This window comes from Coffea eugenioides, chromosome 8 (assembly GCF_003713205.1).
Source record: "Coffea eugenioides isolate CCC68of chromosome 8, Ceug_1.0, whole genome shotgun sequence".
NCBI lineage: Eukaryota > Viridiplantae > Streptophyta > Magnoliopsida > Gentianales > Rubiaceae > Coffea > Coffea eugenioides.
The window spans coordinates 45,133,487-45,413,694 of record NC_040042.1 but is presented as its reverse complement, the minus strand read 5'-3'; the positions used below and the strand labels follow the sequence as shown (position 1 = coordinate 45,413,694).

General features: G+C 36.2%; 30 protein-coding genes, 1 long non-coding RNA gene and 1 other non-coding gene across 36 annotated transcripts; 19 read left to right on the top strand and 13 right to left on the bottom strand.

The window, feature by feature from the left end:
* The first annotated feature begins 913 nt into the window (after positions 1 to 913).
* Positions 914 to 3,254, top strand: LOC113779303 (tubulin beta chain-like). Its single transcript, XM_027324854.1, has 3 exons — positions 914 to 1,386; positions 1,638 to 1,907; positions 2,403 to 3,254. The coding sequence occupies exons 1-3, from the start codon at positions 993 to 995 to the stop codon at positions 3,077 to 3,079; spliced, it is 1,341 nt and encodes a 446-aa protein (XP_027180655.1). The 5' UTR covers positions 914 to 992; the 3' UTR covers positions 3,080 to 3,254.
* A 606-nt stretch (positions 3,255 to 3,860) lies between these two features.
* On the bottom strand, positions 3,861 to 12,592 carry LOC113779556 (serine/threonine-protein kinase BSK7). 2 transcript variants are annotated; one of them, XM_027325162.1, is made up of 11 exons: positions 12,269 to 12,592; positions 11,254 to 11,456; positions 10,934 to 11,154; positions 10,394 to 10,529; positions 9,556 to 9,689; positions 9,325 to 9,430; positions 7,763 to 7,848; positions 7,137 to 7,325; positions 5,926 to 6,078; positions 5,084 to 5,197; positions 3,861 to 4,696 (listed from the first exon to the last, which is right to left on the bottom strand). In XM_027325162.1, exons 2-11 carry the CDS (start codon positions 11,330 to 11,332, stop codon positions 4,445 to 4,447), a joined length of 1,470 nt encoding a protein of 489 aa, XP_027180963.1. In that variant the 5' UTR covers positions 11,333 to 11,456; positions 12,269 to 12,592; the 3' UTR covers positions 3,861 to 4,444. The 2 variants fall into 2 exon arrangements, with proteins under 2 accessions (XP_027180963.1, XP_027180962.1); XM_027325161.1 differs by having other exon boundaries at positions 11,254 to 11,421.
* Positions 12,593 to 17,443: 4,851 nt separating this feature from the next.
* LOC113779828 (lysine-specific demethylase 5A) lies at positions 17,444 to 34,426 on the top strand. Its single transcript, XM_027325565.1, has 34 exons — positions 17,444 to 17,559; positions 17,708 to 19,079; positions 19,935 to 19,992; positions 20,956 to 21,078; positions 21,824 to 21,881; positions 21,990 to 22,126; positions 23,337 to 23,495; positions 23,596 to 23,682; positions 24,230 to 24,406; positions 24,545 to 24,697; positions 24,785 to 24,976; positions 25,081 to 25,152; positions 25,359 to 25,454; positions 25,692 to 25,778; positions 25,858 to 25,974; positions 26,062 to 26,269; positions 26,362 to 26,426; positions 26,728 to 26,786; positions 26,881 to 27,012; positions 27,097 to 27,256; positions 27,339 to 27,674; positions 28,098 to 28,277; positions 28,568 to 28,629; positions 30,047 to 30,125; positions 30,669 to 30,818; positions 30,925 to 31,058; positions 31,505 to 31,625; positions 31,711 to 31,784; positions 32,125 to 32,269; positions 32,464 to 32,613; positions 33,141 to 33,236; positions 33,319 to 33,414; positions 33,523 to 33,725; positions 33,947 to 34,426. Exons 2-34 carry the CDS (start codon positions 17,749 to 17,751, stop codon positions 34,191 to 34,193), a joined length of 5,544 nt encoding a protein of 1,847 aa, XP_027181366.1. The 5' UTR covers positions 17,444 to 17,559; positions 17,708 to 17,748; the 3' UTR covers positions 34,194 to 34,426.
* Positions 34,427 to 35,509: 1,083 nt separating this feature from the next.
* Positions 35,510 to 38,708, top strand: LOC113781115 (putative pre-16S rRNA nuclease). Its single transcript, XM_027326966.1, has 7 exons — positions 35,510 to 35,608; positions 35,914 to 36,064; positions 36,219 to 36,276; positions 37,064 to 37,135; positions 37,275 to 37,370; positions 37,731 to 37,820; positions 38,474 to 38,708. Exons 2-7 carry the CDS (start codon positions 35,916 to 35,918, stop codon positions 38,522 to 38,524), a joined length of 516 nt encoding a protein of 171 aa, XP_027182767.1. The 5' UTR covers positions 35,510 to 35,608; positions 35,914 to 35,915; the 3' UTR covers positions 38,525 to 38,708.
* Positions 38,709 to 41,311: 2,603 nt separating this feature from the next.
* Positions 41,312 to 46,688, top strand: LOC113781082 (AT-hook motif nuclear-localized protein 5). Its single transcript, XM_027326926.1, has 5 exons — positions 41,312 to 42,435; positions 42,991 to 43,058; positions 43,467 to 43,598; positions 45,646 to 45,807; positions 46,084 to 46,688. The coding sequence occupies exons 1-5, from the start codon at positions 41,946 to 41,948 to the stop codon at positions 46,312 to 46,314; spliced, it is 1,083 nt and encodes a 360-aa protein (XP_027182727.1). The 5' UTR covers positions 41,312 to 41,945; the 3' UTR covers positions 46,315 to 46,688.
* Positions 46,689 to 47,808: 1,120 nt separating this feature from the next.
* LOC113780897 (putative ripening-related protein 1) lies at positions 47,809 to 48,384 on the top strand. The gene has a single exon (XM_027326679.1). It carries the CDS (start codon positions 47,809 to 47,811, stop codon positions 48,382 to 48,384), a length of 576 nt encoding a protein of 191 aa, XP_027182480.1.
* A 330-nt stretch (positions 48,385 to 48,714) lies between these two features.
* On the bottom strand, positions 48,715 to 50,782 carry LOC113779585 (probable glutathione peroxidase 8). Its single transcript, XM_027325214.1, has 6 exons — positions 50,636 to 50,782; positions 50,241 to 50,317; positions 49,935 to 49,996; positions 49,540 to 49,658; positions 49,146 to 49,313; positions 48,715 to 48,992 (listed from the first exon to the last, which is right to left on the bottom strand). Exons 1-6 carry the CDS (start codon positions 50,687 to 50,689, stop codon positions 48,960 to 48,962), a joined length of 513 nt encoding a protein of 170 aa, XP_027181015.1. The 5' UTR covers positions 50,690 to 50,782; the 3' UTR covers positions 48,715 to 48,959.
* A 1,046-nt stretch (positions 50,783 to 51,828) lies between these two features.
* On the bottom strand, positions 51,829 to 54,569 carry LOC113779799 (probable glutathione peroxidase 8). Its single transcript, XM_027325522.1, has 6 exons — positions 54,445 to 54,569; positions 53,542 to 53,618; positions 53,372 to 53,433; positions 52,974 to 53,092; positions 52,545 to 52,712; positions 51,829 to 52,353 (listed from the first exon to the last, which is right to left on the bottom strand). Exons 1-6 carry the CDS (start codon positions 54,496 to 54,498, stop codon positions 52,321 to 52,323), a joined length of 513 nt encoding a protein of 170 aa, XP_027181323.1. The 5' UTR covers positions 54,499 to 54,569; the 3' UTR covers positions 51,829 to 52,320.
* Positions 54,570 to 58,077: 3,508 nt separating this feature from the next.
* Positions 58,078 to 61,029, bottom strand: LOC113779575 (probable phospholipid hydroperoxide glutathione peroxidase). Its single transcript, XM_027325193.1, has 6 exons — positions 60,765 to 61,029; positions 60,163 to 60,239; positions 59,320 to 59,381; positions 59,119 to 59,237; positions 58,613 to 58,780; positions 58,078 to 58,502 (listed from the first exon to the last, which is right to left on the bottom strand). The coding sequence occupies exons 1-6, from the start codon at positions 61,017 to 61,019 to the stop codon at positions 58,470 to 58,472; spliced, it is 714 nt and encodes a 237-aa protein (XP_027180994.1). The 5' UTR covers positions 61,020 to 61,029; the 3' UTR covers positions 58,078 to 58,469.
* A 1,681-nt stretch (positions 61,030 to 62,710) lies between these two features.
* LOC113780896 (probable xyloglucan galactosyltransferase GT20) lies at positions 62,711 to 65,155 on the bottom strand. Its single transcript, XM_027326677.1, has 3 exons — positions 65,141 to 65,155; positions 64,204 to 64,543; positions 62,711 to 63,987 (listed from the first exon to the last, which is right to left on the bottom strand). The coding sequence occupies exons 1-3, from the start codon at positions 65,153 to 65,155 to the stop codon at positions 62,711 to 62,713; spliced, it is 1,632 nt and encodes a 543-aa protein (XP_027182478.1).
* Positions 65,021 to 70,771, bottom strand: LOC113779193 (FT-interacting protein 7). Of its 2 annotated transcripts, none has more exons than XM_027324693.1 (2): positions 70,607 to 70,771; positions 65,021 to 68,299 (listed from the first exon to the last, which is right to left on the bottom strand). In XM_027324693.1, the coding sequence occupies exon 2, from the start codon at positions 68,239 to 68,241 to the stop codon at positions 65,227 to 65,229; it is 3,015 nt and encodes a 1,004-aa protein (XP_027180494.1). In that variant the 5' UTR covers positions 68,242 to 68,299; positions 70,607 to 70,771; the 3' UTR covers positions 65,021 to 65,226. The 2 variants fall into 2 exon arrangements, with proteins under 2 accessions (XP_027180494.1, XP_027180495.1); XM_027324694.1 differs by lacking the exon at positions 70,607 to 70,771 and adding an exon at positions 69,612 to 69,660.
* A 30,767-nt stretch (positions 70,772 to 101,538) lies between these two features.
* LOC113781793 lies at positions 101,539 to 101,645 on the top strand. The gene has a single exon (XR_003469698.1). It is a non-coding gene; the product is annotated as a small nucleolar RNA R71 (small nucleolar RNA).
* Positions 101,646 to 109,645: 8,000 nt separating this feature from the next.
* Positions 109,646 to 113,456, top strand: LOC113779683 (glutathione S-transferase T1-like). The gene is made up of 7 exons (XM_027325366.1): positions 109,646 to 109,818; positions 109,952 to 110,025; positions 110,137 to 110,200; positions 110,921 to 110,974; positions 111,426 to 111,505; positions 112,210 to 112,415; positions 112,973 to 113,456. Exons 1-7 carry the CDS (start codon positions 109,754 to 109,756, stop codon positions 113,156 to 113,158), a joined length of 729 nt encoding a protein of 242 aa, XP_027181167.1. The 5' UTR covers positions 109,646 to 109,753; the 3' UTR covers positions 113,159 to 113,456.
* Positions 113,457 to 114,328: 872 nt separating this feature from the next.
* LOC113781131 (glutathione S-transferase T1-like) lies at positions 114,329 to 116,535 on the top strand. The gene is made up of 7 exons (XM_027326990.1): positions 114,329 to 114,425; positions 114,522 to 114,595; positions 114,680 to 114,743; positions 115,173 to 115,226; positions 115,384 to 115,463; positions 115,706 to 115,914; positions 116,057 to 116,535. The coding sequence occupies exons 1-7, from the start codon at positions 114,361 to 114,363 to the stop codon at positions 116,240 to 116,242; spliced, it is 732 nt and encodes a 243-aa protein (XP_027182791.1). The 5' UTR covers positions 114,329 to 114,360; the 3' UTR covers positions 116,243 to 116,535.
* Positions 116,536 to 118,120: 1,585 nt separating this feature from the next.
* Positions 118,121 to 123,811, top strand: LOC113779073 (glutathione S-transferase T1-like). Its single transcript, XM_027324502.1, has 9 exons — positions 118,121 to 118,363; positions 118,463 to 118,538; positions 121,054 to 121,281; positions 121,420 to 121,493; positions 121,613 to 121,676; positions 122,084 to 122,137; positions 122,458 to 122,537; positions 122,752 to 122,957; positions 123,402 to 123,811. Exons 3-9 carry the CDS (start codon positions 121,217 to 121,219, stop codon positions 123,561 to 123,563), a joined length of 705 nt encoding a protein of 234 aa, XP_027180303.1. The 5' UTR covers positions 118,121 to 118,363; positions 118,463 to 118,538; positions 121,054 to 121,216; the 3' UTR covers positions 123,564 to 123,811.
* A 4,502-nt stretch (positions 123,812 to 128,313) lies between these two features.
* On the top strand, positions 128,314 to 131,091 carry LOC113781455 (glutathione S-transferase T1-like). Its single transcript, XM_027327392.1, has 7 exons — positions 128,314 to 128,378; positions 128,513 to 128,586; positions 128,711 to 128,774; positions 129,137 to 129,190; positions 129,551 to 129,630; positions 129,845 to 130,050; positions 130,735 to 131,091. The coding sequence occupies exons 1-7, from the start codon at positions 128,314 to 128,316 to the stop codon at positions 130,894 to 130,896; spliced, it is 705 nt and encodes a 234-aa protein (XP_027183193.1). The 3' UTR covers positions 130,897 to 131,091.
* A 2,771-nt stretch (positions 131,092 to 133,862) lies between these two features.
* On the top strand, positions 133,863 to 137,552 carry LOC113779825 (glutathione S-transferase T1-like). The gene is made up of 7 exons (XM_027325561.1): positions 133,863 to 134,065; positions 134,172 to 134,245; positions 134,362 to 134,422; positions 134,883 to 134,936; positions 135,406 to 135,485; positions 136,076 to 136,281; positions 137,069 to 137,552. The coding sequence occupies exons 1-7, from the start codon at positions 134,001 to 134,003 to the stop codon at positions 137,279 to 137,281; spliced, it is 753 nt and encodes a 250-aa protein (XP_027181362.1). The 5' UTR covers positions 133,863 to 134,000; the 3' UTR covers positions 137,282 to 137,552.
* Positions 137,553 to 137,632: 80 nt separating this feature from the next.
* Positions 137,633 to 145,142, bottom strand: LOC113779824 (probable copper-transporting ATPase HMA5). Its single transcript, XM_027325560.1, has 8 exons — positions 144,993 to 145,142; positions 144,611 to 144,883; positions 141,849 to 142,129; positions 139,583 to 140,974; positions 139,203 to 139,457; positions 138,958 to 139,080; positions 138,355 to 138,834; positions 137,633 to 138,178 (listed from the first exon to the last, which is right to left on the bottom strand). The coding sequence occupies exons 3-8, from the start codon at positions 142,101 to 142,103 to the stop codon at positions 137,762 to 137,764; spliced, it is 2,922 nt and encodes a 973-aa protein (XP_027181361.1). The 5' UTR covers positions 142,104 to 142,129; positions 144,611 to 144,883; positions 144,993 to 145,142; the 3' UTR covers positions 137,633 to 137,761.
* Positions 145,143 to 147,827: 2,685 nt separating this feature from the next.
* LOC113779225 (probable copper-transporting ATPase HMA5) lies at positions 147,828 to 153,457 on the bottom strand. Its single transcript, XM_027324751.1, has 6 exons — positions 153,066 to 153,457; positions 150,125 to 151,516; positions 149,769 to 150,023; positions 149,513 to 149,635; positions 148,638 to 149,117; positions 147,828 to 148,439 (listed from the first exon to the last, which is right to left on the bottom strand). The coding sequence occupies exons 1-6, from the start codon at positions 153,354 to 153,356 to the stop codon at positions 148,023 to 148,025; spliced, it is 2,958 nt and encodes a 985-aa protein (XP_027180552.1). The 5' UTR covers positions 153,357 to 153,457; the 3' UTR covers positions 147,828 to 148,022.
* A 6,191-nt stretch (positions 153,458 to 159,648) lies between these two features.
* On the top strand, positions 159,649 to 162,727 carry LOC113779894 (serine racemase). The gene is made up of 7 exons (XM_027325666.1): positions 159,649 to 159,727; positions 160,666 to 160,842; positions 160,980 to 161,066; positions 161,152 to 161,382; positions 161,616 to 161,689; positions 161,772 to 161,958; positions 162,324 to 162,727. The coding sequence occupies exons 2-7, from the start codon at positions 160,667 to 160,669 to the stop codon at positions 162,577 to 162,579; spliced, it is 1,011 nt and encodes a 336-aa protein (XP_027181467.1). The 5' UTR covers positions 159,649 to 159,727; position 160,666; the 3' UTR covers positions 162,580 to 162,727.
* Positions 162,728 to 175,416: 12,689 nt separating this feature from the next.
* LOC113781060 (RNA-binding protein NOB1) lies at positions 175,417 to 179,699 on the top strand. Of its 2 annotated transcripts, none has more exons than XM_027326901.1 (5): positions 175,417 to 175,786; positions 176,849 to 177,965; positions 178,178 to 178,346; positions 178,997 to 179,113; positions 179,234 to 179,699. In XM_027326901.1, the coding sequence occupies exons 1-5, from the start codon at positions 175,447 to 175,449 to the stop codon at positions 179,378 to 179,380; spliced, it is 1,890 nt and encodes a 629-aa protein (XP_027182702.1). In that variant the 5' UTR covers positions 175,417 to 175,446; the 3' UTR covers positions 179,381 to 179,699. The 2 variants fall into 2 exon arrangements, with proteins under 2 accessions (XP_027182702.1, XP_027182701.1); XM_027326900.1 differs by having other exon boundaries at positions 178,997 to 179,116.
* Positions 179,700 to 180,025: 326 nt separating this feature from the next.
* LOC113781435 (probable LRR receptor-like serine/threonine-protein kinase At1g63430) lies at positions 180,026 to 185,535 on the bottom strand. The gene is made up of 14 exons (XM_027327372.1): positions 184,846 to 185,535; positions 184,464 to 184,602; positions 184,187 to 184,258; positions 183,949 to 184,092; positions 183,704 to 183,853; positions 183,056 to 183,172; positions 182,902 to 182,966; positions 182,319 to 182,579; positions 181,986 to 182,191; positions 181,760 to 181,892; positions 181,498 to 181,655; positions 181,093 to 181,164; positions 180,694 to 180,909; positions 180,026 to 180,575 (listed from the first exon to the last, which is right to left on the bottom strand). Exons 1-14 carry the CDS (start codon positions 184,928 to 184,930, stop codon positions 180,330 to 180,332), a joined length of 2,064 nt encoding a protein of 687 aa, XP_027183173.1. The 5' UTR covers positions 184,931 to 185,535; the 3' UTR covers positions 180,026 to 180,329.
* Positions 185,536 to 192,773: 7,238 nt separating this feature from the next.
* LOC113779815 (O-glucosyltransferase rumi homolog) lies at positions 192,774 to 196,266 on the bottom strand. The gene is made up of 6 exons (XM_027325545.1): positions 195,721 to 196,266; positions 194,983 to 195,551; positions 194,044 to 194,236; positions 193,767 to 193,831; positions 193,466 to 193,676; positions 192,774 to 193,338 (listed from the first exon to the last, which is right to left on the bottom strand). The coding sequence occupies exons 1-6, from the start codon at positions 195,865 to 195,867 to the stop codon at positions 192,961 to 192,963; spliced, it is 1,563 nt and encodes a 520-aa protein (XP_027181346.1). The 5' UTR covers positions 195,868 to 196,266; the 3' UTR covers positions 192,774 to 192,960.
* Positions 196,267 to 205,204: 8,938 nt separating this feature from the next.
* LOC113779854 (protein LURP-one-related 4-like) lies at positions 205,205 to 207,269 on the top strand. The gene is made up of 3 exons (XM_027325600.1): positions 205,205 to 205,708; positions 205,806 to 206,036; positions 206,882 to 207,269. The coding sequence occupies exons 1-3, from the start codon at positions 205,472 to 205,474 to the stop codon at positions 207,014 to 207,016; spliced, it is 603 nt and encodes a 200-aa protein (XP_027181401.1). The 5' UTR covers positions 205,205 to 205,471; the 3' UTR covers positions 207,017 to 207,269.
* A 5,325-nt stretch (positions 207,270 to 212,594) lies between these two features.
* Positions 212,595 to 213,413, top strand: LOC113779855 (protein LURP-one-related 11-like). Its single transcript, XM_027325601.1, has 3 exons — positions 212,595 to 212,840; positions 212,954 to 213,175; positions 213,279 to 213,413. The coding sequence occupies exons 1-3, from the start codon at positions 212,595 to 212,597 to the stop codon at positions 213,411 to 213,413; spliced, it is 603 nt and encodes a 200-aa protein (XP_027181402.1).
* Positions 213,414 to 217,960: 4,547 nt separating this feature from the next.
* LOC113780952 (myosin-9-like) lies at positions 217,961 to 224,006 on the bottom strand. Of its 2 annotated transcripts, none has more exons than XM_027326742.1 (9): positions 223,495 to 224,006; positions 222,735 to 222,935; positions 222,519 to 222,641; positions 222,325 to 222,362; positions 222,091 to 222,199; positions 219,410 to 221,857; positions 219,045 to 219,200; positions 218,545 to 218,672; positions 217,961 to 218,441 (listed from the first exon to the last, which is right to left on the bottom strand). In XM_027326742.1, the coding sequence occupies exons 1-9, from the start codon at positions 223,570 to 223,572 to the stop codon at positions 218,204 to 218,206; spliced, it is 3,519 nt and encodes a 1,172-aa protein (XP_027182543.1). In that variant the 5' UTR covers positions 223,573 to 224,006; the 3' UTR covers positions 217,961 to 218,203. The 2 variants fall into 2 exon arrangements, with proteins under 2 accessions (XP_027182543.1, XP_027182544.1); XM_027326743.1 differs by having other exon boundaries at positions 217,961 to 218,438.
* Positions 224,007 to 238,578: 14,572 nt separating this feature from the next.
* Positions 238,579 to 238,947, top strand: LOC113780895 (nuclear transcription factor Y subunit C-2-like). The gene has a single exon (XM_027326676.1). It carries the CDS (start codon positions 238,579 to 238,581, stop codon positions 238,945 to 238,947), a length of 369 nt encoding a protein of 122 aa, XP_027182477.1.
* A 2,313-nt stretch (positions 238,948 to 241,260) lies between these two features.
* LOC113780894 lies at positions 241,261 to 243,932 on the top strand. Its single transcript, XM_027326675.1, has 5 exons — positions 241,261 to 242,146; positions 242,321 to 243,237; positions 243,350 to 243,421; positions 243,506 to 243,634; positions 243,729 to 243,932. Exons 1-5 carry the CDS (start codon positions 241,261 to 241,263, stop codon positions 243,930 to 243,932), a joined length of 2,208 nt encoding a protein of 735 aa, XP_027182476.1.
* A 2,699-nt stretch (positions 243,933 to 246,631) lies between these two features.
* LOC113781528 (DEAD-box ATP-dependent RNA helicase 8-like) lies at positions 246,632 to 251,781 on the top strand. The gene is made up of 9 exons (XM_027327479.1): positions 246,632 to 247,134; positions 247,966 to 248,026; positions 248,329 to 248,563; positions 249,035 to 249,273; positions 249,624 to 249,875; positions 249,955 to 250,135; positions 250,953 to 251,041; positions 251,120 to 251,193; positions 251,293 to 251,781. Exons 1-9 carry the CDS (start codon positions 246,830 to 246,832, stop codon positions 251,369 to 251,371), a joined length of 1,515 nt encoding a protein of 504 aa, XP_027183280.1. The 5' UTR covers positions 246,632 to 246,829; the 3' UTR covers positions 251,372 to 251,781.
* Positions 251,782 to 252,579: 798 nt separating this feature from the next.
* On the bottom strand, positions 252,580 to 254,694 carry LOC113781238 (remorin 1.4-like). Its single transcript, XM_027327141.1, has 5 exons — positions 254,398 to 254,694; positions 254,249 to 254,302; positions 254,040 to 254,127; positions 253,356 to 253,437; positions 252,580 to 252,933 (listed from the first exon to the last, which is right to left on the bottom strand). The coding sequence occupies exons 1-5, from the start codon at positions 254,609 to 254,611 to the stop codon at positions 252,733 to 252,735; spliced, it is 639 nt and encodes a 212-aa protein (XP_027182942.1). The 5' UTR covers positions 254,612 to 254,694; the 3' UTR covers positions 252,580 to 252,732.
* A 12,809-nt stretch (positions 254,695 to 267,503) lies between these two features.
* On the bottom strand, positions 267,504 to 271,731 carry LOC113781051. Its single transcript, XR_003469548.1, has 3 exons — positions 271,560 to 271,731; positions 270,201 to 270,391; positions 267,504 to 267,815 (listed from the first exon to the last, which is right to left on the bottom strand). It is a non-coding gene; the product is annotated as an uncharacterized LOC113781051 (long non-coding RNA).
* A 1,677-nt stretch (positions 271,732 to 273,408) lies between these two features.
* LOC113780893 (F-box protein At2g17036-like) lies at positions 273,409 to 274,556 on the top strand. The gene is given in 4 exon segments (XM_027326674.1): positions 273,409 to 273,561; positions 273,563 to 273,755; positions 273,846 to 274,055; positions 274,153 to 274,556. Coding segments are annotated over 4 exon segments (960 nt in total).
* Positions 274,557 to 280,208: the final 5,652 nt, after the last annotated feature.

Sequence of the window (280,208 nt, the reverse complement as noted above, 5' to 3'; positions counted from 1 at the left end):
AGTTGGAATGAGAGATTGCCAGTCATGTATCTGCATTGGAAACAATCATCATAGATGAAGACATATTCATACCTTCAATAATTGTTGGTTGCTACCCCTTTTTTCTTCTTCTTCTTCTTCCTTTTTTTTTTTTTTTGCTCCTTTTCCACCACTGAATGATCGAAATTCATATTTACAAAGGAATCATCAAATTGGGAATAAAACTAAGACGAACCACCAACTCAATTGTGTAGGGTCGGGTATGAGATCTTACATTAAGCAATGATCAATTTGATTAAGCAACAGAAATGACATATGACAAGCGACTAAATAATTGCCTTAAGTTCGACTAATAGACTAGTTACTATACTATAGCATATCCCTCCCACCTCGAAATTGCCAAATGAAGAGGCGGAATTTCTATAACAAAGGCAAAACTGAAATCACAAACCTTGGAAGCCTGTGGTGGATCAAATATTGATCTGATAAGAATTAGAAATTTCTTGATTCAAGTAACGCGTCATAAGATCAAGAATGTCTCGTTATAATTGATTCATTTTCTATGTAATTTTATTACATTGAGGTACATTGTGTCAATCACGACGGATTTTATTTTATTTTATTTTCTCCATAATTTCTTTTGTGGAGATACAATCCATAATATAATCTTATATAGGATGAGAAAGGTACCCCCACATGATGGTTGTATTATTCTGCTCCAGCTCATATTTCCTGTTGAAGTTGACATTGCCTCCACAAAAAAAAATTGCAGAAACATACCCACATGAAATTATTAATTGGATCTATGCATTACTGTAAGGTGGAAGAAAAATATCAATGTCTCAATCAAATTCCATCCTACTCCTACTACAAAAAGCCTTCCCTCATTCACACTTCCATGTCACCTCCTTTTCTCTCATCCTTCTAACTTTTTTTTTTTTTTTTTTTCAAACCATCTATATATTTCATATATATCTTCAAAAAAGAAGAGGAAAAAAAAAATTGCTTAGAGAATGAGAGAAATTCTTCATATCCAAGCAGGGCAATGCGGCAACCAGATTGGTGGCAAGTTTTGGGAAGTCGTTTGTGATGAACATGGGATTGATGCCACAGGAAACCACAGTGGCAGCTCTCATGTTCAGCTCGAGAGGGTCAATGTTTACTACAATGAGGCCAGTGGTGGCAGGTACGTCCCGAGAGCTGTCCTCATGGACCTTGAACCTGGGACTATGGACAGTTTGAGGACTGGACCATATGGGAAGATTTTCAAGCCTGACAACTTTGTTTTCGGCCAAAATGGTGCCGGAAACAATTGGGCTAAGGGCCATTATACTGAAGGAGCTGAGCTGATTGATTCTGTTCTTGATGTTGTTCGAAAGGAAGCAGAGAACTGTGATTGCTTACAAGGTGAAAATTCCAACATCTCAATTTCGTGAAAAGCTATTATTATGCACTCACAACATAGAATCTGCAGAAAACTCTCGTATAGTGGACAAGTACGTACCCGCTTAGTCCATTCAGACTTTCTAATACTTTGACTAAGTTTTCATGTAAAAATTGCTGTTTCTTTAGTTATTTGGTACTTGCAGAGTCAATGTGTCATGGTACAAATGTGGCTTCAATTCTAATTACATGTTCTTATTTCTGTAACAATATAGGATTTCAAATATGCCATTCACTTGGAGGAGGCACCGGATCAGGAATGGGGACTCTGCTGATATCTAAGATCAGGGAAGAGTACCCTGATAGAATGATGCTGACATTCTCAGTCTTCCCTTCTCCAAAGGTCTCTGACACAGTTGTTGAGCCCTACAATGCCACACTCTCAGTTCACCAACTGGTTGAGAATGCCGATGAATGCATGGTCCTGGACAATGAAGCACTCTACGATATTTGTTTCAGAACACTCAAGCTCACAAATCCAAGCTGTAAGTTGCCAAGTTAATTAAGCACTGCAAGGAAGTTGAATAACCGACTTAGTGAAACTAGTCAAGAAGTTACTGGATCAGGGGTCTCAATAGTTGAGGCTTCTATCGTCTTGAAGTACAATTCATTGGAATTGTTAACACTTCCTTTATACTAGATCCTAATTCTTGAATAATTCAAGTTGCTTCCTAAATTTCCTGCAGGTCTGTCTAATTGTGTGTAGTAAAAATTCAACCGGCCAAACGAATTGTGAGATTATGTAGCAACTAGCAACGTTATATTTCGCGGTCAATTGTTGGAGATACACAAGGCCTCTTATCATTTTGAGATTAATTCCCAAAACAATCACTCTTTAAATCTGGACGGATGATTAGGGCAGGTTAATGAGATGATATGTGCAAGAATAGGAATGGTAGTTAAATGTTCATGTTACATATGTCAGCACTTCAGCACGGAGCACACTTCAATATGTGATTCCTTTTCTTGTTTTGGCGCAGTTGGTGATTTGAACCACCTGATTTCAACAACCATGAGTGGAGTAACATGTTGCCTTCGTTTCCCTGGCCAACTTAATTCTGATCTGAGAAAGCTAGCGGTGAACTTAATTCCATTCCCACGCCTACACTTCTTCATGGTTGGATTTGCACCCTTAACTTCAAGAGGATCGCAGCAATACAGAGCACTCACCATTCCGGAGCTCACGCAACAAATGTGGGACGCCAAGAACATGATGTGCGCTGCTGATCCACGCCACGGTAGATACCTGACAGCCTCAGCAATGTTCCGAGGCAAAATGAGCACCAAAGAGGTTGATGAGCAGATGATCAATGTGCAAAACAAGAACTCATCATTCTTTGTCGAGTGGATCCCAAATAATGTAAAATCAAGTGTTTGTGACATTCCACCAACAGGGTTGGCAATGTCTTCGACATTTATGGGGAATTCAACATCGATTCAAGAGATGTTTAGGCGTGTTTCCGAGCAGTTTACAGTCATGTTTAGGAGGAAGGCTTTCTTGCATTGGTACACTGGTGAAGGAATGGATGAAATGGAGTTCACTGAGGCTGAAAGTAACATGAATGATTTGGTTTCTGAATATCAGCAGTATCAAGATGCTGCAGCCTCTGGTGATGAAGACTATGATGATGATCAAGAGGCGGTTCTGGAAAGCTAAGATTTGAAGAGGGCTTGAATATTAAAATTATTGCATTTATTTATGTTCTTTCCATGGTGATTGTGAGTAAGGTCTTGCACCATAATATCACTATTGGTGATCTTATACTGTATGTAAAGTGTTAAATATTGATGTTTCTATACGAATATATGGCGTGTTTTTTTTTCTTTTTTAATCTAGTTGTTATGTTATGTCACCATCTGAGCTGACTGGGGGTAATAGCTGCAAAGTCAAGATGTGACTCACAAAACTGGGGGCCTGAAAATATTTTCAAGATTTGGAGTTTGTGGCTACATTTGATTTTGGGAATAGATTTGCAGGCGAAAAATTGAACGTTAATTTGACTAATGCTGCATCTTTACCATAAACAGAAGTGAATTTGGTGAATGCGACTCAGGAACCTTAATAATTTGGCTAAGCTTAATCCAACAAGAGTCGAGAATAAACTGGGAAACTTTTCACAGATTACGCTAATGTGTTGGGGGGCATTGACACCCCAGTCGAGCGCAAAAGTTAGATAATCTGGATTGTTCCACTTTCGTTTGACATACTCGAGCTTCAAGTTTTAAATTAGACTACCGATGGGTGAGATCAAGTCTGGTCCTCGTTTCAGGCTGAAGCAGACAGGCACCAGAAAAGCCTACGTTGGTTGGTGCAGCTTCCTTCAGCATGTAACCTTGGTTCACCACAAAAATGCCCCAGTATTCAGAGTTTTCTCAAAGCACAAGTGTTTGGATGAAGTTTAAGATTTCAAGTTCTAAATGGTCCAACACCAGAGGCCGCAAAGAAAGTAATAACTTGCTGCTAACTCATACGCAATTTACAAGGAGTCAAATGTTGTTGGACATCAAAATCCCTTAAAATTCACAACAAAAAGTACCAAGAAAAATAGTCAAATACAAGAAACAAGAACCAGCCAAATCTCAAGCATGAACAAGCCATGTAGCACTGTACATAAATTACAGCATGGCAATGTTCTCCAACCAGCCTGTGCATGTAACGAGAAAATCCCGACCTCTTGACCTGTTTATGAAAGAATAATTCCTTCCAATTGCAACAACTTATCCCCAAAGACTTGTATAATTGGGAAAGCTTTAGTCTACTATCAACAGAGAAAGACTCTACCAACCTAACCGAAACAAACCACCTATTTGATGTTCCCAAAAGAATGTTTCAACGACACCACCGAACCAGTTACTCGAGAATCATAAGAGTTTGTAGTGTTTAGCTCTTGATTTTTCTTGAAGTTGAATAACTGAAGAGCCTCTAAGCTTTCCGCACCAGAAACCAAGATGTATTTTACTTGTATCTTTTCCCAGAATGGAGCAATTTTAAATGAAGATAGCCAACGCTTGGTTAACTCTTTTATCTCAAGGAAGTCATATTCCTTTTCTCTTCAAGAACGGAACCCTCTTTTAGAGCAATTTGTGCTTCATTTTCCTTATCCAAAGCAAAAAGAGCAGCAGCTTGCAAGTATGAAGCGATGTGCCAAACAGGAGATATCACTTGTGCTTGAACTGCATCATTCAGAGCCTCTTGTGGCATGTCACTCATAAGATAGGACAGACTACGACGAGCAAAGACGGTTGGCGATACCATGGTCCCCACCTCAACAAACTGAAAAAAGCAACAAGGTATTAACACAGGACAGAAGCATACCTATAGTAGATCAGAAATAAAAGACAAATGAAAACTTGACACCCAAAAAAGGAGATCGTACCAGAACTAAGGGCTGATCCTAGAACAATTGTAAGGACACCCAATGCCCATATGATTTTAAAATTCGATTAATTGATACAACAGAAAAAAAAAATGCAAACCAGGATATAAGCATGTTCTCATCATTTAGGAAAGCTCAGATGATAAAACAAATACACCATCTAAATAGGACAGGCCTGTTATTTAACAAATTTGGAATCATATTTAACTACTTCCTTTTATATTCACAAAATAAATCCAGTTTAGAGAAATTGGATAGTTATTACAGGATTACAGTGATCTAACCTGTGTGTAGCATTCAATTGCAGCCTTCAACTCTTTATGGCGAAAAGCAACATCACCCTTCTTCTTAGAATTCAAAGTTTCCTGCATCTGGTTTGTCCACATCTGAAAGGAAAGCTGCATTGCGAGAATAGGACGGTGATGAGCGCAATCAATTCAAGTCTCACAGCAATAGAGATGCTTCTCAGGCGCATAAAAGAACACTTTAAATATAATAAAAAGAACAAAGCGACAACTTTCGCATTTTATTCAAAAGTTGTACTCTACTACTGTTCAAAACAACCACAAGAATCGAAGTAACCATAATTTCGGTCCTCAATAAGCAGAACCACCTAAAAAAATGTTGCCCATAATGCAGTATCACAGAAGAAAGATGAGGCAAATTACCAAGAAAATGCTAATATGAGAGATCAAACACTCAACAAGCACAATTTTATGGCATCCAGAGAGGGTTCACATAATATGCCTGGAACCAATTTTTTGCTAAATACCCAACTATGAGGGAAACTCAACCCCCATTCAATTAAAGATACATCTTTTCCCTCCCACAAAAATAAAACTTCAGAATATCTCTACCTAATAAAAGATCCAATCACCATAAGAAGCACTCAGAGATTTTGATATTAGAAAAGTTAACAAACAAAAGTTTATTACAAAATCACAAATAAAATACATGACAAGCTGTCAGTCCATAGTCTACTTAGCTACTCCAAAAGGATGGAGGGGCTCCTAGAGCATGTGTGCATATAAAAGAAAAAAGGAGTGCTTCACACGATGCAAGGCCACTAGCAATCTTCAAAGAACAAGCAACGCAAGTTTATGAAAATGTCTAATAGGCAACAAACCTCTGTAGCTGCTCCCTCATCATCCTTGTAGCCAAGTTTCTCCAGGATCTCATGCATAGCAGTCAAATCCATTCTTTGGCAGGCCTCTCCAAGAGGAGACAGTGACATAGCTTCACCACCATGTGGTATACCCATCAATACATGTGAAGGAACCTGGAAAGCAACTTCTATTAGAATGTCACTGTAGCATCAAATGTGAGACAGAAGATTATGTTTCACCCAATCACCAAAACTCCAGCATTTTGACTTGGAAGGACTTTCTAAGTATGAGAGCAGAAATGATTGTGCATAGCCACTTCTAAACATCAATACAATTGCTTCTTCTCACGACTTCCCTACTACAAACTCAACATCAATTCTTTTATAAGACATTTTCCTATAAATTTTTTACAGAAAGCATATCAAGTCAAACTTAAAACAGAAACCAAAAACCATGGTCATGACAATCAATAAGATGATGATGATAAATTATCTTCCTGCGCCAAGTACATTGAAACAAGAACTTTCAAAAATGAAAATGAGCAAAACATTGCACTTGACTGTTCATAATCGAACTAAAATAAGAACCACTAGTTAAACATACTGTATTCTGCAGGCTGATAAGTCACTCTTTCACCATAAGGCACCATATGGATACAAGTATTATGGTCTAACTGAATTTATAATCTCCATTTTCATCTTCTAAGTATTCACTAATGATCAATTTCTATATCTATATGAGGTGATCAATGCTAATCATCAATTGTATATGACTATTCAAAGACAAAAATAGGCAAGAACATTTGTGGATTTCGAGAATCCACTGTCAGTTTACAATCTTCTCTGAAATTTCCAAATGGAAGTATCACAACTAGTCATGCTATAATACAGACTCTTTTTGCAAATAATATACATAATCAAGTTATAGTGACAAGACAAGCAACATCCAACAGCTACCTAAACTGGTTACACAAAATCTTTGAAATGCTTGAGAGCAAGGACAGCAAATCAATTGTAGTCAAGCAAAGTACAAAACACGTGCTAGCTGTAGCATTACAGCAAAACTGTTCACTAAGTCTCTGCACGTCTCCATAAGACAAATTCACCTTTTAAACTTGACATTTCTGACACAATACAACAACTTTATGTCATCCATGCTTACGATCACAGACATGGCAGAAAAGCGTGTCTTGAATCAGTTACTTTCATGCCACTCAAAAAAGGAAGCAAACCTCAATCTCCTTCTGCAGAGGAATCAATGAAGCAACTAATGACTTTGGATTTGGTCGCTCACGAGGCTCATATTGTAGACATCGTGAGGCCAAACGTACTAGCTCAGTTCCATCATCACTGGAAAATTGACCTTCCAAGCAAGAATCAGTCAGCATTTGAAGATTTCTGTCCCTAATCAGATCAAGAGCCTGACAAAATTGTAAGTTGCATTAGGTGGATGGTCATTTGAAAGTAGAAGTTCATAAAAGAATAGCTTACACAGGGCTCATGACTCAACTAATACATTACCCAGTCAACAAAAGCAAATATTCACACAGAGAAACTGCCTATCCACTATTCAGTTTCAAGAGATCCAGAAAAGATATTGAGATTTAATGTTACATTCTTATACTAGCTGAAGAATTTGACACTCCATCCTTGAACTTTTATCTATAGAAACAACAAAAGAAAAAGGCTAACAGGTAGGAAGATAAACATTACCAAGCAAAAAACTTTTTCTCTTCATGTGTGTCTCTGTTTGTGTGTGCAAGTGTGTGAGAGAGGGGGGGGGAAGAGAGTATGCAGAAAAAGAAAGTATTCCCGTAATTTTGTTATATAGAGAATACTTGACCAAAAGAAGGCTTACATGGCTTGGGGGAATATGTTTTCCACTGAGAAGATCAAGCAGAAGTGTGCCAAAGCTATACATCACACTTTCCGGAGTAATTCTCCCTATGAAAATGTTGAACACATCCATAATTAAAAAAATGTTGATGATTTCAAATATAATTGATGAGGAGAAGCTAATTAACAAGATTGGTTAGTACTATCAAAAACCAAACCCACATCCATGCATCAGAGTTTTAATCTTCCATGTGAAATATAAGGCTCTGTTAAGACAATATCTATTTACTCGTACAAATCAAAAGCGAAGCATATAACTTGTGGATAACATCCTTAGGGCACATTGACCTGTCTGTGGATGACATGGTACTTTTTAGTAGGAATGGCAAAGGGGCAGTTGTACTCTCCCGTCACTGCCTAGCTTGAAAAAATCATCCCCTGCTCCCAGCCTACCAAAATAACCCCATCCCCCGCCATGCATTCCCCCCCAGGACCCTCCTGATGACTGCCCCCTTCCAGTTATTTCTTAACCAAACAGGTATAAATTTTTTTAAGATAAATCTAACACCCAAACAATTAACCACTATCTGTTAAAAATCCCTATCTAGAACTTCAAAGTGGCTGTACTAAGTGACAATTCTCAGGCAAAGTAAAAAGCACAAGCAAAATAATGTCCAGAAGTTCCGTATCCAACTAGCATGCTAGGTAAAGCTAATCCAAGGTAATACAATGATAGCTCTAGAGCTTCTTAATGACTGCAGCTAACAAGCTGAAATAAGATATGTGAAATTCATTGCAGGACAAGCCATAACAATAACCCACTGTCTGAAGTAGTACTGATAGTCAGGAGCTTAACATTTGATATTGCTTGACTCAGCTGTTGGTTAACAACCAAATTATATGGTAATATCAGCAGCTAAAAGATAAATTTTAACTTTGCCCAGAAAATTTAAATGCAATACTATAATATGTACATATAAAGTAGTTTTGCAGAATCCTAAACAATTCTTCATCACCCATCTTATTCAAAAGCTGGTTGCTATTGTGGAACAGAAAAAGGTCAAATCTTGTGATATTATAAATCATGTTATTCACCAAGCTTGCTGCAAAAAAACTCCATTCCTAATCAAGTTAACAACAGAAAGCTTTTTCCACCTCTCATTAAAGCAATATCAGAGTCACACTAACATATCTAGAGGATATTGACACTTCTTCAAATTTCATCTTGATAAGTTCACTAAATTTTAGAGTAACTTCCATCGCCACGTTGTGAGGCCTAATACCATCATTAATACAGTTGTGAGGGGGAAAAAAAAGAGAGAGTTCACTAAGGTAAGTAAGATTATCCATGACCAGGTTTCCAGCTTAATAGTAAATATGTTTGAACACACCAAGATTCAGTACCAACCATTCCACTAGCTACCAGCAATTTTTTGGAAAAAAAAGTCATAATTTATTCTAATGCGAAGTGGAAGGCCAAGAAGAGATGTTCAATAACAGTCCTGTGGTATTGAGTTGATATACATTTCATTTACCATCTAAAATAAGTTTGTCCATTTATGACAATTGCAATCAAAATTTTACCAGTCCGAAGGTACTCTGGAGGAGTAAATGCCAGGTTTGTGCTGTAGCTTTTTCCATCCCTGCTGTTCTTCATTAAACCAAAGCATGACAAGCGGGGATTACCATCCTGAAATACAGAATTATATATTAAGAACCAGGAAATCAACATGACAATTAGCTGATTAAGAAAATGCTTCCTAAAATGTGGACAAGACAAAATAATAATGTGCTGCAAGTATACCATATACTTACATCATCAAAGACTATTCTATAAGCATTGAGGTCATGATAAAGTGCCCGTCCTTTACTCGTACAATATTCTAAAGCTTGTGCTACAAACAGAGCCACCCTTAACCGCATTGCCCACTTCATTGGTTGCGCTTCCCCTAAGTCAAGAAGCAACCAAAGCTTGCTCAGACAACTAAAGGATTAAAAACTTGATGCAACTTCACAAAGACTATTATACTTTTCTTGATATTACAGAAAGAAGATTAAAATAAGTAACTAAGAGTGAATTTCTTCAAAGACATAGGCACGCAAGCAAATTGTAATTGTAGATCAGATGTGTGAAAAAATCAAAGACACGACAAGGTTTTAGGACCATTGAAAGCTGCGAAAAACCAATCTAACATGTAATTATTAAATTCTAAATCACCACATTGAGCAAATGCAATGAAAACAAAACCAAAATGTAAATCATCAAAATTTTGTTCCACTTGTCAAAAGATTCATTCATTTAAGGCTAGGTCTAGGAACTTTGGAAGCAGAAAAAAAAAAGGTCTTTAGCACAATAACACATGCAAAACAGATACCATCTTGGAGAGGAAAATATTAGCACGAAAAAAATTGAAGTCCGTCCACATTACATGTACAGAGATCATGGTTGCTTACTATAACATCTAGAGCTTTTAATAATCAGAATGCATGCATCCAGACAAGGTACAAATTATACAATTGCAATGGTTGGTGAGTACAAAATTGTGATTGCTATATGATTGCCCATAGAAGAGTGCAATTTAGACCAACAACGAGAGTTTTCAACTAAATGCTGATACCAAATCCAGAATGCATAAATACAAAAGTAACTTACAATGGAAAAGATGTTTTGCAAGTGTCTCATTGGGCATAAATTCTGCTACAAGTAACCTTTCATCACCTTCATAGCAACAGCCTAGTAGATTTGCTAATCTATGGTTCCTGAGTTGACCAACAGCTCTTGCTTCTTCCTGAAGTTTAATTGCAAAAGAAGCAATGTTTAAGCTCTCATGACAAAAATGTTACTATTGGAATGAAAAAGTACAGATGCAATAGTCGCAATCAAACTAAGGTGAAATGAAATACAAGCATGAAAATTAGTTTAAAACTGTTACATAATGAAAAGAACAGAAAGCAAGCTAAGAAATAAATGTCCGCCACATATGATCAAGGATTCATCCTGCGTCAGCATCCAGTACTGATTGTTTCAACCAAAGAATGAGTTGCATATATGTCAGCCAATAACCATGGAGGAGCCAGAAATACACATAAAAGCACGAATCCAAATTAGGCAACATAAATGAACAGTCATTCTTGCTTTCACAAAGATGGAAAGCACAAAGTGGTTCAAATATCTAAAATAAATGCCACCCACCAAGAACTGACGGGAATCAGGCCAAGCAGATCTGTTAAAGCGTTTGACTGCAATCCGTCTCTGATTTTCTAGCTTCCCTCTGTAAACAACATTGGGTGCTTTCTCTCCATGTTCTGAAACTATGTTCTCTACAGCAAATCCTGATGTGACTATCTTCAGTTGTTCAATAGTGAATTCACGAAAAACGGGCAGATCACTAACTTCACTTTTCTCCTCATTTTCTGTGCCAAGGGAAATACGAAGTTATGGAAGAACTCAAATTTCACTCTTTTAGTACCAAAAACACCACCATCAAAAAAATATCAGCAAATCTAGAATACCAGCATTTAGGGCCTCATGTCCTGGACCATATTGTTCTGCAGTCCAACAACAGCTGGGTTTGGAACATTCACAACCCATCCCAAAACTCGCTTCTCAGATGCACACCTTAAGGCCTCAAGAAACGCCAAAAACGTGTACCTCCTTAAGATCATAAATTTTCCATCCGGCTTCACATACCAAATTAGCAACAGTTACAATCTTCCTAGAAGACAAGCCCAAATAATTCAAATATGCAAAACATCTTTGGATTGATATCCTTCAATAAACTGTATTCACAGATACCATTACGTTTGAAAACTTTCCACAATAAACAACAATTTACACATTGAAAAACTTCTAATACTCTTACTATCGACTCGAGCAGGCAAAGCATACACTGCAGGGATGATACAAACAATAGTCAAAATCAATAAAACACTCAGCACCTTCCCTGAAATCTCACGAAATGCTTGAAAATTAAACATATATTTCACAAAGCGCACGTGCTCAACTCAAAGACACTCAATACATTTCTTTCTCTGAGACACTACCAATCAATGAAAAGAATTTAATTACAAACCGCCAAATGCAGACGTACATGACAGCAAATACCCAATGTATAATAACCTGTACATGCTCACAGTCAAATCCTACAAGCTCAGCGCATGATTGAAACAAATCAACCCCATTATACTTGGACACAAACATATCACCTTTTACAAGCAAGTCAACTCAGATAGACTAAAGATCCTCATTCTGGATCCCGAAGTTCCAATTTTTCAGCTTCCTCTTCAATTAAAACAGCTCCACAAAGCCAAAAATAGAATCCCCCTTTTGTCCACCTTTAGTCAACAAACAAACCAATTCAAACCCCAACAACCTGAATCCAACATAAAACCACCGAGACCAAACCACAATCGAAAACCCTCAACAGTTTTCACAAAATTACCTCATTTACAAAATCATATACACATACATACCAACATATGCAAAACCTTGAACTTTCCAAAAAATTAAAAAAAAAGGGTTCTTTACCTTGCTGAAATAGGTCAAGAAACTAAAATCAAGACAACCCTTTGATTCTCTTCTTTCCCTGAATTGCTTATATAACTTTTTGTGCATATATATATATACCTATATCTATATATGCACAAATTCTGGTGGTGAAATGGGAACAAAGAAAAGGGTTCTTTGCATAACAGTGTGCCTTTTAGCTAAGTATGAAAAGAGCTCGATTTGGATATTCAAAGTGTAGATCTCATTTAGTGTAGTAGTAGCAGTGTGTATGCCAATTGGTTTTTGGGTTTTTTTCCCCTTCTTTTTTCTTTTTAATTTTTAAGAATTTCCACCGACATAAAACAATTTTTAATTTTAATTCTGGGGGGGACATAAGTAGTAGAAGTGGTGGAATTATAAAATGCCCATGATCGATTGCTCATCTAATGGGTACAAAAACTAATTTTAAAATATTATAATTGTTTGATGATGGGAGTAAATTTTTTATCTTTTTAATTTGTCAACTTGGTCTAAGGAATGAAGACTGGAGTTCGTACAGTTTTTTACCCGGGGATTCTTTTTTACTGGTTACATATGTGAAAGAAGTCGATCGGTGTTTCCCACTTCAAAATGATTTACTGTCCACTTTTAGTGGTGAAAACTGTGAAATCTTTTTCTTGATTTCTTCTCTTTTCCGTTTTTAATTCATTTTTTTTTGGTTCAGTGGAGTTGGGGTATAATCAAATTGAGTCTACCCGGAGTACTGCATTACTTGAGCAAAAAACTTGGACTTAGATCTTGATCTCGCCGAACTCTTGAATGTTGAGTTTGAGGTTAATTTTATTTTGCATTACTTGAGTTCGAGTTCGAGTTTGTACTTATCAAACCTAATCGACTTTATTTTAAGTTCAATCGAGTTTAATCAAGTCTAATCAAGTTTAGAAAATATAAATTTATATTATCTATATAATTTTAAACATGGTACAAAATAAACATTTCATACTAATAAATAAAAAAATTCAAACAAAAACATATATATGCAACTCGATTAAGATCGACGAATTTTCGATTTTCATATATTAAAATCGAGCTCGACTTATCAAATAGTTTAAACTACTTGAACTCAAACTCAAACTCAGTCAACACGAGTTTGAACTCCAATTTTAACCGAGCAACCTTGCGAGTTATTGGATTAAACTCGACTCGTTTGCACTTCTACATTATATGGCATAAAGCCCATTAGATGATTTTATCTCCTTTTCTAAGTGCAGCTGGTTTTGCTTATTAGAAATCCATAAATGAATCGGTTCAGTGGAGAACGGGAGATTATTTGGAAAAAAATATTTTCTTGTGATATAATATGTATGAGATAAAATGGTGGTTATGACTATAAAAAGATAGAAAACGTGTTTTTGATGCAAGTGAAATAATATTAGACAAAAAAAAAAGTTTAGTAACCAAATAGTTATTATAGACCCTACTATGCTTTTCCAATTTATGTTAAATCCTTGATGATCCTGAAATTGTATGTTTAGAGACTAAATAATCTGAATTTTTCTATCAGGTGATTCAATAACTAAGGGAGACCTGTATACCCCAAATTAGACTCAAATCCTTTTGAATACCAAAACCTTTATCGAGGAGCCCATAGTTGACGTTAGAAATGCCCCTTGTATGGCAAGGACATGTTTTAAAACCCAAAACTGGTCTCTTGTAGTTTGGGTTAATCGCATTTACCTCTCCTAAGATTGTCCAAATTATAGAACAGACCTTCTATATTGTCTTAATGATAATTGAACCTTTTCACTAGCTAATCATATTCGAAGATCCCCTCCCATTAGTTAATTGTTGTTAACTATTACTTAAATTGAAGTAAGTAAATTAACTTGTTTTGTTGAAACTATTAATCATTAGACCTTTTCCCTTGCCATTGTTTTTTCACCCTATATTTTTTTTTTCACATCCGCCCTATATATTATAGCCAATGTAACAAAAACCCCAATTATGGGGCCTTTTGCTCAATCACCACTACTGTATAGCTGGTATGAATGGTAACATTTTTATTGTAGAAAACTTGATGGTATCCGAATTCTTGGTTGCATTACATGCCCATCAAATGCAATGTTTCTATGCAAAAGATTTGCACTTTATATTCATGATTTTTTTTTTTAACCGCTACAAAATTTCACTTAGTTCTTCTTGTTTAATAGTCAGTACTATATCTAGTTCTAATGGATAGTCGATGGATGTAAAGAAAAAGCAGGTTGGAGAATGATGTAGCACTTGAAGTGTGAGCTATAAAGCACATTAAGGAAAATATGAGGGCTAAAGAGGGTTTTCTTAACTTTTTCACTCTATTTTTTTTTTCACTTTTAGGTACCAAGCACTTGTCTTCCATTTTAGTTTAACTTTTTAATTCAAATGATATTTGGGGGGGGGGGGTGATAAATATTTGGCTATCTAAAGGCTTAGATTGCAATTTGGTCAGCTACAATTAGGTTACACAGCAAGAGGCTAACTTTCCACCATTTTTAGTATCAATGTCGGTCTTGTTCTAGTTGCTTTAGATTTTACAAAAATTTGATTATCAAAACTGATTATGACGAATAATTAGATCAACAAAAGCTGTTCTTTGCATGATTATAGATTTTAGCTAAAAGCTCTATAATTAGAATACAAGAGCAATCGAGAACATTACAAAAACTCACGAATCCCATCATAACTTACGAGGGAGTTAGTGTGACTTGGATAAATTCACAGTGACAAACTTGTAATTGGACAAATAATGGGAGATAAATGAAATTAACCCATAACTAGTCTTGGCCTTTAGCCTCGCACGAAGCTATTGCTGTGTGACTGAAGAAGCATGTCCAACCAACGTAAATGCTTCAAAGGTTACAAAGCCTGTGAGATACAATTACGTGCATTATCCGATTGAAAAATAGTCACAAGTCCACAACGCTATCACTAGAGTCAACGGTGAATCCAAATTGATAACAACTTCCTTTTTTGGTTGCTTTTATAAAGGCGGTTGTGTTACTGTTACTGTTCATTACATGAGAAATTAGGACAATTTGTTGAACTATTATCCAACATATATATATATATATATATATATTTTAAAGGAAACTCTAATTCTATTTATGAAACCTTCATATGCTTCAATTTGATCCTTAAGGATTATTAGATGCGCAATGACTCCAGCAGAACTTTGACGACTTGCTAGCACTTAATGAACTATTCTTATAGTTCATGATAATTGTTAAGGGAAAGAAAACCTTCGAACTTAAAACAGACCTATGAACCACACGAGTGCCATTTGGTAGAAGGGGATCGGAATGAGGAATTGAAATAATTCTAATTCTTATTGTTTGGATTATATGTATTGGATTTAGCATAGTGGAGTGAATCATTAAAATTTAGAGATTTTCAATTCCTAACAAATTGAAGGGTTTTGGTGGATTCTCAAATTTGTTTCAATTTAACTCGAGGACATCAAAAAGGAAAAGAAAACATATTTGTTTTTACCGCTTTATCAGCCCAACCTCTATGGTAGCATCTTACAATCAGATTTTCTTTTTCATCTTTTATCTTTCATCCTATTTTTCAGAGCAGATTTTCATTATCATCTTTTTCTCTTTTTCTTCTCGCTTTACTCTCCCATTCAATCCTCCATGGCAGCAGCCCCGCCTCATATGATTTTTTCTCTCATTTCTTGTCAACCATTCTTTCATTTTCCCTTTTTTTCTCTTTTCACTATCTTCCGCTCTCCTCTAATACTCCATGGCAGTCCCTCCTCTCCATCTAGTTATCTCTCCTCTATTTTTTTTCCCCTCATTGTGCAAACCTTTCTCTCATCTTTTGTCAGTTGCTCTCCCATGCTCTACAGATTGTAAGGTTGATTGGTGATGGTCAGGTGGAGGTTCAAGAGATTTTGGTAAAGCACGAGTACTTAAGGGTTGGAAAGAAGCAAGAAAAGGGAAAGAAGGAAAAAAAAATTAAGTTAATTTCAAAACCTTATATACCAAACACTAGTGATTGTAATGATACTCTAAATCAAAACCCATATTGAAATTTTGGACGTGATTCCAATTGCAATTCCTAAACTTAGACCAAAGGTCCCTTTGGTAAATTTTCATCTTCTCCAACTTCAGTTATATTTTTAAAAACTTGTAATTGGATAAATATAGAAAGAGAAAATTATTTCCTCGTACAATCATTGATCTCAATAGTTTCAAATTGATCTTCCCTCTAACTATCTTCACATTTTAACTCCTTTTTTTAATATATAATAAAAGGTAATAGCTTGCACAGCCTTTAGCGGACTTGTCGATTGAGCTTTAATTGATCATATTTTTTCAATCTTATAGATGGCACAACAATACCATCATATTTTTAGGTCACAAACTTGATCGTGGAAGTTTGTGAGATTAAAAGAGAATATGAAATGCATTGTGAGAAATAAAAGCATCACACTCAAGAGATTATACTGATTCGACTAGTGATCGATATACACTCAAAATATAGGCAAGGACTAATTATTATTATTATTGTTCCCTTCTAAAGATAGTAAGGCCTGCTCTAACATTTGCAACAAATGGCAGCAAAAAGGATTCCTAATCCAACCAAAACTTTTCAAGTGAAACTTCACATTATATACCGGCATGCTGCCAAAGCCTCTCTAAGTCATTGACCAATATTTAGCACCTTCTTTTATCACTTCAATACCTTTGCCATCTGTACACACTCACACACCAAAAAATAAAAATAAAAAAAGATCCAAACAGGAAAAAAAGAAAAATAAAAAGAAAAAATAGAGAGTGATGCACAGAAATCTTGACTTGACTAAAAATCCTGACCGTCAATCCGATGTACTTTTACTGGTGATGCGTCCCCGAAACCACCGATGGGTTCGTTGAAAACCTCAGACGGTTTCATAACGAGTAATCAGCACATTCCGAAACACTCTCACGCTCTCTTTTATCAAGTCACCGAACACGGCTCCATCACAACCGTTGACGTGTTCACGTGCGACTCACGCGGTTCTATTGAGAACAAGGAGAATCTGATAGAAAGATCCCTGTAGACATTTTCGTAAATATCCTCAAATTTCAGTCGCAAGACATTCACGATTGCGCCAGTTTTCTTGCACCGTAACCTAAAAAGAAAACGAACTTGCTAAAGTCTCAAGGATTGAGAGAAACACACCCTCTCTCACTTTAAAACTTCCAAATAAAAAAAGAAGGAAAGAAAAGATAAAAAAAAGGGAGAGAGAAGTTACTTCTCAGAGCTATTAATCGTTCATTTAATCATATTTTCTCCGAAAGAAGGTATGTTTAAGACCCTTTAATTTTTTTTTTCAGTTCATATAACATGTTTTTAGTTGAAAGCTGTTAATCCATGCATGTTTTTTTCCCCCTTGGAGGACACACATTTTTTGGTCCAGATATTAATGTGAATTCAAATTTGTTATTGTAGTGGGATTTATTTATGGTTTGAGATGAGAGATTGAATTATTGATGGGGAAAGGGAGGCCAAGGGCTGTAGAAAAGGTTGTTTTGGGGCCAAGTACTTGTGTTTTATCCAGCGGTTCATTGAATGTCCCAGCAGGGCCAGTGTATTATCCAACTGAGGATGAATTTAGGGACCCTTTAGAGTTTATTGATAAGATCAGGCCTGAGGCTGAGCAATATGGGATTTGTAAGATCGTTCCGCCTAAGTGCTGGAAACCTCCTTTTGGTTTGGATTTAGATTCATTTACATTCCCCACAAAAACACAGGAAATTCACAAGTTACAGGCGCGATGTTCCTCATGTGATCCAAAGACTTTTAAGTTGGAATACAATAGGTTTTTGGGGGAGCATTGCAGTAGGAAAGCAAAAAAAAGGGTTGTCTTTGAAGGTGGTGATTTGGATTTGTGTAAATTGTTTAATGCTGTTAAAAGATTTGGAGGGTATGACAAGGTTGTGAAGAATAAAAAATGGGGGGAGGTTTTCAGGTTTGTGCGCCCTAATGGGAAGATCACAGACTGCGCCAAGCATGTGTTGAGTCAATTGTATTTGGAGCATTTATGTGAGTATGAAGAGTATTATTGCAATATTAATAAAGGAAAAGAGAAGACTTGTAAAAGAGGATTGCAAGGGGGTAGAAAAAGAGGTCGGGAAATTAAGGTTTCGAGTTTTAAGCGAATGCGGAAGAATAGTGAGGGTGAGAAAGTTGAAGTTCGCAAGCAAGAAAAGGAAGAGTTTGATCAAATATGTGAGCAATGTAGAAGTGGGTTGCATGGGGAAGTAATGCTTTTGTGTGATAGGTGTAATAAGGGTTGGCACATATATTGCTTATCTCCACCTCTGAAGCAAGTGCCTTTGGGTAATTGGTACTGCTTGGAGTGCTTGAATTCTGAAAAGGAGAGCTTTGGATTTGTTCCTGGTAAAGAGTTTTCCCTGGAAGCTTTTAGGCGTGTGGCCGAGCGAGCGAAGAAGAAATGGTTTGGATCAACACCTACGTCACGGGTACAATTGGAGAAGAAGTTTTGGGAGATTGTAGAGGGATCAGTTGGTGAGGTGGAAGTAATGTATGGCAGTGACTTGGATACTTCCGTATACGGGAGTGGATTTCCACGTGTAGCTGACCAAAGACCATCATCAGTTGAGGCTGAAGTGTGGGATGAGTACTGTGCTAGCCCATGGAATCTTAATAACTTACCGAAGCTACCTGGTTCAATGCTTCAAGCAGTGCATCATGGAATTGCTGGGGTCATGGTACCCTGGCTGTATATTGGGATGCTATTCTCATCATTCTGCTGGCATTTTGAGGACCACTGCTTTTACTCGATGAATTATCTTCACTGGTACACATCCTTCTAATTTTGGGCACCATTCTCGTCTTGTGTAAATTTAGATGTTTATTGGCTTGAATGTAAGTTTAGATGATTATTGGGTTGTAGCACTGGCTGATTACTTTGTGACGTAAATGCAGAACTTTTTAAAAAATTTCTGCTACTCATGTTATATCTGTATTGAGATGGGGGAAATTTTCTGTTAAATCATTCCATTTAGCTGGATTTTGGACTTTGAAATCCAGTTCAAGCAAGATATACCTTTGCTTTCAAGCTTCTGCAAATGCAAAACTTTTTAAAAAATTTCTGCTACTCATGTTATGTCTGTGTTGAGATGAGGTAAAATTTGTTAAATAATTCCATTTAGCTGCTCTGGACTCTGAAATCTGGATGCAAGCAAGATATACCTTTGCTTTCAAGCTTTTGAAAATCTTTCGTGTTATTTTTTTTGGTTCCTCAACTATTTTGTTCTTTTGAAAGATCACAGCCTTCAATGACAAATTGCAATCTTAACTTAAATGACCACGTCATCTTCCTGCAATGTAGCTGTGGTTTTTATGCAAAAAAGTTGGATTTTACATTCAAATTTTGTGAACTCCTGTTTCTTTTTTACTCTTTTTTATGAGTTTGTGTCCTTTCATGTAGAGCTGTATTTAAACTGAGCCTGGGTGAACTTTCAATGTTTAAATGAATTTTGCTTGAATATCTTTCATTCTCAAATCTTGTGAGCCCCTTTTTCTGAAGAGATTAGTTGTTTGAATTAGATCTTAGTTGCTTGCGAAGAGTAACAAGCCTTGTTTGACCTTGATAAGCTTGATCTTAAGTTTGTGAATTAAATTCGTACTCACTGCTGCTCATTTTGTTTAGGGGAGAGCCAAAATGTTGGTACAGTGTCCCTGGCAGTGAAGCCTGTGCTTTTGAAAAGGTACTTTAATGGATACATTCTTTTTGATTTTGCTGCTTCTCTGAAGTTAGATTAGTTTTATGTATTTAGAATTAGAAAATTGTAGCTCCTGTTAGACAACGCTCGGTGCCATTCTTGTTTTGCTGCAATGGATTCTGGACATGACACTAGAGTCATTTGCTCTTCTTCTCTGCCTTGTTAGCTCTCTTTCATATTTACTAGTGGTTCCTTGAAAGTCATGTTTTCAATGGGTGAAATTAACATGCATAAAAAATCATGTAAAATATTGATTGTTGTAGATAGATGGATGATTGCTACTGCTCCGCAATGTATTTCGGCTCTCAGTGTCTAGGACCTCAGCCTGCGTTTATGCCTCTTCTTCCTAAAAGCAGGACTGAGAAGTTGTTGAAATCCTATATGTCTTGAATTATAGATGTCATAAGTACTTATGGGCTTGTAAATGCATCTTTCACTAATGTTATAATGGGTTGCAGACTGAGTTATTTCCTCTACGTTTATCAACTTTCTATGGGATTAGATGTGTGATTTTTCTGGTTGTTGGATCTAAATATCTGTTCCTATACCAAGCTCTGATTTATCTAAGCATTTTAGAGCTTGCTATACTTTTTCTGGTAACTTGTCTTCAGTTGCTATGCTCAAGTGCATTTGTGATTTTTAAGGTTATGCTGCTTACTTTTTGAATTATGTAACTTGGTTCCCAGTCTCACCCTGCAAGGAGAAAAAATACGAAAATAAGGCGATCACGTACTTTTAATTGAATTTTTTAATGAATCAGAATGTGGATAAGAAAGTGTTTGGCTGTAAGGAATTATGCTTTTGGTGCTTTACCTTGGTTTTTCTATCCCTCAAATGTGTGTTACAAAGTTTTCATTGGTACTTGAATTAGCAGTTCTTTTTGCTTTTGGCTTTTTATTCCTTTTTGTCAAGTGCATGCTTGTAGAAGTAATTTTCATCTTTCTGTAGGTGATGAAAAACAGTCTTCCTGATCTGTTTGATGCACAACCAGATTTGTTGTTCCAGCTTGTAACCATGCTGAATCCTAGTGTCTTGCAAGAAAGTGGTGTTCCTGTTTACAGTGTGCTTCAGGTGATGTTCTACATTGTCAACACAGTTATGCATTGCATATTCTGTTACCGTGATGGATGGATTTGAGATGCATGGTACTCTGAACTCTTTTAAAGGTTTTCGTCTTTCAGTTATACATCTTGAGAGGCTGGAAGCTAAAATTTAGAGTTTGAAGAGTAATAGTAAACAAAAAATGTAATTTGCTCTTGTTAAGATAATTCTGTAATGTTCATGTATATTAAAAGTTGTGATTTAATGTAATTGTACTTGCGGAAATACAGGATATTCTCAAGATAATTCTGTATTGCTCATGTATGCTAAAATTGTGATTTGTTGCTATTATGCATGTGGAAACACAGGATAAAAACTCTTTCCTTATCCCATTTTTGCTTCTTTTACAGCCAAGCAAAGGTCCTTGTTGCTAGAGCTTGGCGAAGTCCTTTTCCAGAACACAAAATGTGGAATTTGTTATATTGGAGTTGAGCAATTCAAATATGCAGGATTGCCATCCCCAACATATAATTCATAAAAGAAAGACTATGCATGATTTGTTCTTTTGTCTTTGAAAGTAATCAATAAATAATTGAAATCTTGGTGAAGTCTTTCATCTCTCTCTCTCTTTTGGAACATGCCCTTATTGTCATAACTTTCACTTTGCTTGCAAAGTAATAACTCATTATAGTGCTGTAAATGGTGTAAGTGGTATTCCGCTTCTTCTGTTGAAGGTATATTTGAAATACTAATTTTTGTAATTGCTTTTCTTTAGGAGCCTGGAAACTTTATCATTACCTTCCCTAGATCTTATCATGGAGGCTTCAACCTGGGTAAGCAGAAATGTGGTTAACTTTTGATTCAATGGAGGTCTCGGTCATCTAGTTGCATGATTGTAGATGACCTCGTCGGTTAATTTTTGATTAACTTTGAATGAACAGGACTAAATTGTGCTGAGGCAGTCAACTTTGCTCCTGCTGACTGGCTGCCTTATGGAGGTCGTGGAGCAGAACTATACAAACTTTATCGCAAACCTGCTGTATTATCCCATGAGGAACTCCTATGTGTGGTAGCAAAGGTCCACTTCTTCTCCTTTTTTCCGGCCCCCTCCATTAGGCACAGTAGTTTATGGTCTTAACTTAGAAGGTGGAGAATTAAACTCCAAGCATGCAGTTTGATCCATGAAGTCATCTTTAGATTGTCTTACTTTATAGTATTCAGAAAGCCTTTAGTTGTGAGAATGTGATATTTCCCTTGTTTCATTTGTTTTGAGCTTTTAGGTGGTTATCATTTTTAATTGAGTCATTCTATGGTGAATTTAGTGTTGCTGCTTTTCATATTGGAAGAGGCTTATATAAAGTTCTAGCTCGGGCTTTATTAGCAGCTAAATTTTGTTTTTGCAGTTAATTCTGTGTAACTTGATTCATAAGAACTTTCAACTGATAGTTGGAAGAAATATTTCTAAAAGTTGATGAGCATCTTTTTTGCTATTTAGTTTCCTAAGATTCTTTTTTTATTTTGCCATTTACGGTCTGTTTGATAACATAAAAAAGTGCTGAAACTGAACTTTTTCAGACATTCAGACATTTTGAGTATTTGATAAATGAAAATCTATCTATTAACTTATTAAGCATTCAGTTATAAATGTTTATCAAACAGTATAAATAGGTTTAGCATTAAAATTCAGGCATTCATATATTTCTTTTCAATGCTTAAAATTTAGCAAATTAATTGTTTCAGTATTCATATTTTAGAATTCAGATTCAGTTTTATCAAACGGAACCTTCGTTTCATTTTTGTGGGGCCTTATGTGTGGTCATTCCCCCAATTGGCGTGGTCTCTTTTTAACTCTGGAAGAGCTGGCACGTGGGATTGAATAGAAGAAACATCTGCTATGCATGCTTATTTATTGTTCTCCATTAGTATCCACATGAGCTAATTTTGTTTCTGAAAATGTCATTTTGATAAATTATGCCTTTGTTTAGAAACAAGTTCATACTCACTAATTTAGTGATATAAAGAATGAAGTTAATGGTTAGCATATTCTCTGGAACATTCTGTGATATTGGCGAGTGGTTCATAGCTTCGGTATCCACTGTTACTTGTGACAAATTTAACTTGCCAAACAAAAACTGTATTCCTTGCTTCTAGTCTTTTGTTTTATTGAGCTACTCATGTGAATAGATCTGTAATCTTCATCATTCTGGCTTTCACTTGTTCGTCGTTTGTTTTTCTGTCCTTGTTCCATGCTATTCTGGTTTTATAGTTGGAATCCATCTTTCTTGCAGAGCAACTTTGATAGCAGAGCATCAGTCTGCTTGAGAAAGGAATTGATAAGGGTATATGAGAATGAAAAGGTCTGGAGGGAGCAGCTTTGGAAAAATGGGATTCTTCGTTCTTCTACCATGTCACCTCGTAAGCGTCCTGAACATGTTGGTAGCGAAGAGGTATCTCTGTAACTTGTATCTTGTTCATGGAGCTTTAATAAGCTGCAGTATTATGGTTTGAGGAACATCATTTCTGATCAGTATGACATAATGCTTGAAGGATCCAACATGCATCATATGTCAACAATTTCTATATCTTTCTGCTGTTGTTTGCCGCTGTAGACCATCAGCTTTTGTTTGTCTAGAGGTAAGGAATCTTGAAAGACTCAGGCATTAATTATTTACCCATTTTCATTTGTTGTTTTGTTATTACAAGTTTTTAAATTGCTCTCCATCAATGAAAAACTAAGATTTTTACATCAAGCTTCTGCAACATAAAGGTTTGGGCTGTATATCTGTGTAGTCTTTTTCTGTCAGTTAACAGATTTTTGTAAGACTCTTAGGCCCTCAGCCCAAGTTAGCTGCTTGGAAAGATATAGGTATCATTGTTGTTTGTTTGTGCAATACAAACTCTGAGGTTCACTACTATTGCAGTTATGGTTCAATATCGTGCCCATGTTCAGATTTTTATTTTATTGCTTTTATCTTCTACCTTTTGACTTTATACTGCTTTTGTCATCCAATTATTTCATTTCCAAAATTGAAGGATATTATGGCTTGTAAATTATACACTTCAAGTCATTTTCAACCTTTTGGAAGTATGTTCTCCTTGAATTGGCTGGTTAACAAAATGCTAGAACTTTCAGCTATCCACCATCCCAATAGTTGCTTATTGTTTCTTTCATATGATGCAGCACTGGGAACATCTTTGTGAATGTAAGGCTAGCAAGCACCGTCTCCTTTATCGTCATACTTTGGCAGATTTGAAGGCTCTGGTGCTTATGACTGATAAACTCAGTTCTGGGGATCAAGACAGAAGCTTGCAAGGGCAACTTTCTTCTTCTAATGAGTCAGTTGCTTTATCAAAGAAGGTTTGGAATGCATTTTCTTTTACTTTTCATGAGTAAAAGACAATGAAGTCCTTGTTTTTTCCTTTCTTTTCTTTGGCATAACAATCTGTCAAGTTTATTGGCATTGTTTTCTAGCTGAAATGACTTCATCCCTTGTAGATTAAAGGGGGATGTATCACACACGTTCAACTTGCTGAAAGATGGCTGTCAAAGTCCTGCAAGATTCTTCAGAGACCATACTCTGCTGATTCTTATGCCAGTGCAATAAAAGAAGCCGAACAATTCCTTTGGGCTGGTTCTGAAATGGACCCTGTGAGTTTCAATTTTCAAACCTACACTTTGTGCTAATTCAAAAACTCATTTCTGTACTCAAGAAATTATATATTCCTTGTGGTATAGGTCCGAGACACAGTAAAGAACTTGATTGAAGCTCAGAACTGGGCACAAGATGTAAGAGATAGCCTTTCTAAATTGGAATCCTGGTCACATGATTGCCATCAAGGTACAGGGAGGGTACAGATGGATCATGTTAACAAGTTGCTGTCTGTAGATCCTGTGCCATGCAATGAGCCTTGCCATCTTAAACTTAAGGTTCAACTCGATGACCACCACCCCCGCCCGCACGCGCGCGCGTGGCAGGTCTTCATTTATGATCTCTATCTCCCTTTTATCATTTTTCGCCATTTTGTGTGTAGGAGTACCAACAAGAAGCTGCGAAGCTGATTGAAGAAATTGATTGTGCTCTCCCTATGTGTGGAAAAGTTTCTGTAAGTATGCTCTTCGAAATTAATGCCTCCACTTTTGGTTGTTAAATTGTGCTTATGACAACATATATTTGGTGGGCGGTACTACTGCAGCTTTGATGACTCTATTGCTTGGCTGGTTTTCCTTTGCTTTATTTCAAGTTGTAATCTGTTTCATTTCATTTAATTTTCCCTTTCCCCCAGTTGATGTTTGCTAATGCCCACCTCAGATAGCTGATTGGGAGATTTTATATTCCAAGACCTGTGTCTCACCTATGTACGTGAAAGAAAGTGAGAAATTATTCCAGAGGATGTCTTCGGTAAAGGTACTTCCTCTAATTATTTCTAGGTTATGCTGTCACGTTATATTAGAGAGACTTGCTCAAGATGGGTGGGAATTCCTTATATTAGGATATTTATGTATTTTATCGCATATTGATTGACTAGATGCTATGGTATCTTTGGCAAGCTTTCTTCCTCTTTATATGCATTCCTGTCATGGTTTATATGGTCTATCTGTTTCATTTGGATTCTTATCTTTTGCTACCATTGAGGCTCTTCAGGTTTGGGTTGAAAGTGTCAGAAAATGCTTCAATGAGAAATTGCCAGGTGCAGTTAACGCAGATATCCTCTATGAGTTGCAGGCTCAGGTGATTTTGGTAGATTTTTTAATTTGCTGCTTTATTGCTTTTATGTTTGGGTGTTTAAGTTTCTGTTTCTCTGTATCAGATGTTGGAGCTTAAAGTCCAACTTCCTGAAAGTGAAATACTTTTGGATTTGATAACCCAAGTAGAATCTTGTCGATCTCGGTGTAATGAGATTTTAAAAGATTCTATAAGCCTGAAGGTCAGGACTTCATAGATACTGTTTATTCTTCACACAGAGGTGTTCTGCACTGAAATTTAATGGATGCTGGAATTGATTTTTGTACAGGAACTTCAGCTGCTTATTGAAGGATATGATGATTTTACTTTTGACATCCCAGAACTAACACTTCTTAGATGTTACCATCATGATGCTATGTCATGGAAGTCTCGTGCGAATCAAGTTTTGGCGAACATTGATTGCCGAGAGGATCAGGAAAATGTTGTTGATGAATTAACATCCATTCAAAGGGATGGGGTGTCATTAAAAGTTCGAGGTATTTTCCCTGCATATGGCTTTGACTTTTTCTCATTTCTCTGGATTTTGGTGCTTACTATTTTTAATTTACCTTTATAAAAACAAATGTAGTTGAAGAGCTGCCTCTTGTTGACATTGAGCTGAAAAAGGCCTGTTGCAGGGTGAACGGTTTGAAGGTAGCTCTCCATATGCCATTCTTTGTGTGTGTGTGTGTGTGTGGAATATCCGTTGGTTCATTAGTTCCTCATGTGTTGTGTGTTTAATCCTGCATTCAGCAATTTAACCTCATTTATATTCCCCATTTTAGGGGAAAACAAATTTTTAGGTTATGATTTCTGATTGTTGACCTGCCCATTTTATGCACTCTACTCAGCATTTTTTTTCTCAATTTGCAGTTCCTGGCATTTTTATTTGAGCTTTACTTGTTTCTTTCTTTTAGTTTATTAATTCACTGAAAGTATGTAAAATTTTGTATAGGCACTTCAATCTAAAGTGCAAATGAATTTGCTTGAGGAATTGATGGAGGAAGCAACTATGTATGTTCCTTATATTCCTTAGAAACTTGGAAGACTTTATATGTTATTTCATTTGCATGCTAATTTTGTAAATCTCATATCCAACATATGTCAGGCTACAGATTGAAAAAGAGAAGCCATTTGTTGATATTTCTGCGGTGCTTGTAGTTGCTAAGCATTGGGAAGAAAAAGCAAAAGATGTTCTTAATCAGGAGGCTGGGATGTCTGAATTTGAGGATATTTTAAGGTTTTATTTCTTGATATACTATTCTATTCAGTTGTTTTTTACTCTTTTATTTTCATTTTTTAATTTTTTGACTTGGTAATTTAGGATTTCTGAAGATATACGTGTTATTCTCCCTTCACTTGATGATGTTAAGGATGCCATGTCAATGACAAAGACCTGGTTGAGCAAATCCAAGCCATTTTTGTTTTCTGATTCATCTGTTTCACATGCCTCAAGTTCTTTGCTCCAACTTGATACCCTAAAGGTTTTTTTTTTTAAATGTCTTCTCTTCTTCTTTTGGGTGTCTAGACATTGGATGCTTTCTGATGCTCCATAAAATTTTCCAGGTGTTGGTTTCAGATTCAAAGTTTCTGAAGATATCTCTCAGAGAACGAGAAATGCTTCAAACAATTCTAAAACAATGCATGGAGTGGGAACAAAATGCCTGTTCCTTGCTGAATGTTGCAGTTTCTCTGTTGAATACTGATGTTATGCCTTGTGGAATTTCTGGTAGTCTGGTTTCAAAAATTGAAAGTCAATTGTTGTTATTGAAATCCATCACTCAAGCTGGTCTATGTCTTAAATTCGAGTTTGCTGCTATGCCAAAACTGCAAGATGCATGTTCTACGCTTCAATGGTGCTCTAAAGCTCTTTCTTTCTGGAATGTTATTCCCACGCTTCAGGTTTGTGATACTTTAAATGTTAATGGAGAAAAAAAATTTGTGCATGTTAATAGTATGTTTTTTTTAGCTGGAGCCAAGTGGTGGCTGCTAAAGTGTGGGTTGAGTCTGGGTTTTTGCTCAAACCTTCAAAAAGGTTGGATTTTGGATATTCATATCTTTAAAAGCAGCAAAGTTGGTCATATTTTTTCTGTTTTAGATTGATGAATTATGTCATGGTTGATGGTGATGATGCATATTTTCCTTTTTGGTTATTCCCCATCTTTTAACATGGATGACTTGCCTATATCTAAGATTTCAAGAATTGTGATTACTATTTAGGTTATAACATGTCTTTTTTGTCCACAAGATTGCATTTATGATTTTATTGTTCACATGTTATTATGGCCAATGCATTAAGGTTATACATCTCTAATTTTGTTATAGGAAGCTGAGGCATGTTTGGAGGATTCCCACCATCTACCTGTGACATTTGCATCCTGTGCTTTACGGACCTCACTATTTAGTGGAATAGATTGGCTTAGGAAAGCCTTGGAAATTCTCCCTCCATGTAGCAGTAGACAGATCAAGTTGAGTGATGCTGTGGAAGTTCTTGAGCTGTCTGAGGTATATGACATGCTTGTTTATTTCTCTACCTCGTTTAGAAACAATTTCCATCGCATCTGGGCTCATTTAACGGGAATTAAGAAGGGGGTGTGCAGTATTCTCCTAGGGGTTTGTAGAAGCTTGTATTCATAGATCTATGTCCCCTATATATTTATGGCAAACATTTTCTAGTTGCACCTCAGGTATCATGCTAGGTTCGGATGTTACCTCTGTGTTTTCTGCATTTCTGAGTAATCAATTCATGCGTGTTTCTGTATGTACCCTGTATAATCTGATGTGTCAAATTGCAGAAAACTGTTGTCTCGTTCCCTTTGATGATTGGTCATATTCAGAAAGCTGTTGAGAAACACAAGTGAGTTTCTTTTATGTTCATACTCCTTTGACAGTGTATTAGCTATATGTAATTAAAAAAGCTATAGTCTAGATGCTTTATTTTGTTAGTGTACTTATTTTGTGCTGAGGTTAAAGCTTATATTTTATGAATTCTGAATAGAAGCATGAAACTATAATTTAGATGAGAATAATAGTTTTCCACCAGCTGGATTTCTTAAATTCTTTGATCTCCGTGATATAATCAATTGCACTATTGTTGCTTGCGAAAGTTCAATGTGCATGTAGTATAATTCCTGTTGAGCTAGTTTGGTAAATGAAAAGATGGTGAAGAGACCCGAAAAAGAAAGCCTTGTGAACATAGAATTTATTTCAGGAAATTAGACCCTGCTCTCAAAAAAGAGTTCTTGCTACTAGTACTTCACTGAAGAATTACCCTGGGGAAGCTCTATAAAGGTGTCTTATCAATATCACCTTAACAGTTGAGACCACATTTTATCTTTTCCTGCCCCCGGGATAGAAAGATACTTATGTGAGCCCAACAAGAAAGCCTTTTATGATTTTCCTGCCCCTTGGGATTCTCCTTTGTTTCTTTCATGGAAATTTTGGAGACGTTGCTCAAAACTAGTGGGCTTCACGGAGGTTTGTTTATCTGATTGAAGGTCACCCTGCAATTGTCTAACTAATGCCTAATCTACATTTATACTTCCACTTTCTTATAAAAACAGTGCTTTGACAGATACGCAGCGGTACTCTGCAGTTTAGGACTACTCCCCCATTTTCAGCAGCCAGAGAACCTCCCCCATCTTTGTCTTTCTTTTAAATTTTTCATTTCTGTGTGTCTTCAGCTTGATTCTTTATTTTGAGCATTCTTTGCTTTCCTAGTTAACTGCTTTGTTGTTTGTCACTTTCCATTCCGATCAAAAAGTTCAAAAGGGAAAAAGTGAAAGAAAGAGAAGAAGAACTTGGTCTGTGAATGTATTCAATATTTGAAACTTTAAAACCTTTTTAAGCATTTACAATTGCACCATTTGGCCTTGCACTAGTTTAGATATTGTAGAGTCAATGATATGTTAAGGCCAGCATCATCTAAATTCTTTTCCTTGCAAACCTGTAGAAACAAAATTAAACATAATGAGGAGGATTTTTTTTTAATGTTCAACAAATTTTTTTCTTAAACAAGTAGGAATTGAAGAAGATAAGTTATAGCATAATTTAAACTCAAAGTATGTTAAGCAAAAAAGTTACCGCATAATTTAAGCTCAATTTTTTGTTAAGAAAAAACCTGTTTGATTATCTGCCTTCAGTAAAGAAAAATAAAGAGAGAAGCAGCCCCGTCTAATCTGAGGGCGTGATTCTGTCATTTGAATTCTTTCTTAGTTTTTCTGTTGGTTTTTGTCAATCTGTTTATGCTTTAATGAGAACTCGGCTGTTTGTAGCTTGTGGCTGGAGCGAGTACATTTGTTTTTCAACCAGGACTGCAGTGATAGATCATGGTTGTCATTGCTGCATTTAAAGGTAAAAGACTGTTTCTTGATTAATTCAACTTCCAGAAATACCTATCCCTCATCATTCCCAAAAAAATACATAAATGAATTTTTTTTAAAAAAAGTCATGTATTCTATTATTTTGGTTTATCTTATTCTGCTGGGGCGGAGTCTATCCTTGCAGTCACAAACTTCTTGGATTTTCCCATGCAGTACCCTGCTTCTGTAACATCATCTGTCTGACCTGGTTATGCTTGTTTTGTTTTCGATGTTATGTGATACTAAAGGCGTTAAAGTAATGAACCTTATTCTCTGCTTAGCTTTCAGAAATCTAGTGCATTTGCAAGGTATGCTTATATGAGCATGTACATGTAGTCTTCCAAACTTTGGAAGTTGGCATGACCTTGTCATGGTAACCTGCTGTTCCCTCTAAGCTTGCATTGTAGTTGAACTTGAATTTTGGCCATTTACCCTCTCAGGTGGTACCCAGAGTTTGCAGTGTTATACAGGATTTTAGCATAGCATTTTATCTCATGGTGGTTAATCACTGATTATCTAATGGATGCATGTTTAGGAAGTTGGAAGCACCAACGCATTTAATTGCCCAGAACTGGACATGGTCTTGGCTGAAGTGCAAAAGGTAGAGCAGTGGAAGCAGCATTGCAGGAACGTTGCTGGGGCTTCTGCTGGCGATACAAATTTGTTGACTTCAAGTCTTTTAGAGGTTTACTTAATTCATGCTTTGTCATACTTCTCTGGTCACGTTTAATAATTTACTGACCTATGCTTTCATTTCTAACTGTTTGTGGATTCTCTTAAACATTTTGCAGATAAAGAAAAGTCTTGATAGATCGTTCTACATCTACAACAAGTTTAACTCCTGCAAAACAACAGCTTTATGCATCTGTTGTTCCCAAAATTCTGATGATCAGAAGCTTGTTAATTGCTGTATTTGCAACGATTGGTTAGTTTCCCGGTTGCTTAGTGATGACTGAACATTCCTGCTTCACTTTGGAAAAAGAGCTGTTTGGGGATATTTTTTCATGATCTTTCTTGGGGATTTGGTTTCTACTCTTTTTTTTTTTTTCCCAAACGGTATTCTTGTTATACATATATGAACTTGACAATACAAGATTTTAGTTACATAAAGGGACCTTAGCCCTATTATCCTCCTGTATACTCTCTTTGAGCCACAGGGGGAAACTTTGTTTCCAAATTACCTTGGAAACAAGTTTAGATGCAAATTGTGCCACAGGGGGATTTGGTTTCTACTCTAATATTGATATAATTTGCTTTCTTCTGGGGACCAGGGAGGAAGGGCACCATTAGAAATAAATAAGGAATATCTTTATGAGTTATCTAGGTCTAAAAACTTCTGATTTCAGCTTGTCCCTTGGCTATTGTATACAGTTTTCACCTACAGTGCATTGGGTCATCACTTGAAGATGCAAAAAGTGATACAACATATGTTTGCCCTTACTGCATGTTTGTGAGAAGTGGAAAAATCTCTAGGAGCAGATGTGGCATTCTGGTACGAATAATGTTCTGTCAAAGTACGTTTGTTCATGCAGTGCTAAGTCCTTTCTGAGTGTTTTTTTTTTTTTTGATTTGTGCAGAGATTTGGGCGGAAATGTCCTGATTTGAATAAGCTCATTGAGCTTTTATCAGATGCTGAGGGTCTTTGTTTATGGTAATTTCTCTTAACGCGTTTTATTTTTGTGTGTATCGATTTTCATCTAGATGTCATAATTTTTGTGAAATTTGATAAACTGTTTTCTTGAGCTTCTTCCATATTCTAGAGGTAGCACTTAGTATTTCCTGTTTCTGAGATAATCTACTCTGCAAACAGAGAGCTTTATTGTATAACGTGCTTTTTTGGCTAGCCTTTTTCCCTATTTCAGGTCTCCTGTTGTTTTATGAAGTTATTTATATCTTTGAAACACTTTTCATTCTTAGTCAAGGTCAGTTTTATTTATACGATAAAGGCGATAATCTGAACTTAGTCAGTGACAATGCTATGCTATTGACAGGATTGAAGAAAGAAGTGTACTTGACCAAATTGTGAAGAAAGCTCTTGAATGCAGGGCTTGCTTAAGGGAAATAGTAGATTATGCATTATCTTATCAAGACAGAGATCTCAGTGGTTTCTCTGATAAACTTGTGGTCGCGTTGAAGGTTCTCATCATTTCATCTTATACTGTCAACTTCTCAACTTAATTTGCTTAGACATCTGTTAGTGGGTGTCCTATGTATTTGATAGCATCCTCTTTTTCAGTTCTTCTTTTGATCATGGTCATGGTAAATACAAGGTATCCTTGCCTTGTATTCTTTTGTGTATTTCTGATTGGAGCAGTTTCCATCTTTCATAGGCATTAGATAGTGCTGGCATTTGTGATGGTGAGGGCAACAGCAAATTTGAGCTTGTATTAGCAAGAAATTCATGGAAGGTTAGAGCACAGAAATTATTAAATGGTCCACAAAAGCCCTCATTGCAACAAGTCCAGAGGCACTTGAAAGAGGTATAACCCTTTAATTGTTTTATGAGATCTGTAATGTAACTTTTAGCATTTGTGTACTCTCTCTCTTTGTGCGCTGATGAACTGAATGATTATTTATGTGTTCTCTGGTATATGGGCTGTTTTTAGTTGTGCATGATTACGTAAAAATGGGGATACAATTTCCTGAGATTTTCATGAGCATGATCAGAATATCAACTCTTGTGGTAAGCATGGATTAAATAGATATCATGCAATTGGGTTGGACAAAATTTCAGGAATACCAAGGTCCTAATACTTGACTAGAATATTTGAAGACTATTATGACCTCTTTGGATTGGAGCTTATCAACTTTGCTGAAAGTTATTCATATAGCATGTTTTTTGCAACTTTACTGAAGATGACAATGATTTTGTACTGACATGTTATAAACCTTGGTTTTGTGCAAATACAAAATTATTGCCCTACTTTAGCACAAACATGGAATTATGGCTAGAATGCCATTCATGATCATAGGCGTATAACTGATGACATTTTATGTTTTTTTCCAGGGTCTGGCTATAAACGTTCCTCCAGAAGATTACTTTACAAGGAGACTAACAGAAGTGAAGCATATTGGCCTGCAATGGGCTGATACAGCCAAGAAGGTCTGGCATATTGCTGTAGTATCATATTATAGGATGGTTTTACTTTTTATTGTGCAATTGCTCATTGTCTTCCTGTCAATAGGTCTCGATGGATGGTGGAGCACTGGGACTTGATAAAGTTTTTGATCTAATTGCCCAGGGTGAAGATCTACCATTGGTCTGTGAAAAGGAACTTAAGGTAACAAGAAACAAGTGTTTGAGAGCACGTAGGCACCTCTTTTTCTTTTGAGCGGTCGCATCCTCTATTTTTCATTGCTCTTACACTCTTTGTGCTCGGTTCATGCAGTTACTGAGGGATCGAAGCATGCTTTATTGTATTTGCCGAAGACCGTATGATCAACGAGCAATGATTGCCTGTGATAATTGTGATGAATGGTATCACTTTGATTGCATCAAATTATCCTCGCCACCAAAGATTTACATATGTCCAGCATGTGATTCACATGCCGGAGAAGATGCGTGTTCATCGACGCCGATGACTCAGGAGAGGCAAGTCCCTGGTGCTCTTAATACATCCCATTTATTGGAGGGAGCTTTTGGAGTGTTTTCTTTGTTGTGCAATTTGTTGCTCTGGGATGTTACAGGCAAAAAGTTTTCATTATTCCTTGATGAATAAATGAAAGACGATTGATTCTTTAGTTTTGTCATCGTGGTGTTTGTCATCACTGATGCTGATAATCTATGTTGATTCTATTTCTTGGATGATTCAGCGGATCTACCAGTGGCAAAGTGGAAGAGCCCCAGACGCCTTCTCCAAGTCGCACAGAGTTTAGAAAGAAGTCAGGAAGCACCAAATCCAGTAGAAAAAGTCATGTGCCAGTAATAAAGGATGCCTCGAGGCATGCAAGTGGTATCGAAAGATTGCTATGGAGAAATCGAAAGCCTTTCAGAAGACTGGCACGAAAACGTGCAGAGCTCAAGAGCCTCTCTCCATTCATTTATGTACGAAATAGCTGATATTGTTGTTGATAGACATCAATTTCATTCAATTGATTCAATTGATTCTTACACGACCCCTCCTTGTTTTTTCTAATTTAATCTACTTCGTAGTCTTTAGATAACCCAGAATAGAAAATAAAATAGAGGGCCATTTTTTTCTCTTCCTTTTTTTGAACAATGACTTGGTGGATTACATTTTCTCCATTTTCAAGTCAACATGGCTTCCGTCCATGCTGATCAAAATTTGGCAATTATCTGAACTTTTACGTATGCTGGGCCATTTTGGTTGTCACGATGCAGTTGGCATCACTTCTTGTAGTAAATATTTTTGTAGCAAATTTTGCATTCACTGTCTTTGGAATCGATATCCTTCTTGGAGCCGTGTCTGGTTTTTACTTTTTAAGTTGTAAGTGTAGGGTAAAAGTCGAAGTTATAGTGTTAACTTATTAGGACATTCCATGTCAAGTTGGCTATAATGTTAAGGACACAAAAATCAAAACTCAAATTTTCTATGCTAGTTTAGACTTCGTTTGGAGTTGCAAATACTTCTTATAGAACTACTTCTACCAAAACTGTTTTTCATCATACGTTTTTAAGCTATCAAAAACTGGTAAGTTATGGGAACAAACAATTTAGAAATGCTTTGTGTTTAAATGTGTTTTTTTTTTTTTTGGGTAAACGCCCGCAATCCCAAATGGACCTATAGGTAACGTGATGTGCATTAATGTTGATAGTGCACTTTCTTCGTTTGATTTCACATTTTCAATCATCATTGAAAATACTTAGTGGTTGAAACCCCTGTACGTAATAAGTAGTTACAAGAATTCAATACATAAATGAATATGGTTAATCTTTTTTACAATGTATATATATTAGTGAGTTTAGATATATACTGCACAGTCATAATTTGCATTTGAATTTGAAGTTCTGCACGTATTTCATATATTTATACTTGCAAGTGCATATTCTATTATAACTGGAAAGGTCAAACCAAATGAATATTTATTTCGATTTTTTTCCTTTGAGCAGTATACCAATCAAACTACTTAATCAAGTAATTCAATCCTGATGGAAAACCAAAAGTAAACCCGAAGACAAATCGGACTTTTTATAGATAATAAATAAAGGAAAAATAAAAATAAGAGGAAATTAGCCGTACTGGACCTATTGGCCCCTTAGCAGCCCAAACATGGTTCTAGCGAATGAGCCAGTTGAAATGCCCCATTGGGCACTGCATCCCCATGGATCCACTCTTGCAATCAGCCCAGTGTCGGTCGCCTTCAATCTCATAGTCATAGAGGCCTATTAGAAATTATTTCTTTTGTTTTTTTTTTTCCAGCTGTTTTAAGAAACGATTTTCAACTACTGCATCCTCCCTCTCCAGAAAACTGGTCGTATAATTTCAGGCTCTGGGCTGCATTTTCCATTTGAAGGTAAATCTCTCCCGCTTCTTTTCCGAACACTACGATTTACGTACATGTACACAAGTGAAGAGATAGAGAGAGAGAGAGAGAGAGAGAGTCCCAACTCCCGAAGCCCTTATAAAACAAGTATGCTAGTGGACCAAGTGTTTGTGGAAATGTCTATCTGAAGTTGCTCGGTTGTTTTTCTTTTTTCTGATTACTGCTCAGAATAGTTTTAGCTACTACTTTACTTTTCTTGAATTAACTCATTAATCTACGCTTTTACTTTAGAAGGTGTTTTCTAAAGTTGCACTATGGAATTTGATGCATTACAGGGATGAAGTACATGAAGCCCGCGAACTTGTTTCAAGAACTGACAAAGACAAACTCACGGAACAGAAGCCGGTTACTTGGTTTAGATGTCGGTGATAAATATGTGGGTTTAGCTGTTTCTGATGTAAATAACAAAATCGCATCACCTCTCAGGTAATATTTGCCTATCTAGGAGCTTAAGAATTGCGGTCTTCCATGATTATAATGAATGTGTCGGAGGACCCCGAGAACATTTTTAAAGTAATGTAGAGTAGTTTACTATGATTTTACAATGCATGGGATGAACATGGTTGACGTCTGTTTGCAGTGTTCTGCTACGGAAGAAAAGTAACATTGACTTGATGGCCAGTGATTTTGAACTTCTGGTTAGTATTAACTTTTTATTGTTCTTTTTGTTTATTTAACTAACTCATCTGCACTGAGCAAGACAGTGGGTAGAGTTTATTTTTGGATCTTTTGACTTAAAGATGATTATTTTGGATTATTTTTCCAATTGGGTATTGGGTTGTTAGAGTAATTTTATTAAGCTTCTATTGTTAGAGGTGCCTCACTGAATTTAACTGAAGAAACTATTCATCACTATCTTCTTGAATGAAAGCATCCTTAAGCTAGCACCTATGGCAAGTTGCTTTTACTGCTGAGATGCTGCTTTAAACTGTGGATGGAGTGAGTTGTAGTAGTCCTATGATCATTAAAAATAACTTGTATCACTGATGGAAAAGTTGTGCTTTTGACGGTAAATTGTTCAATTAAGATCACAGTCCTAAGATTGGGCATGACTATTTTGTTCCAGATGTTTTAATTTTATGATTTATTGTTTTCAGAGCTGTTTGAATTTGTTGATATGAATATTCTTCGGGGGAATACACCTATTTTACTTTAAGATGTTTCATGGAATAAACATAAAGAACTAATGATATTGCCTTTTTGCCTTCTGCACTTTTGTTTCCTTCTGAATTTTTTGAAGGTACCAATATGAATTGCATACTTTGTGAACCAAAAGATTCAATCCTTCAGTTTCTATCTTTCGCATTTACATGGATTATGATGCCACTCTTGCTTCTAATTGCATAGTGGATTTTTATAACCTGAATATCTAGATTATTTTGATGAAATTTAAATTCATTTCTTATATGCTTTCTCTGTCTGCAGATCTCTCAACTTTCCCTGACAGGCTTTGTAATTGGCTATCCTTTTGATAGACAACAGAGGAACAGCGCAGATGTGTGTTTTCCTCTTATTCTTCTTCTTCTTTTTCTTTCAGTGAACTATATCTTATTCAGTGAAATATAAAGATATGGATTCTCTCTTCACAAGTATAATGGCTCGTCTTCCCCTGATTCATTATTGTTCTCTCCTGCAGGCTGTGCAAGTGAAGCTTTTCATTGATGATCTTTGTAAAACAGGGAAACTTGAAGGTGTAAGGTATACTTTCTGGGATGAGTGTTTTACTTCAAAGGTGGGTGCTTCTAACCGCTGATATTGAAGAAGTAATTTTATGATACTGAATGGCCTTTATCAAGGGAAGCAGTTGATAGCATGAAATGGTTCCTAATCATTAGATGTTTGCAACCTCCTTGTTGGTACTTAAAATTGCAATGCAAATCTTCATTCTGGATATAGTCATGCTTAGATTGTATTACCAGATTGAAGGAATCTATCAGATCTGGAATTGCCAAAACTGTGAAATGTGTTTCATCTTGATATTACTGATTTGATAGTCTTCTTTCTTCTTTTGTAGATAGTTAGCCTCATCTTTTCTAGCCCTTTCATCTAATGGTGGCATTAGCAAATAATAATGTGAATGGTTTCTTTGCAGAATGTGGAATTTCTGTTGAAGCCACTGAATTTGCACCCTGTTCATTATAAGACAATAATGGACAAATTTGCTGCTGTTGGAATCCTACAGGTCACAATAATCTTCCCATTGTACTGAAGTTTTGATTATATAAATTGTAGAGTATGACTGAGTTTGGTAGATTAGCCTGTGTAAGAGGTAAGAAGCAATTTCTGGTCAGATAACTCTGCAGTGTTACCATTTTGATTATTGTGCCAAGGAAGCCTAGGTCTAGAGGCTAAGGTTGAGGCCTTAGGAATCAGAGTCCTGAGTTCAAATTCCTGTTCGCACTCCCTGCTTCTTAAATTCCACTCCTCCCCTGCGTTAAAGGAAAAAAGGAAAAAAAAAAATACCTTGATCATTGCAGTGTATTTTGTTACCAAGTCTTTTCGTCTTCATGGGAACCTTGCTGAGCTACCAGTTTGATAATTGCAGTGTATTTTAGTTTTATTGTGATATCCTTTAATTGGGTAAAATTAGGAGCATTTCAGATGTTGAATGTTCATATCTAAACCATAATGGTCTTATTTCCCATTAGCTTTGTTATACTTGATTTGTTTGCGATTGAATTAGATGTTTCATTGTTTCATTTTGGGTAAAATTAGGAGCATTTCAGATGTTGAATGTTCATATCTAAACCATAATGGTTTTTGATTTGTTTGCGATTGAATTAGATGTTTCATTGTTTCATTTTGGGATCTAATTTAAGTGCTTATCTTTGACAGGGATACTTGGATTTCGTGAATAGAAGTCACACTTCAGAATCGACCAAGTAGGATTTTCTTAAGAGTAGCACTGATTCTTTCGGTGGGAACGCATCATCACGCATCTTTTGCAGTAGGCCTTCTGCAACTTGGTCAAGTGTATGTAGCGTAGTACTGAAGAACGGGGCTATCATGTTATTACAGTCTGAATGCTGAGTTTATGAGAAATATCTAGTGCTTCCAATTTGCCGGTGGAGATGGAAGATGCCTCCATATTCGATCTTTTTGCATGGCTTCCTAGCGGAGGATACATGAAATATGGTCATTATTGCTGGTCTAATCCAGAACTATAATGGACTGCGCTCAAATTAGGACCAGAATTGTAATGGAGTGCTCAAATTGGGACCCTTTTAACTTGGCAAAATAGTGAAATTCTTGATGTAGAAAAACTTTCAAGCTTCAACAAATTTACGTAGATCGGTGTCTAATCAGTGCTAGGGGGTTTAATTGGGCCAAAGGAAATTCGAGGGAGTAGATCTCGCTTCTAAACCAAAGAAATGCACTACTGTTATAGTACATGTTTTAAATTTTAAGCAAGCATAGATGCCTGAACGCTCGACTAAGATGACCATGTGTCATTTTGTGTTCGGTACGGGCACCACCGTGACTGGGCCTGGATGGGGATGCTACTGCTCGTACACTACAATAAAGACAGTCTATTAGCCACATCTTTTGAAAGCAGCGGTCAACAGTCAACGGTCAACTGTGCTGCCCATATCCCATCATTTATGATAGTGCGGAGGACAAAATGTCTTCGTGTTACATAAATGTTACACTTGACACTCGACTCTGATTAATGGCCTTACAGATTTTGTCAATTCTTTTAAAAATTTCACATTAGGATTGTAGGATTACTGACCCGTTGGGGTGAGCACCGGTCGGGTACCCCGTTCCATTCATCATTTGACTGATCCGATCCGCACCTTATGGGTCAGTCATTTTCTGACCCTTATCCGTTCCGCATATCAGCGGGTACTCGATTATAGAGTACTCGCTGAGATAGGGTCGGGTCAGCGGATACTCGTCCAGTCCCATTTATCATTTAATTTTTTTTAAAAGATTATTTATACTAATTTAATTTTATATTTTACACATTCATCTAAGATTTAATAATTTTTTTTCTCAAAAAAGGTTTCCCACTAACAAACAAGCATGTGAAGAGAATATAAGATAAAGGCAAAAAATTAAAAGAATTCAAAATTAATAAAAGTTTGAAATAAGTAACACAATTTTTAATATATATGTTCTACATTAATTAAATTTTTTTCTATAAAATATAAGATCATGACTTCTACAAATGAATTTTGTAAATAAACTATAGTCTCTCATATTTGTAATGCAATTTGTTCAATAAAATTACTTATTTAGTTCTAAATTATTATTTTATAGTGTGTGTATAAAAATAAAAATAAAAAATATATATGCGGGGCGGATCGGGTACCCGCATGTTTTTAATTATGTGATCCTAACCCGCCCCGTATCTTAGCGGGTATCCGACTTTCTTTTGACCCGATCAAATAATAAAAATCGAATATCCTAATTTTCGAATCAGATCGGATCGAATATGACGGATTTTCGAATTAGCGGATAATTTTGCTCACCCTTACTGACCCGAACTATTCTCATATTGTGCTCAGCAAAATATGAACTAAATTTGACAGAAGAAATGAGCTAGTCTATATCTATAATACAAAATGAGTACTAAAATTGGGGAAAAAAATGAGTACTTGACGCAATTTTGAATTGGGAAAATGAATCTTCCCGGTACAATTTCCAAAATGTTGAACTTCTTGCATGCTTGGCAGAGGGATGGATAACGGCTGTTCTTTCCTTCGGCTACCTACTTTTACAGCCATATTTTATTTAATCAAAAGAGTTTTGACTTCTTTTGCATAACGAATTTGACTAGGATCATAATTACTCGTTAGCAAATACTGTAAATTTTTTATTCTTTTGTCAATTAAGCGAAATAAATGTATAGTTCAACCGCAATACCATAGAGAGCTCCTCCAACAAGTACAAGAAGAAAAAGCATGACCCCTTTCTTCAGTCAAATCATGGCTGTTCTTAATCTCCATTTCAAGACATGCTTATTACTACTAGTATTCATCGAATTCTGAGAAATCTTCTTGATCTAAACTTGAGCGAGTGTTTGTATTTGATTTTACAACTGTTTATGAGATGGGGAATTGAACTGATCATACCATGCATATTTTCTTTTTGGTTTGAAGTGAACTACTGCCAAAATTTCTTGCCATCATCAAATGTTTCAGCCTGTTTGTTTTTTTCTTTTCTTTTCAAACTTCTTTTGACTCAACTCTGAACTCTCTCTTCTCTCTCTCTCTCACGAGTGACTCACAAGAAGCGTCCTTCTCTCTCATTAGTCATACTCTGGTCTCTTGTCAATGAATGCTCCATCCCAAGTCCAAAAAGCAGCGCGAAGCAATCCCACAAAAAGTTCTCATTGAATTCATCAGAAGGAGAAGGCAGTACAGAGATTCAAATAAAGAGCAAGAAAAGGATACCCTGTCCCAAGAAATTTGATGTACCAGTAGTAGTATTCTGATATGGACAAGTTGGTAGTCCTTAGGTGCACCCAACTGTCCTCCAACAAGCCTCCACCCCTCAAAGACCTCAAGTCAGAGAAACACCGTCACTGATCACTAAATCGCCCCCTGAAACCCTTTCCATAAATTATTATTTTAAAAGTTAAACCATACAATTTTTGAATTTTCTTTTTTTTTTTAATTAGAAAGAAAGCTAGCCTTCTCTTACTTTAATTCAAAAGTTCAGGTATTTTCTATTTCATTTCACTTTTGTCTTTACCCTCCCTCCCTCTTTCCCAAAACTCATGCTGCCCCTCTCTCTCTCTCTCTGTGTCTCTCTCTTTCTCTCATTTCCTCTCCCCCATTTCAAATCTAGGGTTTCTTTTTCTTTTTCCTTTAGTTCTTTATCTATCTGAGTACCCTCTCAAGAACTATCGATTTTGAGCTATCATTTGTGGGGGTCTGTGAAACCATGGGTTTTCAGCATTCTTCTTAATTTAGCTCTGGTTTCCGTGATCTTTAACTAAAGAATTTTGTTTAAGTTTCAATCTTTTTCAGTTTTGCTGCATCTTTTACTCTTTTTTGGTGAGTGTGAACTTGAAGATTTCTCTTTCCAAAATTGTCTGCTTTTTTCCCATGATTTCTCCAAAACCCATGTTAAACCCTTGTTCTGATTTTCCTCTAATTTATTAATTTTTTAAAGTTATGGTATATCTTTTCTCTGTTAAGATTTTGTTTTTGTAGTCAGATTTCTGTAGGGGGGGTCGGTTTTAGATTTGGGCTAGGTTTGTTCAAAGAGTGGATTTTTGTTTTGCAAGTGTGGATTTTATTGCAAAGTAGGTTAAAAAAGGAGTCCTTTTTGGGGTTAAATTTCGTTGAGTAAATGCATGGATGGAAGAGAAGGAATGGCTTCATATTACCTCAATAGAGGTGGTGGGGTTGGTGGGTCTAATTCAGGGTCTGGTGTAGGAGTTGGTGTTGTTGGGGGCGGTGGGGGTGGGGGCTCAATGACCCCAACAGGGGTGCCCGCACCTCCTGGTTATAAGACCCTTACAAACCCTAACATTTCAGTGCAGTCAAATGTAGGGGGTGGTGGTGCTCCTATGGGCTCCGCATTCCAAATAGAGAACCCTTCACCCAGTTATGCTCATGGCATTACTATGTCCATGGCTTCTACTGTTACACCTGTTGAAACTGTGAAGAAGAAGAGAGGGAGGCCTAGAAAGTATGGCCCTGATGGGGCTGGGGCTAATATGGCTTTAGGATTGTCTCCCCTCTCTTCTACGCCATCCCCGGGATCAATCACGCCTGGGGGCTCCAAAAAAAGTCGGGGGCGGCCGCCTGGTAGTGGATGGAAACAGCGATTGGCTCCACTTGGTAAGTTTTTGTTTTCTTGATTAATTCGTGTTGTATTTATATGCATTGTTTTATTTTAGCCTATATGAGACTTAAGACTATTATTAGTTGGTTAATTGAGTACTGTACTTCAAAATAGGATCTTCAGGTTGCTCTTGCTTTATTTCTGAAACTGCTTTTCTACTGGGGATTTTTGCGTGAGTCCTAGGTGGGAAGTTTAGTTTTTGTTCTCCGATTTTTAATCAAAGTATGAGTCTTTTATGGAGTTTTCCCTATTCAAATTCTTACAATGTCTTTGATAAATGCGTATATGTCTGCTTTGTAGTTTGACTTTAGTGAAACTAAAATTACATTGATGGAATATTCTGCTACTTAGTTCGGTAGTAGATGCAACTGAAATTGTAGTTTTCATGGTCAAAATTGAACTTAAGATCCTATAGATCAGCCTCTTGCATTGCTTTTCTAGTAATTGTATGTTCCGATTAAGAGACATTGATAAATTATTGTGATTTTATAGTATGGCACCCTTTTCTTGAGCTCATAGTTTTTGTTTTTATTTTTTATTTTTGGTGGCAGGTGATTGGATGAATAGTACTGCTGGACTAGCTTTCACACCGCATGTCATTCATGTTGGAGTTGGAGAGGTATTGAATATGCATTGGTTCGCTCCAATATGCATTATATGTTGCCTATCCTGATCTAGAGTGTTTCTAGATCAAAGTGATTAAAAGGAAGAGGATGGTGCCTGCATGAATATGAGCTAGTTATAGAGATCTATATATTTTGTTTTATTCCATTTTTTTGGGTGTGGAAATCTAATTGAGCTGAATGTTGTCTTGTATATCTATAAAATTCTTGTTTAAGCATGCAACTCTTACTGATAGAACATGCTTCACTACAATTGTTGTGATGCAATCTTGTTGTCAAAGCCACAAATCGTGGACCATTCATGCTAAGTGGATGGATTATTGGTGTTGATAAAAATTTCTTTAGTATATGTCTTTAATTTGAGTTGCATGCTTCAGTAACAACTGTGGGTAATGTGACTGCAGGATATTGCTGCAAAGATATTATCATTTGCACAACAGAGGCCAAGGGCTTTGTGCATTTTGTCAGCTAATGGTTCGGTATCTGCTGTAACACTCCGGCAGCCAACAACCTCTGGTGGCACTGTAACATATGAGGTCAAACTCAGGCTTTTTTAGTGCCTTATACTCAAATTTAGAAGCATTTTTGTACCTTATCTTTATAAGTTGTAAAAGTTTTTGCCCATGGGCTAGTGATCTTTGACAGAGATGTTCAACTTTCGAATTATACAGGCAATATACAACATACACATGAAGATTTTGGTGAAGTCTGCTGTGATGGTTTATGATTTATCATCATATTTGTTGGCATGCATTTGAATTTTTTGCCTTTCTTATTTTAAAAATGGTCTACATTGAAATGAACCCTTTTCGTAGTTATAATAAAATATTTTATCATTTGCACTATAATATGTTTGCCATGCTATTAACATGGAATCTTGTTGTTCCCCATCCTAAGTTGTTTCATTCAAATACAGCAGTTTCTGTGGAAAGATTGACGTTTTGGGGGTGGACCATCTTTACTTCAGAAGGATTGTGGGAATTGAGTTCATTTAGATGCCAAGTATTTAACTTTTTTGATTCTACATGCTCAATCTGATCCCAGTTCGTCTAGCCTCAATGCTCTATCGCGGGGATAGAATCTTTATCTTATTTGTGTTTTCTTCTCGAGGTCTTTTGACCTTATTTTTCATCCAGTAGATGCTGTCAGCTGCATGATTAAATGGAGAAGAGTGAACCCTTTTTATGTTGAGCTGGCTTAATTTTATTTTTCATCTGTTAGATGCTGTCAGCTACATAAATAAATGGAGTAGAATGAATCCTTTTTCTGTTGCTGCTTCTTTTTTCAATGTATTTTACGTTAGATGTAGAACTACATGCCTTTTGTTTCAGACCCTGGGATAAAAACCAGTGATGGCTATTGAGATTCTTTCTAGAAGCACCTTCCAATGTTAATTTCGTAGTACTGTTACTCAATGGCAATAGCTACAAAAAAACAATGCACATTCATTCTGTCAAGTGTCCTCAAGCTTGAGCTTGTTTTGCAAAACAAATTTCATATGTATTGCCTTTTATCTGTTGACTATCTTCTTGTAGGGTCTGAAAGATTTTTTTCACATGCTAATTTTGGTGGTGGAAAGGGGCTTACAATTCATTTGGTGTTTGTGGGGTGAGGGAAGTGGAAAGCAAGAAAGGTTTTTTTATGATTTATACCCTGATATAAGTTTGCATTTTTTAGAAGTCGAAAGGATTCGGGTCCTACAAAATGTCAGTCCTACCTTGAACATGGGCTTTTTGTGGTACTTATCTAGGTAGTAACCAAACAGCTTGCCCATGAGTTTTTTTTTTCTATGCCAAGCAGGTATAAAGAACTTGGTGGTCACTTGTGAATACAAGGATGTAGCTTTTTATTGTCTCAAGTTTTTGTTTGGTCAAACTTTTTGGCAATTCCAGAATAGTTAATTAGTAAATGTTGTTTTCTATTGGATAGCTTTTATATCTAAGCTGAATAGATTGTGTAAAGCTATTTGTGTGGAATATATCCTGTATGTGCACACTCTGGGTCCGTGTTTTTCTATCATGCTGCATCAAGTTGTATGCTCTCTACACAGAGTTAAGATGTCCTACATAAACAGTTGGCTTTAGAGGACTTGGTTACTAACAGTTGGCTTTAGTGGACTTGATTACTACCAGACACCGGATTTTATGCTTGATTTGTTTCAGATGTTGCGTAATGTTTTGTTGGTTGGTGTGTTGTTTTCTGTTACCCTTAATATGTGCCTTATTGTTTGCATTTTCCTTGTGTACAAATGCTTATTTACCCCCCAAAAGAAATCATGTTGTTCCATGGACTTGCTTAAAATTCTATGCATATCAAGTTGTGTAATTTTGTGCTTTGTCTTATGCGTAGAACTTTGTTTGGATGACGTAATTATAATGCTCCCTGCCTTGTTTTTTTGGGGACAATGTCAATTTTTCTAGGTTATGGCCGTGCTAGCAGGTCTATAATTGTTTTTTAATGGTTAAAGTGTCAGTTGTCATATAATTTTATAAATCTTTGCTGTTGGCAACAGTGATGATTTTTCTTCTCTGAGAATATGTGTCTGTTGCAAACCAATGACATCTATTTTATTTAATTTTTCAGGGCCGTTTTGAGATATTATGCTTGTCCGGTTCCTATTTGCTTGCTGAAAGTGGTGGCCCTCGTAATAGGACTGGTGGTCTTAGCATATCTGTATGTAGTCCTGATGGGCATGTCATTGGCGGTGCAATAGGGGGTAGGCTTATAGCCTCAAGCCCAGCTCAGGTACTTTCTCGGCTTAGTACCTTCTTTTTGGCAGCTTCTGTTACCTAAATTTTATGTTGATGGGGATCTTGTTTGCAAGTCAAGTGGGTGGGTACTGTTATGAATCTGGAGGCATCAACGTGTGTTTCCTACCTTTTCTCCTCGTGTTTTGGCTGCCCCGTGGAGGTTGAGGAAGGATGATATCATGGGGGGAGATAAAGAGTGTTTTAATCACTTGGTGTTTGTTTTCGAGGTTATGAACATTGTCATTTAAGTTGGTTTTTGGATGTTGTATAGGTCGTGGTCTGCAGTTTTGTATATGGTGGTACCAAGGGAAAGAGCAAATCAGAAGCTAGTGATAAAGATGACAAGAGCATTGTACCTAAGTCTGAAGACAAGTCATCAGCACTGGGTAGTGGTGCTCCTGGTCAGGATCCTACAGGAAACTCTGGAGCAGGTGGTTGGCCTCCTGTTTCCCGGCCAGACTTGAGGAATCCCCAGACAGAGATTGACCTGACGCGCGGATGATACAATTGCTGCAATCAACACATGGCAATTTTTGTATATATGTGTTGTTGTAAATGAAACGGGGAGAGAGAGAGGGACTCATTTGACTTATGGTGCGACCACCAGTAGGCAATGATGGTTTGTGCTAACATAGCCTCTTGTAACAAAGCTTGCCCCCCTTCTTAGTGTTTTTTTAGTAGTGAATAGGTGGTCATGGTTGACGCTGGTAGAGCGCATATTATGGCTACTTGTAGCGGTGGTTAAATATGGTCTTCGGCATAAAACTTTGGGAGCTCTCTCAACAAATTGATTGGAGTACCAATTTGGGTCTACATTACTGTTGTAATTGGATTTCTTGAGATGCAGAACTCAAATCAAATTGCGGGTTAACTGAATTTTTTTGGGCTAAGAAGAAGTATCCTCTCATGAGCTTTTTGGCTTCAGTTTTCTGTTTTCCATTTTTCGGCCTTGCATGCTGCATTGTTCTTGTTTTGAAGATGGGAAGAACGGAACAAATCAGTTCGAAGATATTTTTCTTTCAAATGGAACGTTGTACGGGACTAGGTGCTGCTGCCAATATTTTGATGGAAACACAGGTGATGCAGGTATTTTGCAAATTGACCAAATTACCCTTCCAATGCACGCTATATAAAAAAAAAAAAAAAAAAACAAGATGGAAGTAAAGAAAAAAACAAAAAAAAAAATGCGGCTTTTTGGAGCTCCCTTCCTTCCAAACTATCGGTAAGACATATGCTGTTTAAAGTGGTCACACAGAGGGCAAAAGACAATCCTCCGTGTTTTGGCAACAGCAATGTAATTGAACTTCATTTTCATGTCGGCATGCTACATAGTGGGCAACTAAGTATCAGGGTTCATTGTGCTTTGATTTGATTGGTTCTAGCTTGGACCAACGGTTTTGGCCATTTTCAACAACGTGTAACTTTGGTTGCATACGGCGTAATTTTGTTTGCACAACGTGTAACTTTAGTACAAAATTTTGTGAGTTCCACACACGGTGTGAAAATCGATGCACAACTTGTGATCTGGATCACACAATTTGTTGAGGCCAAATCATGGCCATTAACAGCTCAGGAGCGGTCATCAGTTCTCGAGTACCTTGGAAATCTTGTCAACTGATGACCGCTCCTGCCTCGTTTCCATCAGTTCTCGAGTACCTTGGAAATCTTGTCAACGAATCTTCGAGAATCCAGACATGGTAGCTGCCAAATTAACATCTTAGTAGTGTGGACGCCCAAAGGGACAAGTGACAACACACTCTTTTAATTCCAAAGCATCTCATGTAAACGCCCAAGGACCCATAGAAAAGAGTTATAGAAAGAAAGGGTGCACAATGTTGTAAAGATTTATGGAAAAGCATCTTATTTCAGCTCCTATTTGTTGATCTTGTTGGAGGCATTCAGTACCTAGTGTGCTATATATACTACTCCACGACCTCTGCACTTATTTGCACCCCAAGACATCAGAACCTAATGAAAAAAGAGAGAACTGAAAAACATGAGAAAACAAGTCCAATTCAGTTCGATCTGCCTCTTGGTTTTGCTCTCAAGCATTGCTTTGGCTTGTACGATTTTGATGGTGGAAGCCAAACCATGCACGCCAAGCGGCAAAATCAGAGGAAAACAAGCACCAAGAGACCAGTGCGATCCTCATACTGATGATTGCTGTCAGGCAAACAGAGTTTACAAAACCTTCGAGTGTTCGCCTCCTGTTTCTAAACACACAAAGGCAATTCTGACTATAAATGATTTTCAGAAGGGTGGAGATGGTGGTGGACCTTCTGCGTGTGACAATAAGTTCCATTCCAACAACACACCAGTGGTGGCTCTATCCACAGGATGGTTCAATGGCTTGAAAAGGTGCCATAAGTACATTACCATCTTCGGTAATGGAAGAAGTGTCAGAGCCATGGTGGTTGATGAGTGTGACTCAACGAAGGGTTGCGACTCCGATCATGGTTTCCAGCCACCATGTCAAAACAACATTGTTGATGCCTCTGAAGCAGTTTGGAAAGCCTTGAAAGTCCCCAAGAAAGACTGGGGATCAATGGAAGTTTTCTGGGCTGATGATTAGATGCTGCAGTGACGAAACATTTTTTCTGTTTCTCCTTTCTGTTCTCTACTTGTCATCCTCTCTCTCTCTCTCTCTCTTGTGTTTTCTAAGGGGTAGGGGGTTGGGAGGGAGGTTCCAATGCTTGGACACAATAAAGCAGCTCATCCAGAATAACTGGATGGCAAGTTGATCTTCAACTTCTTGCAAGATTTCAATTTACTCCTCACAAAGTCATAATCATGACTTAACAATAAAACTTCACGAATTCATGCAACTATATAGTGCTTTTGAGTTGGTTTCAACTTAATAAAACTGTTATAAGAGTTTTGCTTTCCTTGTTAAGTGAAAATGTTTGACGAAGCAAGATGATAATCTCATAACAGCAGAAAATATAGAATCCTGGGTTTCAGATCATGATCTTATTAAAATAGTCACAGCAAAAAGTACAGAAAACAAATAAATCACATGAAGTTTACTTCATGATGTCATCTTCAATCATGTTAGCCTGTAGATAGGAGAACAAAATGTGCCAAACGCAAGATCCGATCAGAATTCCAGACTAACTAACATCACGAAGACCCCATATCTTGTGGCATCTAAGAAACTCCCAAGAGCTTCTTTATATCTCGCTGCAATTAAAACAGAATCACAAGTTGAGTTTCTATGCATCGTTCATAAAAGCTGATGACATCATTGGAGACCTTTAAAATATGTGCATTTTGAAGTCCAGATGACGCAGAAATTGTACTCAATAACACCAGGAAATCAGCAGGAGGGATTACCTCAATGGTAAGAGGAGAAGTCGTAGGGTAGTAGCGATCAACTGCCTGTCCATTCTTATCAACCAGGAATTTTGCAAAGTTCCACTGAATGTTATCTCCTATTAGCCCCCACTTTCCTTTCTTCAGAAACTTATAAATTGGAGCAGAATTTTCGCCGTTCACTTCAATCTATTATAAGAATATGCAATGAATACGAATCTCAAAACTGAAATGGTTTATATAAATGCTTTGCAGAGCAATGTGATGCTAAGTGACAGAGTTGCTTCTACGTCAGTTTTTTTTTTTTTTTTTTGGGAAGTACATGATTTCATTATTCACTAAATGATTTGGCAAAACAGCAACAGAATTGGAGCTTAATATGAAAGCAGGCTAAAGTTTAGCCGATTTTATTTACTTTGTCAAAGATGGGGAATTCTGACTTGAAACGGGTGCAGACAAAATCTACGATCTCATCATTACTTCCTGGTTCTTGCTGACCAAACTGATTGCAGGGAAATCCCAGAATCTCCAGTCCTAGATTGAAAGCATAATCAGAGGTACAAAAATTAACATCTAATTTCTAAAATTTAAAAAAAAAATCCTGTAGCCTAAATAGAAATAACAAAGTCAGTGCTAAGTCAAGCAAAAACATCCGTGTACTCCATTCAATGATATCAGAAATTAAGAACATGGAATAGAAGTCAATCAGTACATAGAGATTGTATCCCACATTTGCAAATTTCTATTTCTGCTTTTAATTATGCAATAGACAATCACTCATAAACAACTACATATAATTGAAACACATACCTTGATCCTTATACTTCTGATACAGTTCATTCAGTTCTGTATAATTTGAGTTGGTAAACCCACTGAGGCCAAAAAAAACAAAAAAATCATTTGGAGGAAGTGCATTGGTAATGATATTCCCAGGTTTGCAAAATGATCCTAGAACAAAATGACAGTTATGTTTGTTATTACTTTCTTACTAGTCAGTCTTAAAGCTGTATACAAGTATTCTTATGCACAATTAGTTTACCATGAGGAAAATTGCATGAGAGAAACAAATTGACATTCTGGTCTGAAAAAATGCGTGCAGTTTTAAGTAGACTCTACCATTTAGAAGCAACATTGACAATTAGCAGAACTTTTCCCTCATAGATGCTGAGATCCACATCATTTCCCTTAGCATCCTGCAATCAATCAAAGATGAAAAATCTCAGTAGACCTGTTTGAGTGAGGTAAAAAACTAAGAAAAATGTGCAACTGGGATTTAAGACTTTATGCTCCATAAAAACTAAACGGGCTTGCTCAAAGTTGATGGCTTTTCTCTCCAAGATCTTGACAAGTAATAATACTCGTAAATCTTCATAACCCATTTAATATTAGTCATCCCTGAAGCTATCAAACCACATACATACAAGTAGTACAGTTACTTCAATTCCAAACACACATGTATCTTCCGCAAGTGTAGGCTACAAACACGCAAAACAAGAAGGTAAAGAAATAACCTTAACAGTGAAGTCATAGACAGATTGAGGGGCTTTCTCAGATAGGGATGCCATTATCCGATGGGATGATAGGTGTTCAGCAGGGAAATTGCAGACGGCCCAGAGGACTGAGATGCAGACTGTGAACGTTTTCCGGATGCAGGTCGGTAATATATCATTAAGACAACGGAGTCAACTGATGGATCGACCAACTGCGGGACCCACGCTCCACTGGAATTTGGACAGGGACAGCCATTCATTTTGGATCACTTTTTGGAGTATTTCCTAAGGTCGCTTTTTGCAAAACATTTTGGAATATTCAGTAAGCTCGCTTTCAAGTTTCAACAAACTTTTTGTTTTTGAAGTTTTCAAACTTTTTTTTTGCCATACAGATGCCATTCTAAAAGATGCCATAGCATTTTCTTCCAACTTGTAAGAAGCAATCCAAATGAAGGGGCATCTTTATTTGGACTCAAATAGTTTTATAATGGTGGTAAAATTTAAAAGGAGTAAATAAGCGGTTGATTGATGCTTCTGATCCTCGGCCCTTAACAAGCCCCTCAAATCAATGAGAATACACACCGAGGATCGGCAGCCGTTTCCTTCTTTCCTTTTGTTCTTTCGGGTTAAAAGTCCTGTTCATTTCTTCAGCCCTTCTCTACATGCAGAGTCGATATGTCATTGTTGATTATGAGTCGGTTTTCGCTTTGATGGTTTGAGGAAGCAATTACACATTGCACCAGAACGTGGCTGATTACGTTCAGCTTCATGCGTTGTTAAATTACTTAATTTCTTGCTTTGATGTATTACCTTGATAATGAAACCCAAAGTTAAGATATAAAAAAGGCAACATGGACCACCTTGCTGAAGTGTTCTCTTTCTGGTTCAAAAATCATTAGAATGAAAAATGAAAAGAAGAATGAAGCAAAAGAAAAAAGAGTTGGCATTTGGCAATGCAGCTGCACGAATCACCACTCACACACCATAGGAATCCTGTAGGATCAACTTCAACTGGAGATACGGTAAAAGCCAGAATTGTGTTGTGGTATTGCAGGCAAAAGAAGTGGCAACTGATACTTTTAAGCTCTAGCATAAGATTAGTGACTGAAAGCAAGCAATATAAAGGGACCGAAGAAGAGTTACATAAAACTGGTAGCTTCCAAGCAACTACAGCTCATATCATGAGCAATTTTATCCCGAGTTGCCTTGTCTGGTGACTCTGGTCAAGTTAAGCTTTGCAGCCTGCTTTTGTTATGCATCCTATGAAACATTTCAACAACACTGGATTACACTTACCGTAAATGCCCCCATCCTTCCTGAAATCTCATGTTGGTCTTCTGCTGATGGTTGCACTAAGCCAAGCTAGAGGTAAAGTTTAACAATAAAGGCATCAGACTCGTGTATCATATAAACTCCAGCTCCTCTGCAACTTATTGCACCATGATACATACAGAACCTCTTGCGCACGAGTGAAAAATGAAACATGAGAATAAAAGTTCAATTTGGTTTGATTTGGAAATGAGTTTTAAGCTATGCTAAATAGATGGCTAAACTATAATTTTTACACACTATGGAATACAACATTCATCCGTCTGTAGGGCCTTACAGTTTCTGCACCATAGCATGATACAGTGATATGTTAGAAGCAATACAGGAGCAGTCGTTGCAAAGTGACTGACCTTAGAAACCCTTGTATCTTGTGGAAACTACAGGACACCGAATAGCTTCTTTATATCTCGCTACAATTACAAGAAGTTCACAACGTAAGAAATATTACTACACAGTAATAATGGATAATGGTTGAGGATATCTTATTGGGAATGTAAACGAAAATGAGTATAAAATTTTTTTAATCATCATGTTATTGAAGTCAACATGAGACATTAACAGAGGTCAAGACAATCAAGAAGTTAGCAGGAGCAGGCATTACCTCGATAGTTAGTGGGGACGTTGTGGGATAGTAGCGATCTACAGCCTGCCCATTCTTATCCACCAGGAACTTTGCAAAATTCCACTGAACATCGTCTCCTAATATCCCCCACTGGCCTTTCTTCAGAAACTTATAAAGTGGAGCAGCACCTTCACCATTCACTTCAATCTAGATTAACGATATTGATGGAATGAGAACATAGTACTTCTCCAAAGTCCAAAGTGAAATGTTTTGTCTTGAAACCAGGCAACTAAATTGCTTGGAAAAAAGAATGCAAAGTGAAAAATAAAAGCATCTGGTTTACAAAATTTATATATGCAAGCTTATTTTTGGGCAAAGCCATGCTTACGGTGATAGTTGTTAGACACAGAAAAACAATCCACTTCTGAAAATACCCTTTCTTAGTAAGGTTGGCCGATTGGGATTTACTTTGTCAAAGATTGGGAATTCTGACTGGAAACGGGTACAGACAAAGTCTAAGATCTGATCATTACTTCCTGGTTCTTCTTCACCAAACTGATTGCATGGAAATGCAAGTATCTCCAGCCCTATATGTGAAATGAAAGCAAGATCAGTGGTTTTGCAGAGTCTTATCACACAATGAAACGAACACTACTTAATGCAGCCTCACTAAAAATATATAAACTGAAACGGATCAATGTTTTAGCCTTAAGGCAAGTAATTGAATTTCAGGATTCCAACAGTACAATCAGGAACTCTTCAAATAATGTCGACCTCACTGAACTTGAAATCCATATCAGGTGCACAAACCTATGATTCCTTCTATCAGACACAATCAAAGCAATACAAAACCATGAAACGCATACCGAGCTCCTTGTATTTCTGATACAGTTGATTGAGCTCAATGTAGTTTGAATTGGTCATCCCACTATCAAAAATCAACCAAAAGACAAAGAAAGAAGCATAATCATTCAGGGGAAAAAAATGGTACCATAATTATAGCATAGTGACAGACGATAGATTAGCAAATGTCAACCATTTTGAAGCAACATTGACAATTAGTAGAACCCTTCCCTTGTAGATGCTCAGATCCACATCATTTCCTTTAGCATCCTGCAATCCATATAAATCAATAAGCTGAAACTCTTAAGTGAAGCTTCCCTTATGCTACATAATCTCCCAGAATTGAACAATTTGCAACACTACATCAATGTTAAATATCTTGCCAGCTTCTTGCTCTTCCTGCCCAGCAATTAACTATGAATTTCAATCCCTCAAAGCCCGCCTTTATAGACTGATTGATTAGCTATAGTGGACAGTTCAAGCGGGAAGATAAATGACAGTTAGTTGGCAAGAACAGATGCTGACCTAATTCAGGCTTCTTGTATGCTTTTAGCATAGACAAGAAAAGGTAGGACAAACTAAACTGCATTTTAATTTTTACTGCTAGGAAGGTGAAAAATCAAACATTCTACTTCATCTGTAGCTTTCTCAAAAATAACTTGACTCTCTCCGTTTTTGGTCTTTTTACTTTTAAACAGCTGATCACGATTGATGTTAAGGTTAGTTTAAATTTCCTCAACTTGAAGCACTTGTCAACAGACACTCATAGAAGGTAGATTTCAACTTCATCTGTAGCTTTCTCAGACCCAATTAGAGCACTTTCTATAGCATTGCAAGAATTTTCACAGTGCTCAGTGCTTCCCTATGTGCCCTTGAAATCATTGGAATCAGAGGATTAAAGAAAAACTTTATCAAAATCGAATCACTTTCTTTTTAGATAGATTTCGCAGCAACTATATGGAGATCCCCCCTTTAGATTATGCTTCCTAATTGTTACTATCGAGCTACGTAAGACCACTTGTTTGGGAGGGTGCTTAAACTTACATATTTGGATGCAAAATCAATTCAAGCGTTGAAAAAGGTAGAAAGATCTAACCTTGATAGTGAAGTCGAAGACTGATTGTGGCTCTTTCGCAGATTGGCCTTCCATTATGGTTGTCAAGCCTCAAACCCCCGCAAGAATGCAGAAACTACCGAACTTTGAGGCTTTGGCTTCGTGGTTCCAAAGTAATTTTCTTTTTTTTATGTATTTGTTGGGGGGACCCCGGGGGGGGGGGGGGAAGGGGGATTTCCGATCTTTGTGTATTTTTTTTTTTAAAAAAAAAACAGTGGATTAAATTTTGTAAGCGTCATTTTATGTACACATTAATGCAGAGTGTGCGCTACTTAGCAGAAATACAACAAAGAAATGAACAACTTAAGTCATTTAAATTGCCTTTTTTTTCAATTTCAAGTTGGACTCTCTCGCTAGGAGTACGAATGTGAAAAAAGATGGTTGTGGTGAAATTTTCAAAAAAAAAAATCATACAAAAAAGTTAGTGTTTTAAAACCGAATCAGACAGGTCGGTTCGACCGGTTGAATAGCGATTCTATCTTGACACCGATTTGATTGTATACCAAAACCGAAGACTTCAATTAAACCGTTCAAAAATAGAAAAAACCGTTAAATCGCTAAAAATCGATTGAACCAGTAAACCCCAATTTTTTATTTTCTTCACAATTTCCTTTGTTTTTATGAAAGCTTTTTTTTTTTTTGAAAGCTTTGTAAAAGTGGGGATGTTTTTTGGATGCTGGTTAGGTTCGATTTTGGGACCTCATGTGGAGGAGGCAAAAGGTTTCACCAGGCCCAGCTGTATATTTTTTATACTAAAATAAATTAGGATAAAATACACGGAACCCCCTTATGGTTTCGCGAAAAGACACCTTACCCCCTTATCGTTTAGAAACCTACATATAAACACCCTAAACTTCATAACTAAAGTGAAAATTGACTTTTTAACTGGCTGAGTTACCGGTTGTAGGTCGAATACCTTTGTCTCTCCAAAAGAAAAAGAAGAAAAAAAAAAAGAAAAAATTGTTACAAGAGCATCTTTAATGCTTTTTACTTCCATCTGTAACTCCTAAAAGAAAGAGAATGCCCATCAGAAGCTATCGAAACGCTTGAGATGGTCGGTGCTTTGGCCAATGGAAATGAAATCTTTAGCTTGCTTCCGCTGCTTTAAGAAGACCAGAGGAAAGATCTTTTCTTTACCCGAGCCTTAAGGCAGAGGACATTCTTTGGTTGGTTGGTGAAGTGCCCTTAAGAGGAAGACCGAAGGCCGAAGCTTAAGATTGAATTCAATTCCCACTTGTAACTCATAAATGAAAGAGAATTTCATCCAAGGGGTGAGGAGTGAAAAGCTATTGAATCAGCTGCTCTTGCCGGGTATGTTGTGCGTTAAGAAGCGAATTAGGCAAAGACAGGGAAAGGCAATTCGAATTGGAAAGCTTTAGATTCCGGCGATATCCTTTTCTTTCTTTTAGGTTACATCCAGTAATAATAAAAGACACTCAAGATGAGAAGAGGAAGAAGAAGCTTACCCGTGTGTTGAACTCGAGGTCGGAACTCAATCGAATGAAAAGGATCGGTCAACTGGCAATTGGAATGCCTTACTCTTCTCTGAAAGTACTTTCCCTTCCTTACTTGTTTCATTTTGTTACCGCCCCTTAGATTCCTCGAGCTTGTAAACATGACTCTTTCCATAAAGCATTTCTCGTCTGTCGCCCGGTTTGATTGAGGGTGGGACCTGATCAAAAGCAACCGATACTAAAATATAGGAGTAGAATGTAATGGTGATGACAGATCGATCACTTTGCCGCGGAAAGAACGCAGTCATGATTCTTGAATCATAAAAGAGAAGATCAAAAAATATTTGTGTTATTTAGGAGGAGAATAGGAGAGGGAGGATTTTCTTTACAAAGGATTCTCGCATATCCATCGTCATTAAGTCGCACGTCCGGTTACAGGTCAATTTTCACTTTAGTTATGAAGTTTAAGGTATTTAGGTGGAGGTTTCTAAACGATAGGGGGTAAGGTGTCTTTTCGCGAAACCTTAAGGGGTTCCGTGTATTTTACCCAATAAATTAACTTCCATGCTCTATGTAAACTATTTTACCGTCTTATTCATATTCACCCTACCCCTCGTCTCTTTGCATCGCCATCTCCAGTCTCTATGCTCCCAATTTCATTTTTTTCTCATCTAATCATAGGTATTTTATCGTCTATGAATTTATTTCATCTACAAACTCTTATTCTCTTTCAATTTCTCTTTCTAATCTGGACTCTACTCTCTTCTTTTTTCTACTTCCAACCTTTTCTAAATCTTCATCTATGTAGTTCGACCTCTTGAAGTTTTTCCACATCTTTAGTTCAATCATTTTAATTTTTATTTTCTTTATATTTTGTATGTGACGATTTTTCTTTTCTTTTCTTTTCTTTTGAAATTTTTTTTTCTATTGCGACTTTTTAGGTTTTTTCTTTTTTTTTTGGTATGATTGAAAGAAATTACATTCATCAATTTTTAGAAAATTTTATGTTCTTGACTTTTCAAGTTATGAAAAAATTTGTTCTAGAGTACATAGTTTTTTTATTTTTTTTATTTTTGGAAAAGGAATACTTCAAGTTAATATATATATATATATATATATACATTTTTTTTTTATCAATCGTCACTTTATCTATAGCATTCTACACTATCCTAATATAAGGGGAAGACTCAACTGGGTCTAGGGGGGCCGGTGGGGACTGAACCATCATAGTACACCCGTCTAAATTTTTTAAGAGATCACCTAATATGACAATTGGTGGGAGGCAAGGATTCACCCCACCAAGTCTTAAATGGCTTAGTGGTGGCCACCAACTCAAAGGCCGGTGGTTTACTTCAAGTTAATATGTTGAAAATCTTTGGATATGCTCTCTCTCTCTTAAGATTTGAAACTTTTCTCTTTGTGATGAAGATGAGGCTTGAAGGTACGAAAATCCTTGGACGGTTTCTCTTTTTTTTTTTTTACTAAGATTTGAAACTTATCTCTTTTAAATCTCTCTGTGATAAAGATGAAACTGAAACTTGAAGGTATGAAATATTTGAATCTGGGCTTATTCTGCACAGGAGTATCACCAGGCAATAGAGATAATGAATTAAATTTTTTTTTTTGTTTATGAAAACAATAATGTATCGATAACTCGATCAGTTGAATCGGTTGAACCGAAAACCAGTGGCTTAACGGGATCAATCACTAGTCCGAGTTTCAAAACATTAAGAACAGATATACAATTGCTTTTGCCTAAATTCTCATCCCATTATTGAACTTCAAACCAAGTTAACCGCCATTGTCAAATTCCGTTCTCCAGTCCAAGCATAGGGGACAAAAACCGAAAAGGGGGAAAAAATGTTCATTGGGCGTACTCAGTTTTCACAATGCCCCTCCTGCAAATATAAAACGGTAATTTATGCACAGAAGGCGACATCTGCAAACTTTCTCTAGTACGCACCATATTGCTTAGCTTGGGTGAATTTTATCACTTAATCCAGATGTCACTTAAGGGCCACGCTGTTGGAGCATCAACAACCCAGTTCCCTCCATATGGAAAAGATTAACATTTATTGTTGTCACTATTTTAAGCTGCATTGGCAAAATGTTACTATTTTGAACTAAAACAACATAAAAATACACGCTTTACAACAATGACTAGGGAGAAGAGAACCGCAAAACTACATTCAACTGGACCATAATATTTGCCTATCAGCAAACAAAGAGAAGCTGCATTGGCGATATGTTACTATTTTTAACTAAAACAACATAAAAATAAGCTTTACAACAGTGACTAGGGAGAAGAAAACCACAAAACTACATTCAACTGGACCATAACATTTGCCTATTAGCAAACATGCTTTATTGCTTGAATTAAGCAAATAAAAAGACACTTCAGTACTGTAGCAGAAACTAAAATATGGTCTAGAAAGCACATTCAACCGCAACACAATTCCGCTTATTCATAAAGATATTTCCGTGACAGTACATATTTGAAAGATCAAAGGCAGAAGCGTCCATTCGGACGAGTTTTCCAGTCAACAGCTCTGCTTAAGCTTTTTCCAATAGTTTCTTAACGTCCTTCTGCAAAGAGTAAGAAGAAACATACTATTTGTTAGCATCATAAGATGAGATGACATACTAAATTAATGTCCTAATACATAGACTGTAGCCGACATTTGCAGTTTTTTTACCTCTATGCTCAAGGGAGATGTGGTGGGAGCGTAGCGATCAACAACATGCCCCTCTTTATCTACGAGGAATTTTGAGAAGTTCCATTTGATGCTATCCCCAAAAAGTCCACCTTTGCTTGACTTCAAAAACTTATACAGAGGAGCAGCATTTGAACCATTTACGTCCACCTATAACATAGGAGACAATAAAACATTTTACAAAGAATTCAAGTGTCAACACAAACCAAAGCATAAAACTACAACTTTCAAGAGCAGCCCTGTACATCCTAACAAGGGCTTCAAATAATAAGGAAATGTCTACACACCACACACATAAAATACGCTAACTCATTACATAGAAGACCAGAAACACTGGCCAAGCACATAGCTCTCTGTTTTCTCTAAAGCAACAAGGAAAAGGAAAAGGAAAAGGAAAACTGGGAAGCCATGAATACCATGGGAGTAAAACTAAAGGAATCAATGATAAAAGCTGGCAACCAATAAAGATGCTTTTCTGCAAATTATACCTTGTCAAATATGGGATACTCAGCCTTAAAGCGGGTGCAAGCAAACTGTTGAATCTCTTCATTAGTTCCAGGCTCCTGTGAGCCAAACTGGTTACAAGGAAATGCAAGGATCTCCAGACCTATTCAAAAGTTCAAGAGCCAAACTTCGAGTTATAGTCAGCTAATATACTAAAGAGCAGAAAGAGTTGACAGGATTCGGACCTTGATCCTTGTACTGCTCATATAGCTTTGTCAGCTCAGTGTAGTTTGAGTTGGTCAGACCGCTGCATCAACAGAAAATAGGACATGCCAAGTAAGATTGAAGAAATAAGGTCAAGCAAGAAAAAGATATCAAATAAGTCCATGCAAGACAACAACAGTCAGGAACTGGGCAAGACTGTTGGGTCTTCACTTTCTAGTTGACTAACAAATCCAGGAGAACCATTTTGATGAATTGAAAAACAATAGACTTGCAAAGAACCAGCTTCAAGTCTTGAGGCGATAAGATAACCAAGAAAACTTGGAAAAAAAAAAACCACATGATGAGGATCGAAGAAGGAAGAAAACATTCTTAGGCGGTGACTGCTGAGTAGAAAAGTCTTAAACCGTTCGGAAGAAAAGAAGTTCAACATATAAAAACCTTTTCTTCCTCGAGACTCTTTCATCTCACCATATGCGAAGCTTAGAAGGACAGTTTATTAACAGAGACTAGAAAAACCAACCAACCATGGACGAGAAGCACCTAAAGAATGAACAAACAACGAAAAACTGCAGCAGATTTGAATTCCATTAACAACTCTGTCAGTATGCCATTTTAGAACGTATCCAAAAGGTTCGGTCAACAAGGAGAGAAATCCTTTTGATATGTACGCATGCACTGATGCACCAGACACACTGAAGCCATTTCTTTGCATTGTCTGTCTATGCGTTGTCTGTCTACATATGGCTAAATCAGTTTATTCAAAAGAAAAACCATGTCAAGGAGCATATTTCCTAACTTATCCTTCAATCATTATTAAGATTACAAACCAAACAGTATAAACATCAAAAGCTGAAAATCCGTACCACTGAGATGCAACATTGACAATCAAAAGGACCTTTCCCTTGTATTGGCTAAGATCAACATCATTCCCTCTGGCATCCTGCAATTGGAAAAAAAAAAAAAAAGCATTAGAAAACTTCTACAACCAGCAAGGGCTAACAAATCTTGTAACATTACACATAATAATTGTGAATAACTGCCAGTATAATAATAACCAAATACTCCAGGATTGAAAGATAAGGCCTTTCTTTCTCATCTTAAAACGGGCATGATTGTCACCGCCTGTGACATGCTTCGAACTTTAACACCTCTCCTCCTTATTTCAAGAGAAAAGAGGGGTTTTTGGGGGTGGGGTGTACCAAATAGTCAGGTTCACCCTCAGACAGTCAAAACCAACCAAGTCCGTCAATTATTCCATTGAGAAATAAAGTTCGAACTTCTGAAAAATAATCTCATATTCCGAATCCAGAATACAAACATAAAACCCAGGAAACAGATTGCAGTAGTATTCTTTATCTCAAATAAATTATTACCCCAAAATCAGATGCACAACAAACAATCACATACCAACCACGCAAATAAAGACCAAAACGTTAAAGAAAGAAGCAGAACAAGCAAAACAAACCTTTACAGTGAAGTCATGGACTAATTGAGGGGCGCTGGACTGGGTGGCCATCGTATGATCTGACCTCAAATTCAGAAAAGCTGGGTCTTTTATGCTTTGACAAGACCAAGATTTCAAAAAACTTGCTGCGACAGGCTGAGAAATTGAAGGAACAGACGAAATATGCGGGGACTTGAGATGGGCTTTGGATAGAATCGAGAATTGCTTCGACACGCAAAATGATCTCCTGATAAGGCGAGTTGAAAAAGAGAACATGAGGACTGTGCGCAGGGGTAGGTCTACTTTATACATATTTTGTCGATTGAGACGTTTTTATTTTCAAGAGAAATAATAAAATGCCCTCTAGTCCGTGTAAGTATTCGTGGGCGCCGAAATTTTACACGTGGCAGATGGGCAGCTAATATAACGGAGCACAAACATACGTGGGATAATATTTGATTTGACTGTGAAATGATGGGCAAATTTTGGGTGGGGATGATGTGAACGGGGAATGGTGTGCCACCGTCCGTCCATGGGATGAGGCTATGGTTTTTCCTTCCAGAATAGACCCCTTTCTTAGCAAAGGGTTAATTGCACACCAAGTCCTTTTTATCTTTTTATTTTTATTTTTATTTTTTTGGTGAGGTGTGTGAAAGGGTCATGGTAGATGCTCAAATTTGAAACCGGGTTCACATTTGGGAAATGAGAAATCTTTTGTGCTGAAAATTGGAAAGAAGGGGCATTTGGTTCAAGAATTCGGAAAATGATGCCCGTTTTTGTGGCATCATGGTCCATTGCACTTTCTTGATGCAAAATGTTTATTCTGGATTTGGGAAGACTCTGGACGAAGAATATGTTTCCACTTGTTCGTTAGGAATTTGGACAATAGGAAGGGCAAAATTCAAGTCTGGACTCTTTGACCGAAAAAGCAATACGACAAAACTACAGAAGACAGACGCAGGCGGTGAGGTGAGAGGCAGAGTTTGAGGGACGAGGGGCCTGGACGGTTGTCCAGTTCACGGCCTGGATGAGGCCTTAGAAATTTGTGCGGTTCAGATCACGTTTTGTAACTCGATTTTCACGCTGTGTAGGACTCACAAAAATGTTGTTCTATTTTACTCGTTGTTGTTCTATTGTTACACCTTGTACAGATGATGTTACACCATGTACAAATGGTGTTACACCTTCCGGAGCGGTTGTCAGAACAACCGCTCCAGCCCCGCGTCCGAGTTTGAGAGGGACAGAACTACTGCTGCAGGATTCCGAGATTCTTGCATTAAGTAATGCTAATGTCAATTTACAGTTCATTTTCTTGCATATTGAATTGATGCTTCTTTTGTCGTAACATATGATATGATCTGAGTTTCTGACAATGGATAGATCTGACAACAGCTGTAGGGACTCTTGATCGTCAAGTTATGAGACTTTAATACATGTGTTCACATTTCATATGATTAATATTTGTTTTACCAAAGTTGTAGTAATATACGTACAATGAACTTTAGAATATCAAATTACGCTGCAATAATGATCAGCGCGTATTAGGTAGATACCTATGTAAACTTTAGGTATGAACCAAGTTAAGAAATTGAAGAAAAAGAGACCACTGAGCAGTGGAGATTGAATGGCAGTGCAAGCAATCGACAATTTACAATTATCTTTAAAGAAATTTAAAATTACATAAGCAGAATTACCTTATTTGGACAGTAATTTTTCAAAGAAAAATTATTACGTTTTTCAATCATCTTTTTACCTCATATATATCAAATCATTACAATAATTTTTTTAAAAAAAATGCAATCCAGACAAACAAAACAAATTATTCTCTTTTCAGTGACATCCTATTTGCAGCTACAAATCCCCTATCCTCTCCCTGTTTCTCAAAAAAAAAAAAAAAAAAAAGGTCCCATTTACCACTACCGAATATAATTTACACGAACAAAATGTCTTATCAACCTCTCCATCCACTATAATCTGTTCACCCTTTCAATCAGATTATTCATTGTTATCGAAAAAGCATCCTGAAATTTCTCAAGCTTTGAATTTGAATCTCCATACAGGAGTCCAGGTAATAGGTCATAGACTATATACCTTCTCATGTCCTCTCTTTCCTTTATAGGAATCTTCTCTAGCCTTTCAGCAAAATTGACCTGCCTGTTTCTCACCGCATCTTCATCTATGAATACTGAATACTTCTCGTGATCTTCTGGTAAATGCCATGCATATTGATAGTAAGCTGTGAAAGGATCAAAGAGTACTGGAATGCAACCTGATATAAGAGAATCAAACACTGATTTTCTTGTTGCGCTGTCACCTGGAGGTTGTAAGCAGAACTCAGATTCCATGAATATCTCAATCAGTGACTCGGGTTGATCACAAGCACCTGAACCGCAGTTTAGGAATCTGCAGTTTCCTTTTCTAGCTGAAGTACATTGCTCGATCAGGATGGATCTTATGTTCTTTGGAGCACCAGATCTTGCCGCCCCAGCAAAGCTCACGAGGCTTCCACGCCGTGATCTGATTAGCTTCAGCTGCCACGTGATTATGTCATCATCTGTCTGGGGATGGAAGTATGTTGGATGTGGGATGCCAATGTCATTGATACGCCAAGGCTGCCGTTCAATCAGAAGCTTTATCGGATTCTGCATTTCATCAAGCTCCAAGAACCTTGTGCCCCATGACTCTCTGTCATATCTCCTGAAATCCCAGGTGATTTTGCCTAAGACAAAGACGTGATCTTTACCTGACTTCTGAAACCAAGGCTTTTGTGTCTCAAGCCATCTTATCAGTTCTGAGGATAAAGAGTCTTTTACATCATCTGAAACATTCTTGAAATTCCATCGCAAGATGTCAAGCCCACCATAGAATGGTACGTAAAATAGCTTGGCTTCATTTTCATTGTATACCCTACAAGTATGCTTTAGAACCCTTGAATGGAAGATTGGCTCCAGTGAGTACTGGTGAGTGTGATACCAGCCTTTACCAAGCTTCTGTATCGGCTCACCTAAGGCGTCATTGCTGAAATATTTACAGAGATTAGCCCAAGGAAAAATATCACCACACTGAGCCAATATATCTTTGTTGAACTTGGGGGGAAGTTCATAAACATACACTCCCCTCCCATCACAATTTGTGTGGCTCTGATCAAAAGATATCCATGATCGATGAATACGAAGCTGGTCCTCCACTTGATTCAAGGCCGTCATCACTTCCTCATCCAGGTACTTGTTACTGCTCTTATAGACTGTAGAAATTGCATTCCTAATCACACCATCAACGGCTTGAACATCACTCTTTCTTTCGCTGCCAATGAGAGGTGCTGATTTGTTGCTACCATAGTTGGTGCTGTTGTTGACTGTAGGAACCAAGTTCGCCTGCACAACACTGCCAACATTGTTTGTATCATCCTTCATTCCACTGTTAAAGAGAGTTTCTGAATCCCCATTCCCTTTCTTCGTGCTGTTATAGGTGGTTTGAACTAAGCTTCTAGCATCATTTTCTTCTCTGGTGATGGATGCTGAACTTCCGTTGATGAGTGGAACAGGAATATGGAAATTTGGCTGCGTCCCAGCAGATATGCAATAGAGGTTGTTGAGCTTCCGAGATGACAAACACACATGAAGAATGTTACCTGAAATAAAGGTGGTGGAAGTAGACCAGAGGAAAATGAGGATTAAGAGAAAAAGAGCAGCAGGAATTCGGAACAAAATTTTGGCCAAGGAATGAAATAAAGCAAAATCCTCAGTCTGAACTTTTTTGGATGCTCTAGATTTCTTCTTACCCACAGAAACGACAGCCATCTTGATGCCAAAAAAGCAACTCGAATGTAATTTGCTTTTTCCATTGGGCTTTTTCTAGGGAAGGGTAGTTGCAGGCTTGCAGCTTCAAAATTTTGCTTCGACATGGAAGCACGTAGTAGCATAAAAATGTCTCCCGAAATTGTTCTCTTTAGAGCAATGTTGGAGGCACGTCAGTTTGTTGGCCGCGCAATTATATTTGAAGTTCTTTGGATGGAGAACTAGTAAAGGTCAACTTCTTCCCGAATCTCATCTCATCCACACACAACAGATTATTTTATGAAAAGCTCCAGAGCCTTAGCTTTAATCGTGCGCTTTTCAGAGCTGTACAGGTTTAGATAAACAGAAACGTTAATCGATTTCTAGAGTCAACTATTGATACCAAGGGGCCAGCCTTTCAGGAAATATCTAGTTCTGTGTCACAAACAGAGACATGGAAGAAAGAAATGTTTATCAAACAGATTGTTTGATAAAGCAATCAAAAAAATAACAAGACATTGTTTTATTACAAGTAAATAACAAGTACACAGGGCCAAACAGATTGTTTCATCATGTATCGACGTAGTGAGTTTAGGAACTTCCTAGGCCAGAACATATTACATAAGCAGTCGACATAAAAGCTAGATTATGACCTAAAGTAGAATAATTTATTTCCCTGATGCTGACGGGAAGATTCAGCCACCAATTTACAACATACTATCCGTCTTCGCGGGCAACCGACGGAAGAAGTTGATAGGTACCGAAGGCAATCGATAACGAAATCTTGGATGTCTCATTGCATATATGCCTGCCAGGGCTGCAATTACCTGGAAAGGAGTCACAAACATCACCAATGCAGCTATAAGGCAGAATGTAACAAAGATTGCAGTAGCACGGGGGTCTCTCCAACTCAACAGTGATTGAAAACGCTCCCCCTGAGTTGCAATGTCCCCAACAACAGTCTGAATCCGACCAGCCACACTTCTCAGTCGATCATACCTTATTCTTACCAAGTCTGGGCTTCGACTGGTCGGGAATGGGTCAAACTCTTCATCAAGTTCATCAGGGTGCACAGCCTCAGCTTGAGATATCTTCGTGTTCATGTGTGGAGGATACCTTGGTCTGTAGCGCAAATTCCATATTCCTATCAGAAACATGTAAAGGAATATTGTTGGCAAAATCAGCTCTGGGAAGGATACAAGCATAAGAAAAAGAAAATGAACAAGCACTGTCATCACTGGATTCTTCCACATGCAGATGTCACCAAACCACCTCCCAGCAGCAAATAATCCTGAGAAGACCGACATGAGACGGAAGAAATTGGCCTTGCTCCGGCGCATGCTCCAGAGGTGGGAGTCCACATCGGACATGTATTCTACCACCTCTTTTCTAAGTGGGGGCTCCGCTCGACCAAGCCTTGCCGCCACTATAGTCACAGCTTGGTGCCGCAGCATGTCAAGCTGCATAACAGTGAAAGGCCTTATGTAGTGCATTTTCGGCAACAGTGGGCGTGAGTATATGTACATCATGTTTGAAAAAGATGTGCATGAAAAGCGTATCGCCAGATGCAGTTCGCCCATCTTCTTAACACCAGTAGGATGGAGAACTAATAACGGGTAAGAATGTGTATATACTCGGCCAGCTTCAAGGGTTGATATGCGGATTCGAACCTTTCCAATCTTTAGGTCCTTACTACCATTTGAACTTTTATCAGCTAGATGGCTGTTGTCAAAGACGCCCACAGTAAGAACTGTAGCTGGATCAAACACCTCCCATGTGTACTGCTCATTGTACTTTGGACTCAAGTTGTCAACAATAGTTCTAGTTCGGACCCACTTATGACCATACTTTGCAACACAGTAGGTGTCTGATGTACCTTTTCCATCTCGTGTCTTCATTGGATGAAGCCCCACAGCATTAAGGATTCCAAGTTCCAAAACACCAATTGATGGCTTCCACAGCTGCTTTGCTGTAGGACGGAGATCACTGCTATAATGCGTGGACTCGTCAAGCACATGATAGCCTCCATCTAGACAGACACGAAGATGGAGCCTGCTAGAAAACTTATCTTTTTTAAGTTGATCAACATCCACAGCTACTGGCTTTTCCAGGTCAAACCAGCGAGAATGCACAATACAGTCATCAGCACGCTTCTCCACCTTGGCCAATTGTATAATGACCCTCCCAAGGATCTCATCTTTGCCTGGAGCCACGCGATCCTCGACTGTAAGGATAAGATGATCTTCAAATGGTTCAGCAGCCACAAACAAGAGATCTTCATTCCATAAGGGATTAAAAGAACGAGCCTGAATAGGTTTTGTTTTCAAAACCTGGTGCCCTACTTGCGCTTTCACATACACGTTAGGAAAGCGATTCTTCTCTGTTGGAACCAAGTCCTGTGCTTCAACAACATTAACACGCACATACCATAAACGGGGAGCATGATAGACCTTGGAGCGTATTGCAGCTACAGCAGCTGCTGAGCTGTCAATAGGAGTTGCTGCATCAGAGTGCCATGCATCAGGGAAAGCCTCATCTGCTTGAGTGCCAATCCAGACAGCAAGCATCAACTCGCCTTTTATTTTCTCTCCCTTCTTGTCTGCAAGCCTGTACCACTCTGGAGCTAGAGGACTATCTGGAGGAACACGCATTGGAACCTCATTGAGGTCAAATCTGACAGTTCCTACATAATCATCTTTCACAAGATCTTTGTCCTTGACAACAACTTCAAGTACTGACGCTTGCATTCGCTCCCTTGAGAAGGCAAATACCACATTCCATATTGGATTTTGTTGCTTCTCAATGTGCTTTGTGGTTCCTTTGTAGTTTCCAATCCTCACCTCCACATATGGATCCAAACTTCCAGTAATATCCATTGCAGGAAGATCACGAGCCTTAACAACTCTAACAAAAAGGAAGTGCATTTGCTCAACAAGATCATAAGTACATGATGCAGTTTTATCTTTACGTATAACCCGACCCCCAACAACTCGACCACCTCCAAGGAACGGACTAGTTTCCTTTAGTGCATAGTCCACAGGCTGTGCTGAAGATGCTGAGTACATGCGAACTAGCTTTGGAGGCTCTGGCTCAGCAGCCTTCATCTCATCAGCCATATGCTTTGTAAGTTGCTGAGGAACTGCAGGAGGAGGAGTTTGGTGCTGCTGTTGGTTGTGATTGGGATTGGGAAGATGATGAAATGTGTGTCTTGTCTCAGATTTGACAGTAGGTATGTTGTTTGGCAGCATATTTCTAGTTGATTCATTCACCACAGGTTTGTCCTCAGCAGCACTAAATGGGATGGATGACTTTATCGATGGGTCATCTGTGACATAAACTTTAAGACCAAGTTCCCCTCGTACTCGAGAAAATATGCCACGCTTTTCAAGAGGATAGTGCAAGATGACAGCATCTGAATAGGGTACAAAGGAAGTCCCACTGATGCTAACCTTTCCAAGAAAAGACCTGGGGTGAGTGGCTCTAACATTGTTGTAGATGTAGGCATCAAGATTAAGATTGTGGAGATTAGAAGGATCTGAAATGTTGAAGTAGAAGCTCTCATTCCATACTGGATTTAGATCTTTTTCCTTGATAGTGGTATGAAACCTCTGACCATCAAAATAGAGTTCCACAAAAGCACTGGATGATCCTTGCCCATCTTTAGGTAGAAGGTTATGTGCACTGACAACATCCACACCTAGCTTCAGGTTGCCAATTGTCATTTGGAATGATAGCTATCACGGATATTTGGCCCCTTTCTAAAAGACAAATCACAATCACCTGGGGAAAAAATATGTGAGCTTTATTACAAATTCAACGTATATATGAGGTTCAAAGGGGATGCTATGTAAATGATCGACATGCAAGTTAAGTAGAGATGTCAAAATGCAACAAATGTGACAATCACTCTATTAAAGACTGCAAATTTATATTGAGCAGCAAAAACGCCCAACAAAAGCTATTGATTATATGTCACCAGGAGAGAAAGTTATTCACAACGTTTATTTCTTCTTTCTGCTTTTAATCCGTGCATGGGGAAGAAGGTGTGCTCGATATAGAATCTCAAGAAGTCATCTATATGCTGCAGAATAAAAATAAATAAATAATACTGATTGCTGCATCCCTATATAACATTTGTGAAGGTGTATATTCCAGCTTGAAATAGCATGCATTATTACAGGCATGCTGTAATGGTTCAACATCTGCCTTTGAGAAAAAGATTATATTGTTGAGTAAAAGAAACAAAAGACAAAACGTCATGGGGGGAGCATTGGGTGGTAAGGTGGGAGGGATTATAAGTAGGAGCTCCTCAGTTCAAGATCTCCCAAGTATAGAAAATAAAATAAAATAAAGACAAAGCGACATGAACTAATCTGACTTAAAACAGTCTATCATCAAAATCAAACAAACAAGATAGTTGTTCAAGATAATAGCACGAAGACAGCTTGTTTTGAGTTATCACAGATAAATGATTCCTCAAAATTGAATAATTCCTGCACTTGGAGAGAGTTTAATTCACCTAGGCCACAACAAAACAACAGAATAAAACATCACAAACACAACGAAGATAACAGACAGTATACTTTACATAGAAAAGTACACTGAACTTCCATGCCTATGCTAAAGGCATCAATATATCTTTGTCATTCCCACATGGTGAAACGAGCTCGAGTTCCTGAATTGAGGAAGTGTCATGCAGGCCAAATTTACTGCTGAACATTAAAGTGAATGGCAAATGAAACTAGAAAAACTTGTAAATGTTTTTCCCTGTAAACAATAACAAGAACTGATGAAGAGATCAAAGTATGTTGGCTGAGTTATGAACATATAATTTAGCCTATTGAAAATCCTCAGTACTCAACACAGTCACGGCCAACAAATTATGAAGACTGGAACTTGTCATCAGTTTCAACAGATCTAAAACGCATACTCATGGTCTGGCACTCGAGTAACAAAATCATCATAAGATTACAATGATAATTGTAGTGGAATAAACTCATTAGGCCCACCACAAAATCAATCATTGATGCCTATTTTTGTGCCTAACAGTGAGTGACAAACAAAGAAATCATTTCACTAAAAGTCAACTTACCTAGATTAGCAGGATATATGAAAGCTCACTTATCCTAGAATCAGCTCCATCCACAGCTTTTAATTCTCAATAACTTATACCATATGGGCTGTTACAATAAAGAAAGCTATAAAGAGATGCTTCTAACCATCTCAGTACAAGGCTAAAAACAAAGGGTGCCCACAAGTCAATGAGATTCAAAAAGGAACAGGTCAACATTTTTATTTTCAGAACCATGTGCTCTTCTACCTCGTGGAGAGATGTACTACTACCTACTAAGCACCACGCATCAAAGCATCAATTAGATAATAGTAAGAAACAAAAGGAAAAAGCTAAAAGTTTGTACACATGCTTCAAGCTAAAGTTCCTAAAGTATCGTTAAAGACATGAACTTTAGTCACCTGTGATTCGTACAGACTCCCAATATAACTCATTGATCTTGCCAAAAGAAAAGAGAGCCATGCCACAAAATTACAAAAACAAAAGCCCCAATCCTTAATCCGAACAAAAAGACGCCAACCTTAAAATGATCAGAAAATTGACAGGGTGTAAGGATAAATTTTTCTCTCTTTTTGGTAAAGTTCAAAACTTCACTTATTGGATTAAAAAAAAGAAAATAAGACAATTAAGTTCTTTCAATCGTAAGTAAGTGAAAACAAAAAAAGTCAAAAGAAGAGGTGGATCTTAGTCTTTGAACTTAAATTTTAAGCAAAAATCTTCCACTTTTACTAATGATTCTGCTTCTTTCGGAAAAATGAGCACACAAGATCACTTCTTTTTTATGCACTGAAAGAATTAACCAAGAGGCAAATGCTGAAAGTGGGCTCTGGAGCAATTGCATGAATGCTAAACACTACCAAAAACCACCCAAAATAATAATAATAGTAGTAGTAGTAAGCTACCAGGAGGCAAATGCTGGTGCGTGCCTTGCTGAAAAGATGGCAACCTACACCTATTGATCAGGTTTCAGGCAAAAAATATACAAAGAAAGGGTGTAGAAGAGACGAATGGTGTACCCTTTTCTGTTCTGCAGCTAAAAATCTTGAGGTTTTTCCACGATTTCTCAGCTTGAGAAAGGCCTACTACTCCATCTGCTTGTGAAGAAGAACAAGTCAGTGAAGGAATAATCTCTGCAATCTCTGAAAGGAAAAGATAAAAGAGGAGAGGTGGAGATTTGTGAAGTAAGAGAAGAAGCCAAAAGAGAAGGAGAAGAGCAAGAAGAATGCTGCCAGTAGCACGCTACTAAGTACTAAATTGTGTCCATAATAATCAGAGGCACTGCATTGAAAGACGTGAACTACGCTATAAATACGTATTAGTACGCTAGTATTAATGAACGTTAATGAGAAGACAATCAGGTGTTATAGTGGTAGTATACTGGTGTTTATTAACAATGGAGTCCAGCATTTCTGGCACAAAGCGACAATGAAGCCATGGTGCTACTAGAATTTCATCCTCAACTTGACAACAAATAAACAGAAAACTAGTGAATTTACGGAAAAAAAAAAGTCATTTTGCACATTTCTGCATTAATCCTATGACCCAGAAAAACGAAAGTTTGTTTTGTTCCAAGCCAAAGTTTTCAAGAAAAGTTGCTATACATTTACTGAGTTTTCGATTGAACATTTTTCTGTTAAACGAGTTTTACCTTTTACGTGGTACTAAATTTGGAAAATTTTAGTCATTGTCAATATTTGTAAAGTGGGGGACCAGAACCAGATCCACTCCCTATCTTTAGACCACGGAAATCTACAACTGAAAGCAACCTAAGACTGAGGGTCCATACCATATTTGTGACATGTCCTAGCTAGAAGCTCCTCTCAAGTTTTGATTGGACTTTTTATTTGAAATCATATTTGCTATCCAGTTCAATGGCATAGAATTTGAGGAAGGATCTTACCCAACAAAAAAAAAAGAAAGGAATGTAAGGATTGGACTACGTACATGTTTTGTTAGACTATTACTGCTGGGCATGTAACTGTAACAGCCAAACTTCCCCATTTTGCAGAGTGATTATATCTAATTTGTTTGACAAAAATGTTTAGGGCAATTCATGCATGGAGAAAAGCTTACAAAAATCAATTATGTAAAGTCCTATTTTTGTTTTCGTCATGGGCATGTATTTTGATTTTTGCCCTTTGGTTTCTTGCATTTGGGTCATATTGGTCTTCTCTCTCTCTTGTCAACTGTCTAAAATAGCAGCTTAATATTATACTATCTAACATAACAAAACTAGAAAACATGTCTTATGTCCAGATACTAAAATAATTACAAAATACAAAAAGCAAAGAAGAGAGAAAACCAAGAAGATGGAAAGAGCCTGGCGTTGGGACTGGTGACATTTTGAACATATGAAAATCTGATAATGGAAGAGAAGAGGAAGGTCCACTGTTCTGCAACTAAACGTGCCACTCATTTATGGCTATGCAATATTTCTCTTTCTATCCCACTCGGGGGTACCAAAATTTTGGCCCATATCTCCCTTGGTCTCCCAACTCGAGGCACTTTAAATTAGCTAATACAAGAAGAAAATAATGAAATTTCGTAGATAGAGGGGTTCTTCTGAAAATAATAAAAGTAGGGCCATTTCTTGAAAAGGCCAACAAATTCATTAGGGTTAATTGCACATACGTCCATTGAGGTTTTTGGTAATTGCATAAAGCTCCCCTTAAGTTCTAAAAATTACACCTACCTCCCCTATTTTTATTATTTAAGTAACATTCTAAATAAAAAAGGCTATACTTTTTCTCAAAATTCCTATAATACCTTTGAGTTATAATTCATAACCAAAATATAAAGGAAAAAAATGATTCACAGTCTCTATTTCATTTATCTTTACTTGCTATCACTATTATCTACCCATCAACATCCAAATTACCATTAAATAAATATTTATCTTTATTCTGATGTTACACTTTTACCTAAAAATTTCTGATGCAGACCATTGTATCAACTATAAATGCTACATCAGATATCTAAAAATTTTCTACAATCTCATATCAATATCTAATTTTACTTAATACACAACAATATTCATCAATATTCCTAAACTTCAAATCCATTGTTGCCACCTTTTTTAATACAAAATAATTTAAGCCATCACTACTAATATCAATATCCAATATATTCTATTAGCACAGAGTTCAAAATCAATCAAATTTTCTCTATAGGAATAATATCTACAATTATAAATCAAAAATAGAAACACAATGTAATTATAAATATATACCAAGAACACTTTTTTTTCATGATAACTATAACAGTATAACCTACATTTAGTTCCTATTCCACTCCCTATCCTTAATTTTTATTTTTTATTATTGTCACTATCTTCATCTCCATCTAATTTGATAATGAAATTAGCACTTAATTTGTCATTTGACAATTTCAATTTGCGATAGGTGAAAAATAGAAATGTAATTCAAGAGTCATAATGACTTGACAAAAAGCGAAATAAAAAAAAGACCTCTTTTTCAAGATGAAGGCTAAGTTCGATAGCATATGGGAAATGGCTTTTACAGCCAGGGCACACAAATTTGTCAGCTGTATGTCTATCATCGTTGTGGCTTTGAAAACTTTTCTTGTCTTTAAACTCCTTATCGCACTTGTAACACTTCCATGACGTGATGAGTGTTGCGGGTTCAGCATTTTCCATAATAGCTGCATAAAATTTAATCTTTACTAGAAGAAGAAATGATACAATTGGAATCCGTTTTTCTGTTCGATTTTGTTAAACTCAAACACAAAAGAAGAAGTTGTGAAGAAACACTCAGAAGATGATACAATGGAAACTTTCTGTATTTATAAACAATCATAGTCGGTTACCTGGAGTAGACTACCTCAAGTCAGTTATCCATAACTGACTAAATATTGATTCTTGCACTAACTATTTACTGTTGTATCCTTGGGGTTCGGTTGAGACTGTTTAAGCGGAACGTTTGCATGATGTTCTTCCCGCCATTTCATTTTAGGTCTCTCTCGTTGCTTCTTTTACTTGGCTTTCCTGCATTAGTTATTGTACAAGCTTTTTGATTTGTTTTCATATGTTTTGTGTTTATTCTTCTTCGGTCATTTCAGGTCTATCTTGTTGCTTCTTTTACTTGGTTTTCCTGCTTTAGTTGTTGTACATGCTCCTTTGAATTGTCTTTTATATCCTTCTTTGTTTGGTTTGTTGGTGATTTCGTTTCATGCCTAATTCTATTGGACATTTCATCTTCAATTTTTAGAGCCCTTTTGGATTGCACTTTCTAGGGATTTTTTTTTTTGAAATTAATGTAGCACTTTTTAAAGATGTGATGTATATGATGTAAAAAAGTTATTAGAAAATATCTAGAAGGAATATTTCATGAAAAATGCAAAAAAAAAATTCAGAAAAATCACAATTCAAACAAATATTAGAGCTTAACTTCTATGTGTCGTGCTTTTGGTCTCTTCTCTCGTAAATTTGTCAGTTTTGCCCTCATTTGGGATGCGGTAGCTTTTTTTTTTTTAAAAAAAACACTTTATTTCATGGAGTTTTAATCAAAGTGCTTAATCATATTATTTGTAAGTATCTTTTTTTCTATTTGATAATGTCTAATTTTAAGTCTTTGAAACATTTATCTCTTCATTTTAGCTCAATTTGTTTTTATCATAAATGGTTAAAGTTAATTCTTTTTTTTTTTTTTAAACACGAATGTTGTTCTAAAAACATCAAATTTGCATTTGCGCTAAATTTGCTTATTGCAAAAACTCTACTATTAAATTTAAGAAATGATATTCACCGAATACTTTTATTCTTCAAAAATATTTTTTTTAAAGCAAAATAGCACCGCAGCTATAAGCACAAGACTTTTAGGCTCTAAGATGAAAATTGCAGGCTTGGCCTTGTGTAAAATCCAATTCTGGCCTGCTAGTTTCCCAGACTTGCCTCCTAATTGCGTATGAACAACATAAACAAGAAAACGCTGTAGGGCAACTTTATTCATCTCAAATTCTGAATCAACACACTCTGTCTAAGGTTAGTTTCACATCTGCTATTTTAGTAACATTTTCCAAGAGTAACTAGACATTTTGGCATTCACAAGAAATATTCCCTCTTTCTTACTTTAAAAAAAATGCTCCCTCTTTCTCATTTTGATAGTTTTTAAATTTTTTTACACAATTTAAGAAAAATTAGTTAATTTTGTTGAAAAACTAAATTTAGCCTAATATTTTTCTAAAACACCCTTATATTAATATTAGAAGTATCACTAATCATTATACCTTTACATTAATTAAACAATAATAATGATGGTATATTGCACCATTCAAGACATACATTGAAGCAATTGTTAGTGAAAAAATTGACTGTATTAAATAAGATAGGTTGTATTTAATGATAAAGAAGTGTATTAAATAAGGATACTTTAGAGAAGCAAAAAATTAACTATATTCTTCTCATTGCACTATAATTTGAGATGCATAAAAAGGAAAATTGTGCATAAAAAGCTAATCCTTATATCTTCCAGCAAAAAATTACTATACTATTAGTGCATTAAATGCTAATCCTTATATCTTACTTAACAAAATTTGAGAACATGTATTATATGCATATTTGAAATGTATTACACAACATGTTTATCCAAATCAAGTTAGAAAAACGAACACAATGAGCAAAGAAGAAAGAAACCAAGAGGAAGGAAAGATATGGCCAGCTAGCATTTGGACTGGTGACTTTTGTAGCATTTTCTTTTATCAACAACTATAATAATTTGTATAATTTATTCTAGTCTAATATAAGGGGAAAGGGAGGAGAAGCCACAACTAGTGACTGGTGAGAGACAAGAATTGAATCCTTGACCTCCCACCTCAATCAAGACTTAAAGGATTTCTTGGTTGTAACTTAAGACATGAAAATCTTAGTAAGATAGGAAGGGGAGGGTCCATTGTTGTTCTGTGATTAAACGTGCCTCTCATTATGTCTATGCAACGGGCAGTATCTCTCACTTTCCATCCCAACCAATGGGACGGCCACAACAAATTGGCACGTATCAGCCTTGGTCTAAAGCAATCAATAATTGAGCTATTCGCGAGTGATTTGTGAGCAGTTTATCTAGATAGATGATCGAACTCGGGTCAAATTTGAAAGGATATTGTGCTCAAGTACTCATTGAACAAAATTATTGAAATGGCTTAACTTTAAGATAATTTACATATTTTACCTATAAGTAATTGAGTTCTAACACAATCTGGAGATACTTTAAATTTTGGAGATATCTTAAATTTTATCGAGTCAATTTCAAACATTAAATTTAGCATTTGATCGAGTTCAAACTTGAGATCGAATACAGGTAAATTGTTCAATGTCGAGCAGATAATATCTCGTCTCGTTTATACTCACATCTTGATGTTCAACTCAAGGCAACTTGAGTGTGTTTGAATAGGAGATTATTTGAAATAATTTAAAAAAATACAGTAGTACTTTTTTTAATGTGATGTATGCGAAATAGAAATATGATTGAAAAGATAAAAAAAAAACTATTAAAAATATATTTATGATGTAATCAAATAAAATTTGGCAAATAAACCGTTATCCAAACACACTTAGAGATTTCGTAATCGTAAATGGAGCGAACCGCAATCATAAATGGAGCGATTCTTCTGCAATTATAGGAGAGCGTCCATATCTCAATAAGCCAACTACAGCTGTGTTTGGATTGCATTTTCCACTGAAAAATGCTATTTTCTGCAAGATGGGGCCCACAATTTTCTCTATAGGAATAATATCTACAATTATAAATCAAAAATAGAAACACAATGTAATTATAAATATATACCAAGAACACTTTTTTTTCATGATAACTATAACAGTATAACCTACATTTAGTTCCTATTCCACTCCCTATCCTTAATTTTTATTTTTTATTATTGTCACTATCTTCATCTCCATCTAATTTGATAATGAAATTAGCACTTAATTTGTCATTTGACAATTTCAATTTGCGATAGGTGAAAAATAGAAATGTAATTCAAGAGTCATAATGACTTGACAAAAAGCGAAATAAAAAAAAGACCTCTTTTTCAAGATGAAGGCTAAGTTCGATAGCATATGGGAAATGGCTTTTACAGCCAGGGCACACAAATTTGTCAGCTGTATGTCTATCATCGTTGTGGCTTTGAAAACTTTTCTTGTCTTTAAACTCCTTATCGCACTTGTAACACTTCCATGACGTGATGAGTGTTGCGGGTTCAGCATTTTCCATAATAGCTGCATAAAATTTAATCTTTACTAGAAGAAGAAATGATACAATTGGAATCCGTTTTTCTGTTCGATTTTGTTAAACTCAAACACAAAAGAAGAAGTTGTGAAGAAACACTCAGAAGATGATACAATGGAAACTTTCTGTATTTATAAACAATCATAGTCGGTTACCTGGAGTAGACTACCTCAAGTCAGTTATCCATAACTGACTAAATATTGATTCTTGCACTAACTATTTACTGTTGTATCCTTGGGGTTCGGTTGAGACTGTTTAAGCGGAACGTTTGCATGATGTTCTTCCCGCCATTTCATTTTAGGTCTCTCTCGTTGCTTCTTTTACTTGGCTTTCCTGCATTAGTTATTGTACAAGCTTTTTGATTTGTTTTCATATGTTTTGTGTTTATTCTTCTTCGGTCATTTCAGGTCTATCTTGTTGCTTCTTTTACTTGGTTTTCCTGCTTTAGTTGTTGTACATGCTCCTTTGAATTGTCTTTTATATCCTTCTTTGTTTGGTTTGTTGGTGATTTCGTTTCATGCCTAATTCTATTGGACATTTCATCTTCAATTTTTAGAGCCCTTTTGGATTGCACTTTCTAGGGATTTTTTTTTTTGAAATTAATGTAGCACTTTTTAAAGATGTGATGTATATGATGTAAAAAAGTTATTAGAAAATATCTAGAAGGAATATTTCATGAAAAATGCAAAAAAAAAATTCAGAAAAATCACAATTCAAACAAATATTAGAGCTTAACTTCTATGTGTCGTGCTTTTGGTCTCTTCTCTCGTAAATTTGTCAGTTTTGCCCTCATTTGGGATGCGGTAGCTTTTTTTTTTTTAAAAAAAACACTTTATTTCATGGAGTTTTAATCAAAGTGCTTAATCATATTATTTGTAAGTATCTTTTTTTCTATTTGATAATGTCTAATTTTAAGTCTTTGAAACATTTATCTCTTCATTTTAGCTCAATTTGTTTTTATCATAAATGGTTAAAGTTAATTCTTTTTTTTTTTTTTAAACACGAATGTTGTTCTAAAAACATCAAATTTGCATTTGCGCTAAATTTGCTTATTGCAAAAACTCTACTATTAAATTTAAGAAATGATATTCACCGAATACTTTTATTCTTCAAAAATATTTTTTTTAAAGCAAAATAGCACCGCAGCTATAAGCACAAGACTTTTAGGCTCTAAGATGAAAATTGCAGGCTTGGCCTTGTGTAAAATCCAATTCTGGCCTGCTAGTTTCCCAGACTTGCCTCCTAATTGCGTATGAACAACATAAACAAGAAAACGCTGTAGGGCAACTTTATTCATCTCAAATTCTGAATCAACACACTCTGTCTAAGGTTAGTTTCACATCTGCTATTTTAGTAACATTTTCCAAGAGTAACTAGACATTTTGGCATTCACAAGAAATATTCCCTCTTTCTTACTTTAAAAAAAATGCTCCCTCTTTCTCATTTTGATAGTTTTTAAATTTTTTTACACAATTTAAGAAAAATTAGTTAATTTTGTTGAAAAACTAAATTTAGCCTAATATTTTTCTAAAACACCCTTATATTAATATTAGAAGTATCACTAATCATTATACCTTTACATTAATTAAACAATAATAATGATGGTATATTGCACCATTCAAGACATACATTGAAGCAATTGTTAGTGAAAAAATTGACTGTATTAAATAAGATAGGTTGTATTTAATGATAAAGAAGTGTATTAAATAAGGATACTTTAGAGAAGCAAAAAATTAACTATATTCTTCTCATTGCACTATAATTTGAGATGCATAAAAAGGAAAATTGTGCATAAAAAGCTAATCCTTATATCTTCCAGCAAAAAATTACTATACTATTAGTGCATTAAATGCTAATCCTTATATCTTACTTAACAAAATTTGAGAACATGTATTATATGCATATTTGAAATGTATTACACAACATGTTTATCCAAATCAAGTTAGAAAAACGAACACAATGAGCAAAGAAGAAAGAAACCAAGAGGAAGGAAAGATATGGCCAGCTAGCATTTGGACTGGTGACTTTTGTAGCATTTTCTTTTATCAACAACTATAATAATTTGTATAATTTATTCTAGTCTAATATAAGGGGAAAGGGAGGAGAAGCCACAACTAGTGACTGGTGAGAGACAAGAATTGAATCCTTGACCTCCCACCTCAATCAAGACTTAAAGGATTTCTTGGTTGTAACTTAAGACATGAAAATCTTAGTAAGATAGGAAGGGGAGGGTCCATTGTTGTTCTGTGATTAAACGTGCCTCTCATTATGTCTATGCAACGGGCAGTATCTCTCACTTTCCATCCCAACCAATGGGACGGCCACAACAAATTGGCACGTATCAGCCTTGGTCTAAAGCAATCAATAATTGAGCTATTCGCGAGTGATTTGTGAGCAGTTTATCTAGATAGATGATCGAACTCGGGTCAAATTTGAAAGGATATTGTGCTCAAGTACTCATTGAACAAAATTATTGAAATGGCTTAACTTTAAGATAATTTACATATTTTACCTATAAGTAATTGAGTTCTAACACAATCTGGAGATACTTTAAATTTTGGAGATATCTTAAATTTTATCGAGTCAATTTCAAACATTAAATTTAGCATTTGATCGAGTTCAAACTTGAGATCGAATACAGGTAAATTGTTCAATGTCGAGCAGATAATATCTCGTCTCGTTTATACTCACATCTTGATGTTCAACTCAAGGCAACTTGAGTGTGTTTGAATAGGAGATTATTTGAAATAATTTAAAAAAATACAGTAGTACTTTTTTTAATGTGATGTATGCGAAATAGAAATATGATTGAAAAGATAAAAAAAAAACTATTAAAAATATATTTATGATGTAATCAAATAAAATTTGGCAAATAAACCGTTATCCAAACACACTTAGAGATTTCGTAATCGTAAATGGAGCGAACCGCAATCATAAATGGAGCGATTCTTCTGCAATTATAGGAGAGCGTCCATATCTCAATAAGCCAACTACAGCTGTGTTTGGATTGCATTTTCCACTGAAAAATGCTATTTTCTGCAAGATGGGGCCCACAATTTTTCAGTGTCTACTTTTTTCAGAGCTTCAGAAATTACCCACTAAAATTTCTACCGTTTGGACTGTAGCTGACAAGACATATACCTGTTAGCTACCTCACTTTACTTTCTTTAAAACGGTCAGGAATCTTGCCTTAATGCTTTTTGGTTGAATTTTTGTTTCAAAAGATATCCTTCCACTTTTTCATCTCTCGCATTGTACCGAAATCCTCTTTGGAGATTCCACGAATCATTCAGATCCCAAGCTTTCTGTGAGCATCTTGCAGCAGATTACCGACATTCTTCCGTCGAAAAAAGTTGAACCCAGGAGAGCCTACTTGGTGCTGCCGTCAATTGCTTCTAATAGCATCAAACAGGAGCTAGTTGTTGGAGATTAGAGAAAGCTGATTTTTGCTCCAGAAATTGTCGTTTCACCAGGTTCGTGCCGTTTTAGTTCCATTAGATCGAAAAGCAGCATTTTTCTTGGTATCGACTATACTGCAGAACTTATGTATTCACGAATTTGTGCTGTTGAATGGGTTTGCAAATTGGGGTTAGTTGTACGGATTTTAGGGCTGGGCATGCTAACTGTGGATGATTGGCTGCAGAAATTGACTTTCTCTTTAAGCAATCCAATTTTCTGTAGTATTGTATTTGCGGGTAATTTCGACTACCAGTTCCAAGATAAAAGTCTAACCTTAATGCTATTTCAATTTCGTGAAACGAAGCTGCCTATCCCGCTTAATACCCCATAAGTTTTGAATTGGTTGTGGATGATTTCTTTTTTTTTTTTAGGTGTGGGCCTCATAGTGTTGTAGGAAAATTTGCTGCTTTGTTCTCTTACCGTGCCGATAATATTCCAATGAGTTTTTTGTGGGCATGGATTCCGCCATAGGAATACCCCTTACGGGGATGTGGTTACGGGTAGCAAGTTTGAACATATTGCCAATACGAAATTTTTTTTTATGAAAGCACATCCGCAGTTTGCTATGTTAAAATTTGATGCCATTATTTGTCATATTCTTGCATCTGAACACGCCCCTGCTGTATACTATTTACTTGTATGTTATCTATTATAGGTACCAAATTGGCCATTATTAGTATCAATGATTGTCTAGAATTGTAAAAGAAGCACCCGTATATTGGATTTGTATAACACAACGTAATTTGATTGATTGAAATGACTATGTTGCAGCAGACCTCAGACTCTTTTAGAAAGTTTTGGCCTTGCAATCCAAACCACATCTTAATGCAATCCAAACCATTGTTGCGATAGGTTAATATTATAAATGACGCCTTATATTAGTATCCTTTCGGCATAAGTTTTTTTGCAACATTTTTGTTTTGGTTGCATTCCTTCCAGGCATTAACATAGCCTCTGATCTATGCTGCATCTATTTCAATCACGGTCACACCGTTTGATGTCTTCGAGTCCCCATAAATTAAAAGGTGAATTACTTACGTTTGCCTTGTATTCATGGGTCTATACTAATTTTGTCGAAACGTATATATGTCATATTTGGGTTGCATTTAGACGTACTACACCTTATTTTGCCTAACATTAGCCATATCGATTAGGAAACTCCCCTACACCGTGTTCTAGTACCAGCAACTGTTGTCAATCAGAGAGTGGCTCAAACGACCTTGAGGTGTGCTTGAAGTATTACCATAATCGTACTTCAGCGCAGGTTTTTCAAAGACTGCCCTATTTGTTGTGTGATTTTTAATGTCTTGAAATAGTACCGTTAATGGTCGACTGATAATACTTTTTTTGTTGGACCTCTTAGATGGCTCGAGGCAAGACTAACGACTGTGAGGGTTCTAGTGTCATAGCCAAGTGAAAATACGAAATAAAGTGCTATTATGTTCAGCTGTTGCAGGGACACAATAAAGTGGGCAACTTGTCAAAAAATAACATTAATGCTTGTGTGTTTGAGGATGTGCGGAATAGGCTCAACATGAGGTTTAGCCATAAGTCATACGATTATGATCAAGTCAAAATGAAGTACTACAGTTTCATAAGGGTTGCCCGCCTGTTTAAGAAAATTGGGGGCCAAATAGACGTAGGATGGAATGAAACATTAAAGTGTTTTGCTGCACTAGATTATGTTTGGAGATACTACGGTCAGGTTAGGGATTTCCTTTTTATGAATCCAATTATCTAATACTCCTTAGGATTTTATTTTTGATATAATGTTTTTAACTATCAATTCTGCCGTTGCCTATTTCGTGTAGGACAAAGACATAAGTATTATTAAGAACCGGCCCAGCGACCATTACCGGAATTTGATTGAACTTTTTGAAGATATTAGCCCCTAGAAACTTACGGCCAGTCTTCTAATGACCCACCTCTAACTGGGGAAGAGGCCCGATCAAGGCAAATGAAATTTGGTAGAAATGGGGGTAATTGTACAATAGGTACAGAGGGGTCTGCGCTAGTACAGAAAATGGCAGTTGATGTAGATGCTGAGAACTGTGAAGTTGTCTCTGATGAGGAGCCACAAGTTCGTGGTGCCCAGAAAGGGAAGCGTAAAAATAGTCGAGCTAGCTCTTCTTTACAAAAAGGTTCAAGGTCTTTGTCTGAGAAGAAAAAACGTGATGAAATATATGATCGTACTTATGAGGAGTTCGGCTTTGCAGCTAAGACAAAGCGTGAATACTACTTCAATAAGTCTGGATCATATAATTCACCTGACCCCAATTCTCAGTACTCCGCCACCAACTGTCTATAAGAAGTGGACAAATTGGAGACATTCCTCCTTCCCGGTCAAGCCAATAAGGCATACGCTTTTTCTAAGGAAAATGTTTGGAGGCAGATGTTTATAATAATGTCCACAGCCCAGAGGATTTCATGGATTAATAGCCTGTAACTTAATAGGTTGTTGATGTATTGTCATGTTATTTTCCTTAGGCCCGTTAAACTTGTATTGGAGAGCACTTGATTTTTTTTCTTCACTGTTGTACCTTTTCAATTCAACATTTTCAGTTATATCAGGGATTAGTTCGTACTTAGCTGTTGTCCCAACTTGTACTTCATAGTTTATTGCATCAAAACGCGACTTGGGTATATTTTCAATCCAATATTATGAACACCTGATTGTATTTCATTGATTAAGCCGTGAGATATGAACTTGATTTTCATTTGCTCCTTCTCATTAACCAAAATATATCTTCTGTCTCTCTCTCGGTTGTATGTCTTTCAATTCTTGAAACTTGTAACTTGCTGCTACGGTATTTTTTTATCTGTAATTGGAAACCATATCGTTTTATTTGTAGTGGACATAATGCATAATGTAAGTGAAGGAAAAAATTCAGCTTCATTGTTCGATGATGATGAATTTGAGTTTTTAGATTTATTTGGTGTGAAATCCACGCTACACATTAACTGGTGTGATTGGCCAAAAGCAGCGTTGTCATGACTCTAAACAAATTGGGACATCATGATAGAATGCTGCAGAACATGCGGATGGATGTTCCTTCTTTCTTAAAGTTCTGTGAAATCTTACAAATAGGCAATTACATTAAACAAAATTATCGCAAAAGGGTTCAAACTGAAGAGGCTATAGACATGGCTTTACATTGTGTTGGCCATGATGAACGGCACCGAAATCTTGCCGAGAGATTTCAGCACTCCACTGAAACGATTCACAGGAATATTATGAAGGCATTGCAAGCTATTGTGCGGTTAGCCCCAATTGTCATAAGACCGATGAACGAGACTACTGTGCTTCCCAAAATATACAATAGCAACAACTTCGATCCATGGTTTAAGGTATACTCTTCTATTTGTTCCAGCATTCCAACCTCTTGTCATGTCTGCAATTTCTGTAGAAAGAGATGCGATTGGTGTTTGATATCTAGCTTTTAGTACTAACATATACTTAAAACTGCCTACATAATAGGACTGTGTTGGTGTCCTAGATGGCACTCTGATTTCAGCTTCTGCGCCACTGAAACAACAACGTGTTTTTCGTAGTAGAAAGGGTGAAATTTCACAGAATATACTAGTTGCTTGTGACCACGACATGTGTTTCACTTATATTTATACTGGGATTGAAGGTAGTGCACATGACGCTAGAGTTTTTCAACATGCTGTCCTGTCCCTTGATTCTTCATTTTCAATGCCGCATGCAGGTTAAGTTAGCCTTCACCAATATGTTTATATTACCTTTCTCAAATTTGGATGATTCTACTCTATCATATCGTGCTATTAATTAACATTGTATGCTTTGATCTGTGTTAATTTCTAGATAAATACTATCTTGTCGACTCGACGTATAAGAATATGCCTGATTTTTTGGCCCCACATAAGGGCCACAGATACCAAAGATATCAGTTTGATGACGGAGCAGGAGGACCAAGAGGTAAGTATGAGCTATTCAATCATCGGCACTTCGCAATGTCATTGAGCGGAGCTTCGGAGTGCTAAAGGCGATATTCCCGATCTTGAAAGAGCCAATGCCAAACTATATGATGAATAAACAAGTAGAATTGGTAATTACCTGTTGTGCATTACATAACTTCATTAGAGATGAGCATCCATAGGATGATTTGTTTGCAAGGGAGTCAGGCGAATATAAAAACATAAATATGGATCCCGATGCACAACCTCAACAAATAGACTTATCTACTACGGCACAACGGGATTAAAATGCTTTCAAGATCGCCATAACTGATCATATGTACGACCACTGGAATGGGAGACTATAGTTAGGACTCAACATTTGAATGGTGGTGTGCCTACAATGTAGTCCCACTTTGTTATTTTTGTTGTTATATATAACAAATTTTGGCCATTTTTATGTGTTTAACGGGGAATAGATCTCCTGCTTTTCTGCTAGAATATGCCTAGTCCTTTTTTGGACAGAAATTACGATGTAAATTTGGTTCAAAAAATACTGTTGATGTATGAAAGTTTCTGATACATCATGTTTTTGCAAGATATATATGTATTGTACTCTAATGCTCGAACGGTGTGAATAGTTAAACGATCTTTGTTGTGTTGGCCATTTTGCTCGACCAGTGCTCAATTGCTGATATATATGTATCATGTTGGTCGTAACTGATTTGTTTAAAAAAGTCACAGATGTTTGTGTATAGAACATTATCGTAGCCAACTATTCAAATTAGCTTGTACCAACCCCGACACCAGTAATGGCGGGTGGATTTGCGCCGGTCTTTTTCTAGTTCGTAAAGGCTACCAACTATATAGAAGAACACCGGCGCCGATTTTGAACAACTTGCTTTACGCCGGTGTTCGTCTGCTGAGTAAAGACTGACAGTACTGGAATACGAGCCCCGGCGCCGATTTTGGGAGTGGTCATATGTTGATGAACTGTTATCCGCAAGTTCTCGGTACTTACCCCACACCTGTTTGTCACCACGACAGTAGTTGAGACGCTAAACTAATTTATGATGAATAAAGGCCCACAATTGTAACGTCTAATCCATGTTAATTTTTCATTTACCATTGCAATAAAAAAAATTAACAATAAAAAATTATTAAAAATTGTTATATTAGTTGCACCACATTTTTAGATACAAGCGTTAGGGACCGCCAAGGGTAGCTACAATTATGAAACAACCATGGATGAATAGCCAATTGTGAAAGTAAAAAAATCTTTTAATGCTAGAATCAACATTTCAAATCGAAAAGAGTCCAATATTTTAAAATTGTTGAGAATAGAAAAATTGAGAACTGTACTAGGGGGATAAAGAGCTGGTATTATATAGGGCCACTGCAGATCAAAAAACTGTGTTGCGTTGCTACTTCACCAATATTTTGCAACAGAGGGACATCGGTGATAACATCGACTTTAAAATTGGCGCCGGAGATTGACTGAAACCGGATATATGCATTTTTCACCATTTTATACCTCGACTCCCATTTGAAACTAGGCCGGCGTCTCTGCCACTACTCTATACTGCAGAACTCCATCGCTTAAGTACCACTTCACCATTCAATTCTTACCTCAACTGCATGGTCAAAATATAGCGTATCTTGATTGACAGAAAAGTTGTGATCAATTGATAGAGTGCCAATACTGCAGAACTGCGTACCTACCGAGCCCTAAGATTGCATTCCTTCGAACCAGACTGAATAAATTGGCGAGGCGATTTAGGAGAATTCGACGCTGACCAAGCTCTTCTCTCTAGTAAGTCGTCATATTTTCGTAGTTCTACTGTAATTACAAAGCCCTTTGGATTAAAATTTTCATGATTGGTTGCTGGAATGTGTGTTGCATATGTTGCTACATTATTTCAAGTTTTTACAGTTTCTAGACCTTAATGTATTATGTTTAGTAGTTGGTACTCTGTTTGGATTATGATGCATGTTCAAGGTCTTTGTACTTATGATCTGAGCCACATCGGTAATTAAACCTAGGCCTCTTGAAACTAGTTTGGTACTTCAGAATTTCTCATGACCACAGACCTAAGTAATGCATTCGGAGTGTTTTATTGGATTTGAAACAGAAATTGTGGTATTATAACCAGTTTAAACAGAAAAAGGAGAACAAGTTCGTAGCAGTAGTGTTCTTGGGCTGTTGAAACTAAATGTCTTGGATGTATCAATAGAAATGCTTAACAAGTAAGGCCGACTGTATTTTGGAATTTATGTAAATCAGGTAACAATGCCACTTAAGAGTAGAAATAGAAACGGTAGTAAAAGGAGTCAGGAACTAAACAGTAGTGATAGCACAAGTCAATTCCCAAACTTTGATGCATCTAGGTTCAGTTGTATTGAAAATCAAAATTGGTACGTCATTCGTGCTAATAATACGGTTCTAGCTGAAGTCGACCTTGATCCTAGCTTTGATGACCTATATCGTTTTCGAGAGAAGTTTGCTAGGATGGGGTGGGACTGTATGTTGAATTTATTTTGACTGTATTACCCGACTTTGGTGCGGCAATTCTATGCCAACATTTCGAACAAAGAAATTGCCAGTTCCGTCGAACGAGAGAGTTATGTTAAAGGTGTACATATAGTTCTAACAAGACAGTCTTTGTCTGAGATTTTGGGAGCAATGGATGAGGGTCCCGTGTTTAAACATAGAAAGTGCATTGTCCAAGCGGATCCAACATGACAATTCGAGTTGACTCTCCCTAAGTATAGCACTAGCTTTAATGCTTTTAAACAGATAGCGGATCCTGTGATTGAGGACGTAAGAATGGAATCAGCACATATTCCTACTAAGAGTCTAATTCTTCTGATTTCAAGCAGCAAGAATGAAGTCCGAATAATGGATGTGTACTTCTTAGACAAATTAGAGGCTGGATTAGGCAATATATTAGGGTTTTCGATATCTACAATCATACTCGGGACTATGTCAAGAACTGTAGCTTTTAAGGGGGCTAAAAAAGCACTACCCTATGCTAGGACTTTGACGCGTATTTTTGAGTACTTCAATGTAGATTTGACAGGTGAATCATATAGCACTGCTTCAACTATTGTGAACCAAGCCACAATCAATCGAATCGCCTATCGACAAGAACAGGAATTGGGAGACGAAAAGCAAGAAGATGAAGAGGAACACATACATTCCGGCGATGCAGCAGGCTCATCTCAGGCTACCACTCGCCCGACCGTTTACGACCTGCTTCAAATTGTGATTAGCGAGGTTCGTGGCATGCGTGAAGTACTTGATAGGTTGGATGGGAGAGTGAATGCTGTTGAAGGTCGATTGTCTACCATTGAAGACAATTTGGCGGCATGGATTTGAGGCCAAAACACTTTTAATTAACATGAGAAATCAACATAGATGTTAGGGGTTTGAGTAGGCTGATCCTTTTATCATTTGTTGCATAGAATTTGCTACCCAACTGTTACTTATGGACCGCAAGGGTGGTCCAGTTATTCTACCGATCAATGACACTAATTTTGTACATGTTGTGCTTGATCTGCTGCCTATCCATTGACAAATTGTAAACTGCCCTATTTGCTGCTCTACCCTGTGAAACAGACATATAATTGCTTCGAACATGTTTAACGATTATGCATTCAAACGTGGTGGCATTCACAGCAAACTTTCAAGTTAATTTTTGCTTATGCAGTAGATTGGATGCCCATAAAATTACACGTCATGAAATCATATAAGGATGGTCCAAGCACACTAATTGACTATTTGTGATTAGCTATATGTTCAATCCAGATGCTAGTTGCTAGCTCCTAAGCACTTGGCACTGTTAGATGCTGCAGAAAGACATTATTTGCAAAAGGTGATTAGCTATGTAACCAACTAGACTACAGTTTGTACAACGTTGAGTTGTTTTGGAAACTGGGGTCTGGCTAGTAATATTACCAAGTTTGAATTGCCATAATGTATTGAATGTTAATTAGCCATGAATGTTTATAGGTAGCTTTGATCTGTCGCAAATTTCTCACCACCGAAATCGTGTTTGCAAAACATATCATTGTTTGAGGATACTGTTATGCAAGGTATTCACAACACAATTTGGATGATGATTTTTATTGAGGGGCCTCATAGCCTTCATCCCATTGTATATTATACATGCGTTTGGGGGCCTTATTATGGAACCAAACCGAAGCGAACTCGAATCTTTAGTAAAGAACGAAAGACCATATATAGGACTAGCATATGGTTGGCCCTGTATAAAATGAAAAGAAAGGCAATTGGTTGCCTAACTAACAATCAAAAATTATGGCGCGCGTAATTTTTGGTGAAAAATCATGCATTCTAAACAACATATTTGAACAATCGCAATCCAAACAAGTTTCTGCATTTTTCGTCGGAAAACTACAGTGATTTTCCATTAAAAAATCGCAATCCAAACGCAACGTAAAATCGTTAAACTCCTATGGGATTAAATCACTCTAAAGCGGCTAATTTCTCAGATTATAGCAAAAAAAATAAAAAGTCGGTAAATTATTGCTCTGACAAAACCCATGTGTAAACTATACCTGCCGTGCTGGCCAAGGCTACCGTACTTACTAAGCACGGCGGCCAATATTTAGGACGCAACCAAGAAATAAGAACGCAGCCAATAATTAGGACGCACGGCAATCAAATAATTTTTTTTTAAAAAATGACTAAGCATGACTGCCAATAATTAGAACCAAGGCTGTTTTGTGGATGTAGAAAAGGACGCAACTAAGAAACTGTGGTTGAATTTTGGTCTGGTCTAGTCTAGTCTAATAGTACTAGGCAGCAAAGCCGAGAAGATGGGAGTAAGTAATTACAATGGATAATTTCAGAAGCCTTCCCTGACATTTTCATTATTTTATTTAGTTTTCTTGAAATTTTAAAAATTATACTTGTCTTCTTTAATTTGATACTTTGGTAATCAAACCTTGAAATAGAGTAAAAAATTTAATAAATACCCTTATCTTATAAAGTTTAAATTTGTTTTTCTAAATAATTGTAAAGTAATTTGACACAATTGTTAAAGAAAAAAGTCTCAAGTTTTTCACGCCAATATTTATTATTTGATAATTAACTATAACAATAAATCTTTTGCTATAATAGACTATTTTATAGTGCTTTATTGGGGATGTAGATTTTTTTAAAATAGAAAAAAAGGTCATATCTTTTTTTAAAAAGTTTATAGACTATTTTTTTAATAAAAGTTTATGAACTACCATAATTTGATAGTAATTTTGGGCCATTTAGTTTTAATTATTATTGATTTATTCTTAATTTTGATACAAAAAATGAGTTACAAAGAAATTGGATGATATTAAAGTTATCAAAAAAATATTACTCGTTTAGCATTTGATCTGGATAGATATTTGGAATTAAAAGTTGTAAAAACATTGGATAATATTAAAAATTATTAAAAAACCAGTTTTATTAAAATATTAAAGTTGGTATTGTTATTTTAAATTGGTAATGAAAGTTAATGTAATTTTTAAAATTTTAAGTGAGTCAAGTGGAATTATTAAAAACCTCAAGGGAGGTTTCTAAAATTATCCTTAATTATAAGCCAAAAAGGAGGAAGAAAGATAATGCCAGATTAAATTCTTTGTGCGGTTTGAAGAAAGGATGCATGCTCGATTAATCTCCACAACAACAACCATATCTTTAATCTTTACCAAATCCCAAAGGTTCTTCTCTTATCATCTCAATACTTGTGGCTCTTGTATTACTACTTCCGTTAACTTTTTCCCTCTACTTCTTCAACTATTGTCCTTTTGGCCCATTGCTTATAGTGGCTGTGGGCTTAGGCTACCGTGCAGCCAATGCCTCATTATTGGCTGCCGTGTTTAGGAAGTACGGTAGCATTTGGCATTTTAAAAAAAAATAGCTACCTTGCCGTGCTGACAAAGCAACAATTTACCCACTTTTTATTTTTTTGGCTATAATTAACATATATATAAAAGGGCGAATGCAATGGCCGAATTGAGTGCTTGTGTTGGTGATGTGGCCAATTGTGATTGGCTAAAGAGTGTTCGTCCAAATTTTTTATTCCCATGGTATTGTTCACCGCATGCTCTGCAGGTGACTTTTTTTGGCCTTTTATACCACAGATTTGATTGACTGGGAGAATTAGGTTAGAATTTGGGAGAAGTAGATTACTTGCTCTCGGCTTTTTCAGTGACAGTAGCAATGGGAATGGGCTCGAGATTTTTCTGATATGACAAACATAAAAAATTTTCCTCCCCCATTTCTCTCTCCAACCATCTTCTACGCTTCCATTTCCCCAAATCCTTCTACCTCTCCTTCCCTGCCAGTCTCATCATTTGAATCTTGGGTAAACTGGGCTATCCACCATCATAAAAGAAAAAAAATTGCTAAGATTGCTTCTCCTTTTAAACTCCCAGGTACTCCCCTTCTCAAAAATTCTCAGAGCATTATCATCATTGAGTTTTTTTTTTTAATTACTTGATTGTACTTTTTATGGTGTTGTAGGTGGAAGGTTGTGTATTTCTCTAATGCTTCCCAAAGATGACTCCAAATCAGAGTGAGCGTTTTCCATGATTATCCCTATCTCTGAGACTCTCAATTATTTTTCTCATCTGCCTTTGCATTTTTTATTTGTTTAGTTCATGTTTTCAATTTCCTTTTTTTTATCTATTTTTTTGCCTCTTATGTCTCTTTTTTTTTTTTTTTCTGAGACATTTTTGTTTTTGTACGTCTTTATGTTTCAATTTGAAACTTTTTTTTAGGGGAAAAGAAGTAGAAAAAAACATGTTTGTCATTCTGGGGGGTTAAAAAGTAAATAAACTTTTGAAGTAAAATAAAAATCGCAGGTAATTTGCTAAATTGATTGGTGCAGAATGTGACAAAATAAACTTTCAAAATTGATTAGTGCACTTTTTTTCTGTCGAGGTTGAAAATTTTTTTCTTCGTTGTTTCTTTTTCCAATGTGATATCTGCCATGATTGGTCAACTAATGATGGAATTTTTTTTCTTTGATTTCTCAATTTATTCAAATTCCAATTTGCTAAGAGCTTATTGAAAAGTCATAGCATTATTCAGGATAAGATCTATGTGAAGAATTGTTAAAATTCATAGCTTGTTTGTTTTTTATTTTTATCTCTGATGCCTTTAAATGATTTTTTCCCCTCGGCTCTGTTGTCTAAGGTATAATTTTTTGGTATTACAGATCCGATATTTGGAATTTTTTTTCAGTCCTTTTTGAGAACTACTCCAGATTATAGCAGGATTCAACACCGTATCCAACCTACTTTGTGTAAAATTAGTGAGTAGTTTGATTGTGCCTTCTTCTATTCATGTGTATTTTATTGCAGTTTGTACTCTAGTGTTGTACCCCTTTTCCTTTGTTCTTTGCAGAAGAGGTTACCTCGAACTTTATTACTTTTTGCTTTCCTATTATTACAGGTCTTTTGCTTTCTTTTTCTTTTCATAATTTCAATTGTTATTCATTAAATTGTTCATTTGTGGTGACTAAAATTGTTTCAGTGAGCAGAGTTCTACTTGTTTTCCTGAAATTATGGAATTCAAAAAAATTAATATTTTATGTACTGTATTTATAGTATGTAATCATTGAGACAAATCGTGTTTATTCATTAGTGATATTGGTATCTTCTTGATTTTGAATGTGAGTGAATATGGTGTAGTTTGATGGTTTCTTGACCATGAATACTAAAATTTTTCAGCTCCTGTTCAGTTGCCGGAGCTTCTATTTTGTTCCCTCTACGTTTCAGTTAGTTCTGAAATGATTAACTCTCTTGGTTCTTGATCTGGCTTTCACTTGTTAGACTATTGCATGATCCATTTTTCTTTCTACCTTTTTGATCATTCTTCCCTCGTGATGGCTACTAAAGCACTTACGAGTGAGGCAATTTTTCTCACAGGAAAGAAAATGGATATGACTTCAATGCTACCCCATAGTGTCATGTAGTTGTTTGATCAAATGTGTACAAGGGATCCGAATGTTATTAACCTTCATATCAGATATGTAAAAGTTAGTACTAGAAAATTGCAATTTATATTCCTCTATTTCCTTACTAAAAGATTAATATTAGTAAGTTTTCTAGCATGTATCATGTAACTTATGCTTGTCGGGTTTTCTTGTTGAGTTTTATTGCAATGATTGTTTAATTCTAAATATGTTATCAGGTTTGACAAAATATGTAGTATGGAAATTAATTGGCCAATGGAGTGAGACGAATCTTCACATGGGAAAGAACACACATATAAGGCATGTTGATCATTGCAAATTGATAGAGCAACTTTGGCAGGTCTTGGGGTCTGGGAGTTATTCACCTTTTCTACCAAATATTTGGCAAGTCTGGGGTTCCTTCATACTACCAAATATTTCAATTTTGTTCACTACCAAGTATTATAAGGGATAGGATTTTCATTTTTGTGTTCTACTTCCCAATGCATAATGTTGCTTCCCGAATAAGGTCTGTTAGAAATGTAATCACAAAAATTTCTTATTATTCGGTGGTGTCCTAGCTTGTGCTAAGACTACCCTTAGCAATTGTGGGCTTTACATGGTTTTAGAGTCTGTATTCTCCTTAATTATGGCATTGCCTATAAGGCAATATAAGCTTTTCCTTTGACGAACTTAAGCTTATAGATTACCTCAAATAATTTTGCGAGTTGAATCATCTAGGAAATTTTTTTCCCATGATGTTGTTCTGTTGTAGATAGTTTATGGTATTCTTACCTTTATCTGAGACTCCGGTAAGATGGAAGTCTCAAAACTTGAGTGCTCTCGTAAATTATTTCACCTACTTATGTACCTATAATTTACTGAAGAAAATGACCATCTGTTTTCTCATATGATGTCTTACGTATTCAACTTAACCTAAGCTTTTGTCTTTTTATTTCGTTTGCTTAACATTAAAATGTTCTAATGTTTTGCACTAATTTTTTTCCAATTTCACAGAATGTTAGTGCATGGTGATATTACACTTGATAATCTCTTGGTAGCTACTTCTGGGATTGTGAAGATTGGTGATTTTAGTGTTAGTCAACTTGTTGAGGTAATGCACTGCGATTTTCCCAATATTTTTACATTAAGATGGATTCTTACTTGGTAGAAGAACTATGTGCCTGTGCCTGCACACTGACATCTGGATGTTGTTGTATATTCCTCTCCATAAGATCTTTGTCTCACTAAATTGACTGTAGCTTTTTTCATCTTGTATATCATACTCAGTTATTACCAGAAAGACAGAATTTAAAAAGGTTATTTTTGTTGTGTGGTTGTTGAAGAATTTCCAGAATGTCTGATCATGGTCCACTGAGGTGGTTTTGTGCACACCTAGAAATGCCTTTCAGTTAAGGCATATAAGAAAGATTAAATAAGACAAAATATTTCTCTAGACAAAAAAATGCCAAACAATAAAGCAAAAACAGTTTTTCTTTTTGCAATAGCACGTCCTTGTTACCCTTTCATTGTTAGAAATAACCCTCCATTTTGTTGGATTGTGAGGATCTCCTATTAAGCAATATGGCATGCACCTTCTAATGGGTCTGTTTTTGTGACCAGTGATTGTTGTTTTATTTTATATCTTTGCATTCTAATTTTGGTTTGTCATGTTCTCTTAACCTGCTTTTACTTTTAGGATGATAACGATGAACTTTGCTGCTCTACTGGGATTCCTATTTTTACCACATTAGAGTGCCGTATAGGTGGTTGTACGATTGATACTGAAAGTATGCTAGACTTGAGGCTTCACTTTTGCATACTTACAGAAGTACTTGGCCCAATGTATTTACATCTCTTTTTTGCGTATAATTATGTTCAACCTATCATAGCAAAGTTGCTGCCGTGTGGGTAGTTGGGTTCACACGCATGATAATGTATTCCCACTGCCTCCTCACTTACGTGCAAATGTCCTGTAAAGAACAAGAATGCTTGTTAGTTTTTTTGTGCCTTGTTCATTTACTGGTTTCTATAGTTGTTTATAATTGGAGATTTGCACTTTTCACACTGTTAATAACCCCTTGTATATTCCTAATGGAATGAATCCCCTGCTAAAGGACTTGATTGAGGGGTTTTTCTACAAAGGTTTGTCTCTAGACTATTAGTGCTCCACGTCTTTGATTAGCTGATGATGCTTCGCAATTGATTTCCACACATATACTGTTATTCCATTCTTGTGCTCTCTTTTCCTTCTCATATGGTTTTAGTTCATTGACAGGTGCCGAACCTGTGCAATAATAAATTCCTACTCAAGAAAATTACAAATTTTGTATATAGCGGTGAGTAGGGTCGAATCCACAGGGAGCAGGTAGGAAATTATTTCTTTCCAAATCAGTAGAACAGAATTGGGGGATTTTCAATGGGAGGCACACAAATAAAATAAAATAAAACAAACAAAATTCAAAACTAACTCACAAAGCACAATTCACTGAAAATAACAATTAACAAAAGTTCTACCCAAAGGATCAACTGCTCAGGCACGGTCCAATTAAATGCTCATCGATGCAAAGATATTTCACCCATTTATCACTAGGTTGGTTATAGCCATCAATAAGCTCTGACAACCAGCTATTCCTTACTTTTTCGACAGTCAAGGTACGACCATTGACTGCTTCTCTAACCAGATAACAACCCTAGGTACGACCGTAGGAATTTAATTACCCAATTGCATTAAAGCCAGAAGAACCCAACCCTAACCAATAAACACGCTAAGAGGGTTTATTTAAATTAGATCTTGCGTTTCCCCATCATAAAACCAATTATGGTGGTTGCCACGGGGTGTTAACTAAATGAACAATTACGGATTCTATTTAATTAACGTGGCAGTAGGCTATTAAATTAAATCAAATACCCGGCCGTTGATATTCAATTAATCAAATACCCATGAACAATTAATTCAGGAAACGCACGAATAGCAATTAATTAGAGGAAATAATGAAGATTCGGTTAGATCTCACAGATATTATGGACCGCGCCTTCGCGTCAACCTTTGGGTAGAGGGGGAAATTAGCCGCTCCTCATCGTGTCAATCCCGCGTGATTTAATTGAATTCATTCAATTATTTGACGAAGAATTGGGGAAAGGAATTAATTGCGGCAACAACGGAGAAGACCCTGCTTTTGCATTCGTTCTAGGACCGTAATCGCAAAGCCAAAAAACCAACGCGAATTGTCTCCAAACAAGGGTTACAACCCAGGAGTCAAATCCGTACAAGACAAAAGCTAAAGGAGAGGAAGTTACGTCTTTTCCCGAAAAAAGAACAAAAGGAGATTTAAAGCTAAAAATCCAATTGCGGCTGACGGAAAGCGAAAGAAGAGAAAAAGCGTCTGACCGCCAAGAAACGTAGGAGAAGAAAACTAAGCCTCCAAAACAGATAATCCCTGAATCTTGCTTTTTCCTATCTCTTTATAGCCGCCGCAGGAGGTTTTTTTCTTTTGGAAGCAACGTCTGGCCCAGTTGATTTAACAAAAGTTATTTCCCTTTTGGAGTTTTGATCCCATGCGCCTGGTCCACATGGACCACGGTCCGTCTTTCGGTTTCGTACACCTTCCAAGGCGTGGTCACGCTCTGGGACTACAAGTCTTCTGGAAATATTTCCCCGCGATATCTTTTTAATGCTAACCACCTACAATTCACGCAAATGTCAAATATGAGTGAAATCCCTTTTCTTAGCACCATGAATAGCCAAAATTAGGACAAGATGATAGTGCAAAATACGCCAAATAACCGTTCTATCAAATCCCCCCACACCTAGACAATGCTTGCCCTCAAGCATTTCGGAGCTTAGAAGTACAACCAAGAGAGCAGAGGTCATGTAATAGTCTATACTAACACAAGCATCTAGGGTCCCTGACAATATCACCAAAAGTAGAACACACCGGACATGTTGTAATTCAAAGAGTATATACGAATACTAGGATCGCTCAATTCAACATCACGGAATGCCATTACCATAGGCTTGCACGTTTTATCACATCTCCACCACTTAAAAGTGAACTAAACACATAAATCAAAGGGACTTTAATAGGGTTGTAATGGGGCTCAGGTGAAAGGCGGGTTAAGTAGGTATGGATAGGGGGTAAAGTGTCAAGAGAACGTCCAAAACTCACCAATAACCACAGTGCTCTACTGGAGGAGTTTCACTAACAAGGCAGTTTCCATTTGCTGTACACCCTGTACAAGTGCCCCAAGATTTTTTTTTTTTTTTTTTTTTTTTTCGCTCGCAAGGCGTGGGCACGCCTTGTAGCCCATAGTCCTCTGGTCACAAGGTCTCTTCATGAAATTTTTTTTTTTTTTTTTTTCTCAATTTCCCCTCCTTTACACAAAGATGGCATCATATAGCTCCTAATCTATCAGCACTTTCAACCCCAAAATCGTTGCTTTGCACAAATGATGGATTTCAGACATCCCTTGACAACACAGGGATCAACGAGAAAGTTTAAAGGGGTCTTGGGTTAACAAACACGGATATCAACCAGAAACGAAGGACATAAGCTCAAGTTGGTTCACTATTGGGATATAAAATGAGGGCTTGATTCTTTTTTTTTTTTTAGATAGCTGGAGAGGGTTGAATCCTAAATGCCCTTATCATTTCAAATGCACCCAGTTCATCAAAATGTGGTCTTGACATGTACAAAATAGCAAGTTCTAGAATGTTCATACCATGTGCGATACCCACTCAATCAAACAAAATAGAGCAAACAAGAATAATATGCTAAAGTAAGGCTCAAAAGCTCCCCAAGAGTTACAAAAACGGGTGAATTCCAGTGTACTCAACATTCGATGACATTGCCAAGGGAAACAAAATGCACGGCTAGCATATACGACCACATACCCACTCACTTTGATTATGTCATTTATCACAACAATATGCCCCAACACTAACAAGCATAAAAATAACCAAAAGAGCGACTAACTACAATGTTTTTTCATTTTTTCCATTTCTTCTCTTTTTTTTTTTTTAAGTGACAAAGCAAAAAGAAAGAACTAATGAAAAAGAAAGTAATGGAAACCACTCCCCCCACACCTAAAACCTACATGGTCCTCAATGTAACATAGGAAAATAATTGCAAGGGCAGAGAGAGCGAAAACTTCCCTGACTACCGAAAAGGTGCGGCCGGAGCCTAAGGAGGCGGCGGATGCGGCGGCTGGAAGCCAATGTGAGCATAGTAAGCTGCTTGATTCTCTGCCTGAATGCGGGCGAAAACCTGGAGCGCCATAAGCCGGCCATCTATCCTTGCCAGTTGGGTGTTGAGGTCATGAAGACCCATTTGGAGGTCCGGGTAGCGGGGATCCCCAGCAGGAGGAGGATGAGAGGAGGACGGACCCGCCTGGTCCGGATGGGGTGGCGAGTCAGTGGAGGGTGCAGTGGTAGGCACCCGGGGCCGCGGCCCGCCCTCACCAGGGGGCGTAAACTGATAAACATCGCCCACTTTGAAAATAACCCCCATTCTCTCCAAGCTACGCAAATCCAGGGGTTCATTTTCTCGAGCTAGAGTGTAGTTGTGCTCCTTGTCTAGATCAAGCACTCCCACTCGAATGGCCAAGTGAGTAATGAGTGATCCCAGTATCACCGGCTTATTACGCTTTTGCATGACCGTTTCCATCTGGGTGGCCACCCAACATCCAAAGTTAACTCGAACCTTGTTGCGCATGCACCAAAGAAAATAGAATTCCACTTTGGTAAGCGTGCCGGAGGTATCCTTTCGCCCCGAGAAATTGTGAGCTAAGAACCTGTGGACAACCTTCAAGACCGGATCCTTCAGATGGGAAGCCTTCGACTGACTCGGATTGTAGACTTGACGATCCGTGGACCACTCCCTCCAAATGTCAATGTAGTCAACTGAGAACGGTCGGGTGAAGTCACACGCACTGTTTATATATGCCCCAGAGGCAATGGTGTCCTCACTAGCAAACCCCAAAGTCATGTTAAACTCATTAATTGACATACCAAACTGAGTACCTCCCAATCTGAAATTAATGACCTCCGGCTCATCCAAAGTGATAAATTCATTTCTGTTGAACTCGAATGTGGAGAAGAATTCACAACACAGTTCCTCAAATGTAGGATAGTTAATGAGTAGATATTGTTGCCAACCTATGGCTGAGAATAGCTGTTCAACCTCCCGTGCAACTCGCAAATGGTCCAAGGTCGGGGCATGAAAGCACCTACAAGGAGTAAAAGGACGGTTTGCCAAGTTGTTAAACCGCTCCACTTGTGCCTGTGTAAGATTAGTGACCGTTTCCCCCCTCCTCCAGGAGACATAGTGCTCTTATTCAGGCCCAGACGAGACCGAATGGTGGGTTGAACCGGGGCTCGCCTCTTGCGAGGTTGGGACCCAGACGGCCCAGCAGTTGTCGCCTTCTTTGGAGGCATTCGGATGCCCAGAGATGAATGTAAAGCAGCCCGGAGACAGCCAATCAATTACCCAAAAGAAGACACGGGACCACAGGTAACAAATAATATGCAACAAATCAACAATCCAATAGCAAAGAGGGAACACAATGTCCCCACCAACAGCAACCGGTCAACAAATACCAACCAAATGCCCCCACTGCCGTAAATTGGCCGACAACAATGAAGAAAACCAAATCAACTCCCCTCAAATCAAGAAATCAGTTACTAAAAGGCAACAATCAGTGAGCTACCAACCTCGTGTTCCAAATATTAAATTCACTAGAGCCCACAAATTTCGCAAGTATAAAATCACAGGGAAGCAGATATAAGGTCTCTCCCTTCAGATGATCAAATAACTGGTCCCCCCGACAATACCAACAATTATCGCAACCCAAAAGGAGGCAAAATTCAGCAATTAAAATTCCCAATCGAAGTCACCAGCTCAACAAGAAAAGTAGGGGTACCACTTTTTCTCTTTGTCCACGCTGAAGAAGAAATTGGCGGAGAAGGATAGCTGAGGCTGGGCGGTCGGCAGAGCAGGTCGCGGGCGCTGGGGTGCGACTGGCGGGCGCGCAGTGGGCTGGGCTCGGTTGCTAGTCGGGCGGCGCAGGGGCCTGGCGAGCGATGGAGAGGCGCGCGCGCGGTCAGCTTGCTGTGGGAGATGGGCGCTGGTAAAGGCTGCGCAGGTGGGCAGGCGCGCGGTGGAGAGGCGGATCTGGCGGCGGCGGGCTGTGCAGGCGCTAAACAGGAAGGAGAAATTGTTGCAGTGCGGCCGAAAGAAATTTGGAGGAAAGAGGCTAAAACCAGTCAAAGAAGAAGGAAAAAAATGGAAAAGAACAGAGGCCTAGTCAAATCCCCCTTTTTTTTTTTTTTTTTTTTTTTGCAAGGCGTGGGCACGCCTTGGAACCCCTACTCTTCTGTCCAACACCACAAAAACCATCAAAACATTAAAATAAAACTAAAAAATCATAAAGTAAGGAAAAATGATCACAACTAATATTGAAATTCTTGGGTTGCCTCCCAAGCAGCGCCTTTCTTTAATGTCTTTGGCTAGACATAGCACCACTCTTTAGTCTGGATGTAATTGAATTTTCCTTGCAATTGGTGGCCTTCCTCCAGGATCCACATGGCCATTGAGTGCAACTTTTTTCCTAAATTTTCTCTCCATTTTTACCTCATGAATTGCTTTCATCCTATAGGACTTGTTCGCAGCAACCTTGAATTTACCCCTATAAGCAAACTTAGAAAATTCTTGCACAGAGGGATTAGTGGTATACATAGCAAACACAGAATGAGAGTTAACAGGATGTTTCATTGTATCAAAAATATTGAAGTGGACTATTTCTCCATCAAATTCCATCGTGAGAGTACCCTTACTAACATCAATTTTAGTCTGGGCAGTACTCAAGAATGGCCTTCCTAATATAATGGGTGATGGATTTGGGGCACTTCTATCATCCATGTAAAGCACATAAAAATCAGCAGGAAAAATTAATCCATCTACTTGCACTAAAACATCCTCAACTATCCCATCCGGATAAGCACATGTACGATCAGCCAATTGAATTATTATCCCCGTTTCTTTTAAAGGTTCTAAATTTAGGGAATCATAGATTGATTTAGGCATCACATTAATAGAAGCTCCTAAATCTATCATGGCATTTTTTATACTAGAATGACCAATCTTACAGGGGATAGCAAACATACCTGGATCTCCACATTTGGGTGGGAGTTTCCTCTGAAGTACAGCTGATACATTCTCTCCCACCATCACTCGTTCATCACCCCTTAGCTTTCTTTTGTTAACGCACAAATCTTTCAAGAACTTTGCGTATTTGGGTACCTGCTTGATCGCGTCCAATAGGGGGATGTTTACTTGAACTTTGCGGAACACATCCAGGATTTTTTTTTCCTTTTCTGCCTTCTTTGTCTTTTCCAACCTGCAAGGAAAAGGGGGTAAATTAGCTTTAACGGGTATTGATGGTGTGAGAATTACCTCAGGACCTCCACGAATGTGTCCTCCTTCCTCTATCTCCTGCTCGATCTCGTCTTCACTTTTACTCTTTGAGTTTGTGACCTTCGGCCCCTCCACTTCCTTGCCACTCCTTAATGTCATGGCACTTACATTTCTGGGGTTTATCTCAGGTTGCGATGGCAATTTTCCATAGACGTGGGACTCCAGACGATTAATGGCAGTTGCCATTTGACTCATACGAGTCTCCATGTCCTTCATGCCTGCTTTGGTGTCATGTTGGAACTGAGTAGTACTTGCAACTAAGGACCTAGTCTCCTGCTGGAGCTGAGTGGTGGTCGCGACGAGTTGAGTGGTAGTCGTGGCCAAACTCTTGACAATTTCTTCCAAAGAACTCCCTGAGCTTGAGGACGAGGGTTGAGACTTATGTTGCCAAGGTTGCTGAAAACCTGGAGGCCGATTGGAGAATGCATTTTGTGGCCTACTACCATAGCTGAAATTGGGATGATCTCTCCAACCAGGGTTGTACGTGTTAGAGTATGGGTCGTACGGTCTTTGAGGCGCGGGCACGCCTCCAGCCATGTTCACTTGTTCAGCTCCATCCTCTTGCAACATAGGGCATGAGTCAGTGGGGTGGTCCATGCTAGTACAGATTCCACACACCTTTGCTCGCGGCGTGTCTCTCATGGCTAATTGCCTAACAACAGACGTCAATTCTGACAGTTGCTGCTGTATGGATGAAGTCTCTACCTCATTGACTCTACGAGGAGGGTTGCTCTCACGTAAACCAAATTGCTGGGAGTTCTCTGCCATGGCTTCGATGAGCTCCCACGCTTCCCTCGGTGTCTTGTTTGCAAGTGCTCCCCCACTCGCAGCATCAATGATACTCCTATCTGTTGATTGGAGCCCTTCATAGAAGTATTGGATTAACAGTTGTTCACTAATTTGATGCTGCGGGCATCTAGTGCACAACTTGTTAAACCTATCCCAGTATTCATACAAGGACTCACCGGGATATTGTTTAATGCCGCAGATCTCCTTTCTCAAACTCGCAGCCCGGGATGCAGGGAAGAATTTTTCCAAGAATTTCTTTTTCAGCTGCGCCCATGTGGTAATACTACCTGCTGGTAGGTAGTACAGCCAATCTTTAGCTGCATCTTTGAGAGAGAACGGGAAGGCTCTCAGTCTAATTTGCTCTTCAGTGATCCCAGGAGGTTTCATACTAGAGCAGACCACCTCGAACTCCTTTACGTGCTTGTGGGGTTCTTCGCCAGAGAGACCATGGAAAGAGGGTAAGAGTTGAATCAACCCCGACTTCAATTCGAAAGCGGTATTCTCAGCCAAAGCGGGGAATGTGATGCATAAGGGCTGGTGAGTCAGCTCCGGGGCAGCCAGCTCCCTCAATGTTTGGTTGTTGGCCATGCTTACTTCGTCTTTCGCTGACTCGTTTGCAGCAAATAAGTGCCCTTCTTTTTGCCTCTTGGTCTCTTGCCTCCGCCTACGCGCTGCCTTCTCAACCTCAGGATCGTATACTAATTCACCTGTGCGAGAAGAACGGGGCATAAACCAGCAAAAGTACCAAGAAGAATAGAATAAAATAAAAATAAAACAAAAACTGAATTTGAAAAGAAATAAATAATCCAAACACCAGTTCCCCGGCAACGGCGCCAAAAATTGACAGGTGCCGAACCTGTGCAATAATAAATTCCTACTCAAGAAAATTACAAATTTTGTATATAGCGGTGAGTAGGGTCGAATCCACAGGGAGCAGGTAGGAAATTATTTCTTTCCAAATCAGTAGAACAGAATTGGGGGATTTTCAATGGGAGGCACACAAATAAAATAAAATAAAACAAACAAAATTCAAAACTAACTCACAAAGCACAATTCACTGAAAATAACAATTAACAAAAGTTCTACCCAAAGGATCAACTGCTCAGGCACGGTCCAATTAAATGCTCATCGATGCAAAGATATTTCACCCATTTATCACTAGGTTGGTTATAGCCATCAATAAGCTCTGACAACCAGCTATTCCTTACTTTTTCGACAGTCAAGGTACGACCATTGACTGCTTCTCTAACCAGATAACAACCCTAGGTACGACCGTAGGAATTTAATTACCCAATTGCATTAAAGCCAGAAGAACCCAACCCTAACCAATAAACACGCTAAGAGGGTTTATTTAAATTAGATCTTGCGTTTCCCCATCATAAAACCAATTATGGTGGTTGCCACGGGGTGTTAACTAAATGAACAATTACGGATTCTATTTAATTAACGTGGCAGTAGGCTATTAAATTAAATCAAATACCCGGCCGTTGATATTCAATTAATCAAATACCCATGAACAATTAATTCAGGAAACGCACGAATAGCAATTAATTAGAGGAAATAATGAAGATTCGGTTAGATCTCACAGATATTATGGACCGCGCCTTCGCGTCAACCTTTGGGTAGAGGGGGAAATTAGCCGCTCCTCATCGTGTCAATCCCGCGTGATTTAATTGAATTCATTCAATTATTTGACGAAGAATTGGGGAAAGGAATTAATTGCGGCAACAACGGAGAAGACCCTGCTTTTGCATTCGTTCTAGGACCGTAATCGCAAAGCCAAAAAACCAACGCGAATTGTCTCCAAACAAGGGTTACAACCCAGGAGTCAAATCCGTACAAGACAAAAGCTAAAGGAGAGGAAGTTACGTCTTTTCCCGAAAAAAGAACAAAAGGAGATTTAAAGCTAAAAATCCAATTGCGGCTGACGGAAAGCGAAAGAAGAGAAAAAGCGTCTGACCGCCAAGAAACGTAGGAGAAGAAAACTAAGCCTCCAAAACAGATAATCCCTGAATCTTGCTTTTTCCTATCTCTTTATAGCCGCCGCAGGAGGTTTTTTTCTTTTGGAAGCAACGTCTGGCCCAGTTGATTTAACAAAAGCTATTTCCCTTTTGGAGTTTTGATCCCATGCGCCTGGTCCACATGGACCACGGTCCGTCTTTCGGTTTCGTACACCTTCTAAGGCGTGGTCACGCTCTGGGACTACAAGTCTTCTGGAAATATTTCCCCGCGATATCTTTTTAATGCTAACCACCTACAATTCACGCAAATGTCAAATATGAGTGAAATCCCTTTTCTTAGCACCATGAATAGCCAAAATTAGGACAAGATGATAGTGCAAAATACGCCAAATAACCGTTCTATCATTCATGTGAATCATTGAGAAGGAGATTACAAACTTCGAAAACAATCTCTTTTCTACAAAAATTTTAAAAGTTGATAATTTTAATATTTGTCCCTGACTTTTTGGTGGTGTATGGCAAGGTCTATACTTGTTGGTTAGATGAAATTTGGCCAGGACCCTTGAGAAGCAAAAAATAGGCTAAAGAAGGAAAAAATAGGAAATTAAAAAGAAGGGAAAAAAAACACACAAGGCCAGAGAAAAAAAAAGGAAAAAGAGATTTTGAACTGAAGCAAAAAATCCAAACCATATCTTTGGTTTTGTTGTTGTCGATCAGAGTAAGCGAAGGATAAGAGAGGAAAAGGGACTTCAAAAGGGGAAAAAACCTTACAAAATAGCATGAGGACGATGGCGAAAATCTCTGATTGGACATTGCGATGTGAGAGAGGCTTGTATCTCCAATAACTACTGCTTTGAGCAATATTAAGCTTTTAAATAAAAGTAAATCTGCATTGCCTGCTTGGCAGTGGCAGCATTCCTTTTATTTTTGTCTCGTATACAATAATTTCTGCTCTCAGAACAAATGTTACCAACTAGCGGTTGGGGGAACATTAGCTGTAGATTGGATTGTGATCAAAGTTAATGAGGTTTCTGAGATTAAATTGCTCTATTACTGCCCAAGTACACAACAAATGTCAGTTTGCAATTTTGAATTAGTGTTATACACTTGGAGAGTGGATATGATTTACTTTGACATGAAACGAGTAACTTTCTGTTAGTAGTTTCATACATGTTGTTTCAACCTTTTTTGCTGCTAAGATAACATTCTGCTAGAGGGTTTCAGGAGCCATGTAACTGCCACATCCTAATAGTATTTAGAAATCATGTAACGAGTGTTTAGAGAAGCAACAATAAGAAATAGATAAGAAGCCGAAAGAGGGGATGGTATGGAGCATTTCTATCCTTGATAAGGGTCTGTAGTGGTTTTGCAAAAAGGTCCAAGATCTCTATAGGACTTGTTACCTGACATATTTTAGTATTGCTTACAGAATGTTGAGCTTTCTCTTGAATTTGTTCACGAGTGACTCAAAACAAAGACATTTCTGTGCATATCAAATCAGTGCAAACACAATTAGCAGATGCAAGGCAGCACTACACAGTGATATAGTATTCTGAAACTAATGACATTGCCACTTTTGTCCAGTTAGCAGGTAGCGCAAAAAAAGACCCTTTGTCACTTAGCCATCAAGCTGAGATTGTGGAGTTCTTGACTCCGAGTAGATGAACACTCAATTGAACTTGTAATACACACTTGTCTTTTCCTAAAGGCAAATTGCAGGAGAAGCCAATGGTTCTTCAAAAGCTTCCCTTGACTCGCTGAAAAGTTCGATAATACGGATAATGTCGAAGGGGATGACTCTTAAAATACGGACAGTTGCTCCACCAAGAAAACAAGATTAAGTTGAATTCATACTATTCAACTTCTGTACAACTCAAACTTGATACTTTTTGCCTTCTTGGTCTGTCATTCTAGATTTGACAGATTGCTTAGAACTTTTGAAAGGATTATTGCTATATGGGAAAATGGCCATTTTCGTCCCTAAACTTTTTTCTAGAGTCGATTTAGTCCTTAACTTTTATTTCTGGCCAATTTAATACATAAACTTAATTTTCGGATCCAATTAAGGACTTCTGCGGCGGCGCCACCACCTGAAAGCAATTTATCTCCTAATTTAATATTAAACAAGGGCATTTTTGGAAACTTCAAATTATCTCCTCTCCACTGTCAACCTCCGTCGCCAGTCACCCACCTCCTCCTCCTCCTCCTCCTCTTATCCTTCTCTTTTCATCCACCTTTGAGTTTACATTGTAATTGAGAAAGTAGAAGAGGAAATCTGTAAATGCAGACGAGTGGGTTTCTCAATATTCCAGTGCTCAATATTCCAGCCCTCCATTTCTGAAGAACAAAAGTTGCACGATGTTCAACTCCCAAAACTCCCAGCACCAGCACCATCAGCACCGGCAAAACTCCCAAAATGATCTTCATCCTCAACAACCCAAGCTTGCTAGATCACCTTCTATTCTCCAACGTTTGAGGTCCATAAATTTCTACCACTACAGATCCCATGATTATAGTTCAATTGAAAACCATTTCAAAACCACCCCAGATTCAGACGCTTATTACGATTTTGAACGAACCCATCAATCCCAAAACCTCGGAGAGTCTCACTCCCAGTACATTTTTGAACAAGCCCATCAACCACAAGACCTTGGAGAATCTCACTCCCAATACATTTTTGAACAAACCCGTCAAGAGCAGCCAGCGTTGTTCTTGTCTTGCTTCGACATTCGGCATTCGAAAAGACTTGATTCGGCATGAAGACTTGATTCGGCATTTGGCATTCGGAAAGACTTGTCTTGCTTCGGCTTCGGCACCTTCTTGTCTTGATTCGGCATTCGGAAAATTGTGATTCAGCACCTTCTTCTTGTCTTGCTTCTGCTGAAGCCTCTGTAGCAGGCAAGCAATGAAAGACTAAGAAGGAACAACCCCACAACCACAGGCCAATCGACTGGGAAAGGCAGCCAACAAAAGCAGTAGCAGCTTCCAGTCAAGAGCAATGTTTTCAAACCCGGACCGTCAATCGAACCGGTGAGATGAAAGGGTCGAGGTTCAACCGATCGGACCGGTTCAACCGGGGTTCAATAAATAAATAAGTAAATAAATAAATAAATATATATATATATATAGAGACACACACCTATGCATAGAATAAGATATAAATGCTGAACCACAATAAATATAAGAGCAATAATAGCACAGAGATTTAAAGACATCAAATATACTTTTAAATAATAGCACAGAGATTTAAAGACATCAAATATACTTTTAAATAATAGCATAGAGATTTAAAGACATCAAATAACTTTCAAAGACATCAAATAAGTATACGATATGAGTCACTACAATGATGTATGAACTTAAAGCGGCAAATCCACACACAATATTAACTAGTCAAAAAACTCTTCCAAAATGAGTAGGCCTGCAAAAATAATGTCAAAAACTGATGCATCTTGTTAAAGAGGACAAACTAATTTATAGAGAAAACTTGCTAAATCAAGATTGTTACTGACAAGGCAAAAGGTTTTTAAAGTCTTTGAACTAATGATGGGCCAGTTGAATCACAATAAAAAAGTAGGCTTGTAGCAACTTGAAAAATGAAATAGAATTGTAGCAACTCAAAAACGGACCGATTCAATTTGTTTGTGATTAAGTTTCAAAGAAGCAAACCACCTAAAGAAATTGTGTAAACCACACATATAGATTATTATAAGAAACTAAAACCTCTAAAAGCAGATAACAAAACACCAATCACAGCTATACAGTCACTTAATTAAGGGAAAATCGCCAAATCCTGAGTTGAAAAGCTCGCTGCAGAATTGCTTTTGGAACACATTTTCTTCCTAGTAAACTTTCGGTTGCTGCACAGATTTTTTTTTCCCTCAGCCAAGGGTCCATTTTCCTAGCTAAATTCACAGGCAGCTTAAGTATCATGTATATTAGACGCGTAAGAGGTTATTACAGAATTTTACCTTCCCTTTTCCTCCTAGAATTTGAAAGTTGCAGCCTGCACTTTTAGTTCCTGCTTCAGTTCTTCCTAAGCCGCACCAGTCACTCATTTTTTCCTCACTTTTGGGTCACGGTTTCCAGGTTACAAGCGGGAGAAATAAAGCTAGCAAATTTTTAATTCTCTCCCTCACTCTCTCGGTTGCAAACTGGAAGCAAGGAGGAACCAGAAATGTTTTCTTTCTTCTTCAATTTTATGTTCCAGCTAAGCATTATAATTGCTACAATCTTCAAGCCAGGCAACAGAGCCAACTAACGAGTAAAAAAAAAATTTGCAGGACAAACAGACTTATCTAATTTGAGGACAAACCAGATTTTTTCCATTGATGAAGGAACTTAATAAAACTAGTGACGACGGTTCAAGAAGCAAGATACATATAGATCTCATTAAACCTTCAACCTAAAAGAACCCAGTTTCTGGAACACTCTCGTCAATGATTAGAAGAACGGCAGGCCGTCTGCGAGGAGAGAGCTACAGGGCCCACGTCCAGCTCCACTAAAGTAAGCAAAGACTCCCACAAAATCAAGAAACCACCAGTTGCACCGCTGCTGCACCACCTCAATCACCCTGCTCAGCCGCACCTTCAGCCCACAGTCGACAACGAGCACCACCAACCAGTGGTCATCTACGCCGTTTCTCCAAAAGTGATCCACACCACACTTTGGAGAAGGGATTAGAGATTTATAGTAAGGGACTAAGGGGAGAAGGAAATAGAGATGGCGGCATGGCGCAGGCAAGGCAATTGTAGAGAGAGGAACCAGGACAACCGAAGCGGCGAAGTGAAGTGCGAAGAGAAACTGAGGAAGACTGGAGCGGCGAACTAGCGAAGTGCCGAAGTGAGAAATGAAGAATGAAGATTAGGGTTCGGTCAAAATTGAAGTTTTTGTCAATTTTGACTCAAAAATTAGAAAACCGCGGTTCACGGTCCGACCCGATTTTGAAGATTTGAACGGTTTTTAACGGTTTTGACCGATTTTTTATAAAAGTCAACATAGGTTATAGACCGGACCGGACACATGGCCGGGTCGCGGTTGAACCGGTCGACCCGGCCGGTCCGGTCCGGGTTTGAAAACATTGGTCAAGAGGACAAGTTGGGCCCAACACTAACTGCTATGCAGGGTGATCGCCGCTCTCTTGAACTGTGCATCCATTTGATGTTAGATGAAAGTACTTGATCTCCTTAGACATCACATCTTTGGAGGGTTAACAGGAAAGAGGGGTGGCTGAGAAAATTAGTCGACAAGAAAGGAAAGGAAAGAAGGGGAGGCGGTGGCGGTGGCGGCAAGAAAGAAGAAGGGGTGAGGCAGAGGAAGAATTAAGAAGTTAATTAAAAATATTAAAAATCCCTTCAAAAAGTTTTAAATTTAAAAATACCCCAAATACTAATAATTTTTTAAATTTACTCAGTTTGATTACAATTCATACTTGAAGTTCCAAAAATGCCCTTGTTTAATGTTAAATTAGGAGATAAATTGCTTTTAGGTGGTGGCCCCGCCGCAGAAGTCCTTAATTGGATTCGAAAATTAAGTTTATGTATTAAATTGGCCAGAAATAAAAGTTAGGGACTAAATCGACTCTAGGAAAAAGTTTAGGGACGAAAATGGCCATTTTCCCTTGCTATATCTACGAACTGTATACATTTGTGTGTAGTTATCCCTTAGGCAACTTTTGTGGCCGTGGTTGAACCATGTTTGGTCTCTAACTCTATCAATTTTAGATCTTCGTTCAGAAGACTGTGCTCCACCTCGATTATATGTCTTTTTTGTTTGTTCTATTTTCATTGTATGCAAAAACAAGTTACATCTCACATTTAACGCAGAAACAAGGAACATTTTACATTGTATTTAGAAACATGGAACGTCTTAATAATCTCAGTAATCTTCTTATTATATTGTCTTGCATTATCCTAACAAATTACTTATTTTCACTGCTTAATAAAATTACAAAAACATAATTACAAAAATATTAATATACCTTTATATAACTTTTCATACTTAATATTTGAATTTGAATAAATCTGTATTTTTGGTCGAGCCTAAAAATTACATCGCGCATCGTGCAGTGTACTCCTCCTAGTCTGAGAAATTAGCCAAAGGCTTAAACTTGTGTTTGAGCCACGTGGGCCCCAAGTGACGGACGTCCATTTAATTGTGGCGCTCTTTCGGCTGTCCCGGTCTTTCGGGTCTTTCAACGTTTTAAACAACTTTCATACTTGCTTTTCTCCGGATAAATTTCTATTGCTATGTTTATGTTTATATAAAGGCGAGTCCTCATTACTCATCAGATCTCAATTGCTATCTGCGAGAGCTCGAACCTCATCTCTAATCCCTCATTACTGACCACCCCTGAAGAGCAAGATGAAGTTAAAAGTGTTTGCTGATCGCGGCTCTCAGCCATCACGGGCAGTTCTCATATTCTGCAAGTAAGGATTTTTTAATGGATTTGTTCTTTTTTCTTGATTTCTAACTTCTCTCTCTCTGTCTCTCTCTCTCTTCTCATTTTGAGATTAATCAGTCTAAATTGTTTCCATGGCTCTTGGACTTGTCTGTGAAAAGGGCTAATGGGATTGAGTTTGAAGAAGTCCAAATCCAGCTGGCTAAAGGGGAGCACAAATCTCCTGAATACGAAGGTGAGTAAGTATGTTGCTGTACAGTCTTCTTGTATGTTGGGTCAAAATATAAAGACAGGATTTTTGCCTTTTCCTTTCTGGAATATAATCATGAATTTGATCTTGTTTCAGCAATCAATCCCATGAAGCAAGTCCCAGCAATAGAAGTTGATGGAAAATTCAGGCTCTTTGAGAGGTAATTTAAGTGTGAAGCTGGAAGATATGTATAGGACTCTTTAGTTTCTAATCATCAGATGGGAGAAAGAACCGTGATATGTTTTTATTCTTATGGTTTTGTGCGTTAATTTTTGCTTCTGGGCCAGCATCTAGTGCGATATAAAGGAAATTATAGTTTTCAAATTGCTAATTGTTATGTTTTAGAAAGATTTCTTTTGAAAAATTCTCAAAATTTTGAAGGGGTAAAACTAAATCTTTTGAATATTGGATAGCGGGTGCCCCTCTTATTCTCTCTGTGGGAAGTGTGATGATCCCGTGTGTCAAATGAAGGTTCTTCGTCATGCAAATTGTTATAGTTGATATAGGATGAAATTATAGTTATTGTTATAGTTGATATAGGATGAAATTATGTTGATTGAGACCGATCCAATGATGTCAATTTAGGTTCTTTTCTGTCTTACTGACATTGATTTGTAGTAATATACTAATAAGTTGAGACTTAGTTCCATTTCCATTTCTGGTACTGATGGCCTGCCTTCGTCTTCCCTGAAAGAAAGGAAAAATGAAAAGAAATGAAGGGAAAATAATGAACCACAAGCGGCTGCTCTGGTTTTTTCTGGATTTTTTTCCTAGTCTCCATTTATTTGATCTCATTTTCTCCTACCCGTGTTAGCTAACTGATCCCTTGACTTTCTGTGCGCAATATTAATGGAATTCACAAATCTAATGTCCTCTGCAGTCATGCTATTCTTCGATTTCTGGCAACTGCTTTTCCTGGAATTGCAGAACATTGGTAAGTCTCATCATTGTACTTGCTAGTTTAGAAGGTGTTTCACATTAAATAAACGCATGCTAGTTTCTAAGACAAATATGAATTCAGTCGTCCCCTGAATTTTATTTCAATATGCTAATGGACACCCAAAAGCAAGCACCGTTACAAGTGCCTCTATTTTTTGGCCAGTTATAGATCCTACATATGCTTTCACATCTGTTATTTTCTTTGGATATCCGTTCTAATCTTTCTTGATGCCCTAATTATGGACAATGGGAAAGGGTACAAAATCGGAAGTCAAGGTTTTCATGTATTTATATAAGTGGGCATGCTTCTAGAATACACGGATATTCCATACAAACTGGCTGTCCTAATCCTAGTTCTACATTCAGCCTTTCCACTAGCTTATGCTGGAATGTGCTCTAATTATTGATTTCACAGTTCTTATTACTCTGAACATTCATGTTCCAAGGTATCCTGCAGACGTGTTCAAAAGAGCACAGATTGACTCAGCTTTAGATTGGCATCACTCCACTATACGACGGGGTTCAGGTGCTAATCTTTGGTTTTGAAGCACTATATTATAACTATTCTTGTTCTATCTGTGGTCTGGTGTTATTGGAAAGCTATTTGTCACCAAATTACAAAAAAAATTAAACAGGGAATTGTAGGGTGAATCTTGATAATAAATAATATAAGAAAGATCTGGGATGGTTTTGAATGAGCTCAATTTTCCTTGTGGGAATTCTGGGTTTTGACATCTACCTCTCATTTTTTGAACAAAAAGACATGAGATGAATGCGTGGTACATTGTTCTCGTCTCCTTGCTAGAGTCACTTAACAGACTGCAAAAAGATGAGTATATATGAGGGTCACTTAACACTTAAACGTCCATGACCAATTGGGCAAAAATGTCAAAACAAGCAAATACTTTGAACTTATTATCGAAACCCAAGTGCAGCATGTGAAGAAGTCTAAGAATCATGGTAGAGTTACTGGATATAGTAGAAATCTTAGTCTGAGTAAGCTGGCCTGTTCCCAAAATTTGGCAATTGGAGCAGTAAATGTTTGTTGGCCGCCCATCCCTTATTGAAGAACTGCAGAAGGAAAAATTAATCTTTTTGAATAACTGGATTTTTGTCTAAAAATGACCCAGTTACATATAGAGCAGTCTCATTTTTATTTTCCGTCTTCATGATCAGCACTGTTTACCTGTTAATGTTATACCACATTCTGAAGTATGCTTATCTTGACAGTTGGGGTAGTCCTCAATACTACGCTTGCACCTTTATTTGGCCGGCCTTTGGATCCTCAAGCAGCAGCAGAAGCTGAAAAGCTCCTGTCAGCTTCTTTAGCAAAGATTGAATCCTTTTGGCTCAAGGGTGATGGACCATTTCTGCTGGGAAATTCTGAACCTTCCATAGCAGACCTGAGTTTGGTCTGTGAAATTATGCAACTTGAGGTAAAAAAAGAAGGTGTCTTTCCTCTTGTTAGTTGTATTTCTTTGCAAACATTTTGATAGTTTCTATATCAACCTTGTGACAAGTGATTTAGATATTAAAAAAGCTGTACCTCTGAATGCCCAAGTGAAATAGTCATCATGTTGTTTCTGCTCGTCTTTAGCTAGGTTTCTCCTAGGATAGTAGTATCACTTGCTGGGATGCACATTTTAATAGAAAATTTTGAGTCCTTGTCGACTTCTAGAATAAAGTGATTACCCAATCTATGGCCATGATTCTGGTTCGCACCTTTTGTTTGTCGAGATGAGTCATGTTGATTGAGGTGGCTTATTGTCAATGCATGAAGAGCCATGGCTAAACTGGAACAACCGTCTTGATAGAGTTTTCTTGTTTCTGATCTTGGTTTCCTACTTTTTCACTTTTCTGGCGGTTAAACTTGAAGGCAAGGGCCCTTTTACGCCTTCTCTCGTTTCTTATATTTACCTTGACTACGAGAAGAAATCTTGTATGAACCGCTTTATTGTGACAAACTCTCATTTCAGCTTGGTTTTGAATGTAGCTTGTGGATGAGAAGCTTCAGAAACGGATATTGGACCCATATGCGAAAGTTCGGAAATGGGTTGAAGATACAAAGAAGGCAATACAACCTCATTTTGATGAAATTCATGTTGCCTTCTTCCAGATGAAAGAGATGATAAAGAAGGCGCGGGCTGGTGCGGGCAGTGGTGAGACAAAAACTGGCTGACAAGCTGCTTAGGATTCAAAATATGTGGGATTGCTGCTATGTGTTGAAGCCCTATAGAATTTCCAGAATCTTTTCCAATCATGATCTCAGATGTTGGTGTAAGAAATAAGGCAGTTTGGCAATAAGGGCAGTTTATGTTTGTAGTGTAAAAAAAACTGGAAACCAAGTATGTAGTGGGAATATGCATGTTAGAAGAGAGATTGTTACTGTTGCAGCTAATTTCAAGTAAAAGAATGTGAAATATCTGGTACAATAAGCTCCAGCCATACTTTTCCAACGCTGTTTCATGTCCGTCTAATTTGTTCAAATTTGCTCCATTTGTCTCTTTTCCAATGCTGTACTGAAAACGGGGGATTAGGGGTTGGGGAGTGAGGAGTCAACTACATGCAATGCAAAAATATAAAAAATAAAAAAAGGTTCCAAAGTTTTCATCGATTTACCTTTGATAATAAAGATTGGGAAAATGTTAATAGCATTTCATTTTTTTCATATTGGTCTTCTCACTATCTTTTTTTTATTATGTAGTTTAGTAAATAAAAATTATATAATAAAGATAATAGTGGGAGTGTCGTCATAAAATGTGAAGTATGATTAATATTTGTCAAAAGACTGTCATTCCCTACAAAACATACAAAAGAAGGCAATAACATCCAATTTGACAATACAACATAATGGTGATGATAATGCTGCAACCCATTTTTTGGTCCTACAATCATATGTGCACAAAAAGTCAAATCCAAATGCAATGTTTGGACTAATAAGGAGGGATAATTTTATTATTTCAATATAAATTTGTGGTGGAAATAAAATATGAATTGTGACATTAAATTTAATCCCCGGGCTCGGGGCATAGTTATCTGCCTTTGGAAATTTTGAGGAAATAAATGTTGCTAGAAAAAAGAATAGAAGCAGCATTGGTGCGGGATGGGCAGGCCCCAGAGATTGAGGGGAAAACTGAAAAGGAGTTCTCCTTTTTTTTTTTTTTCTCTCATATACAGTAAGAATCATAGCGTGCCACCTCGATTACTCGATAATTTCCACCGCTTGGGACCTCAATCATTGATTCTTCATTGACTTAACCGGTGCATATGTTTGACCCGAAAGATAATGCCAGAATGGTGCTACTGTCCTAGCACTAGTGCCTATTTATACGTAAAGCACTGGCACGCTTCAAAGGCTACGTTGCCACTGACCAAAGAGATATGAAGCTGAAACTATTTGTAGATCGTCTGTCTCAGCCATGTCGTGCAATTCTCATCTTCTGCAAGTAACAATTCATGATAATTGTAGTCTTATTTCTTGATGTCTAATCATTGGCTTTTCATTTCTAATTTTTTGGGTACTTGGAATTGTTTGTGGAAAGGTTAAACGGGATAGAGTTCGAGGAAGTCACGATTGATTTTTGCAAACGCGAAAACTTATCTCCTGAATATCAGAGTGAGTCGCGACTTTTGTTTTGAACTTGATAGTAATGAAAAAGGTTTCTCTTGAGATATAAACACCTCTCTGATTGTGCCTCAGAAATCAATCCTATGCAGCTAGTGCCAGCAATAGAAGTGGATGGAGAATTTAAGCTCTTTGAAAGGTACTACAAGGGTGTGAAGTTGGATCACTTTTATGTCTTTGCTCACAGAAAGGCAGAAGAAATCAGATGAAATGCTTTATTTGTTGTGTTTTTTGATGTCATATTATTTGCTTCGAGGAGGGAAAGTTTATACTGACATCGACAAAGTAGTGCAACTTGAATTCTGTTGCTAATCCAAAAGTGCAGATCTTTATTTTTCAGAAAGTATTTAAAACGAAAACCTCCATATTTTGAAGGGGCAAAAATCTTTCCTTTTGTTTCTTTGAGTGATGATCCTGTATAGGGATGCTCTTTCTGTTTTTTTATCATATTTCACTGAGGATGAACTAAATCTATCCTTAAATTTCCTTTTCTCGTCCTCATATTAGCTAGGTGATTTCTAAACCAGCTTTTCATGCATGGTGTTAACACATTTGGTGTCCACTGCAGTCATGCAATTCTGCGATTTCTGGCTTGTGCTTTCCCTGGAGTTGCTGATCATTGGTGAGTCTGTCCTGTACTAGATGATAGTTGAACTGCATTTTTCCATCCCAGGTCCATTCTGAGGCTTCATCTGGTAGTAATTTCCAAGCAATATGTGGAGTAGTATTTGATAATTGATATTGATAAGTCTTTTCCCTTACATTTTTCATACTTCAAGGTATCCTGCAGACCTGTTCGAAAGAGCACAGATCGACTCAGTTTTAGATTGGCATCATTCCAATCTGCGACATGGTACAAGTATGTATCTTTCCTTTGCTTTTATTTACTGGGAGGGAATTTTTGACAAAATTTGACATTGATACAAGAAATTAATTGCATTCGTCCCTTAACAAATATGTCCATCAGACCACACAAATGACAAAAAGTGAAGAAACAGGAAGAAGCCATCTTTGAATAATCCCTGATGACAAGTTAAATTTGTTGAGATTATCATATCTGTATTTATAGGATGGTACCCTGAACAATGCTTATGTTTACAGCTGGATTCGTCTTCAACAGTACAGTTGGACCTTTACTCGCTGGCCTGCCTCCGAATTTAGAAGCAGCAGCTGAAGCTAGAAAAGTCCTCCTAGCTTCTCTTCCAAAGGTCGAATCCTTCTGGCTCAAGAGTGATGGACACTTTCTGCTGGGAAGATCTCAACCATCCATAGCAGACCTGATTTTAGTCTGTGAAATTATGCAACTTGAGGTGAAGATAGATGTCTTCTGCATCTCGTTTATTTGTTTATGAACCTATTTCTCTTGAGTGCAGAGATCCTACCTGCATTTTATCTTTTGAGTATATATGACAAAGGAATTATCCTCATTTCAAGACTATGGTTGAATTTTAGGTCTTAGATGAGAAGGTTCGCAAACAAATATTAGACCCATATAAAAAGATTGGGAAGTGGATTGACGATACAAGAAATGCAACTCAACCTTATTTTGATGAATTTCATGCCGTCCTCTTCCGAGCCAAAGAGAAGCTAATCAAGATACGGTCTACTGGAAGCAGTGATGAGACAAAAATCAAGTGAAATTCTGCTTGATACTCAGAGATGGAGGAATGCTGCTGCTGCTTGTTGAAATCCCACATGATTTTCAAGCTCCTCTCCAAACAGGATATGGGATCTTGGCGTATTAATAGTTAGTGAGAATCCAAAATAAAGACGATTCGTCTTGGTTGTGTTGTGAAAGTAGTAGTAATTTGTATTTTCTGGTTTGGTTGCTGGCCAGGCGATGTGATACAAAACAGCATATGAAACGAATTTGACACTGCTGTATTAAGCCAAGGCCAAATAAATCAATGTGAAAAATCTTTTGTGTATTATCCTATTAGATTCGCAATTTTTTTTTTTTTTTTTTTGGACAATAAGGTTGGAGGATAGGGAGGGTGCAAACCATACTTCTAGATTTTTTTTTGAGGCATTGTTTTTAATGGGAGATTTTGTTCCACCTCTCAACAAATGACTAGTGTCATCTTCTTTAAAGAAAAGCATTGAATGGTTAAGGTGCATTGCATTGAGATTGGAATGGAGTTTGTCATCAAGCACAAGTCAAAAAGAAAATCACCTACACCAACTACTTTTTGTGTCTTTTGCTTCTTTTATCCAACATTGCTTTATAGTTTATTGATAGTGGAGTATCTGTCTGTTTCCTCTCCTCCGGTTAGAAGTCATCTACAAGCCATGCAGTAAGAAGTCAAGAAATTATGGCCTAGTTCCTATAACAAGATTTGCTCCTTATAATTGAAAGGAAAATAAATTTCCTATTGAAAAAAATTTTGTATCACTATGTGATTAAATCGACATAGGCTTCTACTTGGAAAAAAAAAAAAAAAAAGAGACTTTATCCAGTTATAAGTTACAACATTAAAGGGGGGCAAAGAGAGGAACAGCACAAAACTTAAATTTAAAGTTTAGAAATTTGTAACACACAAAAACTTCCCAAAAAAAAAATCGAGAAGAAAATGTTTGTGCTTATAGTTTCTTTTATTATTATAATTATTTTTTGAAACTCACCGTTAATTTTATCATATAGTATAATAAATGAAAATACAATAATAAAAATGATTGTTGGGGTGTGATTAATATAAATGAAGTGCAAATTAAGTGTGTTTGGATAGAGTATTATTTGAAATAATTACTGTAGTACATTTTGTGATATGATGTATGTGAGATAAAAAAATAATTAAGAAAATAAAAAGATGAATTGAAAAATGTGTTTATAATGCAAGCGAAATATTATATGAAATAATTCAACAATCCAAACACGTTTAAAGTTGTAGCGTTTACATGCATCTCGCCCAGGAAGTTTAGAGGCCCAAGTTTAAACAAGCCATGGTCTGAAAGATTCCGCTGCTAAATAGTTATCACTATCGAGGCCCAATATTTTAAGGCCTGACGGGTCCCACCTTAGCTACTGCTCCTCATCCGTAAAATTACTCCGCATTTTTTTGTTTGGGAGTAGAAGTGTGAGGTCCTGGACAACACCACCTGCCACTCAGGGAAAGGGTCAATGCGGTTGAGATCGGCTATGGTTGAATCCGATTGTTGTATTTTTTAAAAATATTATTTAGTGTATAATTACATTTCATTATTATATTCGAAATAAAAGTGATATATATAAATAAAATATCTGACATATATTTAGTACAATATTATAACATATTTGTACACAAAAAACTTAAATATATATAACGATAGGACGAAATCGTACAAAACACAATTATATTGAGGGTATGTTTGGTACCCCATAGAATTGGGGTTTAGAATTGGAATTGAAACCCCAATTCTAATTCTTGTGTTTGGATGCTGCCTTTTCCATAGAATTAGCATTGAATTCTAATTCCAAGAGGTTTCAATTCCATGAATTGAATTCTTTACCAGATCAAAAGAATTCTAATTCCAATTCCACAATTAAACGGGTCCAAACGCGGATCTAATATGGATCAAAAATTAAAATCGGGTCAAGGGTATCGGCACCCCTCTCTTTCTATCTAACTCACCATTTTTCCTCAGCCGCAGGTGCTCTGCTCTCCACCATCGCTTCCACCTGCAACCCTTTCCCACCACCGTCTCCCCCCTGCCTTCCGTTTCTCTGGCCACTCATTTGGTCTAGATCCAAATGAATCTGACAACGATGGGAGAACTGCCCTGGTGTGTATATATATACTACTCTCATTTGACTCCTTAAAAATTATTTCTAGAATGCAATTCTGTCTTTTTGTTCATTCTACATCCTTTTTTTGTACTCAGCATATAGCTGCATCAAAAGGAAACGAGAATTGTGTGCTACTGCTTCTGGATTTTGGAGCGGACCCCAACAGCAGAGGTATCTCCAACTTTCATACTGCTTTAAGTTATGACGTCCAAATACTGCTATGGGAACCCAACTTTGTGATGATATAGAAGCAGGAAAACAATTTAAACAATTCACCTCATTATCAAGAGGGCTGTCCTCCTTGCACCCCCCACATCATTTGTCGCAAACTAATGACAATTATAATTTGCATGCCCCTTCTTCATGTTTTATAACTACAGTAATGGCAGCAATAGTAAAAACTTAGCGAAATGTGGCCCCTAATACTCTCCAGGCGTCAGTTTTATTTATTAATTTGAGCCGTCTTTGATTTAATTGCTAGTACTGTATGATTTACCCCTCATCCTGTCCGAGTGCGGACTGTATGGGCTGGCCCTCTTGCATCAGTGAGAAGTGAAAAATACCCTTTTGGTCATTCCGTACAAGTTGAAAATGGCTGAATCTGCATCTCCTAGACAACTGTAACACCAGTCTCATTTACTCTTTTAAAAGGTGTCTATATTTACTGCGATTGTCCATTTCATTTTGGTTTGCCTGTTGATCTGTATTTTTTTCATTTTGTATTTTGTTATTGCTGTTTTTGGGGGTTGTTGTACTCAAATCTTTTATAACTCCCTTCTCATATGGTTTGAGTTTTGGCTTTTTTAAGTGTAGAATTCTCCTTACTCATTAAAGAGACTAACATGCTCTCTACAAAATAATTGGTATCTTTGAGGCATAAATATCACTTCTGAATCTTGATGCCTTCTCTTAGTGAAAGTTCATTCGACATTTAAGGCAAATCATTTTTTTCTAGTTTTGTTTGAAGACAGCATAAGCAAAGAATTGGAATGTCCAGCCATAGTCATAGAACTTAAAATACAGGAATTCTGTTTACCTTTGATGGACGTTTCCCTTTATTTACTCTTCAATGATATGAAATCAATGTCCAGCCCAACACGTTTTTAAGTTTAGAGATCGATTGCCTTTCATGACTAGGTGCATATTTGCCTTTCATTTTTAGTTCTATAATGCAGTAGCTATTAAATATGTTCTTAAGAACATGACATTGTGATGTTTTTCTGGTGCATATCTGCCTCAGATATGGCATCTGAAGCAACATCTCAGTCAAAAGGGAAAGGCAAAGGGTATTTCACTTGGACTCCTGAAATGGATCGTGTAATGGGCACCTGTTTTATTGACCAAATGAACCAAGGAAACAAATTGGATGGTAAATGTGCATTGGTAATTGATTTTTTTTGGTAATCTCCAGTTGAAGTTGTTTTGTAGAAGAAGTTGAGCTGATTGCTGGAAGCCCAAGTAGAGCAAGTAGAAGTTGTTACTACTCCATCGTGTATCCATGACTTTTTAAATTCTGATGAGTTCTTTGTTTTTTATGTAATGGATCAAAACAAGATTATAGAAAGATTCTAGAGAGTATTTCAGCTATTTTCTCTGTTTTTGAGATGATAAGAATGGAACATTGGATCTTTTGTCTGATGAACTAGCATTTTAGATATTGAGATTAACATAGCTGCCTGTGTTGATGCCCTGACTTGTCCTTGAGTTACATGAACCTTTGCATTCTTTTTCAAAGTTAAGGAGATTTTGTATAAGTGCTCTTCCTGTATTCTGTTGGTTTTTATCTTCCACAAGTCTGCACACTCACTAAAGAATTGATGACAGATATTATTCTATTTAGCAAGTACTTGACTGTGTGTGAATTGGTCATCTGACAAAAGTAGGGCTTTAGCATTTTGATAGAGTAGGCTTTTGATTTTCTAAAATTTAAAGTTCTTAACTTTAAAAACGTATCAAGGTTTTAACTCGATAAATATTAACTACTTTTTAAGTTAGAATATACAATTATTTTTTATTTAATATAATTTAATTTTTTTAAAAAAAAGAATTTTTTATTTTTGCAAAAAAGGAACTAATTTTTTTTCTTTTAAAGCTTTATTAACAATCAGTTAAATGCAAGAAAAAATAAATTATTAAAGGTACTAATTGGTTTTTTCCTTAAAGCTTTAGTAACAATTAGCTAAATGTTAAAAAATTATTATATAGTAAAAAAAAGAAATTTTTTATGTAAGGAAATATTAGTTGGAAACAATTCTAATTCCTAATGAATTCTTCTCTCATACAAACAAAGAATTTGGAATTTCAAATAAATTCCGTATCAATTCTATGCATTTCCCAAACGAAAGAATTGAAATGACTTGGAATTCCAATTCATAGAATTCCAATTCTATAGAATTTCAATTCTAATTCAATTCTAATTCTGTAGAACCAAACGTACCCTGAGTCCATTTCCTTCCATCTACAATGCCTTCTACTTTATTATTCAACCCAATCCTCCCCATTCTCCGTGCAATATGAACCACTTCGGTTTCATTTTTTTCCCTGAATTATGCATCGCATTTTCTTTTTCTTTCCTTGGGCGCAAAAGTCATGAATGGCCTCGTTGACTCGAATTATTATTATTTTTTTTATCTTGCTCAGTCATGCATGATTTCATGGACATGATTAAGTATGCATGTTCCTGCAGGCCAAAAGCAACGAAGGTGCTCCTCTCTTAAATTATATATAGTAGCCACCCTCACTCTAGCCTTTCAAGCTAGGAAAACTGAAATAGTGGTAGCAATCAAGTAAATTATCAACTAGCAAAGTTGAAACTTGGAAGCCGGAGAGGGGAGTCACCAAAGAAAGAGATGAAGCTCAAATTGTTTGTACATCGTCTATCTCAGCCATCCCGTGCAGTTCTCATCTTCTGCAAGTACACTTAATTTTCCTTGTCCTTCACTAGTCTTTTTTACAAATCTCAAAATTTTTTTAACCCTTTTTGTAATATATATATACATGTATATGAATATGTGTATATATTTTGTTGTAACTTGATATTGCTCCTTAAAAGGTTAAATAAAATAGAGTTTGAGGAAGTCCAAATTGATCTCTCTAAAGGCGAGCACTTGTCTCCTGAATTTAAAGGTTAACGATTAATTCTTTTCCTTAAAAAATTTGTCTTTTGTTGGCATATATATAAAAACCATTCTTTTCCTTGTAATTTAGTTTATGAACTTGTAATATTGCTCGTATTTTTGCTTCAGAAATCAATCCCATGCAGAAGGTGCCAGCCATGGAAGTGGATGAAGGATTTAAGCTCTTTGAGAGGTAAGTATGCACTTCGCAGCTAAGAAAGAGACGAATTAATATGCATGATGCATGTTTGTTGGTGATAATAGCCTCCCCCCCCCCCCCCCCAAACAACAAAAACCCCCTCTTTGGTCCCTTTGGATTGTTATGGCTAGTTTCGAAAAAGAAAAAAAAAAATGGAGCAGCAAAAGGGTAAATCTTCAAAATTCTAGCTTGGTCTTCAAAAGAACAAAGCAAAAAATTTAAGTCCAGTCAGAGCAATACGAGCTGCAGCCTAATATCGGGCTCGTTTTTTGCATCTGTCTTTTGCCATCTTTTATTTGTCTTTCCTCCTCCCAGTTTCATTTTGGCGAGGTCACTTCTAAATATGCTTTCCATAAAAGTAAATTTCTCTTCCAAACTTTTTATAATGTGATGTCTTGCAGTCATGCAATTCTACGATTTCTGGCTTGTGCTTCTCCTGGAGTTGCAGATCATTGGTGAGTCTCCTTACTGTACATGCCAGTTTATACGCTATCTGATACTACCATAAACATTTTGTTATAAAACGTAAAGTATCAGTAAAAAAGAAAGCACATATTAGTTTCTAATAAATATATGAACACCTCACAATCGAACTTCTTTCCTATTATCTCTTGATGTTTAATTATGAGAATATTCAATGTGACTAAATCCTGAAATTAACTGTTTCATACGGTTACGTGGGTCAAATATTGAACATGGCTTCTAAAGTATCAAACCAACAACTGATACTCGATCGTACCTCTTTTGATCACTTGTGCTTTTTCATACCAAAAAGGTACCCAGCAGACCTGTTCAAACGAGCTGAGATCAACTCAGTTTTAGACTGGCATCACGCCAATCTACGACATGGTTCAGGTGCCAATCTTAAGTTTTGGCTCTCTATTAAATTATTACTACTCTAGCTATACATTATTGGTTTGTCTTCCATTATCAAGAGAATTGGGATTTGTCTAGCGATGTCTAGATACAGTCATTCCAAGTTTCTTTTTCAGTATTTTGCTTATAAATGATAGGTTATCATCAATATTAATGTTGTACTCCTTGGTGCATGCGCTTATTTTTCTTACAGCTGGATTAGTCTTCCATAGCAAACTGGCACCACTTTTTGGTCTGCCTTCGGATGTACAAGCAGCAGCTGATTGCGAAAAAGTGCTCTCAGCTTCTCTTGCAAAGATCGAGTCTTTTTGGCTGAAGGAGGAAGGACAATTTCTGCTGGGAAATTCCAAACCTTCAATTGCAGACCTGAGTTTGGTCTGTGAAACCATGCAACTTGAGGTAAAGAGATAGAGACTGTCTTCTTGCTCTTCTCATTTGCAGTCTGTTATTTACTATATTATATGAATTTCTTTATCAACTTAACTTGAGAACAGAGATCAAGACGTTATATAGGATTCCGACTGAAAACCTAAATACTTCCATAATCTATTAACATTGTCTCCTCAGTTTCGCCAAAATTTTTGGTTATCCAAATGTCCTGAAACATGTTTTGTTTCTGGAGTTCATTTCTTTTTTTTTTTTTTTGAGATAGCATTTAATATCATTAGTATCAAGAGTACTGCTACATGATGTGATAACTTGAAACTTTCAAAGATCAAAAACTATGTATAGAATCAAGTGTTCGGTAATGGGGTATGGAGAGTACTATCTAGTCCACAAAATATACAAAGGAATTTATGACAAGCGAGATGTAACTGATTACAACTTCGCTGTGGAATTTAGGCCTTGGATGAGAAGGTTCGTCAACGGTTATTAGATCCACATGAGAAAGTTCGGAAGTGGATGGATGATACAAGGAATGCAATGCAACCTTACTTTGGAGAAATTCATGGCGTCCTATTTCAATTGAAAGACAAACTAAAGGAGATGGAGTCTGATGAGTGATGAGGCAAATTAAAATAAACTGATATATAGTCTGCTTAAAATAAAACAGATGCGGCATTGCAGCTATCTGTTTAGTTCCCTCAGTATGATTTCCAGGTTCTTTAAACCTTGAACAACCATATGATTACGTGCAACGTTGTGTAAGTTTGAGTTACAGTACTTTCTTTTTTTATGTTTTGTTTTTTAACGTTTTGTTGCTGGACCAAAGATGTTAATTGAATAAAATCTGTGTTGGGTCTTTGGGTAAATCTTTTGTATGTGTGATTTCAAGAACGAGAAAATGATTGTTGAGCGATCCAATGTGTCCAGCGCTGGTTTTGTTGGAAGATGCCCTTCAAGCCATGAACACTTTCTCATGTTACCCACAACTAGCAAATTGCTTCACTGGTGCTTGTATATGAAAGACTTAAATTCCGAACTCTGGGAAGCTTGTATATAGTATTATTGCTCGAGTGTGGATAATCTAGGAAGCAGAATTTTTGAAAGCTCTTTTCTTTTTTTTTTTTTTCTCGTTTTTAGTGATTAATACCAAATTAAGCCTAAATTGGACTACAAACCTTTAACAGTCAGACTGTTTACCCAAAAAAAAAATATACTAATAATAATAACAGAATACATCTAGAAAATCTCGACTTAGACTCTGTTTGACAATTTAATTCAGCACTTAAATTTAATGGATTCAGATCTGAACATATTAAAACGTGTTTGATAACAAAAAATAAAACATCTAAATTAATTAAATTGTACTAATTTCTCTAGGTAAAACATAATCCCAAAAATAGGTAATAAGTTATTCACTCATTATTTAATGTGATACATACTCAAATGTATCAAATTTAGACCCTGTTTGATAACTCAATTTAACACTTAAAATTTAATGGGTCTAGACGCATTTTAATAACAAAAAATAGAACATCTAAATTAATAATTAAGTTGCACTGAATTTCTTGAGTTTTTTTTTTTTTACCAAAATAACACTCTTGCTAAAAAATATTCCCAATGTGATTCACTTTTAAATTTTTTTCCCATAATGATATTATTATTGTCATCTAGTTATCCTGATTGTCGTGTAGGATAACAAGAAAGGAAAGTTCTAATCTAGTTTATAGTTTCCAACATCAACTAATATTTTAAATTTTTTTATTATAGAGGCACAAGAAGATTGCATAACTTTTATAATTTCCTTATAATTATTTAAAATAAATTCTATCATTATTGACCTTGCTATTATTGGTCTCTGAATTTTTTTTGAAATGTATCAAACCTATTGCATATTTTTTTTCAAAAAATAAATTTTAAAAATACAAAAATTGCAACAAAATTGCAACGAAAATTGTAAGCAATTCCAAAAACTTCAATGCTTTATATTTGTTTATGATATCCTTTCTACTCTTTGAAAAGACAAGAGAATAATTTTCATTTGCCTTAAGATTATCGACTCGAGAAGCATATTTTTTAGATGCTGTTAATATAAATATTAGTTTCTTAGATTATGTTTGACAAGGGAAAGATAATGAAAAAAAAAATGCGGGAAAGTTTAGATAGAAATTTGGAGAAGATATTAAATGAGAAAGAGAAATGGAAGGTGTCTTTATCTCCATCCTGAAGCAGATGCAGCCTAAGTGGTAAAAAAAGAATCATAAAGGTAATAAATTTTAAAATTAGATTACTTTGGGTATATGTTTTGGAAGAAGAGTTATTTTGGCAATAAACTCGAATTTTCTAGGTAAAACTTACTCCAAAAAATAAGTGATAAACTATTCACTTATCAATTAAATGTATCATATTTAGCATTTAACGATTCAGTAATTTAATAAATTTAGATTTTGGTTTTCAGATTTCAGATTTTAGTTTTCAAATAATAGTTTTATCAAACGCGCCATTAGTACTTAATAATTTAGTAACTTAAAGGATTTGGATATCAGATTTCATATTTCTTATTTCAATTTTTAGACTCAATCTTATCAAACGTACCTTTAATGAATTTCTCTAACCCCAAATGAACAATCAATTATCATAACCTGTGTTTGCAACACTTATTAATGATTATAACTGAGTAAATCCAATCAAATTTTTTATAAGAGATCACAAAGGTTCCAAAAAAAGGAAAATGAGAAAAAGATTGATTCCAAAAAGACAGAAAATTTTTCGAATTCACTGCCAAGCAAAAAATGTTAGGCATTGTGCAATTGTTGCTCGTCACCAGAGATTTGGAAAGATCCTACAAGAAAGCGAGAGAGAATAGAAAAAGGGCAAAAAAAAAAAAATTTATTAAATCATTATTCATAGTTCAGAGATGGATAGTTGTGCTGCTGGATTCTGACAATTTAACAAGTCGTATTGACCCAGCCCAGATTTTATTTCTAGGGGCCCATGTTCATCTGAGGACCCAAACGGCAGCCGGCTCTGTCGTCCACAGATCTGCAGGCAGTGGTGAGACGAAAACCAGCTGACAAGCTGGTTAGGATTCAAAAGATGTGGGATTGCTGCTATATGTTGAAGCCCTATAGAATTTCCAGAATATTTTCCAACCATGATCTCAGATCTTGGTGTAAGAAACAAGGCAGTTTGGCAATAAGGGCAGTTTACGTTTGTAGTGTAAAGTAATAATCCAGTTTCCTATTTGGTAACTGGAAACAGAGTATGTAGTGGGAATATGCTAGGAGAGAAATTGTTACTGTTGCAGCTAATTTCCAGTAAACGAATGTGAACTATCTCGTACAATACAATAAGCTTATGTATTTCCAGCCTCTCTCAAGTGAAATTCTGCTTGATACTCAGAGATGGAGGAATGCTGCTGCTGCTGCTTGTTAAAATCCCACATGATTTTCAAGCTCCTCTCCAAACAGGATATGGGATGTTGGCGTATTAATGGTTAGTGAGAATCCAAAATAAAGACGATTCGTCTTGGTTGTGTTGTGAAAGTAGTAGTAATTTGTATTTTCTGGTTTGGTCGCTGGCCAGGCGATGGGATACAACAGCATATGAAACGAATTTGACACTGCTGTATTAAGCCAAGGCCAAATAAATCTTCTGCGTATTAGACTCGCTTTTTTTTTTTTTTTTTTGGACAATAAGGTTGAAGGATAAGGAGGGTGCAAACAATACTTCTAGATTTTGAGGCATTGTTTTTAATGGTAGAATTTGTTGCATGTCTCAACAAATGACTAGTGTCATCTTCTTTAAAGAAAAGCATTGAATGGTTAAGATACATTGCATTGAGATTGGAATGGAGTTTGTCAAAAGAAAATCACCTACTCCAACTACTTTTTGTGTCTTTTGCTTCTTTCATCCAACATTGCTTTATAGTTTATTGATAGGGGAGTTAGTAGTCATCTACAATCCATGCAGTAAGGAATCAAGAACTCATGGCCACATTCCTATAACAAGATTTGCTCATTATAATTGAAAAGAAAATAAATTTCCTCTTGAAAAAATTTTGCATCACTCTGTGATTAAATCGACACAGGCTTCTACTTGAAAAAAAAAAAAATGACTTTGTCCAGTTGCAAGTTACAACTTTAAAGGGGGGCAAAAAGAGGAGCAGCACAAAATTAAATTTAACGTTTGTGCTTATAGTTTCTTTTGTTATTATAATTATTTTTGGAAACTCACAATTTATTTTATCATGTAATCTAAATAAATGAAAATACTATGATAAAAATGATTGTTGAAGTGTGATTAATAAAAATTGAAATGCAAATAACATTTTTCTTATTTTTTTTAATGTTATTTGATATTATTTCGTTTAAAGTTGTAGTGCCGAGAGGCATCTCGGCCCAAGTTGAAACAAGCCCTGGTCAGAAGGACTCCTCTGCTAAGCAGTTCTCGCTATCGAGGCCCAATATTTTAAGACCTTATGGGTCCCATTCTAGCTGCTGCTCCTCATATGTAAAGTTACAGCAATGATCTTCTCCGTGCATTTTTTAATTTTTTTTGGGTGTATAAGTGTGAGGTCTTAGACAAGACCCCCTACTTAGGGAAAGGGTTAGTGCGATTGAGAACTGGTATGGTTGATCTCATTGTTGTATATTTTTTTTTATATATTATTTGATGTATAATTACATCAAATTATTATATTCAAAATAAAAGTGATGCCTGTGAATAAAATATTTGACATATATTTAGTATAATATTTTAATATATTTGTACACAAAAAATTTTAAAATGGATGACGGCCGGACAAAACTGCATAAAAAATATAATTATATTCGGTCCATGCCAGTTTGCTTGTAATTTTTTTCACTTTATTATCCAACCCAACCCTTCCCATTGTCAGTGCAATATGAATAACTTCCGTTTCAACTTTTTTTTTTTTTTTCCTGAATTATGCATCGCATTTTCTTTCCTTGGGCGAAAAAGTCATGAATGGCCTCTTTGACTTGTTCCCAAATTTTCTTACGAAAGTAAAATTTTTTTGTAAATAAATCTAATCCCCACAGTAACTTCAAAAGCCGGCAACTTTTGAAGTCCTGCGAGGGACTTATGAATGGCCTCTTTGACTCGAATCGTTTTTTTTCTCTTGCTCTGTCATGCATGACTTCATGAACTTGATTAAGTGTGCATGTTCCTGCAGGCCAAAAGCAACGAAGGTGCTCCTCTCTTAAATTAATATATAGTAGCCGCCCTCACGCTAGCCTTTCAAGCTAGGAAAACTAAAATAAATGGTAGCAATCAAGTAAATTATCAACTAGCAAAGTTTGAAACTTGGAAGCCAAAGAGCCAGAGAGGGGAGTCACCAAGGAGAGAGATGAAGCTCAAATTGTTTGTAGATCGTCTATCTCAGCCATGCCGTGCAATTCTCATCTTCTGCAAGTAAACTTAATTTTCCTTGTCCTTCACTAGTCTTTTTTACAAATCTCATTTTTTTTTCCTTTTCCTACTATATACATACATGTATATGAATATGCGTATATATTTTGTTGTAACTTGATATTGCTCCTTAAAAGGATGAATAAAATAGAGTTTGTGGAAGTTCGAATTGAGCTTTCTAAAGGCGAGCAGTTGTCTCCTGAATTTAAAGGTCAACTATTAATTCTGTTCCTTAAAAATTTTGTTGTCTTTTGTTGGCATATATATAAAAACCATTTTTTCTTATAATTTAGTTTATGAAAATGTAAGTAACATTGCTCGTATTTTTGCTTCAGAAATCAATCCCATGCAGAAAGTGCCAGCCATGAAAGTGGATGAAAGATTTAGGCTCTTTGAGAGGTAAGTGTGCACTTTGCAGCTAAGAAAGAGACGAATTAATTATGTATGATGCATGTTTGTTGGTGATAATAGTCCCCCCCCCCCTCCCCCTCCCCCTTTTTTTGGTCCCTCTGGATTTTTATGACTAGTTTCGAAAAAGAAAAGAAAAAAAAAAAAAGTAGCAGCAAAAGGGTAAATCTTCAAAATCCTAGATTGGTCTTCAAAAGATCAAAACAAAAAAGTTTAAGTCCAGTCAGAGCAATACGAGCCGCAGCCTAATATCGGGCTCGTTCCCAGTTTCATCTTGGCGAGGTCATTTCTAAATCTGCTTTCCATAGAAGTAAATTTCTCTTCCAAACTTTTTATAATGTGATCTTTCGCAGTCATGCAATTCTACGGTTTCTGGCTGGTGCATTTCCTGGAGTTGCAGATCATTGGTGAGTCTCCCAAGTGTACATGATGGTTAATAATAAACTTTTTGTTATAAAACGTAAAGCATCAGTTATAAAGAAAGCACACATTAGTTTCTAATAAATATATGAACGGCTCATAATCGAACTTCTTTCCTGTTATCTCTTGATGTTTAATTATGAGAATATTCAATGTGACTAAATCCTGAAATTAACCGTTTCATATGGTTATGTGGGTCAAATATTGAAAATGGCTTCTAAAGTATCAGACCCAATCCTAAACTGAACCTGCATCGTACAAAAGCTAAGTGAATATTTGGAATTAAATCAACAACTGATACTCGATCGTACCTCTTTTGATCACTTGTGCTTCTTCATACCAAAAAGGTACCCAGCAGACCTGTTCAAACGAGCTGAGATCGACTCAGTTTTAGACTGGCATCACGCCAATCTACGACATGGTTCAGGTGCCAATCTTAAGTTTTGGCTCTCTATTAAATTATTACTGCTCTAGCCATACATTATTGGTTTGTCTTCCATTATCAAGAGAATTGGGATTTGTCTAGCGATGTCTAGAAACAGTCATTCCAAGTCTCTTTTTCAGTATTTTGCTTATAAATGATGCGTTATCATCGATATTAATGTCGTACTCCTTGATGCATGCGCTTATTTTTGTTACAGCTGGATTAGTCTTCCATAGCAAACTGGCACGTCTTTCTGGTAGGCCTTTGGATTTACGAGCAGCAGCTGATTGTGAAAAAGTGCTCTCAGCTTCTCTTGCAAAGATCGAGTCCGTTTGGCTCAAGGAGGAAGGACAATTTCTGCTGGGAAATTCCAAACCTTCTATTGCAGACCTGAGTTTGGTCTGTGAAACTATGCAACTTGAGGTAAAGAGATACAGAATGTCTTCTTCATCTCCTCATTTGCACTCTGTTATTTACTATATTATATGAATTTCTTTATCAACTTAACTTGAGAAAAAAGACATTATAGAGGATTCCGACTGAAAACCTAAATACTTCCATAGCCTATTAACATTGTCTCCTCAGTTTCGCCAAACTTTTTAGTTATCCAAATATCCTGAAACATTTATGTTTGGATCCTTCATTTTTTTAAAAACTAGTTTTTCAAATACTATAAAAATTTTTAAAAGGTACTCTAAAAGGTACTCTAAAAAGTAGTCTAAATTTTTTTTAATGTTTAAAAAATATTCTAAAATATATTTTAAAAACTCTCCTGCTCTTAAATATTCCAAAATATTTTCTGAAAATATTCCAAAATATACTCTAAAAACTCTGCTATAATAAAAAATTTTTAAAAACACTCCCAAAAACAGCTAATCCAAACTGCAGAGATTTTTTTTTTTTTTTTTTTTTTTGAGATAGCATTTAATATCATTTGTATCAAGAGTTCTGCTACATGATAACTTGAAACTTTCAAAGAACAATAACCGTGTATAGAATCAAGTGTTCAGTAATGGGGTACGGAGAGTACCATCTTGTCCATATAATATGCAAAGGTTTTTATGAACAGCTAGATGTAATTGATTACAACTTCATTGTGGAATATAGGCCTTGGATGAGAAGGATCGTAAACGATTATTAGACCCACATGAGAAAGTTCGGAAGTGGATGGATGATACAAGGAATGCAATGCAACCTTACTTTGGAGAAATTCATGGCGTCCTATTTCAATTGAAAGACAAACTAAAGGAGATGGAGTCTGATGAGTGATGAGGCAAATTAAAATAAACTGATATATAGTCTGCTTAAAATAAAACAGATGCGGCATTGCAGCTATCTGTTTAGTTCCCTCAGTATGATTTCCAGGTTCTTTAAACCTTGAACAACCATTTGATTACGTGCAACGTTGTGTAAGTTTGAGTTACAGTACTTTCTTTTTTTATGTTTTGTTTTTTAACGTTTTGTTGCTGGACAAAAGATGTTAATTGAATAAAATCTGTGTTGGGTCTTTGGGTAAATCTTTTGTATGTGTGATTTCAAGAACGATTGTTTAGAGATCCTATGTGTCCTGTGCTGGTTTTGTTGGAAGATGCCCTTCAAGCCATGAACACTTTCTCATGTTACCCACAACTAGCAAATTGCTTCACTGGCGCATGTATATAAAAGACTAAAATTCCAGACTCTGGGAAGCTTGTTAATATAGTATTATTGCTCGAGTGTGGATAACCTAGGAAGAAGAATTTTTGAAAGCTCATTTTTCATCTTGTTTTTAGGGATTAATACCAAATTAAGCCTAAATTGGACTACAACCCTTCAACAGTTAGAATGTTTACCCCCAAAAAAATTTCTAATAATAATAAAAGAACACCTCCAGAAAACCTACACTTAGGGTCTGTTTGATAACATAAAAAAGTGCTGAATCTGAATTTTTTCAGACATTCAGATATTTTGAGTGTTTGATAAATGAAAATCTATTTGCTGAACTTGTTAAGCAGTGCTGAACCTGTGTGTATTTTTTTCAGCACAAGAATCCTAACTGAATGCTTAATTCTGATAAGAATTAATATAATTACATCAGCTACCTTATCTTATCTACCAAATCTACCCTTGTTTGTTAATTATATTCAAACTTCTTATATAATTAAACAACATAATATTCTCTATCTAACGATTTTTAGTTTCTCTTTTCTCTCTTTTTAATGACGTTCACATCTTCTCCATACTTCTCATATAATATATTTCATATTTTATATTAATTTGTTTTAAAAATAAATATTGTCATTTTCATACCTAACAATTTTAAACTAATTAAATCATAGATTCTATTTCTTTTTTGAATGAAATGATATAAGGGCAAAATTGTCAAATTAAACTTATTAAGCATTCAGTTATAAATATTTATCAAACAGTCTAAATAGGTTTAGCATTAAAATTCAGACATTCATATATTTTTTTCAGTACTTAAAATTCAGCAAATTAATTGTTTCAGTATTCAGATTTCAGAATTCAGACTTCAGAATTTAGATTCAGTTTTATCAAACGGAACCTTAGGGTCTGCTTGATAACATAAAAAAGTGCTGAATCTGAATTTTTTCAGACATTCAGATGTTTTGAGTGTTTGATAAATGAAAATCTATTTGCTGAATTTGTTAAGCAATGCTGAACCTGTGTGTATTTTTTTTCAGCACAAGAATCCTAACTGAATGCTTAATTCTGATAAGAATCAATAGAATTACTTTAGCTATCTTATCTTTTCTACCAAATCTACTCTTGTTTATTAATTATATTCAAAATTCTTATCTAATTAAACAACTTAATATTCTCTATCTAATGATTTTCTATTTCTCTTTTCTACCTTTTTAATGACTTTCACATATTCTCTATACTTATCATATAATATATTTCATCTTTTATATTACTTTGATTTAAAAATAAATATTGTCATTTTCATACTTAAAAATTTTAAGCTAATTAAATCATAGGTTCTATTTCTTTTTTTGGATGAAAAGATATAAGGGCAAAATTGTTAAATTTAACTTATTAAGTATTCAGTTATAAATGTTTATCAAATAGTATAAATAGGTTCAGCATTAAAATTCAAACATTCATATATTTCTTTTCAATGCTTAAAATTCAATAAATTAATTATTTCAGTATTTAGATTTCAGAATTCAGACTTCAGAATTCAGATTCGGCTTTATCAAACGGAACCTTAGGCCCTATTTGACAATTTAATTTAATATTTAAACTTAATAGATTCAGATTTTAACATGTTCACACGCGTTTGATAACAAAAAATAGGATATCTGAATTAATTAAATGGTATTAAATTTTTTTGATAAAACTTGCTCTCAAAAATAGGTGATAAGTTATTTACTTGTCATTTATGTGATATTTACTCAAATGTATCAAATTTAAATCTTATTTGATAAATCAATTTAATACTTAAACTTAATGAATCTAGATGCATTTGATAACAAAAAATAGAACATCTAAATTAATAATTAAGTGGTACTGAATTTTTTAATCAAAACTTGCTCTAAAAAATAAGTGATAAACTATTCACTTATCATTTAAATATATTATATTTAGTCCTTAATAATGCCATAAATTAATGGATCCGGACTTCGATTTTCAAATTTCAGATTTTAGTTTTGAAATATCAGTTTTATCAAACGCACCATTAGTGCTTAATAATTCAATAGCTTAAAGGATAAACTTCAAATTTTGTATTTCAGATTTTAATTTTCACATTTCAATTTTATCAAACGTACCCTTAATGAATTTCTCTAACCCCAAGTGAATAATCAATTATCATAAATTGTGTAATGATTATAACCGCGTAAATCCAATCAAATTTTTTTTAAGAGATCAAAAAGGTTCCAAAAAAAAGGGAAAATGATAAAAAGATTGATTCCGAAAAGACAGAACATTTTTCGAATTCATTACCAATCAAAAAATGTTAGGCATTGTGCAATTGTTGCTTGTCACCAGAGATTTGAAAAGATCCTACGAGAAAGCGAGACAGATTAGAAAATGGGAGAAAAAAAAGTTATTAAACGATTGTTCATAGTTCAGAGATGGATAATTTTTTTTCTCAAGGCCCATCTATCAATTGAGGACCCAAATTGCAGACGGCTCTGTCGTCCACCGTTCTACAGGCCCAATACCCTTCGTGCTACGAGGTCCCACTTTATCTGCCAGATTCTCCTTTCTAACTCCGCCGTGCAGCTGACTTCTTCCTCTCCGGTTATCTGTTCCTCTCCTAGAAACAAAGCCAGCAAAGTTCAAAACTTTGTCTCATCATTCATTACGTTCTCTGTGTATATACCAGCGTGTGTTAGTGCGTGAGAAAAGAAAGAAACTATAGCAAAATGAAGTTGAAATTGTATGCAGATCGTATGTCTCAACCGTCACGTGCGGTTCTCATCTTCTGCAGGTAAATTTATTCATTGCCTCCCTAAATTCAACTTTTCTAATGCCTTGCTCCCTTTTTCTTGTTCTTAATTAGATTTTCCTTGGTTCTGGGGCTTATATGTGTAAAGGGTAAATGGGATAGACTTTGAGGAAGTTAAAGTTGACATTTCTAAACGCCAGCAATTAACTCCTGAATTTGCAGGTTAGTTTTCCCTCAAGAAATCTTCTTTAAATGGTGCATAGTGACAAAAATTGTTTGTTTTTTTTCTTGTTATTGTTTTTGTTTAATATTAAAGTTTGGCTATGATGCTGTTTCAGAAATCAATCCCATGAAGAAAGTACCAGCGATAGTCGACGGAAGATTTAAGCTCTTTGAGAGGTAGTATTATAGAGTGATATTAATTGAATGCACCATGAGATGGATTTAGGATGATATGCTTCTAGTTCTAGTTCCAATTCCACGTTTTTGCCTTTAGGCCCTGGTTAAGAAATTTATATTCTATGAACTATGCACCAAAAGAAAAGGATGAATGTCATGGGGAGCATGACGGCCGATGATCTTGATTCTTGAGTAAGAACTCAACTTCTTTAGGCTTATCAATCATTATTAGATAGTAATGCATTTCAGAGTTTAGGAGTTGGTTACTTGTTGCATTTTACATGGCCTAGTTTCCCCAAAGATGCAAGTATAAGAAGCAGAAGGGGCTACTGACTGTGATATTCTCTATTTTGTCGGTTTCTCTTTCATTGATTTCCTTTTTTTAACTCCCATTATGATCTAGGACTCCTTTACCTGCTTTTCAAAATGAGTTTTATTCATTGGGATCTCTTCTTTTCAGCCATGCAATTCTTCAATATCTGGCTTCTGCTTTTCCTGGAGTTGCTGATCATTGGTAAGTCTGGTTTTTTGAACTCCGGGTTACTGGTTAGAGATCTCTCACATTAAAATTCATGTTTCGTGCAACTATAAGCATCAGTGACAGGAATCAGAAATATATTTTAATTCCTAAAAGAAATGTTTTTTGGTCGGAACTTATAACTCAAACTTTGAATCAAATATGTTACAGGACCTTGAAACCTGACCACGTCTCACAATTTCTTTTAATTCTTCACCAGCCTGACATCCTCTATAAATGTGATCTGTTTGTTGGTTTTTTCCTATGGCTTTGGCTGTACCACTTTTTACAATTTGTTGCTAATCAACATAAGCTAGAAATTACTGCCACAATTTTTTTATATCATGTCTTCATTCAATGCTTTTATCCTAATTGTAGAATAACCTTGCATCTTCTAACCACTTGGCATTGGGCGTTGTCAATGGATATTCCTGATCATCTTTCTGTTTGCTCTTCCTATTGGAAGGTATCCTGCAGACCTCTTCAAAAGAGCAAAAATCAACTCGGTTTTAGATTGGCATCATTCGAATTTACGCCGTGGTGCAGGTACCTTGTCTTTAACTTTGGCCATGTATTGAATTTGTAAGATTGCTTTCTCTTTGCTTGCTTGGTTATCTTTTAAGGAGTTATGGTACAAAATCTTTCACGTCCAAATCCAACTTGAGCAGAACAATCTAGCAATAAATCCCTGAATGTTAATCTTCATGATTGAATTTGAGTAGGTATGTAATATGTTATGCCGTCATCAGAGTCCATCAATGGTCTCAATATGATATGCATGAATCATCATAATGTTAGTCTTGCAACCCAAATAATTTGCATAAGGTACCCAACCAACCATAGTAGGCTACAAGATGATTGTGGGTCCTTCCTCCTTATCATGTCAAGGCTGCTAGTCCTTATGAAGGGAATTTGGAGGCTTAATAATGTATGGATACCTGTTGATTAGGCTGAGCACGTTTTCTGTTAATTATGCAAAGTAAAAAGGAAAGTTTTTTTGAAGAATTGGGGATCTTCCAATGATGGCAAGTCACGTTAATTTGCAATATCTATACTGTCTCTAACATTAAGCAGTTATTGATGCCAGACCCTTGCTTCATTAGGATAATGACCTTAAAGCTGTTTTATGTTTACAGCTCCACTTGTTCTTAACAAAGCACTTGCTCCTGCACTTGGTCTGCCTTTGAATCCAAAAGCAGCAGCTGAAGCTGAAATAATCCTGTCAGCTTCTCTTGCAAAGATAGAATCCTTTTGGCTCAAGGGGAATGGGCGGTTTTTGCTGGGAAGCTTGCAACCTTCCATAGCAGACCTGAGTTTAGTCTGTGAAATTATGCAACTGGAGGTAAACAAAGATGTTATTTTCATCGTGTTAATTTATTATTTTTGAATTTCATAGAACATTATTTACCACGTTTTCAGCCAAATCATTACTTGACCAAAATAGTAATTCTTCTAAATGACAGATATTATCCTTGTAGTATTACTAAGTCTAGCTAGGTACTTTTTACAATCTAATGTCCAGCCTAGAAATGCACCAGTGCTATAAAAATCTGGAATGGGTTCTTATTTTTGAATGAGATACTATGACGAAGCAGCAATGTACGTCAATGGAACTCTAGTTTCACTGCTTATTGAGCTGATGCCAGCTTTTGTGTGTTTTGACGTTACGTAAATCGCTTCCCCATGGATGCATGCAGAGTTCATTAGCGCTAGTCATGAATATAAAACTTGGTGTCTGCAACCTCCCCTGTCTTGTACTTGAGTGACTTTGTCTTTACTCCTCTCAACACTGTTTCAGCATTTTTTTTCCTTTTCTGATGCTGTGAACAGTTAAGACCTTATAGAAATAATGTCAACTAATATAATAATTTACCAGGTGTTCTCGTGCTTCTGGTTTGTAATCTCTTCTAGTCGGCGGTACTGTGGGGGAATTTCTTTGCCGCACAGTCGAGCATTCTTAGTTTGTAGCTTTATTTTCTATGATTATGTTTTCTATAAGTAAAATTGTTGTTGGGAAGCTCCCCCGGCTTTTTCTTTTCTCCTCATTTAGATGAGCTTGATTGATAATTTAACTGTAAAAAGCTTATACTATAATAAGCTGAAATTCCAACTCCACCTTTCCAATGTAGGTCTTGGATGACGAGGTTCGTGCAAGAATTTTAGGCCCACACAAGAAAGTTATCAAGTGGATTGATGACACAAGAAATGCAACTCAACCTCATTTTGATGAGATGCATGCCATTCTCTTCAAAGCAAAAGAGAAGCTATTGAAGATGCACTCAGATGCAGGCAGTGATCAGACAGAAAGTAGCAGAAAACCAGCTTTGCCTTCAAAGATCTGAGAATGCAGCTCTAATGGTCAAGTAGCGTGTCATTTTCTGGTTGTATGTCAGCCAACAAGCCGCCGGATCTGGTATGTAAAAGGAAATCCAGAATGCAGACATGCTGTTGTCAGTTTCTGGGTAATAATTCGGTTATTTCTAAGGATCTTAACACGCCATATGCTTGAACTAAAGCTTTTTGTATTCGTTGTACACATGGTAGCTAGTGCAATAACGTGATTCGAATATCTTCTTACCTTGTGATACATGATTCTTGTCTTTTACCCTGTTATCTTGTCTTTTTGTTAATATAATTACCACTTCAGAATCTTGTAGCAATGGGCAACATCTCAGATGAAAAAGAAAGCAGACTGACAATATTTACAAGGTTCTTTATACTTTAACTACAACATAGCCTGGAAATCAGACGCATGATGGAAAAGTTATCCACAATTGAGGGAGCGGGAGATATCGTAGTTCTTATATTTGTTTCATGCATCTTCACTCTACAGTTAATCCTTGCAACTCCAGAGCATCTAACTTCTTAGGTCTCCGATAGTTCTTCAACAAAAGGGAGCAGCAAACAACAGTCAGAGAAGAAGCTGCCATTGCAGCCCCAGCAACCCATGGGGGTAAGCAAATTCCAGTAGACGGAAAAAGTGCCCCAGCAGCAACCGGAATGGCAATGAGATTATATGCCAAAGCCCAAATATAGTTGAGGCAAATTCGACGAAAAGTGTACCGAGAAAGGTCTATGGCAGTAATAACATCCTCCAAATTGCTTTTCATGAGTACTATGTCAGCTGCTTCAATAGCTATGTCTGTACCAGCACCAATTGCCATTCCAATATCCGCTGCTACAAGTGCTGGTGAATCATTAATTCCGTCTCCCACCATTGCCACAACAAAGTTCAAAGCCTGTGAACATGTCCAAATCATGAGAACAATGTCTAATTAAAAATGTGGAATTCTTTATAAATAATTAAGACTGTGGGACTAGGAGATGCTCTAACTAGGTCATTTGTGACTTATCCATCTATAATTTTACAACGGTAAGAGCATTGTTGTTTATTGAACCAACCCCTGGTTTGTACCTGCAAATCCTTCACTTTTTCTGCTTTCACCTCTGGCTTGGCTTCTGCAATGACGGTACCAATTCCAACTTCTTTGGCAACGGCATGTGCAGTTCCCCAGTTGTCACCTGTAACCAATATACTCTTGATGTGCATGGAAGTGAGAATGGAAATGACTTCTTGAGCTTCGGGTTTCACTGGATCAGATATTGCAACAACTCCAACTAGCTCATGATCAATTGACACAAGAATTCCAGTCTGAGCAAACCCTTCTGTTTCCTCCAGAAAATTTTCAGCACTAACTGGAATTGCTACATTCTTTTTTAACATTAAGTGCTTGTTTCCTACAATTACTTCCCTATTTCGAACAACAGCCATCACGCCCTGCCCTGTTATTGACTCAAATTGCTTCACTTCGGGCCAGACATTGCTTTCTTCTTCTTCTCTAAATTTTTTTGCATATTCAACAATTGCCTTGGCTAAAGGGTGCTCGCTGTTCACCTGATGAATCACAATGGACCACTAAATGTCAAGTCCAATTTTGAGTTCTGTTATTTCTAACACTGAATTTAATCAAGCAGCATTATAGCAAATTAGAGTAGTCATGAATAGGTAAAAGTTTACCTCCACAGCAGCAACCATTTCATAAAATTCTCGAAGTGCCATACTTTTCAAAAGCCTCGTCTCGACAACCATTGGCTTGCCAATTGTGAGAGTCCCAGTCTTATCAAAAACTATACACTCTACCTGTTAAATCATGCAGATATTTAATGTGAAAGTTTATGAAGCATTATGAAAATCTTTAGCGCTAGGATATATCCAGTTTTCATCGTTGGAATTGGCTGAAATTATAATTACCAGCTTCTAACCTTATGTGCACTTTCTAATGCCTGACCACCTTTAATCAGGACACCCTGAGAAGCACCAACTCCAGTACCAACCATAACAGCCGTTGGAGTGGCAAGGCCAAGGGCACATGGGCAGGCTATTACCATGACAGAAATGCCAAATTGGAGGGCAAGCTGGAAGCTATCCATAGAGGATGGAATCAAAGATTTTGGGTAGGCATTAAGTTTTCCAGCTAAAAACCAGGCAAGCCAAGTTGAAAATGAAAGAAAAACAACCTGTGTAATGTGAAACACAGATACTTGTTAAAATTCCAAAAATAAAACTCAAGCTACTTCCAGTTATTCTTGATGTAGAATAATGTGTGAAAGAATCCCAGATTTGGAAATAGCTATACACTTACAAGAGGTACGAAGAACTTTGAGATACGATCAGCAAATTTTTGCACGGGAGCTTTAGCCATTTGCGCTGACTCAACAAGTCGAACTATCTGGGAAAGAGCGCTTTCTGATCCAACCTTTGTTGCCATTATATGTAGCACCCCATTCTCGTTGAAAGTTCCTCCAATGACCGCATCGCCCTTCCTTTTTATGACAGGTCTTGGCTCTCCAGTTATCATGCTCTCATTTACATTACTTTCTCCCCAGATAACAAAACCATCACAAGCCACTTTTGCACCAGGAATGATTTTAATCACATCATTCTTTTGTATTAGTTGACTCTCTATTTCTTCTTCTTTTGTCACATTGCCTTCATCATCAAGGGTTAACAATATTGCTGTCTCTGGAGCCAAGTCCATGAGCTTGGTGATGGCCTGACATGTTTTGCCCTTTGCCAGAACCTCAAGATACTTGCCAAGTAAAATGAATGAAATAAGCATTGAACTGGTCTCAAAAAAATCAGTAGACTTAAAATTTGGGGAGCTTGCAGCTCTCAATACTGAGTATACCGAATAGAAGTATGCTGCATTTGTTCCCAGGGCAACCAGAACATCCATGTTTGGGGAACCATTACGTAATGCTTTATAAGAGCCAGCATAAAATCGTCGGCCTATTATGAACTGCACTGGTGTAGACAGCGCCCACCTCAAAACTTCTCCAATGCTGAGCATGTTAACAATTTTCATATCTAGTCCATCCTTAAGAACTGGGATGTACATGAAGATCATGGAGGTCAAGAAAACAGGAATGCTAAACACCAAGCTCCACAGCAATGAATTGTAATACTGTATGATTTCTTCTTGCTTATGGGTTCCTCTTCCTCCCCTCTCAGGAAATATCGTTGCCTTGAAATGTCCTGATCCAGTTGATTCAATAACTCGAATGAAATTTCTTGGTCCTGTTACATCTGCTAGATATGAAATGGAAACTTTATGAAGCTCAGCCTCGACGTGTATATCCTGTATTCCTGGCTGTCCTTCGAGAGAGCTTACTATCATTTGCATGTTATTTTCATTATACAGTCCATCAACTTTGAGCTGTATTTTATTTCTACTCTCCCCTGTACCAACGATAATGGCTTCAAACCCTATATCATCTATTGCCTGCAAGAGTTCTTTGCAGCTTAACAACTTGGGATCACATTTCACTTCAGCCTCTCCTGTTGCTAAAGCAACTCGCGCTCTCTGTACACCAGGAACAAGCTTTAACACGGATTCAACAGCACCGGAGCAAGAAGTGCAAGCCATTCCGACAATCCTTATCCTGCATACCAAAATACATTTCTGGTTTGCCGTTTCCTCTATTAATGTAGCCTTGAATCCTATGTCTTCAATGGTCTGACGGATTGTTTCCTCCTGAATGTTGATGGACAAGATTGTCAAGCATCTTGCAAACTATACTCTAGAAGACGAGCAAATTGGAACGCATCGCTCTTGGGCTCCTTATATAAGTGTCTATAAGTAAACGTGGTTTGGCGAGAGTTTGTGTAGCATAAAATATAACTCAACAGCAGCAGATAATTGTTCCCTTGAAATCCCTGATTCTAAATTTTAGTACTTAACTTTTTTTCTTTTACAAGTAAAAGCTATTTAAATAACGTTTAGATGCAATTCTGACCAGTGATTTATCCTATTTTAAGTTGAAAAAAGTTATCACAAACCATTTTGGCTTTCCAAAAAAAACAAATCTTTCAAATCCTATAGAAATACGTTTCAGAATTAACATGGTGCAGCTAGGAATTTAGATGCTTTATATTACTTAGAATTTAGACGTTAGTTCCAATTTCCTCTCTCTAAGACTTCACCTCTCTGTTCTATAAGACAGTTTATATTCAAATCCTCCCCCTTTTACCCCACCCCCTGATTTCCAAATGAATTACTTCACTTTCTTTTCAATTTCTCCATTTCACCACAATGTGCCAGTAACACAATTTAGAGAGTGCTTTTTACACTTGCACTCTATTTAATTTTCGTTGCTGATGGTTTTTTCTGCAAAATTTTTGCTTTCAAACACACGAAAATTCAGATTCACATTTGGCCCTCAAAGTTGATGGGGATGAAAACAGCGCTGATGTTTATATATGGTATAAACTATAAAACATATCTGTTTAGTCGATAAAAGAGAATGAAGGAAACTTAGTAGCAGTGCAAAGCTACGAACTAAAAACAGGCTAAAACATTCTCATGTCAAGAATATAACAGAACTAAAATGTCTTTAATGTTGACTTACATTGACAGAACTTGGACAGAAAATGACCTGCGTTCTATCTTTCAAGACATCAACTGCCACCTCTTTGATCCCTGGAAGTCTTTTGATGGCTTTCTCAACCGAGCCAGCACATGCAGAGCAAGTCATGCCTATAACTGAGAACAAAGCCTTGGTTTCTGATTCCTGCATGCTCTTCTCTTCATCAGATGAAACTCCTTTTGGGTACTCGGGCATTGAAGAACAGCCTTGGTGACGAATCCTACTCTCTACCCTCATTTCTCATGCATACCGCTGATTGCAACCTACATTCAGTACACTGAGGAATCCTTCATCTTGATCTTTGACATATTTATAGTGCAAAATTTACCCTTTCGGTTAAATTTTTTAAATGAACACTTTGATCATGACTACACATGAATGAGTCACTGGCAAGTTCACGCTCTCTCGCTCAAAAAAAAAAAAATTCTCAAAAAAAAAAGAGAAAAAGTTCAAGCTCCCTCTGATTATGACGACATCAAAATCTTTGTCCCGTTGTTTATTCAATCTGCAGGGTGAGTATTTTCAGTTGCATTGAAAGTAAAGTAGCTTTATGATGATTCCGACTTGATTTGATGGATTCCCATTGCTGTCTTCTTCGTTTTTCTCAATCTTAGACCAGGCCATGCACTAGTACTGTTACAGTCAGAATCTATTCTTGATTTTGTTGGATGGAAACCTGGACACTCAATTTGGAACAATATTTGGCAGTGATATAATGGATCTCTCTCGAAAATAATCTAAGTTTGTAATGCCTCGTCTTGAAATTTGAAGGTATGGTTGTGTATAACTAATCGTTGACCAATCTTTCTAGTACATTTTCACCTTCTTTTCCAATAATAGGATATCAATATAGATATAGAACGCTACAAGATGCTAGTGCAACAACTCACCAAGGACGTAATAAAATATGCATTAAAAAGAAATAAGAAAATCACTTCCTTTGCCTCTTGTTTCATGTTTTTTTTAATTGTTTTAATTTGTATAAATAAAAAGAATGCATTATTGCAACTTCAATGAAAATAAAAAATACTCCACTAATTTGGCGACCGAATTGCTTGACATGTCAAAAGGGCACTCTCGTGATTATATTTTGTGTAAGTAGTATGCTTGCCACTTTCCAAAGGCAAAGTGTCCAAAATAGTGCCTTTTTTGTGTTTTGTACAATTGGAAGATATATATTTGTGTTTGGATAGAGTATTATTTGAAATATTACTTGAAATAATTACTGTAACATTTTTTGTGATATGATGTATGTGAGATAAAAAGGTAGTTGAAAATATAAAAAGGTGGATTGAAAAATGTGTTTATAATGCAAGCGAAATATTATATGAAATAATTTAGCAATCCAAACACACTGTACGCTAAAAAAGTGCATTTGCATACTTGAATTGCTCTAATTTTTTTATTATTTGTCTCACTTTTGGATGTACGCTAAAAAATTGAATTATATTATGTTTAAATAAAAGATACTACTAAAAAAACATCATACTAATTCAATTATTTTGGGCAAAAGATCTTCTGTTACGCTTTTGTTATGTGACATCCTATACCTCGAAGGATGTAGTTGGGTTGCTTGATTTTTCCTGGATAATGATAAAAGTTTGTTAACACTTCGGCCTTTTGTTGCTGGGCCCGTAATCCAACTTTCCCAAAGCTGATTTACTTTATACTTTATAGGAGGCCCAGCCACTAATGGAGTGAGCAATTACCACAAGAAAATGCTTAATCACTCTCTTTCGAATTTTATTTTTTCAAAATAGAAAATGAACCCAATCATGTCATGGTATGGTTCCTTCGAGCGTAGATTTCCACTTTCCCCGCAATGTGAGTGAAAAGATAAGAAACATAATTTAGGTACGAAAGGAATACAAGGCATTAAAGAAAGGGAAGACTTCATAATAAAAAAGCTTTAATTAGAAGACCTACATATCAATTTGGTGAAAAACAGTGGGAAAAAAGGTTTGGTTGCTCTATTCGAACGAAAGAAAAATAATCTATAGAAATGCTCTGCACATTTCTTGTTTTACATTGGGTGTGATCTTTTAAGAGGAGACGATACATGTGTTTGCTAAGTAGGTTATGATCTTTTGGATAATTCTCTTTAAAATTAATTTGTATATATTGACAATAGATACATACACTAGCGATGCCAGCTAATTGATGGTATATATATATATATAGACTAGAAATGCAACTTGATTTTAAATTGAATTCGAACTCAATTTTTGTACATGTGATATAGTGTATATATTGTTAATATATACAAAATTAATATTTTTTTAATGATAAATTCTTTTAGACAATATGGTACACGTCCCATTTATGCGTTATTGCAGTCATATCATCTGCAATGTGAGAAATTCCACTATAGCAGCATCAATGAAGAAAAGCTTTTGTTCTAAGAAACCATTTTGGTAAGAAAAGAGGTCCAAAAGTCCTTAATAGAAATTAATCTTTCCTTTCTCAATCACCGTACAAGGTGTTAATCTTTAGTGAATGGCATAACCCATTCAATCAAAATGCTGATTGTTCAAAGCACTAGAACTATCCTCCCACCTCCTTTTTCCCGGAGTAAAACAGAAATTTATGGAACCATGACAAGGAACGTGAGAAATAAGACTAAGCAAGATTTAAATAAGGACGATATGGACGATGAAAAGATCCAACATCCAAGAGCAAATCAGTGGATAAAACATCAATTCCACTCAAGAGAAAAAGATGTCCTGATTTATAGAACACTTTACCTAGTTTGAAAGTGCATCCATTGATCTTCAGATGACTGAAAATAACTGTTCAGGCTTGAAAATCCAACTGAAGCAAAGATACAGCTGCCGTGCGCAGCTTGCTTGGCCACACCTTGTCATTTGTGTATATATGCTCCCAATAATTAGCTAAGCCTGGAATGAAATCTCACTATCTGATGGTAACAAAGAAGGGTTATCTTTCTGTTTGTCTCTTAACAGCTTTTCTTTGATTCTCCCTTGCTGTGTGTGTTGCTGTTGCTGTTGCGTTCTACCCTGAAACCGCACATTGAATTAAAGCAAAAAACTCTTTGGCCCTTTACTTTTGATCAGCCCTTTATACATAATAAATTGGACAGCGTACCAATGAGACGCCTCATGTTACCTTTTAACGTTTCGCACTAAAATTGCAGGTCTCTCTCATTTTTGCTTCGCCACGTTAAACTCTCCCGCATGCATTGGATAATTGATGAGAGTCACCAAGAAGATAGGTTATTTCTCAAGCAAATTCCATTTTCTGCGTCTTAAATTTGCATGATTGGTTTCTACCTTTTACCCAATCATGTACTCGATCTAGCCAATCTTTACATACACTACAGGAAAAAAAAAAGAAAAAAGAAAAAAAAGGGTGAGGGAAAGAAAAAGGCAAGAATTTGAGAGAGGAATCTTATTATTATGTGGTTGATGTGGCCACTGGTCGGGTGCTTTTATTGACCATCCAATAACAATCCCACTTTCATTCCATGGTTGTGCCGAAAGGCTGAGAACTCAAAGGATTGGTCTTAGACCAAATCCCAGTCTGGAGAACTGTTTCAAATGAGATTCTTCTCATATCCAAATAAATGGAGCATAACTGTAATGGCATGAGCAGTTTCTAGCTATAAAATGTGTAAGCAAATATGTTGAATTCCCCAAGATCATGTACAACATCAAATTAACCAAACAGTAGATTTATCTTTGTGACAACCCCACCTCCCCCTAAGGCGAACCAAAGGGTTCGGCGGACCGCCTGCCCAACTTTCGCCGGGACTCACTACAGTTCTCAAATAAATTACAACACTCATATCCAATAACATAGGATACAACCTCAATAATAAATGAAATAACATTTCCCAAGCTTAGAACGTATACTTACATACATAACAAATCTCAAGTAGTGGTACAATTCCCTGAATAAAACCAAAAGTTCTCAGTTCTCAAATCAATTACAATTACAATATCAGCCTCAAATATTACATCAAATACTCATCAAGTGAATCGAATTCAAATTATACATGAGATAACCCTTCAGACATTCTAATAACTTATCACACGCGCTTCCTTTGCCTCGAGCCCTGTGGAGGGAAAAAATATTTTGGGGTGAGCTAGACGCTCAGCGAGTATCCAGTAAAATCAATAATCAATTACATTTTACAATAATGCATTTAGATGATGGCATGATTCAGTGATCAAATGCAAATTTGTTGCTCTTGTGAGCCAGTGAAATCTCGTACTTAGAACTCCAACGCTCAAACGGATCAATTAACAATCAAATAGTAATAGGGAGCCATCGGTGCTCCAAATAAACAGTGGTGGAGACGTTGAGTTTAAGCACAAGACTTCCCAAAAACTCATTGGAGCCAAATCATTTCATGATACACATGCAAGCAATCATGATATGCAATCGAGTAAGCAATACAAGAAATAGTTCGGAAGTAACTTTGGAAATAGTTGTGGAATCACTCACCAACCACAGCTCATGATCCATCCATTATAGATCATTACCTTGATCAAGTCCAAGCCCTAGATTACAAATATCATGTCAAGCAAAGGAAATTCTAAAATCAGCAAGTTCCTATCACCTTTTGGCATTTTAATCACAATTGAAGCTACACTTATCCGATTGAAACGAATCTTATGGCGTTACGAAGCTAAGACAGATACCAACATTTCTTATGAAGACCTCCAAAGCCAAATTATACATTTTTATGGTCAAAAATTGAAATTTTAGAGAAAAATGGAAACTGTTCGTGAAACAGGGTTTAAGGCCAGTCAAGGGTATTTCGGTCATTTCACATACTACAGTACTCCAATCGATCTGAAATTTTGCAGGTAGATAGCTAACTCAAATCTTTACAACTTTCATGTTTTGTCCAACAGCTGGTTCGGTCTAAAACATGGATAAATTTACAGTCCAAGTTGAGTCCAGAGACAAGGTAAAACTGAAATTACACTTTTAAACTAACCTTTACATATAACTACAATTACACATACGAATCATAATATACACCACACATCTAATTAGGCCACAATGCCCCTTCACTTGAGCCAATTGATAGCTCCAAAACCAATCACAATTAAGCCCCAATTCAAAACCCTAAAATTGAAATTTTCCGCACAAATCTGAAATTTTCCGCAAACAACCAAAACTAACACACAAAGGCGCCATTTGACACCATATCAAGCTATCATCCCATGACCAACCAACAATTATCATATAAAATCAGAAAATTCACTAATAAATCAGAAAGTTGTCAAACTCCACTTAAAATCATGAAATCATCCACAAAATAGCATATATAACATCTCTAATCCACCAATTAACAATCACTTGAAGTAAATAAGAAGTTCTTAGCAAGATACCTTCAAACCTCAAGAAAATTGGTAGCTTAGTGCTTCCTCCTCCAAAACAACTCTACCAATAGTTTTAAACCTCCTTAGTGAGCACTTGTATGGAATAGATTGCAAAACTAGCGGTTAAGACTCAAGATTTGAGCAGGAAAGTGAAGTAGAAAATGAAGTTTTTCCTCTCTTATTTTCTCTTCTCAAAACAGCCGGCCAAGCCAAGGAAAGAAATGAGGGAAATCTCAACCAAAGGCAAGATAAGAACGTTGGAAAACAGCCGGTCAAACCTGGCTGTTGAGGCGCCACGTCACAATCCGGCCAAGATGCTGGCCGGATTACTGGCCGAATTCGTGGCAGTGGCGAAATCCAAATTTTTTCAAAACTCCAAGCCAATCCAGCCAGGTATCCGGCCAAGAACTGGCCAGATTTCCAGCCGGATTCTCCAAAAACATTTCTAACCAGAAATTTTTCTATCTTCGTCTTTCGGGGCTTCGCAATCTTGCTGTACACATGAATAATAATGCTAGGAAGGATCGTAAAAGATAGTAAGATGCTTGCTATAAGGAAACGGAATTGCAAGTTGCAATGGAAAACCATAGCGTTGGTACGTTAAAACTAACGAAAGAGAACTTTCTAACATGAAATAGAAAGCTGTCTTGCTTCTTTTACAGGTTTGCTTCCTTTTCATGTATACAAGCTAGCCTAAAAAGTGGATCTGAATTCTGAAGTAAAACCATGGACACCATGGATATTTACAACTCAGGAATTTAACGTCAATAACTAATTGCATCCTTTATTCCATTGCTAATGTTCATTCCACAGTTATTCCTCGCATCTCTAAAGTATCCAACTTCTTGGGTCTTCGATAATTCTTCAACAGAAGTGAGCAGCAAACAACGCTCACAGAAGAGGCCGCCATTGCTGCTCCAGCAATCCATGGTGGTAACCGAAATCCAGTTGATGGAAAAAGTGCCCCAGCAGCAATTGGGATGCCAAGGAGATTATAGCCCAAAGCCCAGATGTAGTTCCAACGGATTCGGCGGAAGGTGCTTCTGGAAAGATCTATGGCAGTAATGACATCTTCCAAGTTGCTTTTCATGAGAACAATGTCAGCTGCTTCAATGGCTATGTCTGTTCCTGCACCAATAGCCATCCCAACATCGGCTGCTACAAGCGCTGGTGAATCATTGATTCCATCTCCAACCATTGCCACAACAGAATTTGAAGCCTAAAAATGTGTTAAGCGTAAAAACAATGCTTGCATTGGCAATGTGAGAATGGGCATGTAGAATTTAAATAAACAAATGCAAACAAATTTAAGTACACGAATGCACTATAACTAGATATCTACAAAGTACAAGCCATGTTTCAAAAAGGACGCAGAGAGTAAATAATCATTTATTAAAGCAGACTTGACTATCTTTACCTGCAATTCCTTAACTTTCTCTGCTTTATGCTCGGGTTTGGCTTCTGCGATAACAGTATCAATTCCAACTTCCTTGGCAACAGCATGAGCTGTTCCCCAGTTGTCTCCCGTAACTAATATAGTCTTGATCCTCATGGAATTAAGAATGGAAATGACTTCTTGAGCCCCAGGTTTCAGTGGATCAGATATGGCAAGAACTCCAACTAGTTCGTGATCAATTGATACAAGAATTGCTGTTTGAGCTGAGCTTTCAGTTTCTGATAGGATTTCTTCAGCATCAAGTGAAATACCAATGTTGTTATTCAACATTAAGCTCTTGTTTCCCACAATAACTTCCCTGTTTCTAACAACAGCCTTCACACCATGGCCGGTTATGGACTCGAAATCCTTCACTTCAGGCCATATATTTGTCTCTTCTTCTCCTCTAAATTTTTTAGCATATTCAACAATTGCCTTCGCTAAAGGATGCTCACTATTGACCTGATCAATTACAGCAAACATCAAACAGTCAACTTTTAATTTTGGAGTGTGTAGTGGGTTTTGTTATTTGTAGCTTTGGTTTAATCGAACAGCAGCCATGCTTTCTAGCTTCTTTTGCCTAGTTCCTTTTGGTTTTCTTGTTTTATTTTTGAAGTCTCCAAAAACAGATTATGTTTTTTTGTTTCAAATTTCAAAAGTACAAGCGTCAAATTTCAAACAGTTAACTCACTATAGTATAACCAAAACAGAAGTACTTCAAACACAATAAGAATATGACAGCCGCAGCATATGAAGAGGCAGTAGACAAGTTCTCAGTTATGCCACAATGTTGGTTACAGCCTTACAGGTTGTCTACTCAGCTCAAGTTAAACAGTTCAAATTTCACGAGAATTTACCTCAGCTGCAGCAACCAGTTCACAAAATTCTCGCAGTACCATATTTTTCAAAAGCCTTGTACTAACAACCACTGGCTTGCCCTTTGTGAGAGTCCCTGTCTTGTCAAAAACTATGCAGTTCACCTGTTAAATAAGGCAAAGTTACGGTGATAGTGAGCAGTTAAGGACATCTTCAACACCACATTAGACTGGTGTTCTTCTTTTAAGTTCCAAGTCATTTTCTCTAATCAACAGGAGCAATTGTACAGTTTCTAACCTTATGTGCACTTTCTAATGCATGACCACCTTTAATCAGGACACCCTGAGAAGCACCAACTCCAGTACCGACCATAACAGCAGTTGGAGTAGCAAGACCAAGGGCACAAGGACAGGCTATGACCATGACAGATATGCCAAATTGGAGGGCAAGCTGAAAGCTGTCCATAGCGGATGGGATCCATGACTTTGGGTAGCCACTGAACTTTCCAGCTAAATACCAGGCAAGCCAAGTTGAAAAGGATAGAACAATTACCTGTGGATTGTGAAACACCAATAGTTGTCAACTGTTCACAAGTAAAAAAATTTAAATTTCATGTTGAATAGTATGGATTTAATAATCAATATTACACTTACAAGAGGCACAAAGAATTTTGATATGCGATCAGCAAATTTTTGCACAGGAGCTTTAGCCATTTGAGCAGATTCGACAAGTCGAACAATCTGGGAAAGAGCACTTTCTGATCCAACCTTTGTTGCCTTAATATGTAGCACCCCATTCTCATTTACTGTTCCTCCAATAACAACATCATCCTTTCTTTTAGCTGCTGGTCTTGATTCTCCAGTAATCATGCTCTCATTTACATGGCTCTGCCCCCAGATGACAAATCCATCACAAGCTACTTTTGCACCAGGGATGATTTTAATCACGTCATTCTTTTGGATCAAGCGGCTATCTATTTCTTCTTCATTTATCACACTTCCTTCATGATCAAGGGTTAAAAGGATTGCTGTCTCAGGAGCCAAGTCCATGAGTTTGGCAATGGCATCAGATGTCTTCCCCTTTGCCAAAACCTCAAGATACTTGCCCAGTAAAATGAAAGAAATGAGCATTGAACTAGTCTCAAAAAAGTCAGTGGACTCAAAATTTGGAGAGCTTGCAGCTCTCACTACTGAGTAGACTGAATAAAAGTATGCTGTATTTGTTCCTAGAGCAATCAAAACATCCATATTAGCAGATCCATGGCGTAATGCTTTATATGAGCCAGTATAGAATCGTCGGCCTATGATAAACTGTACCGGTGTAGATAATGCCCACCTCAATACCTCCCCAACAGTGAGCATGTTGACAACTTTGGTATCTAGTACATGCTTGAGACCTGGAATATACATGAAAACCATGGAGGTTAAGAAAACAGGAATCGTAAAAACCAAGCTCCAGAGGAATGATTTGTAATATTGTTGAATTTCCTCCTTCTTGTGTGCATCTCTTCCTCCCCCTTCAGGATATAATTTTGCTTTATAGCGTCCTGATCCAGTTGACTCAATCACTTTCATGAAGTTTCTTGGTCCTGTCACATCTGCTTTGTATGAAAGGGATAATTTCTGCAGTTCAGGCTCAATGTTTATATCTTCGACTCCTGGTAGAGCTCGAAGAGAATTTACAACTATCCTCATCGAATTTTCAGAGCGTATACCATCAACTTTCAACTGTATTTTGTTTCTGTCCTCCCCGGTACTAACAAGGACGGCTTCAAACCCAGTATCTTCTATGGCTTGCAAAAGGTCATTGCAGCTCAAAATTTTTGGATCGAAATGGACTTCAGCCTCTTCTGTTGCCAAAGCAACTCGTGCTTTCAGCACTCCCGGAATAACCTGCAATGCAGATTCAACAGTACTTGAGCAAGAAGTGCACGTCATTCCTCTGATGCTTATCCTGCACACTTGAGTGGATTTCTCATTTGCATCTTCTTCGATTAGTGTAGCCTGAAATCCAACATCTTCAATGGTTTCACGGATTGTCTCCTCCTGAATGGCAATATACATTGTGAATAGCCAGAGAGATTTAAGAGACATATTATACACTTCTGGACTACACTTGTATAAAAAGTAAATTTCAATTCACTTCTTGTATATCAAGACATTTAAGTGGTCTCAAATGAGTTTGTTTAATGTGTCTATTACTCCTAAAAAGGAAAACTCATGTCTGAACTGGGTAATAAAGATGTACCCGAGGTGCTCAAAGTTCATATGCACAATCTTAATAATGATCTAACAGATTCCGTTGCATTTTCTGATTTACATTGCTCAACTTAATAGATGCTTCATCTGAATATTTGGTTAAAACCACAACATACATGCCAGTATGCTTCTGAAAGATTTAAGAAATACCAACAATAGGTCAGATTTCATCAACCTGCAATATGAATGAAGGTTCAAGTCCACTTAATATCACAAAATGCCACTGAATATGCTTCACAATTCATATAGTCCACAGTTTTCTATTTGTGCAGGATCTGTTTTGGTGTCTCAGGCCTTAAAGATCTTTTCAGCGAGTCATTACAAACATATATGGTGCATTCAAATATTATCTTTTACTCATCAAGAATATCATGCTCTATGAATTATCATGAAGTTCTAAGTGTATATGTTGATAACGAGCAATTCAAAACCAAATATAGCAGATAAGAAAGGAAAAGTTCTCTCTAGTCTTACTAAGCAGCCTGATAAAATTAACATTTCAATCTGGGCAATGAACCATATAACGTCCATACAAGCAAGGCCAGGAGCATCTAGCCACCACTTTGAGTTTCAATTTACCATAACGTCCATCACTATTAACTAGACCAAGAAGCCAAATCTTGATTGGCATCAGATCTTTTATGTATACTCTAATTTGTGTAATCTTTGACTTTTCTGGTCAAAATCAAATTTATTATTCCCAAAGCCCGCCAATGTATCCAAACTAAACTAAAAGTTATCCTACTGAAATTTCCAGATTCCTAAGAGGGAACAAAAAGAAAATTTGAAACCACCAAGCGGCTGTAATTCCGTGTGACGACTCATCTCAGTAAAGCATAGACTTTTCCAGCAGTGCAAGCATTGTCCCACTAACAATATTATTGATTCTCCATAGCTTTGAAATTCAGCAACTACTTGCAACCACTACCTTAACCTTTTTTAATTATAAAAAGGAATAGGTAGACAGTGCTATCACAAAAATCTTACGTTTTTTTAATTAAATTGTATAATTTGTAGTTTATATAGCTGCTTAACTAAATGCAGCAAAATCTAAACAATCTCAAACGTTTAAAACTTCTGATCCCAAAATTGTAGCAGCAAAATTACGTAAGATAGAATTATATTAAGCCACATGCACAATTGCAATCCCACAAGGGAAAATTGAATTTCGCCTTATCACAATTTAATTAAACCTAAAGAAAAAGCCAAAAATACATAAACAGACGAATAGCAATGCACACACTAATTTTCCCAATTTTGCAAAACATGCATGATAAAAAGACATGACTAAATGTAGCCCGAGAAAAAAAAGAAAGAAAGCCTAAGGGTAACTCACGTTCACAAAGCTGGGGTAAAACATGACTTGGGCTTTGTTATTCAAGACATCAACCACGGCTTCTTTGATCCCTGGAAGCCTTTTGATGGCTTTCTCGACCGAGCCAGCACATGCAGAGCAATTCATGCCTATAACGGAGAACAAAGCCTTGGATTCTGATCCCTGCATGTTCTTCTCTTCATCAGAAGAAACCCCTTTGGGATACCTGGGCATTGATGGATAGTGCGGCCTCGGAGACAAATCCCTGCTTTCATTTCTTATGCATGCCAGCGACAGAAACTTGGTAGCCATAATGGATCTCAATAGCCCTTCTCTGATTTCTTCTTTGCTTCCTTGTTGTTTTTGGCTGCTGGAGAATGGAGTCCTGAAATTCTCAGGAGAGCTTTTCGCTTGTTTTGGTTAATGGCGGTGTTTGCTTGTTTTCGAATTGCGTGTGGCTTTATACTACTGACGCGCTGCGTATGGGTTTTAAAGCAAAACGCACCGCCGGACTTTCACACATGACGGAGAAATAAGGTATAAAATATTTAATTCATTTCAAATGACAAATGGATCCTTCTCATTAGTTTTGATAACGGGGTCTCTAAGACCCATTCAACCGACCGAGATGTAATTCATTATCTAGTATTTATGACAAATAATTCTTCCCGAGAATATCAAGAGGCACGATTTTGATTTTGATTTTTTTTTGTAAGTGGATGACTTCAAATTCGGAATCTTCTACTTACATTCTCTTTCTTTTGTATTATCATCCAACCAATTTCTTTCCCTAAATTTTGTAATATTGCATAAAGTAATAAATTGAATTTAAAAGAAAACTATTACTTCAAAGATTGACCGAGAGGATAGACTCGTGCGCATTGATTGCTCAATATTATATACTTATATTTTATCATTACTCAAAAGGTTAACTTGTGAAAAAATGAAATATTTTGTGAAGAAATAACCTGCGTCAATGAGAGTTTAATAACATAAGCATATATCTAAAAATCATGCAAGGTCGAGATTTTCTATTTGTTTGATAACTAAAAGGTGGATACTCATACTTCACCTTTGTTCAAATGGAGAAAGTGGTGTTTCATTTTCGATCAATGGTAAAGATTTGTGATTCATATTTGCTCAATAGTAGAGATTGATGCTGGTAACATCTTCTGAAACTAATAACTTAAAATATTAAAAATAGAGTATACCACTCATTATTCTATTTACGCTAAGAAATATGTACACCTAAAGCATCCTAACAAAAATATTGTAACCAAATTAATGATAGGCGTTCTGATTGTTTGAATTGCCCTTTTTCCTAAAAATTTTTTACGTTTCATGAATACATTTATCAATTATCTTCTTACTTTATATATATTAAATCACTATGTTATATTTTTCTATTAAAACTCCAGAAGACAGTAATTCGAATGGGCTCACGAGTATATTCCTAATCAAGATTCAAGATGCGTTTGATAAATTCTTTGACATCATAATGTCATAGAATGTTGCAAATATAATGCATGTTCTTAAAGGTGCAAAGATAAAGCGAAACAAATACAGTACTTCTTTCAGTAGATAATCCATATCAGCGCATTAAGTGCAGATAAGCAAATCAACAACTTAAATGAAAATCCAATACAAAATAATTTGGTCCCCCATTATTTAACATCTCCAAATTAATGGCTCCCTTAAACATGTGAACATGGACACTTTCGTGATTATGTTTACTTTGGGGAGTAGCAGTAGTTGGGTTGCGAAAGCAAAGAGTGCAGAAATGAACGCCACATAAAACTCTTATGCTTTTCTGGCGCAGACATCCGACGGCTATGATTTACTGGGTCCAAATCAGAATTTTGCGATCATCATAAATGTGCGATTGCGATGATGTAAGCATCGTAACCAAAGGATGAGGTGAAGTTGCATGTCGGGTCCATCAGTGCGCGTGATTAACGCTTAGCTGGTGAGGATTAAGCATAAAGTTGATACGGTTTTCTTCCATTGAAAGCGGACCTCTAGCGCTTGGCCCGAGATCCATATTTTCCGGGCTTGTTGAGTATCGTTTTGACTTTGAAGCAGGCCCATCCACTAATACATTATGCATAAATGTTTAATCATATTCTTTTCACGTAGTATTTTATTAACTTTAGGATAATGCGCTGTGAATTATTGAATTGGAGGTACCCATTTCAGCCGCCATGAGGTCAGACCAATAGGTTTGGATGGAAGTTTTAGAATTTCAAAATTTTATCAGAAATTTAGAATTATGTACTTTAATTAAGATGTGAAGGTATGTGTTACTAGTTCCATTTACAAAGGAAAATGGAAGACATGCGAAATCTCTACTGATTTTTGCATGCCACATCCGGGGAAAAACTAAGATTGACAGATTCTTCTCTGGATTTTTAACAATGATACACAAGATAAAAAGTATGTCATTAAGTATGTTAGTGATCGAAATCATGATGCATATAACTATTTCTTTTATTGACGGACGTTAATTTATTTCAGGGAAATTCATTCAAAACGTCCATCACATTTCATTAAATGACTTTTTTCACCATTCATTTTTTAAATGTTAACTTTACATCCTTACAAATTCAGATTATCAGTTTTTTGTTCCAACTTAAGTTTTCGACCACTTTTAAGTTTAAAATCATACATGCAATCATTTTTTATGTAGAAAAAGATCATATCTTATTTTTTTAGTGACAAAAATAAATATAAATTGGGTTAGATCTCGCTTTGTTATCGGTAAAAATGAATATGGTTCAAGATATATCCTACTCAGATTATTTAATGTACTATAAATGGTATTTAACCTTTCTATTTCTAAAAAAATGACCATGTCTAAGTCACATAATAGATTCAGAGTAAAAACATTTATTGAATGATTAAAATTTTCTGTCTCATTTACTTACTTTACTGTAAATGGGATGTAACTTAATTAAGGAACGTAAGTTACCATTTTAAAAAGGAAGGACAAAAAATTCATTTGACGAGATGTAAGAGACGTTTTGAATGATTTTTCCTTTTGTTTTAATGCGTTACTGATAATCGAAAAGTTAGGCATGATATTTTGGCATTGTAACAACCAGGCCTTTCTTGTCGAAGTGGTCAGCCAAAGTTGTGGTTTCTGTATGTTTTCTTGGAAATTCATATCTGCATTTAAAAGTCAAAGCTGAACTAAACACATTCCAGGTGAAGCTCGAGACCAATGGCGTGGTTTCTCAAACAGTAGGTTTCTATGAACGATATTCAACTTACCACAGACTAACCTGCAATAGTCCCTAATAAATTGGAATCATATCGCCATCAATTTGAGTTGGGCAACGTCAGGTGTAGGCGTAGCCTGCCTGTATATGCTGAAGTACTGAAAACGGTACCTGGGCAGGCTTCATACAAAGCTGGCCGTCATCAAATATTCAACTCCTTTGCAGCAGGGAGAAAGATTCCTCATTTCGGACTCAGATAGATTCGAAGGAATCACTTCGTTTATCAATTCGAAGGAATCAAATATGTACCTAGATCACTTGGTCTTTACTCTGTTTCTGATTATTCTTTTGTTCTCATACGTCTTTGGACTTGGGCGAAAATGAACACCCCAGATGATCCTAGTTCATTTAATTATTTTCCCCAGAAACAACTATTGCAATCAAATTATTAGCTAATAAGTTGTAGTAATCAACTTTACTGCAACATTCATTGACTTTAGATTGAGAATAAAAATTAAACCAGTCTGATGACTAATCTTCTTAATGTTAAAGATTGGTCTCTCTCTCTCTCGGTTCCCATCAACCTTGTCTGCGGATGATATATGACTTCTTCATTAGTGATCATATGTTCTTCATTTAATTAAAGCCGTCCATTAATGTTTTTCCGCAATATATGACTTATTAATGTTTTTCCGCAATAGTCTAGCAGTAGTTCTGTTGCATAAATGTATGCTAATCGGCTATTCCCTTTTCGGTTGAAACGTCTGTCCTACTCCCTCCGTCCCACTTTGATAGTCCTGTTTTCCTTTTTCGTCTGTCCCAAATTATAGTCCACTTTCCAATTGAATAATATAGTTGTATTTTAATTTTTTTAAAATACCCTTATTCAATGTAAGTTGTTGTTACTATAAACCTACCCCATTTAATGAGAGTTGATTCTTTTTTTACCATCTATTTAAGTTCTCATAAAGTTGTACTCTAATTAATGTGAGGGTATTTTAGAAAAATAGCTATCTAAATTGATTTTGTTCCAACAAAGTTAACTACTTTTTTCTTAAACTGCATGAAAAAAAATCAGGACTATCAAAGTGGGACGGAGGGAGTAGTATTTTTCTCAAAAAACCGTCCAGATACAAAGAACACTCGATCTTCTTTGTTAATATAGATTGGCTCAATTAACAAGAACGATCTACTTTTTCATAAATCGTCATGTGTTCGAATTTTGCTATCGATATGAAAGTTGTGTTAGTGGGTGATTTGTAAAAGTTTTTGTAAACGATTTATAATTTCGGTGACATGCCTTAACCCGTGATTCTGATTGGAGTTGAATCTGCTTAAATTTTTATTTACCAAAAGAAGAAAAAAGTCAACTTTCTTTCTGTCAAAATGTCTATTGTCTTCCCCTTGTTCCCACCAAAAAAAACAAAAAAGATCTTTTCCCTTGTCTTCCTCTTTATATACGAAACTTTGCCGAATATATATAATGTCTGGTTAGAAGGTCAACTTTGGTCTCTGTCATTTTTTCTCCTGTTTATTATCTAGCCGGGCTCAATCTCTTAAACGGCAGCATAAAAGGATTATCTTACTTTCTCCCCAAGAAACTATTTCAGATTATTTCTTGTTACGTACCCGAATCTAAAACCTTAAACATAACCATCAACTCGACCAAATACCGGTTTAATTAATCTACAGCAAATTGAAGTCACCAATTAGTTGCAAGCAGCTAATCCAAATTTAGTAAACGCAATCTATTATTATTATTATTATTATTATTATCCCAGGAAAGATACGTCTCATAACCAAAATGCAGGAGGGAAGCTGATATCATGCTCTAATTTGGAGTGTTATCATCTTGTACTAGTATATGATATAAATTGCAAACTGTTGTTTTCAAAAATTATATAGATGTCTGTTGTGATGCTTTTACTCAGACCCAAATTCGAAGTGTTTTTTTTTAAAAAAAAACAACAATAATAATATTATCAAATTATAAAAATATTAATAATAATTGAATTAATGTTTCATAAACTGTCAGTATATACATTAGTGGGTTTAAAAATATGTCACATCTGCAAAACGTGAAATTCAAATTCAAATATGAATTATGTAGCATGCATCTAATGGTTAGTTTGGCAGTAGTCGTGGTTGTGTTGTGGGTACCTGTTTGCAGAGGTGGTGAGCGGCGGTTAGACTCTTAACCTTCTTCGGGAAAATCTTCAAGACACCGCGGGTTTATTCATAGATCAGCTCAGGAATCGGACATGAAAGGGGCAAAAACCTTCTATTAAGTAGAGACGGGGAGAAGGGAGAGGGGAATCAAACACTGGAGGAAGGGGAGGCGGGGTAGCAGTGGGCTTGCTGGTGGGAAGGAGAAGAAGATTGACGGTGAAAACTGAAAATATAAAGAAGTTCGGGAATGTAAGTTAAATGGGTTAATTGGGTTTGATAAATTATCCAATTATACCCATTAAATGGGTATAATTGGGTAACCCATTTATACCTATATATAAAAATTTAATGTACCCATATCCAATTATTAATGGACGGGTATGGGTAAAATTAATTAAATGGGTTTATTTGACACCTTTACTGCTAATATATACACTAATATTGTACGGAAGGATTAACCTATAACTCAAAGAGTTTTTTTTTTTTGGGTCAGAAAGGAGGCCAAAAGCCTAGGTTATACTGAAATCTGCCGCTAAAAATTGACAAACTCGAGCAGAAATCACCATTCAAACTTCATTCCAAAGTGACATCCTTCTTTTGGGCTGATTGAAGATGGGGAGTTGGGCTACGAAAGTAGGGAAACCCATTAAGAGAAAAATCTTATTTACGAGCATAAAATTTTGACCTTGAAAAGTTGTTTTAATACTAAATGATTCCTACTTAAGAGTATAATTTTCATAAAACTTATCTCCAGGCTTCAATTTTTTGCTAGTGCTTCTAGATTGCTCACTTGTGAAGCATCCATTTAGTTGGTTTATTTTCTCAACTTTTACAATTTTCTCATTATTAATTACGGCTTTGTTTATCCTTTTTACGAATGACAGGTAGAAACTATAGTCCAAAGGCGTGATCACAATCTCTTTGGAAACTAGACGCTTTCTAGAGCTGTGATTGTCTACGACCTTTTCAGCAGCAGAGGCGTGATATTGGTTTCAGTTTCCCCTGTCAACGCCTTCTTTGTGGTGATTTAGCATCTCCTGAAGGAAGGCGTGAAACAGTTCCCTTGTATCCGATCGCAAGGTGAAATCATATAGGTCCTCGAAGGCGGGCCAGATCTGGCCTTAGCAATTCGCGCCTTTGTCTTTTTCCGTGTAACTCTCTCTTTCCTCTAAAAACACCCTCTTCCCAAATAATTCTCTCTCTCTTAGATACAGGGCAAGCAGAGATCCTCTTCCACCCGGTTCCCCCAGCCAAAGGCCAGGAGAGAGAGAATTCAAATTTTACTTATCTGCAGCAGTAAGTTCTTCGATACCTACGAAAATGCATTCCCACTGACAACAATTATCTTTCTTTTGTAGAGATTTTCTAATTCTGCTTTGACATTTTTCTTTCTATTCCCTCTTCCTTTTACTGGAATCCCAATTTTTATCTTGCTATGCAGAAATACTATGTTGTATTTGAAAAAGAAGGTCGTGGTAATTTGTTACAGCTTTGTCCTACTGGGTTTCATTACTAGCCTGATTATTAAAGAACCCCATGTAGCATAAATGCTGGTAAATTTATTGACTGTGACTGGTTCACTGTTCTGGGTTTTCAGGAACACCATTTGCTTCAAGATGGTAGCTTTAGATAACCCTTTACTGTTTTTCCCCCTTTCTGAAATTTGAGATTTTATTTTATTTCGCAATTTGTGAGGCTCGCTTTAGCTATATAAGAAATCCTTGTGCTTAATTATTTCTTCTTATGGTAATAGGAAGCTTCATTGTTGCATCTCTTGTGTTGGTTCTTGGTATAATAATAGTTGTGAAGCATGATAAACTGGAAAGTTACTGGGGTTTATGATTAATTTACCTATCTTAAGCTGATACCTTTGTTGATCATAATCTGGGTTAATGCAGGAAATACATGAGATGGCCTCTTTGGATCTTGTTAAGATGATTATAGGTGAAACATTGTAGTTCGTGTTTTCTATAGTTCTAGTAAAATGTGACTATCATTGTCAAAGTGTTTGCTGACTTCTTTGTCTGTTCGTTAAGACAATTGTGGTGAATACTTTTCTCTATGTTTCAACTTTCAGCTGTTGCAAACTTTCACCAATTCATTTTTTTGATTTCCTGCCAAGATTTCGACCCTTCATCATGCTAATGAACTGGTCACATTGAAATTCGAGGTTTGAGAAGTTAAATTTGGTTGAAATATCATATTTAAAAGTCTATATCTCATCGACATTGTAGGATGGAAGTGGATAGTCTAACATCCACTAAGAAATATGCTGCTGATATTTCTTCCATTAGAGAAGCACAACTCCGTATCAATTCATATGCGCACAAAACTCCAGTCCTTTCCTCAGAAACCTTAAATTCCTTCTGTGGAAGAAAGCTATATTTTAAATGTGAATGTTTCCAAAAGGGGTAAGAAGTCTATGCTCAGCGGTAGTCTCATTGAAACTTATTGTTCTGTCCGTGATTATATAGCATTTTCTAGTTGTGCAATTTTTAGAGCATCTCTGTGTATTAACTAGGGTCCTATTATTTTTCCTGATTTTTAGTGGAGCATTTAAATTTAGAGGGGCCTGCAATGCAATATTGTCACTTGATGATAGTCAGGCAGCAAAAGGGGTGGTAACTCATAGCAGGTTTTTCCCATGCTTGTTGGTTCCTTGTTTTTATCATCCCCGATAGCTATATCTGAATATTGCCTGATTTGATATTCCAACATAGCGGTAATCATGCTGCAGCACTTTCTCTGGCTGCAAAAATACGCGGCATTCCTGCGTATGTTGTCGTGCCTAAAAATGCTCCAAAATGCAAAGTGGAGAATGTCAGGCGTTATGGTGGCCAGATTATCTGGAGTGAGGCTGCCATTGAGTCCAGGGAGGAAACTGCAACAAAGGTACTACAAGAAACCGGTGCTGTGATGATTCATCCATATAATGATGGACGAATTATAAGGTTCTCCTCATCATTTACTTGTCTCTTTCTGTTACCGTCGTTGTTGTTTTCCTTTTTTCTTGTTTGCCATTTGGATGGTCTCAGTGTGGTTAGTTCAAACAGCATTATCCTTTAACTACGTATAAAGTTACAAGTGCTATTTGCAAATAGTAATTTGCTCAAGCAACTTAGCTTGAATAAAGTTAAGAGAAGAGGAAGCTCTACAATTGTAACAGCGTGCTTTGTCTTTGCAGTGGGCAAGGTACTATTTCACTGGAGCTCTTGGAGCAGGTGCTAGAAATTGACACAATCATAGTCCCAGTTAGCGGTATGTTATTTTCAAGGCACTACTGGTGACAATTTATATTTGTTTTGGTAAATGACAGATTTTTGTAACCTCTATCTTATAGGTGGTGGATTGATTTCTGGGGTGGCTATAGCTGCTAAGTCCCTAAAACCTTCCATTCGAATTTTGGCAGCTGAACCTAAGGGAGCAGATGATGCAGCTCAGTCAAAAGCAGCTGGTGAGATTGTTAAATTACCTGAAACGAAAACCATAGCTGATGGGCTTCGAGCTTTTCTTGGAGAATTCACATGGTAACCATGATTTCTATGCTATGAGAAGGGAAAAGGGTTTAATGCAAGTCTTTTTCTGCCAATGGAGCACAGTCTTTATCGTTTTTTGAGAATTTATTTGGTATGAACATGAAGGCCTGTCAACAAACATGTCTACATGCATTAACTTGTGACATTTTAATCAGCTAATTGTTGTTCCCATTATGCAGATATTGCTCATCAATATGCTTTGCTAATTTGTCTTTCCTACATGCATTAACCATGTTTATGAAATGATGTTCCTAAAGGCATTTTTTCCCCTCATAACCGATGGATGTTTTGTTCTTTTTTTGGTACACTATTATGGATTTTATTAAGTGCCAACATTCTCCCTTTATTTTGAGCAGGCCTGTTGTCCGGGATTTGGTTGATGATATCATTGTGGTTGAGGATGGTGAGATAGTGGAAGCCATGAGGCATTGTTATGAGATTTTGAAGGTTGCAGTTGAGCCAAGTGGAGCCATTGGTCTTGCAGCTGTATTATCTGATAGCTTCAGGAACAATCCTGCTTGGAAGGACAGCGAGCATATAGGAATAATAGTTTCAGGGGGCAATCTCGATTTGGGCATACTTTGGGATTCCCTGTGCAAAGCAGAATTGTAACATATTCTGCCATGCTTCTCATCACAGCAAAAGTTGCAGTGGCTGGATCCTGCTTTGTCATTCTTAAACTTGCTCAACCATTATTATCAGAAGATGTTTATTGTCACCAGACTCAAACGGGCCAATACTAGCAAATCGTTGCATCTTTTTTCTACCTTTGAATATTAACTAAGGAATTCATTAACTCTATAACCTTTGTGTTTCGAGCTTCTCCCCTTTATTGTTAACTAGGAGAGGAACACGGAAAACATGCAAATGGCCCAACCCTGCACATCTAAGTTACAAATTGTTGTGGGCAAAAAATCTGCATCCATGCTTATACTGTTATACACATATTATGGAATAATAATTTAGAGCTAAATCAGTATTTCATTGAAGAAATTGCACTACAAATATGAGAGACTGTAGTTTATTTACAAGATTCATTTGTAGAGGTCATAATTATATGTTTTACGGGAAAGAGTCTAATTAATGTGAAATATATATTTTAAAAAATATGCTACTTATTTCAAAGTTTTATTAATTCTGAATTCTTTTAATTTTTTTTATCTTGTATTCTCTTCGCATGCTTGTTTTTTGGTAGGAGACTTTCTTTGAGAAAAAAATCTTTATTAAGTCTTAGATGAATGTGTAAAACAAAATTAAATTAATATAAAATTTTTTTTTAAAAAAAACTAAATGATAAAGTACCTCGAGTTGGCGATGAAAATAAAGTAAAAAAATTTGACAATGTTACACATTCCTTCTACCTCTCGTAAGTTTTACGCCCAAAAGTGGCCTGCTTGGAAGAAAGTACTTTTGTTTTTTTTTTTCGTTTTTATATATAATATAAATGAGAGAGTTCAAATCGAAAATTTCTTACTTATACTTTCTCTCTCCGAACCATTCAATCTATTCCTTTCATCAATTATTGTATTTTGTATCATCACTATTTATATACATGTCACACTTGTACAGTCAAATATTAAAAAATAATTATTTTCTCTTTCTCTCGAACTCCAAATAGACAAAAATCATTTATTTTTTTCATTACTTGAAGCCGATTGAACAATTTCTAACACGTTAATCAGATTTCGACTATTTCCTCAAAAACCCGTCTTAATTAAATGGTAACAATCAACATGCCAGCGAATTTTCACTCTCGTGTCGTGTCAATAATAGATATGTATCTGATTGCTCCCTTCATTCCATTTTCATAGTCTTATTTTTCTTTTTTCATCTCAAATTATAGTACAATTAGAAGAATATAGTTAATTTTTAGCTTCTCTAAAGTATCCTTATTTAATACACTTCTTTATCATTAAATACAGCCTATCTTATTTAATACGGTCAATTTTTCCACTAACAATTGCTTCAATATATGTCTTGAATGGTGCAATATAGACTCATTATTATTGTTGTAATTAATGCAAAGGTATAATGATTAGTGATATTTCTAATATTAATATAAGAGTGTTTTAGAAAAATATTAGGCTAAATTTAGTTTTCCAACAAAATTAACTAATTTTTCTTAAATTGTGTAAAAAAATTTTAAAACTATCAAAATGAGAAAGAGGGAGCATTTCTTTTTTTTTTTTTAAAGCAAGAAAGAGGGAGTATTTCTTGTGAATGCCAAAACGTCTAGTTACTCATGGAAAATGTTACTAAAATAGTAGATGTGAAACTAACCTTGGACAGAGTGCGTTGATTCAGAAATGGAGATGAATAAAGTGGCCCTACAACGTTTTCTTGTTTCTGTTATTCATACGCAATTAGGAGGCAAGTCTGGGAAACTAGCAAGCCAGAATTGGATTTTACATAAGGCCAAGCCTGCAATTTTCATCTTAGAGCCTAAAAGTCTTGTGCTTATAGCTGCGGTGCTTTTTTGCTTTGAAAAAAAAATATATTTTTGAAGAATATTATAGTATTCGGTGAATATATCATTTCTTAAATTTAATAGTAGAGTTTTTGCAATAAGCAAATTTAGCACAAATGCAAATTTGATGTTTTTAGAACAACATTCGTGTTTTAAAAAAAAATGAAGAATTAACTTTAACCATTTATGATTAAAAAAATTTTGAGCTAAAATGAAGAGATAAACGTTTCAAAGACTTAAAAATTAGACATTATCAAATAGAGAAAAGATACTTACAATTATGTTTTCAGAACCGGGCCGGATATCGACTCGGTCGAGCTCAGGGGTCAACGGGTTCAACCGGGTTCGATCGGAGTTGAACCGGATGACGTCATAATAAAAATTATTTAAAAATTAAAATATTATATGTAAAATACCTAATAACATGTTAATATTAATAAAGGTGTATTCATATATATTTGATATTTCAAATATATTTAACAAGAAAATACAAAAAAATTAGAATAATCAAGTAGCAATTTATATTATTTAACGAGCATTAACAAGTTTAGAATTAAAATTATGGATTTAATTGAAAAATAACACCAAACTTTAAGACAATATTTATAAAGTATGAAATATTTAAAGTATATTAAAATTTTTTAACAATCTAGGGGTCAAAACATAATATTAAAAATATTTTGATCTTTCAAAAAAAAGTTTAAAAAAAAAGAATTGATCTAGCACGAATTGTTATCTTCTTTTGTTGACTGAACCTCTTGTATACTTTTGACCTGAAAGATTTGACCAATTATTCTATGACTGGGCCGTAGCCCAGTGCGCAAAAGAAGAGCTACTCGTGCACGGAAGTTTCCCGGATGAATGTTAGCTTTGAGAAAAGAAAATAGCCCGGTTCTTATTTTTTCGGTCAAACCGGGTCAAATTCGGTTTTTGACCTGGTTTGACCGAGTTATTAATTCTCCGATTTTTAGAATTGACTCGGACTGGACCATGGCCGGTTCCTCGTTCGACCGGTTGGTCCGGTCCGAGTTTTAGAACAGAGGGCCTCAACTGAACCCCAAGAATAGTTACTGAAAGAATCAATTAGTTATGGCAGTTACGGATAGTGACCGACTATATTATTCTTTATAAATACGGAAGTTTCCACTACATTTGAGTTAAAACATATCGAACAAAAAAACCTATCATCTTCTCTTCTAGTAAATTTTAGATTTTATGCACCTATTATGGACAATGGTGAACCAGAAGTCTTCATCACGCCTTGGCAATGTTACGAATGCAAGTAGGAGTTTGATACGAAGAAGGACTTTGACAAGCATAACAGTAACAGGCATTCCGGCGACAAATTTGTCTGCCCCGTTTGCAAGACTCATTTCCGATATGCCACCGATCTCGGCAATCATCTTGAATAGGAGGTATCTTTTTTTTTTAATTTCGCATTTTTCAAGTCATTGTGCTCTTGAATTGTATTTCTATAATTTTCCTATCGCTAATTGTTTCTGTTGCAGGGAAGCAAGTGAGCAGGATACTGAGGTATTCTCTTTTTTCACTTTAGCCTCTTCCTGCTTCCCCAATTCCAAGAAATCCCCCTAAATCCCCTGTTTTTATTTTCATAGTCTAATTTTGCAATTGTTCTGTGTAGTTTTCTGCATTGTATTCTTGTTTATCTTTCTCAAGAAATAGGATCTTTGGATATCTGTTTGTGGAAATTGCCTGAGAAAGTGTCTTGTTGCAATTTTATTTGGTGGTCTGAGCCCTTTAATGTGAGATGCGGAGTATTTTTTCTCTACTGACTCTGTTCATTTTGAAAGGGAATATTGTTTTTTTCGATGAGGTTTGTTGGAAATTAAAGACAAGAGTAAGTTTGGGTTACCTCACTCCGAAGCTTTGATCGCAGCAGATTTTTCAACTTCAATATTTCGGCTGAAACACATGCTCTTGATCGGGTGTGAATCACAGTGGAAGTCACACACTTTCCACAACCCAAATCCTAGACTATATTTTTAGTTCTTCTATTTTGTAGAGGAGGAGAAAACTGGATGAAGGATTCGAAAGCTCTTGGTCTTTCTCGCCTCTGCTATTGACTCTTATAGAGACGTTTGTCGGTCTCTGTTTCTTTCTTCTTTTTTCAATGGGCGGTGGAAAAGATTACCGGTACATTCCTTTTCCTTTCTTTTCATTTTGTTTCTACTTTCAGGTAAAAAACTGGTAGGACAATCCATCATGGTAGGATAACTCATCATGGGCGTCCACCTATTTTTCCCACATTCTCCCACTCACACATGATGGGATAGATCCATCTAAAATATTCTCAAACTCTATTTTCAAGAACACTATAACCTTCATACAGGAAAGTGGGTCGTGCGACCTATGAGCATACCTGCACTTTGGGAGTCAAAAAAAATAAACTATGCACCTATTAGGCAGGACATAGCGGCTTCAACCCGAAAGAAAATACAAGAATATATTATCTTGTTGTGCCCCAGACTCATTTCATCACACCATCATAGTATACCCAATCTCTCAAAAGTCATACTTGATATCCATATTTCACAATGCATTCACAATTGTATTACATCTCAAATAGTAAATACAATTGGTCGACCAGTGAATACATGTGAAAGGTGTGACCAAACTAGTCTTCCTATTGCACATATGTCACTTGGTAACGCACAAATGGCTTTCTCAATCATGCCCGGAAGGTTGAATCAATAATAACCATAAGGAACATGTTAGAGTAGCAAACATTTATTTATCACCTTGTAACATTGTCAAAAGTCACATAGGGCACATTTGAAAGAACTCATACAAGTGAGGAGACAGAGATTTTCCAAATGAAAACTCACTCATTTTCTTTCTATGGTCGTCATAGCACATGTGGTATGAATCATATGTTATGGTGGGTAATTCTTTATAAACAGAGCATATGTCTTTACTTTTCAAATATACCACCATACGAATCTTGACTCAATCGCTATCACATAAGCGCTTAGTCTGAAACCTTTAATAGTCGCTATTCTAAGCGTCTCATTAAAATTTCGCATTCGGCTATAATCCAAGCTTACATGATCGTGGGATATCATGTCTGGTCTGCTTTATTTAGACCTCATCTTGACCTTGGTCAAGGCGACATTTCTATTGTATAGTCATAAGTGACACGAAATTGTCAACTAATCAAAAACTGTAATTTAGTCTCATCTCAGCTTGCTCTCGTAGCGCTTGAGGTGGTCACTTGTATGAGAAAGTCGACCAATGCTTGGAGACATATTCATTAAAATATATATATATTAGTGCTTACAAATGTAAATAACAAACAACATATCTATTTCATTATAGATATGAAATATTTACATTACTAAAAAAAACATAAATCTTATCATAATCTACGCAAACCAAGAGTCTTGCCATGATACAAGAAGACATCTCTTGGAATCGGCTAGGTAAGAGGATCTGCAACCATCTTATGTGTAGATATATGTTGTAAGATTATTTTCTTTTGCGCGATAATATCTCTAACAAAAAGATATTTAGTGTTTATATGCTTTGTTTTACCATGATATTTGGGATCTCTGGTATAGTCAATAGCTGCTTGACTATCACAATTAATCATAATAGGTACAGAGGAATTGACACCAATCCACAAATTTTGTAAAAATCTCTTTAGCCAAATAGTTTCTTGTACAGCTGCAGCACATGCAACGAACTCAGCTTTCATAGTAGATAAAGCTATGCATGATTGTTTCTTGCTACTCCAAGATATGGCGCCATTATTTAGCAAGAATACGTATCCTGACGTAGATTTTCGTTCATCTAGGTCTCCACTCCAATCTGCATCAGAATAACCTACTAAATATAGATTACCACATTGATAGCACAAAACATAATTGGAGGTACCTTTAAGATATCTCAATATCCTTTTTACTGCTCGCCAATGAGTTGGTCCAGGATTTGACTGATATCAACTTGCTATTCCAACCGCATACCAGATGTCAGGACGAGTACACATCATGGTATACATTAAACTTCCCACAGCATTTACATATGGAACTCTTTCCATATATTTCATTTCTTCTGAAGTCTTAGAACACATTTTTTTACTAAGGGAATTACCTTTCATTATAGGTGTGTCAATAGGTTTGCAATTTTGCATATTAAATCGTTCGAGAATTTTTAACACATAACGCTCCTGTGAGAGAGCAAGAAATTTCTTCGAACGATCTCTAAGTATTTTCACACCAAGAATATATGCTGCCTCGCCCATATCTTTCATTTCAAACTGGAAAGATAACCATTCTTTAATGACAACTACAACATTTATATTGTTTGCAGCCAATAGAATATCATCCACATAAAGTGACAATATTGTAAAGTTATCTTCAAACTGTTTTATATAGATACAATGATCCTCATCAATCATCGTAAACCCATAAGAAGTTATGGCTCGATGAAACTTTAAGTACCATTGTCTGGATGATTGTTTAAGACCATATATTGATTTAAGGAATTTGCAAACTTTGCACTCCTGATCATTAGTAATGAAACCTACAGGCTGTTGCATATAGATTTCTTTATCCAATTCTCCATTAAGAAAAGTAGTTTTAACAACCATTAGGTGCAATTCAATGTCCAAATGGGCAACAATAACTAAGATAAGACGAATTGAGGCAAACCTTACAACAGGCGAAAAAGTTTTTTCATAATCAATACCCTCTTGTTGGGTATATCTCTTAACTACCAAATGTGCCTTGAATTTTTTAATGGATCCATCTGCCTTGCATTTTATTTTGAGAACCCACTTGTTCATAATAGCCTTACGTTCTGGAGGTAGATCAACTAGATCCCAAACATGATTTAATTTCATAAACTCCATTTCTTCTTCCATAGCTTTCTTCCATTCTGTATTATCAATTGATGAAAGAGCTTCTTCAATAGTTTTAGGTTCACTTTCATCATGTGGTACAATCATAAAAGTTTCTCCTTCAATTCCAAAACGACGACGAGGAGTGCTCTTACGATTGCTTCTACGTAGTTGAATTTTCTGTGGAATTGATTCATTTGATGGAATGTTACTCCCACTCGGTTCAAGAGAATAAGGAATCTCCTTATGTCTCATATTAGAACTACTTGGGGTACTTTCATTATTAGGATCTTCCATTTCATATAAATCAAGATGCTTGTCAATTTCACCTCTAGTTGGAAATTCATTTTTCAAGAATTGGGCATCTCTTGATTCTATTTCAGTTACACTTCCATCCACGTATTCACCAATGAACACATATCCTTTTGAATGTTCAGAGTATCTTATAAAGATACATTTTTTTCCTCTAGGACCCAATTTTTCATACATATGACTTGGATCATGAACATATGCTGCTGATCCCCAGGGTCACAAATTGCTTAAATCAGGCTTTCGTTTTGTCCAAAACTCATATGAAGTAGAAGTAACTGATTTAGTTGGCACACGATTAAGTATATATGTGGTAGTTAACAAAGCATCTCCCCAATAGGAGATTGACAAATTTGCTTGTGCCATCATCGACCTAACCATATCCAACAAGGTCCTATTCCTCCTTTCAGAAACACCATTTTGTTGCGGAGTATCAGGAATGGTTAATTGCCTATTTATTCCTTTTTCATCACATAAATTTTAAATTGATCTGACAGATATTCACGTCCACGATCTGTTCTCAATGTTTTAATCGTTTGGTTTAATTGATTCTCAACCAAATTCAAATACCGTCTGAAGCAATCTAATGCTTCTGACTTATGAGAAATCAAATAAATATGACCATAACGAGTAAAATCATTGATAAAAGTGATAAAATAATAGGCTCCATGTCTTGTCCTAACGTTCATTGGACCACATATATCAGAATGGATCAGTTGCAGCGGAAGTTCTGCTCTAGTTCCTTTACCAAATGGTTTTCTTGTTACTTTTCATGCTAAACAATGCACACATATTGACAAGTTTACTTTTAAGATATCACCCAAAAGTCCTTCTTTTGCTAGCCTATTCATTCTTTCTTGCCCAATATTGCCAAGTCTAGCATGTCATTTATTTGCATCAATATTCTGAATACCAGAAGATGCAATAAAAAAATATAATAGTCATAATTTACATTTTCTTGTACCACATCTAGCACAAGAAAGTTATCCAAAAGGTGTGCGGAACCAACATATTGAGTGCCAAGACATATATTTACATCATGACCATGAAAACTCATGCAAAAACCCAAACGCATAAGGACAGTAACTGAAACCAAGTTTCACCGAATGTCTGGTGCGTACAGCACATCATGTAGGAATAAGGTTTGGCCATTTGTCAAACATAGTTTACAAGTGCCAATGCCTTTAACTGCAACTCTGGCATTGTTTCCTATATATACCAATTTTGTATTTGCTGGAATTCGGCGATACTCGACAAAAGCTTCTCTTTCTCTAGCTACATGGTCTGTGGCTCCTGAATCTAGAGTCCAAAAAAATTCGGTTCAGTGAGCATTACGGTGTTAGAAACAAAATTATAATTAAGAGGAGATTTGAGCAATACATTTTTAATCTCAGTGCATTCACGAGTATAGTGACTTAATTTGCCACAATTATAACAAGATTGATTGCTCTTGTCCTTTTTCTTACCACCGCGCTTACTTCTCTTGCAGTTGCCTGTCTGAGTTTTCTTAAATTCTGGGACAGCCTTTTTAAACACCTTTCTTTTCTTGTTACGTTTGAAGTCAGAGGGCTTACTAGTGTTTGACTCAGCAACATAAGCCTGTCCGAAAGATCTAGCTGCCTCTAGGCGCTCATCCTCCAATTCAACATGATATCTTGCATCTTCAAATATTTTGATACTAATGTTATGGGTCATGTTGACTTTCATATGCTCCCAATTCTGGGGAAGTGATCTAATGACAGCTTGTACTTGTTGCTCATTAGTCAATATATGTCCAGCAGACTTCAATTCAGTAATCATGTTTGACATTTCTCTCAGATGTTGTTTTATCGAGTGATGTTGTTTTTTCACATAAGTGTCAAACTTGATTGTCAGCTGTCTGACTTTAGTAGATGAAGTCGCTCCAAACTTTGCCTTCAAAGCAGTCCACAGTTCATGAGCTGTTGGATAATTCTCATACTCAACCATCAGATCATCTTGCATACTGCTCAGTAGCGTGATGCGAGCATTACTATTTTTCTTTTTCCAGGCTTGATAAGCCTCTAGATTCTTCTGATGGTGAGGAGTATCCCCATACTCTGGTTCACTCATGGTATGATGGAGAATCTCCAAATATTCTTGCTCTTCAAGAATATACTGAACCATTCGATACCAACCATCGAAATTGTCTCCGTTCAGTTTCTCTCCTTTGTTTAATTCAGCCACAATATTTTTTGTCGCAATAGCCATATTCTCAATCAAGCTACATATAGACAAAAATCGCAAAAAAAAATAAGTAGCACTAAAAATATATATTATTCATTTGCAGCTAATATTATTGAAATAATATTTACTAGAAGTAATTAGTATAAGATCGAAAGTTTGCATAGCGTCCAATCATCTCTTGTAAACTAAAACTTCTTAAAGTAGTATTATTCCAATATATATTCATGCTAATTTTGGGTGAAAATTTTAACTTGACCAACCCATGCATCCCACTTGAATAAAACATATATAGCAAGAGAGCAAAAAATCAGGAAAAATTTGGCGCAAGAATCACATTTTTCTGATTCATAGATGATTTTCTGCAAAAAAACCAAAGAAAATCATTGTTGTTGCTTTTTTTTTTTCAACTAAGATAGCCCCACCGCACAACATGGCATGTGTTTCATCTTCTTCAGTAGTTCACGTACGTCAATAAAAAGTTATAAACTATGTGACTAGGGACTTTTAAACCTCAGATTCTCATTGTCTGAGCATCCGTTTTGCATACATAATATAGCGTTGGAAAGCTTGTTCAGAGTACTACATAAATATGGAATAAAACATATTTAATTCTGCACACACAGTTCACAGAAATTCTCCGAAAACAGCCCCTCAACACATATGTAAATTTCAAAAAACTCATCAACAAGAGAGAATTATACCATGAAATTTTGCAGGTATCTTTTAACCCATATAAGAAACATATTCTATGAATTTCATGGCTTGAAATTATGCGTGCCAAAATCGGCCATTAAAGCTCATGCTCTTTGCTTTAAACAAAAAAAACACAAAACACCTTTCAAAGTATGACTAAGCATGTATTCAGCCTTAAAAGCTCTGATACCATTGTTGTAAATTAAAGACAAGAGTAAGTTTGGGTTACCTCACTCCGAAACTTTGATCGCAGCAGATTTTTCAACTTCAATATTTCGACTGAATCACATGCTCTTGATCGGGTGTGAATCACAATGGAAGTCACACACTTTCCACAACCCAAATCCTAAACTATATTTTTAGTTCTTCTATTTTGTAGAGGAGGAGAAAACTGGATGAAGGATTCGAAAGCTCTTGGTCTTTCTCGCCTCTACTATTGACTCTTATAGAGACGTTTGTTAGTCTTTGTTTCTTTCTTCTTTTTTCAATGGGGCGGTGGAAAAGATTACCGGTACATTCCTTTTCCTTTCTTTTCATTTTGTTTCTACTTTTAGGTAGAAAACTTTCCCGGTACATTCCTTTTCCTTTCTTTTCATTTTGTTTCTACTTTCAGGTAGAAAACTGGTAAGACAATCCATCATGGTAGGATAACCCATCATGGGCGTCCACCTATTTTTCCCACAAGGTTGTTTATTGATTGCTTGATGATGAAGAGTGACCATCTTGGAGGAAAAAATTGATGGCCTAATGATGAAGTGGCTCGCTCATTGATAGTTCATACTTTTTACCTCATGATACTGGTTTATCATACTAATGGTATATTTTGCACGTATGTACAATTACTTTTGCAGAGCCATGTAAATGAGAGCATGATTACTGGAGAATCAAGACCGGTATCTAAAAGAAAGGATGATTTTGTTATTGGAGGAACAGTAAATGAGAATGGGGTGCTACGTATTAAGCAACAAAGGTTGGATCAGAAAGCGCTCTTTCCCAGATTGTTCAACTTGTCGAATCTGCACAAATGGCTAAAGATCCTGTGCAAAAATTTGCTGATCACATATTAAAATTCTTTGTGCCTCTTGTAACTGTAATATTGATTATTAAATCCTTACTATTGAACATGAAATTTAAGTTTTTATACTTGTGAACAGTTGACAACTATTGGTGTTTCGCAATCCACAGGTAATTGTTCAATCCTTTTCAACTTGGCTTGCCTGGTTTTTAGCTGGAAAGTTCAGTGGCTACCCAAAGTCATGGATCCCATTCGCTATGGACAGCTTTCAGCTTGCCCTCCAATTTGGCATATCTGTCATGGTCATAGCCTGTCCTTGTGCCCTTGGTCTTGCTACTCCAACTGCTGTTAGGGTCGGTACTGGAGTTGGTGCTTCAACAGATTTGCTTACACATTACAGTTATGCTACATTTGGCGCATAATTTGGATATTAGAAGAACCTCGTTTGAAACAGTTCTCCAGACTGGCATTTGGTCTAAGACCAATCCTTTGTGTTCTCAGCCTCTCGGCACTACGATAGAATGAAAGTGGGATTGTTATTGGATGGTCAATGAAAGCACCCGACCAGTGGCCACATCAACCACATAATAATAAGATTCCTCTCTCAAATTCTTGCCTTTTTTTCTTTCCCTTTCCCTTTCCCTTTCCTCGACAGTTATGAGATGTTGCTGAAGAGTGGGTTTTATTACATTCCTGTTCATATATAGTTCTGGTAGTATTCCAAATTTATGGGATATAATTGCTTCTGTAGTTATTACTAAAGAGATTGAAATGGTTTTATTCCTTTCTTACCTCTGAGAATGCATAGTTTTGTGAACCAATCTGATGCATTGAAACAAAATTTGTTTGCTATATTTACAAACAAAACCACTTATTTACAAACATAATGTCTACAATTATATGTATAAAAAATGAAGCTAATACATAATCACTGCAAATCCACGTACGACAGCTGTAGAAATAACTTCAATCTTGATTCTAGGGGTGTATGGCACTTCAATCATGATAATGCAAGGGAAATAGTAAGAGTTCTTTCTTTCACTCTTCTGTTTTTGGCCCATTGCCAAGCGAAACAAGCCAAACAAATCATGAAGCATTGTCTCAAATAATGTACTTAATTTGAACTCAGGCCACACAATCAAATAACAAGTATAATGATGTCTGATTGGGCCTAGAACAACAAAGCCTAAAGAAGTGTGAGGTTTTTCAATGAGGTACTTTAGTCTCCATATCTTGACTAATAACCTACACATAAAACAACAAAACATGTTTCAAGCAAAGTGAAGACAGATTCTCTTAACAAATTTAGCAGGTCAGCAAAATGTAGAACTCAAAGTTACAGCTCAAGAAATCCTCGTCAATCCATTTTAGTTGTGAGGAATAAAGACAAGCTACATTAAATAGCTATCAACGGTACGAAGTGTGTTTACTTTGGATAGTAGATTACTTGGAATAATTTTTTGAAAAAAAAAATTGTAGCATATTTTTTATGTAATATATGTGAGATAAAAAAATGGTTTGAAAAATGTATGGTTAATGCAAGCAAATAAATGACTATCCAAAATGATTAAAATTGCTATTTCTAGTTACTCTTTTCATGGGAACACATACATGAGAATTTTACGAAATCGCCCTTGAGTGTTTCAACAAATTTGTTGGCTACATTAGAAGTATTAATAATAAAATTAATCGAATTAATCTAACTACCGGTTGACTTTTGTTAGGGTTGTGGTTTGGATGAGTTTTAACCGACTGACATTTGTGAGGGATGTAAAATCAGCATTTTATATAATGTAAGGTATGGAAAATTATTTTCATGTAACATGAGGGACGTTTTCCGCAATTTTCCAAGCATGCAAATAGCCAACTAATTTCAGTACATACGGCGCTAGGGCTCAGCGAGGGTTCAACGAACACGCACAGTCCACAGCCATGGAGGTCCAAGCCTCACCTCAACCAATTTGGAGCAACCTTCTCAAGCATCAACCGCCTCCGGTGCCGGACCACCTCTCTGCCACCTCCTCCGCCCCTCCTAAGTCGACTCAAGGATTAGCTGTTGGGAGCTGCAAGTCGACTAAGGGAATAGCGGTAGCAGTAGTGGACGCCAACGCTTTAATTCAAGGCGGGCAATCGCTGGCCCCCATAGCCGACCGTTTCGTTTCGGTTTCTGAAGTTATCAGCGAAATTCGTGACCCCACCTCTCGTCATTCCCTCAATTGCCTACCTTTCTCGGTTGATACCTTGGAGCCCTCCCCTGATGCCCTCAAAAAAGGTAGTTGATTAAAGACCGAGATTTTTTTTTTTGGTTTTTGATTGTCAATCGAGCTATTGGATGTGTTTTGCGGCATATGAATGATAATTTTGCTAGCTTTTACTTAGTTTTTTTGAGCTTAGAATGTTCAACGCTGTATGTCTGCTTCTCTACTTCGGCTGTTATAGGTGGTTTTTGATTGCAATTTTGGGGCGAGTAGCTGAAATGAGTGAAACAAGAAATAAAGTAGATTACTTTTTTTCTTAGGGTACTTTTGTTCATGTCGAATTGTTAATTTTCTTTGGTTATTTAGAATGATGGATAGGAAGACAGTAGTATTTTAGGAATAGCAGAACTGGGTTATTGTTAGTCAGAGTGATTTTTGAGTGACCAAGTAGAATCATTGTTGGTTAGAATCTGAATTGGACAAGCTCATTGAAGTGGCGATATATTAACATCTATTTCGGTAGTCGCCAAAGTTTTGGATGCGATTTTGCTGTATATGGTTGTGTTTCAGTATTCCTGATGCAGTATTGGTCTTGTTGGAATAAGAGCTGGAGAGCTGTGCTAATTCTAGACCTGTTTTTTTCCCTGATTTCCTGTTCCAGTAATAACGATAAAGTCTAGGCATTGATGCAAAATACTTTTAATTCATTGATATGCAATAAAGCTTGTTATTGTGGCACCTTGTGCGACAAGTCTTGTAATTATGACTGGATTCATTTATTGGTGATGGTGTTTCTTGTTTCCTGTTGGTATCTCTCACTTTGACAATGTTGTAGTTTTCTGTAGCTGAACCATTGTTCTATTCCAGTGAGTTGAACAAAATCAGGAGGAGAGTAATCCAAAACACATACTTCCCAACCCCTAATACTCTTTCCCTATATCTATGTTAGGTAATCATGGCTCATGAAATAGTGTTCATCTCATCTACAAAAAGGCTTTTGGTGGATTTTGGCGGTTTACTTTAGTGCCTAATTTTGTCTTAAAGGTCAAACTGTTAAAACGGATGCACAAGTTCATTCCTGTTCTTTAGATGATTCTCACTTCTATCATTGATTTCTCTCTTGTGCAACTTTACAGTTATCCACTTTGCTAGGGCAACTGGTGATCTGCAGACACTTTCAGATGTGGATCTTAAGCTCATTGCTTTAACATATACATTGGAGGCTCAAACCCATGGAACCCAGCATCTCAGAGATAGTCCTCCACCTATTCACACTGTTAGTGTAAAAAAGCTGCCTGAAAAAGACATGCCTGGATGGGGCTCTAATGTTCCTAATCTGGAAGAGTGGGAAGCATTGGAGCATGTGGCAGAGGATGAGTCAAACTACGAGTCAAAAATTCTTCCCCTGAAAGATTTGAGCCTGAATGTAGTTCCCAAAGATCAACATATGGAAGATGGTTTGACCGGCCATTGTGGAGAATGTCATTCTGAAAATCAAGAGGTATCAAATGGCAATCTTAGGCGGCAAAAGAAATACTCGAGTAAGAAAGTTGAGGTTAAGGTTGAAGGGAAGAAGATGGTGGCAGATGGAATTGATGCAACAAAAGGGGAATTTGGTGATGATGTTGGGGATTGGCTGCCTGCTGTGAGTCGAAGTACACGTAGAAGATATCTGAGAAGAAAAGCTAGACGTGAACTGCATGGGGCATTGTCTGATGAAGTTGTTAAAGATGATGCATCTCATAATGTGGAAAGTGGAGAAGTTGATGACACACAACGCCCTGAGCTGCTAGCGGAAGAATGTGCTGAAGAGGTTGCTGATGGGAGTTTAGGTGAGAATGCCACCAGTGAAGTGAATGACAATGATAAGGATGTCTCTGCAATTTTGCACCAAATGCATCTTGATGAAGAATCTTCGGTTGCTCTTCATGCTGATGAGGATTTGCAAGTACCCTCTAGGGGGCTCATTTCCAATGATTTTGAAGCTACTTCTGATAATTCCGAAAGTGCTATCATTGGAGGTGAAGGCGAAGTGACAGGGATCAATGGTGGACTCGATAACTTGAGCCTGAATAGTGAAAGAATTGGTGCATCGCTGGATGATAATAGCAGTGAGCAGAGCTGGATGCTTCGGTCTCTGTCTGAATCAAGCGTGGCCTGTGTAACTAGTGACTATGCAATGCAAAATGTAATTCTGCAGATGGGTTTGCGCCTCCTAGCACCCGGAGGAATGCAAATACGAGAGCTGCACCGGTATGTAGAATACATTTTTGCTTCTTTCTGTCACTATGCCTTTCCTCAATCTTTTTTTTTTTGTTTTAATTATTATTTTTTTCAGTGGTAGTGCAATTTTGCCTGTAATTGCTGCATGTATCAGTGTTCTAAGTTAGGTTTGGATGCTTCTTCTCTGGCCTCATAAATTGAGAGAAATGCATACTTACTTTTGTCTAAATTTGTAACTTTAGGTGGGTGCTTAAGTGCCATGCATGCTACAAGGTCACTACGGATATTGGTAGAGTTTTCTGTCCAAACTGTGGAAATGGAGGCACTTTGCGCAAAGTTGCTGTTACTGTTGGTGAAAATGGTATCATACTTGCAGCACGTCGACCACGTGTATCAGTGCGTGGAACAAAAGTGAGTACCTGGGTTAATTTTTTTCTCTTTGAAGAATTTTTAGGAAGCATACTGTGTATATGTTGGATCATTATAAATATCATTACCTTTTAAGTTGTGAGAAGGAAAATGGGGGAAAAAGGGCTCACTTATCGTGACTTATTAAACATTGGAATTTTTCCCTGGTGTAAATTTTTTTCAGACAAGAAATTGGTTCCTTAGTTATTCTTTTCCCCTCCCTTTGCGCCTTTTCAAGTTCAGGATTTATGGTTTTTAAATCCTTGCTAATGTTAGCTGGCTTATAAGCATTATTAAGTACTGTTGATGAATCTAATTTTGCAGCTACATATTTTTGTTCTTGTTACCTGTTGAATTAGATGGAATGATGTTGTTTTATGCTTCTCTTTGATTTGTTAAAAACAATTATTTGTCCATTGATGTTTGTGAGAGTAACAAGAAAAACAACTAAGGAAGAAAAACTTGAAGCATTAGGCTGATTGGGTAAATAATACAAGAAATTATCTGGATTCAATCAGTATCTATGGCTGAATTTTGAGTGTTTGAATTTGATCTTATGGTTTATAATGAATTTGGCAATAATTGGCAGATATAAGCATCATTATTTTACATTTGATGGTAATTATCTTGTTTTGGTTTGCGGTATGTTGCAGTTTTCCCTGCCTTTACCTCAAGGGGGCAGAGATGCTATCACCAAGAATCCAATTTTACGTGAAGATCAGCTTCCGCAGAAGTTTCTGTATCCAAAAACAAAGAAAAAGAATAAGCAGGTGGTATCAAAATTGTTTTATTTCTCCCCATCTGCAGCAATTATCTTTTGGTTGCCTATCTTAATTTTGTTTCTTAATTTCTTCCTTCTGACTTAGAACACGGGGTACTTTGTTCTGTAGGGGGATGATATCTTTGCTTCTGATGACATATTTATCCACCATACGGATAAGAGAGCTCCTCTTCAGCCTCCTGTGAGGAAAGCACTTGCCGTTTTTAGCGGCAAGAGGAATCCTAATGATAACCATTTTTCTCGTGCCAAGCACTGAACTTCCCTGCACTTTTTGCTGCTGCTTTTAAAATTCACTTAAAAGGGATTTTGTACCGATCTAAGCTGATGAAAATAGGGTTTTAATGAGTTAAAGATGTGATCTACAGGCTTTTTGGGTATTATTTAGTGCCGATGGCCTCTTAAGCTTTGTGGGATTGTGTGTGGAATTCATTTGCATGTCATCCACCAGGAAAATTTTTCCCACGGGCTTAGTATAGTCCTTTGATAGCAAAGTACGAGGTGTACGTATAAGTGGGGCTTGGAATGTGATTTCAATTTTCATCAATTTAAGGTTGCTTCAGTTTTTTTGTTCTAAAGGCGTGTCCATGTACGTAGGTTTGATCCTTGCTAGACCCTACTTGTTGTAACTAACAAGCAAAAGGACATGTTCATCATGCAGGCCTGGAACTTATAGCACGCATGACATTGCTCAGTGTCAACTGAAAGCCAGCATTTGGTACATAAACTGATAATGATGTTACTTGAAAATCTCTATGTTCCGCACAAGATGCCTTGGAAAGATCATTCAGTCTTGTTAGTACTTCCAACTAAATGATCCAGTGTTCTGAAGTTCCTTCTGTAAATTATTGCCTGGTAGCATTTCAAGGCAATATAACCAAGTACTGACTTAATTGCGATTGGCTTCATAAAAAGGTTAAAAAGTGTTAAACAATTATCAAGAAGTGAAGTACCTTCTGCAACATGGGTTCATCTACTATTTGACATCAAAATCTCTAACCGATCAAAATCTCTAACCGACCAACGGTATACAATTAATTGATATTAGTCATATGTGAGACTGTCTGTCCTTATAGCACGCATGTACATGACTTCACTCAAATCTATAAAAGAACTAGCAAGAAGGAAAGAAAAAGGAGGGAAAAATTGAAGGTAAAAGGCAAACTATAAAGTCTATATTCAGATTTACAGTGTCAGCTTCCTATTAGTTATGATGAAAGTGCAAGCTCAGCCCATGCCAAGGAAGATGCCCTCATCTCTGCAGATACGGAGGTGTCAATACCACTTTCCAGCATAGCACACAAGTCTTGCATGGATGTTCTACTGTTAGAACTTGACTGGATGCAGATGTTGACAACATCGCATATCACTTTAAGGTCTTCATATCTGAAATGTTTTAACTCAGGATCCACCACATAAGACATTACTTCTGGCATCTCAAGATACTCTTTGGCCTGCACAGGCAAAAGGAAACATAAAACTCATGGCAAATGTTTGTTCTCCATTTACAGATCCATGCATTAGTTAGGAAACCAGGGCCAGAGGGGGGAAATTCAAACATCGGGTTCTTACCCAATCCACCAAGCATCCCTTGTCCTCACAGTAGGGAGGTCTCCCGCTCACGATTTCCAGAAGAAGGATTCCAAAAGCATAAATGTTTCCATGTATATCCAGATGCCTTGCCTCTAAACCATTTGGAAGGACGCAAATTGCACCTTCATTGCTGATGCTGCCAGAATTCTTTTCCGATCTAGAATGGATTGACTTCCAGCTTTCAAAATCAACCAGCTGCAGCAGTTTTTCAGGAAGATTATTCAGAAAGCAATAATCAATAGCAGCAGAATTTTGATGTGCATGCGAGTATGCTAGACATTTTACAAGGCACCTACTATTCCCAGCTGGGAGGTGCCAGAACTCATTAATCTTCACAAGATCAGGCTAATAACTGTATCCACTGCCTTACTCACATACCATATTGCTGATGCTGCCAGAATTCTTTTCCGATCTAGAATGGATTGACTTCCAGCTTTCAAAATCAACCAGCTGCAGCAGTTTTTCAGGAAGATTATTCAGAAAGCAATAATCAATAGCAGCAGAATTTTGATGTGCATGCGAGTATGCTAGACATTTTACAAGGCACCTACTATTCCCAGCTGGGAGGTGCCAGAACTCATTAATCTTCACAAGATCAGGCTAATAACTGTATCCACTGCCTTACTCACATACCATATTGAACAATCTTACATTTATATGAAATTTATGGCTTTAATTGGGAAGAGAGATTTAGCCATTCATGCTCAATCTTGAAGTCTGTGAAACAGAAAACCCTAAGGCAAGTTCTTTTGGTTAGTAGGTGATGTAAGCCGCAGGATTTACCTTTGGAGAAAAATCATCTGTCAAGTATACTGCACTAGAATTCAATTCTGATATGGTAAATGGTGGATGAAGTTCTGTATGCAGATACTTTAGTCCCTTGGCAATGCCAATAACAATTCTCATTCGCCGTGTCCAAGATAGTTGGCAACCTTCTCCATCTACAGAGTAAAAAGCAGTGAGATTCAGCAAATGGAACATGTTTGGAAATGATTAAATCTCACAAATTTGAGAAAAGGGAGACAGACAACAATGATTTCCTTACAATGGAGGTGCTCATACAAGGTCCCATTTGATGCATACTCGAAGACCAGCATTCTTGTGAAAGGACTGCTCTCCCGACAGTACCCCAGTAATTTCCCTGTGTGCTCATGATTTAATCTTGCCAAATCTGCCACCTGAATCCATAACATCAAATCCTTACGGCAGAACAAAAATAAACGAATTTCAAATCCTCCAAGCTAAATGTGAAGGGCACAATATGTTTTGACCTCTTTTTGGAAATAAAGCTCTAGAAAGCCCGTCCAATGCTCTTCTTTGACGCAAAGGGATATAACAGCAATTTCAGGTCCACCTTTCATGGTTCCTTTATAGACTTGGCTATCTGAAGAGGATCCAATAATGTTGCTAAAATCTTCACAAGCTACTTCCAGTTCTTGTCTGCTTAACTTTGTTACACCCCTCAGTGATTCAGGATCTGTAAAATCATTTCAATAAAATGATAATGTAAATTGAGCTATGGATAAATGCACCACATCAAATATCACTAAAAGCTGATAAATGGTCTTCAAATCATATCGCAAAAACAGCAGATGTACACCAACCTATGAAAATGGCTGTATAATCCTTTCCACTAGCTGATTTCTTCCATGGGATAATTATGGAGGGTCTGTTTTGCCACTTATGAAGTGCAGAGACAAGAACCACGAGTAAGAGAGCACCAACCATCACGCCAGTTACTATTTCCAGGGCTAAAAGCCAGGCAGGTCTTGAAGTACTGGTCTGATGCTTGGAATTATGTTCAACAGGATGGTGCCTGGTATTCGCTACTGGATGGCTTTTTGGTGTTGGAGCACCACCTGTAACTGAAGTCAAAAAACAAGAAAGTTGGTACTAACAAAGATGCTGAAAACAGGTGACTTGAGGGCCATTTGATACTGTTTTCTGAAAATTTACCAAGAAAAAAATTACTACAATAATAGTTTAAGATGATTGAACTCGAAAGCAATTATAAAGCAAACATCAGTCTATATTCACCCAGAGCTCAAAGTAGGCACTTCAAAAAGATATAAACTATTTGGTCTATTAAATTTTGTTTTTAAACTGAAGGTACTTAAGAGAAGATCTCCAAGTCTTGGCTCTAGCAACGCTGCTTTACATGAAAAACACACAGGATATGACATATACCACACTGTACTGCAGAGCGCTGCTTAGGATCTTTATCATCCAGACAATTCCCTTGAAAGCTTGACCTGCAGAAGAATATAAACACATCATGCAGAAAGAATTAGCAAAGAAGACAGGAAAAGAAACACTAAACAGCAAACAGGGGAAACACTACCTTGGAAGATATTCCAAGCACTTTGGTATGCTTCCAATGAAGAAGTTGTATGAAAGATCTACAAATTTTAGTTGAGATGAGCGGCACAAACCTGTTGGCTGCATACTGGAGACATACCTGATAGACAATAAAAAGGGGCTCTTTAAGAACCAAAAAAAAAAAAATCCAACATAGATAAATTTAAAATGACAAAAGTCACAAAACACACAATAACTTCAAAGTAAGACTAAAAATGAGCTTTTGGCTGCAATTGGATTGAGGTACTCAATATCATATATCCGGTTTGCAAAAATTTCACTATGGAACTATACAAACAATGCTCATTAAAAATGTAAAAAGAAGTTTTGGTTTCTACTTCAAAAGAATGGCATTTAGAAGTTGACAAATTTTCTTTCTTTTTGGAGAAAAAAGAAAACTAAGTTACTAAGCAAAAAAGAAGCTGACAAATTATTAAGCAAACAAAGTTACTGTCCTTAAAGAAAACCCTATATTGCAAGAAAAAAAAAGATCGAGTTGAAAAATAAACAAAAATTGACGTTATGTAGGATACATTCACTAAGCAAAAGACACCCCACCCCCCCCCCCCCCAACCAAAAAAAAAAAAGAAACAAAGAACAGGAAAGGATTCATAAATTTTATTCCACTAACATTCCATGTAAATCATCAGCAAAATCTGAGCCATTACTGGCAGGGACAGTTCCCTGGAGCCTATTCCTATCAAGTCGAAGTTCCTCAAGGTATTTCAGACTACCAAGCTCTGGAGGCAACCTCCCTGTCAACCCATTCGATTGAAGATTTCTGCATAAAGCACAAGAAGACTTCAATTGTTAAGCAGAAGTCCAAACACAAATAAGATAACAAAGCTCAGTTTCTAATGCTACACATGTACTGACATTTTCACAATGCTGGATAACTTTCCAATCTCTGGAGGAATTGGTCCTGTAAGCTGGTTTGCACCCAAATCTAGGACCTTGAGATTTTTCAACAAGCCAATCTCTTTTGGTATTGTACCAATCAGTGAATTGCTATGCAGAATTCTAGAAATCACCAGCATCGAATATTAACCTCCATTTACATGTTCTCAGAAAATGAAATGAAAAGTAAATGTGGTAGAATTGAGAAAAACCGTACAGTTCTTGCAAAGAAGACAATAGATACAACTCCGGTGCAAGAAAACCTTTCAGAGATGCTCCAGAAACATTTCTGCAACACCAAAGTCGCAATTTAATTAACAAGAAAAACTTTTACACAAATTAAATAGCATATCAATACCACCAAGAAATTGGCACAATTAACCACCATCCAATTAGGTACACGGAACAATGACACACACGAAAACATGAAAATTGGACTAAAGTAGACAAAATGTTTCCGTCGAACAACTAAATAAGAAGATAGGAATTCTTACAGCTTGATGACGTGATCTCGAGCCACTGAGCAAGAAATGCCAGGCCAGTCACAAGGATCTGAATCTAATGCTTGCCAATTTGACAAAACGAGAAGTGGATCCTCATATATAGCTTCTTTAAAGGTCTTGAGGGCATAAACTGCAGAAAATAGCACCATTTCACCATCCGAAAAATCTACATCAACAGTGGACTATGGCACTTCTAGTTACATAATCGCAACCATAGTCAACTATCGCAATTAAGCCTAATAATATCCCACATTAAGATTGGTAACTTAATTAATACAACATTACAATGAATTTACTCACAAATTCTTGAATTTTAAAGAGAGTACAACACAAGATCTAAGAACACAATAAGGACTGTAATGCCGAGCCACACCTTCGTTTAAGGGAAAGGCCAAATTAGTCCCAGCAATGAGTCCTAGACTCAGTAAAAAGACTTGAAGAAATTCAAAATTCCTCATGTTTCTCCAAGTCCGTTAACAGCTTCAAGAAACAGTTGCTGATTCAGACAACCCCAGAACTCCAAGAACCCATCAAAAATAACATTGAGCAAGAAATTTTAAAGAAAATGAAGAAGTTGGTTCTTCAAGAAACAGGAAAACAAGGTGCAATTAGCAAAGAATTCAGCTTACACTGGTAGGATAAGAAAATAAAGAATACTGGAAAATAAGGCCAAAGAAAGAAAAGGGATTTCTTTGTGGGGCAAAACTAATGGCATAAAGCAGAGTTAAGAGTGAAAGTATGAATCTTTGGTCTGCAACAATTGCCCTGAAAGCAAAGGAAAGCAAGGCAAAGAAGTGGGAAGTGACAGAGTGAAGTTAGAAAAATTGGAAAAGAAAAAAAAAAGATTAAAAAGGAAATCTTGGACTGAAAGAGAGGTTTGGTGTCAGAGAAATACTACAGAGTTCAAAATAAGATTTTGCGCAAGGAATGGATAGAATATGGTCATATGCACTGATGCTACAATGTAGAATAGAAATCAATTGGTTACTTGCTCTGTTGGAAAAGTGAGAGAAAGACAGGGAAAAGAGAGATTTTGGTGGTGAACTGTTACAGTGGAATGTTTTTGTTTTTTCTGTTTGATCAATTGAATTGGGCGGTTCTTGCTTTTCAGTTTTTTATCTATTTTTTTCCCCTATACTCAAAAAGGTATACTACTAGTATAACTTCCTTTTCTGATGGAGAAGCGTAGTAATATAGGAAAATACTACTGTTTCTTTTTGGTACGGTATACATGACTCTAATCCACTCATATTTTTCACTATTATTTAGTGATTTAAATTCTTGAAATAATTGAAGGATTAATAATTCTTATTCTATATTTTACGGTGAATTTAATCTCATCGATACAGTATCCAAATCATAGAACTCTCTAGTAGTAAAAAGTCCAGTAGTACTTTACAACAGCTGAGTATTATTTATTTATTTTGTTTGGTTAACGCAAAAATATTTTTTTTTCTTTTTACAAGGGCAAAATAGATTTGGGAAGGGAAAGGATAAAGAATCAAGTTAGGATATTTGGTTGATGTTCTTACTAATTGAGTTTGGATTTCTTGGTTGATATTTTGATCAATTGAGTTACAAACATTTAATAAAGAATGGGTTTTGATGGATAATCTAAGCTTTGATTAATGTTCAAGCAATAATAAGTGGTGTTATTTCCCTAGCTGGATATTTCATTAGCGCCTGCTAATGATTTATTAAGCGTGGTAAAAGTAGGTATCCCTGTCCAAAATACCCACCAAGAACAGAATGGAAGATAATCAAGTTCCAATTGATCAATTATATAATACAGCTGAAGTTTGACAAAAAAAAAAAAAAAAAAAAAGTTCCAATTGATCAAAATTTAAGGCCGACCAACACTGGTTTGTTCTTTGTACGCGAAACTTCATAGCCAATGTAAATTATTAATCTGAATTACTTTTCATAGCTTGCTTGAATGCTCTTTTGACGTATACGCTAATAAACATTCTTTTTAAAGCTCCACCTCGAAAATGATGTTTTGTTAACTTCTCAGTATCTAAAAGACATGCATCAACTACAATATGTCATGGTATTTGTTTTCTTGGCAAAGGAAATAAATGTAGGTGCCTGGAGGAGGAATAAGTTCCTTTCGGGTTTTTCGATTGTCTTGACGTTCAGACTTCAGATAATTTCAGATTGCATAAGAACGTATTGACAAATTATCACCGACGAGCTTCAGTTAACCCAAAGCACTATTCTTTTGCCCACTAAATACCACTTACTACAATTTCAACAGGTTTCCATTGCCAGCAAAATGTAGAAGCAAACAAAGGCTTAATAATCTAAACAGACAATTAGTCATGGATCGAACAGTAGAGCCAAATATGGATGTCCCGCACAACAGTGAAGGCGAGTGTGTAGAGTATACGTGACTGGGGCTAGCTACATCCATGCATGATGCTTATTGCCAGAACCCAGAAATCACTATCCATCGCCCGAGCTTCTTCCTACCCCTTTGCAGCCACAATCATAATTTCCACAATTATTACTCTCACCTACCATGCACTAATTTCTAATGGTTCACTAGTTACCACCCCGTGCTACTTTTTTTCCTTGTTTCTTCTTCGTGCAGCCACATCAATCGTTTACCCTTTTTTTTTTTATTAATCGTCATTTTTATCTATAATATCCTATACTATTCTAATATAAGGGAAGACTCAACTGGATCTAAGGGGACCGGTGAGGACTGGATTCAATCGAGTTTAGGGGAGACATCAGTCGCTTACCTTACCTCAGTCACTTTATCTCCTAATAGTAGTATCCACCACACTTCATTACATTTCTCATCTTGGATGTATATATATTAAGCATCTTATGACCTCTATGTGTTGTTAAAATCAAAATGCATGCTGTGGTTAACTCCTTCGGTTGACTAGAAATTGTGAATTGAAGGAGCTAATCTTATTAAACGGATTCACTCAATGAAAAATTCTCGTACTAATTAGACTGAGTGGACCACTTTTAGGCTCAAGCTTCATATCTAATTGCTTAGGCAAGGTTGTTTAATTACATGCTACCATCTGCATGGTGACCACTCCTATGTGCGTGTGCATGCATGCGCAGGGGCTTTGGAAGGTCTGCCGAATCCACAATACATGCCCAAAGGCCTCAAACCATATCACAGAATTTTTGGCAGAATTACCCCAAAAAAAAAAAAAAAAGGAGAGAGCATCAGGTGTCTCCTTTGCTAGTGACATCTCAGACCCCCAAAACCTGCCCTCCTTTCAGTGTGGTAGGGCAGGGAACGCAGCTGACAAAGTTGACTTTCGTGCAATTCTAACTCCTATGATGATCAGCTGATGCACGTAGCTTCAAACCAAGGCCAGCATTAATACAAGAACACCATTATTAAAGACAAGAAAACTACTTAAGGCCTCCGATTGGAAGGGTTATGCCTAATTCTTGATCAAGTTACCGACCCCCCCATGTTTAATTATTACTATACGATTTAATAAGACTGCAGAGTTGGGGGAGAAAAAGAAGAAAAGGCTGCAGAGTTGAGCTAGTGGTGATTGAGCAAAAAATAACTAAATTATCTGAGCTTCCAAGATAAGAAATAACAAAGAAAAAAAAACTAAAGTTCTGACATCTTCTGAAGGTATTAAAATATCAAAGGGATGGTGAAAGTTGAACTTAAGGGATTTAGTTTGAGAACAAAAAGGTATGGGTTTCGGTCAATATTGGGTTTCCTCAAATATCAGTACTCTTACTTTTGGTAAATAACGGATCATTTCCATAAATGTAAGGTAGACAAGGAAGTAAAGGAACAAATTGGTTCCTGGAGAAGTAAGAATTAAGAAAGACTAAAGCCAGCTAGAGAACAAGATGTTTTTGGAAAGACCAAATATAAATCAAGAAACTATCCCATGGGAATGTTGGACCCCAAATTCTATTCTACGCTTTCTCAAAAATAACCAAAAATAAAAAATAAAAATTCCACTGTATGGCTTCTCCAGTTGCGCCAAAGTCCATCCAGAGTATGCACCAAGACTCCAAATTCTATTCTACGCTTTCTTTATAAAGAAAAAAAAATCATTCAATGGCTAAAAGTAAAAGGTGATACAAATTTTCTTCAATTGACAGGTTGTTTACCACGATCATTAAAGGGGAGCCATATGGTCTTCCGGTCTTAGTTGATAATTGGTGATTCCCAACACAGCCCGTCCAGCACACTGGCTAGGAAAACGTCAAATTTGAATGTCCAAAAAGTAGTCAAACCATCGAATAAGTATTTGTTACAACTCCTACCACTGATTTTCACTTTTTACCTTATCCCTTTCACGAATGAGAGAAGGTAAAGATCAAGAAGCAAAATGACATGCAGACAGACGAGACAGAGAGAAAAAGAGTCGGTAAAAATTGATCCGGACATTCATCCTGTCAGTTAAAAAAAAAAAAAAAGACAGAGAGAAAAAGAGCGCAGACAGTATGCTTTTTTTTTTATACATAATTTTGGGTTCTTAAATCTTTTACAAATATATTATTGTCTTGTTAGAATGGTGATATTTTTGAAATATTTTGGGGGTGACGCTCTATGATTATTTTTTGACATTGATAATAATCAAAATCCATTTGTATATTATGGAGTGACGAAAGGACAAGGAGATTGTTTAAACACAAAGGCTCCTCATCGACGGTGCTTCCAAGCAAGACACTACAAGACTAGACAATTTTAAAATAACATGCTTTTAATGATTGTCCAAATTTCTAAATGGTTTTGAAAACTATACATGCTCCCATCATGTACTAGTCCTACCCTCTTTGACTCGTCATATATCTCCAATAATGATTTGTCGAGGGCAAAAAGAAATTAGAAGGGGAAAGCACTATAGGGTCCATCTCAATTCTTACTGATTATAAATTCAAATAAAAAATAGATGGTTCTAGACAAATTTCTTTTGAGTCATTCTTAGATGAAAATAAGAAAAGAAGAAGAAGAAGAAGAAGAGTAAGAAGAAAATCCAACAATATATAAGTTAGGAAGAAAACTTAAAGAATATCAGGACAAAAATCCAAGTAGTAATACAAATATTTAGCATGATTATACGGTTGAAGAGACTTTGGTCAAGCAACTATAGTTGAAAATTCAGAAATTAAATATATTGGGTTGAAATATAACCTCTCTCGTGTTAGAAAAAAATTTAAAAAATTACCATGACATATATGCGTTATACTTTGCTACTCATATTAGAAAAACTCTCTGATAGTTATCTTCCTTATTGTGACAAGGTTGGGAGCTTATAATAATGTTGACGTGAATGATACTCAACAACAAACGCATTATCAAAACATAGGACAAAAATGGTCTGCACTCTCCAGCAGCTAATTTAATTACACTCTCCAAGGTGGTAATTTGCCGCTTTTTTAAAGCCATCTTGATGATGTGGTGGAGGGGTTCCTTTTTGTCTTCCTCCTTCTTGATTACTGATCTGGAACTTTCCCTTGTCGGGCCCTATGTGTTGGGTTTGTTTAATCTACTGCATGAAACACTTGCAATTAATTAGTTGTTTCCTTTCCTTTTCAAACGTCTTATGAGCATAGTTTTTAAAACCAACAAACGTAAGAAACTTTTAGTGAGTGATGAGGCCTAGCGTTCATGGTGGGTCGGGACAGGACAAGTCGAAGTTTAATTCAAATCTACCCCGACATGTTTGAATTGAGAGGGGTTATAAGTCCTGCGTGGGTTGTCTTGAAAAACTTTCCCCATCTATACAAAAGGAATAAAGAAAAAGTAAATTTGGTGACAGTTTGATAGACAATTAGGTTAATTATGCTTAGACGTGCTTGTTAACTCAATTGAGATCATTCTAAGTTTTCTTGCAGTTTAGCAATTTTTATGTCACTTCTATCCTTTATTCTCTAAAGATTAATGATGTCGGACTTGTTTGGCAAGCAAGTTTTTGATCAAGTTTATCTGTTACAAGTTTTTTAACAGCTTTAACTACAGTAATTTTAAAAAATTTCTCAAAATTTTTAAATTATACACTTTAAAATATTCAAAAATTTACATACTTTAAAATTTTTTTTTACAATTTCTACAGTAAGTTGCAGTAAAATTTTAGACAAACACCTAAAAAACTCACTTGGCAAACGGGGCCGTCATTTCCCTCATTTGTTGGTGCCTTATATATATATATATATATAATTCCAATTATTGAAAATTCAACATCCTTATTATCTTAAAATAACATTAGACATGCAAAAAGGATTTAACATCCTTTATTTGATTTATAGGCAAATAGTGTACTACTTAGTAGCACATCAGCTCCGGATCAAAGTAAACTTCCGCTGACTTCTTTAGAGTTTGTTCCAAGGCAAAAGGAAATTCATAGTCATTCCTAAGCCGGATTGTAAAAGCGCGATTATTGACTTTCCTTAGACATGAAATAGAATAAATTAATGTGCCTAGACTATAATGAAAACTACCAGGATCTGCAGCTTCATCTTAGAAGAACAGATTCGTCTTTCTCTTTTCCTTCACTTTCGCTTTTAACTGAATTCAATCCAGACTAAGAACTGAATTTTAAGCAACTGGGCAAAACGTAACATCTGTCCTTTTTGGCTTAACATAGTATTAGAAAATATATATAAATTTAGTACGCATTTGGAAATCTATGCATGATTGGCATTACACCAATGTTTCATACGTTTGATCTGAAATTGGAGGGGTTGGTATGCTGTCATGTTCAGCAAGATTAGCAAAATTAGAGAGCAAGAAATTTGAAAGAGGCGTTAAACAAATGAAAGCAAGAAAGCGCAGCATTTGGTGAAAAAGAAAGAAAGAAAGAACTAGTTCGCTAATTGGTTTCCTGGTCACATCAAAACTGTTAAAAAGCGGGGCAGTTGGTTAAACGATTTATCAGCCTTGGACATCAGTCATGTACTAGAAAAGGAACCGTGGATGAATCTCTAAGCTTTCGTTTCCTAACGCATGGCCCTAATTCAAGTTTGCTCAAAAGACAAAATGATCCTAACTGTGCGGGCGGGAAGAGGTCGGACCGGGACTTATCGAACCGAGCTTCCAACCTGCAAGCACACCATAACGAGAGAGGCACAAAGTCAGGGCTAAATCCCCATAAGAAAAACAATTATTTGAAGTCAGGGTTTGGATTATTTAAGTCAGACGATAGGGAGTTCGGGAGTTGAAGACGAGTACATTAGTCGACAAGTAGATGTTACGTTGGAGTGTAAGGAGGAGTGGTATTTATGCCTGCAAACCACAGTATGGGTCTCAAAAATTGAGGGTGATGCGATAGTTACAGGGGCACCCTAGATCAACTTTATACAAGTAGTATATGTCGAGTGTTAGATTAGATGTTAGCTGCGGGCGTTAGTCACATGTCAGTGAAAAACAACGCAGCAAAATCGAGATAATGTGAGGCCTCATTAACTCCTTCGGGTGGCGAAGGCGTTGACTAGGGATTCCACACTATCATTATCAAAATGGTCGTATTATTTCAAATAAATAAGTTCGGCAAATTCGTTGATGCCTATGAATGGTTATATATATATATATATTTTTTGTCAATACGGTGGAGTATCCGGGATTCACCCGACTAATCCCCACTGCACCCCGAGACCCCGTCCCCCAAGAGCCTCGAAACAGTAGTGAGTAAGATTCGACCACACGACTCAGGCCCCAATTGAGGTTGTCTCGAAGCCAGCCGATCTATGCCCAGGGGGCTCCTATTAATGGTTATATGATTAGAAGATTTTCTTTTTTTTTTTTTCCAGGAAACCTTTCAGAAGTTCAATTTTATTTCTTGCCAGGTTTATTAAATTTCCAACAATAAATGAAGTGATTGTTGGAATGGAATTGTCTAAAGTTAATATGCTTCATCAATCAACTGTAAAACCCAAGCAAGAGAAAACATTCCAATTTTACTCAAAATTCTTGGGTTGGGTATGGTGCATTGAGTATGCTCACACCAGAAGGGCCCAAGACAAGGTAGCAGAGATGGGCCTCAATTTATGAAGCCACGTCCCCAGCAGATGGGTTTTGACGACGGACGCTAAATTCAGATCAAGTGTCGTTTCACTTCTCAGCCCAATGCGTGCTGGTTGTTTATTTGGCTGTTTTACAATTCGTAGGTATATTAATAAATGCTCATTAGCTATCCGTTAAAAAAAAACCTATAAAAAATACAACTTCTTCTACCTGTATAGCAAAAAAAAAAAAAAGAAGAAATATTTGTACAAGATTAGGATTAACTAGTCATTAATCACTGCTTTCTACGGAAGTTACTTATTGTGTTTAAGTAGAGATTGCTAATACGCTAATTAAAACAAAAAAAAAAATAGTTCTCTTTTTTGTTAGTATATATAGTACCATCTCGAAAGAAATTGTATATTTTGACTTGCAGCTTTATGCCGGTGTTCTCTCAAGGCCACAAGAATAATCAATATGAGGCCTCGAAAAGAAATTAAAGACCAAAAAAAAAAAAAAAAAGCCCCAAGTCTTGTCAGCTTAAGAAGTTTTGCTCTTGCTACCATTTTCAAGGCTCTCATAGAAATTGTTTTCCCAGGTCTCCACTTGCCGGATTGAATTAGCTTTCCTTCTGAGAAAGGCTCCAAGAACGAGAGGTTCATAAGGAGGGGGCAGACTGCATGGAGAATTCTCGGATGGACTCTTCACCAAGGACTCCAACATGAACTTCTTTTCCGTTCCATTTGAATGGCAAGCCATTGTTTCTGAACATATTTCCATTGCTCCTTCTGGGATTTTTGGCTCAAACCTCAAAAGCTTTGCATATTCATACAATAAATGAAACATGTAATCGTAAACAAACTCCATCTTGAGCTCTTCTTGAATGAAATCACTAGCAGCTTTTCCAATTGCCTGTGCCTGCAAGTATTCAACAGTAATCCGCCATTTAGTCTCCAAATGCAAAAGGGCTAACTAACGAATTTGCTTATAGTCCACATCTGATAAATTAAGCAAATGGGAAAAGCATAGATTAAACATCAAGTACCTTTTGTTTATGGCTGTTACCCCAGTCTACAGCAAACTTGAGCGATCTGCACTTGTCATCATTTCTTATAGGCCAGTAATGATGTACAGGTTGCATGCTTCTCAAGAAAAAATCATAGAAATTGGTATTTACAAGCAATGTAGGGGAGTCACAGGCTAAAATGTACTTCTCGCTAACAGACCATGCATATCCCTCGATGTATATCTTGTATCTGAAGCAAGAAAATTCACTATCCAAATGTTACTTTCATAAGAAGTTAACAGTACCAGGTATATGTATGGTAATTAAGAAAGAAATGTACCTGTAAGTGCATTGACTTGCAAGGTCTGATTGCTTATACCCTTGTTCATACTCACGGATCCAGTCCTACAAAATGTACAATATCACACAAAAACTGCTTCAATCAAGAAAGGATCGATATGATTAATCCATTAAAATGTCAATCTTCACTATCTAAATCCGGGTCAAAAGTGTGATGATTGAGTTTGAATTTTGTAGCTACTTTACATAATGCTTCAATTCACTAATGATGACAGTCATACGAGGTTCCCCATGGAAATTAATTGGATAAAAGTTACTTGGATGAAGAGGCGAGCATTCCAGTCCTCTTTGTCCGAGACATTGCACTTAAGGAGGTCTTTTCTGGTGTCAGCTACAAAAGGGTTTCCCTTCCAGTAGGCATATGGTTCCCTCTTCATCCACTTGATCCTGTTGTTCCCATCTTTTAACTCCTTCAATATATTCTCCCACGGTTTTATGTTAATTTCAGCCCTGCACCCATTCTTTCGGTTCAGCAATTAGCCACAGGAGCCCATCTTCTGAAATGAGAAAATGACACCCACTTTGTGGAAAATAATATCTAGATGTGGGCGCGGAATTGATCCATTAAAGGACAAAATATAATATTACTACTACTCATTATAATGTGGCTTGTATAGTGTATTTATTTATTATCTTCACCACCACTCATTCCTGGCCAAAAGACAATGGACCTCTGGACGCACTACCTACCATTATTCTTGTTCTACAGCCATCATTCCATTAAAAAGCTCCACAGCAATAGGGACCAGATTAAAGCAAATTCAACAGCAGCATTTTTCACAACAGAAGTTACACTAGCGGTTACTGTTAATCAGTGAAAAGGTAGCCTTAGAGGAAAAGTTATTAGTGGTAACCTCCGTTTACCCTAATCAATAAGTATGAGTTGACATATGCTTTCACGAATGAATATGTATTAATTATTTAGTTGGCAAGTTTTTATTGAAATTTGAGCAACTTATGAATTGTCCCATAAGTTGATCATAGTAAAATTTACCGAATCATGTACGCGTAAACATACAGAAGAAAAAGTTAACACCGTAGCCAAGAGAAAATAAATATAAATGTATGCATTTAAAAGTCATACAAATCCCGTCTATCATGCTTGTTATTCATTAGTATTTTGGAAGAAAATAATGGCAAAAAAAGGGCATGTACGGAGTTAACCTCCAAAGAAAGAAAGGGTTAGAAGAACTTACCAGCCCCAAAAAGACCAATCAGGGAAGACTATGTCCAGTGTCCACGGGTCCCCACAATACCGAAATAATGGTGGTGGCGCTTTTGCATTTGGTCCACGATGGCTGCGCGATTGGATAACCGGCCGATCATCACAATCAAACATGAGCTCTAAGTCCGGCAACCTTCCGGGATACCGTCTCAAAAGCTGCAGAATCCCCCACAGTGTAAACACATCTCTAGTCTGTATTGATTTCTTGTATTTTTCCACATAGACCTTCCCCTTCACTATCACCAACCTGAAATGGGCAGTCCCTTTAGCTCTTTCCACCATGTCCCTGGTAATCCCACTGGACTTAAATGGCTTTAGATCTTCATGGATCCAGCGGAAATAATCAGGGCACGTCACATTTGACAATCCATCGTCAGTTTCAGTGAAACCAAACGTTGTTGGATAATTTGACGGGCATGTTTGTGTCAAATTTCCCAAGGAACAATTGAGTGACACTTCAATCTTCCTCTTTGCAGAATTCCTCTGCGGCGTAGAAACAATCATTTGTTGCTTTCTTTCATTACTTACAGCCAAAGTTGTCTGCACAACAACAGAAAAGTACTGGTACTAAGATTTTCAGACAAAGGTAAATTAGATTAGTTTTGAGGTTTCAAGATCTAGCAAGAACAAATATGCCATTTAATTCTTCATGCGTCCATATGGGACGTGGTACTATGTTGAATTGTCTAGATGAGTTCTGAAAACTTACAGAGTTAATCCATGAAGAAGAAATCCACACTGCTACGAGAAGAAAGAGGAGGACCATGATGGTTGCAGAGGTTCTTGGACCCTTTTTCATTGGTGACCTCCAAAACTTTGCGCTTGACAGATCTCTATAAAATCCAGAATTTTGCATGCTTTCAGTTGATGACGACTCTGTACAACTACCAAGATATGCTTTCAATATTTCGGAGAGGCCGAAGTGGTGATGGGAGTCGGATTGAGTAAACGCCTCACTGTTTTTTTCATGTCTTAGATTCCTAAAGCACTGTAGTTATCATTACTTTCTATGATGGGACTCTTTGTGACTGGCGAAAATTAGTGAAGCATTTATGTGATCAATTGTCATTAACGTTGTGCTAAATTGGGCTTCTACTTGAAGATATGGTAGTAGCAACTAGCGAGTAGTATTTTGTGATTTCGGCAGAAAAGTCAAAACAAGCCAATAATTATTCATCTTGGTGCCTAAATTGTCGGTCCAACAAATCAAGCCGTTTCACCTTGAAGAAGGTTTGTATTAGCCCCTTGCCTACGAAATCACATGCACATTCATTCTTGGATGGAATTTTTTGTCAAAATTTACTAATCACAGACCCTTCTATCCCCAAATTGTGGTTTGTGTTAAGTTTATCCTATACGTATTAGACTACATTTATAGAGGAGATAATTCCTAATTCCAATTCCGGAGTAAAATGAAACCACAATTTTTTAGAATAATAGTGCCCATATTTTTCTTTTTTTTTTTTTTTTTTCTAATTTTTGAGTCTTTAGAATGATAGTGCAATACCTCACGTTGGTACAAGCTTTTTATTTTAGCCGACATAGGCCAAGAAACAAAGAATTTTGTGATGACTAAGAGTCAACGCTCCTCCACAACTGGGGATCTGTTTGACTTTTCAGAGTTCCAGAATTTGGTGTTGCTGCAAAGCTCAATCCAAGAATATAGCTAGCAGTTTATGGGAGCATAGATCTCAATGTCTCGGAATGCTTAACCAGATCCATGATCAGCCTAACTATTTGGTGGATAAAAATACATTACCTAAGCCTTTTTAAACAAAAAATATTGAAGGTTTTTAAGTATTGAGGTCATTTTTCCCCCCTAATCAAGTATATATATTGTTTTGTACAGGGAAGCAATAAATTTTTAGTTATTTTTGCATCTCCAGTTAGATAATGTCTTGTCTCACTGCAATTTGATACATCTGGCCGAAGAAGCGCGTTGCATCAATATTATTATTATTGTATCTCTACCTAACAAAGATTTGGGAGACATGAGTAGACTGATGTCCTATTGTGAATTCGCACTTATCTTTGCAAAAAGATTAGCATAAGAACTCCCTTATCATATGCCAATAGAAGTGAAATAAAGCCAATTGTGGTTTGAAAATTCCATATTTTTTTGGTAGCAAATGGAAAAACTTTTTGTAATCTTTGGACAAGCTGAATGCCTGCCTACATGAGAATTCAGGCTCCATCTCAAGAACACGGAAACTCTTACACCAAAAGAGACTTTGCCAAATGGTCGATCAATAAAAAGGTAAACTGTTCGGAACGTAACATCGAAAATAATAAAATAGTATCAACAATGTTTAAGTGTTATAGAAGATTATTTGAAAAAATATATTTAGAATAATACTATATGTATTTTTTTTTATAATGTGATATATGTATGATAAAAAAAGTGATTATAAAAGATAAAAAATGATTATAAATATATTTATAATGTAAGTAAAATAATATTCACAAATAATGACCATTTCAAGCACCAACATCGTGAATAGACCGGCAATTTTGTGACTTGTGATCCATCTCTTATTCATTTCCGGCATAGGTCCTGTCTACCGAATAAAGTTCTACATGGGTTTCCCCAAAATCAATGAAATGTCTTGGCCCATTGTCACATCCAATGAAATGAACATATCCTGCCTTGTAATGGGCTCAGTGCGGATGCAGTGGAAAATGCAACAGGATCATCCGGTCCAACGTAGGAGAAGTGTTCAACAGAGAATTAATCTGCTCTTGGGTATGAGAGGAGAAACTCCAAGTTCTACTTCCTTTTTTTTTTTTTTTTTTTGACATTTTCACATGATTGAAGGTCCTTTTTCCCACACCCCACTCTCCCCCTCCCCCCCCCCCACCCAAAAAAAAAAAAAAAAAAAAAAGAAAAAAAGGCTGCTCCCTTCAAACTGAAAACTCAAAAAAGAAAAAACACCGTCCTTGGGTTTAATGCAGTCTTTGTGTATTTGATTGATGCTGCATGAGACTAGTTAAAAGGAAAATATTATCTGCACTCTCATTTTTGTTAATCATATTCTCAATATCATTTAGTTATATAGTTTTCATTTATTAAATTATATGATAAAACAAATGACGGGAGTGCAAATAATAAAAAATGGAGTTCAAATAATACTTTGCAAGTTAAAATTTTCAAATTGTTTAATGGGTAATTTGTTCGTCTGGTAACGGGGCTGAGCTGTAGACACCAATGTTGTTAGGCTACTAGTATCATCGGTTTTCACAAATAAGAAATCAGATTAAAGTTGTGTGTAATTGTTATATTGGTTTCAAGAATATTTTGCAGACAACAAAAAAAAAAATAAAATAATGTACTAATAAAACATTGCTTGTTTTGTCATTAAGCTACTATTCAAGCGTTGAATTTTTGCCTGCATGATAATCTTTGCTGTATGAGCTGGAACGCGGAAGGGAGACGTGCGATGGTCAGCCAGGCCTACAAATTGCATTATTTGCAATTACAAGAGCAACGACTGTCCTTCAATCCGAGGACAGTAACTAAAAAAATTGCCAAGAGGAAATGACTAAACATAACGTTTAATTCAAAGTAGAGAAACACTGTTTGTTTGTAGCTTTTTCATGAATCAAACTATGGGAAGATGAATCGGTTCTTCGATTCCTTGCCCGGAGGAAATGCCAAAGAAGCCTGAAAATAGCAGGTGGTTGGATTACGTACCAAAATATGCCTGACATTGACCATATCTCTTGTTTAAAATTCAGGAGCCTGCCCACGAAAGGTACAAGTTAGGAGTTCAAGAGTACCCTTCATTCCACTTCTCCAAATATCTCAGCCAATATTCTGGTGGCATCCTCTTGAAATTCTGTGGAATTTGTTTCAACAAGAAACATGGAACAGGTATCAATTAATTCATTTCGACAAAATTTCATCTCATGTTCCAGTCTGCTGATTATTACTTTTGTTTTATTGTTAATAATTATCATCATTTTTGCTAATCGTATTGATTGTGAACGATATGAAACATGTTGCTTCATATCTGCAAATTTTGACCTTATTTTTGGATAATGGATACAGCAAAAGGTGGTGCTGAAACTCATGACCATGAGTGACGAGAAGACTAAGCAAAAAGCGATGGAGGCCGTAGCTGACATTTACGGTAGGTTTCATCAAATATCTTGCTGAACCCTTCAGTTCTTGTATAGCTAGTTTAGAAAACTATGATGTTCTTCCTTTCTTTAACTCATTTGTTGTTTGATTCTGAAATTGAAAACTCTCTCTACGTTACATCGATGGACAGGAGTCGATTCGATTGCCGTTGATATGAAGGAGCAGAAGATAACGGTAACAGGTCAAATGGATACGGTTGCAATTGCAAAAAAGTTGAAGAAAGTTGGAAAAATAGAGATAGTATCAGTTGGTCCTGCCAAAGAAGAGAAGAAAGAGGAGAAAAAAGAAGAGAAGAAGGAAGACAAAAAAGATGACACGAAATGACGAAACAAGCTTAGGGGCAAATTAGTACCAGTGCCTGCAACTCTTGCGCTCCCATATTGAGTTTCAGGTCTCCCCATTTCCTAGAATATAACGTAACTTTGGAATTTTTTGTTTGGGAAAGGCCCCCCCGGCGGCGGGGATATAGTTATATACTTCTTCTTTTGCCAATCTCTCTTTATTATTTGTGACAGAACTATATAGATGTAGTGAGATCAACCTCCTCGGTTTGTACTCTTTCATCTTCATTGCTATTGTGTGCACTTGAAGAATAAAAAAATTTAATTCCATCTCGAAATTTTCGTTGCAAAATGAGCTTCATTAGCGTCTACTGGGGAATTCCCCTGCAACTTTAGATGAAACATGAACAATTAGCCTAGTATTGCACCAGCATTCTATAGAAGAGTGCCAATCATATGGGCCTAACTAGTGATCAAATAACTAGAGATTAGCCACTCCGCTTGTCAGTCTGTACAGAATTTTCAAACATATTAAATCGGGAAATGCATGGTATCAGTATGTAATTACTCTTTCTTTATCTTAAATCTTTACAAGATTCATAAGAACTTCCCAAATCGCGTAAGATCTGACAAAAGATTCGAAGGTTTCATAACGTTTCTTGTTGCATAAGTTCATGTGAGCACAGAAACATAACATGGGAACAATCACGCATCTTGCTGAGTCATTTTGAGGCTAATTTGTCTATAGCAGTATGATATCAAGACTTTTTCCGACCTACCTTTCTTATTACGTACTCCTTTAACTTTCTTTATCTAACTGCATTTGTCAGCATGAGTCATACAGCATGAAGGAATCCGACTCATGCCCTATTAGACAAGTACGTCAATGCCTTGGCATACGACCATTGCTGCCTCAGGAATGTAGTTCAATGCCTTGGCATACGACCCTGAAATGCACTTAAAAAATAAGCACATTGCATATACAATTTGAATTAGAGGAACTTTTAACTAACCAAAAGGATGACTAGTGCTGATAGCAACGTTTTACTGTGGTGCCTTTGTTTATTCAGTTGGATACTCCTTACCTATATCATTGTTTGATCATTGCAAACCATTGAGAGTTCACATTAGTTACATCAAATATATGATTTAAGTTCTCTAAAAACACAAATAGCTAGTATCATTTTCTTGTTGAAACCAATATTATTTGATACCGTACCTTACTTAAGACCGAGATTGAAAGATTCACGAGTTAATTTTGGTAGATGCATGACATTAAGTTGTTAATTAACAGGTTTTTGAATTACTTTTCTAACATTATTCCTTGTCCAAACATGTAATCTCCTATACTGCTGATTACAGCATTTTGTTCAAGAATACTTGAACAGATTAAAACTGCCAATTGATCATTCTTTTTTTTTTTTTAGTTGGATTTGTATATTAGATTTTCTCACGTATGAAATGGAGGCAAACCCACAGGTGGTGTCACAAAAAGAAACTCTTACCTGACACTTTGTCATAGCTCTCATGCAGCTAATAATGGAGATATGTTTTGGTTCTATTGTATTATTTGCATCCCCATGTCATGAGAAGAGCCGGGTAGTTTGATAGATTGTAAACAACCAGTAGGCTGCAATGTTTGGCCCCTTTATATGAACTACCTCAGATCCACATGATCTGTTGTAATGTCTTCGAATTATTTACTGTTTCTGTTCTAAGAAAATTATTGCATTAGTCCTACTTCTGGTAAACATGGACAGTTCATTATTCGTTAATAATCCGAGTCTTTCAGGAGAATTCAGGTTTTTTTTTTAAAAAAAAAAAAAATTTCTTCTTCTTCAATCCCCCCCCTCACCCCTCTTTTATGGGGAGGGGATTTGGGGTGGTAAAATCTTGACATTGCTTCATACTCATTTTTATTAGGTCTGCCTTTTTTTTTTTTGGGGGGGGGGGGGAGGGGTAGATGCATACTGTACAATAAAGGAATAAGCCAAAAAGCCAATTAGTTCCAAACTTAGTTACAAACTCTCCGTTAAAGTATATAGACTTTATAGCTGAGACGTAGTCATCCCTTGACACACATTATACAAGGGCTAAGAAGCTGCAAGTGGACTAATTAACTGATGGAGTTAGAAGTAGATAAGATAATTATATTGGCTAAATGCAGCACTAATGTTAAGGTTATCATTGATTTAGGTGCCAATTATCCAATTACATTTACTTTTTGCCCATAAAAAGGTATTAGGGCCAATTGTGGACAATAGTCCAGCCGGTGTGCCAATTGCTAGCAAGTTCACATACGCAAGATCGCACTTACCAACATATTTAAGAACCAAAATAAATGTTGTGAACTTCGTTGTGGCAATCAACAATCCCAAAAGGTGATTTTTTTCCTTAAGTTATTGTTGGTGTCTAGATTACTTTGTCAAATAGTTAAATATTCAGGATGGTGAAGCTGAGGTAATGTTATGCACTTAGCTCCACAAGGTCTACAGTTCAGTGTCCACTACATGCAAGAGAAAATGACCAATTTCTTTTGGTAAGATAAGGTTTATAGTACTTTGCACCATTACATTGGGTTTAGTCCATTGGTGGGAAATGGGAATAGTCACAACTCGGCTGCGGTATCGGTGGTTATGTGCATATTCTTTAAAATCTTTTTGATAGATTACGAAAGTTTTGCCCACAGTAATTACCTCCAATGCCCATGATCTGATTGTTTCTTTAAATTAAACTGAATAAAATTTTGGCATCTGATTAAGGACTTTAATGTTTGTCACAATCTGAACTCCTTTGTGCAATGTGCATACCGCACATTGATGAAATTATAGAATAACAAGGTAAAGTTGATCCAATACTATTTTCTATCCTAATAAGCTTTCAAATCTTTAGCTCTTAACATGTCAGCAATGGAGAGGCAAATGGAGGAGCCAAAGCTTCCAAACCCATAATTCTGGAGTTGAACACACATAAACATGACTCGACAGATGTCTTTTGTCACCCTTTACAATTTTTTTTTTTATATAGAGAAACCTATTTTAATTTTAACTTAAAAAGGAGATAGAGAAACCTATTTTACTTTTAACTTACAAAGGAGATAGTAGGTGTTCTACTTGTATAGATGAAGGAAAAGATTAAATTTCAGGATTTGGGTGCTACCCTTCCTTTGATCTGCTATTTTCTTGGCCTTACCATCGTGCAGCTCGATGTATCCTCATCATAATTATATCAAATGGTCAATTTGAATTATTTCTAATTTCAGTCTTTGCATAGGACTCTTTTAGATTTGGACTGCATTATAAAAGGTTTTGATATCAATAGCAATGAAGTGATATTATAGGAGTTGGAAAAATTATTCCTTGACCGAAAAGAAGAGATTTTTCACCAATCTTGGATTCCGAAATTGAAGCTGATAATTTCGGTTGACTCCAATCATATGGAATATCACGTATAAAATGAAAGAGACAGCTACAACTTATTTCAGAATTTAGAGACTGGAATGCATTTCTTAAATTATAAACGATATCCCTCATTTTAGAAATTCTACATCAAACTCATGGCAAGTCCCTTTTTCTGTATAGTAAAACTATTTGAATTCAAGAAGTCATGAAATTTGGCCTCATTAGCTAAATTATAATTAGTTCACTTTTGGTGACGAGGAGTAAGCCAGACAAAATTCCTTGGAAAAAAAAAAAGTATCACTGCCCTTAGAGCACTTCAAGAGCTAAACATACATCAGGAGGACGCCAGACAAAGAGAAATACAGTGGAAATTTGGCAATAATACGTTACATTCTTTACGTTCCTTTTACTGTAAGAATCAATAAGACCTTTGGATTTCAGGTCTCATCCATCCATCTATAGCACTTTATAACAATTAACTAACCACATTTCAGATTCAAAATGATCCTGAATGCAGATGATTCTGGCCCTATTAATTAAGCTACTGTATGTACAACTTGCAATATATTAAGGGAAAGAAATTCTTTTGCTAGTTTCATTTCAAGTGTAAAGAACAGGTAAAGAAACAATCTGCAGGGTCCAAAGGGTAAAGAACAGGCTAAAGAAAGAATCTGACGTAAAAATGTGAGATAGCTGCATTAATTTACGATAATGAGAATACAGATTTCATCATCAATCTAATTTCAGATTACCTCATTCTCTACTTATTCTAGTTAGATGAATCAAGTATATTGATTGTCATCATGCATTATAAAATCTCCGAACTTTGACTGTACATGTACCTAATACACTATTCATCGTCGGCTCGAACATCAGAATTCAAATGCCTAATTCAATGGAAGTGGTCTAACTCAATTTTGATAAGAGTGTATCATTGAGTCAGCACACGAATATAGAGAAAATAGTACTTGTTATCTAGACACCTTTTGTCTTTCTTTGTCTTCCAGGAATATTTTACTTGTTGGGATTTGGATCAAATTTGATTAACTTATCTTCTGAACGAGTGCATCATAGTAATCAATTTCCATGATGTCAACTAGAAGTTAGTTTTTTTTTTTTTTTCAATCAACTATAATAGATTAGTTCACTTAGTTTGTAGCTTTGTTCTAATAATGTGCCTTTAAAATCAAGAAAATGATTAACTCATGCAACGTACGACGTTTTTCTTGCCCGCAGTATTGGATGGTCAGGCTCTCATTCGACTTCGACTACATGCATTGGATTTTGTATAATGAGGCTGATTTCAACGGTCAATAATTCGAGTCTTGAATTCTACAACATTTAGCCTTTGTATAATGTACGCCTTTATTACTTATGTGTAACCAAATGGGCTTATTTTCTCGAATTTGGACATCTCACTTGCACTCTCTTTTTTTCTTCCTATTATCCAACCTATTCCTCCCCATGAATAATCAAATGGTTGATATGCAGAGTATATACATTATAAAATGTTTATAAATGAATGTACATTAGATAGACCAAATTGTACATTGAGTATATGTTGTAAACATACTGTCCGTCCAAGATAGTGAGAAAGGGAACCAATCCTAGTTGCCCGTGCAACACACGGTTCCTTACAATCAATGGGTGAAGATGTATCCTGCTTTACTTCTTGAACAAATTGATCCATTCCATTCATTCTGATTTTCATTTCATTTCAGGTTGACCACTGATCCGCCAACCCGATCCTCCTGCCGGGTTGATTTTAATAAATATGCTATTACTCCTTTAGCTCTTTCATTAGTTCATTTTGGCGTACCCGATAAATTTCCATCGTCTCCCAACCAAATTTTTTTAATTCGAATTTCGTCCCCATATGTTTTAGGCTCTCTCCTAAACTAAATCATACATTCAAACTCTTCCCCACGGTTAAGCAATATTGCAATAATACTGAGATCTTTCCTCATTGCGAATGCATCAACATATATAGTAATTTTCATACATTATCTGCAATAACTAGCTTGGGCAGTATCAACCATTCAATATTGCTAGTGGTAAGCATGTGATCAGCAAATTCCAAATGGGTACAGGAATGCTAGTTATCTTTCGGACGACTTTATAACTTCCACCACATGTCGTGCAATTCAGTTGCTAGCTTAATTTAACTGTCAAACAAGAGCCGCTAGTGCTGCAATAAAACGATAAGGGCCAGAAATGAAAGGTCCACTTTTTGCAAGAAATGAGTAGGGTATAACTGATAAAGACTGACTGCACTCAACAAATAAAACATTATCACAAGATAAGAAGCCTAACATTAAGAAAAGCTAACATTAAGCAGTGACGCAGACGAACAGGAATAAACTAATTAAGTTAGCTTTCTCCCATAGTTTTACACATATAAATGCCTAAAACGTGTCTATTTCAGGTATTACCTCTTTCTTTCTGGCTTCTCTTCTTCAGCGGCTCCCTTTCCTTTATAATTTCCTTCTAAGGTCCAACTACATAGAGGTATTTCATCACCTGATCTCCTAAATTCTCAGCTTAATATTCGCCAGTCAAAGAAATTCTTCAATCCCTTTTGAAAATTCTTCGTGGAAAGCTAGAATCAATACTTTTCTTTTCCATCATTAATTTCCAATGGCTAAGGTTCATCCTGAAGCATTCAGTAGTACTTCTTCTAATAGTTACATGGCATCAACCAGAGAAACATATACTGTATGGTTGAAGTCCCTTGTATTCCATGGAAATGGTTGCACCATCTTTAACTCCAAAGGAGAAATTGTCTTTCGCGTTGATAATTATCAAGAGAAAAGTAGCAGTGAAGTTTTCCTCATGGATCTCGATGGTGATGTCCTCTTCTCAATACAAAGAAAGGTAATAATCATCATAGATATGGGCATTTCTCTGTTTACATGATGATTTTGTAATCTTGAAACTCGAAATTTAAGGAGTTACGTTTATTTCCTCGCAGAAAATTCAAGTTTTCCAAAGCTGGAATGGGTATAAATGGAGTAATTCAAAGGCCAGCAAGGAAAGACCATGGATTCAAGTAAGGAAATGTCGTCGGATTCTGGGAGGAAACACGACTAACCGGGTTGCTCTGGGGCGTGATAAAGCTACTGGAATCGGATACAGCATAATAGAATCCCACCGCAAATCGGAATTTAAGATTATAGACAGCGCTGGCCGGCTGGTTGCAGAGGTAATTAATTTAAGATTATTTGGCATTTCCCCCCTCATGTTTTCTAGTATATATATATATATATATATATATATATCATTAGCAGTCTTAAGATACTTAGAGGAGATGTAATGACAAAATTTTGTTACTAGCAGGGGAGGAAAATTTTATAAGCGTTAGTACATTTTGGAGTACATATTTAAAATTTTCAACGATCAATTGACGAATGAATGCAAAAAGAAAAAAAAAAAAAGGTTACTGTTTTATTAATTTAGAGAGGAAGATAATTAAGTACATTTGCTGAACCCAACTAACTTGCATGTTCTTCTATCTCTTTCCATTGAAATGATTATTGGCACTGTGGCAGATAAAAATTTAAGATTTGAGAGACAAACTTAATGTTCATAAGTGTCTTGATGGCGATTGGTGTTTATTGAAAACTAACTCTGAAGACACAAATGGTGAGACTTATCATTGTGTCATTGAATATTGATAGAGAATTTCCACTTTGTGAAGGGTTGAAAGCCAAATTCTTAGTAGGTTTGGAAGCAGTTATCCCAATCGAACCCCCTTTACCCCATCAGTTGAGTTGCAAAGAGAGACATATTGGCCATCACATTTATTCCCCTTTTCTTTCTTTTCGATTTTTAGGTTCGTAATATTCATGTGGTGGGGTTTGCTTGTAAGCCATGCACCGACAACGTTAGTGCCAAAATATTTTTCATTACAGCAAAGACAAAGTTGGAAACCTCTTTATTAATGCGAAGTCTAATTTAATTAGCATATATTCATATCGTAGCATTCAAGACTCTTCCGACATAATAATTAATGGCCCTTTTGCCTAATATCCGCCTTGATGTCTGCAGGCAACACAAAAGAGGTCGTCAAGCGGAGTTCCCTATGGAGATGATGTCCTAACTTTAGTGGTGGAACCCCAAACAGATCAATTGCTCATTGTTGCTCTCATGACAGTTCATGGCCTCATCAATCATAAATTGTGAAGGGTCTGATGCAACCAAGCCTCACATTTACTCATTCATCATTCACATGAGTAAAGATTTTGTATGCATAGGCTATGGAAAAAAAATGAGATCAAACATTATTCATACTTGTACATACTTTGCACCACCAAAAAGCGCAAAAAAAGGAGAAACCTCAGAGCTTGCTGTACATATGATATCAGTTGTTTTGTGAGAAACCATTTCCTTTGATTTTTCAACGAGAATTCAGACACGTTGCTTTTCTTCTTTTCAATTTTAGTGCATGCATGAGGCGGCTTATGGCTACAGGTCAATGAAAATTTCGGCATTCGTGACCTCGATTTTTTTGTCCCGATTATACTTTCGAATCGTGAAATGAGTGGAGTTTCAATTTTTTTTTTTTTTTTTGGGTTTTATGTTAAGATAATTTGAGATGAGCTAGCAGGTTTTGTTCTTTTCCCAAGTTGAGCTGATCCCCCACAACTTTAGTAACACTGCCCTGTCATGTCCATGCTGGTAAAATAACTTATTGTAGAGTGTTTTCTCAAGTAGTCAAGATGTTGGGGCCAATTCTGAAAAAAGAAACTCCATCCATCTAGAAACTAGAATTGGTCAATCGGAAGAACTAATTCAAAGAAGTGATGGACAAGGGAAATAGTCATCACTTGAACCCTTTGTTCAGTTGGCCGAAGGGAATTTGATCTAGACTAAAGTTGAAACCTTAAGAATCATAAAATCTAGATTCAAATTCTCCTTTTCCCTTCTCGAATCTCAGCTTTCTCTTGCTTAGAATTAAAAGGATAAAAAAAAAAACTTTTGTTTAGTTGATCGCTCCTAAGTTGTCAAATTATGCAGCGAATTTCGTATGGTCTGAGAAATTGTTAGTGTCTAGTGAATATTAATTCGTGTACAGTTCTATGAACTCTAATGCTGTAGGCCCACAAATTAATAACCAAATAACAAAGTGGTTTCTTCACCAGAACTTTTCTCGGTAAAGTAAAAAGAAAAAAGAAAGAACACCAAGTTTTCTTCTACTTCATTTTTCTTCAAACCAAAAAATAAAAAAAGGTGATTGTAAAATGTTTTTGGGCATGTCAAATTTGCAACTCATCGACAACCAGCACAAACAACAATATATGGAGGGCCACTGGAGCTTTCCGCCTACGGAAGTTGTTGGGGAGCGATGATTCCTTCAATTATAAGCGCATCAGAAAGTAAGGCACTTCATTTTTGAATGGAGGATCCGTTTGGTTGAACATGATTTTCCATTTCATTTTGTTTTCAATACACATTTGATCGGCATCTACAAATATATTAGCTACAAATATACAATAAGGGAAGCAACTATAATTTGGGTATTATAACACGCATTAATTATGGGCTTTTCTTTTCTTGGATATTCTGCACGGAACTTTGGAAAATTTGGAGTCAATGGCTGTATTTTGATGTGGTATCATACCCTCTGATTCTGTATGATATGATGTGAGTTTGTAAACATTTGATATGGGAATCGCAAGCACACCAAATGAAGAAAACTCAGTAGTTTGGGATTGGAATCCCATTTCCTAACCTCACAATAATGCTGATGCTCTCATCAGCTAATAAAAAAGTATGATATGTTGACATATAATAATCATACAGTACTTTGCAATAAAACCGCCACTCCATTTGAATTGAAGCAATACATAAAAAGCTTATTTAATTTGTTTGACGCAGGTTTGGATGCGGACTGCTGTAATATCGACTAACCAGCTAAATATTATTGTTTTCGAATTATATTTTGCCTAAAATGTGCAAGCAAGAGAAAGTTTATATGTGTCTTTCTTGTTATTATTTGTTGCTATTTTCTGCTCATTAGGTAATTGGGATGTTCAATACATTTGACAAGGCGCATTTAGATTTTAAGGTATCCCATAAATTCAGTTTAATTAACACGTACGGTGTTTCTCAGAGTTAAATTCTTTGCAAATCGAATAGCTTTTAAGCACCTCAATATATATTCCAAAGCTGGATTTCATCTCAGCTTCTTGTTTAGCATTTGAGATAATTAAATGCTATTCTCATTGAAAGGGTTCTTCTTTTGAGTGTTCTTAATTAGGTCAAGATAACAAGTGCGCTAGTATCATGTTATTTGTGAAAGTTTAGTTTATAACACGAAAGTATACTTAGGGGACGGATGATAATGTTGCAATCTTACAGTGAGCTCACTCTGGTGAAATATAAGAGTGGAATAAAACACTAGACAAGCAATTGCTTTCCAAACCTTCCTTCAAGAGAGTTTTGGATGCATCAGAAATGACTTGGCTAGCTATCATATAAAATTGAGGGAGCTAGAAGGATCCTTAGTAGTGGGAGTTCTTAAGAAAGATGCCAAAAGGTTGTAAACTTGTAAAGGAATGGAGAAATGCTAACAATAACTTGATCCTTTTCATCTTTGCAATAAACTAATCGAATTGGATCATTTTCACCTTATCCTCCTCCCTCGTGTGCAAGATAACTTAAAAGATAACATCACATTCCAAGTCGTATTGGATAAACTTGGACTCTCAATACCAATGCTGGATTTATTAGCGAGCCAATAATCTAATCTATAAGGTTTTTTTTAATCTAATCTAAAGTTTTTTGTTAATCTCTCTCTCTCTCAATTTCTGAATTTCTTAATATAGATTCCCTTGGTTTCAAAAAAACAGATAGTTTGATGACGTTGTATACTAGTAGTAAACAAAGTTGTAGCTTTCATGAATTAGTAAGAAATATTAAAAGAACATTGCATTACAAATTTACAATACCTATGCAACGTTCATCAGCAGTAACAAGTCGGAGATTGTTTTTGCCTCCTTCCTTGCCGCCAACGTGGGCTGCTAGGAGAGTAAGCAAGCTGGCTTGCTTGGTTATACACGAACCAATTCTGTCGACCAGGGCACCATAAAAGTTTGCTTCTAAATGGCTGGATAACTTGTTAATTTTGAACGCAAACTAATTAAGTTGGCCTTAAACAAAGTCTAAGGATTAGTGAGGCAAACTCTTGATAAATCACAAACAAGCAAACTTGAAACAAAGACGGGACATGTACGTAGGGCTAAGATTGCAGAAACCAATACTTAGCGGTGAAAGTCTGTTGGAGATCAGGAAATACATCAAACGTGTATTTGTAAATGAAGTTGTACAAAAATCGTAGGAGAGTGTATAATGAATCAGTGAGGTTGTATAGTTTTTTTTTTTTTTTTTTGGTCATAACGGCACATGTCTAACCTACTCCTACTCCTACTCCTAAGGGGGCGGGCGGGGAAGGGGGGAATCTACTCTATGGGAAGGCCCAACTGAGCTGAAAGAACCTGACGAGAACTGAACCACCATCAGATCAGACGAGTGTATCACACACCCGTATGAATTTAGGACAAACCTCATATTGAGTTACATTGATGGGAGGTCAAAGGTTCACAATTAATGTGGTGTTCAACTACTCTAGAAGGAGTTGGTTCAGTGAGATTGTATAGTTTCACAAAGGATTCTTGAAAATAGCAGCCAAAGGCCCAGATTAAAAAACTATGCATAATTTTCAATTCACACGGTAGATATCAAATTTATAAAGTACAAAAGAAAATGCTATTTACCTCGATTTAAGTAACTAGTTCTTACTAAACTCCTACTTATAAGTATTAGGGGTACCGACTATTGAGTAAATAATAAGGTTGTAGCAGTTCAATTCATAAACAAAAAAATCTTTGCAGACCAAAGAGTAGAAAATTAAATCGGGATAATTTCATAAACCTCATAAACCTCCCCTGAGGTTTCTATCAATTCCTTTGAGCTCCCTTGATGTTTCAAAAATTATACTTACTTGTCAAAACAATTGAAAAATATATAGCACAAATATGAAGAAAAAGTGTCAAGTTTTCAATGCCTATGCTTACTATTTAATAAGCAATTATATCACTATAAGAGGCTATTGTACATGGTGCTTTATTTGGGATACATATTCCTTCTAAATTGGAGAGGAATTTATAGTCATAATTCCTTTAGACTTGTGTATTTTTTTATTTGTTGGAACTATCATAGTTTAGTAGTAGTTTTGGACAATTTCTTTTAAATTATGTTGCATGCTTTTGATACAAAGAAAAAGAAAAAGATCAACAAAATACTTGAATCACCTTCTAAGTTGTCCCAAAAAAAAAAAAAGATTTGCTAGTTCAACATCTAATAATGATAGTGGCTAGAGTCAGTATTTATAGTTTATTGTTATATAGTTTTACTTGCAAAAGATAAAAGGAGGTAATAAGAAGAGAAAAGGAAAAAGTAAAAGTAATTATAAATCCCATTCTTTCTATATGCATACCCAGCAAAGGAGTTTTATTAAAATGATAAGGCTAATATTGTCATTTTAGAAGGAAAAGGGAGGTACATGTAATTTTTAAAATCTTGAGGGAGCTCAGTTAAATTACTCAGGAAAGGTTTCTAAATTTATCCCAATTAAATATTGGAGCCGCCATGCTAGAGCAAAAATAACCAGACAGTAAACTCTCGTAGTGTCTGCCTTCTTATGGAAATATAAAATTCATGTAGATCAGGGGAAGGACGAAGTAGATAAGGCCACCACCAAGCCTTTAAGGCTTTGGTGGGGTGGGAGGCAAGGGTTCGGATAGATAAGGCCTCCCACCAATTTGCCACATTTATGGTTCTTCAAAAAATCCAGACGGGTGCACCACGCACCCATCTGGTCCGGTGGTGATTCTGTCCCCATCGGCCTTCCATAAGCCCAGTTAGGTCTCCCTCCTAGATAGAGTAGGAGTAGGAGTAGGATTGACGATTGACCAAAAAAAGAAAAAAAAAAAAAAGGAAGGAAGACGTAGCCATGTTTGCTTGTCTGCCTATAATTTTTGTTTAAGCTTTAAGCATTAATTAATGTGTCCTTGGTACAAAGAGATACCAAGGCCAAAAAATTACCAAAATTTCTGGGGCAAAAGCAAACCAAACGAGCATGGGATTGGAATTATATGAAGTATGGTCAACTTCATATATAACCAAGTGAAAAAGCAAGAGCTGATAGCGTTCGGATTCAAGTCTTGTTATCAGGCTAATAATGTTTAGTTTATATTCCGATTTAAACAAAATTAGCTTTCTTTCTTGGAAGGTTGGGATCCATTTCAAAAGAGATCTATAGAAAGAGAAATTGTAATATTGGTCCAAGCTCCAGATAAGAAATAAAGAAATTGAATTATATATAACTAGTAAGCCATCTCTGACGAATTTCTCTAACATATCGGACCGATCCTCCCTTTGACCAATTTTTTTTTTTTTGAAAAAAAATACGTTCAATTAAAATTGCAGGCATTTAAGGCATGACTTAAAGCAAAATTCAAATATTATTCTGCTGCCTACACTATATGTTTAGCCAATGAAAGATGCATTTGAACTAAAGTTTATCTCAACGCTTTGATTTGGCATTTTAATTGGGCTGTATGAGTAGCATACCACAATATTTTAATGCACTTTTCAACTCTTTTTCCTGTGTCCGGGGAACTACTTATACTTGATACTTCTCACATCTCACCAGGCAGTACCAACACAAACTTCTTTCTTCCGCAAATAGTTCTCATCAATGGCTCGACTTTATCCTCAACCATCTTCTTCTTCATCTTCCTCTTCCTCTTCCTGCTACATTACCTCTAGAAGGGAATCATTTACTTTATGGATGAAATCCCTTGTATTCCATGGCAACGGATGCACGGTTTTTGATTCCGACGGTAAACTCGTCTACCGCATCGATAACTATGGCCAAAAATATAGCCGGGAAGTTGATCTCATGGACGTTGGGGGCAACGTACTCTTTTCTATACGACAAAAGGTACCAAATGCTCGATTAGTGATATCGATAGCTAATTAATTAAGCTTTGCATGAAGAAATCAATGAATGACTAAACTCATAATTATTGTTCGTTTGGTTGTCTGTTTTTGCAGAAAATGCCAGTTTTTGGACATTGGGATGGCTATAGACGGAGTGATGCTGAAGTAAACAAGAGGACACCAAGCTTTCAAGTCAGAAAAATTCGGAATGTTCTCAAAGGAGGCATGCGTACCTATGTTGTTTCTGGAACTGAGACAAGCAGCTATCAAATGCGAGGATTACCAGAAAAATCAGCATTTAAAATAACGGACACAAATGGCAAAGCTGTTGCCGAGGTTAGATTATAGCTGCTATACATGCAATTTATCACCTCCTCCGACCGGAAAAAATCGGCCATAAATATACTTAAGGTGCAATTTGTTGCGTTTAATTTTGCAGGTAAAACAAAAGCAATCATCTTCAGGAGTTAATTTTGGTGAGGATGTATTGAGTCTAGTAGTGGAACCTCAAGTAGATCACTCCTTAGTCATGGCTCTTGTGATCGTCTATGAGTTGATCAATCACAAATTATGATTACTCAACTCTCTTCTCACAAACGTGATGTGCTGCTGCAGCGTGTGCCCCTCATGCACTCGTTGACTTGTTTTATTTCTTCTTTCGCTTCTGCGGAAATTTCTTCTTCTTCTTCTTCTTCTTCATCATCAATATCATCATCATCATCATCATCTTCTTCTTCTTTTAAGCCACTTCTTTGGAAGTTACTTGCAAAGTAACTCATGACAGAGACAACCTTCTATTTTTAACTTCTGTTTTTGTTTATATATACGTAGGAGAAGATTCTAGAAGGAATATTTCTTGTGCTTAATCTTTTTGTTGTATTAAAATTGATTTTTATGAATTACTTTTTTCTTTTAATACTCAATCATGCATCAACCGGGCCAATCTCCGATACGGAGGTTCTTGGTGATTGGAGTAAAATCAGCTGCTCAAACATATTCATGTCATGCTCCAAAGAAAGTGTACTATCTTGTTATTTTAAACACCTGTCCAGCAGAGAACTAATCCCAGCGATTCGGTCAGCTGCTCAACTTTAGAAAAGCCAAATTTATTTAGACCACATGATGCTAACCATCCAATTGTTTGAGGTTCTGGTAGATAATAAAGTACATATATATTATATGCTTGTCGATGTTGAGATTGGACCAAAGTCATTTTAAGTATTGGATTATTATTTGGTCCCAGGAAAGAAATTGAATTATGTTGAAACAGAACTCTAGAGAATCCCTATTAGAAATTGATTTGCTTTCAAGCCGATTTCAGTTTTTCTAAATTGACACCGTTTTCTATGATTCAAGTAAAGGATAATTTTACAAGCCTCCCTTAAAGTTTTCTACTATTGCAGCCACTATTCTTGAGATTTGAAAATTTTCACATACCTTCCTTAGTGTATTATGAAGTAACTATACTAACCTTCATAAACTCTACAACTGGTAAGCAAAAAATGAGATTTAAAAGAGAAAAAAGGAAACCCTTTTTCGTTAACACTTCTTTGTCCAAAAGCTCTAATCTCATCTTATCTAGTGCTTTATATTCTAGCTTCAATTCCTTTAAATAGACTTCTTGCTCGATTTCACAAAGATGCAACCGGCCAATAGTGATGCATTTGTCTAAATGGACTATCTTCACAAATTACTTTATCAAAAAAAAGTCCGAGTACCCAAAAAGATACTTTAAAAACATGGCTCAACTTTTCTTACCAAGAACTACATTGAATATTTTATCCAACGGGTGGTGATATTTGATTTCTTTTACCTTTAAGTTTGTTTTACAAATTAGATAAGAGCAATTAATATGGGATAGTCATTAGTTTTTTGCGTTTACAACATCAATTGTTATCAAAACATACTTTGTAGGGGAGGTTTCTGTAATTTTTCAAATCTTTGGATAGGTGGTTGCAATTATCAAAGATGTGTCAGTAGAGGTTTACGACATTATCCCTTTTAAGGAATAGGGTTTTTCGCCTGTAAACCGTACGTCCTAAGATCCGAATTGCTTCCTTTTTTTTTTTTTTAAAAGATACACCCCCCAACTACTATAAATAACATTCTAGTGAATACACTTTCTTTTCATGTGAAATAAGCAAAAGCCGATTTATTGTTTCTTTTGATCGTATAAAGTATAAACCATTAGTAAATCTCTCCAGAGGATTTGGCAGGCTCTAACTAACTTTGAAAAATATTCAATCATCCTAGAATATCGATTTTTGCGTTTTAGGATTTTAGACTACATCCTTTGACGTTGCGATGCGTTTACAAAAAAAAAAAAAAAAACTTCTAAATACTAAAAGTACTTTTAAAATGTTTGATAATCAATTTCTCATAACTTAAAAGAGACTAACTTTTGGTAATTTAAAAATAATTTTGTTAAAGGTGCTTGAGTTAGAAGTGCTTCTTTCCTTTTCCCAATAAAAAAAGACGAAGAAGAAGAAGTGTGATTATTGTATTTAATTCATGATCCAGGTAATTTGACTCGCCACATGTTGTGAGTCGTTCCTCCATAAATACCCGGATAAAATGACTCTCTAAGTTAGTTTACTCTTTTAAAAGTCAAATTAATCGACATCAGTACCAAATATATCGTTATTAAGTTGCTCTCAAATGTGATTAGAAACAAGTTTAACATATATCCACATTAAATCAGGTAAGTTGACTTGTTATTAATCATATTTCTTATGCTGCACGGGACGGGTATGTCGGATCTGATAGATAGGTAAATTCAGGATTGGGGCTGTCTTTGAAGAGGTTTAGTTCGTTCCATTCAATTCTTTCTATTCTTTCCAATACATGGTTAGCAGTAAGAGAAAAATGTCAAATCTCTTTAAGGTAAAACTGCTTAAGAAATTTGTTCACTAAATCTCGTGTACAATGTCTTTGTTGTTTTAAGGAGATTCAAATAATAGTTGTTTTCCAAGGTTTATAGAAGGTAACTGGATCTTATTCAACACAATAACATGAACGAACATTAATATCTGCAAAACCTTAGACCTAAAAAAATTAAAAATAAATAAATATTCTGTGTAACCCAAAACGATCGACAGAAGGGAGGAGACCATCTCCTACTTGCCTCATCCGAGGATTCTGTGCTTCCATTGTCCAAATTATAGATGCCGACCAACTTCTTACGTTGTTTTGTAGGCATTCCAGAACTGGCATAACATATATGATTGGCTTTAATTCCAGGGAATTTAGAGGCCTGGATCAAAGCAGAAGAGCTATAGCCAATAAAGGCTGCATTCCCACCCAAATTCTTGATCTCTTTCCACGTTTTCTTCACTGGATCCACTTCAAAAAGTTGGAAAACACGGCTTACGATTTTATGACCAGAACAGCCTTCTTGCACAACCGATTGTCCACTAGGCCACGCGACTACGAGCAACTTCCACGACGATTCCATGATGTACAAATGCACTTCTTCGCGAGGGATTTGAGTAATGAGTTCTGCCTCGGTAGGATTAGGCCCTAAAACGTGGAAACGCCAAACATTTCCTTCAGAATTGATCCCAAAAAATTGGCCATGGCAACAAGTAATATCTTTGAACTGAAAGCTCGACCTGTCTCAATGCTTCTCCAGGTTTTGTCTCCGGATTTCCAGAACATCAAGACTTGAGCACAACCAACAAAACCATAACCACGAAGTCTGAAGATTTTGACGATAAAACCATCCTGTGTATGAATTTTTCTGCCTTGGTCGGATTCTCATTCCATCTATAATCAGGCATGGTAGTTGAATGTGGTAATTGAATTTTGGTACAAGGTGAAAAGGGATTCAAAAGCCTCATATTTCCTCTTTTTCCTATGGTCAAGAACCATCCTTGAGATTCAAAGAATATCTTACGTTTTGCTTCAGGTAAACTGACCTTGTAAACAATTTTTTTTCTTCAACAAGCTGCAAAATTCACGTTCATGTTGGCCTTCATCCTTCCCTGGAAGCATCAAGTATGGTATATTCTGCCACAAACATATTCCCGTGAAGTTATCTTTGTTTGCAGCTTCTTTCAAGGAAGTACAAGTGGATCGGAAAGCTGTGAAGTCTTCAATCTCTTTTAGTTTTCGGGCTATGGTTTCAAGAGGATCAAAATAAAGATCAGACCAGTTTTCCATGTTCTCGTCCATGATTAATGGATCCAAGAAACTAAAGGTTCAAGAGCATGGACACAAGACGTAATGTTGTTGAACATCCGATTTTGTAATGGTTGATCATTACCAAATTCTTGTGAGAATAGAATTTCAGTTTCCGCCGTAGTAACCTTTCAGTCTCCCAATTAGATTAGGGACGGGCAGGCTTCACAGCTCAATTGATTTGAGTTTCTAATTTAAAGCAGCAATATTCCAGTTTCTAAAATCAGGTTGCACTAGAATTTCCAAATTTAGTCATTGTTGATTATTAATCAACTGACGTCGCCAAACCCAACCATATCCGGAAGTTGGGAATTTCCAAAGGGATCGAGCTAACTGCTTCCTGGTCTAACCGGCTAGTGAACCAAAAGAGCCATTAAATGTCAATGACCGATAATTTTCTTAACTGGTTAATTATAGTTCAGCTGGGAAGGATACCGTATTCATGGATACCAAAAATTTCGTATGTTATTATGTTTACCCTTTGAGAAAAACAGCAGTAGCATATTAAGCTACGGTCCATCCCCCTCAAAACAAACCGGACTTCATGAGGTAAATCTAGCTACTAAATCACAAAAATACGACAATGAATGATAATTTAATACAATCTTGAATAACCTGTATGAATTATAATGGGCAAGAGGGTTGAACTTTTGCAACTTTAATTACTACACGTAGTATGTTAACAACATATGGATCTCATCGTACAGTACAAAGCTTCATTATATTCATGGTGAAGCGCAAACCAGGTCCACCTAAGTTCACTGGAAGTAGCCAAGTTTAGCCAGTTTACTGGTCATTTGCAGCTTCTGTTTGAACTTTCCAAGCGGAGCCTTCGAATTGTTTTGCATGACTTTCATGACATGCTACTAGGGAAACTGAAGTGATTAGCTGTAAGCTTCCACCAACTTGGTAAAAATGAAGATATATCTATTAATAGCAGCATCAACAACTTGTTTATATTACATTAAAAAAAAATGGTTAAAAACACATTTAACCTATGGCAAAACTACCTCATAATTTGGTATATTCAGTCTTCAAAGCCAAATATTATATGCAAGACAAAAAGACATTAATATGTTAAAAATTTACAAATTTCGATCTCATTTATTTTGTTTTATTTCATTTTTTGAACTCTATGTTATCAAACCTACAATCTTTGATGCAACGTCCAATCTCCAGTTTCACTCAAGGATTCCTTTTAGCACTCTTGAGGTTACGTACTCTCATTACAAGCTGTTGTCTTTCACCCTCCACCTCTGCAAACTTGAGGCTGATTTCTGAGTATCTCTCTTGCATCTCTTTAAGTTCGACTTCCATCATGCTGTTCCTCTCCTTCAATGATGTCAATTCACTTAACAATTCTTCGACTCTAGAATCAGATGCACAGGATTTCACATCATTCTGTGTCAAGTCGTCATGACTGCTGTGAGGGCAGAATGCATATAATTAGAATAAAAAGCATTTACAGATGACCATAATAAAAATGTCATCTTGTAGGCAAGTTTTCCAAGTGAAGTGACACCTACCTCTTTCTTGAGGATGGGGCACTATTTTCCTCAGGAATGCAAGCGTCGGTGCTCTGTCTTCCTGTAGCATCCATCACTTCTTCTGCAAGTCTAGAATCTAGAGTGAGATCCTTTGGAGCTTCAGAAATCTGCATCCAACAGTGGACAGTTATGAAATTGATGCATAACAGAAATTGCGATCCATGGAGCAAATCCTAGCTACAACTAAATTTCTGACAAATGACAGTATAAACTTATGTTGCTTATAAATTGGCTAAGCCTAAAATTGATTCGATAAGGAAGTAGAATTTGAATGTGGTTTAGTAGGATATCAAGAGGAATACTTCAATAGAATGCTTGTTGAATCTTAACCCTGTATATGAATGGTGGCATTTACTTACAAGAGGAACAAACTGAATCTAATATCAGCGATGAATTTAAACATATAGTGCAATATGGATAAGTGAAACAACTATTCAGCAGTCCATTTGATTGCATAGCACAAAATTTGGGTTGCTGACCTTGTAGCAATTTTCTTGGCAAAAGCTTGTTGTATTATGATTGAGAACTTCCAGTCTTTGTTCTAGCTCTTCAATTTTATTCTGAAGATCTTTCTCTTTCTCCAAAAATGAACTAGTTGATTTCTCAAGAGCAGTTTCCCTCAGTTTTATTTGACCCTGTCGATCACAGAAAACATGATGGTAACTCCTTCAATCAAGCATAGAAAAGTAAATATGAAAAGATCTCAAACAGTCAGATGCTGATCACAAGGAATTTAATGCTATATGCATGTTAATAAATGCTTTTGGAGAAGTCAAACATATTTTAGTTTCTGATCTGGAGCTATGCCACAATTCAGTTTAGCTAAGTGCAGTAACTTATTTACCTCTAGCAATTTTACTTTTTCCTTCAGACTTGCAACCTCTTTAGGGGTGCGAGAGGCATTTTGAAATTTGTTATTTTTTGAAGTTGCCTTTGTTCCATCAGAAGCTGTTACTCGACCATTGCTATCCTTAATCTTCTTCTCCATGCTGTTGAATGCATCTTCTTTCCTCTTCAAGTCACCTTTTAATTGAAGCACTTGCTTCTTCAATTTCTCTTTCTCCAATGCATCCTCTGACAAAGTTTGCTTCAGTTCTTCACATTGAAGTTTGAAATTGTCAACCTCTATCTGAAGATTTTTGGTTGTTGATTCCTTTTCATCCTTCAAATATCTCATGCTATGCAATTCCTTCAGTGACAGCTCTTCTTTATCCTTTGCCAAAGCAACCTTGCTTTCAAGTTCAGCCCTTTCATTGTTAGCTTGCAGTAATAGCAATTCCAGTTCCTTACATGACCTCCTCATGTTTTCTATTTCGAACCTAAGAGATTCTCTTTCTTCTGCTTGGTCCGAAAGGTTTTTATTTTCCATTGCAAGCGTACTGATTTCAGATTTAAGCATCTGAATTTCCTGCATGAGATGCAGCTGAATTTCTTCTGCACTCTTTACTTGATCCTCAAGTTGGACAGATTTATCTTGAATCTCTGACTGCAACTCTTCCATGTGATTGGACATGGAAATCACTTTATTAGAGAGCTCATGCAATCTTGCTTCATAATGGTGGCTGACCAGTTGGAGCTCCTCAGAACCGTTATGGAGTTTTTCTTCAAGATGGCTTTTCTGTAGACGGAGCTCATTGGCTTCAGTCAGTGCCTTGGCAGCCAGGTTTTCATTCGCCTCAAATGTAGATGCCATTTGCACAGAGAGCTTTCTGAATTCTTCCTGAAGCCGCTCTGCTGTACTTGCATTTTGCCATCGCATCTTTCTAAGACTTTCCTCAGCTCTTATTGCTCTCTGCTCTTGCTCCACTTTGGCACTAGTAAGAGCTTCCATATCAGCTTCATAGACTTGTGCTTGTTTTTCCAGTTCTTCCTCCAGGTTCTTCAACTGGTCTTCAAGTTCACTTACACTGTTCAGTGCATCTGAGTGTTCCGTTGACTGCCCCTTAATTTCATTCTCCAAGCTCATAACCTGACCTTGAAGTTCACTTATGGTGACCAATGCATCTGCATGTGCATCTGACTGCTCCTTAAGTTCATTCACCAAGGTCTTGACCTGTGCTTCGAGTTCACTTATGCTGATGAATGTATCTGAATGTTCATGTGATTGCTCTTTAAGTTCATTCTCCAAGGTCTTGACCTGTCCTTCAAGTTCACTTATGGTGTTTAATGCATCTGAGAAATCTTGTGACGTCTTGTTAAGTTCATTCTCCAAGCTCTCAATTTGGGCTTCTAGCTCATTTACACTGGCATAAGACGATGTACATTCATACTGCATCTTGAGTTGTTCCTGCAGCTGGCTCTGCTCAAGTTTGTAGGAGATGTCATGGTTTTCCTGTTTCAAGATCTCATAGTCGAGGGCAAGCTGCTCCATCTGCATCTCTATCTCCTCTTTTTCCCTCCGACAGATATCTATTTCACTCTGCAGGTCCACAATTTTTTGCTCCAGCATGTGTGCTTCCCTGGAACCAGTGTGCTCCTTAACAAGCTCCTCTAATGCTCTTTGCTCTTCATCATCATCATCTATTTCACGCCCATAGGTTGCTTCTTGTAACATTTTGGCACTATCAAGTGCAGCTGATTTGTTGGGAAGACGTGATGTCTCTTTATTTTTCTGTTCCAACATCTCATCCAGGTCACGGACAGCAAGAATCAATTCAGAGTTTGACTCTTGCGTTTTCTGAAGTTGGATTCTAAGATTATTGTTGAGGTCCTTCTCATAATTCAGTTCTTGCCGAAGTTCCTCAATAAAAGCATAGGGATCACCGCCTTCAAATTGCATCTTGTTTCTCGATTTTGCCTCCTCTAAACGGCTCTGGAAAGCCTTAAGCTTTTCGCATTCTTCTCTGAAAGATTCTCTTTCCTCTTTCAACTTACTAATATCTCTTGAAAGCTCTTGTCCCCTTCTGCTCTCTTTCACAATCTGTTTGCGCAGAGTTTGCAGTTCCAACTCAGACATCTTTGCCTGTCTAGCCAAAGCTGAAAGCTCAGATGTAAGCTTTTCAACAACAATATCAGGGGCCTCCTGAGAAATCTCTCTTAGAAGGGCTTCTCTAGGAGTGCCTGATGAGTCATCTGTACTTTCTTCAAGAACCAAACCTCCTAGCCATTCCCATGATTTCTGGCACTCTTCATTGATCTGTTCAGAAACATCAGAGGTTGGTCTGATTTGAATTTGAGTATTGAGTCCCAAACTGCTATCTGAACTTGAAGTTGTAACATCAGATCCGCTAGATGCCCTACAGTTTCCATTCAATTCAGCACTGTGGTTTGTTTTCACATTGAGTGTTGTTTCCTGTTTAAGCAATGATTAAACCCAAATAGAAAATACACATTCATCAGTCACTCTGGTTGAGAAAACAAAATGATATAGCAACAGTAATACAATTAGGCAAAAAATCTTCATCTTTGAGGGCACGTAGTGTTACCAAAAGACAAGTCTTTACAATTCTGCACCATCTTACAATAGGAAGAAAACAAGTATGGTCACTTCAGCATTTGACTGGAAAAAATAAGAGAAAAGCTTACATCGTTAGTATGTTTTTTGATCCCTCCCTCCATATCTCCATTGCTCAACTTTGCCTTTAAGCTCCTATCTTGGGAATTCTGTTTCAGATTTTCACTTTCTTCAATCTCTCTACCAAGACAAAGAAAGAAAATATTTTCATTAAAATCTTTTAAGAGTCCAGGTGACACAGCAGCCAACAACAATGGAACAAGAGTTAACGTTATAACAGGAGCAAAAATGAAATGTCTCGGCACCTGTGATCAACTGAATCAAGCATCCTCTGAATTGAAACCTGTTTGAAGAAAATCAATTGAGCATTTGTTAATAATCAAAAGGGCCAGAAAAGGTCCCGAAGGACAAAATCGAAATAAAAGAAACGTGTTACTGGTAACAAAGATCAATAATTGTGTTTCTCAGCCTGCATGTTTCAGAAAGAGCAGATACTAACATGTAATACAATCGCTGATTTTGAGTTCTTGAGGGGCAGAGAGACAGAGGAAATTTTTGTTGCCAATGCATAACAAGAAAGGTCAAGGGAAGCCTCCCCAACAACTCCAGCTTTTAGAGATGCCTGCAAAAGCTCCCATCAAAGCAACTTTCAGACACAAGTCACTTGGGAAGAAAGCAAACTGTTTAAAAGTCATCTGATTAAAACAATTCATACTGTTCCGATGAGAAAGTGATAGATTCGCTCATGGATCTTCCCTGTTTTTGGCTCTCGAACAAATTTCACAGTTTCAATAAATGGAGTATCCCAAAAACAGCTTCCATCTCGAAATGTTGCCTTCTCTAATTTCACAGTGGGTTTCCCAACGTCGGCAGGTACCACAGATATCGTTAGTCCATCCCCTCCTATCTGTGACACCTACATTAAAGCACAAATTCCTGAATCTTTACTTCACTTTTTACTTGCAAATCTCCCACAAAACCAACAGAAGTAAAGTCTTGCAAAGAAGGGGGTAAAAAAAAAAAGAAAAAGCTTGCCTACCAAGAAAATGCAGGTGATTAAAACCTCAGAACTTGAAGATTTTATAATTTTAATGTAAAAAAAATGTGCCCCATTCATACTCCTGTTGGACTACAATCTGATATTCAATGCAGCATTCGAGCAACATCCCCTATGCACACAAACAAATTTTTTTTTTTTTTTAAAAAAAATAAAAAGCCTGACCATCCCACTCTCCATATTTAATCAGTAAAAGATAGAATTTCGTCCACAATCCTCTTTATTTTCAAGAAAAGTCCATTACCTTCAATCCCCAAATTACATTGCGACAGTAATCTTCTTAAAAGAAAAGAACTTTGACCGGTAGTTTGCCAGTTAAATAGTGTTCAAATTGCTATATCATGCGTAGCAATATATATACATCAAAACGTGAAAAATGCTTGAAATTAAATGAATTCATTGTGCAACTATGAACCACCTGAGTTGCATGGAACTGCAACTTAAATTCAGCTTTGATCTTGTTCTTATCGCTCCTCCATCGCGCCGACTTAAACATTTTTCCCTTTTTTCAGCATCAAAAACACATATTCTCAGCTGAAAATGCCAGACCTCGCCGGAGCCCAGCTCTGATCACAGGAGCTCCGGCGAACGTCGCCGGAAATCCACCATTCCTGTCAATGACCACCCATACACCCAAATTTCCAAAAACCCAGTTCGAAAATCAGTAGAACTGATTCAGAAACAGAGAAAGAAAGCAAGAAATTGCACCAGACAGTGACACCGGGTTGACTCAGCTGTGAATGCAAGTCCAATTCAGGGCCAAAATGGCGTCTTTCTCTATTTGGGTTTGACGCTAAACTCTCCGGAATGAACTCAAGAATGAACTGGGAGCCTAAAATAAATGTAAAACAGATCTGAAGTGAAAGAAGAGTGATGAAGTCGTGCCCAATATTTGGTTGCCTTCCTTCTCGCTCTCTCTCTCTCTCTCAATTCCAAAATGTTAAAGAGTGATGCAAGGGTAATAAGTATATGTAACAGTGATAGTCCCATTTTTATAATGACGTCATTTTATTCTCTAATTTTACTAATTGGAAAAGAACAAAAAGGTGAAAATAAAAAATTACAAGTGAAGCTTCTTTTGTTTAATGTAAGATATGTGATCAGAGATTAGGTAAAATTAATCTTCAAATATTTATTGATCGTCTGATCTAAGGAGACACCGTGACGGTGGTAGGTGTCAAAATGACAATTATGCCCCTGGAAGGCGTTTAATTTTTTCTTTTTTCTTTTTCTCTTTTTTGACTAACTCGGCTTCGTCCATATTCATAAGAATCCAAGGATTCCAAGGAATTTTGATAAACAAGCAAGCATAGGATTCCAAGTTGTTTTCCAAGAGTAATGGACATGTATTTATTGTAGCATTAATTATATGATTCTGGTATAGTGGAATCCGCTGAAAATTTTGACCATTATTGTGGAATTTGATGTTTTCATAATGAAACAATTAATTGAGGAGCGGCATGGCAATTCAATTTCAAAATTTTGTAATTAGCTTAAACACAATATAAATGTAAGAGAATTCTGCAGTCCCTTCTGTATCATTTCTTCATTTTATATCTTCTAATAATAATAATTATAGTTTGAATTTTAATTTTTTTAAAAATTATTACAGTGTAAGGATTAAAAACACTTTTTTCACTATTCAACGACAAAATCAAATTGGATGCATGATGCTCAAAAAAAAAAGACTATAGGCTCTTCCTATAATGTAAACAATTGATTGGAAAAAGGAAAATAACATGATTTTATGGAGAAGATAGAGTATTAATGTATTTGCGTAGATAGTACTATATTTTTTCTCCCTTCAATTAATATGTTTTGTCAACTCTCAGAACTTAAACACATGTGAAATATCTAAGCGATTTCAAGCCCTCTTTATAGGATCCTTTCAATCATGCTGGTGGGACATATTGCTTAGAGTTGTTAGATTTATTATATGATTTCCCAAATTTATTTAATGAATTATGATCGTAAAAGAGATGCACAACTTCTTCTTCTTTTTTTCCCTCATTTCGGGTTTCTTTTTTTGCTGTTAAATAAGTAAGGATAAAGGGTCCCTCGCTACAATATGGACGTCAAGTCGAAAATTCCAGCGGATAAGTGTTGTACTCGAAGCAGCCGAAATGTCCCCATGCGGTATCAACTTTGATTAACTAAATCAATCAATCGTCTAGGTCCATTCCATCTAGAACTGAAAAGTTTCTTGTTTTCTCACCTCAAAATAAAAACTACTTACAAGGGAAGGGAAAATAACAAAGGTCAAAAGAAATTGCTTAAGAATAAGGAAACAAGAGCCTTGATTTATTTAATCATACGGAAGAAAACATCTTTTTTTAATTAATCCATAAGAAATGAACTAACATATTTTGTATAGACATGTCTGTGTGTGTGTGTGTTTGTGTGAGATAGAAAATGTCGAGGATTTGCACCGTGCAAAATACAAATAAAATGTTTAAAATTGTAATGAATTCAGTGAATGGTATTTTACACAACTCAAAAAGTTTCTGTATTGCTTATTATACATGTTTATCATTTGATTTGATAAAAAATTCAAAAGGCGTATCAACAAATTTTATTATACATGCTTATTGAAAAAAAATATTTTTTTTTACTTGCTAAATTGAGATACGTTTGGTTTCTACATACAAATATATTTTATCAACTGAAAAAGAAAAAAGACAAAAAATTCAATTGACAAGTACTCCCCCCTTTTTTTATAACTGACGTTTAAGAAATTTGCTCTTAAGTACTTTTATCTGTCGTTTTACTATCCCCATGCAGCATTAATTATTTTTTCACAATTTTACCCTTTTATCTCTCTTTTCCAATACAGGGTTCTTAATTACTACTCCTAGTTAGTTTACATTGTTTTTGGCCTAGTAAAACAGCACCATTTAGTACTCTAGTGAGAGAAAACATGGGTGAATTGGACAATTAATGAGGGTACAAAAGGAAAGTAGTGTATAGATTTAAACAATGAAAAACTTTTCTTAATTGGTGTGCAAAACCTTAAACGTCAGTTATAAAAAAAGGGAGGGAGTATTTATTTAGGACGAGCCAAGGACATAAGAGTCAATAGAGGTGAGTTTGCTTCGTTTATGCCAAGTGCCAACGGACTCGTTGGAAACCACGGAGCTTGCCACCAAAAGACGGAGCCAATTCCCCAACGGTCAACTATGACCACCACAGGACCCGAGACTACGTAGTTAACGTATTAATCACTGGTGATTATTTTAATTTTTAGTTTATCTCCAGATAACGACCTGTTACCAAAATTAATACCTCTTCACCCAATTATTTAATTAAGCAACTTTAACTAAGCATGTATCTAACTCAATAATTACCTAATTTTTATTTCTTCTCCTTTCTTTTCTCTACTTTTCTGTCCGACTGTATTTTTTTTTATTACGCAGACCACCCGATATATATTTCTGTTCTGTCGGTAGCTAAGTGTGTAACAGAGATTCGGGTACAGTGCAAACTACAATTTATTTGCATGTATCAAATAAAAACATTTTCAACTCCTTAGTTATGAACTAGATTGACTTTTTTTTTTTTTTGGGTTTCGTTTTCTTTATGGGATTAACAAAAGTTAACATAAGTACTGAACAAGTTCTAGTCAGATGCCTGGTCCGGCCGTGCTTGTTGATTGACCCGGTTATGTGTGAAATGCTATTCCGGCAAGCACAAAAGCAAATATTGGAATTTAGAACTGGTCTTCTCAAATAAACGTACAAGAAAAGTGCATAATATTCTCGTCTATCAACTTTATTACAACACAGAAAAAAAATAGTTTTACCTTATTATCAATCAAGTAGTATTTGAGGGCAACAGATTAGAGCAATTTTAACCCAAGAATCCAAATGGAAATGTCAAAATATAACTATGGTAAAGTCAATAATAGCACTATGATTTGTGTGGAAAACAAATACTAGTATATTAGTGCTAGGATTTAAGAGAGGTTAAAATAGTGGGATATAAAATAATTTTTTCCCCCATGCAAAAAAAGGTAAGGGGATTAGCATATCGTATTTTGCCTATTCTCATATGATTTGGCACTGCTATGTCACCTTTGATCTATTGTAACTTCTTATATGCTGAAAAAAGAAAAGATCATTTTTGCCACAGCTGGATTTTGGACCAAAATAATAAAATTAAATGCTGGATGTTCTTCATGCAACATTTTTTGTTGTTTTCTGTATGTTTATGTGCTTCAAAGACAAAAAGGATTTTAAAAAAAAAAAAGACGGAAATTTCGAATGGAAACTGAAACTTGCATGGTTCTAGATAAGTTTCGACAACTGAAGAAAATAAAAATAAAATGTATTTTTTTTGTCTAAAAAATACTACATTTGTAACAGAAATGTTGCGCTCAGCCAGAAAGTATCCAATAAATTCACTGTAGAAATATATAGAGTGCTATCACGCACGGAGATTTCTGCCAACCCACAATGGATTCGTGTTTAAAAAGTATGAAATTATGATATCATAGCCACCAAACTATATGTTCCTATAATTTAGTGGATCATATTTCTATCAACTTTCACCTAATTAAGATTGCATCAAGAAACAAAACTAGCTAGTACTAGAACCCATAGACTTTTGAGCAATGTTTTTAAATTCGGATCAAAGAAGGAATCATATATAAGAGTCTTCGGTTCGTGATTGATCAGTTCGATCGATTCAACTTTGGTTTAAAGGTTTAATTTTTTTTATTTTAATATTAAATAATGTGAATAAAGCTGAAATCTATATTCTGAAAAAAAAGTTAGTAACGTCAATTGAACCACTTGTTTTTTATCAAATTTTAATCGGATTTGACCGATTTAATTAAACTTTTGAATCAACTAATGAACCAGACTAGAGACATAAACGATTTATGGTTCGACGGATCGAATCAGCGGATCCGATCCGATTATCAAAACATTGCTTGTGAGCAGGAGCTGATTGCTTGTGAGTAGGAGCTGAATATAGAGATCCCATGCCAGTGTTGGTACGGCAACACTGCTCCGAATGTAGTAATTAATGGCATGCTGACGATGTACGATAAATACAAAAGCTATTAGCCGTTTGGTGTCTGTAGGAAGCGGTTAAAATATCTACGGATGGACACACACGTACAGTATAGTAGAAGAAGAAGAAGAAGGCAACATGTTGTTCAAATCTAGTAGGGAACTTATGATTGAAGGCTCGTGGCCTCACAAAAAGGGGTATATATACTTCTAACCTTGGCTTGCCAACACTACAAAATACCAAATGGGATTTCATCATATGCCACCACCAATCGTTCTTTCAATTGTCGGACTCGGCTTAATTTGTTGGGATTCTGGTATCCCATAGTTTTCTAACATACCTGATCTCAGCTGAAAATTTCCCTGGAGATTTTCAGTCTGTACGTAGCTACATAATGTTCAAATCACTTTGATTGGATTTCTGTTTTAAGATCCTAAATAGTAATCTAGCCAGTTGATGCTTTTTTTTTTGTTTGACCGATTAATTCCAACAAATTCCAATCAAAACACAAATATATATATATATATATATATATATCGCACTAGCTACCTTTTTTTTGGTAATAAAAATATGGGTCCTCTATTTTTTGTTTAATTAAATCTTGTTCGGCATTGGAGAATTCAATTCAATTAGTATCTAGTCATATCCGACCTAATTTCTAACAACTGATTTAGAAATCTTTAAGCCGTCCAGCTATGGTAATTTGTCATACAATCTCCCTCAACTTTTGGTAAACGTAACCCTCAGTGTCCCAAGTTTTTTTTTTTCCTTTTTGTCCTTAAATCTTTAATCATACGGTTCAATTTGAATTTTCACTCCAATTACTACTACTGTTTTCCAAAAACAATTGCCTTTAACCTCCCACTAAACTTTGATTATTGTTAAAGTTAGTTTCCATCATCTGAATTTGGATGTAGTCTATAATTTCCTCTTGGTACAGATGCAGTCTATTACTAGTTTACTAGTACATGGCTTGCTTTACTTGATACGTGTAACATGAATACCTCGAAAGCTTACAGAAGAGGGCAAGGCAAAGATGGTGGTTTCGTTTTCCAACTTTTCTTGGCTTTAAAGTTGGTCATGGGCTGAGCGTGAGGTGGTCTTCACCAGCTAGTTAGCCACCATAGTTAAACTGTAATCCTATCCCGCGTGAGCTCTCCTATCTTAGGCGTATGTGCTTTGATCAGGAGCCACCAAATTGTCTACATTTTTATTCTTGTTTGTTGGTACAAAAACTTTAGATGGTTTTGTCCCCGAAATCATAGGTAGTTTATAGAGACAATTATAGATCATCAATTAACATAATCTTCACATTAACAACATATATAATTCGAAAATATGACCTTTATAAGGAAATGATTCAAAACTTATGACATATTTAGAGATTACCTGTTAACGTAACCTTCACACAATACAAAAATACTTATATATCGTTTATAGAAATGCTTATAATTAAATCACCTATTAACCTAACCTTTACATTAACAATATATATATATAATTTGAAAATAAGACCTTTGTGAGGAAGTGATTCGAAGCTTGTGAGTACTTATAGATTACTTATTAACGTAATCTTCACACGATAGAATTTGAAGACATGCACGACCCTTGTGAGAAGCAATCCGGAACGAATGTCTGTCGGCAAATTATCCAGTACTTCTGGCCATAACTAGAAGCACTAGAATATTCATATTGTGTGTATACCAACTTGTAGTTCATAGAAGACATTACTAGCAAAAGTAACTCTGAAATTCTGTCTTTCAATTCACCAGGGATTCAGTTCTTAATTAGCTGCCAAACCTTATTCATGCCTCAAGAAAACGGGGCCACGCCAACGCTAGACCAAACTTGGGTGGAGGGACCAAACATTATATTTTGAATGTGGTCATCCCTTTTTTTTTTTTTTTTGGAAAAATGTGTGGTCATCTTCAACCACCACTTATACTTAGGATACAATGTAACCAACTATATCACATGGTCGGACCACAAGTCGTTCTGCATAAATGTGCATACAAGTGCAATTTCGTGTTTTTAAATATCGCATGGCCTTTTTATCTAGGGAACAAATAGAGAACTAAGATGTAACTATGCATAAAATTAAGGCATTGATCAATGTGAATCAGGAAAAAATTCTATGCAATAACATTCATTTTGTTGTGTGAGACAAACTACAATATATGTTAAGAGTAAAAGGTTTAACAGAAATTTAGAATTAGGGAACTAATTGCTCGCACAAAGGTGTATTTTTGGACAATTGGAGAGTCATAAAACCTAGTTTTAAGAGAAATATTTAATCCATACAATATGCACTTATTTCTAAATTATACAGATCTGCAATTTAAAAAAAAAAAAAAAAGAAAGAGAAATTCACTGTCCCTCTCCTTCCAAAATTCAAAAATAGAGGGACTTCAAGGTAACATTAATTGGATTTTGTCCGAAAAATCCTTGATTGCAGAAAGCATTCATGTCAATTCATGTCACAAGAAGAGTGTGAGGAGATAAAAACTCCGTGGAGCCTACACCTAATCTAAGATTAGTAGCAAGCAGCAAATGCTCATGAATAGGCTTTTGACTATTCCCCCACTATTATTGTATTTCTTGTGTTCTTGATAAATGACCAAAAAAAAAAAAGAATAAGAAAGAATAAGAAGCAGAAATTTATGTGGAAGAAATCGGAATGATGCTCGGCTTATTAAGTTTCAGATTGTCAATGTCCTAGACCAAATCACCTACTCGGGGAAGTGGCCAAGGATAATTTGGTGGGCATGCAACATTAATGTTTGGGGATAGGCCTTTATCTACAGGGATCGTTTGGAAACCTGAATATTTTCACTGGATGGTCCCCTTCAACTTTCCCAACTTTCTCATGAGATTGAGAGTTACCCTTAATCCGATTACCCCTTATGGCGTTCACTGCACAAATGGTATCAATCTTAGTCCTCTTGATGCGAAAGCTTCAGAACTATAGAGCCCGTGAAAGCTAACTAGGAAAGAATGTTTTCTTTTCAACTAGTACTCAGCTATGATCAAGCAAAAGGCCTAATAATTAAGCTATCATGTGGGAAACTCGTATGAAAGTTAGCACCATAATAGCTGTTGATTGGATAAATAAGGGTTTCATCTTTAACTACGTACGTTGCATGGTCCATGTCGAGGAGTTATGGCACTTACAAATTTGTCCCTTTCCAGATGCATTTCATCATGCCTGCGAGGACCAAATGGAGATGTTCATTGGATAGCTTAAACCATAGAGAGTTTAACAGGGATGTTTCACTGAATATGCCGTTCAAATTTTAAATCAGGATGATGTAACCCTATGTATGATATTACTGATGCAACTGAATGATATCGATGCAATAGCTTGAAGTCTCTCCTGTCTCTCTTTTTTTTTTTTTTTTAAGTTAATGGTTTTGCAATTTACTCCCAGTAAATGGATAATTTTTTTAAACATGTAGTTCAAGAAATTTAATCAATGCATCAGCTGATGTGAATAGTTTACAACACCAATGCATTATGCAAAAAGTAACTCTCTATTCTTGTTAATCTTTCTCAATCTATCAGATTAGTTTGATGTTCAAACTAATTTTAACTTTTTCACTCTGCAAAATGACTGGGGAACCTTCTAATTAATTACACTGAATTCGGAAGAGAGGAAATTCTCTAGCTTAATTTGTGGGCAAGACTGATTACCGAACATGAATATGATAAATAAATATTTAAGTTCAAGCACATGAATGTGCCGGTGGACATATCAATTGATTACACTGACCCATATGTTCCATAATTGAATTTTCAATTACGGGTAGTAAAAAAACTTCACACATTATTTAGGATAAGGTGACTTTCTTTCCAGTAATTGCCATACATGTTATCATTTTTACCATTCTATCTACACTATCTTTTTGGGTCCTATTCATCTTAGTTTGATGTCTGTACTTAATTAGCACACTGAATATTGTACATGAATTCTAACTGCATGAGATCCTTGACTTTTTACGGACTCTTTAGGCAGTTATTCATTGACACACATTTTTGAGTAATGCTTGAAAAAAAAAAAGGAAAATATTTTTGAGTAATGCAACAATCACCATTTTCCCTCTTCAAAGGCAAAAACAAAAGTAGAAAAGAAAATATCCTGGGACTACGGGTACAAACAAGTTGAGTCAAGTTGAACTTTGGCCTAATTGAGCTCGCAAGCTAACGGAGATTAGTATTTTTGAACTCGAGTTCGATTTGATCGATTCGAATTCAACTCGAACTCGATGTTGACTGATCTCGAGTCATGCTCGTACTCGAGCCTCTCGCCATTTGCAGCCCTACCCGGGACATTGTAATTAGTATGCCAGCTGATCTGTTCGTTGCTCAACCATAAAGCAAATTATGGTGCTCATCCCACCAAAAAAAAAAAAAAAAAAAACTTTTTTCTCCAATGGTATCCTTTTGTCAAATTTTTATAGTAGGGATAGGCAATGATAGAGCCGCATTGAGTTACACTCACAACTTTGCAAAATTGAAAGAATGGTCTTGAACTTTTTATAATTTTTTATGTTTCTATTATAATTGCACCTCTTCAAATTTGAAAAAACAAAAAACCCTTTTTCCTTTACATTGTCCCCTTATATCATGAAAAATTCTCATTCCTCTTACATTAGCTCCCTGAACAATCATTTTCTTTTAGATATCTCTTCTACAGTATAAATGTTTTGAAACTATTAAAAGACAAATTTGATTACTATTTGAATAAAGAATAACTTTGATACTTTTAAAATACGAAAACTCAATAATAAAAATCTTGCTTCTATTTACAACTTTTTCACATAATACCAGCATTATTTTAGGTGTACAATACCGCCTCCACTGGCCATGGATCTTGACTCCGCCAATGGGAATAGGCACAAATTGTTAGCCCCAAGAGTAATAGTACTATTAAAATATGATAAGTTCTATAGCATTTTACTTCCATTTGGTATTACTCAAGATGTGGTTCTTTCGGGAACCACAGTTCGTATCCATGACACCAAAATAAGGAACCATCAACTTCTAATAATTGTAGGTCATAAAACAATTCTGGTAATAGCAAATGTTTAACGGCATTCAAAGATCATACTAAGAGAGATTTGGCTGAATTGATTACGCACCTTTCCATATAATTATGAAGCATAGGATCTTTTTTGAACAATGTACTTGGCAGGTGTGTGTCACCACTTTTAGTACTCCTACTCGACCAGAAAGGGAGAAAAAGACCGTTGTCTTGTTTTTGTTATCTATAATTGAATACTAGTGAAATAACACTAATCTTAGTTGATTCACCCCTTTTCTGGTCACGAGGAGATGATTACTTTGCTGTCGATCTTTTCTTTTCTTTTCTTTCACATGATAACATGGCATAAAATGTCATAAAGTGTCGTTAACTTGAACAAGGGTTAACTTCCTGAAAAGAAACATATGCTAAAGCCAAAAGGAGGAAAAGGAAACCAAGCAAGAGTGGACAAATTTCCCTCGATTACTCAGTCACGGGCCACAGCGGATTTTGGTCCTTCTAAAGATGCTATCTAATTCCTGCACGAATTTTTATCATTTCAAGTTGGCTAAAATGCAAAAGTTGCCGGCTTTTGTGGTTTCCTGTGGATTAAGTTTAGTAAAATGCAAAAGTCATTCTGCTGACTAGAAAAAAAAGTTGGCTAAAATGCACCCCTTGAGATTGGCTCGGACAGTCTCGGGTAGCCTCATTAAATTTCAAGATTGCATGTTCGAGTCACCTCTCACCCCTTGTGTATTCCTGGAGGACGGGGTGCACGAGCGCAGGGAGATTAGTCCGGCAAATGTTGGGATACTCCTTGTGTTGAACAAAAAAAAAAAAAAAATGGCTAAAATGCAATTTGATGATTTCGTGATAGTTTGGAGTAATTAACATTTACACGTCATATTTATTTATAAAGGTATAATGTACACACATTTACTATTACTTTTGTACATACAAATCCTATTCGTGTAGCTCAATCCTCAACTTTTATACAATCCTAAATCACAGCAAAGCAATCATGAGGCAATGTGCACAAGAATTCGACAAAGGAAGGTGCTCACGTGAAGATGGTCGACCCCATATGCATATAAACTATAAGCAACTAGCGAACACACATTATATTGTCCTACCACAGACTGTAAAAAAAGCAATTCCAAGGGGTCCAAGCTTTTTGTGCAGAAAGAAACATGACATTAGCATCTTCCATTCCCTTTGCCCTGCCAGCGCCGGTGGTCTCAGGTCTCATAAAAACAGATCATCATATCTGGAGGGCAGGAAAAAGAAAGAAAGAAAGAAAGAAAGATGTGTGAAATTTGAGAGAATATATAGATCCCAAGATATCTATCCCAAGCCAGCACTGAAGAAGATGAAGAAAAAAAACATCATGCGCTGGACAACCCTAAAGTCCTAAAATGTCACATGTGGGAAGTCCCCATCTATGTCACTCACTCACACACACACTTTCTTGTTCCTTGGAGTTGAGACGAAAAGGGTTAGCCATAGTCCAACCCATATCAACAGTGATTGATGTGCCAACACTCCCTCAGGGGCTTGATAGATAGGCGTCTTGTAGTTGTAGATGGATCAGGGAAACATGCCAACATGTAGGAGATTAAAGGGAAAATTGATGATCATGCATTTGTCTCTAGGGATTAAAAAACAAGAAGTAATCTAGAAATTCATGGCATCATTCTATGGGAAATTAATGCAGAAGAAGTTAAAGATTTTGGCTTCACTTTTCTCTTATACATCTAATTTTCCGTTCATGATATTTTAAGATAAATGTTAGTGACGGTCATTACAAGTTAAACAATCCAGCACCTAGTCCGTGTCAGTCAAATGGAAATTTTACATGATTTCGACATCCGCAATAATATATAATTTTTAGCTGGTCAAAATGAGGCTTCTCCAATTCCCTTGATTTGGAGGAGTCCAACCAAAATAGTCTAGTCTAATCTTGAAAAGCTTATCAATGGATTAAGAGTCGTCTTCGTGGGCCTGAAACAAGCACAGAGGAAAGATCCCTCATCTCAATGTAGTCTACGCTCGAGTTGCCGAGGACTTTCCTTCTAATCACTGTTCATCTGCTTGTTTGGCTCTAGACGACAACTTGTTATAGTATTTCACGGCCCATTGCAGTCTCATATTGCTCTTGGGCATTCACTACCCATTTGAATCTGAGGAATTCTATCCATTACTCTCTAAGCTGCAAGACTTGCCAGCTATTCCATTCTCTCTCATGATTCGGCTAGACCATTAGTTTCCTGCTATAAAACAATCTGCTTAATTAAAAATTTTTTTTTTTTTTTGTCAGCGACGATACATTTGTATAACCTACTCTATCCTAATCTACTTAAAACCACCCGGTTACTAGGTACATGAAATCTATACAGGTTTCACACACCTAACGCAGACAAATAATATTTTAAAGGCCCTTTACTGTACAGCGGTTTTACATAATATAAAATCTCTCGTATTTTGACCATCACCTTTTATAGCGTGCCGTTGCTGCATTACATTACGTTGTACTCGTAAAGTCATGACCAAGATTGGCCTCATTTCTCTGCACACGTTACAACTTAAGGGCTATTAATTTAAAGTAGATCTTCTGTGCAATTTTCTTTGACCAAAGACTATATATAAAAGTGCCCAAGTCCTATTGTCTCTAAAGTATAAATTATATATGCCAATTAGATTTATTATGGAAATTCAAGTGTTTGATGGCTAGCGTGCTTGGGATCAACTTCCAGGTTAGGACAGCAGTGGATGGAATAATGCTAATGATTCGATTCAGATCCCATTTGCCACCATTGTTTACTTTTCAAGCTTTAGACCAAATCTCAACCGAACCCCTTAATGTGTCAGCAAGAATACGACGAAAAAGGTTAGACAAATCAACAAATGCCAATTCTAAATCTAAGAAATTACCTCGAGAACTAAATAACTATTCAAATCTTTGGACTAGCTATAATTATTAAGTATTAAAGCAAAATGCAGTTGTATTTACTTGGTTTCTTTATGTATGTCTCCAGGACCAAATATAAATTCCAATTGATTTTTGGAGATAAGCATAGTCTGTATGTCCTTTGTCTACACATGCAGTAGCACACAAATGATAGCACTAGTGAGATGCATCTAGGGTTTTTAACGAATTGAACTAAATCAAGCCCAAATATGGAGGGAGGGGAGGGGAGGGGAGGGGAGGGTGGTGGCACGGTAATTAAGGGGGAGGGACTGTAATTAGGAAAGCCTGAATTCAAGACCTTCAATTTATTTTTTTTTTTAAAAAAAAAAAGAAGAAGAAAAGTCCAAATATTGTGAGGCTGGATTTGGAGTTTTAACTTTTAAATTCGATACCAACTCAAAGTTGTGGCCAATATGAATCCAAATCTCTAGTTTGGCCTTAATTTGATGCAATATCCGTGATGTTGAAATTTTAACTCAAAAGCCCTATAGTTTTACTTTGTTTTATTTTGAGTTTTATGTTTAATTTTCAAAACTTTATTTATTCCCTTACTTCAAAATTTAGGTTTCAACCAATATATTTGATGTAGTATCACATAATTGACCGATATCATTAACTCATATTTATCAATAAAAGCATGTGTATAGTAAATTTAAATTTTAAATAAGTAAACTATAAAACAAAAATAAATGTGAGCCCGGTTGAGAACATTTTGAATCAATTTGGTATTTGTTTATTTTTTTCTTCTATATAAGACTAGATGAGAAACACAATCTACTTGGCGCAGGATTCGAACTCCTAACCTTAATTGGTAGCGGAAATACCATAAGAGTGAAGCCTGGAAATTTGGGTAATCAAGCTGGTTAGCTAGCTCCATTTGTCTACTTGATCATCAATTTAGTTAAATGCTCGACATTTTGCAAATCTAAATCAAACCGTAAAGAAATTGAGCCTAAGCTGTTACTTAAGGCGTGATTCACAACCGTAGTCATGATACTGATAGCTATTTCAACATACTAAATTGAATCGTGGAGTAATTTTGTGCTTCATAGAGACCAGTCATGTCTTCCCAAAGATGAAATGGACAAAATGAATTTAAAGTTTGGATGGTCTCGTTCCGATCACTATCACGGATCAGAATCAGGCACCTCTCTAGGACAAAACTTTTACTTTTACTGTTACTCAAAAAAAGACATTTGCCCAACAAACGTCTCTGACAGATAACATCTTGTAGCATTACTGAGGCAACTGAATAAGGAGCACATTTCGGCCTGATTGCCAATTTTAATGGAAACATATTATCACTTTGAATATTAAAACCAAGTTGATCAAAACGTTTGACAAGAAAGTTTTAACCATTCCCACTTTTAATTAAACATATTCGGAAATTAAGAGCAAACATTTGACAATCGTGTTTCACAATCATTTGTCCAATTCATGTCGTACTTTTTTCCTCCTCCTTTTAAGGTTTTTCTAATTTAATTAAATCGCCATTGATTTCAAGTATCCTTTCAAGGTTACTGATGATCGGCATTTGTTCCTGGCTGCAACTGCTTGCCTATGCCATTGGTGACTTGCACTGAGTAAGAATCTAGAAGTCGTAGGTCTCAACTGTGGATCAATACAAAAATAACCAACTGATCATATATGTATACTTGGGTACGTTGCTGGTTTTTATGTTCTTTGTGCTCCAATTCCAATGCATGCTCAGACCCAGAATTATTCATGCAAAACACAATATTTGAAGTATGCGTCCCATAAAAACGAATGCATAGAGGGAGATACCAGAAACCAATAATATCATTTGTATAACACCTTCCCCTGTCCCTATTTTTTTGAAAGGGAAAGTACGACGATTTGAATAAAAAAACAACTCGGACGACGGATTGAATAAAAGCAATTCGGTTTTGTACCTAAAACAACACCCTTAAAAGTTAAAACCCTCCACTAAAGCCAAAAAAAAAAAAAAAATGCAAAAAGAATTCCCAAAAAGTGCATAATGGGCTGTAAGTTGACCAATCAAAATCGCAAAGCTCAGTTTCGTAGTGTGGAAGTATTCGGCATGAAATCATGTAAACAAAATAACAAGTAGAAGATATAATAGTAGTGTAATACTGGAGTGTCTGTAGCCGGCCCCAAGCAGCAGGCTGGCCGGCCGGCCTGCCTGCCTGCCTGCCTGGCTGCTGCCCATCTTTTGCCTCGTTAGATCTTCATGCAAACCACCAAACAGATGGCTATGTGCAGTGCACATGCATATGTATAAATACATATTCACCCATCACTCTCAAAGGACTCAAGTCTTTGATCAACTCACTCATTTGGTTAACTCCAAATTTTACTCCGGTTCTATATAAAACTTGAACCACTCTCAGAACTTTTTCTTCTTTCTTGCTCTCTCTCCCTCTCTCTCACGTGCGCGCACACACAGAAGAAGAGCTCTTAAAGGCTAAGCTATATATTTTCACAGTATTCGTGCTTGAAATCCCACTTTTGATCCCAAGATGAGGCAGGCTGGGACGTATTCGGGGATACTATCAGGAGGGATATCTGGAAAAACTGGACCTCATTCATTTCCGTTGGCTAGAATAAAGAAAATCATGAAGAAATCAGGAGATGATGTGAAGATGATATCTGGGGAGGCTCCCATTGTTCTCTCCAAGGCTTGTGAGCTTTTTGTTGAGGAAATTACCAGAAGGGCTTGGATGATGACCATGCAAGGCAAGAGGAGGACACTTCACAAAGAAGATGTTGCTTCCGCTGTTATAGCCACCGATATTTTTGACTTTCTTGTCAATTTGGTTTCTGAACGCTCTGCTACTTCTGAGCAGGAGGAGATCACTACTCCACCAGCCATGGATTTGGAGAGATAAACTGAAAAGAGCAAGATAAATAACTATTATATATAACCTCTCTTTATTCTTCGTATACTATTGTTTTCCCCCTTATAATTTTCATATACAGAATATAAACAGTTTCTATGATGATTACTGTCAATTGGAGCCACAAGATTAAGCATCTTATTTCAACATTGTAACCTTGATTAAATGTGTATTATTTTGACAATTGCTTCTTAATTTCTCAGAACTCAACCCTACGTGTTGCGGCCTGTAACAGGTTCCATCCACAAGGCATGTAATGTTTTTATTTTCTGCATTTGAAAAAACGAGGTATATTTCAAATAGTTGACTTTGTACCATTGAACTCCAACGAAGGCATTTAATCTAAACCGGTTTGGAGCTGAACCCCCAGGGCCAAGTATTTCCAACAATTTGATGCAACTTCGTGCATTTTAGCTGGAGGAAGCCGGCCTTTTGCATGCCCTTGGTCACAAAATAATAATAATAAGAATACTAGGAGAGTAAGTATACATGTTTTTGTTAAACTTTTTGTGAAACCTTCAGAGTATACATGTAGGATATCAAATTAAAAACGTTCGTTCATAATAAGAACATCAATTACAATCAATGGGTCAACAATTCTCATATTAAAAAAAGTTACCTGCAACGCGGAATATCGACAAAACTGCAAATTAGCTGACCATACAAATAAATTTTAGTTCAATATCATAATAATACAAAAAAAAAAAAAAACGTGTACTCATCTGAAACTAACATTTTAGAAATAATTAGCCATCCTACTAAAATTTAGATTGAGTTTGTATTTTGGAATATAGAAGCATTAAAATCTGAGAACATGAATTAAAACGACGGGAAGACCCAAACTGGCGGACCTATGTGACTAAAAGACTGAACACCACCAAAGCGCTCAAATTTGCCATCTCCAAGGTCGTAAATGCCCATGTCCTTGCCACCCCCAATCCCAGTATCATCGTAGGCTTCTCGGTAGGCATTTATGCAATCATCGGTAAAATAAAGGGATAATTTCAGAAACCTCCCCTGAGGTTTCTGACAGTCTCAAGGACCTCTCCTGAAGTTCCGAAAATCCCTTATACCTCCCCTGTCAGATTGTTGGGTCCCAAAATGACTTGAAAGACGTTGAATTGACACAAATATTCCTGCTGTTGAAATAATATATTCTGATAATAACATGAATTAATTAGTGAAATGAGTAATAGAAAGGATTAAGTAACTTAACTGGAATTTGATAATAAAATGAATTGCTAATTTCGGCTAAAAGAAAAGGCGCCAAAAATGGGCGCCCATTTGGTTGTTGATGTGACAATGGTAGCTGACTGAACGTTAATTTTGGTGAGGAATAGACCTTCTTGAGCCATACTGATCATGAGAAGAGCATTTGAGAGCTCCAGGAGAAACGGGAGAATTCTTTGAAGAAATTGAGTTCTGGAAATTGAGCTGAAATATTGCTGCAAAGGGTGAACTGTTGGTGTTCTGAGAGCATCTGAAGCAAAGCAAGGTTAGATACTACGTAGTATATGGCTGATGAAGGTTACTGACCGTGTGGAAACTGAGCATGTCTTCTTATTTTTCTACATTAGCTCTGCGTTTCTGCTTTTGTTATTGATATGATCACCTGACAATGTTTTCATTATTTCTGGTTATAATAGTTATAAACTAGAATGTGTATTCATGCATATGTGATGGTGCTGTTTATATGCATCATACAAAGTGGTTTGCATGAGGTCTAGGGAGTTACTCTGTCATAGTATTATATGTTTGTATACATTGAAGTTCATAAATGGTGTATCTGATGTTGTAAGATGGTGACTGGTGATGTGCATGACATTGTACTCCATTGTGGAGGGACAAAAGTTCGAATTTCCAATATAAATCCTGAAAAATACACTTTCATTAATCTGCTGAATGATGTTGTCGAGAAGGCATTACATGAACTGCCTGGAAATATTAATCTTCTTATACATATGAGATGTGCAATACCGGGAACAGAAGCTTACATTAATGTGAATGATGATGAAACTGTCCATGATATGTTCAGTGTGTATGAAGGTCAACCAGTCATAAATATAGAGGTGTTCAACATGGACATTATCCCAACTGAACAACCTGTCATGTTGTTGAGAAAGATTGATGGTGAGAGTGAGCACATAGAAATTCAGAACAAACATTCTGCCTTGGCTGCTGATGAGCAGAATGTTCATGTTATTGACTCCCAGGATGAGGGGTATGAGGGTGAATCGAGCTCTGATGAATCATGGAAGCAAGGATTTTGATGATGACAATGAAGATGATATAGGTGATGAGCTAATGGTTCTGTCTGAGAATTCTAGCAGTGATGAAAGTTTTCAAAACTTGGATAATAATGAAACTGGTGATCTAATTGTACCAGATTCTGAATCTGAGCAAGAAATGGACCATTTAAAAGAAGTGCTAAGAAACAAGATGTGGACTTACAATCCAAGAGAGGACATAGAATTCAAGAAGGGACAGTTATTCACTAATGTTGATGCCTTTAGAGCAGCACTGAAGGATTATGTGATCCAAAAAGGATTTCACATCAAAAGGCTGAAGAATGAGAAAACCAGGTGTACTGCAATCTGTGATGTTGCTGGATGTACATGGAGGATTCATGCGTCCCCTATAGCTAATTCAGTAACATTTATGATTAAGACATACACACATGAACACACATGTGTGATGGATAATAAAAATCGTAAGGCCACCTTTGACTGGATGGCCAAAAAACTGATAGCTGTGAGAACCTATCCTAACTTGTCAAGAAAGGGCATTGAAGCTGAGATGCTAAAATATGGCGTGCATCCTAACAAACAGCAAGTGTATAGAGCCAAACAAAAGGCAAGAGAAGAGATTGAAGGCACACATTCAGAATCATATAGTAAACTGTCCAAATATGTTGTGCTTCTTAGGCAACATAATCCTGGTAATGTTTATAAGATTCATTATGACAGACCAAATCTACTAGTTGAACCAAGGTTCCTGAGACTTTTTATTAGCTTTAAAAGTCAGAAAGATGGATTTTTAGGTAGTTGTAGATCCTTTGTTGGATTTGATGGATGTCATTTGAAAGGTAGTTTTGGTGGAGTATTGCTGGCTGCTGTTGCATTAGATGGTAATAACAGCATATTTTCCATTGCTTTTGCTATTGTTGAGGTAGAAAACAAAGAGACTTGGAGTTAGTTCTTTCATTTCTTTGAAAAATTCTTTGGACCATTCGATAACAACTGTCCCTTAACTGTCATGAGTGATAGACAAAAGGTATTACTAAATACTTTACTTCGCCAAATTTGGACAACCTGCTGTGTAGATATGGTAAAAAAGGCTGACTGATTTTTTGCTTTTGATGTAGGGGTGAACATTGTATATGAACAGCTGCTGCCATCTGCAATTGGAAGATACTGTTGCAGACATATTTCCATGAACTTTAAGTCTCAATTCCCTGGAGTGTTACTGAGCACCTTCTTTTGGCAAGCTGCTAAGAGTTATGATGCAATTGGATTTACACAAGCAATGCAGAGAATCAAGGTCATGAATATAGAAGCATGGAGGTACTTATCCAAGATTCCAGTTTCTACTTGGGCTAGACATGCTTTCTCAACAGATTTGAAATGTGACCATGTCACAAACAATTTCACGGAATCCTTCAATGCTTGGATTGGAGACTTAGGGTGCCAACCAATACTGACACTTGTTGAAGGACTGAGGAAAAACTTTATGAAGAAATTACACAAAAGGTACCAAAAGGCTTGCACATGGACGTCTGCTATCCCAAAAAACATCATAGAAAAGCTCAAGAAAATTGTAATACATTCTAGGAGATGTTCATTGCAGATGGCCAGTGAGGATTTGTTTGAAGTTACTGATGGTGACAGAACGTTTATAGTGAGTTTGAACCAGAAAACTTGTGACTGTGGAGCTTTCCAATTGTCTAGACTCCCATGCAAGCATGCTGCACTTGGAATTGTATACAGAAGACAGAAGTTGGAGACATACTGTGATCCTTGCTTCTCAACAGAAATGTATCTCAAGACATACAGTGGCATGATACATCCAATTCCTCACGAGAAGAGATGGCCTCCATTAATTGATGTCACACCAAAAACTGTCTTTCCACCACCATTGAGAAGAGCTCCAGGTCGTCCAAGAGTTAATAGAAGGAGAGGGCCTGATGAGCCAAGCCAATCTCAAGCAAAAAGGTCAACCACTATGAGATGTGGCAACTGCAAAGCTACTGGACATAATACTATAACATGTCAAAGAACACCTGTGAGACAAAGGAGTACAAGCACCAACACAAACAAGGTTCAGTCTAGTGGTTTAATTGAGAGACTTGAAATTGCTAAGCGAGCTTGTAATTTGTTATTAATTTTCATGTCAGGGGACTCAATTTGTTAGAGGAAAGCCAGGAAGGGGAATTGCAAATACAGGACTTGCAGGATCTGTTCTATGGGTTATAATTCTTTTAGATTCAGAAACAGACTTTTCTTATGTTGCTGTTGTCTGATGAGCTAATGCTTGCTATTGATTTGTGCAGGATCATGCTGATGGCAATGTGCCTATTGTCGTTTCTAGTCAAGGCAGTAACCCAAGTTCATCAACTCAATCACCATTAATGAATGCTGACTTGAATCTGCAAACAGCAACCAATGCTACTAAGAGAAAGGTATTTGTTCCTTAATCCTTTTTCAGAGATAGCTGCACTTTTAATGCTTATTTACATGCCTATATATTAATACATACTTCATCTGCAATTTCAGAGAGGACGACCTTCCAACAAATCTGCTCCATCTGTTGTATATAACCCCAAAAGGAAAACTTCAACAGTAGTACCTCAACCATTTGCAGGAATGCATACTGCTGCACTACATCCCAGTGGAAGTGCCCAAGTACAAACTGATGTCAACATCAATGCTTCAGTTTCTCATGATTCTCACAATGTCAGCAGCAGCTTCACCTTTTAGTAGAATCTATTAAGAGTCTTTTGTTATTTGGATATCAGAGGACATGAATATCTGATCATTACTTGTCGACATAGGAGAAATGGCAATATCTGATGTCTTGGTTATCTAATTTTGGTATCTGAACATTAGTTATCTGATGTTTTGGACAAATTTATCTTTTTGTATCAACCTGGATGCATGAGTGGAAAGATTTGGCTATTGTACACTCAAAGTGCTACTCAACAGAAGACTGAAGTTCCATTTGCACTATTACTTGTACACTGTATTTTTGTATAATCTGTCATATGGTATTCAATAAGCAAAACTGGAAGCACATGATAATGAATCTGGTTCTTTACTATTATGAATCAATACTCATTTGATATCTTTTACAGTCAACATAACAACATAGACAGCTAAAAATACAAGGTTCATTAAAAGCATCAATTTCACTATGGAGTTGAACTTGACAGCATTCAATTTCTGCACTTGATCACCTCTTTGTATGATTGAATGTCCTCCTGCTCTTTGCCTGCTCACTTGACCATCTTCAGACCCTTCGAACCACTGAAACAATATCAACAACAAAATGTAAATAGTTATGAATAACAGGTTCATTATAAGCAGCCATTTCACAATGGAGTTCGACTGCTCTACTTTGGCAAACTGTATCTGATCCTCCTTTTGCATGCTTGAACGTTGATCTGTTCTTTGGTTGCTCACTTCACCTTCTTCAGGTCCTTCGAACCACTGAAAGAATTTGCAATTTGAGCAGCAGAAATAGAGCTTGTTCGGATTCCTCCTGCTCTCAGAAATCTTAATACTTGCTTTCCGATGACAATGGCAATATCTATTTCTTATTGAAAATGAAGTTGGTGAATTCCATGATGAATCTACCAGGCTTGAAGAAGCCATGTGCATCTGTTTGTACGTAGTTTAGCTTTGCTACTTGTATGAGCACTTTTGCAGAAACCTCAGCCACAACCCAACAACATTCACTGCTTTCTCTTGCAACTTCAGTAGGCAATTATGTAGAGCTCCAAAGCAACACAACTGTTTCTTATTACCGTTACAAAGAACTGCTTTGAGAGCCGTTGGCATGAACCAGAAGACAATTTCTTGCAATACAGCCTTACCTTTTTCCATCAGTTTCACATACACCCCCTGCAATTTCAAAGGAACTAGATTCCATTGAAATTTTCAACATAAACATCCTCACTAATGACAATCTTGAGGGCAGAGGTGGAATTTCTTTATTTTCTCTCTCCTAAAACACATTTTATATTCATTGTCCACCTCAATTGGGTTGGACCTGAAACTATCTACTTAGTTTTAGGGGAGGTATAAGGGATTTTCGGAACTTCAGGGGAGGTCCTTGAGACTGTTAGAAACCTCCCAGGGGAGGTTTCTGAAATTATCCCTAAAATAAATACAATTAGGCCTAATGACCCCAGGAAAGCTGCCAGTGGTGGCATCAATTGAGAATGCAACATTATGCCCAACGAAGATTGACTTATTTCCCAGGCTTGAAATCTCTTCCCCTCGGCCGTTGGTTAAATCCAATTGGATGACACGAAATTTCTCGGCCCCCATATTCCCCGTCGTCCCTGACATAGATCCCGTCTCGAGCAACTATAAATAATTGATCATCACCTGCTGCGGATGGGGATGATTCTGCCGGTAGATATAATTTACACCTGCTAATGGATGTTCCATCCTTGAATTTGGGATCTATGCTAAAGGGATTTTTTGCGACGGAGGGATGATGATCAGGTGCTGAAACATCCCAAACCCAAACATGACCTCCGAAACCGATCGCGTAGAATTTGCCATTGTGGTAATTTTTTTTTTTTTCAATTGTCATCTCTACTCCTACTCCTACTCCTACTCTATCTACGGGGGAGGCTCAATTGAGCCTATGGGAACCGATGGGGACAGAACCACCACCCGATCAGACGGGTGCACTACGCACCCGTCTGGATTTGAAGCAGAGCCACAAGAGTGGCATTTTTGGTGGGAGGCAAGGTTTGAACCCTTGCCTCCCACCCCACCAAAGCCTTAAGGGCTTGGTGGTGGCCACCAGCCATTGTGATAATTCACGTCGCTGAATGCACCCCGTCTGGATTCTATTCCTGTCCAAGACTCGTCTCCGGGTCTCCAGTACCCAAGATATTGTCCTCTGCTGTGAACCACCATGACAACGTAGTCTATTATGAAGTGTGCTATTATGAAGAAAATTTATTATTCCTCAATTCGTTTCATATCCACATGCATTAAATTGAATTTTAACAACGTACAATTACGACATGTTTGATGACCAATTGAAGTACTTGAACTAATAAATGGAACTATTACGTTAAGATCATCTAATCTAATCTGTTTGGATTGTAAATTATTAGAGATATTTTTACTGTAGCACTTTTTGTGATGTGATGTATGTGAAATAAAAAGGTAATTGGGAAGGTAAAAAGGTGTATTGGAAATTGTAATGATAATGTAAGCAAATAAATTTGAGAAAATAAAAGCCAATCCAAACAAACCCTGTCAACTAGTAATTGATAAAAGCTACGCTGTGACCGGAGTATAATTCCAATCAAATTTGGAACTGTACCATTGAAAGTCTCGGGGTATTTTGCAACTCACTCGTAATTTCAATTCGCAAACTTGCAACTAATCCCAAATTTATTTAGCGAACAAAACTTAGTACTAGTCACTAACCTCGCTGATTTTCCAAATTAGGCCTTCAATTTTACAACAGTTCTCCAAACACCCCTCTTTTGATCTGCATTATTCTCTCCAAACCCCATCTATTCATCTAAATCAATTCTTCTGATAATCAGCTCCAATTCAAGTAGCGACATTCATAGAGAACACGCTTGTGAAGGCAGGGCCGGATTGTCTGACCTTATAAATTTTAGATGAACTCGCGGGGGAGGTATCCGCCGGGGATCTGGAACGGCCGCGGCGGAGGCGGAGCTGGAGGTTTTGGGACAGTAAACGCTAACCCTAATTTTCAGAATCGAAACCCCACTTACTATCATCATCAGCAGCAACAACAGCAATTTCAGCAAAATTATGGCCAGAGAAATTTACAGAATCAACAACACCACCATCATTTCCAGCAGCAGCAGCAGTGGATGAGACGAAATCCTGGTGGGACTCCATCTGATTCTTCTGTTAATGAAGTTGAAAAAACTGTCCAGCCCGTTACTCCTGATTCTGGGTACCTTACCTTTCGTGCTGTCATTTTAGGAACTTTTTGTGTCCGTTGTTTTGCATTTTCTGAAATAAAGTGCGAGTCTTTTCGCTAATTCCTGTGGTGTTTAGTTTCAGTAATTTTTTTTTTTTGGCTGGCGGACGAAATGTGTAGTTGTGTTATCTTGCTGTCTTGACAGATTTTGCGGCATTTTGAGTTGGGATTTATTTTTAAAATTTGTTGGCACGTATGATCTTATATTAGATGGGGTTGGGTCGTTTTGGTGTTGGATCGATATATAGGGGCTGTGCAATGTCAAGTGTTAGTGGTAGTTTTTGATAGCACATGTATTTTTATTTTTATGCAAATTCAAAAAAGAAGTGTTTTTTCAGCTAAAAATGGGTAGAGCATACTGGTTTTCTTGTTTATAGACGTGAAGCTTTGATTTCCTGCATGCCGTTTCATTTCAAACATGAATACTGGCGTAGGGTTGCAGCGATATTGAGTCTACTTTGTACCATGAATTATCAAGACCTTACTTTGTGAGCTACCAGTATCGGGTGGCCAAAGTAAAAAACTTTCATATTGTTTTCTTTCGAAGTTCATGTGCGTTGCCTTTCGCATAAAGCATTTTCAGGTTTCCAAAAATCATGGCGTGGTTGTTCTTGTTGTTGAACCTACTAACGTACTTTTTTTCATGTATTGTTACTATCCATGCTTGCATCCCTGTACTTGTGGTTGATTGACTTGCTAAATACTAGGATATGTCCATAGTATCTCAAATCTCTTCGTTTTCTGCATAGTAGCTTCCTTTTATAATTAACTTCTTTTGGACTTGTATTCTTCTTGTCCACATAGCTCTCAGGATTGGAAGGCTCGATTGAAGTTACCACCACCTGACACTCGATATAAAACAGAGGTATGTTAGGATGCGTGCCCATCCCACGAAAAAGTGGTTTACTTGCACTTGCCATTGATTGTAACTTCTTAACCGATGTTGAATTTCAGCTAGCAAATGACCTTCATTTCTGTTTTCTACTATGATCATGGTTGCTATTGCCTCTTAAAATCAATGGGGTTGCATTCTAGTCTTTACTCAAAAAGTATTATTGCAGAAACCTGAATTTTGAAGAAAACAACCACAAGCACTCAATGATAAAGAAAACTAAGAACAAAAAGAAAAATCTTAGTTGCATGACTCATAATTTAGTTGTTGTACAGGATGTTACTGCAACTAAAGGGAATGAGTTTGAGGATTACTTCTTGAAACGTGAATTGCTTATGGGAATATATGAGAAGGGCTTTGAAAGACCTTCTCCCATCCAGGAAGAAAGTATTCCTATTGCTCTTACTGGAAGTGACATTCTTGCTAGAGCCAAAAATGGAACTGGAAAAACTGCCGCATTTTGTATCCCTGCATTAGAGAAAATTGATACGGATTACAATGTGATTCAAGGTACCTCCTCTGCACATTTACCTTTTTAATACTTAAAGTCTTCATACGCTCCAAATGCATCTTTCATAGTATTCCCTTTGTATGAGTTTTAGTAGCATTTAGTTCAATAGTGGGCATTTAGCCCAGTGTTTGGATAAAGTATCAAACTGAATCTTCATGGTAATCTCAAATGCAATTTGTTGAAAACATGGACAGCAATCTATATGACATTGAAGTCCATGTTTAGCCTTTTCTGCATACAGTTATAAGGAGGAAACCTTTTTTAACCTCATGTAGTAATTTGTGAGCACATTTTAGTTATGTGCATAACTCTTTTGTTGGACCTATTATCCTTAAGAAAGTGTATAATAAGCATTAAGTTTGATTTATTAGACTATTTGTTTATTTGACTGTAAAATCTGGTATACTGCACTGCTGGTGGTCTAGCTGTCTCACCCGTAGCTTTTCTGGTATTTTTAAAACTGGATGCAGTTGTGATACTCGTCCCAACCAGAGAATTAGCTCTTCAGACATCACAAGTTTGTAAGGAACTAGGGAAGCACTTGAAAATACAGGTCATGGTTTCCACCGGAGGAACCAATTTAAAGGATGATATTATGCGGTTGTATCAACCTGTACATTTGCTGGTCGGGACTCCTGGGAGAGTACTTGATCTTACCCAAAAAGGTGTTTGCATTTTGAAAGATTGTGCAATGCTTGTCATGGATGAGGTATATTGATGAGTAATTTCATGCTTGTTTTTTGAAATTTCCTGTTCGCAATACTTTATATATGTAAACAGGTATCTATGTGTTTGTCTGTGTTTTTGTATGCACTGCATGTCTTCCTATATCCTAATATAACTTTTTGGATACCCAGAAACTTTTTGTGCCGAGGCATTTGACTACCTAATTGAGTTGTCCAAATGGATTTTGGGCTTTGCTTCTAGAATCCAGCTTTATATGCTTTTTTTATTTTGGTTCTTGAGAGGTTTAGTTTGGGAATTTGTGAAGATTTTTTATTGTTTGATTTTTACTACTGGAGTGATCTGGTGGAATATGAAATGTGCTTAAATTCACAGGCAGATAAACTCTTATCCCCAGAGTTTCAACCTTCATTGGAGCAGCTGATAGCATTTCTTCCTGTGAATCGACAAATTTTGATGTTTTCAGCAACATTTCCGGTGACTGTCAAAGAATTCAAGGATAGATATCTAAAGAAACCCTATGTCGTTAATCTCATGGATGAGCTAACTCTCAAAGGTATTACTCAATATTATGCTTTTGTAGAAGAAAGACAAAAGGTTCACTGCCTCAATACTCTTTTTTCCAAGGTTTGACTGTAACCCACTTGTGTTGCTTCTCCATTTTTTTCTGGTGACAAACTTTACAAGTGCACTCATTTGTTTGCAGCTGCAAATCAACCAATCAATTATCTTTTGCAACTCTGTTAACCGAGTTGAGTTACTAGCCAAAAAAATTACAGAGCTGGGCTACTCTTGCTTCTATATTCATGCTAAGATGCTCCAAGATCATAGGAACAGAGTATTTCATGACTTCCGTAATGGTGCTTGCAGGAATCTTGTATGCACTGGTCAGTAATTGATTTTTTTCACTTCAACTTCCAGCAATTTCTTTATGATGCTGCTACTATTTTGTACCGACTGTAATCCAAGTTGCAATCACTTTTATGCAATTTCACTGCCTAGATCTCTCTGGAGCTTTTGTTACATGTTTGGTAAAAAACTAATTTTCAAGGCAGCTCTGATCTGTTTGCATCACCTGCTTCCTGTAATTCATCTTAATATACTTTCCTGAAGAGCAACCTTTGTCATCAGTTAATATTCTGTCCCCCCATCCCAAAAAAAAAAAAAAACCCTTCTCATCCTGATGCTGTCTCCATTAACTTCACACGAAGCATTACATCTGACCTTGCACTACTGTAATTTGGAGCTGAAAACTGTAGGATACTCGTCGACAGATCCATGTCTATTTCGGATCACAGATTACTTTTTGAATTTTAATCAATAGTAGGTATGGTTCTAGTTTCAATTCTGTGTTATATTGCTCTGGATGAAGATTTTTTTGTGTAATATGCTTTGCAAGGGGAGGTCATTTTGACAATTGTAAAGAGGAAGAGATGGTCTTTTGTCCTTTAGGGATACTTTTATATAGTTGGGGCACAAAAATTGAATCAAAGTTGTGTTTTTATATGCGGACCAATGCTCTTCAATAGAATAAGTTTCAATGTAACTAGCCATACACTTTAATGAGTCTATCTTCATTTACTTCAAATGCGTGCTTGTTTTAAAATTGTTGGTTGCATTTCCACTTTCTGTGGTCAAGCATGGATGAATGATACAACTTTATGTCAAGGGTTCTGATTTTAGCGGAATTTTTTATTTGGACAGATTTGTTTACCCGGGGAATAGACATTCAAGCTGTCAATGTTGTCATAAATTTTGATTTTCCAAAAACTTCAGAAACATATCTGCACAGGGTATGTATGCAGTTAATATTGAAGAGCTGTACCGTACAGTTTTGTACTACTTGATGATATTGGAAATTCTCTGTTTAGGTGGGGCGTTCTGGAAGATTTGGACATCTTGGGTTGGCCGTGAATTTGATCACCTATGAAGATCGTTTCAACCTGTATGTACTTTTTCTGCCTTTGTGATTTATTTATTCCTTTTATGTGCTGTTTTTCATGATTTCTAAAATTGTTAATAACTCCGTATCTCTCTCTTTTAGGTATAGGATTGAGCAAGAGCTTGGAACTGAGATAAAACAAATTCCACCTCTCATAGACCAAGCAATTTACTGCCGATGACATGCAAAGAAACCTGAATATGGTGAGTGAGAGAAAAGATTAAAGCAATTATTGCAGTGATTAGATACGATATGGAAGAAAGGGAATGCTCAGGCTCAGCTTGGGCTCCATTTTGCTTGTTCTGTATAATTGTTGTTGGACAAGTTTAATTGCCCCATAAGAGTTTGTGCTGTTTAGGCAGTAACCATGCTTGGAATTCTTTTCAAGGTGAGTTCGTACAATTTAGAATTTTGACTCCCCAAGTGATGGTAAAAAGTGGCTAGCTACCCCTTGTTTCCGGGCAGAATTTGAAGTCTTGCCTGGATCTTGATATTATTAAATCAGACTCCCCAACTGGTTGGTTGGTGCTGTAATTTTTAACTCAGAGCACAACTTATACAGCAAGATGGGATCTCTCCTTTTTTTCGTTTTGCCTGTTGTTTATTCTGCTGGTATCCGATTGGTTCATAACTTTATTTGAACGCCTCCTGTATTGAGTTCGTTTGCCTAAAATTTCCCCTCTCTGTTTTCGCTTGAAATGAAACATAATACCCCTAGAACTGAGTGGTATTTCTAACGATTTCTCTATGCACGGGGAATTCTGGGATACAAAGGAAAGTTTGTAATTGTGTAGCTGTTCAAGAAATTTCATCTCCTTCCTAGCTGTCTTTTTTCCTTCCTTTCACTTTAGTAGAAATTGCAAGTTTGTTTGTCAATTTTTTGTTTTGGGGTTAAGGTTATTCTCCAACCTGACATTTGTAAGTACTATCTATTAAACTTAAAACAGAACAGAACTGATTTAGGACTTACAACTTCGTTCAGCCTCTGCTTGTTCTTGTGGAAGCATTCAAGTATTGATGATTATCTTTAAATTGCCATTGTATAGTACGTGAAAACCAAACCAAAAGGTCGTTTCTGATTCTTGAGAGAATAACCCATTCATCCATGATTCACCAATTCCAGCTATTGCCCATGGGATTATTAATTCGTGATAAAGTCCTACAAACTTAACCATTATTTTTTTTTGTAAGGTGCAATTGAAATTCACAAAATTTTTGAAGCCTCATTCGCCAGTGCGAGAACAAGGAAGCAATACAGGAGAGCAGGCAGCATCTTAGGCTTGGTTTGTTGGAATCAGACCAAATTGATTTTCAGAACTTGATTGGAGCAATCCAAGAAAATTACAGATGTCACACACATACAGCCCTCAAGTTGAGCACACAAACAAGTGAATGAAGGAAAAAGCGAAAGTGAATTATTTACCATTAAACAACAGAATACAAAAAAAAAAAAAAAAAATAATAATTACAGAAGGTGCAAACCAATATTTGTACTTCCTTCTTTCAATCCTTGTCATGTTACCTGTAATGGGAGGAAAAGTTTTAGGAACCGAAGCATGCGAATAACTTTTTTGGGACGTTGCCAGTTGAGCGGAATTTGGCTGCCGTTTCCTCAACCTTGAGAATATCCTCTCCTCGTTTTGCTTCAACCATTGCCCTCTTTTCCTCAGATTTCCTGTGAATTTCGGCCATTTTATTTTTCATCCTTTCTGCAGCTTTGGCCTTCTTCTTCTCAAATTCTTCCTGCTCATTCATGCACGACGAACGGTTACACATGTCTAAACAAGAGCTGCCTTGCTCAAGAAAACATTTACAGTTGATATAACATGAATTACGAATCATGTGTCTAAACAAGAGCTACCACATTCCAAGGCCCTCGTCATTGCTTTGCTTAAACAATATAAAAGAAGAAACACGTATCATGGGTTGTTCAGGCTTAGCTTCTCTGAAAGATATAAAAAAGGTACTCCAAATTTTGATATTATGCACTGTTCGTATTCTCTCGTAAAGGTATTTTTTTTTTACTGAAATTAAGCAAAGATATTTAGAGTGCCCAAAATAGTTTAGCTGAAAAGGTAGGAATCAGCTTAATTTGAACAAATTACTAGAGTTAAGGCAGCTAAGTGACTCCCTCCTAAGAAAATTAACAGCAGGAAAGCCTTTACCTCAATCAGCTTTAGTTCCACCTCTACTGATGCTTTTTTTGTGTTCTCCCATGCACCAATGGAAGACAACTTTTTATAAGCCCTGAAGAATTATAATACTGAGGTAAATACAACTAAATACCAAACCATCAAAGAGGAAAACATCAAGTAAAAAAGAACTTTATATTGATTGAGGCAGAAGGCAAACAAATTTAGACATAAGAGTCTCAATTTCGATTCATTGATGCGCACTAAATTATGAATTGGCTAGAAAGTGAATTAGGATGCAACTGCAGTCATGCCAGGTTCATTTTTGTTCAGGACTAAAAGTCCAAATCATCAGCCCAAATGTGGAACCAACTATGATTCAAGAGTAACCCGTACTAATCTGTGTCTGTGTCTTTTTTTTGTTTTTTAACCTGGGGACAACGTCAAAGTTGGAAATTCATTCGCTATGTATTGGTAAAAAGAGAACAGATTGTAGGAAAAGAAATGTATGGGAAACTTTATTTAAAATTGCTGCTTTTGTATCTCTTGTGCTTTCAATTCCTTGTATCTATTGCCTAAATTCTTAGCAGTTGCACAATACAGCATAGTTTTCATCACTTAATTACCTGGTAACAATTACACAGAAAAAATAGCAACAAGCAAAAACACCGAGATGAAGAGAAAACTGAAAAGTGAGGAAGGCCAAAGGAAACATACTTGTTATCTGCTTTAGCTTTTTCACTTTCTTCCCAGGCTTTTATCAAAGCCAGTCTTTTCTCCAATTCTACTCGTGCCAGAGCAGCATCTAGTTGTTGATAACAAGTATTCACAAAAAAAAAAAAATAAATAAATAAATAAAAGCCTAGCAAAATCAAGAACCAAGAACAACTAAAACCGGAGGGGGGGATTGTCACCCCACAGTTTACCTCTGTCCTTGGGATCCACCTTGTTCTTTTCATCTTCACGGTGTTCTGCAGGCTCTGTCATAATCAACTCAAGGAATATAAAATTCGGGAATATCCCAAGTAATCAAAATAACAAATAAGCTATAAATACATAGAGAGGGAGGGAATACTTTCTGCAATAAAAATTGGTTTCTCGATTGGAACAAGGGCCTTCTCAGATGAGTCATGCTTTGGGGGTTTTTCTTCAGGGGAGGATTCTTTAGAAGCTGCTGGGGCAGGGGCCAAAGCCTGAGGGGAGGATTCTTTAGAAGCTGCTGGGGCCAAAGCCAGAGGAGCTGATGTCTCCTGTTCTGGCTCAACATGTTCAGCTTGTTTTTCTCCCATGTTTCAATCCTTGTTGCACTAGTTAGTAGTAAAGCAAGTACTAGAATTCTAAGTTTCAGAGGGTATTATAGTGGCAAAGATTTCTTCAGAAAAACTCAGACTAAAGTGAAAGAAAGAGATGAGGCAGAAAGGTGGTAGGTAAATATAGTTAGAAGACGACGAAAAAGGTTGATTCATATCCTAAGACAGCTTGATTAGTTTAGGATGCTAGTCATTAAAGTTTGTGATTTCTTTCCAATTCTCTGGTTTGTGCCAAATGTTACCAATTCTTTTATAGTATTTTCTAAGCGAGTGCTAGTATTAGTTTAAGTATAGTTGCTTCCTGTGACCACCCCAGAAAGCAAATGAAATCGGGTGTCTTGGATCTGGGAAGGTAATCCTTTGTGTGATTTCCACATTTTCCAAAGATGCAGCGGAATTCCTACTTTTTCATTCTGTTTCTTGTTCCTATCATCTTTTTTTTTTTTTTTTCTCTTTTTTGGTATATAACGTACCTTTGCAACTATTTACAATATTCTTGCACGTTAAACTTGGTGAATATTGGGGAGTTTTCTTCAGGTAGGTAGACTTTTGTGGGTCCAGGCGTTTTAATTAACAGCTTAAATCAATTAAACATTTTGTTAAGTATCATAACCGCAGCTGAGTATCATGCTAATATTAACTTTAATAAAGATTGCTTCTTCTTCATAGACACTGAGAAATAGATTGTCAGTTACATTTGGATCAAACATGCATGGAAATAAAAAAAGGGCAGGGAAGATGAGGATTTTTTTTTCTTTTTTTGGGTTGGTCTGTGGATGGGGATTTTTTTTTTTTTTACGGAGATAAATTCTTAAAAATTGATGTCTTTCAAAGAAAATAGAGAAATGATGAATACGAAAACTGCCCCAGCAATTTTTTTGCTTTTACAGTAATGAGATGTGAAGCTAAAAGAAGCATCTTTGCAAAGGGGGAAATCATTCTTACGTTATTTGGAATAACACTATAGTATTTTTATTTTATATGATGTATGTAAGATAAAAGCGTGATTGAAAATATAAAATATTGATTCAAAAATGTTTTTATTGCAAATGATAAGCAAGATATAAATACATACATGTGTCAATAGATAAAGGAATATTATCATTCTGATTTATTATTGTCTACATATGATACTATCCTGCAATAACTTCATTCTGAATCTATTGCTCCGAACTGTTTCTTGATTAAATTCGTAAGTTTTACGTAATCCCACATTATTAACTATGATTGAGATGAGAATACTTTTACAATTATGAAGATGATTGCGGATTTTGGTTGAACCCAAAATATGAATTCATTTTCTCTTTGGTCCTGTAGTACTACTGTTCATGCATGCCAGCAATGATATTCCTCGTTCTTTTTCCTGCCACTTCTTCTTTTCTTTTTCTTTTTTTTTCCCAAAAATCTTTTCCTGTTTTCCTATTCCTTTCTCTTTGGAGTGACCAGTTGTTCTCAAGGACGAGGATGCTTGCAAGTCTTGTTACTTATAAGACCCTCATCCAGTTAGTTCTAGAACAATTAGACCAAAAACATGCAAGAAGGTTTAACTCGAAAATTTACAACTTTCCAAGATTTTCAGCAAGCGAAACCGCCCCCTCCTTGGAAATGAATGCGTTGCTATAGTGGCTATAAAAAAAAACATATACTTACCTTATGTGACTCATTTTAATTCAATGAGAAAATATGTTATCTCTAACTTTACTAGACTTGCACAAACAACTGAGAATTATAGGTAAATAGTAATGCACACGAATCAATTTCTTAGTGCAAGATGAACGTTTCAGATACATATTTATTCTTTGACAAATAACAGTGATCCGGTAATTGGCTTATTCGTTATCTCTCTTAAACAACAATTTAAGGCTTGGTGGGAAACTCTGCTTCCCACCAATTGCCACATTAAATGATTTTTTAAAAAATCCAAAAAACGCTCATCCGTCTGATCCGGTGGTGATTCAGTTCCCACTGATCCCCCTAGACCCAGTTGGATCTCTCCCTTAGATTAGGATATTGTAGTCTATTATAGATAAATTGACCATAAACAAAAAAAAAAAAATTATCTCTCTTAAACAAGAAACTTGCTGTTTCATTGGAAAATTGGAGCTGGAAAACACTTTAAGCCTAGTTATAAGTTGCCGTGGATAATTCCTGACCCTGATTCAGCCACAAGGCCCACAACACCACTAACTTCTTCGCAACGTGGAAGCTTGCAAGTATTCATGCATAGATTCATTCTTAAAATACAGAATATTTTCCTTGTACATATAGAAATACCAATTTGTGACAAATGAAACTAAAATGAAGAAAAAATCTCTGCAATCAATCCAAGAGTTCGTTCGTTTGTAAACTTGCAAGGATTATATGGAAGGTAAGTAGGTAACTGGTTCTATTCCATATACCAACTATGAAATCCTGTTTGGATGAATGAAGGCATGCAAAAAGAAGCACATGGTTGCACGTGAAGATTTCCCCATAAACCACAGCTTTTTATCCAAGCCATGTTACTCTTGGATGGTTTGCTCTTAATCTTGAGGCTTTTTATATTTGACCATACCGTGAAAGACGCCCTTCTTTATTAATTCCTCCTTTCTTTGTGCTGTGTACTAATTTTTCCTTCTTCGGATTAATTGTCCTTTGACTTTTTTCCTAATCCTTTGGCCGTCCGATCTCTGAACTTTCGGTGGTAGCAGGGGCCTGTTTCCATTGGTTTTGGATCAAATTTGTGCTCTGGTAGATCTAATTAATCTTAGTTAGAAAGCATTGCTTAATTAATTAGTCCAACCGACCAAATCAAGAAATCACTGTCACAAGGTAGACTCTCTTCTCATGCTATCACGACTTCTTGCCTTTCTTCTTCTTTTTTTTTTTTTTAACATATTTTTTTTTTCCAGCCTTCTAATTTAACGTACATGGGACTCCATCAATCAATGTTGCAGTGGGAACATCGTAGCTTGGTTGAATCATGCTTCTGTTTTATCATCATTTGTTCACCTGATATTTATAAAAGAATCTGTCTATCAAGTGCTTAATCGGCATTCGTTAGGAAAGAATTCGTGTGTTAGATCTTGGAAAAGTAAAATTAATTTTTTTTAAAAAAAAAATCATACAAACATGAGGTAAATAAATCGTAAAAAGAATTTTATGAAGATCAGGTATAGATCTCGACTTTTAGTTTTGGAAACAGATTAAAAGCTAATCCGGCCATCCATGTCCAAGCGGTTTTGATTGTTCCCAAATGAACGTTTACAAGCGAGTTTGTACTTTGTATTAGATACTAGTACGTGATTTCTCAGGAACAATAAAATGATACCGTTACGTGAGCTTAATTAGTGACAAATTTCTCTGGGACTGTTGTTCCTGACCAACGTTATTCGTCATCAACCATCTCTTCCTTGGAATTCTGATCTAACAAACCTAGCTTCTTACGAAGAAGAGGAATTAATTTGCTAAATTGTGGTGTTATCTTGACTTCGTAAACCGCTACAATGACCGTAATTGACCGATGATGCGCCTTCCTTTGGCACCAACGTGCCGGCTGGGGCTGTGTTTTCTCCATGATTTACAAGTTAAAGCCGTGATTGTTGGTGCATATTATAGAATGATAATTTGTTGCCAAAGACTCTTCTATTACATATTTTCTATTACAATGCATGGATTGGTTGATATAAGTTTTGCAATATTCTGTGTATCTTTCCACTAGATTAATATACACCATATTTGGTGTAAGTCTTGACTTACACTAATCAAATAAAAAAAAAATTAACCAAATATTACAAGAGGAGGAAAATTTGGAAATGCTTCACTAACGTGATTTGTAGTTCCTATGCAAGTAGGCATGTCAATGGGTCGGGTCTTACCTAGATTCAACCCAGACCCAATATATTTAGGTAGGGTTTGGATTTAATTTCTCAAATTCAGACCCTATCCAAACCCAGACCCAGACCCAGATCCAGACCCACGAGGGTTTGGGTAAGGTCTGATTTTCTAGAATCCATAACCAAATTCAGACTCATACCCGACCTTACCCAAACCCATATATATTTAATTAAATAATATATATATATATGTAAATTTATAAAATAATCTAATATTTTATGGTTATTGGATTGAATACAATAAGATTTTATGGCATCAGAATTTGCATTTAGTATTGGTGGTTGGGTGATTGATGAGACTCACGCCAAATTGCTTCTAAATATGGTTGAAATATTAGTGGCTACTAATGATTGGATAGAATCAAAGAAAAAATGAGTAAGTGTTTATATATCTTCTTATTCTATTATTTATTTGTTATCGGTTCTTAGTCAAATGACTTTTACCCCATTCACTATTTTAGTATTGGATTACAAGACATCTACTAACATCGAGATTTAAATAAGAAAAAGAGGTACAAAATTACATTTTTTTAATAAGACTAAATATTTATATACATTATGGTTGTTTTCTTTTTAAAAACTAATCCTAGTTGTCATTATAATTGGTATAAACTTTTTCAAGAAAAGGAGAAAAGGTAAAGACAAACAAATGAAATATTGGATATGGATGCTATTAAATCTTTGAAAATATATAGAAGTAGTCAATAATAATTTTTTCTTTGAGTTCACACTATTGCATTCAACTTGTTAAGTGTTAATTTTATTATTTGAAAACAAAAATTGGATGGTATTTATATTATTTATGAACTCTATATATTTTAAATACATTTTTACTTTAATATGTTTAGAAAATACCCATGAATGTTCATTGGATACCCAGATCCATAAGGATAAGGGTATGGACTTACTTTTTCAGACCCAAAAAAATTTGAATCTGGGTTTGGGTCTAACTAAATTAAATGGGTTTAGATCTGAATTAAAGGGATCCAACCCAGATCCTACCCATTGACATGCCTATAGTGAGTTTCGACTGATTACTCCAAGTTTTGTTAGTTAACCCAATAGCAATGGAGAAGATTGGACCATGTATGATGAAGAGTAAGCTAGACTAAGAAATACTATATAAGTAAATCGATCTTGTGGTGTGGATCTCTCTTCTTATTATTATCGTTGTTTCTTTTTGATAAGTTTCTATTTTTGTAGGGGATAATGTATATGCTTTCTATGGTTTTCCCCCTTCTTTTTATTTTTAACTCAAAAATCAAAATTAGAAAAAAAAAACCTGAACATGCATGGGTAGAATGCAGCTTGTGTAGATGCGGATCATGGGGGTCACAAGTCGTGTTCTGCTCGGTTCGACCGATTCCTATAAATTTTATAGGTTTTAGTATCAATTCATGTAATTTGGAGTAAACGTGAATTTGTTAATTTATATATAAACAATCAAACTAGCAATTACCACATTAAAACTGTACAAATATATACCAACAAATATAGTACGAACCAATTTGATTCAGACAAAATTCAACCCGACGCACCGAACAACACACTTGTACTGCTCCACACTCTAACATTTGTAACCTCCATGTCGGTGCAGAAACAGTGAAGGGCCAAAACTTTAACGGAAACCAAGTCTCACTTGTACTGCAACTCCACTCGCTTCGTAGTTCGTACAGACAAAAGGTGGATTCATTCATGTCGTCGTTTGTTTGAGGCAAAACGGGGTACTCCAGCGCCCATAGATACGCTTCACAGAACCCCTATAAATTCAAAACCTTCTCTTTCACTTCAGCCATGCCCGCCACCCCAACTCCATCCATACGTTGCATAAACCCCAACATTATTTTGAGAGGAAAGATATAGAGGGCTAGAAGCTGTTCGAAGTTTGCATGCATGATGGACGTGTACATTTCTGAAGAGTACGTGGTTCGAAGAAGAATTGAGAAAAAAACAGCAACCAAAGCTTGTAAAATGCCTTCCAATGACGGGGCATCCGAAGCAATAGCTAGCAAGAGGCTTGAAGAGAAGGAGAGAACATTTCGTTCACAGCCTTGTAATCATCTCGACAATAATGATGCTATCTCTTCGATTTCTACTGCCAACTCTTCTGAATATGGCAAAAATGCTGTTTTCACCTACCTCTCTGCTTAGCCAATTAATTTCATATGTACGTAGCCTACATATAGTGACTCGTTTGTGGTACATTAATCCAGATTTTAAACATTAGTTCATTGTTAATCTCTGCTTTTGACAAAAATGAAAAATGTGGCGTTTGATTGATCTTGATGGCGACTTTTTTCATTGTTTACGAAGCATTTCCTTTACACCTTGATTATTTTTTTATGGCTTCTAGCCCCAGTGTCTATATATATACATAGTATGACATTTTCCCGTTGGACTTGATTTCTGACTTGCATTCGTTTAAAGTCATATACAGTAATTAGTTCCAGAAGCCGTGTTCATGATCTTCTCCGATTGATTAATCAACAACATAAACACCAAATTATCATTAACTAAGATAATAAATGAATTTCTTTTTTCTTTTTTTTTTTAAAAAAACGGGCTTTTGATGACAAAACAAGTCACTTTAGTGGTACTTGTACGCAAAATGTTCAGGTTTTTGTGGTATTCATTCTGGGAAGTTAGTTGCGCTTTCTGTTTATTCTTTTTTTTTTTTTCAATCTCTTTGTCATTTTTTGTTTAATTGTTTTTAATATAATACGATTACATCATCGCCTTTCATCCAAGTTACAGAAACCATAGAGCTACGGACCTATGGGCTGGAATAAACAATGTACAGTATCCTTTCAACAAGCCATCATCACCAACCCAAAAGCTTTGCTGAGCGCTACTCCAACTTTTATGCCTTCAATCAAATGTTTTCCAAACATCGTTAATATCCGTTCGAGTTAAATTTAACGCTTGTATATGACTTAAGTTCTACCTACAATTTAGTCTAAATTACATAGATTGAAGAGCTTTATTCAAGAATTTATTAAAGTATTTGAGAATTTTAAGTATCTAGTCTAACTCGTGCAGATCAAAAACTTGTCACTACTTAGCAACCTTTGTTGAGTCTGAAATGAAAGTCTTTTTTGCATATAAAGCCGCTTTTTTTGTTGGGGGGGGGGGGGGTTCTATGGAGGGCCAAAGGCCCTGTCTATTACACTGAAACTAATCTAGGGGTAGAGAAACACCCCCCCCCCCCCTGCTTCCGGGGCCGATAGCAGGTCCAACTAAGTTCTTCAAAGACAACCTCTTTGCAAAAATGTGTGCAGTAGAACTTCCTTGCCTCCAAGTGTAGATAACTTTCCATTGCATATAAAGCTACTCGATTTCATGATTTTGAATTGAACAGATAGGCTTGATTGCGTATAAATCTATTTTGCTTAATGTCAAAAAAAAAGAAGGGGAAGCCCATAAACAGATTTCTAAACCAACTACTCCGACAATAGTTGACCGCCAAGAATTCAATCTCTTGACTTGCATTTTTATACAAAATTTTCTGAAAATTTCATCAACGAGTGCATATGTATCTCTTTGTTCCGGTGACAGTTTAATCCCCTTCGAGTCCCTTTGAAGTTTGAACCCCTTGAGTACAAAAGGTGGACCCCCTTGTACTGCAACTCCACTCGCTTCGTAGTTCGCACAGACAAAAGGTGGCTTCATTCATGTCGTTTATTTGAGGCAAAACGTGGTCTTCCAGCGCCCATAGATACACTTCACAGAACCCCTATAAATTCAAAACCTTCTTTTCAGCTATGCCGGTACCCCAACTCCATCCATACGTTGCATAAACCCCAACGTTTCCATTGCATTAACACTTTCTTGCCCCACTATTTTGAGAGGAAAGATCTCAAGGGCTAGAAGCTGTTCGAAGTTTGCATGCATGATGGACGTGTACATTTCTGAAGAGTACGTGGTTCAAAGAAGAATTGAGAAAAAAACAGCAACCAAAGCTCGTAAAAGGCCTTCGAATGATGGGACATCCAAAGCAACAGCTAGCAAGAGGCTTGGGGAGAAGGAGAAAAAATTTCGTTCACTGCCTTGTAATCATCTCGACAATAATGATGATATCTCTTCGATTTCTACTGCCAACTCTTCTGAATATGGCAAAAATGTTGTTTTCACCTACCTTTCTGCTTAGCCAATTAATTTCATAAGTAGCCTACATATAGTGATTCGTTTGTGGTACATTAATCCAGATTTTAACCATTAGTTAATTGTTAACCTCAACGTTTGACAAAAATGAAAAATGTGGCGTTTGATTGATCTTCATGGCAACTGTTTTCTTGTTTACGAAGCATTTCCTTTACAACTTGATTAGTATTTTATGGCTTCTAGCCCTAGTGTCTATATTATATATGGGATAATTTCAAAAACCTCTCTTAAGGTTTCTGACAATTTCACTCAGCACCCCCCAATTTTAGAAAATTACACTGATCTCCCTTGCTTTTACTATTTAAGTAACACTATAGACCCATTAGGCTAGAATTATACTTAAGTATCCTAAAATACCCTTATGCAATATCATAACATCAAAAGAAAGTCAAAAAAAGGTTTAGTGATCAATTTTAAAAAAAAAGTAACAAACACTTTTATCCAAATTTGTTATGCTTCCACGATAATTGTAAACCCAAAACCTCATCAACCGTTCAAGCAAATTCCAATTTAATTCCCAAATTCTATCAATTTTGGTACCACTAAAATCCCAAATTTTACCAAAATTGCACTCTAACTTAATCTCCAAATTCTATCAATTTCAGCATCATCAAAATCCCAAACTCTGCCCAAATCACTTTACAAATAGACCATAACCACCACCATCAACTAAAATACCCTCAAAAGGTTCTCACCCCAAATTAACACTATATTTTTCTATTGGCTAATCTCACACCTCAAATTATGAACCCGATACCTATCGCATATCACCTTTTTTGAACAGAAGATCTGGCCAACTACTATTGATGTCTATGCCAAGAGAAACCCCATATTCCAATGGCGTTAGGAACAGAGAAACTAATCTTTGTGACAAACCACCACCAATACTTGTAAATCCAACAAAAATGAAGCTAAATGAAGATATTAGATTCTAGTGCGTGATAGACATAATAGCATAACCTAGAGTCATTCCTTTTTCTCTTCCAACCATAGCCCATTAATTTCATTTTTTTCCTCTCTATCACAACCATCTTCATCATTTCCATCTAATTTGATCATAAAATTTTCATTCGCTCTTTCAATTTGTAATTTTGAAAATTTTGATTCTTTAATATATGCAAATTATAATACGAGAAGAAATAAACAAGAGGGCTGATAGTTAAGTACCACAAAAAGAGAGAAATAGACAAGAAATAAACATTTTGGGTACGTTTGCATGGTGGTGTAGTTGATGGGTGGAAGAAACTGTGGGGTTGTAGGTAAGAAGGAGAAATCGTAAGAAATAGCAAAAAAAAAAAGATAGAAAGAGAAAAGAAACTACTGTTAATTAAAGTAGGGTTAGAAATGATGACAAGTTGTTGCAAGTTTTTATATTTCCTTTTACTTTTGACTTGGTTTTTATATCCCACATATGTGATGAATTATCTATTAAGTAGAGGGTATTGTAGTCATTTTGTTGAATTGAGGGAGACTTGTGTAATTTTCTAAAATTGGGGGGAGCAAAGTGAAATTGTTAGAAATCTGAAAGGAGGTTTCTGAAATTATCCCTATATATAGAATACGACATTTTCCCGTTGGACTTGATTTCTGACTTGCATTCGTTTAAAGCCATATACAGTAATTAGTTCCAGAAGCCGTGTTCATGTTCTTCTCCGATTGATTAATCAACAACATAAACACCAAATTATTATTAACTAAGATAATGAATGAATTTCTTTTTTCTTTTTTCTTTGTTTTAAAAAGGGGCTTTTGACCACAAAACAAGTCACTTAAGTGGTACTTGTACTCAAAATTTTCAGGTTTTTGTGGTATTCATTCTGGGAAGTTAGTTGCGCTCTCTGTTTTTTCTTTTTTTCGTTTTCAATTTCTTTTTCATTTTTTGTTGAATTGTTAAAACGAGTTCGTCTAGAAATTTAATATAATACGATCACGTCATCGCCTTTCATCCAAGTTGCAGAAAACATTGAGCTACGGACCTATGGGCTGGAATAAACAATGTACAGTATCCCTTCAACAATCCATCATCACCAACCCAAGAGCTTTTCTGAGTGCTTTTTTTTTTTTCCAAGAAACGGTAGGAATTGTATCAAATGATTCAAAGCTTTACACTCGCTGAGCAAAGACTCCAAAATGCTATACAAAAGTGTTAGAGCATCGAGGATTGTTCCATACCTCATCACTATATATATTTTTTCCTCATCACTATATATGCCTAAAGCATATCTGCTTACATTTTTAACCAAACTATCACTCTCCTTATTTGAGTAAAATGAGCATTTTTGAAACAAAGAGTTCAAGTTCTTGATGTCATCAGTCATGGTAGCCAATCTGATGTCTTTAGTTTTCCTAGATTTCAACGACACCATGAGGTGCTTCAGAGGGATTTGCACACAGACTTCTAACCATTGCTTTCCACTTGCCTTGATTAAGGCTAATCTTACTGCTTCAGCTAAGTCCAATGCTTGTATACCTGCACTTCTGTCCCTCAAAGCCCACGCCACCTGAGTGCTGACTCCGACTTTTAAATAATCAAGATACTGTACGCCATGCCTACAATCAAATCTTTCCATACATTGTTAATATCCGTTTGAGTTAAATTTACAGCTTGTATATGACTTAAGTTCTACCTACAATTTAGTATAAATTGCATAGATTGAAGAGCTTTATTCAAGAATTTGTTAAAGTATTTGAGAATTTCAAGTATCTAGTCTAACTTGTGCGGATCAAAACTTGTCACTACTTGGCAACTTTGTTGAGTCTGAAATGAAAGTCTTTTTGCATATAAAGCTGCTTTTTTTTTTTGGATTCTATGGAGGGCCAAAGGCCATGTCTCAAAGACTAACTCTTTGCTGAAAAATCTGCAGAAGAATTTCCTTGCCTCCAAGTGTGGATAACTTTCCATTGCATATAAAGCTACTCGATTTCATGATTTTGACTTGAAAAGACAGGCTTGATTGCACATGAAGCTATTTTGCTCAATGTCTTGTTAGGATAATTTTTAAGAAATAAAAAAATAGGGAAGCCCAAAAATATCCCAACAGCACCAGAGGCAGGTCATTTGGGCCTAAAACTCAATTTTAAAGAATTAGAGGCGTTCTTTTAAGAATAGATATATGTAACTCATTCTTCATTCTTGAAGAAGCCAAAAATCAAAATTTTTCTGTAAGCCCATTAATCCAACTTTATTCTAGAGGCATGTTTTGGTGCCTATAGTGCAAGAGTACTCAAGATTACTTTTTGAATTTAAATAGGGGACTATAAGAAAAAATTGCTATTTCTACCAAAAAGAAAAGGCGAAAAAATTGAAAAATTTGCTAGTAGAATATTAAACTAGGGGCTTTGCTGACAGCCAACAATTCTCACACAGTTAATCTCCTTGTTTCAGAAATTCATACAATTTGGAAAGTTAGTTTTCTCAGGATACAATACAGAAAGTTGAAACCAATTAAAAAACCAAACAAGTAACTCGATTTTTGTCCAACTTATAAAAATTGCAAATGCGAGTTTATCTAATGTAGTTGGTTTGACGATTTTAAAGTTAAAATTCAGCCGAAAACTGAAAGATAATTTATTATGTCAAAAATCAATCATTTTTGAACGAGTTGGAAGAACAGAACTAGCTTAGAGAAGCAATTCAATCTTCGTCTCCAATTAATAATTGGAATTGGTAAACTCGACTTAATTGCTTCCACAAACCAAACTCAAAATCCTCATAAGCTATGGTGCAACGCATTCTAATCTTGGTCAATTTGCTATTTTTCTATGTAAACATGGTACTACTTCCAAATCCTATTTTTCTTAGACGCCTCCAAACCCAATATTCTTAGACACTGGTAAATCAATTTTCAGTCTCCCAATTCAAATTTATTCCTAGGTTGCTTTCATTTTCTTTTGGGCAAATTTCACTTTACCCCCTGTGATTTAGTATTTTTCTACATAACCCCCCTATGGTTTCAAAAATTATACATAAATTCTCATAATTTGGATTAAAGTGTCGAAGTGACAGAAATAATCATTCGTAACAGAGTTACCTAAAATATTAAAGATACCCTTATATAAAGTTGAAAATTATTTATTAACCAAGGGAGGTTATGTGTATATTTTGAAAACTATAAGGGGATTATATGGTAAAATATTAAACCATAAGGGATTTATATGGTAAAACATAAAAATCATACGGGGTTAATGTGTTATGTATTTATAAGGGTAATTTCGACATTTTTAGAAATTCTGTTACGAATGACTATTTTCATCACTATGACATTTTAATTCAAACCATGAGGGTAGGGATAGCAATGGAGCAGGGTTGGGCGGGGGATCCTTTCCCCATTCCCTGCCCCATTGTCAAATAACTCTCCCCGTCCCCCCTTCACTACAAGAAAATTGGTCTTCAGTGACAAGCCATTTTTGTCACAAAAAAATAAAAAATCGTCACTGATAACTTTTATTGACAACTTTCTAGTTGTCACAGAGTCGTCACTGAAGGCCCGTCGGTAAAAGTACATAGTGACGATTCTAAAAGTCGTCAGTGAATGGGACTGTTTTGTGACAACTGGTTTCGTCAATAATTATTATACTTTTAGTGATGACATAGTATCTTGTCAATGATGTACAAAGCAATGTCGTCACTAAAACTAATTCATAGTTGTCATTGGTATAGACCAATTACTGACAACTTTTGTTGTCACTAAACACTTTTTAATTCTATAACAACAGGTTGTTATCAATGGAGAATTCTGATTCAGTGGCAACACTTTATCACCATGAATTTTGAAGATTTTCCTGCTACAATTATATCTAAAAATGAAAAATAATATATCTTGCATGCCATTAAAAAACAAATAAAAATTGTAATTGCATTAGAAGCTGCATGCCAATATACCACAAATTATCTCCAAATGTCATATAAGTTTTACATCGCAAAATAAATGTTTCTATAAGGGGTCTAGCATCCCAAATTTCACATCAAATTAAGGTCGTTTTACAAAAGACTACTGAAATAAAGAAATAGAAAACTTGTAAGTGAGCTGCATGAACAAAAGACATATTCATCTCCAATGTCGGTCAGTCAAAGGCATGGACTCTAGTGTTGGAAATTTCAGTAATATTCGTTGATCTTCCAAAAAGGTTGAATGAACAGCCATTTTCTGCATTAAGGAAGAAAAATAAGTTGTAAATATGGAGACGAGCAAAACATCAAAGTAAAAGTAACTTTGGTTAGCTTATCTACCCAAAAATGCAGTTGATTCACATGAACATAACAAATTAAGTACATAATAAATCATTGTTAATCAATTGGCTGTGTACATAGCTTCAATTCAAGTAAAGTTCATTGCAAACGGCTATTGAAACAATATAGTATTGGCAAAAGCTGTGAGAACCCGAGAAATTAAGTGTACACCCTAAAATATTATATTTTATTTACTGTGATATTAGAAAAAAATTTTACAAATTAAATAAATATATGACGTACATATCGTAAATTGTGTTAATTGCAAATATTACTAGGCACGTAACATACATTAGAAGTTTAACTAGAACATGTCTAATAAGTATTTCTTAAAACTAAATATGTCAAAATCGACTAGATTAACGTAAGAAATTTTCCATGAAAATTCAAATGAAGTTAGGAATTCATACATGAAATCATAAAAATTTTAGGCCTTGAAGAGCAATTAAACTACAACTAAAAGACCAAACTAACCTTAAAATCCTAGACTAACTACCATGCGGTCATTTTGAGTTATCAGAATGTAGAAACCACGAGAGAAAAGAATGCATTTCATTGAACCGAACACAAACACCTAATAGAAGCTAAGCAGTGAAGTGTGGAAGTTAGCTGAATTTGGGGCAGTGAGTGAAGGAAAAAAAAACAATGGAAACAGCTCCTAAAGCTGCTAGTAGAAGCGGTGCATTGAGAAATGAATAAAGGTCGGTTTAGGCAGTAGAACCGAGGGAATGCACCTTATAACCTCCTGTCTACCACTTCCCACCGAAAAGAAGTAATCTGAGCTTTCCTAAACACTAAGGCCGAGAGATAAACAAGAGAGAGAGCTAAGGGAGTGGAGGAAAATTGTCTTCCTGAGGGAAAGATTTGAGAAAGAGAGAAAACAAAGCTTCTGCTTCTACTTCAACCAAGAGAGGAAACCAGAGTCCAGCTCCATTTGCAGCCAAAAAGACACCAGAAATTCTCATTCTTTTCCAGCCGAGGAGAAGGTTGAGGGGTGAACTGATCTACGCTTGAAGTGTCGGGTAGAAAAGACCAGATAATATAGCTAAAACACCATCACCTTCTACGTATATATTCTAGATGAATTCTGATACATGGAAGAGTTGAGGTTGGACCGAAGTAAAGCTAGGTAGTAAAGCTAGTTTCTTTCCTAGAAACTTATCAGCTTGGACCAAAGTAGTGTAAAGGCAGTTCCTTTCAATTTTCTTGCCTGATCAAGTGTAAAGGAACTGAACTCAGGAAGTATGTTAGCATGTTCACTATCTGGAGTTGCATGTGAAATTTAGAGTGGGCAAAAAATCTACTTTTAATGGCTGGAACTTGGGTAGTAAACCGCACCACTGTTAAAATACTTTCTAGCTTAACCGATGGGATTCTTGGTATAAAGTTGCTGGAAAACGTTGATGGACACTTATTGTTTGTTGTACATCAGGTTCGCAGGCTGCTATGCATCAGGTTTTGCAGCTTGACGCAGACCTGAGTTTCATTCAGCTCTCATCCTAAATATTTAGGTTCATTGACTCCATCTAAATATTTAGGATCTAGGTAATTCTTAATTGACATCCAGCTCCTATCCATGTTTATGCAGCCCTTTATCCTAACATCAAGAATAAGAACATGTAATATTATACCGAAGACAGAGCACTATGTATGGAAACTTAAATTTGCCAAATACCAACAATGAAAACCCAATCAAATAAAACACATTTTCACTAAAGTCCATGTCAGGAACAAATAACAACAATTCATTAAAAACAAGATAGATTATGTACCATTACAAAAGATGCAAAAGAAAGCTCCAATTAATTTAAGCCATTCCTAAAATTATACATCTTAAACTATACAACATCAACTCCCAAGTCTGAAAAAGAATAACCGAAGCAGATTTCTAGTCATGAACAACCCCTCCATATGACACATACCCAGCCTACTCAATCATATTCAATTTGAGGAGGAAAAAAACTGGGTCAAATCAAGCACATAACATCCCATCTATTCCTGTTCTGCGTACCCATACAAAAGCCCCAATTAGCTTGTTAGATAAACTAAACCAACCCCAAAAACTAGTAGCAAAACACATCTAATTTAATGTTTTCTAAGTTTGTTGGATAGGTTTGTCTAATGAGGGAAAGAAGCAGAAAGTGCGATCAACATTTTACACTACCAACGACAACAACCAGAATGGGGTCCTTTAACCACAATACAGCAAGTTGTCACAATTTAGAAGATTATTAATATAAATAATGAAACATGACATGAGATATATTAAGTTGTAATGCAGTTACAAGTAGATCTTACAAACCATTTCCATTGTCATGAAGATCCTTGCTCTCATTAGGTGTATTATTTCCACCAACGGACTGGTTAGATACAACCTGCTGCAGTGGGAGGCTCATATGTTTGCATCTCAACAGATGTAGGAGATGCCAATCCATCCCTTGATGATGCTGCAGCAATTTTTTGACTAGCTGATGCAGCATGAACCCATATATTCTAGCCATGTATACAAAGACATAATCAGTATAAGTAGCTAAATGACAACCTCCTACTGGGACACCGAACCCAAGTCAGCAGCTTCAAGCATTGAAAAAAAAAATACAAATCATAGGACAAACAATTTAAGGTTTTGGAGTCTAATTCAAATCAAATTGTACATATATAGATGGATCTAATAAGGCCTGAAACTATGAATTTAAATAGAACATTATTGCTCAAAAGTTAAAGGATAGTCAAGCATAGTCGTTACAATCAAGCATAGTTTACAATCAAGCATAGTCAAGCGTAATCTGTGTTTCAGCTAATTAGTGGTAAATGATTTTTAACAACCAGGGATGACTATGTTCCAGAGATCATTTTAGCTAATCAAAAGTAATCTATGATCCAAAGATGACTTTTTAACAAGCAAAAAATACAACAGTAAGACAGTAACAGGATTAAATGAGACAAAATAGACCATACAAGATGCTGGACAGATTGCAGAATACTTGAACAAAACATTTGACCATCTTTGGGGACATTTCTACTTGCAAAATTTGAAGTGTCTTATTCTTTAAAATTCTCTTATTTCCCTCTTCCAACATCTATAACTAAATTCGTAATCCTTCCACTAAATTTTATAAACCCCAGACCTGCAAAACACCTTTCTCTCTATATCAAAAAAATCCTCCCAAAAGGTATCCCCTAAACAAAAAACAAACTCAAATCAAACACCTGGTGGACTAAACATAACGCCAGAAATGCTGACCAACTACTCACCCATGTGTCGATTCTTGGGCTTACGGTAATTTTCTTCAATGTGGTTGATAATTACCAAACTAGTAGTCCGGAGCTTTAGAACAGTGGGGACGTTGTAGTTTTGGGCTAAATATACCCCAAAAACATACCTACCAAGAATGAAAAACAGTCCTGATTAATCCCATTCCTGTATTTTTTTTTAAGTTCTTAGTGTCTATGGGCTTTTCGGTAATCTGGAGAATTGAGGATGGAAGCTCTAATACATGGAAGAACTAATGCAACGGAGAAGGAGATTATTGCACCCACAACTTAAATCTTTCTATGAGATTATTGAACCCACAACTCAAACAATCTAAAAGAAAAAAAATTAGGGCAACGTAATTGGGGGAAAAATAAGAAAAACAAGGAGAGATATGAGAGGACTTACCTTAGAGTTAGGGGAGAATGAATCGATTTCAGCTTGGGGAATCCATATTTGGTCGAGAGTTTATGGAAAATGGAGAGTGTTTTCTCTTCTTTGAGGGATGTGAGATAGAAAAGTGAAGAGTCAGTGGGGAGTTTGGGAAAAGGAACGGTCTGGAGAGTACTATGAGTTAAAGAGTGCTGCTTTCTCCCAATTTTCAACAAAAGAGTCCCCGCCAACATTTTTACTATTTTGTCGTCACAAAATTTCGGTACTAGTTAATTCAATCAATTTTGTAACTTTAACTTTTATTTGAATTTACTAACATATTAAATTTTTTGAAAATAATTTACTAATGTATTATTAACCATTTGTTGTTAACCATACTGTCTCAAAAATTATTAATCATACTGTGTCAAAATTGTAATTGGTAGAAATTTTAAATAGAGCATATTCAATTAACAAAGCACATTTTAAATAGCGCACGTTCAAGTAACATTCAATACAAAACTTCACTATTTATCCATTATCTTCAAATAAGAAAAAAATGCACAATTAAACTAATACATAAAGTGTATTAGGTAATTAAGTATGGAGTTTAGGATTTATCCACTGCGATAGCTAGTTCAATTTGAAAACTCTTATTTATATTCATATCAAATTAACTAATAATCATTCTAAATTAAGTAGTCATCAGTTTATTTACACTAATGAATTTTTTATTTTTTAATTATTTTTATTCTAATGAAATTATTACATATACAAGGCAATTAAACTAATAAGGAGGCTCATAAGTATATAACAGTTAAAAACCATTAGAGAACACATAATGATTATAAAAAATTAGGAGTAATAGTTGCAAAAAGCAATCAATATTTTAAATCAAACAGTGACAAGACTAGGTTGTCACTAATGGCTATACAATGTTATCAGTGACAACAACTGCAAAGTTGTCAAAGAAAGTGCTATTAATACTGACAACTTTTAAAAAGTTGTCACTGTTGCAGTTCCCGCTCTCTCCATGGCTCTTGGCGGGAATCGAATTGTGACGACAATGCAAGGTCGTCACTGATGTGTTGGTTCCCTTGACTCAATTGTGACAACTTTCTGTATTGTGGTTAAAGGACCCCATTTTGTGACAATTTTTTTTCGTCGCTGAGAAATGTTGTCACTAATGACCAAATTTCTTGTAGTGCTTGCCCCCTAAATCAACTTATCATAAATGTTCATTTACAATAATACAATTGTAAACAATGTTAAATAAGATTAAAAAGCTGTTAAGATGGAAATAAAGCATAACAAGTCAAGTTATATTCAGTGCGGAGGAAGAGAACCGATCGAAATAAAAAAGGTTAGGAGCAAAACAGGTTGGAATTAGATAGCGTAGTCTTGGGGCAGGGGGGGAGCGTTAGAAACAAATCAACAATAGTCCAAAAAATTTCTTCAGTTGTTGCGGCGGCCGTTGACACTGACTAGCATTGTACTTGTAAGTAAGGGTGCAACTTTGGAGAATTTAGGATTGTATTATATATATATATATATATATACACATATATATATTTTATTGTTTGCGAGGAACAAGGCGAGAAATGGGGCGGGTGTATGTTTCCCCACCCCCCGTCCCGTTTCTACTGCCGCGGTGCGGGTGCCCGCAGGGTTATGTATAGTGTTTCAAACTATAGGAGGTTATGTAAAAAAGCACTAAACCATAGGGGGGCAAAATGTAATTTGCCCTTTTTTTTTTTCTTTTGTCATTGCTATTATAACTAACATGTTTATGTCCTTGTTCTTCCGTTCTTTAGGCAAATTCTGTTTCCTTTATTCGACTTTCCAACATTATGTAATTAACCAATCAAGTGGTCTGAATTTGGCAATGAATAAATCCTTTCCAATCATTGAGCTCTTACCCGATTTGTTGGCTCTGATAAGCAGGCGACTGGATCTGATTGAAGATTTTGTAGCCTTCCGGGGCGTTTGCACCTCATGGCGTGTGGCTGCAAGGAAGCAAATTTTTCATCAACTCGTGGCCTACCGTTCCTTTGCTCATGCTAGCAGAGAAGGAAGACAGGGATGAATGGGAATTCTACAGTCTCTCCAGGTGTAAGATTTGGAGGAATTTGTCAGTCCCCAAAACAAAGAACAAAAAATGCATGGAATCGCGAGGATGGCTGATCACCGTCGGGATTGCAGGAGAGATGAATCTGTTGCACCCTTTTTCCGGTACTTGAATTGAGCTCCCCCACCAACCCACCTTCCCCCGGTACGATGAGAACGGGACATGTGATTCTTTTGTCTTCTTAAGAATAGCAGTTTTATCGGCGTCACCTCCTTCTTCTCCGGACAAGTGGCTGGACTTTGTTCTCATGGTTGTGTACAACGGCGGTGCTTATCTGGAGTTTTGGAGATCAGGGGACAAGTCCTGGACAGGTGTTGAAAAGCAGGATGGGGGTGCCTTCAGCGATGTGAATTTTTACTATGGAAAATTCTATGCAATTGCTCATAATGGCCATATCTATATTTGTGATTTTTTTGGGCCTGGTCCTACGAAGGCATAGCCTGTTTTCAGAATAGACCGGGAGTTGATTAAGTTTTCAGAATAGACCGGGAGTTGATTAAGTTTGGGAACCCTATCTGGTGGAAATGCCGGGTGACTTAGTAGTAGTTGCCCGAGATGGTACTTCTTTAGATGACGATGATAATTACCGGGCTACTGATTTTCTAGTCATCCAGCTGGATCTAACCAATCGCAAATGGAACGAGATAACGAGTTTGGGGGATAGGTCCATTTTTCTTGGGTACAATGCAGCTTTTTCGGTTGAAGCCGCTGGATTTCCTGGTATAATCAGGCCTAGCTGTATATACTTCACAGACGATTGTATTGAAAGCTACCATTGTAGTGAACAAGAAGGTGGCAAGGATATGGGCATCTACAATCTTGAAAATGGCAAAATTGAGCGGTTTGATGATATCCAGTCTTTTAGCTCAATAAGTCCGCCTGTTTGGGTTGCTCTTTCTTTCTAATTTTATATATATATATATATATAGGGAATTTTAAGGCAAAATTACTGTATTTTGAATGCCATATCAGACATTCACATGATGATACTTAGGTCAGGCAACGAAAGTTAATCACAACATTCAAAAAGCAAGTTCTTTGATCAAAACTCAACTTCTAGTGACTGTTAAAAAAGAATGATTGAAGCGAACCTTATTAAGTCATTGCATTAGAAATCATGCACGGTGCTGATCAAAGCTAATGGAAAGAGCTTACCAGCTGGAGGGCAGATCCATTTGTATTGGGCATATTGCTGCATCCTCCGTTGATGCCAGCAGTTTTCCTGTTGTAATCGAACCAAATTGCATCTATTTCACGGGCGATTTAAGAGGAACACGGGTATCTACAATGTTGAAGATGAAGAAATCGGACGCGTTGATGATGTTTAGTCGTTTAGTTTGATAGGTCCCCAGTTGGGTCGCACCTTCTGATGTGCTATGTACTCTTATCAGGTAGACACATTTTTTCCCCTATTTCTGGTAGGCTATTAGGCATATAAACGACTTTAATCAAGTCCAACATCCTATTGTTCAACCTTATTTGATTATTTTAATGAGTTTAAATTTTTTTAAAATTTGATTTGTTTATTTACCGAAGTAAGATTGAACAAGCTTTTATTGAGTCGAGTTCAAGTAGCTTGAAATTTTTACATATAAAATCCATTTTTATACTAATCGAACTAAGTTGAAGAGGAGTTTGAAAATTTACCGAACATAAAACGCTATTAAATCTTGGCTTGACTAGTTAGCGTACTAAAGTTGAATGGGTTCTTACTGAGCCAAATTCTATTTCAATATCGAATAATTTAATTTAACTTTTAAACTTATAGGCGAATAATTAGAATTTTATATAAATATATACATACATATATACATACACACACAATCTTGAAAGTGAAAAAGTTGAACATTTTTAGCTAGAAGTTTTTCCCGTTGTTTGAGAGAATGGTGATTTTGCTAGAGAAAGACTTTTGGATGGTAAAATATTTTTAAGGTGTTCGATGAATGTCAATTTATAATTTTAAAAGTAAAGTCCATACTATCAAAAGTACTTTTAGCAAAAGTTTAAAATTGATATCTTTAGAAAAATTTTTGTATTTCAAAAAATAAAACATAAACTTTGATTATTCTATCATAATTATGAATTACACAAAAAGATAAATACATTTTAAAAATTCAAAATTATACATTATCTAACACAATAAGCATTTATCTAGGTATGCATCCAAACAACATATATAGTTAAGGACTTATAATTAAGTGATTTCATCGAAAATTCTATTACCTGAAATTTTTTTAATATGTCATCATAGCCCCAGATGGTAAGTTGGTAACAATCATTTACTTTGATGATCCCCAATTTGGGTAGCAATATCTTTTACAGGACGGACCCCGCATTTTACTCTATCGGGGTGAAAAAAGATTTGATGAAGTTGCATGAAGAGTTTATGCTTGAAATCAATTTTATGGAGTTGGTGAAGATTGATGCTTGATCAAACACACAATCATTAGTTTGGGGTTAGATTTTTTACTAGGATTTTGGCTAAAGAATGCTCAATGGTCATTTGTTGAGAGTGTTTATATTTTTGCAAGAATGTAGTTACATTGAGGAAGTATATAAATATAATGGTGCAATAAATATGAATATGTGCATTTACATGATAAGTTAGATGTAATTTAGATGTTAGAAAAATCCTTTGATTTAGGGTGCATTTGATAAACCTGAAATCTGAACTTTGAAATCTGAAGTCTGAATCCGTTAAATTGTTGAATTATTAAGTACTAAATTTGATACATTTAGTGTATATCACATTCGGTGATAAGTGAATAGCCTATCACTTAATTTTAGAGGCAAGTTTTGCCTAGAAAATTCAGTGTCACTTAATTAATTCAGATGTTCTATTTTGGTTATCAAACGCGTCTGAATATATTAAAATCTAAATCTATTAAATTTAAGTGCTGAATTGGATTATCAAACGGAGCCTTAATAATTTTTTTAGCTGCTATTTTAAAATTAAACTAATCATAATACAATGAAGAATTGATTTGTCAAAGAAATCAATATATGTTTAGTCACTATTCAAAGCTACATTAATGTTGCAGTAAAATAACTAACCATACATTGAAATTTGAGTGATACCAATTATTTACTAGTGATTCGCTTTCAGATACTTTCATAAAAAGAAATTACAAAGATTAAAAAAAAATCCAATGATAGACAAGTTGGGGGGGGGGGGGGGAAGTAATATAATTGCAGTTAAAATCTAATACATATATGGAGTTGACCTATCCGTCCGGGCCCCTCATGACGGCCCTCCTTTTGCCAAACCCAATAGTTTCTTTTACTTTTCCTATTCCTTGACGTCATGAGATTTTTCCAGAAACCCAACAGGAGTATAAACAATATGTTTGTTGATGTTGATGTAATTGCAAAGAGATGGTATTGTACTTGTTAAATGAATTTTAAATCTCAAGGGAGTTTTATGTAATTTTGGAAATCACGGAGGAGGTATTTGTTATTATGATAAGCCACGGAGAGGTCAGTGTAATTAAGATTGTTGGAGGTTGTCTCAAAGCAACTATCTAAACGTATAATTCATTAATTCTGTGAAGTCACCAAAGTACGATGTGCCACTAACAAGCCCACGATGTGCCGTATTGGGTCATCCATCCCAAAAGTCAAAAGTGTTGTAAAGCTGTCCCTCCAAGAAAATGGAAAAAAAAAAAAGGATGTTAAACTAGTCCAAATTCTATATATATATATATATATATATTGTCAAATGTCAATAAGTCCAAATTCTATATTGGTTGATTTGGTATTTGCCATATATGTAATACACGGTACTTATTCCAAATCCAATTTTCTTTAGAAGAAACTTCCAAATATTATTTTAGATACTTCCAATTCCTTTTTTCATTCTACTGACTTCCAAACCTACTGTGTTTGAATTGATGAATTATCCCAAATAATATTTCACTTGCATCATAAATATATTTTTCAATTCATTTTTTTATATTTTTAATTATTTTTTTATCTTACATGCATCACATCACAAAAAAAATTACAATAATTATTTCAAATATTACTTTATCCAAACACACTATTATAGTTAGTGTAATTCCGGGTTCAATTTGTCAAGCGGAAACCAGTTTTGATTTGGATTTTGTTATTCGACTCTTGCTGTCCTATATATAAAGATCCAATGATATGGCCGGTTCAAGTCAATTTCACAAATCTAAGGCTCCGTTTGGATTAGCTGTTTTTGGAGTTGTTTTTTAAAAACTTTACTATAGCTGTGTTTATGAAAAACTTTTACTGTAAATGTTTTTTGGATTGTTTTAGAGGTATTTTTAAAATATATTTTTGAGTATTTTTATAATTTACAATTTTTTTGGGATCTTTTTTTAAATATATACTGGCTCTGTTTCTATATATTAATATTTATTTATTTATATATATAATATTTGTTATTTCAATTTTTTAATAATATGTATATTAATACATATAATATAAATATAATTTATAAATATAATATGTATATTAATATATATTTAATATAAATATATAAATATATATAAATATACATATTAATATATATTAATATAATATTATAAAAAATTGAAATATGATATAATATATATAATGTACAAATTAATATACATAATTGAAATAAAAATATTAATATTAATATTAATATAATTTATATACATATAATGTAATATACATAATTAAAATATACATATTGAAATATACATATTATAAAATAAAATTGAAATAAATATATAAAAATAAATATATTTATATATTTATAAATATATTTTAAACAAAATATTTATATATATACAAATATATAATATTTATTTCAATTGATATAATATATATAATATACATAATTGAAATAAACATATTAATATTACTATAATTTTTATATATACAATATAATATACATAATTGAAATAAACAAATTGAAATATACATATTAATATATATTAATAAACATATTATAAAACAAAATTTAATTAAATATATTTATAAATTTATATAAATATATATAAATAAATACATTTATAAATGTATATAAATATATTTATAATTGTATATAAATATATTTTAAACAAAATATTTATATTTATATATAAATATTTATTTATTTCAATTGATATAATATATATAATATACATAATTGAAATATACATATTAATGTATATATTATAAAATAAAATTGAAATAAATATATTTATAAATTTATATATATAAATACATTTATATATTTATATAAATATATATTAATATATTTATAAATATATATAAATATATACAAAATATTAATATTTATATATAAATATATATTTTTTCAATTGATATAATATACATATTAATATTAATATAATTTATATATATAATATAATATACATAATTGAAATATACATATTAATATATATATTATAAAACAAAATTGAAATAAAAAGTATTATATATAAATAAATAAATATTAATATATATATAATATAAAACGAAATTGAAATTGAAAAATCTGATTTTTATTTCCTATTTCAAAAACTCCATTACCGAATTCAAACCAAATTCGCATAATTTGAAATCGAAAATTTCAAATTTTTTTGTATATTTGGAGTTATTTTTTATATATTATTTGGATATGATGTTTTTGGAGTTGTTTTTGTTTGTGTATTACTGTAGCATTATAGATGAAAAAATTGTTTTTCAAAAAATGCTGAATCCAAACGGAGCCTATATCTGTACAATATATGAAGTTAGAGATGTGACATTTGGTGTAAATAATTTTTGTGATTTTTTGAACTTTTAACTATTTCCTTACAACAAATTAATTATTACCATTATCGCCTAATCACATTTTACCATTATAATTGCTCGAGAAAAATGCAGTTTTGGTACCCAAACCTTGACATATGAGCGGTTTTAATCCCCAAATTTTGAATAATGACAAATCTAGCACCTAATTTTTCAACTATTGAACACATTTAGTACCCCTGATAGATTTTTTCCCAAATTACTACTACAAAAAGTCACGTGATAGTCTCATGTCTGACAACTATTGTATAAAAAATGTCAAAAATATGTAAAATATCCTTTTGATACTAAGTGTCATGTACAATATCCTTTTGGAACTAAGTACTAAATTTAAGGACTAATAATTTTATCAAGTAAAATATCCATCTCACACTAAGAACTAAGTTAAAGGACTAATAATTTTATCAAAAAGATATTTTACATTTTTTGACATTTTTTTATACAATAGTTGCCGGGCATGTGACTATCACATGACTTTTTTTTATAGCAATTTGGAAAAAAACTGTCAAAGATACTAAATATGCTCAAAAGTTGAAAGTTTGGGTACCGAATTTATTTTCGTCCAAAGTTTGGGAATGAAAACTGCTCATCTACCAAAGTTTGGGTACAAAAAATGTATTTTTCTCTAATTACTTATAAGTCAAAATCACCGTAATCTAACTATCAAATTACTGTAATATTATAAATCAATGTCCTTTAATAAAAAAAATTATCAATTTGATTTATATAAAAATAAAAGTGATATAAAATTAATTCATTTTAACTATTTTTAAATTACACATAATTTG

What these genes read in the sequence shown, in the direction of transcription:
- LOC113779824 (XM_027325560.1), bottom strand. Translation starts at nt 142,103, where the DNA reads ATGAGGGTAGAGAGTAGGATTCGTCACCAAGGCTGTTCTTCAATGCCC. An exon ending in CAAAGTTCTTCGTACCTCTT is followed by an intron (nt 139,458 to 139,582) that starts GTAAGTGTATAG and finishes CACATTACACAG; the next exon opens with GTTGTTTTTCTTTCATTTTC. An exon ending in AAAAAGTGAAGGATTTGCAG is followed by an intron (nt 138,179 to 138,354) that starts GTACAAACCAGG and finishes ACATGTTCACAG; the next exon opens with GCTTTGAACTTTGTTGTGGC.
- LOC113780952 (XM_027326742.1), bottom strand. Translation starts at nt 223,572, where the DNA reads ATGTTTAAGTCGGCGCGATGGAGGAGCGATAAGAACAAGATCAAAGCT. An exon ending in ATCACTTTCTCATCGGAACA is followed by an intron (nt 222,642 to 222,734) that starts GTATGAATTGTT and finishes GAGCTTTTGCAG; the next exon opens with GCATCTCTAAAAGCTGGAGT. An exon ending in AAAAAGTAAAATTGCTAGAG is followed by an intron (nt 219,201 to 219,409) that starts GTAAATAAGTTA and finishes TGTGATCGACAG; the next exon opens with GGTCAAATAAAACTGAGGGA.
- LOC113780894 (XM_027326675.1), top strand. Translation starts at nt 241,261, where the DNA reads ATGGTTCTGTCTGAGAATTCTAGCAGTGATGAAAGTTTTCAAAACTTG. An exon ending in TAACATGTCAAAGAACACCT is followed by an intron (nt 243,238 to 243,349) that starts GTGAGACAAAGG and finishes TTTTCATGTCAG; the next exon opens with GGGACTCAATTTGTTAGAGG. An exon ending in TTGCAGGATCTGTTCTATGG is followed by an intron (nt 243,422 to 243,505) that starts GTTATAATTCTT and finishes TGATTTGTGCAG; the next exon opens with GATCATGCTGATGGCAATGT.
- LOC113781528 (XM_027327479.1), top strand. Translation starts at nt 246,830, where the DNA reads ATGAACTCGCGGGGGAGGTATCCGCCGGGGATCTGGAACGGCCGCGGC. An exon ending in CCCGTTACTCCTGATTCTGG is followed by an intron (nt 247,135 to 247,965) that starts GTACCTTACCTT and finishes TTGTCCACATAG; the next exon opens with CTCTCAGGATTGGAAGGCTC. An exon ending in TCAATACTCTTTTTTCCAAG is followed by an intron (nt 249,876 to 249,954) that starts GTTTGACTGTAA and finishes ATTTGTTTGCAG; the next exon opens with CTGCAAATCAACCAATCAAT.
- LOC113780896 (XM_027326677.1), bottom strand. An exon ending in AGTTCAAACCACCTATAACA is followed by an intron (nt 63,988 to 64,203) that starts GCACGAAGAAAG and finishes CAATTTCTACAG; the next exon opens with TCTATAAGAGCAGTAACAAG.
- LOC113779303 (XM_027324854.1), top strand. Translation starts at nt 993, where the DNA reads ATGAGAGAAATTCTTCATATCCAAGCAGGGCAATGCGGCAACCAGATT. An exon ending in GAACTGTGATTGCTTACAAG is followed by an intron (nt 1,387 to 1,637) that starts GTGAAAATTCCA and finishes GTAACAATATAG; the next exon opens with GATTTCAAATATGCCATTCA. An exon ending in CAAGCTCACAAATCCAAGCT is followed by an intron (nt 1,908 to 2,402) that starts GTAAGTTGCCAA and finishes GTTTTGGCGCAG; the next exon opens with TTGGTGATTTGAACCACCTG.
- LOC113779854 (XM_027325600.1), top strand. Translation starts at nt 205,472, where the DNA reads ATGGCTAAGGTTCATCCTGAAGCATTCAGTAGTACTTCTTCTAATAGT. An exon ending in TCTTCTCAATACAAAGAAAG is followed by an intron (nt 205,709 to 205,805) that starts GTAATAATCATC and finishes ATTTCCTCGCAG; the next exon opens with AAAATTCAAGTTTTCCAAAG. An exon ending in CTGGCCGGCTGGTTGCAGAG is followed by an intron (nt 206,037 to 206,881) that starts GTAATTAATTTA and finishes TGATGTCTGCAG; the next exon opens with GCAACACAAAAGAGGTCGTC.
- LOC113781115 (XM_027326966.1), top strand. Translation starts at nt 35,916, where the DNA reads ATGAAGTACATGAAGCCCGCGAACTTGTTTCAAGAACTGACAAAGACA. An exon ending in CCAGTGATTTTGAACTTCTG is followed by an intron (nt 36,277 to 37,063) that starts GTTAGTATTAAC and finishes CTCTGTCTGCAG; the next exon opens with ATCTCTCAACTTTCCCTGAC. An exon ending in ATGAGTGTTTTACTTCAAAG is followed by an intron (nt 37,371 to 37,730) that starts GTGGGTGCTTCT and finishes GTTTCTTTGCAG; the next exon opens with AATGTGGAATTTCTGTTGAA.
- LOC113779825 (XM_027325561.1), top strand. Translation starts at nt 134,001, where the DNA reads ATGAAGTTGAAATTGTATGCAGATCGTATGTCTCAACCGTCACGTGCG. An exon ending in CCTGGAGTTGCTGATCATTG is followed by an intron (nt 134,937 to 135,405) that starts GTAAGTCTGGTT and finishes TCCTATTGGAAG; the next exon opens with GTATCCTGCAGACCTCTTCA. An exon ending in GAATTTACGCCGTGGTGCAG is followed by an intron (nt 135,486 to 136,075) that starts GTACCTTGTCTT and finishes TTATGTTTACAG; the next exon opens with CTCCACTTGTTCTTAACAAA.
- LOC113781455 (XM_027327392.1), top strand. Translation starts at nt 128,314, where the DNA reads ATGAAGCTCAAATTGTTTGTAGATCGTCTATCTCAGCCATGCCGTGCA. An exon ending in GCAATTCTCATCTTCTGCAA is followed by an intron (nt 128,379 to 128,512) that starts GTAAACTTAATT and finishes GCTCCTTAAAAG; the next exon opens with GATGAATAAAATAGAGTTTG. An exon ending in AGATTTAGGCTCTTTGAGAG is followed by an intron (nt 128,775 to 129,136) that starts GTAAGTGTGCAC and finishes GATCTTTCGCAG; the next exon opens with TCATGCAATTCTACGGTTTC.
- LOC113780895 (XM_027326676.1), top strand. Translation starts at nt 238,579, where the DNA reads ATGAGGCAGGCTGGGACGTATTCGGGGATACTATCAGGAGGGATATCT.
- LOC113781060 (XM_027326900.1), top strand. Translation starts at nt 175,447, where the DNA reads ATGGAGGTCCAAGCCTCACCTCAACCAATTTGGAGCAACCTTCTCAAG. An exon ending in CCCTGATGCCCTCAAAAAAG is followed by an intron (nt 175,787 to 176,848) that starts GTAGTTGATTAA and finishes GCAACTTTACAG; the next exon opens with TTATCCACTTTGCTAGGGCA. An exon ending in AGAAAAAGAATAAGCAGGTG is followed by an intron (nt 179,117 to 179,233) that starts GTATCAAAATTG and finishes TTTGTTCTGTAG; the next exon opens with GGGGATGATATCTTTGCTTC.
- LOC113779225 (XM_027324751.1), bottom strand. Translation starts at nt 153,356, where the DNA reads ATGGCTACCAAGTTTCTGTCGCTGGCATGCATAAGAAATGAAAGCAGG. An exon ending in TTTACCCCAGCTTTGTGAAC is followed by an intron (nt 151,517 to 153,065) that starts GTGAGTTACCCT and finishes ATTGCCATTCAG; the next exon opens with GAGGAGACAATCCGTGAAAC. An exon ending in CATTAGAAAGTGCACATAAG is followed by an intron (nt 149,636 to 149,768) that starts GTTAGAAACTGT and finishes CTTATTTAACAG; the next exon opens with GTGAACTGCATAGTTTTTGA.
- LOC113779799 (XM_027325522.1), bottom strand. Translation starts at nt 54,498, where the DNA reads ATGGAAGGCCAATCTGCGAAAGAGCCACAATCAGTCTTCGACTTCACT. An exon ending in AATTCCCAATCTTTGACAAA is followed by an intron (nt 52,713 to 52,973) that starts GTAAATCCCAAT and finishes TCGTTAATCTAG; the next exon opens with ATTGAAGTGAATGGTGAAGG. An exon ending in CGTCCCCACTAACTATCGAG is followed by an intron (nt 52,354 to 52,544) that starts GTAATGCCTGCT and finishes TTGTAATTGTAG; the next exon opens with CGAGATATAAAGAAGCTATT.
- LOC113781131 (XM_027326990.1), top strand. Translation starts at nt 114,361, where the DNA reads ATGAAGCTGAAACTATTTGTAGATCGTCTGTCTCAGCCATGTCGTGCA. An exon ending in CCTGGAGTTGCTGATCATTG is followed by an intron (nt 115,227 to 115,383) that starts GTGAGTCTGTCC and finishes TCATACTTCAAG; the next exon opens with GTATCCTGCAGACCTGTTCG. An exon ending in CAATCTGCGACATGGTACAA is followed by an intron (nt 115,464 to 115,705) that starts GTATGTATCTTT and finishes TTATGTTTACAG; the next exon opens with CTGGATTCGTCTTCAACAGT.
- LOC113779073 (XM_027324502.1), top strand. Translation starts at nt 121,217, where the DNA reads ATGAAGCTCAAATTGTTTGTACATCGTCTATCTCAGCCATCCCGTGCA. An exon ending in GCAGTTCTCATCTTCTGCAA is followed by an intron (nt 121,282 to 121,419) that starts GTACACTTAATT and finishes GCTCCTTAAAAG; the next exon opens with GTTAAATAAAATAGAGTTTG. An exon ending in GGATTTAAGCTCTTTGAGAG is followed by an intron (nt 121,677 to 122,083) that starts GTAAGTATGCAC and finishes GATGTCTTGCAG; the next exon opens with TCATGCAATTCTACGATTTC.
- LOC113779585 (XM_027325214.1), bottom strand. Translation starts at nt 50,689, where the DNA reads ATGGCATCCCTATCTGAGAAAGCCCCTCAATCTGTCTATGACTTCACT. An exon ending in TCTATGACTTCACTGTTAAG is followed by an intron (nt 50,318 to 50,635) that starts GTTATTTCTTTA and finishes GATTGATTGCAG; the next exon opens with GATGCTAAGGGAAATGATGT. An exon ending in GTCAATGTTGCTTCTAAATG is followed by an intron (nt 49,997 to 50,240) that starts GTAGAGTCTACT and finishes TTTTGGCCTCAG; the next exon opens with TGGGTTTACCAACTCAAATT.
- LOC113779855 (XM_027325601.1), top strand. Translation starts at nt 212,595, where the DNA reads ATGGCTCGACTTTATCCTCAACCATCTTCTTCTTCATCTTCCTCTTCC. An exon ending in TCTTTTCTATACGACAAAAG is followed by an intron (nt 212,841 to 212,953) that starts GTACCAAATGCT and finishes CTGTTTTTGCAG; the next exon opens with AAAATGCCAGTTTTTGGACA. An exon ending in ATGGCAAAGCTGTTGCCGAG is followed by an intron (nt 213,176 to 213,278) that starts GTTAGATTATAG and finishes TTAATTTTGCAG; the next exon opens with GTAAAACAAAAGCAATCATC.
- LOC113779683 (XM_027325366.1), top strand. Translation starts at nt 109,754, where the DNA reads ATGAAGTTAAAAGTGTTTGCTGATCGCGGCTCTCAGCCATCACGGGCA. An exon ending in AAATTCAGGCTCTTTGAGAG is followed by an intron (nt 110,201 to 110,920) that starts GTAATTTAAGTG and finishes TGTCCTCTGCAG; the next exon opens with TCATGCTATTCTTCGATTTC. An exon ending in CCTGGAATTGCAGAACATTG is followed by an intron (nt 110,975 to 111,425) that starts GTAAGTCTCATC and finishes TCATGTTCCAAG; the next exon opens with GTATCCTGCAGACGTGTTCA.
- LOC113779815 (XM_027325545.1), bottom strand. Translation starts at nt 195,867, where the DNA reads ATGCAAAATTCTGGATTTTATAGAGATCTGTCAAGCGCAAAGTTTTGG. An exon ending in ATGCTCGCCTCTTCATCCAA is followed by an intron (nt 193,832 to 194,043) that starts GTAACTTTTATC and finishes TACATTTTGTAG; the next exon opens with GACTGGATCCGTGAGTATGA. An exon ending in GTAACAGCCATAAACAAAAG is followed by an intron (nt 193,339 to 193,465) that starts GTACTTGATGTT and finishes GAATACTTGCAG; the next exon opens with GCACAGGCAATTGGAAAAGC.
- LOC113781435 (XM_027327372.1), bottom strand. Translation starts at nt 184,930, where the DNA reads ATGAGGAATTTTGAATTTCTTCAAGTCTTTTTACTGAGTCTAGGACTC. An exon ending in TGCTTGGAATATCTTCCAAG is followed by an intron (nt 182,967 to 183,055) that starts GTAGTGTTTCCC and finishes ATTCTTCTGCAG; the next exon opens with GTCAAGCTTTCAAGGGAATT. An exon ending in CTTGTATGAGCACCTCCATT is followed by an intron (nt 181,656 to 181,759) that starts GTAAGGAAATCA and finishes TTTACTCTGTAG; the next exon opens with ATGGAGAAGGTTGCCAACTA.
- LOC113779575 (XM_027325193.1), bottom strand. Translation starts at nt 61,019, where the DNA reads ATGTTCTCTTTTTCAACTCGCCTTATCAGGAGATCATTTTGCGTGTCG. An exon ending in TGAGCAGTACAAGGATCAAG is followed by an intron (nt 59,238 to 59,319) that starts GTCCGAATCCTG and finishes ACTTTTGAATAG; the next exon opens with GTCTGGAGATCCTTGCATTT. An exon ending in AGTATCCCATATTTGACAAG is followed by an intron (nt 58,781 to 59,118) that starts GTATAATTTGCA and finishes CCTATGTTATAG; the next exon opens with GTGGACGTAAATGGTTCAAA.
- LOC113780897 (XM_027326679.1), top strand. Translation starts at nt 47,809, where the DNA reads ATGAGAAAACAAGTCCAATTCAGTTCGATCTGCCTCTTGGTTTTGCTC.
- LOC113781082 (XM_027326926.1), top strand. Translation starts at nt 41,946, where the DNA reads ATGGATGGAAGAGAAGGAATGGCTTCATATTACCTCAATAGAGGTGGT. An exon ending in TTCATGTTGGAGTTGGAGAG is followed by an intron (nt 43,059 to 43,466) that starts GTATTGAATATG and finishes ATGTGACTGCAG; the next exon opens with GATATTGCTGCAAAGATATT. An exon ending in GTGGCACTGTAACATATGAG is followed by an intron (nt 43,599 to 45,645) that starts GTCAAACTCAGG and finishes TTAATTTTTCAG; the next exon opens with GGCCGTTTTGAGATATTATG.
- LOC113779894 (XM_027325666.1), top strand. Translation starts at nt 160,667, where the DNA reads ATGGAAGTGGATAGTCTAACATCCACTAAGAAATATGCTGCTGATATT. An exon ending in TGTGAATGTTTCCAAAAGGG is followed by an intron (nt 160,843 to 160,979) that starts GTAAGAAGTCTA and finishes CCTGATTTTTAG; the next exon opens with TGGAGCATTTAAATTTAGAG. An exon ending in AATCATAGTCCCAGTTAGCG is followed by an intron (nt 161,690 to 161,771) that starts GTATGTTATTTT and finishes TCTATCTTATAG; the next exon opens with GTGGTGGATTGATTTCTGGG.
- LOC113779193 (XM_027324693.1), bottom strand. Translation starts at nt 68,241, where the DNA reads ATGACAATTGGCAACCTGAAGCTAGGTGTGGATGTTGTCAGTGCACAT.
- LOC113781238 (XM_027327141.1), bottom strand. Translation starts at nt 254,611, where the DNA reads ATGGGAGAAAAACAAGCTGAACATGTTGAGCCAGAACAGGAGACATCA. An exon ending in ACCAATTTTTATTGCAGAAA is followed by an intron (nt 254,303 to 254,397) that starts GTATTCCCTCCC and finishes TGATTATGACAG; the next exon opens with AGCCTGCAGAACACCGTGAA. An exon ending in AAAGCTAAAGCAGATAACAA is followed by an intron (nt 253,438 to 254,039) that starts GTATGTTTCCTT and finishes ATAATTCTTCAG; the next exon opens with GGCTTATAAAAAGTTGTCTT.
- LOC113779828 (XM_027325565.1), top strand. Translation starts at nt 17,749, where the DNA reads ATGGGGAAAGGGAGGCCAAGGGCTGTAGAAAAGGTTGTTTTGGGGCCA. An exon ending in TCATGGAGGCTTCAACCTGG is followed by an intron (nt 21,882 to 21,989) that starts GTAAGCAGAAAT and finishes TTGAATGAACAG; the next exon opens with GACTAAATTGTGCTGAGGCA. An exon ending in AAAGCTGTTGAGAAACACAA is followed by an intron (nt 28,630 to 30,046) that starts GTGAGTTTCTTT and finishes GGCTGTTTGTAG; the next exon opens with CTTGTGGCTGGAGCGAGTAC.
- LOC113779556 (XM_027325162.1), bottom strand. Translation starts at nt 11,332, where the DNA reads ATGGGTTGTGAATGTTCCAAACCCAGCTGTTGTTGGACTGCAGAACAA. An exon ending in AACATATTCCCCCAAGCCAT is followed by an intron (nt 7,326 to 7,762) that starts GTAAGCCTTCTT and finishes CAATTTTGTCAG; the next exon opens with GCTCTTGATCTGATTAGGGA. An exon ending in CAATTGAATGCTACACACAG is followed by an intron (nt 4,697 to 5,083) that starts GTTAGATCACTG and finishes TGCTTTTTTCAG; the next exon opens with TTTGTTGAGGTGGGGACCAT.